The 288358-nt window shown below is 37.0% G+C and overlaps 8 protein-coding genes across 10 annotated transcripts; 5 read left to right on the top strand and 3 right to left on the bottom strand.

Moving 5' to 3' along the window:
- Positions 1 to 1540: 1540 nt before the first annotated feature.
- On the top strand, positions 1541 to 2401 carry LOC134661240 (uncharacterized). The gene has a single exon (XM_063517225.1). It carries the CDS (start codon positions 1691 to 1693, stop codon positions 2333 to 2335), a length of 645 nt encoding a protein of 214 aa, XP_063373295.1. The 5' UTR covers positions 1541 to 1690; the 3' UTR covers positions 2336 to 2401.
- A 371-nt stretch (positions 2402 to 2772) lies between these two features.
- LOC134661789 (large ribosomal subunit protein uL30m) lies at positions 2773 to 4054 on the bottom strand. The gene is made up of 3 exons (XM_063517978.1): positions 3851 to 4054; positions 3643 to 3769; positions 2773 to 3115 (listed from the first exon to the last, which is right to left on the bottom strand). Exons 1-3 carry the CDS (start codon positions 3964 to 3966, stop codon positions 2819 to 2821), a joined length of 540 nt encoding a protein of 179 aa, XP_063374048.1. The 5' UTR covers positions 3967 to 4054; the 3' UTR covers positions 2773 to 2818.
- A 552-nt stretch (positions 4055 to 4606) lies between these two features.
- LOC134661744 (uncharacterized) lies at positions 4607 to 9250 on the top strand. Its single transcript, XM_063517925.1, has 5 exons — positions 4607 to 6232; positions 6423 to 6480; positions 7202 to 7326; positions 7665 to 7828; positions 9045 to 9250. Exons 1-5 carry the CDS (start codon positions 4731 to 4733, stop codon positions 9131 to 9133), a joined length of 1938 nt encoding a protein of 645 aa, XP_063373995.1. The 5' UTR covers positions 4607 to 4730; the 3' UTR covers positions 9134 to 9250.
- Positions 9251 to 15208: 5958 nt separating this feature from the next.
- On the bottom strand, positions 15209 to 165345 carry LOC134661211 (GTPase-activating Rap/Ran-GAP domain-like protein 3). Of its 3 annotated transcripts, none has more exons than XM_063517180.1 (25): positions 164769 to 165345; positions 119666 to 119695; positions 76055 to 76133; positions 54673 to 54756; positions 50871 to 50952; positions 47188 to 47294; positions 46354 to 46488; positions 45283 to 45409; positions 44336 to 44434; positions 43669 to 43772; positions 41094 to 41199; positions 40580 to 40719; positions 39622 to 39744; positions 39168 to 39333; positions 30393 to 30527; positions 29955 to 30218; positions 29579 to 29682; positions 23026 to 23139; positions 22316 to 22418; positions 21738 to 21827; positions 19986 to 20107; positions 18552 to 18688; positions 18239 to 18390; positions 17481 to 17626; positions 15209 to 15843 (listed from the first exon to the last, which is right to left on the bottom strand). In XM_063517180.1, the coding sequence occupies exons 1-25, from the start codon at positions 164918 to 164920 to the stop codon at positions 15652 to 15654; spliced, it is 3093 nt and encodes a 1030-aa protein (XP_063373250.1). In that variant the 5' UTR covers positions 164921 to 165345; the 3' UTR covers positions 15209 to 15651. The 3 variants fall into 3 exon arrangements, with proteins under 3 accessions (XP_063373250.1, XP_063373249.1, XP_063373251.1); XM_063517179.1 differs by having other exon boundaries at positions 15210 to 15843; positions 46342 to 46488; XM_063517181.1 differs by lacking the exon at positions 119666 to 119695 and having other exon boundaries at positions 15210 to 15843; positions 46342 to 46488.
- Positions 95713 to 98081, top strand: LOC134661660 (zinc finger protein Xfin-like). Its single transcript, XM_063517811.1, has 3 exons — positions 95713 to 95784; positions 96436 to 96668; positions 97218 to 98081. Exons 1-3 carry the CDS (start codon positions 95713 to 95715, stop codon positions 98020 to 98022), a joined length of 1110 nt encoding a protein of 369 aa, XP_063373881.1. The 3' UTR covers positions 98023 to 98081.
- Positions 128387 to 130755, top strand: LOC134661661 (zinc finger protein Xfin-like). Its single transcript, XM_063517812.1, has 3 exons — positions 128387 to 128458; positions 129110 to 129342; positions 129892 to 130755. Exons 1-3 carry the CDS (start codon positions 128387 to 128389, stop codon positions 130694 to 130696), a joined length of 1110 nt encoding a protein of 369 aa, XP_063373882.1. The 3' UTR covers positions 130697 to 130755.
- Positions 165346 to 181653: 16308 nt separating the features above from the next.
- LOC134661664 (ZZ-type zinc finger-containing protein 3) lies at positions 181654 to 182897 on the top strand. Its single transcript, XM_063517816.1, has 2 exons — positions 181654 to 181766; positions 181910 to 182897. The coding sequence occupies exon 2, from the start codon at positions 181914 to 181916 to the stop codon at positions 182895 to 182897; it is 984 nt and encodes a 327-aa protein (XP_063373886.1). The 5' UTR covers positions 181654 to 181766; positions 181910 to 181913.
- A 17375-nt stretch (positions 182898 to 200272) lies between these two features.
- Positions 200273 to 200954, bottom strand: LOC134660687 (uncharacterized; the record flags this gene model as incomplete). The annotated part of the gene is made up of 1 exon (XM_063516467.1): positions 200273 to 200954. A coding segment is annotated over exon 1 (627 nt), but the record flags the coding sequence as incomplete, so codon positions are not given.
- Positions 200955 to 288358: the final 87404 nt, after the last annotated feature.

Here is a 288358-nt window from a genome sequence, read left to right on the forward strand (position 1 = left end):
TTGGGCTCAAATAATTCTGGTAACTAAAGAAAGAAGCAATCAACACACATATCTTCAGCTAATCTTCGGTGTATGATCAATAAATATATGGTGCATTTATAAAGTGTTAGCCAGTTTCAAACAACTGAATGTCTAACTCAAGCATAAATCCGCCACGATCGTATAGATGGTGAAGCAAATCTTGTCAGTAGAAAAAGGCGCGAAACTCAAATTTTCCATGGGATATATCCCTTCGCGCCTACATTTTTTCAAATTTGCCGCCTTTTTCTACTGACAAGATTTGCTTGACCATCTTTACCTACTAATTAAACTAACTAATCTAGTTTAATCGACTATAACTATATGCACATATTTTTGTTATTTGGTCTTTATTTTTTACATTTGAGTAATTCACCGTAATAGCTAGCGTGTTACTGCAATGTTCTGCCGCCAGAGTGCAGCACTAGCACAAATGGTAAACCATAAAGTAACTTATACATACTGTGCCTTAAACAGTTTTTTTACAAGTTTTCACAGATAATAAAATGTGACATTGATGCATCAAGGCGGTTTGTTTACCGGGAAACGCGAAAATCTAAATTTCGTTAGCTGCCTCTTTATCGCTCGAAAACACAAGAGAGGTAGATAACGAATCGATTTTCTTGTTTCGTAGTAAGCCCTCAGATTGTGCTAGTGGCGCCCCGAAGAGTTTTGCGTAATATTCCCTATTCAAGGAAAATTACACTTAGGTACTAAAAAAATAATACAGTTTATTTTAAGTTTTGTTCACTTTGTTGTAAATTTTAATTTCAATGCGGTTTTCATTTATATATAATTGCGGTGTAGTGATAGCGTAGCTAATGCATTTTCACTTGTACTCATACCTATGTTTGACATATTGCATTTATTTCAACAAGTTTTAGTTTTTTATATTGTGCACAAATTTTATTTATGTTTCTAATATTGAACTTTATTTACGTTACCAAAATATTCTTATACTTTTATTTGTTTGTTTTATTTATAATAATATCATTTATATTAATATAATATTTCCAACATATTCTATAACACCAGCATTGGGCAATAATTATCTGTATGGAATTGGATACGTTATTAAATGTAATTAACATCTTTAATTACAATAGAATGACCTTACCTACCGCAAGTTTGTAGATTGATTATTATACTTGGTCAAGCAGATCTTGTCAGTAGAAAAAGGCAGCAAATTTGAAAAATGTAAGCGCGAAGGGATATTGTCCCATAGAAAATTTGAATTTCGCGCCTTTTTTTACTGACAAGATTTGCTGGACCAGCTATATATCTAAGTGTTAATGCCATGTAAATATTGTATTGTCCACAACGAGAGTGAAATAAAGATATACTTATCATAAAATACCCAAGTCGTTTAATTACTTGTGCTTACTAATTTAACGTAACTTGCGAGTGTACTGGCTCACAACATGCGCCATGTACGTTTGATCGTCTCTTGATTTAGTGCAAATCGCAAGTGTGTACCGCCCTAACTGACAAACGTCAAATTTGACAGTTCAGGGCTAGTTTACTCAGCGGATAAGATAACCTCAAAGAAATTGAAATATTAGTTTAGTTCTAAAGTCACTTATTATCACAAAATATTTACCTTTGTAATATGAAAGGAAGCCCGTTGCATCAGTAGTTTAAGTACATTCATTGCTGTAGTAACGAACTAAGTATGAACTGCGTGCGATTGCTGAATGCGAGCCATAGAAATATATTCAAGCTTTCTTCAATCCAATATGCTACCCATCCAGTGAAGTTTTTGGAAGCACAGTCAAAATGGCAAGAGAAAGATGGTGTATCGAAGCGGTGGCAGTTGATATACAAAGCGCCCATGGATACACAACTAAATTATACTACGACATACCTCACCCTGTCGACCGTCGCTGTGACTGCGGGCGGAGTTTACTATGCTGCAATGTTCGACAAAAGCACTCTGAATGAACCAGTAGTGGTAGGAACCGATGTTGTTATAGCCAACAGTCCGACCGAATGCCTCGTTTACCTCGGAGCATTTGTTGCCTTTCACATAATGCTCAAAGTTTTACTCAACAAATATGTTCTGCGATTGTACCAGGACGGAGACAACTACATAGCCGTGTTCAGAGGGCACATGTTCAATACCATCTTCAAACACAAGTTCCATCTAAAGGAATTTAAAAAGCTGAGGCCCACTATTTTTGTGTCCTGGGGTGACGCTAGATTTGACCTAGGAAATAAGCATGGAATAATCCTTGAGAACTACTTCAAAACTCCAGAGCATTTTAATTATTTATTGTATAAAAATCAGAGACACAAGCCTGAGGATGATGATGAGTAATTACAATGTCCTAGTCATATAAAAATCTATAAATTTCATTATTTATAAAATAAAGTAGTACATAAATACTTGTGTTTTATTGTTGTGAGTGAAAATCCAAGAATTATGAGGAAAGGGTGAAGTGGAATACTCAAATTGTATATTTCTGGATCTCTTTATCTTTTACTTAGTTCCAAATTGAATTTTTTATTTTTCTAAATATACAATAACCCATCTCATTAGTGACAGACTAATCATAGAAGGAAATATCATGAGTATCATGACAAATGGTAAAGTCATTCCCACTCTGGGAAATGACATTTGGAGAAATATTCATTGATGTACAGCCTCCTGAAGCCCATAACTTTTTTTTGTACATATTTCACAATTAACTGTTTCAAAATTAAAAACAACTACTGGGTCTTATAAGGAATAATGAATGAGACACAACAAATAATTTAATTCACTATTATATTGCTACTAAAAATATACAAGTTATAGTATCTAAAATCCACCACCGAATGCCTGATTCCACTTATGCCTAGAATCTCTCTTTATTGTCGTAGAATCCATTTTCTTTTTGTTGGTATCAAACTTTTCTAAAGCCTCAATCTGTTCCGGTTGTGGAGCAAGCGTTTTTGTGACTACACACTGTCCGTTTTCTTTCAGGATTGTATGTTGGATGTCTTCCGGGGCAGGTTCTCCATATGGGAAAGTGATTGGGGTGACTTTTATTAAATGTTTCACTTTCCAAAGCCTGGAATTGATTTCAGGTATATTCTTCACAATGGTGACTCTGGTCTGAAACAAGTTTAAATGATAATACTTGAGAAATTTACACATACAGGTTGATATGCAATATTATTATTAAATTTCTTGTATTAGCTGATAGTTAATGCCAATGTTCCAAAAACTGGGTTATTCCCACTAGTTACCACCAAGTTGTTAGCAGTAGTTGCCAGTGGTAAAAGGTGGGAAAAAAATTCCCAGTAGTTACCACTGTGGGAATAACCCCAAAAATTAAGTAACCCATGTCAATCCCCAGGAATTAAGCATTCTATATGAAAGTTTCATGTAGTATAATTATATAGTGATGATAATTATGGTAACCTACAGACAGAGATACATTTTTATGATAATAATTATGTAACTTGCACAGTCTTGATTAGTCTGAATCAAAAACAGTGTAAAATCAAAGAGTAAGACTTTGGAACACTGGTTATTCATCAAAGGAATTTAGTGTTGTAATGTTTACTCTATGTACTTCTATGTGCAATAAAACATACATGAATGTAAATAAAACTAGTTAATTCTAGTTATTACTATACCTCTTCGTCAATTTTCAGCTCTTTCATGATCAGTTTCAGGTACCATGGCTGATGTTTCAGGGTTTTTATACGTTCCACTCTAAACAGCTTTGAAGGGGTGTACTCTGGATCTTTGTGATCTGGATGCCTAAAATAGTAAAAAAATATATTAAACTATTGCTGGTGCTGTGATAATAATATTACAATAACCATAATTATTCTAAAATACCTTGGGTAATATGTGATTCCTCCTGGGTATTTGATTCCGCCTGGCGGAGGAGCGAAACCTCTTGCTCTTGAGAATGTAGCCAACGGGCTACAAACCTTTAGGAGCTGTTTGTTCATTTTAACCTTTTATTTGATCCAGTATAAATTGCACAAAATAATGAATACCCAGTAATCCTAACCTCTCCGACTCCGTTTCACAATAAACCATAAACCACAAAACACTTTTTTTAATTACCACAGATAACATAACTTTAAGAGCATAGAAGGTAGGATCCTATAGAAGTGGTATACGCGTGCCTCCGTGAGGGACAAAACATAGGCAATGCGACACTATGATTGGTCGAATTTATTTGCTGCCCCCATAATCCATACTAATTTATGGTGAGGAATAAAAAAATGTGAGACTGTGACAAGGACAAACAATAGTAGCGCTTTCGCTGCTACTCCTACTGAAAGATACATAAGACTATCCCGTTCGGTCATTTCCCGTACCGCTCGTGCCAGATCCAGTTAACATACTAGATTCATGTTTAAGGGGCTCATCAGACGGTTATGGTTTATCATCATAAAAGCCATAACAGACTACCGTACCGCGACCATGGTGCGGTCAAAATATCACTTTCTCGCTCTAATTGATGACTGCGTCCTTAACGCACGTACGGCGACCACCCAACACAATGGTCTGTGGCACTGGTAAGCTTAACTGTCAATATTTTAAACTAGTTTTGTTTGAGTTTGTTGTCACACCGTCTCACACTGAAGTGTTTGTTATAGAATTTAGTTTATAAAGTGTTTTATTAATATGGTTCCTTTACTTTTATCGACATCAGTAATTAGAAAAAAGTAGCTTCCGCGTTTGTAGAACCTAGTTGTTGATCTCCATGAAGAGAGTGCGGTTCTTAACTCCGTGTAGGGAAAACTTGGTTACAATGAATGAGTCTGATTGCCATTCGCCCCGACCTTTTGTCCAAAGGAATCTGGACACGGAAGCGCCGGAGCTTCCATGTGTTTTTGCGCAAGACGTGTTGTATAGTCCAGACCCCGTCAAGAGATTCGAGTATAGCGATACTTCACCTTATCCGACTGTGAATAAGACCGAAGTAATCAGTCGATTTGATACGGGTAACCATTGGTCACCCAGCAATGAACTGGAGCTGAGCATGCTGGATTCATCAAGCCAGCATCCTAGAAAACCAGTATACTTTACACCAGTGTCAAGTGCATCTAGTCAGGAAAACATTTGCAGTGCCCAGAGCAGGAGGTTACATATAACGCCTGAACCAACTATAAATGTTTTATCTCCCATTGAGAATGGTAAAACTGTCACACCACCTAATATCCTGCATAAAGATGATAACTTCTTTATAACTCGTGGAGGCTTGAACAGGTTTCAGCTTCAGGATAAAGTTCAGGTTCAGATGAATAAAATGTCCTTGGGGAAGGAAAACCACTACAATGTGACAGCTCACAGTCCTGTGAACAGGGCTCCTAAACGGTCTAGTCAAGCACCCAGTGGCAACTTGGATGATAGCTGCAGTTGTCACCACTGTAATAAAACTCAAACTCATTCTAACTTTAATACTTCAACACCTGGAAATATGGGGCACAATGGGCATAATTATGGGAACCAAAGAGGAAACAATTGCCTAAACATACAGCCACCACCACCACAACCTACCTGTAATCATTGCATGTGTTCACAAGAAAAACAAACTACAAATGTTAGAAAAGAATCTATTTCACCAAAGCATCCAAATGCAGTTGACAAGAAAGCATGGATCATAGAAAGGTATGAGCAAGCTAAAAATCAATGCACAGATGTTGAAAAACAAATGAATGTAAGCAAGGAAAAGCGAGAACCGACTGTTGGTGACCTCTTAAAGATTATTAAACTGCAGAATGAGCAGTTGCAATTGCTACAAGAGAAAGTGGACAAATTAATAACAAATGCTAGTTGTGTGCCTCAGATGCCCGTTCAAAACATTGTGAGGGAGCATGTTGCGGTGGAGACCATAGACAGGGATCAGCACAAGATATCCATAGGGGTGATGACGAGTTTAGAAATGGTGCGAACCTCAACTGTAATAAACAAAGAGCTGATGAAGCAAACATACGACAATGCACAGATACAGTGCAACCGTTCCGAAATAAGCATCAAAGAGGTTGTTAAACAGCCTGCTAATTTGAATTTTCTCGATGGTATATTACCTGTAGGTAAGACAGTGGAAGCGAGTGAGAGCCCTGAAGCACAGCATGTGTCCAACTACAACGATGAGAAGACTCTGAATGAGCAGAGTCTGTACAATGTGCAGGTTGATAATGCGACCACACCCCTCATGTCTCCCGACCAAAGCCTTTACTTGGATGTTAGGGATTACAGCGGGTAAATACCAATATAATAATAAAATAGTTCAATAGCTAAGATTGAGTTACAATAACTGTGAGTGCCTCTTTTTAAGTATGTTCTATACTTCTTACATTCTTCAACTTGCTGTTTCTGACATTTAAATGAAGCAACGACAAAATAAATATTGATTGTACTTCTAATTTACTTCTACTACTATCTTTTTCAGCTCAGATTCAGGCAGCGATCACTCCAATGTTGGATGGACATACTACAATAAAGTTATGGTAATTATTACTATCTTTTTATTTCCTACCAAACATTATTATCAATTAAAAAAATAAGAAGTAGTCATTAGTATTCAAGGATGTCTTTGTAACAGGAGCAAAAAATTTAACCATAGATTATTAAACCAACAACAGCTATTTAAAAGAAAATGCTAGGTTTATTTTTATTTTTATTTGTTTGTTACTATGGTTACTAACACATAAAATTTTGATTAAATATATGTTGTTAGGTTACGTTTTACTGAAATAAATTGCCACCTTATTCACTTTGGTAGTAACTACTGAGATTAACTAGAGGTACTTTATTTCCAGTTGTTTTCAGTGTTATACTTAACTGCTGGCAATAACCTGAGCCCAGTTACTTAAATATGTTCTAAAAATAAGCTAAACAAGTGCGAGTCGGACTCGCGCACGGAGGGCTCCGCACCATCAACCAAATATAGAGCAAAAAAATCGTGTTTGTTGTATGGGAGCCCCCCTTAAATATTTATTTTATTTAATTTTTAGTATTTGTTGTTATAGCGGCAACGGAGATACATCATTTGTGAAAATTTCAACTGTCTAGCTATCGCGGTTCATGAGATACAGCTTGGTGACAGACGGACGGACGGACGGACAGCGAAGTCTTAGTAATAGGGTGCCGTTTTTTACCCTTTGGGTACGGAACCCTAAAAAGGTAAATCATATGTTAACTATTTAGGTATATGTGTCTTGTTAACAGACACACGTGAATGGCATGCTCCAAGATTCGGACATGCCGTCGTCGGCTAGCGCGCTGTACCGGAACACGAGGCAGCATTGCGTGCAGATGCACATTGACAAAACCAACATATCAGTCACCAAAAGGTAAGGCTCACATCCCACTTCAGTGTGACTAAGCCTTTACCGCATTATGTTCGAAGCCGTATAGCACCATCTACATCACCCATCCGATACAAAGCAGGAACTATTCTAAGACTACAACTCTATATTTAGCAGAAATAATAAAATTATTTACACCACAAACTGTTGCACATATACTCATGGACAAATTTGACCTTATGCACCTAAAGTAATTTCAAAATTAGTAATTAAAGTTTTGCTTTCTTCTTTTTTGTCCATGAGTTCTCAAACAGATATTCCCTTCTTCGATTACTGACTGACATTGTTTTACTGACTTCATTTTTGTAACTCGTTTCTCACAGAGTGACGTTCGGCGACGAGCCAGCAGTGCAGTCCGCCGACACGAGCCTGCGCATGAACCAGCTCGCGGCCAAGTACTTGAAGGCCGCGCCGGCGCCCGCGCCGCGGCAGAACGAGATGAGCTTCGCCACTAGGAACTACATGGAGAGACACAAGATACTACAAGGTTGGTACTAACAGTCAGTGGCGGATTTGCAGTCTTGGCCGCCCTAAACCCCAGGCCTTGTCGTAAGTAATACTAGCCGCCCGTTTCTTAACACCGATCATATAGAGTGCTGCCCCTGATATCTGCCACTTTCCCGAATGAAGGTTGAGAGAGGCGATGGCTGAGATACGCGTCATACTCGTGAACGGGTGCTGTTTGTGGAGACTGGTCTATTTAAGCTAACACGAGCTATTATATTTAGTAACTTTGTTTCTGAGTATAATTACATTGACACACCTCATTCGGTTCTCGTATGCTATTTTATTTTTACTATCATTTTCTTTAATTTAATGAATGTTTTAATTAGGTATACAGGATTTTGACTCTTGGAGACCCTATACATCTCTAAGGATAATTTGATTAACTACTATATATTGTAATCTTTTAGTTATGATGACACTTAGAGACATTTACATCTCTAAATAATTTTAGATTATAGTTTTTGTATCTTTGTGTTTTCTTTTTCAATACTATTGTTATTGCGTTTTTTGTAATTCGACATTTAGAGGCTTTATACATCTCTATGTTAGTTTGATTTGATATTTACGGCTTAGTTGTATTTCATAATTATTGATGTGTTTTTTTTTTGCTGTATGTAAATTCCATATTGACGTGTAAAAGTGCCCTTGTGGCCTATTTGCTGAATAAATGTTGATATTTGATATTTGATATTTGGCCGCCCTAGGTCTGGCCCTATTGGGCTTTAGGGTAAATCCGCCACTTTGTTTTATAAGGTGTAGTGAAGTCCACCGCCGCGTCTGTCTGTATGTATGTATGTTCGCGATAAACTCAGAAACTACTTAACGGATTTTCATACGGTTTTCACCTATCAATATAGTGATTCTAGAGGAAGGTTCTGGTGTATAATTTGTTAAGGTTTACGCGTGCGAAGCCGGGGCTGGTCGCTACTATTCGCTTAGTATGCACCTAGACAGTGCATATATATTATTATAGTGCATATAATGACGAGTTTGACGAGGAACTCTGGACTAAACTAAATAATACAATATAAATGCTATAATAATATGTGGTATGTATAACAAAACAAATGACGGTTTCATTGACAGCGTATGGTATAATATTCACAAGTTTCTTGGCGTTTAGAGCACGACTACTTACGACGACTTTAGACGATCTTGGCGTCCAAAGGGTTGACTTTCGTTTTCTTTTGTTCCAGGACAAAATTCGTCAAGACGCGCCCCACAAGGTGAGATACCCCGGTTCTTAGACATCACTACTTTAAAACAACAACCAAAGTTGTTATAGCATATTGTTATCGATTTACTGTATATTGATTATGGGTGTATTTTAAGACAAGGGTACTTTAATGTATTTGCTAAGTTATTTATATAAGTAAATAAAACAACATGAATTCTCATTGAACAGACATTTATTTCTTTTAATAAACTCCAGATAAAAATAACAGGGTTAAAATCTCGAATCGTAAAGTGCTATCGCGGAGAGAAGAGAAAAATATCAAAAGTCACGTAATAACGTTTCTAAATCCAAGATATATTTTATAAATTTACAATAGGATTACCAAATATTTTATAGGTATGTATATTTTTGTGCCAAAGACAAAATATTTGGTAACATCCATACAAAGTGACGTTCCCCATTGTTTTCATATATGGCATAACTCAGCGGTCTTCCCCTGATTTGGGAGTTTAGTTGACACGTACGATATCTAAAGTTGTAAACCTCTTTATTATGTGCGAAGGAGACACAAGTTTTGAGACTTTAGATGTTTTGGGCCCGTGCCATGATACACACACACACGTGCGCTCATACGTTTGTGTACATGATATCTATGAAGTTGCTCACTATTCCATAGTCAAGAAGTTAAAATACATAAGTATAGGTTTAAAGTAGGGATATCCTGTATAACAAATGCAGAACAACACAATTTTGTACCCAGTTGGATTATATTATTTATTTTTTGTATGTACACTCAGCTGCAAAGATACCTGACTTAATTGCATACATTATAATGCAGTGTACGAATATGTAAGATCATATCTAATTGAAATATATATAAAAAAACCGGCCAAGTGCGAGTCGGACTCGCGCACGGAGGGTTCCGCACCATCAACAAAAAATAGAGCAAAACAAGCAAAAAAACGGTCACCCATCCAAGTACTGACCCCGCCCGACGTTGCGTAACTTCGGTCAAAAATCACGTTTGTTGTATGGGAGCCCCACTTAAATCTTTATTTTATTGTTTTTAGTATTTGTTGTTATAGCGGCAACAGAAATGCATCATCTGTGAAAAATTCAACTGTCTAGCTATCACGGTTCGTGAGATACAGCCTGGTGACAGACGGACGGACGGACGGACAGCGGAGTCTTAGTAATAGGGTCCCGTTTTTACCCTTTGGGTACGGAACCCTAAAAAAGATTTATTAGTTAAGTTTTACGACTCCGGTCGTCCGTTTGGTTTGGGTCTACTATAGTAAGATTATTACAGCGATTACTGTACATATTTTTTTGTTTTCACTGGCTTATAGACTATAAGTTATAGTATAATATAACATTGTTGAAAACAAAAACACGTAATTGTTTTCAAAAAGGATTTAAAGCAATATGAAGACAGAAAAAATGTTACTGCGAACCTTTTTGAGATACTAGACCAGAAAATTAGCAACCGGAATTCACCACTCGTAAATCTTATTTTAACTTGTTTGTTTTCAAAAGAAACATAGAATTAATTTAGATAAATGGTGACGTTGAAGGTTACAAAACAAAATACCTATGTGAGTTTAGTTTGCACCTCTACATGTATCTCTGGATGTAATGCGACGATAGCCCAGTAGGTATTTAAATAATTTCTATTAATATTCCTATCCTCTCTCGCAACGCAATTTAACGTTACTGAACAATTGATAAACTCTGCTAAATATATCATATATTACCAATATAATTAGGAATGCATTGTCGTAGGATGAGTTTTTATCTGTTTACTTTCGTATGAAGTCACCGAAGCGGGTCTCGGGTCTTTCCTTCGAGGACATAACATATTGTCCTAAGAGACATGGCAGCATCTACTTTAAATAGACATTAACGATCTACACATGTAACATTTAGTAGCTTATACTTTAAGCGTCGATGAGATTTTTGGAAAGACCCTAGTAAGCGACAGGTTCCAATTTTGCATAGAGTCCACGGGTAAACGTCGGTACTGATGGCTCACACATATTTAAGTATTGCCCAAGAACCTTCCTGAATATAGGCGCAATACGCCGCGCATTTGTTCAACAGTACCGTAGAAATACAAATAGAAATCGCATCAAGAGAGTACGAGTTCATTTCACGCTATCGCTATATGAAAATCGGACCCCTACCTCTTACTTTCGAAATCTTGTTTAGGGGTATCCAAACCAATTCCTAAATAGCCTTTATCATTTCCATAACACAGTCCTCCCCTGACAAAACTTCGATGCGAGATTAAACTAACTTAAAATCTACTTCGAAAACACATATTATTAACCCGCTTCGGTGATAATGGTAATTAATATTTAAATGCGAGTCCTTCTGTCGCGCTCATCATATCTGCTCGATTTGTGTAAGTGTCCCGTAATATTTATTTGAAACATTGTTCAAAATCGAGTGACTAACATTAATATTGGGGCTGCAGATAGTGCAGATATGCTAAGCGTTGTCCGTCAGTCTGTTGGTCCGTGAATAGTGTACTGTCCCCAGGGCACGTTTAGGGCGTGGTAGGTAAATGCTGCGTCTACTGGACTGACTTGAATATTTTTTTTAGGTACTTAATAGCGTACTTTCATCAATTTCTTACTTTGAAATCTCGATGCTTTGCCTAGAGAACACACAAATACGAGGGGCGTTCAAAATATTCTCGGTATTGATATCTTACGACCTCTTCTAAAATTTCTTTCGTTACTGGCCGCTAAGGTTTATTCATTGACATTAAAAAAAAGTATAATTCGAACCGAGATAGTCTTTTGTTTTTCTGCAATTGCTGAACAAACATGAACATCATGTGCGAATTGACAATGTTAACTAAATTAGAACATCGATGCGTTATAAAATTCTTGACAAAACAGGGTAAAAATCAAAAAACCATAAAAGAGGAAATGGATTGTGTTTACCGTGAGTCTGCTCCTTCTTTATCTACCATTCAAAAGTGGTCAAGCGAGTTTAAACGCGGAAGGGAGAGTATTGAAGATGACCCTAGACCTGGCCGGCCTGTAGTAGCTACTTCACAAGAAAATATTGATAAAGTGGAAAAACTTATATTGGAAGATGGTCGAGTGAAGGTAAAATCTATAGCACAAGTAACCAATCTCTCTATTGGTACCGTACATGATATTATACATGACCATCTTAATATGTCAAAAGTAAGTGCAAGATGGGTTCCGCGAATGCTGACTCGGCTTCAAAAAGACATGCGTGTAGCTTGTTGTTCCGATTTTATTGACCTGTGCGGTGAAAATCCTGATGAGGTGCTGCAAAGAATAGTTACTGGAGATGAAACCTGGGTTCATCATTATGACCCAGAGAGTAAACAAGAGTCCATGCAGTGGCACATTAAGGGTTCAGCTCATCCCAAGAAGTTGAAGGTCATCCCTTCAGCTGGCAAGGTCATGGCCACGATATTTTGGGATTGTGAAGGAGTATTACTAATCGATTATAAAGAAAAAGGTGTAAATATCACAGGACAGTACTACGCTAACATTCTACGTCAATTAAAGGATGTAATTAAAGAAAAGAGGCGAGGAAAGTTAACCAAAGGTATTCTGCTTCTGCATGACAACGCCCCCGTCCATACTGCTCATATTGCCAAGGCAGCTATTGTTGAATGTGGGTTTAAAACTGTTACTCACCCACCGTATAGTCCGGACTTAGCCCCCAGCGACTTCTTTTTGCTCCCCAATCTTAAAAAGGATCTGCGTGGAAATAAATTTTCTGACGATGAAGCATTGAAGGCGGCAGTGGAGGAGCATTTTTACACGAAAGATAAAAAATATTTTTACGAGGGATTAAAAAAAATAATTGATCGATCTTTTAAGTGTATGAACATAGGGGGGGAGTATATTGAAAAATAAAAATATCAAACTTTTCGTACTTGTTTGTTTTCATTCTCATACCGAGAATATTTTGAACACCCCTCGTAGATGGTTATCAATAGGTACAGCTACACCTAAAATTGATGGTTTAAGGTTGTCTCGCATAGCATCCCAAATATGCCCAAGGGTCTTTTGAGTAACGTACAATCTAACGAATCTTTGGTTGGCCAGTGGCTCAAACCGCTACATAAAATATTGACATTTATTTATCACTACTGCTGAGAATAATATCGTTCTATATGACATTTATTCACGGGTCGGGTAACATTACACAAGATGTGGATTAGGTACATGCATTACTATAGTAATCTATGGAGGTAACCACATGCAATTCCACAAATGACTTCCAGAAAGCTTCGAGTAGCTATGCAACCTAATTCGGTCAGTTGTCAATGAGAACATTTGAATCAGTCCTAGCCGTCCGCTCAGGTTTGGTACCACCCCTATCCTCCCTATATTGTAAATTTAACATTTAATTATTTTTTATATTTTTTTACAAGTAGATATCACATAAAATGATTTCAATATAGTCTCCAAATAACGATTAGTGACTAAAGATAACAATTAGTACTTAGGTAGGTAAGTGTTAATTTGAACATGGAATGATTGCGCTCGTGCGGCGCCTGCGTACACTACTGCGTCCAATAAAACAGTAAATTTGATCAAATATACCAGTTCGCCAAAAGGCCTCGTTAGCTTAATCACAGACAAATTTACTAATATAGACACGCTGACGAACATAAATAAAGGTGATTTTTTAAAAATCGTTTTCCAATCCAAAATAAGTTATTGTTCAATTGCGTATATCTATGAAAGTATATTTGTCGTTTTTATTATACATCTTTCGCTCGATATTGCATGCCTATTCTTGGTACAGAAAGTGTGAACAATGTGATTGAATATGCAAATTTTTGGTAATAACAATACATCTGTATTATGGTTTTGGTAATAACAACACATCTGTATTATGGTCATGGAAACAAGTAAACAGTGCATAGGCCTATTACAATCGTCGAGATAAAACAATATCATGCGTGGCTTCCGTGGCATGAACACTGGTGACGGCTACCTACTATTTAGCGTCACATAATATATATTTCAGAAATACCTATCCATTAGGTATACATATATAATACTATATATAAATAGATTTAACATCTTCGTACTAGTGTTTTTAAATTCATTTCCTATTTTATAAAGAGATCTTAATTTGCTATCAGTTTGGTTCTTTCTTTGGTTGGCCGATGGGCCTCTCCTCACTTTACTTACTTTATAATTATACCCTCTGAAATATCAAGATTAATATCATTGAAAATATTTACTACTAGAATTCCATCTCTGTAAAGACAGTAGTTATTGTTATACTTAAGTAAATACTGTTTCAATTCTCTTGCATCGCAAAATGTAAGTTTTAATTAAGTCTAGAAGATAATCAAATCAATTGGATGGCACTTCTTTTCTGGTGTCCTAATAGACATTTAAGGTATATAATTTCATTTAGAAATTCGTTAACTAAGCTAAGTTAGTAAGTAGTGACTGTGAGATTTATAAGTTATCTATGTATGTCAGAGAATAATTTCGATTTCTCCATCTAATTGAAATATTTACTAGATCTTGTTGATGGCTACCTACCGTAGATACGTACAGTAGGTAGGTATAATACTATTCATTTGACGATCAGCAGATTTCGAAGGTATAAGCGATAATCATGATAATAAACGATAGGTTCATTGACGTATTGTGTCGTGTCTAACGTACTCATGAGTAGGTAGTGTAGGTACCCAAATACCACAAAAATTTGCTCATCGTCCCTATTGTATAAGTAGCATGTAGTATTAGGTAGATACAGGAATGTAGATTTTTATATTTACATTTAGAATCTTAACATTCACAATAATATTATAAATATAATGATTATTTTTTATAACTAGTGTATTTTATGAAATGCTTTTTATAGCAATTCATTTTCTTTGTCTTTGACAATTTGTTAAAACCACCTTTTCTAATATTTTGAGCATTTATTTTGTGCATAAAAATCTAACTAAATTGCCAGAGAGTCAATGTCAGTTCTTTTAAAGTGTGTATTGTAATTTTAATAACGATAGTACTTTTTTATTTAATTACTTAGTTCAATAATTTATATAAATAACTAGGCATCAAACATTGTGATGTCGATGATAATTTAATAGTAGTGGTTGCCTATTAGGTATATATATTACATATATACATAAGTGATTGTTAGCGTTAGACGAAGTTGTCCACCGACAGATGAGGGTTTTATACAATTTTATTGTGAATACAGTACCGTATCGTCTTACTAGATATACTACTATGCAGTCCGCACTACCCCTTCTCCCGCCAATTTAGACTTTTTATCACATCTTTTCCATTACCTAGCTAATTTATTTATAGACTAGATATAACCACGATATAAGAGATACAACCGTGTATGTGACCCGGGAGACATCTGAATGACTATTCATATTAGAAAAGTCAATGTTTGTGGTAGTGGCAATCTCAAACAGTCACGGTCATGGCCAATTAGATCACAAACTCAGAGTATCGCTTCAATAAAAATATAATTAATCTACTTTCACAGTAGAACCTACTCTAAATATATTTGGTATACTTCAAAGATATCAATAACATAGAGTAAAATTTGTAAATAGACTAGATCAGTTTTTAATTGTGCACGGTTTAGTCTCGCGACGTGGATGGTCTTGGCTCCGTGGGGGCTCGCGACGTGGATGGGCGCTGGTAGTCGAGCCGCTGGAGCCCCGAGGGCCGGGGCTGAGGCTCCGCCTGGGCCCTCGCGGCCGCTTGAGGCTGACCTCCTTGAGGCAGCAGCGCCGCTGCCTGAAGCAGCGCGGCCGCACCTTGAGCCCGTGGCTGCGGGTACAGATAACACATTTCCTTAACTATCGAGCCATGGTTAATATAAAAAAACCGGCCAAGTGCGAGTCGTACTCGCGCACGGAGGGTTCCGCACCATCAACAAAAAATAGAGCAAAACAAGCAAAAAAAAAACAAGCAAAAAAACGGTCACCCATCCAAGTACTGACCCCGCCTGACGTTGCTTAACTTCGGTCAAAAATCACGTTTGTTGTATGGGAGCCCCGCTTAAATCCGTTTCGGCGGCTTGGGACCATAAATGAAAATTACCACTTTTAGTATTGTCCACAAGTAAAATTGTCCAAAATCATCATGCCTACTTTTAACAATACCTAGTTCTATTAAAACCCATCTTGAAAAAACACCAATTCTGAAAATGACCACATTTTAAAATGTATACTTTTTAAATTGAGCTGTTTCCAAAATTACCGTTTCTTTAAAAGATTACTTTTAGAAATGCCCAGTTGTAGAATGAACCACATCTGGCAGAAGCCATGCAACCACGGGAAGTACCCGATAGGTTTTGCGAGTTTCAAAATGTCTGAATTTTACAGCTTAAACGACTGTATCTTTTGATTGCGTTGGGTTTTAGGTTTGATTTTTTCACAGCTTATAGGGACAATGAGTTCAAGTTTTCAATATAACTCTCAGCTTTATATGTCCACGCGTTTCTGAGAAAAATGGTCTTGACAGACAGACAGACAGACGGACAACAAAGTGATCCTATAAGGGTTCCATTTTTTCCTTTTCAGGTACGGAACCCTAAAAAATATGTTTACATTTTTAATATCGCTCTCGGTCATCTAATAAATCTAATTGACAGATAGAAGTACTGGTGTTGGAATCGTCATTTTAGTCTCCAGATCTCTTCTAGTCATAGGCTTAGAAGTTTTCATTTTATTTTGTACGATTCGTGTAATTAGCAATTTGCTGTTCAAGAAAATGCTCTTTAACAGGTAAAATAAAAATACATTTAAAAATTTCTGATTCTACACAGACGAAATCACGGTCAAAAACTAGTCAACAAACGTTTGAGAAAAGTTTTCTGGGTTATTATATATTAAAAAGCAGTGGTGATTATAAGAAGCATGTGATTTAGAAAAAAACCATTTTAAGAAATAGTCATTATAAAAAAGCAGCCAATTAAAGAAATAGTCGTTTTACAAAGTGTATGATGCTAGGATTGGGTAATTAAATAGAGACATTCTACGTACAAGACATTTTGTAAAGTGGACATTTTGCGAAGCGGGAATTTTGAGTAGTGTACTTTACTAAAAGTGGTAATTTTCATTTGTGGTCCCAAGCCGCCGAAACGCTTAAATCTTTATTTTATTCTGTTTTTAGTATTTGTTGTTATAGCGGCAACAGAAATACATCATCTGTGAAAATTTCAACTATCTAGCTATCACGGTTCGTGAGATACAGCCTGGTGACAGACGGACGGACGGACGGACGGACTGACGGACGGGCGGACGGACGGATGGACAGCGGAGTCTTAGTAATAGGGTCCCGTTTTTACCCTTTGGGTACGGAACCCTAATTACCGTATTCTTGGTGTTTTGGGCGGTGTAAGTTTTTTTTTGTGACAACAGAAATATAACAATAAATTATCTAAGTGTAAGTTGAGTAGGTACCTGGTCCACAGAGACTGACTGGCGCGCGTAGGCCCCGGCGCCGAGGTTGCCGTGCGGGATCTTGTACACTCGCACGCAGCGGGACGACGTCGGCGGCGTCGGCGGCGTCGGCGTCGGCGGTTGCTCGGTCGAAGTCGAACCTGTCACTGAAATAAAGTAGGTACGTGTAGTCATTCCGAATCGAATATCGAGAGATTGATCGACAACTCGTAAAATTTGAATGTTTAGGTTTACATAGGTAATACCTACCTATTTTAATTAAGGAAGTTGTGAAGTCTACAATTTAATACTTTCTTTGTGTCAAATGTACCTACTCACATTAGACTGTTTCTGAATGAAAATAATTCCTATGGTGTTTTAATGTCATTATCAGAGAGCCATTACCATCATAATGTTATTATCATGTTCGGAAACGGATTTGTTTCCGGCAACAGTTAAGCAGCCGATATTCAACCATCTTGAACGTTATGTCATTGCATATTGATCTACAAATCGAATGCAGAATTCGCCAGTTTTTTGCTAATCGGCCACTGCGAAGTTTGGTAGCTCATTTTGGTTCAAGTCACGTATGTCCAATTTGTATGAACATGAATGGGGTAGCGCAAAAGAACGTTAAAAATATTTTTTAAATTATTTTTTTGTACATATAATGTATTATCATCAAAATTTTCTTCCTAAGCAATTGCTGCCTTAGAATTTTTAAGCCATCGGGACTCGCTTCTGAACGCAGACGATGCGTCATGCGCAGTGGTAGTTACCTAGCGGGGAGTTGGGCGGCGACACGCGCGCCGTGCGCTGCAGCGGCGGGCGTATGGTGTCGTGCTCTGAAGACAGCGAGCTGCTGCGGCTGGACGCTGACGCAGACGCCGCGTCGGCGGCGCGGGCCGCCGCGCTAGTGCACGGCTCGTTACTGCAAACGTACATAGTTTTATTAACAAATTCGTGGTAGCATACGGCAAATTCTTGCAGCAATTCAGTACCCTCAAATTCAGAGAGACAAAGGCACCGCCTAAACCGTTGAAAGGGACTAAAATTTGAAGCAAACCTCTGTGTTGGTAGGCCGGGACTGACCTGTCGTCTCCATCAACGGAGTAGGGCTGCTGCCGCTGCCGGATCTGTTCCATGCTCTCCGGGGGCAGGCCCAGGTCGGCCTCGTCGTCGTCATTGAGGGGCACGTACTCGGGCGCGCATGCCACGTAGAATATATCCTGGAAACATGGGTTTGATTAATACCTTTTAGCGGCGAAAAAGTATGGATGCAAACGGAGTGGACGGCGGAGACTAGCGTAGCCATGTTAGTAAAATGCAAATATAAATAATCTATGTATTTATATCCTTTGTCTTTCTGGTACCATCTGGTAACTTGTTGTACATGTTGCTGCACTTATCACCCTCTTCTCACTTTCCCCTCTCATCTACACAAAGGCTAACTAGAAGAGATCCCTTAAAGGGGATAAGTTAGCCTTTGTACCTACTTAGCTTTTTTCTAATTATAAGTTACTTTTATTTGGTTTTTGTACAGTCAATAGTTTACTACTACTTTACTAAATCTCTATATACTCTTAATCGCACACAACCATTTAAAGCGCATTACGTAAAACGGTAATCGCATGAAATGAACTAAAGCGTGTAATAAATACCTAATGCATGTGCATACGTCAAACTGCCATCGTTAGACTGCACGTGTACGTATTAATTAAGCCGGATGACGTGACATGGCACGTTACTGACAACGGGAACCTGGAGGCTGGTTTAAAATTATACATTATGTTAATTTCATTTTGATAACATTCTTCCGTGCACCTTACTCGTCCAACAGACGGCAAATAATCACCATTTTTGAATTTCTGTGTGTGCTGTAAACTGTAAGATTACTTTAGATGTGAGAGTACCTAGATACTGTAGAAGGGTGCGTAGTTTAAAACTCTTTTGTCACCTCACCACTGAATTATTCGTGTGTAAGTACCTTATCAATAACAGACTTAAAGTTAGAATGCTGCACCTATTTGATCGCCGAGTGACTTTGTTGCATAAGTGCTACATTCTTTCTAGTCACTTGCCACGACACGGGTATTATGCAAGCTGCTCTTTCTTCCACCTAAATAACCTGTAGGTATTTTCCTGCTCACGATGCGATACGTAACCAATAAGACGTTTATTTATAGCATCATCTCATTCTGTAATATTTCTGTACTATGCTGACTGAAAACAGACATTTATTGGCCATCGCCTGGCACTGTTCTTTCAACAACACTAATAGATTGTGGTGTCAGGGGGGCTATTATTATCTTTTGCGTACCGACAACAGGCTACTAATGTGATTATTTTGCGCGAGACCACACGTGCCTCAAGATACGGCTTATTGCCCTTATTGGCGTATTCAAGTTATTCATATCTTCATAAGCATCTCCCGCGCTATCGTAAAACTTACTTTGATATGTATGTGTATCCTTCAGTCTCACAGTAGCTTATGTCATTTTGTTCTTATTTCGAAGTTATACTTACGCGTTGTCCGCACAACAGCTTAAGGCCGGGGATGCAGGCGGCATGCACCAGCGAACCGTTCGCCACCAGACGTATCTCCAATAAGTCTTCAGCGAACGCCATTATGTATGGGAACGCGTTCACTGCAACAAATAATACGCTTCATCCCATATTCAGATTAAACAGAAAACTCTCTATTTTAAAATAAAGGTCGATTGTCGGTCTTCTTATTTTATTCGTCCGTGGCTTTAGGTATACTAACGACATCATTGTTATGAAATAAATTTTGTTATTAAATAAATTAAAAAACTACTTGAAATTAAGTAGTAGTCAACTTGAAGACGAAGGTGAAAAGTTATCTCATTAATGCCAATTACAAAGTGCCTTGTTTTAAACTTTTTGTAATTAATAAAAGTTCTTAGCGAGCAGTTCTGAAAATATAACTTCTCATAAATCAAAGATTGAAAGAGAAAGAAAAAATATTTGAAAGCATCCATTACTTTTGACTACATTTTAGAAACGAGTTACCTACACAGTGAAAATTTAATGTTAGGTACAACGAGTCCATAAAGCCATTTATCCAAGATAATTTATCAGTCAAGAATTCTCTTAGTACCTAAATATACCTCTTTGTTCTGACAGGTTTCAATCCGTCTAATACATGGACAAAAGCACCTTTGCCATGACAGCGTTTGCAAAATGAAGGTAATATAAGTATGTATTTTAGATTCGTGTCGATAAAATGTGACATGAACTTAAATCAATCTAGACTTCTAGAGTAAACTTAATCGCAGAGCCATGTCCTTGCCTAATTACTTTGTCAGGTTCTAAAAACTGCTATTGTAACTCAACTTGGTGCCAGTGGCACCATCCGCACTTGACAGACTGATCACGTCACCCGGCGTGCCGCGGCGCTTTACTATGAAACTTTCCCTACAATAAAATTTAGCGAATGACAAACAGTTTGGTGCAACCGACCCTTAATCCATGCCATAATGGCCGTCACGTTGTTACAATTGAGGGAGTGCGAGAGTGATGCGAGTCACGATAGACGTTAAAAGCAGAACCATCCTATTCGTTAAAGGCAGGTTTGACTGTGACGTATCCGTTTTATATAACGTTAACTAATTTAGGACACGTCAAGACACGGCGAGAGGTCAAACCGCGGTGGCATGCCCCAATTTTGTGGTTTTAACAAGGTTTTCACTAAATCTGGAAAAATGTTACCAAGGCGGCTGCACTGTTTGATTTTTTGAACGTCTATTAAGAGCTCTCCGGCTACCGAAATACATTTTATAGATGAGGCCAGTGACTGCGTTAAAGCAACTTAAATATTAATATACCTGCCTGATTCCTGCCATGCCCACTATGTGTGTGATAATTGACTTATTGTCAGAAGCAAAGAAAAAATGAAAGCATAATCTATATGTAATGAAAAAGTTAAATGATTTTTTATAACACCATATTTTGTAAAAACCCTATAAACGATAACAATATTTATGGGTAAAAATAGCTACCTATTAAATTTTACGTCATTCAGGATCGTATAAGTAGGAGCAAGTACCGTTCGCGAAGCTTGCAAGAAATTACTCAAAAAAACCTATTATGTAAAATATATTTCATACTGCAGTATAAATTTACTCTTTGCTACGAGTACCACTTATCGAGCCAAGTATTCGTATTCTGGTCGTTCACGCTAACTATTACGCTCATACAGTTTTTGTATTGTATAAAATGTGGGTAAAAGAAAGTTACATTATGTATGGTGCTTACCGACTGCCAGCGGCACCGAAGTCCAATGGAAGTCGTATTCGGCCTCGCTCTCCAGCCCGCGGTTGGTCAGCCTCTCGAAGTGGCAAGTATCTGTGGAACGTTTACTAGTTATTAAGATCTTAATCCTTTTTCTATCACCAATACACATGATTCACATATGGAAGTGATAGGAGCGTGAACGATTGGCATCTTGTCTACGCACCCAGTGCTGTTACTATCTTATGTATCTATGGTATGGTCGGTCTCGTCTAGGGAATGGTCCCGGTACTGAATTTGTATGGCGAGAACCGGGAATTCCCGGTTCCAGTACTGTATTTTTATAGAAAACCAGTACCGGGAACACTCCCTAGTCTCGTCCGTCGCCTGTCCGCAGCGCTACTCGGCGTTATAGGTTCGTTTCTCGCACACAGCATGTCGTGAGCGTAGCATTTTCCCCGTGAGCCACGGGACGCACGCTCCTAGCGAACTTGCGAACGACTGTACCTATGACGGTCGGCGTCAGCGTCGAGAGTTCACGCTCCAAGGGTGCGTTTCGTGACTGATGCGTAACAGTGCTGGAGCTCTATGGTAATACTAACGGTTGTAGCAGAGCACGATCTGTCGGTCCCGCTCGTCGCCGATGCGCAGCGCGTTCACGAGGGTGCCGCGGCGTTGTTCGGCGTTGTCGGCTCGTTTAACGCACTACAAAATTAATCATACGAGTATTAAGAAATAAATTTAGGTACTTTTTAAATTATAAAATTATGGTTATCGACGTTATCGTGTTCTTACTGGAATTTATAAGGACACGTCAAAAATTAAATTAAGTTATTATGTATCGTAACTAATTACTGCAAGGTCATCTTTATTGAAAATACTTCTTATACAAACTACGTCGACACACCGATAGCGCCATTTAATGTACACGCTGAGCCATCTATTGGTCAATGTGGTCACTGACGGTACTTTACGCCGCTGTAGAAAACGCCGGGACGGGAAAGCGTATTAAACTATTAACCGTGACAAAATGTATTTACTTATATGTAATAAAATAACACTAATAACAATAACAGATTCGGGTTTGTAAACTCGGACAACAAAATTCGTGGCATCAGTGCGTATAGAGATGAGCCTTAGGTACCTACACTAAATAAAGTTATTTTAACAGGGTTAGGGTAGCCATGATCCATGAGATCCACTTATCAACCAAAAGGTGACAGACATTGATTCCGATTTAGGTACCTACCTTAATTATATTGTACATTCCATGTAATATTGTTAATCTAGAAATACATAGAGATAAACTTACCTGCCCACTGCCGCAGTCAACAACCTCCCAGTGATGTTTGTACCCTGCCACAATTACGCCAGAGTCGTAGTTCAAATACTTAATCAACGACGGTACCTCGCCCAGCATGACGTCCTGACAACAACAAACGAATTTCAACATTACCACCTTAACATAGGGGTCATTTTGGATTTAGCCGGTAGCCGTTACAAACTATCTTTGCTAAAACTACTCGTATCTCCCTAGTGTTGTGTAAAAATAGAATGGTATTAACGTAATGGACCCTATAATGGACGTGGAACCGGTAATGGGACATAAAACCACAAATCCTCTAAAATAAGTATGTAAAAGTAGTTTATAAACACTGGCAATATTTTACCATAAATAAGAGTCATAGAGCTGTTTAAGTTTTACTTTTTATTAATTTCGGTTAATTTTTAAGAAATTGGCGCCAACCCAAAAGTTGTCGTGTCACTGGAAAAAATAACCAGTAAGAATTCTTAACAACTTCGCTAAGAGAGGTGAGTTCATATATTAAATTGTAATTAATTATTACTTGGTGTAAACTAGAATGTGTTTTGTTAATTGCATTTGCCATGAGATAAGGTATACAACACATTATGTTGTGACTCTAGAGATGTATACAAAATAGAGGTATTTTGCCCAATCCCATTATAGGAGCTGTAAAACTGCATACCTCCTATGATGGGATAATTTACATAATGATGCTTGCCATGGCGTAATTTCATGTTTAAACAATACAGAAGTATAATGTAGTTACTCGTACGAACTATGTCAGGAGGTCTTCTCGGACTTCGGATAAATTAATATCGTTTTTACAAAATTTTATTTAACTTGCCCTGTTAGTTTGTATACAGGGTGGATTTACTTTTTGGGTCAGTGAGGGCAGCTACCAGATGCTGCGACGAGAAAACGGTCTTAGAAAACCTTCCCTCGATTTCAAATTAATGAAGATTGGCTTTTACAGATTTTGGAAAAAACATACAGGGTGCGAGAAAAAGGTAATTTTTGACAATCTTTTTTTTGATGCCAATCGATCCCATTCCTATTGAGGATCAAAAGCTTGTATGGAACTAAATAGTACATTATTGCAGAGGCCGGGAAAGGGCAATTCGTGGATGAGTTTCGATTTTGTCGGACGACGCGAAGCGGAGTCCGACAAAGAAGACGAATCCACGAATTGCTATTCCTGCCGAGGCATATATAGTGCTTTTCTCCAAACATGCGAGGAAATAAGGTAAAATAATAATTATTTAAGCATCAAGCATCACTCAAATCGAACCTTCACATCAAAAATGTCAAAAACAATTTCCCTCTAAAATTATTTTTTAAAAGTTTAGGGCACAAACTTATTCTGCCATTCAGTACCATTCAATATTCGTTCATTCAATATAATTGTGTGTAATAGTTAGTCAAACCAATTTGTCAGTCAGTAAGAACCAGGAAAACTATACCCATCCTTTTCTTTTGGGTGCTAGTACTAGTGTAAGACAAATATAGTATGATTCTCTCTGTCTATGTTTGAAATGAGAAAGTCCTTTGACAAACTATATAAACTTTATGTACACGGATGAGATCCTTAAAAAAATATAAAAATAATCTTTGATTTTATTAAGCAGTATTCTCACGATCATACACGAGCACAACGGTCTTGTAAGAACGAGACAAGTAAGGTCGTTTATCTTACTATCTCACTCTATCCTATAGCTTGAAATGATAGCTGATCGGGTCGTGTAGACGCGGCTCGCGGCTATAATAATTGGCTGTTTGCGTTTTTTATTTTTAAAAAGTAAAAAACACTACAGTAATAAGTTATTACTGTAGTGTTTTTTTCATTCCCGTCCGCTAGAACAGGACAGCGATAGTTTGATTTTTTTAAATTAGAGTTTGACAATAACGTAGAACTTCCCGTACTATTTTTGTTACAATAAGGTGAACATTTCCGAGCATATTGGAGAAAAAAAAATTCCGGCTAGAAAAGCCACAAATCAATAGGTCAACTTACGATAATGTACTAAAAAGCCACAAATTAATAAAAACTTTTTCCATAGGTACATTTACTATGGAGAAAATGTGAAATTTAATTTTGACCCCAAAAAAACTATTGATACTGGATAGGAATGGAATCGATTGGCATACAAAAATAGCATGTGAAAAATATAAGTTTTCATTTTCATACAAATTGTATGGGAAAAGTTTTCCTCGATTTGTGGCTTTTCTAGCCGGAATTTTTTTTTTAGTTCCATACAAGCTTTTGATCCTCAATAGGAATGGGATCGATTGGCATCAAAAAAAAAGTTTGTCAAATATTACCTTTTCCTCGCACCCTGTATGTTTTTTCCAAAATCTGTAAAAGCCAATCTTCATTAATTTGAAATCGAGAGAAGGTCTTCTAAGACCGTTTTCTCGTAGCAGCACGGAATCTGGTAGCTGCCCTCACTGACCCAAAAAGAAAATCCACCCTGTATTAGTTAGTGTGGTTCAAATCTTGGAAATGACATTTGAGTTGAAATTTTGGATACGTATGCAAATCGGATGACAATGCAATCGGGTGACAAAAATGACTAATAACTAGTTTTTTGCCAAAAACTTATTCCCTATTCCAATATCTTATACTGATAGGGTATGCCCATTATAGGGGGCCCATTACTGGATCCACGTCCATTACCGAGGTTCCATTACTGGAGCTTTGGTGTCCATGACTGGAGAAAAAAAACATACTTTTAATTTATTAATTATGTGGAAACTAACTGCAGTATCTTTGATGCAACACGCCTGATACATGAAAGAAGGATAGGATATTCATCTTTTAACAAGCTAAGCGGTAGAACTTTTACATGTATCAGGGAAATATCACAAATACTCCAAATTTCCTCTTAAATGTCCCATGACTGGTGCCGTTACTATATGTATTTCTAAATGAGTACCTGATTGGAACAAGATATTGGTTGGATTTATAATCTCTTAGGCTCGATTAACCAAATTGATATCATATAAGTAGTTATTTTTTTATATACCTAAAGGATTATTAAGGATCAGGCCGCGTAGCCAACGTGCCAATCGCTAACGCTACGTAGCGAACGGAACGCAACTGTCACTGTCACACTAATATAGAAGAGTGATAGAGAGACACAAAGCGATTCGATGGCGAAGCGATAGCGATTGTCACCTTGGCTAGGCCGCTAGGTTTAGTTAGATTCACGATAATTACGCAATTCTGCTGACTGTACCTACTAATCTTGGAATTAGAAAAACTTTTGATTAGACAACGATTCCCAGTTGATTAGAAAACTATGCGACTACAGGTGCTTTTGTAAACGTCTTAACGAACTAGCTACATCTGGAAAATAGGATAGAGTTCACAATAGCACTTCTCTAGAGGAACTTTAGCTTTTGTAATGCTGACCTAAATGTAAGTGTAAGGCCTGAGTGAACGCTCGAGTTGGGCGTGCAGCGAGGCGGGGCGTGCGGCGTGCATGTTATACAAATGCAAACGTATAGGAGCGGCCTTAGTGCACGCTGCTCAAATCACTTGTGAGCCCGACGCCACGCTGCACGCCCCGCCTAACGCTCCGCTCCGAGCGTCCACTCAGGCCTAGAGAATAACATGTAGGTATTATGTATGGAACTTCTTTATAAGACAGTGAATAACAGACATGAATTTAATTCCTTACGAGTATAAATTCCTGAAAATTTAACATGTGTAATTTTAAGTGAAATTGTATATTGTGAGATAAATACATCATATCATCCTATTAATTATGGGAATAGGGACAATCCTTGAACATCTAGTTGTAAAATACATAATACTAGCTGTTGCCTGCGACTTCGTTCGCGTGGATTTGTATTTTGGTGGTAATATATTCTACATGAGCATAGAGCATTATGCAGCAAAAGATAGCAGTCCTTCTTCTTTATTTGCCATACCCTAACGGATGTCGGCGACAACCTAAAGAAGATAGCAGTAGGGACGGTTACTCATTTGTTAATCATTATACAAAGCATGAGATTTGGCTGTCACAAACTACTTACCTATGAAGTTTCAAGCCCCTAACTGACAAAAATATTCTCGATAGAATCCCTCTCCACCCCCTTAGATGTTCAAGTCCACTACCTATTTAAAAATAAATTTCGCTTCCAATGCAAACTTTCAACCCGTTTTCAACACCTTGAAAGATGAATTTGTGAATCGCTGAAATAAGTTTTCTTGTATTCTAATAATATGCCTTTATACAAAGATTCAAGCCCTGCACTTACAAAAATGTATGATCTCCATACAAACTTTCAACCCCATTTTAACCCTTTTAGGGGATGAATTTAATAAAATGCTGAAATTAGTTTTTTTCCCTTTTATTATAATACCTTTTTACGAAGTTTCAAGTTCCTAGCTTAAAATAAAATTTGAACTTTGAACCCCATACAAACTTTCAACCCCTTTTTAACCCTTTTAAAGGATGAATTTTTAAAATCACTGAAATTACTTTTCTTGTATTCTCTTATATGCTTCTTTTCTTTTCTTATATGCCTCTGTACAAATATTCAAGCCCCGCACTCACAAAAATGTTTGATCTCCATACAAACTTTCAACCCCTTTTTACCCTGTTAGGGAAAGAATTTTGCAAAACGCTGAAATTACTTTTCCTGTCTTCTAATAATATCCCCAAATACAAAGATTCAAGTCCCGCGCTCAAAAAAATGTTTGATATACATACAAACTTTCAACCCCGTTTTCACCACCTTGGGGGATGAATTTTCAAAAACGCTGAAATTAGTTTTCTTCTCTTTTATTATAATACATTTTTACGAAGTTTCAAGTTCCTAGCTTAAAATAAAAATTGCACCCCAAGACGAACTTTCATCCCCTTTTTTACCCCCTTAGGGGTTGAATTTCCAGAATAGTTGCAATTACTTTTTTTTGTAGTCGGCTATTATGCCTTTCTAAGAAGTTCCAAAGCATTTGTAATGGATTCAAACTTTCAACCCCTTTTTAACCATGTTAGGGGATGAATTTTACAAAACGCTGAAATTACTTTTCCTATCTTCTAATAATATCCCCAAATACAAAGATTCAAGTCCCGCGTTCGAAAAAATGTTTGATATCCATACAAACTTTCAACCCCGTTTTCACCACCTTGGGGGATGAATTTTCAAAAACGCTGAAATTAGTTTTCTTGTTAGTGTTCCGTACAAAACTTTGTTCACGGAACACTTATGGAATCACTCTGGTCTTGCAAATCGGTTAAATTTTTTAATAATATGTATATCTTTTTACGAAGTTTCAAATTCCTAGCCTAAAATAAAACTTGTACCCCATACAACTTTTCATCCCCTTTATAACCCCCTTAGGGGTTGGATTTTTCAAAATCGCTTCTTATCTCTTGTACACTTTATAAATGCAACCTAGTGTGCACATTTCAACTTTGTAGTTTCGGCTCTGCGTTGATGAATCAGTCAGTCAGGACACGTGCATTTATATATATAGATTACCTGCCTTGTATGCTTTTTAAAATGGTACACGCATGCCAATGTCTACGAGTATTTGTAGTACCTATTTTATTTAGGTAGGTACGAGTAAATTACATTTTTTATTCGTAATTTATTATCAACGCTATTTAGGTACACACATTAGGTATGCGATTGAAAATACTAATATGTACGTGACTGCCGGTCATCCAAGAAAAACGACCGTCCGCATCCGAATTTATGTAATTGCCCTGTGGCACCCAAACGACCTAATTACACTGGGGCGAAAAACACGCGCAAAACGTACCTAGGTCGTTTTGGTCAAATTCACGACCTTCAGTTTTTGTTAATGTCGGGCGATAAAATAGTGCATTGATATTTCAGAATAAACCCTACATAAATTGGGCCGAAGCGAGTCCTACACTTGATTAGGCTATTTATTTTGAAGAATTAGACTTAGTTAACGAGGACAATTGCGCATCGTATTGCGTGATACTTCTCAGTTAATGACTCACGAAGTCCAATTAAAGAAAAGATTTTGTGCTAACGACATTGGGACGCACGCGGCGTGCAAAATTTCGCAGATAAAGGCAAAAAGACATAACTCATACGATTTACCGATTAGATACATCCTTTACTTAAAACGAGTAACTATTAAGGAAAGTTAAGTGAGTCTGGTAATGGCAGGCCTTAAAGGAACTAGTTGACGGACGTTGCTTAATCAGATTTCTTCGGATTCATTTGGAAGTTAGAAATGTAAACTAGCCGCACGAAAATTGCGAGTTGCGACGGAAGAAAAAAAATGTCTTTTGCAAATGTACTTCTGCAATATCACTTATTTTATACTATACCTAATTAATTATACATATTGCTATGGTATGCAGGGTAACAACTGAAAATACTTAGGTACTTAATAATTTTAAACATGTATTGTGATTTTTTCTATCCTGTTAACCTTTTGTATTTGGGTGCAAAGGTGCAATTGCCCATGATTAGAATAGGTAACATTCAATATAAAACCTACAAATCTCGCTCTGAACCTTCTACGGAGGCTCCGGTTTGTATTTTGCAGAGCTTACGATACGAGTACCTTGATATGCACGTAGTCGAAGCCTTTGTCGTTGTCGAGCCGTTCTTCCTCCGCCATTATCAGCACCCGCCTGCTGACCGACACGACGAGGGTGATCCTGCCACCTACACACAAACACGATTTCGTAATTACATATTGTTATAGGAATACATACATTTCTATAGAACGTGACGCTGTACACCTTAATATAAAGTCTGATCTGTATTAGGTGACTCACTGGGCTCCATCAGGTCGAAGAAGAGCGCGGTTGCGGTCTGGTCGTGAGAGGCGCGCCTGCTTGGAGTCCAGCAGCAGCTTATCCAGTACGCGCCGGCGTAGAGCTGAGCTAGCGCACGGCGTACATCCGGGCTAATCAAGGTACAATCATGTGACTTACTGTGCTCCACCAGGTCGAAGAAGTGCGCGGTCTTGGTGCGCGAGAGGCGCGCCTGCTTGCAGTCCTGCAGCGGCCGCATGGCCCAGGCGCCGGCGTACAGCTGGGCGAGCGGGACGGCGTACACGCCGGCGCTGCTGGCGTTGCTCGACGCGGAGCTGACGCCGTTGGCGCGCGCGCCGACGCGGAACAGGCCGGCGCGCTCGGTCAGGCGCACGGCGCGCACGCTGCCCTCCCAGCGGAGGATTACCCGGGTCGTTCCACTGTCTGTGTGATAAAGGCATTTTTTTTTAATTCTATGCATGGAGTATATCTTGAATTAGGAGTTACTGAATTAAATAATATTTACTAATAATATATTTTTTGTATTTCACTACCTACATGTTTTTTCAACTCATCAGCGACAAAGCGGAAACTGGTAAACGTGCTGGACAACTCTACCTTCAAGTATGTATGTGTTGTTGTTGGTGGACAGCAGCAGCTTGCCCTCGGAGATCTGCTCGGCGCAGATAGGCGCGCCGGGCAGCGGGGTCGAGCGCCACACGCGGCCCTCCCACGGCGCACGGCGGCCGCTCCCTGCCGCAAGAGAACAATCCGACATGTGACTAATACACAAGTTAGATAAACGTGCACAGTTAAGGTACAATGGTTGTACCAGTACTTCAGTACGGTTATGTGTTTTCAGACCAAGATACAGGTAATAGGTAGGTACATACTGTATTAGGTACCTGCACAGGTCCAGAGCCGGAATTATGACGCTCAGCGACTAAGACTTCTGCAATTAGGTACTCCATTTTGTATAATTTTACGGATCCAGTTATTACCTATTTATACAATTATGGTACTTTGAAAGTATGTAATTAATAAATATATGGAGCTTTTAATTTTTGAAGCTGACTATTTAATTGAATATTTAACTTAAAATTGGTTCAAAATAATTAAAAAAGTTTTACATCGAGTTGTTGCTACTCATATTGGTTGGCTTAAAAACTAATTAACTGTTACTAATAATAGGTTGATAATACCTATATGCCGGGAATTCGATTAAAATTATGCTGATTCGGTACATTCGCGTATTCGAGCGCCCTCAGTTATGCAAAATGTACTCCCGCATGCTCCTATGAAACTTATTATCATTAATATAAGGTTTAGAATCTCGTGAACAGTTCTGCTAGCAAAAGCTTTTAATCGGTTTGGACAGTAGCCACGTTATATCAAAAGCAAATTCTCGGGCTGGGTATCCAATCAAAACGTTCATATAACAGATTAAGCGTTAATATCGTCGGCAAAGCACGTAGTTTTACCGCAGATAAATATTAACAGTAACAGTAGATACATTTGTTTTCAACAGATACAACGCAAAAGAGAGAGTTAAATATTTATAAGAGTGAAAGATTGTTTTATTCCTAGAACATTCTACAATTATTAATAATTTTTCTATCTTTCCCCGGACTATATTGCTATATCCAGACCCGCCCAGTATATTTGTAAATCACTTTACGAAATCGGCTCTAGGTTATTTTGAGACAATTTATGTTTCATTATTGATTTAGGTGGAAAAAAGATCTTGAGCTTTCTCAGTTTTCACACACAATTAAGTTTTCACACACACTCTACATTATTTATTAATTAGGTACATAGTTTTTCCAGTTTGAACACTTATTCAAGAGAAATAAAAAGTGGTCACTTTATACAGTCAGCAGCAGAGTTGCTAAGCGGGCCAGGTGTTCAAAATGATCTTGACGCGACTTTATTGTCAAGAGAATAAGAGCGTTTCAAGGTAATTTTGAACATCTCGCAGTCATTGCTAAGCGAGCCATTTCTGCAGCTGACTGTACACACTCGCGGCATTTGCTACATCTGAACGCACACTTTTACGTCATGCATCGAGTGCAGGTTTAAAACTCGCAGAGGCAAATAGGCGTACAATACAATGGAAGGTTGCAGGAATTTGATTTAATTCGATTTTGTTTGATGTTTTACAATTTGTGTTTTCCTCGCGTTGTTGGTGTGGTGAAAAATTTTCGTGTTTCGCTCCCTCGTGCCTTCAAGCCTTGCAACACTCAAGATTCCACTTTTCGAACCACTCGCTACGTTTGTGGTTCAATTTTGGAATCCTTCGCATGCTCGGTTATCTATATTAGCACGAGCGGTTAAACAACAACTTTGCCCCATTGTAAAACAAATAACTATTTAACTACCTTAGAAAATTAAAAAAAAAATGCAATATAGTCATATTAGTCAGTCACATTGGTAATTCTAAATGCAATATAGTCAGATTAGTCAGTCACATTGGTAATTCTAAATGCAATATAGTCAGATTAGTCAGTCACATTGGTAATTCTATTTCCCCATTCTTGCATCCTGCCGACAGTTATGCAATAACGGCGTTATTCATAAACGCTTACTAAGTTAATCAGCTGATGATCGTCGTTTGTCTATATCTATGGCATAACGACAGATAGGGACAAACGACGATCATCAACTGATTAAGTTAGCAGCCGTTTATGAATAACGCCACAAGTACATATTTAAACATTTCGCATCGGCCGATATTCGCACGCCTATTTACCCACGCTCGAACTGTTAGCCCCACCGCGCAGCCTCCCAGACTCTTCAAAAGCCGACTCCCGCGGTTCCGTCATTAGGCATAACTTTGGCAAGCTCGGACTTTACTCAACGGCGCCGCTGCAAAAGAAACATTGCGCAATTGAGTTAAAGTTCGGATTGCTAATTAAAACTTAGGGGTCATACAAGCTTGCGTAAGTTATCCGTAGACGGGAAAATAAATTGAGGCATGTTTGGGATGCGCAGTTATTTCGATTGTGGTTTTATTCTTTAATGTTGCCAACTTAATATTTCAAAATTGCATTTATTAGAAAATCTAAAAGCTTCAACTAAGTCGTCAACACTGATTATTGCTAAACCTGAAGAAGTCTGCGAGTCTACCGCGAACGTGGGTTCGACGTGTTGCCGCTCTGTCGCACTTGTAAATTCATACGTAAGTGTAAGGCCTGAGTGGACGCTCGAAGCGGAGCGTTCGGCGGGGCGTGCAGCGTGGCGTCGAGCTCCCAAGTGATTTGAGCAGCGTGCACTAAGGCCCCTCCTATACGTTTGTATTTGTTTAACATGCACGCCGCACGCCGCACGCCCCGCCCGCTGCACGCCCAACTCGAGCGCCCACTCGGGCCTTACACTAAGTGTGACATAGGCATCACGTCGGACGTGGTTCGCGGTAGGCCCTCTGACCAACCGTCGATATGACGAGAAAAGCCGGCCAATAATAATTAAATATATGGGTAAAAAAGTTTGCTGAAGTTTTGTAGTAGTGATGGATATTCCATATTTTAAATTTTGAATATCACGTAAGGTTTGTAGACAAATCTAATCTAATACCTTTAAACGAGCAATTATTATATATATATTTCGGGGATGTCGGAAACGGCTCTAACGATTTCGATGAAATTTGCTATATGGGGGTTTTCGGGGGCGAAAAATCGATCTAGCTAGGTCTTATCTCTGGGAAAACGCGCATTTTCGGGTTTTTATATGTTTTCCGAGCGAAGCTCGGTCACCCGGATATTCATTTATTTATGTAAGGACATAAGATAACCACCAATCCTGTCCGTATATAATTTAACTGTCATGAAGTTTATTTATAAGCTTAATTATAATAATATAATCATTTGAGCCTATATGCGTCCCACTGCTGGGCACAGGCCTCCTCTCATGCGCGAGAGAACTTGGGCTTTGGTCCCCACCCTAGCCCAATGCGGATTGGGGACTTAATTAGTTGTCATTATTTTTAAATTATATTACCTACTACCTATACATACACAGAAGTCATGGGTAACCTCACAATACCCACCAAACCGATCTAGGTCATCTAGGACATATTCGCTGTCTCGAATTGCCAATAATTGGAAATGAACCGATAATACACAATACGTGCAATTAGCCAAATGCATACCTACGCAATGATACATATACAGAATACCATTTAATATAGTGAAAGGTAATGCATTTACTATGCACTATTATCGTGCATCAGCCTATAATAGGCTTATTATCATATGACCTAAATTCCGAGGCATATCCTTGACATGCGTAATTTGATATTATGCCGAAAGTGTTGAATGATAATTATCCGGTATTTCAAAAAGTTAGAATTAGTAATTTATATAGTCAATAAATAAAACTAGAAACAATTACCGCAAGCCAGCCATACCTACATAACATAAATCAAAATTCTTTTTTTTTTTTACATCTTAACTAACACATTTTCTTGTTTTCTACATACATGGCCCTTATGTAGTATGTAGGGTGTTTTGGGACTTGGGTATTTTGGTGTTAGGCTATTTTGAATTTATGTTTATATGAGAATATGTGTTTTCGACCTTATGTTGTACTGTACAATAGGGTAAATTGAGTTTAGGTTCAAGTGAACCGGAAACATGTAGGGTTACCAAAATAGCTCACAATCCTAATACACTCGTGTCTTGTATCCAAAATTAGAAAGAGTAATTTACAGTTGCGTGCGTGTATTTCATGAGGTACCTAATCTCATTGTCATTATCATATAAGTCTTTAACTTATGACTTAGAGTTTTACTGTACCTTCTCAATTATATCCCTACTAATATTATAAATTTGTTTAACCTTTGTGCTTTGAAATCCTCAACGCTCAAGATTCAATTTTGGAATACATTTTTTGTATTTCGCTTGCTCGGGTATCAATATTAGCACGAGAGCGGTTAAAAAACCACTTTGCCCCCTTGTAAAACAAATAACTATTGCTTGTCTGTCTGTTACCTCTTCACGCATAAACCGCTGAACCGATTTAAGTAGATACAATTTGCTCCGACGACATAGGATAGTTATTATCATTCATCATCATTATTCCAAGTCGCGAGCTGAAACTAGTTTTTAGGAATTTTAATTTTAACTTGTAATTTTAAAGCGTGTCGTAAAACAGTCGCTTTCTTGACAAAATAAATTGGTTTAGCATTGACCGTCAGTTTTGTGACGATTGCCAGACGGCCGTTAATGGTACACACAACCTTGGGAACAAATCAAATCATTTCATTAAATATTTTGATTTGTGTTTATCCGGCCTTCACCACTGGAGGGCTTCGTCACTTTTTAGGGTTCCGTACCCAAAGGGTAAAAACGGGACCCTATTACTAAATAAGACTCCGCTGTCCGTCCGTCCGTCCGTCCGTCTGTCACCAGGCTGTATCTCACGAACCGTGATAGCTAGACAGTTGAAATTTTCACAGATGATGTATTTCTGTTGCCGCTATAATAACAAATAGGTACTAAAAACAGAATAAAATAAAGATTTAAGTGGGGCTCCCATACAACAAACGTGATTTTTGACCGAAGTTAAGCGACGTCGGGCGGGGTCAGTACTTGGATGGGTGACCGTTTTTTTGCTTGTTTTGCTCTACTTTTTGTTGATGGTGCGGAACCCTCCGTGCGCGAGTCCGACTCGCACTTGGCCGGTTTTTTATTCTTTAATATATGACATCTATTTCGGTACCTACACAGAAACGCCTTTGTACATAAATATGTACGCCTAAATAAAAAAATCAAACTGCTATCATTTGACTGTTTTATAATATACCTACTCTTTGCATTTGACTAATCCCAGTTCTGTAAATCAAGAATCATCGCCTTAGTAACTCAGTCAGCGCGGAAGTGCCAGCTAGGAAGTGAGTCTTCAATAAGGCAGATTGACCTGGATAGGCAAAGGGCTCGTCGAGGTGACCTAATTCAGAATTTGATTGCTTCAAATTCTATCACCGTACACAAATGGACATCTGGCTGATTAGTATAACGTGGACCTAAGGTCAGCGGACTTACAATGTATGTTTGTCGATTGATCAATGTTTTATGTCTGGAATGGAACCGAGTGGAATATAGAACAGCTTAAAATAGCTTGGAATCGAAAATATATTTGAACTACTACAGGTTAGGCAATCAGCTACTTATACTTCGTTTTTTTTTAGCATTAAAAATAAGGTAAACAATCTTGATGTGTCTTTTAATTGAAAAACACATTTTAAAAATAAGTTACGGCAAATATGTAACAATTATGAACCTAATACGATCATTTATATTCTTCTGCTTTCATAAGTAATAGTTTTTGATTTTTAATAAGCGTTTTTCAATTAAAAGACATGTCAAGATCGCTTACCTTCTTGCAAGTTCTTTCTAATGCTAAAAAAAAACGAACTATAGGGGTGAGGGATATTTGAATCTGAAGTAAAAAAAATACATACTCGTAATTATGGTGTGCTTGTGGTGTGTATGTTGGTGTTGTTCATAAACGCGTTAAAAGCCTAATTATAGTTGTACTAAAATTATGTTTGAGGTAAAGTTTGTAGCCACAGAGTTGAATTCGAAGCGGTTATCTCTGCACACAGCTGCGACTTCGTACTTGTGGTCTAACGTCTAACTAGCATTTAAACACCGTAGGTACTTATGAAATAATATACCTAAGGATGGCAACTCTGTCACCCTGGAATTATGTTCCAAATAAATAATGGACAGTATTAGTAGTCACACAAACTGACTAAGCCCCACAGTAATATAAATAGGGCTTATGTCGTGTAAGCTCTACTATCCCTACTAATATTGTAAATATAACTCTGCCAGTTTGTCTGTCTGTTCCGCTTCACGCTTAAATCGCTGGACCGATTTCGATGAAATTCGGTATGGTAATAGTTTAAGGCTCGGGAAAGGACATAGGATAGTTTTTATTAATCATTGTCATAATTCCTTGCGGATGAAGTTGACAACAGAAGCTAGTAGAGATATTATATTTCTACAGTTTGCATTCTAAAGTATATGTCAAAGTTCACAGTATAATATGTACTACACACAAGGGACTTTATACCATTTTGTTGAGCTATTAAATAATTTTGACGAGTAGTCAGATCCATTTATTTTGATGCTGACTGTACCTAATTGGGCGTGAAGAAGCGATATCGCGCTCAAGTTTGATAAATAGGTATACATTTTTCATGAAATCACTCAAATCAATAGTTGATTGCGAATACGCTTCAATACTATTTTGTTGGAAGCGGCCGACCGGAGCAATCATCGGCATCCACTTCGTTAACTGAAACCGGAAATTTAACCAGTTCAAAGCGTTTCATAGGGCCACGTAAATACCGTAAAACGGGGTGAGTAGGTTTCGCGGGGAGAGGTGGGTTATGAATGGGGAGAGAAGGTTTGAGAGGGGGGTGAGAAGGGATTTTAAGGCTACTGCTACAAAAATAATGTATTCCAATTTAAAATGGAGCTATAGTAATACGCATAATAAAAAAAATCGATCTAACAATCTTCCAAAATCACCTTTGTATGGAAACCCCTCTCACCCCAAATACGAGGCACTACGGGGTGAGGTGGGTTTTCCTCTTTATCGTCAAAGTTATGAAATGGAACTACCCAAAATAAAATAAAAACTAAAATACAAACGTCCGGAATACTTATTATATACACCATTCTGTTTTCATATGTAAAAATAAAATGTTATCGAGGTTTGAATTTCAGTTTTGACCCTACTCACCCCATTTTACGGTATTTAACAAATTTGTTTCTGTCTATTTGCATATTAATAGAACGTTACGTTAGTGTGCAAAATTAAGGACGTAAAGCGCGAAATACATAACGTTTTTAGCGTTCCGTACCCAAAGGGTAAAAACGGGACCCTATTACTAAGACTCCGCTGTCCGTCCGTCCGTCCATCCGTCCGTCCATCCGTCCGTCCGTCTGTCACCAGGCTGTATCTCACGAACGTGATAGCTAGACAGTTGAAATTTTCACAGATGATGTATTTCTGTTGCCGCTATAACAACAAATACTAAAAACAGAATAAAATAAAGATTTAAGTGGGGCTCCCATACACCGAAGTTAAGCAACGTCGCGCGGGGTCAGTAATTGGATGGGTGACCGTTTTTTTGCTTGTTTTTTTTGCTTGTTTTGCTCTATTTTTTGTTGATGGTGCGGAACCCTCCGTGCGCGAGTCCGACTCGCACTTGGCCGGTTTATTAAATGAAGTTTGTGCTACGCTTCACCCGACCGCTACGTAAAATTGCTACGCAAAATTGTATATACAACTTATGCTCTACGCCCTCTACGAGTGTGATTTTTGTCGCACGCCTACGCGGTGAAAGCGTTACAGCTAGCCCATTACCATGATGGCGAATTTCTCATTTATAACTGCACTTTTCAGGAAGGGGACAGATGGCTTATCATTTATCATTATCAATATCCATCAACGATAGAGCCACAATTTGTAACCGTTATTTCTCTGTTGAATTGTAACATTTTGGTGTTCGTTTGAGATACACCATTCATTAGTTTTTTGGAACAACCCATGTTTACTGTCTAGTCCATGTAGGTCAGTGTCCGATGTTCTATTTAAAACTTGGCCAAGTACGAGAACGGCATCAGGCGGTCTAGCATAAGTTGCGTTCTCGCGCGCGAGTTCTTTCTTGAAGTCGCGCTTGATGTATGAAGTCGCGCGTGAGAACGCAACTCATGCTAGACCGCCAGTTCGAAGTAGTTTGAAACAGTACCTTAAGTATTTAAGCTTGGTTACACGACTTTAGTTGCAGTTTGATATGGACCAGTGGGTCGTGTTAAGTTAATAAGAATATGTTTCATTTCGTTTAGAAAATCCTGACACTTATGAATTATGATATATTTATTATTTCCGAACATCACGGTTACGTGTTTTGACCTGAAAGGGACAACGACATGTATTGGAAAAAGCGTTCTTAACCACTTTATAGTAAAAGCATCTAGATGGTACCACCGGAATTATTTTAATTTAGACCTAAGCACAATTAATTAGATTTAACAGAGGATTATTTGGATAAATATAATCGCCAAGCGCTTGATACATACATCACATACACATATCTAAGTAAGAGACTTAATCGCGGCTCAACATTCTGTACCTGCCTAAAGCCGATAAGGGCACAGCTATTTGTTAGATTAAAAAGGGTGTGTGTCATACGCGCATTACCGACCTAAAAGATTTACGAGGCTGCGTTTCCAGCGTAAGGTCAGGTCGGAGGGAAGGAATAAGGTATGTAGACGGAGACAGCGCGTCTACAAGAAATCTCTGTTGACCTTTACCGTAAAAACAAATATAGTTTAAGATAGAATGGCCCGTGTTTAAGAGTCTATACACGTAACTTACGTTGGACCTGGCCCGACGAGGCGAGGCTGGTGGGCGCGTCGCCTCGCAGCACTGCGTCCAGCTTGATAGCTTGTCCGATGTGCAGGAACCGCTCCGTGCGTGCTGCGCCCGCGCTCTGACTGTTGCCCGACCACACGTCGGACAGCGCGCGGCGGGATAGCATTGGCTGCGAATGAGATGCATTTCTTAGGCCTAGCTCTAGTTGATGTCATGTATTACGTGCATTTGCAACGCTTACACGTAACTTGTCAACCGACCATAAGCTTTGTGACTCAAGACAAACATAGCCCCTTACAGAGCAGGAAAAGCGCAAATTATATGAAATTAATTTACTGCTTTTTATTGTTAAAATCTTAGTTTGTATGTTAAGAATAAAATGACAACTGGGTACGGCGCTGCGGGAATAGCAGCCCTTAGAAATTCATAACCATAATATGTAGTTGTAAATCCTTACCACTTTGTGGTCCGTGCAGTGCTCCGTGTATATGTCTTTAATGAGGGTGTCGAGGGTCCGCTGACGCTTCTGCGTGAAGATCGGCGTTTGAAATGCGGACTTCTCGCCGTTCATCATTTTTACCTGCAAGAAAACACTAACATTCATTAAGATGTTTTGCAAAAATATACTCAAAAGCTATAGAAACAGGTCACACTTTGAATATTAATATGTTTTGAATAAAAAAAAGAGTATTTGTCAATTACTGCACCTACCTACCGCTTATGTAATCCATATTACTCAGACATCTTTCGCACTGAAAGGATTTTAAGTTTAAGGCTAGTCCGCTACAGCGCTATAGCTTCAAAAGCTTATTGAACTTTCTCTAACAACAAATGTCATAATAAATACGTATCTCAGCTTTAATTAAAGATTCATTTATATTAATAAATTATATTATTGGGGCATATAAATAGGTTTCATACTATTAGCTGCTAATTACCGACAATATAATTTAAATCAGTATTAATTGGAACAAAGTTGATTTTGTCTTATATCGTTTAGTTTTAAGACAAATGAAAATCGTCTATATTTTCTAATAATGATAATTAAATTTTGACTGCCATTTTTCTTGTACGGTCGGCCGCTAGAGGACATATTTTTTCTCGAAGATCACGCATTTGTCGCTGAACATGATGAAGCTTGTAGCCTTCAGTGACAACCATAGACTAGGAATCCTCTAGACGGAGTTTAGAGCAATTATTTCATGAAACCGATGCTGCCCAAAATACGAGGGTGGGGGGACGAGGTGAGCGAATCCCGTGCCGTGATTGGTCCGTTCAAAGACACGGACCAATCACGGCACGGGATTCTGACACTTTGACTCGAAGATGGAGTAAAACTACCGTATATAGTGGCAGAGGGGGGTAGCGTTACTATGCTCAGTGTAGAGGATGTCTTGTCTGTGGTGACAACTAACCAGCAAGTAGTCCCTGAACAGGTTGGGGTCCACGAAGATCGGGGGGCACGGCAGCGAAGGCCCGAACGGGGGCACGCAGTCGTCGCTGAAGATGCTGAGCTTGTAGCCCTCGGGGATCTCTGACACCACGGCGAAAATATCTGCACGGCTATAGGAACTTTATTGAAAGTACAATTATTTTTCTCACTAAATAAAATTAAAACGGTAATACGATAACTTACATCCATACTTAATTAACCCCTCGTATGCGGCCTGTCAAATTTGATCATTGAAAAAGTGACCTTGACATTTAAAACAATAGATTTAAATTCTCACGCACGGATCCGTGTTTAAGCGTACGAAGGGTTAACTCTTGTATGATAAAAAATCTCATATGATCATATTAAAGATGTAGTTTGGCTAAACATTTGTCAAAACCGCCTCTTGGTACGTAAACATTGTGACTTTATTTCGTCGTAACTATTAGATACACTGCTGTATGTATGAGCCGAGTTTTTAGATCGATAAAGGATACGTGTGAAGTGGCTCTTTATGAACTGCGGGTTGAAAGTCTCGTGGGCCCTCTCGTCGACGAAAATTATGTTCACGATGTCGTTACCGATGTGGCGTTTACGTTCCAGCTGCAAAAAATATTTCAAGTTACTTTAAATGCAATTTTATTTGAGGGGCCACGCACTTTAGGACCTTGAATCGTCCCTTCGTCCGTGGAATGAAGATAACCATTGAACTGTGAAGCAACTGGTTAACTATATAAAATTAAGGAATTTATTTTAGGAAAGAGTTTCTGCTGATATCCATTTATGTGTATTAACAGAGATTGAATCTCCCATCTAATGAATTTTAGTACCACGCGCCCAAATCCAAACACGATGAAAAACTCGCAAGAAATTGCCGCGCAAAACAGCTAAGTAAGCGAAGACGCGCTTCGCCCGAGATTACAGCATTCATTTACAATGATTAAAATCCTTGTTATCTCAGATGAGAAATAAAATTATTACAAGTCACTATAGTTATCAAACAAAGGAGAATCAAAATATTTGTATGAAACACGAGACCTGACTTTTTCTCTTATACAGATGGGCCCAAAAATACCCTTTTTTACTGCGGCATATTGTTGATAATTTTAACAAACGTTTACGTTTGTGTATCAAAGCCAAAGGAGTATATTTTGAAGATAATACGTTTTGTTTTAGATATATGTGTAATGTCTAAAAGACGTGTAAGTAAGAAAAATATTCCTAAAAATTCTTTGTCCATGTATTTTTGGGCGAGCCTTAGTAGGTAGGAAACATTCGGATTATTCCCACTAGTTACCACCAAGTTGTTACCAGTGGTAACTACTGGGAATTTTTTTCCCACCTTTTACCACTGGTAACTACTGGGAAAAATTATTCCCAGTAGTTACCACCAAAATTTTGATAGAGTTAAATACTAATAAAAAAACAGTATAAATAGTATAGTATAAATATAGAGTGATTTAATAAATAATTATAAGTCGATTAGTGTTTTTTTCTACTCCAGCACTTAAATGTGTCAATTAAATGACTGACAGTGATATCTAAAGCAATGTCATTTGAATGATTTGTCTATAGGCTCATAAGATGACTGCTAGCAGTCATCTTATGAGTATAATACAACTGCTTTATTTTTTTTAAAGATACAAGTTCCGATCATCTTGATTGAAAGAGGTATGTTTTCATTTACAATAATAACTCTTTTTTTTTTTTAAATAATAACTCAATTTTTTTTAAATGATAACTCTTTTTTTTTAATAATAACTCTTTTTTTTTTAATAATAACTCTTTTTTTTTTTTTTGTTGCTGCAGCTGTCATAGAAAAAGTAATGTATGCAACAGCTCATAATTGGTTCTTAAAATTCTCGGGTCTTTTTTTACAAAACTCGACTACGTCTCGTTTTGTAACTTCGACCCTTGAATTTTAAGAACCCTTATTATATCACTGTTGCATAAACTACTATAGTAAACTGCCTTAAAAGTGACCAAAAATATTAAAACAGTTCAACGGTACTAGTACAAAAACTATAATATATGTAAGGATAAATTTAATAATCCGTGTAGATTATTTTTCAAGTGATTTTATTGGGTAATTCAAACTCACTATATATTTATACTATACTATTTATACTGTTTTTATTAGTATTTAACTCTAACAAATTTTTGGTGGTAACTACTAGGAATAAAAATTCCCAGTAGTTACCAGTGGTAAAAGGTGGGAAAAAGATTCCTAGTAGTTCCCAGTAGTAACAACTTGGTGGTGACTAGTAGGAATAACCCAAACATTCACATTTTACAATAATTACACAAGTCTGTGAAAAAATAAATAGAACGTTATAACATGACCATTATTAACTTTGTGTATAATCACGTAATAATGGTGAACATAAGTACAACAAATCCAGAGCAAGTATGACCTTTCACCAATTGTAGCAATTAGCAATTTAGAAGTCATTATGTCATTAAACCGTAATGCCCTATTGCATGAACATTAGTTAGCTCTACAGTTTATACCTGCCTACACTAACTAGTATGTATAGTATTTCTTATAATTACAGGCTAAGAAAGCTTAGTAGATTACTAAAAGGAAGTTTTGAAAATTGAAAAAGAAAAAAGCCCATGCCATATCTGTGTCTGACAACATAGAATCTATATTTTAAATTTGATTAACGGACGCAAGGTCAGAGGGTCGGATAGACAGACTTAGACATAACGAAACTATTCCCCCTAAAACAAATTTGATATTTTAGGCGGCCTCAAATCTCATATTTTTAAATATTCAATAGAAGTACTTAAATCATTAATTTAAAATCTAGATGCCACGAGCAGAATTAGAAGACTTCATCTTTAATAAATTACATTAAACGTTCCAATTAATTTTATAATCCAAAAGGAAAATATTCCAGCATTTGGTCCCATTCCAGTAAATAAATAACTAAATTTGATAGCTGTACGAGTGTACAAACTCGTAAATTGTGGTACCTAACTAGGTCGTCATTATCGTCTAGCGCTAACGTTTGACAATCTAAGTCACAACATCCAGCACCCGTTCGTTTGAGTATAGCACGAACTGACCTGTTGTTTGTTGTCCTTTGAGTGCGGCAGCAGCGTGGACACATGGAACATTATCTCGTGTCCGTGGTGCATTGTGTACACGGAGTACAGTCCCGTCATGTCACCTGCAGTCAACCCGGATAGTTCAAATGTTAGCTTGGCCACCGGTTGACGGTGGACGCTGCGTACAACGTCATGCGACGCTGTACGTAGTTTCGGCGTCAGATTTATATTTAGGACCGGCCAAATCGTAACATGGAGCAGCATACCTATCTACTCAGTGACGTAGCTTATGCTATATTCTATAACTATAATACAGCTAAGAAATTTAATATTTATAAGATACTGCTGTGAATACTTTAGGAAGCAACTACCAAGTTAAGTACGACCTAATGTTAGTACCTTAGTATCTAATCTGAATGCTGTGGAAATATAATATTTAGTTTCCTAACAAATGTCATGGGCAGTCCCCAAGAGCCTTCAGCCTTTTAACAAATTTTCAGAAACTTATTTCCTCTTAGGTTTAAAGGAAACGAGTTAAAAGCAACGCTAAGGGTTTTAAACAAGGTTTAATTTCTACCACACACCATATTGAACTTATGTCATTTATTGGCGTCAAAACAGGTTACATTTCCATCAGTCGTGTTTAAAGAATTTCAATACGCACTCAAATAATTGGGAACCTTACCTTTAACATCAAGTCCTCCCCTGAATCGATTCCAGCCTTTTAACCGAACCCTGTCCCCCAGAAGGTCGATGAATCGCTCGAACGCATCGTCGCCGAATTCTGGAAGCAATGGAATTTTTTAACGGATATTTTATCCGCCGTGTTTTTTTATCGGACCCTCGGCTTCGAATCACAGCCGTATTGTAATTTTATCGAAAGGGATGCGTTGGGATTACATGTAATCGTACTTTGATTACGTTTATTAGCATCCGGTTCCAGACAGTTATTTTCAAAACTCTTTCTTTTGGGATTTTCTTAGGTAGCAGGAATTTTCGGTAAGTACGAAAATGAACCCTGATATAATTGAATTATGATTTTTGTAATTACCAGAGTACATTATGCTTAGAAAGTTATCGATATCGTCCGTATACATATTCATTACACACACAGGGGACTAAATGAAAATGTTTTTCTCCAAATAAAAAATACCATTACAGGAAAAGTAACAGTATAAATTTTCGTAATGGCCAAAAACGACATCAAAAAGCTGTCAAAGAAAAAAGTATGTAAGTAGTTTACGGACAAAGGAAAAATCCTTTTGTATGAACTGACCGGCGATAGTCCAGAAAATGAAGTTTAATTTACTCGTAGCTAGGTTACGTAAAAGTGTTCCGCTTTCATTTTGCTCCACAGTCAAATTTTCTTGCTGTAAATATTTCGTTCAAAGTAAAAAGGACTTTGTAGAGAAGTCTCAAAATTCAGGGAACGTAAAATATTAGAAGATTATTTGTTGTTCTGGCAACTTTTGTAATTGCTTTTTATCACTTCCTACAAATTAGTACATTAATATAATTATATCTGATGTATAGCAGAGGCCAGTAAATGGCTATTCGTGGATCAGATACCTGAGGTTTTTGACAACCCGCTACTGGTAAATAATATAAGATAAGTGACTATCAGTGACTAACCGTTGGAGAGCATCTCGTCGTCGGTCCGCTGGCCGGGCCGCATGAACATGACCCCGATCTTGAAGTTCACGGAGCCCTCCTGCTCTTCTAGGAGCAGCACGTCCTTCTGCACTTCGGCGCATGATATCTTTAATAAAAATACATGAGGTCGTTTATTAAGGTTAGGATAAATTAGGTTAATCGGAGTCCTACAAATGTAAACGTTTTGCATTCTACTTTGTATTGTAGATGCCATTGTGTACCTAACACTTAACCAACAAACAGTTTAGAACGAGCGCCGGCCTAATACGACCCTTGCGTTTGCATAGAGCCCGCTAGTGTGAAGTGTGCCCGAGTCAAGCACAATATCTGCATTTGACACGTTGCCAGGTGCTATTCTAATCTTAACCCTTACATTTTGGACCCTCTATTTGTATTTTTTTCGTACCTAACCAAAATCATTAATAGGTACTATTGAGCGCCGAGGTTTGTAGCTTTGTACTCACGACCTTCCGTGATTTCTGCCACATTAAGGGTTAAAAATGTTACTTACATTTAATATTAAACTAAGCGTAGTGCTAGTTCATAAGTAAAATAGATACCTACCAGATCAAGCTTTATGTTTAAGGTTCGGATGCCGCTTCTGGCTTCATTCTGATCTTGACTCTCTATTTAGTGTCGCTAGTTGGCTCGAATGTAGCACAAGTACTTAATTGGTAATAACTGTGTAAGACCACAAAAACTGAGTCGAATAAAATGTAGTTGCAGCACACTGCAGCGGAAGGCATTACGGTCACCTCCAAAGCTCATGGTGCGTCCAGGCCGCGTAGCCAACGTGCCAATCGCTTACGCTCCGTAGCGATCGAAACGCAACTGTCACTATCGCACTAATACGGAAGAGTGATAGAGAGACACAAAGCGGTTCGTGTCAAAGCGATAGCAATTGTCAGCTTGGCTAGGCTGGCAGATCTGGCAAACGCGAAGCCGGCACGGCATTGCGCCACCGCAGTGCGTTCAGAGACATTCGCCAGTTTAAATTAACGGACAACACTTAGTTTAAGAAAATGAAAAGTTGCCCACCTCTCGGCTCACCTCTCTCGGCAACTTATCTACCCTTTCCATACATGGGAACTGAGCGAGGATCTGCTTGACTGTCGGCCGTGTGCGGACTTCGGTCTTGGGGTCCGTGTTCCAGGCACTCGGCGGGATGTAGATCTTTTGAGCACCCTGCATTCATAAATAAATAAATTTTAATTGTTATTTGAAGAGCTAATTGATTGTGATTTAAATAAGTGCTCCGTGTTCAACTTACAGCTTCATTAGGTACACTCATAGACTAGGAATCCTCTAGACGGAGTTGAGAGCAATTATTTCATGAAACCGATGCTGCCAAAAATACGGGGGTGCGGGGTGACGTGATTGGTCCGTTCAAAGACACGGACCAATCACGGTACGGGATTCTGACACTTTGACTCGAAGATAGAGTAAAACTGCCGTATATAGTGGCAGCGTTACTATGCTCAGTCTAGAGGATGTCTTGTCTGTGGGTACACTAGTTGTTTACCTTTTACGGTCACTGAAAACAAAGTACTTACCTATGAGGTTGCCAGGCAACCGCATACCTTAGTGTGATTGCGGGATTAGGAAATTTTATAAAAAAAAACCGGTCAAGTGCGAGCCGGACTCCCGTTTCAAGGGTTCCGTACATTACCCAATTTTTAACAATGTATTTTTGCAATGGTGCAATGTTAGCTTAGACGGACTCTAGTTCAAATCGTCAAGCAAAAGTCACTAAGTACCACCACAAGTTCATAACCATAGTGAACCATATTAGTACGAAAAGAAGGTTGATTTTTGTTTAAATATTTTATAGTAATTATGTAGTGACTTTTGCTTTTCACCTGACGAAATGTTGTATGTACTTACATTTTTGTTGAAGAGTATGGCCCGCATGAGTCCGGCGGAGCTCTCCTGGACGACGCTCAGCAGGAAGGGCTCGCGGGCGTAGTCTAGCCCCACGTAGTTCTGGTGCACTAAAAACATTTGCATCTTGAGTACCTTTTACCATTTATTTCTTTAATTTATGTATTGTTTTTTGATAGTCAGAACCAAAATTGGCTTCCAATTCTCGTTTGCGAATTTAAATTAGGTACATTTTTGTTACTTATTAATGTAAAACTATGTAAATTACGGCATGCCAAACGCAGATTTTCTAAATATTATTCGGGCTCGCTTGAAACGATTAGGGTGCTTAATCCACATAATGCTTCGTATGGAAAATGCGGAATCTATTGTCGTAAGCACACAACTCTGTAGGCGGTAACAAAGGACGTGTCAAATACAAATGAAGAAGCGAAATTTGTTACTCATAGCCCTGTGATCCATTTGCCTGCCCATCTGACAGACACCGGTACAGCTTCTCTTAGAAAGGAAGTAATATTATTATATCATTATAAATTATGTAAGTCAACGTTACAATATTTTATGATCGATTAGCAATCAAAAACATATTCTTATTTTGACCAAATGTACCTATTAAATTGAACACATGTGAAATCTCAATTAAGACTTTTATTTATTTAAATATATTTCCAAAATGGAGTTGCATGATGGCAGGTGGACTAAAATGTTAACAGAATGGTGGCCGCTTTTGGATGAAAGAAGCGCCTGTCGTCCGTTGGCTCGTTGGGTGGACGACATCCGGAAGATTGCGGGTCACTTCTGGATGAGATTAGCTCAGGACCGGGACAAGTGGCGTACCTATGCTCAGCAGTGGGCGATAAAGGACTGATATGATGATGATAATGATGAAATATATTTCTGAATTGGTCTTCTTGGGCCTGATAAAGTTACTAGGAAATTAGAAAATGACCGAAAATAAACCAAATAAAGGCCTTATATTGATTTTATTCAATGCAGTCCGGTGACAATAGATTTATTATTTTCTTTAATCAAAAATGCGCTATAAAAAAAGTACTTTTTCTTGAATAAAGCCAGCAGCCAAAAGTTTCTGAACAATATTGCTCTGAGCATTTTGCATCTTATCGTATGCTGCACGAGAGAAATATTATTCTCTCGTATTAAAGTTTTACAAAGGCTTTTGTACTTTACATACAGAATATAAGATCTTCGGGTAAGTGGTGGTACAGTCGAAATACTGGCTTTGTCCACCGATATTTAAATGTTAATTATACTTTGTGGATAAAAAAAACTAATGTATTATCGAAAGCTATTTTTTTTAAAACCTAAAGATGTATAGAGAGAGAGAGAGAGTGACTGCAGAACTAATTTTGCGGACAATCGATATCTTTTTATGTTTTTAGAACTTTATGTTCACATTTCTAAACTAAGTATCGGCTTACGAAATACACCTAAGTATGTTCCAAATTTAATTCAAATATATCTTATAGATAGTTCCCGAGTAAAGTGCCTGTGATATACGGCCAACGGATGGACGGACAGAACGATGAAATTCTAAGGTTTCGTTTTAGCCATGTTAGCTACGGAACCTTAAAAATTGCATAAACCACAACATAATTTATGCAAATTTTTGTCTCCATTATCCTACATCGGAAAACGCTATAGCACAGAGCTTAGGGACATCATCTTGTGTTGAGGAAGTGTTTCGGAACGGCCTCCATTTATTCCAATTGGTCGAAAAATCCTTTGAATCCGAAAGTTGCCTTTGAGATCTCTCCCGAGGCCTTACGCACGAAACAAGAAAAAACTTTTATATTTTGTTTCTGTTATAAATTAATTTATTCGCAGTATCTTTTATTCTTCTGTGTTAATGGGTATTGACGCAGATCCCAATTAATTAAATCCTTATATGTGCACCACTTTTGCACTTAATTCTATGGTAATAAGGTAATAAAAATATATTGAAACTCTTGCTTTTGACGTCGAGTGTTACTTGGAAATCCTTTGGGGCATAAGTATAAAACTTATAAATACCTCTTTGTATAAACTTGGACATTAATAATTGTACGCGATATTTATAGGTACAGTCAGCCGCAGAAGTTGCTAAGCGGGCGAGGTGTTCAAAATTACCTTGACACGCTCTTATTCTCTTAACAATAAAGTCGCGTTAAGATCATTTTGAACACCTCGCCCGCTTAGCAACTTCTGCTGCTGACTGTACATAATGTAACAAAATATATTTTTACTTACAAGACCAAAGTTAAACTGTAACCAATTGCAATATGTATTTTTATATCTAATACTAAATAACCTATATCGTCAGATGACAAGCAAAACTCACTAATTACTAAAAATTTAAACAAAAACCAAGTACTATATGGTTCACTATGGATATGAACTTGTGGTGGTAATTAGTGAGTTTTGCTTGTCACTTGACGATATATGTATCCTGCCCATCCAAAAGTAAGGCGCTCCAACCTAGCCATTAACCGAGGCCCTTTTATAACAAAGTTATATTCTAATTATTAACATTCTTTAATAAACGTGTAAAATGGATTTTCCATACGTTTAACTCGTTCAAAATATGTATCATCATTCTCATCAACATTGTAACGACGTCGTAAAATATATTTTCGCATTATAAAGTTAAAGTAAAGGTCACATGGATCAAGCCAACGTCGCCCGGACGGCGTAGGTTTATCCATACTGTTTTGCCCCAAGTGTTGTTGTAGAGAAATATTTATTTTGTTTTTCAAATTAGGATCGTGTATTTCCTTCGAACAAAAACCACTTGGAAATTAGTTAAAAAATAATGTTATGAGACCGAAATATAATGAATCTAGCGACCCGCCCCGGATCCGCACGGGTTAACAAATTATACATAAACCTTCCTCTTGAATCACTCTATCTATTAAAAAAATCGCATCTAAATCCGTTGCGTAGTTTTAAAGATCTAAGCATACAGACAGACGGACAGACAGGGAAGCGACTTTGTTTTATACTATGTAGTGATAGTGATGATGATCTGTATTGAGCCTCAAGTCCGGTACGACATTTACATTGACATTTACGTTTTTATAGCTTTTTATCAATAGAATAATCAATAAAACATAGATGTGTCAGAAATAATATGAGTGAGGTACGTTTTACTAACACGGGAAAACATTCTATGCATTATTTTAACCATGATTGTCATGAGGCTAGTATCTACTGTCAAACTGAATTAAACTTGTCTTCGTAACTTTTTATGTGTGCGACTGCATAATATACGTATTTCACACAGCATGACAACTATCATCTCCATAGAATGTATAACCTGTAAACGCAAAATTGCATTGAGATGACAGCTGTCACCGTCCGCAAGCAAAAATACTAATGCTACTACTAAAAATACTAACTAAAGCAAAAATAAAATACAATGTAAAAAATACTCTAGTGATCGGTAACAATGGTTTAATTACATGGCCTTGACCTTTATTTATACGAACCAATTAACCCTTTCTTTTGAAATTAAACCATTGTTACCGATCACTACCTACGTCTATAACTCATGTGGTCGAATTAATCTAAAAGTTGGATATCAAAAGCAGTTCCGGGTTTGAACGAAGCTTCGCTTCTTAAGTCAAACAAAATTCATTTAGATATATAATTGGAAACACACGGTTATAATTGATGATTGAAATACTCACTTTTTCCCAGGAAGTACTTGAAGTACCACCGAGTTTGAAACTCCGGGTTTTCCAGAACCGGAGTGTTGTGAGGCCCAAAAAGCTGAAAACAATAAAATTGCTTTAAAAAGTGAGTTTTTTATCCACTGCACACTGTGAGTAAGAATGACATGGGCAATGTTCCTTCGTTTCATTCAAACATACCTACCCGTAATGGATATATTTAAAGCAATTACTTAATTTCTTGCCGAACTCAACGAACTGTGACTTAAATCAAAAGGTTAAATATTTACTTCAACGTCCCTTTTGCAGATTCGGCTCTTTAAATTGCTTTTTGAAGCCTTACTGGAGCTATCAAGTTTAATATGGTGACCAAACAGACTAAGTTAAGACGGTAGGTTTATTTGCAAAAAATGCTAAATCACTTCAATTATTTTAAAAGGCACCGTTATAATAGCCGACCTCTGGGTCCAATTTAGATTTACACGTGTCGATTTAAAACACTCCCTTCTGTCGTGTTTTAATTTATCAACACTCGCTGTTAATTCTCTATTTTTAGAAATAAGGCACAGAAGTTTGTATGCGGGGGTGGTTCCTTTTATCTGCAGCTGACTGTACTATTACTAAATACCCACACGTTAAATGCAAGCCGCCTAAAGCGATAACGGCTGAACGTAAATTGTTTTGAAAACTCCCAGCAAAATTAATGTCGGGTAATCGTGACCCAATAACGTTCAATTTAGTGCCTCACTCGTGATTTGATCAAATCTTCGAGATTATGTTTATTTCCTCCGGCGGAGCTTCGGGCGTCATTTGTTTACTTTACGTAGGTTTGTATATACCTACGCAAAGGGAATTGATTGTAATAGAGAGGTAGTCTAATAAAAAAACGTGCCCCTTAGTTTCACATCCAAAACAGATGGCGCTGTTCTCTGTACTGCGCCATATGTTTTGCGGTCACGGAATTGTCAAATGCCAACTTTTTACAATCAGAGTTACCGCAAAATTTGAATTACCAGTCAAAAAATTCTGGTTTACCAGTCAAATCCGAAGCACAAAATTGTCTTCGATTTTACGCATCTTACTCAATACAAATACCTACAAAATTATTTATTTGGCCAACATAGGTGTACTATAGATAGAGTATTACAGATCATCAGTCAGTTTCACTATGTGGCGCCTTACGGCTACAAATAAATGTATCTTTGATATACGGAACTTTGCACTCCGGGAGTGCCGACAGAAGTGAAAACTCAATGACTAGTCCAAAATGTCTGCAGCACTATGTATAATTGACCCATCCTCCTTTCTATTGAAAAACTTTATGATCCACTAATTTTATACATTTTGCGTTTGCGTCAAATCCGGTAGTTCTGATTTTTTGCAGACTTGTTTATGATGTTGGCCCAATGAATAATCCAAGTTTGTGACCCCGAGCGCCGAACGCAACTTTGTCAAAAGTCGAAAAAAACCGCGAAAATTTCTTTTTTTTTTTAGTTTTGGGCGATTCTAACCCTAAAGGACTAGTTTTTGATAGTACATTCTTTAAACGTTTTTAAAGAAGACTAAATTTGCTACAATACGAGATTAGAACTGTCTCTGTAGATTGAACAGTTTCCGAGATAAAGGCTTTCAAAATTTAGATTTTTTTTAAATAGAGCTCGTAAGCTAAGTGAGTGCAGTGAGTATGCACTTTTGACTCAGGCGATGCCGCTTGGCACGATTGTTCCTAAGGTTAAACAAAGCTGATTTAGCCCAGTAGCTACGAGATCGTACCGTGCCTACCCCCCCAAAAAGGGAGGGGAAAGGTCGGATCCCCAGGTCCATACTTTGCTATATTTCTTTCTACTTTTAGCAACTAGGGCAAGTTATACATCATTTTCATATATATGTATATATATATATATATATATATATATCATTTTCATACAATTTAGGGATGAAAACATTATATTCATACTTTTAAAACACCAAGTTAAGTGTTTTTTTTTAATATTTTTAACTTTTGACTTTGGCCATAATTACATTTCTATGGAAATCGTCACTCAATCCGCTTCATATTTTTACAAAAAAATGTATGAATGCCTGCTTTGAAGTGATACTTTATAGAATAAGGAAGCCCTAAATTATATGAAAATCATATATAACTTGCTCTAGTTGCTAAGAGCAGCAAGAAATATAGTTTAGATTGGACCTGGGGATCCGACGCTTTCCCCTTTTTGGGGGGTAGGCACGGTACGATCTCGTAGCTACTGGGCCAAATCAGCTTTGTTTAACCTTAGGAACAATCGTGCCAAGCGGCATCGCCTGAGTCAAAAGTGCATACTCACTGCACTCACTTATCTTACGAGCTCAATTTCAAAAAAATCTAAATTTTGAAAGCCTTTATCTCGGAAATTGTTCAATCTACAGAGACAATTCTAATCTCGGATTGTAGAAAATTTAGTCTTCTTTAAAAACGTTTAAGAAAGGTACTATCAAAAACTAGTACTTTAGGGTTATAATCGCCCAAATCTAAAAGAAAACTTAAATTTTCACGGTTTTTTCGTTTTTTGACAAAGTTGCGTTCGGCGCTCGAGGTCACAAACCTGGATTATTAATTGGGCCAACATCATAAATAAGTCTGCAAAAAATCAGAACTACCAGATTTGACGCAGAAGAGCCACGTTACAAAATTCTACAATTTCACTGGGTTATTAGTTCCGAAATTGCTAGCCAGTGTGCTTGTTCAAAATTCGAAATTCAAATTTGTAGCGTTAATTGTTTAAAATTCGAATAGAAATTGTAAAGTTACCTTGCAGACCTCGCATCTAAATATATTTGGTCATGATATTTTGAGTTTTATTCACACCAATACTAGAGTTCACTTTTATTAGCGATTTCATCAAGCTGTAGCTTTATTGAATTATTATATTTGAGTGATATAAAGTTAGAATGTAACTGTGAGATCCTCGTATTTCAGCCCGTACAAGATTAGAACCTTTTTCATGTAATGTCATTGAGTTTTTCTTTATTGATTTAAATGCCATCTAAATGAGTGGCCATCTAAACCTTACGGTCACGTGATCGCCTTACGCTGTCTCGAGTTTATCATTTTTTCCCCACCTCAAAAAGTGCCCAGCGCCGCTAAAGAAGTTTTCACTTCAAAAATAGAGTGAAGCACAAGGATGTTCCTTGGATAATCGATGTTTAATACCATTCACTTTCGTAAATTTCAAAACTAGTTTGATGACGAAATAAAGTAGGTACCTAACCATTGTCGATGTATTCATTGGGCGTTCATTTAAACATTTGTTTCAATATAAGTAGGTCATGATTTAAGCAGTCGCGAGGCGTTGAACTATTAATTCAATAAGCCAAACATAATAGCATTCGCAAGGCTCAAAAGATTCTGATTCTGAAAATGTCACGATTAAATTAAATTAAGCATATCCAACTAGCGGTGAAAAAGCGAGTAGCCTCCTAATTGAGTATTTTTACCACAAGAACTGTACTTTTAGATGTAGGTAAGTAGATCTCGTGTGAATAAAATAGATGCGCATGTTAATCGTTGATCGCTGACGAACTGTCGACGAGTAGGGAGGTACTTTTTTTCAGAGCAAAGTCGCGCATGAAATAAAAATCGCTAATCGCTGCCTGTCGAACATAGGCTTATAGCGTTATTCATTAAAGCACTATCAGCTATTAATCTGTCATTTTGTAATAAAGGGATAAAGGGGATAAAGCATAAAATAAATAATTGAAGCTTATACATTTCTATGAATAAAGGGGTTCGTAAACGCCACACATTGCCTACAGCCCAAGGAGTTGAATGCTTACTTACCTCATCTTTTTCTCCGAGTGAATTGCCATTTTCCAGGCGGTAACGCCTGATGTAGGAGTCGGGTCCGTCGCTGGGTCCGGCGAGCTGCAACAAGGAATCAAGATGACTCATTCATATAATAAGATTAATAAGTTTGGAATTCATCAGCTTTTCCACCAAGGAAGGCCTACGCCTTAATATTATAAACTTATATAGGTAGGTACCTACTAATATTATCTTATACCTTTAAACGAGCAAATATTGTTTATATATATATATATTTCGGGGATCTCGGAAAAGGCTCTAACGATTTCGATGAAATTTGGTATATAGGGGTTTTCGGGGGCGAAAAATCGATCTAGCTAGGTCTTATCTCTGGGAAAACGCGCATTTCCGAGTTATTATATGTTTTCCGAGCGGAGCTCGGTTACCCAGATATTTTAAACTAATGTGACATATTGTTATATGTATTCTGACACACTTTTCATTTTAATATAAAATACAAGCTTTACCGAGTCGGTAAGCGCCGCTTTTAATACCGCCGGTAATACCGACGGCTAAAATCTTTACTAAAAAGCGACAAGAAGTATCTTTAGTTTATATATATCAGATTGATTTCTTTATTGAATTGTTTTTCCCGGTGTCTTAGGGCAGATTTCTCGCAAGTTTTAGAGCCACAGCCTACTGTAGTGTATACTAGATATAGTTATGTACGTAGTTCATAGGATATATATAAGGACCATTTACTCATGTATTTAGTGCAGTAATAAATCATCATTCTAGCTGAACACTTGTTTGTACTCAGCTCCGAATCCTCACCTTACATGGCGATCCTGCCATATACGGTGTCGCGCGTGCGGTCAGTCACCGAGTGATATTGAGAGCTCAATTAGTTACAATGTAAACATAGCTCAAGTGGACGATTAATAGAACAATTAAATAATGTAATGCTGTTTCTCACGGTTAAGTGGTTACGCTGTTGCTGATTCAAAGTTTCATCATGGGGGCCACAAAATCAAAAGAAGAGGTTATCATCGCACAAACTGCGGCCGGAGGTGACAATAAGGCTTCTGCGGGCACCGAAGAACTTCGATTCCACGCAAGCACCACTAATATTATCCTGGGTATAATGCTCGTCTTATTCGCCATTGGAGGAGGCTACGCCCTGTACAGAAGGTGTAAGAAAACCCACAAGAAATGGATGCGCCAGGAGGTCGCTCTAGCTGAGCTGCAGCGTGCTGCTCGTACGGCTCCTATAAGTGTTTGAGTGAAGTGTTAACGGATAACGTATATCGTGTAGTGTGTGTATCGGATTTTGTTTTATGATACAATTCAACGGACCGAGAAACAACTGTTGCTAAGTGATATAGTGAACAAAGTTTCATATGAAGAAAATTAAGGACAGTAATGTGACGCCAATGTAAGTTAAAACACGTAGGTATATTAAAGTAGTAGGTATAATTTTGTGATGGCAGATGAATTATTGAAATGTTACGAAGAGTTAATCGTAATAAGAAAATATTTAGTTAAAAAAGGGAAATCAAGGTTTGAAGGTAACATAACAAAAAATCAACTGTCAAAAGTTAATGATATTATATATAGGTGTAATAATTTTATCGCACAATTTTCCCTACTAAAGGACGTAAAATCAGGAGTTATTGAGGAGACCAACAAATTGTATGCTAATATTACTAGTTTGCATAACGAAATATTAGAGTTATGTTCAAAGTCTGAGGTAGAGGAAAGTACAAGTAGCGATAGCGAATACAGTGAATTCGACACCATGGAGTTCGATTTAAAGTCAGCGTGTAGTCTTATACCACTTATGGATGGTACTGAGGAAACAACAAAGAGATTAATAGATGCTGTTGATATGTATTCCGGTATGTTAAACGAGACAGGTAAAAAGTCGCTAATTACATTTGTGTTAAAAGGAAGGTTGTCTGAAAGTGCGAAATTACGTATGTCAGCTACTTATACGACCGTAGAGCAACTTATAAGGGATTTACGTAACTCACTTTTACCTAAAAAGTCCTTTACAGCAATCCATTCCCGACTTCAAAATATAAGTCAGGGTTGGCGTAGTATAGATCAGTATGGATCCGAAATAGAGAAACTTTTTTCGGAGTTGACTATAACTCAGGCAGAAGGTAATTCGGCGAGTTATGATGTGCTAAAGCCGCTGAACGAAAAAATGTGCATTAAAAAGTTCACAGATGGTTTGAAGGATCCAAGGCTCAGCACCATCATTGCGGCGCGGAACTTCAGCAGCTTGAAGGATGCGATCCAGGCTGCGCAGGACGAAGATGTATCGAGGCCGACAACGTCCAGCCAATCGGAGGTCATGGGTATGTACCGCTCACAAAACTCTTTTAACAGGTACCACAGAGGCTTTGCTCACAGTTCGTACAGAGGTCATCGGCATCGTAATCAAAGGGGTCCGCGACAGTACTCCTATGGTCGATATCCTCAACCCCAACAAGGCAACTCGCGAGGAGGTGGTCGTGGATACAAGTCACGAGGGGGTTCGTATTTCGGGTCCCGTGCCCGAGGGGTCACCGCTCGTGGCAGCCTGCACGTGATACGGCACGCCGAGAATGGCTCGACCGGTCAACACCCGAGTGCACCAAATACGGAATCGCTGAATCATTTTTTTCGAGACTGATGTTATTTACACGTGTAGTGATTTAAATAGGGTAACCTTAAATATAGGGAAAACCGCTTACAACTGGCTATTGGATACGGGAGCATCTTTATGCGCGATTAAGTATGAAATCATACAAAATTGGGACATTCCGTTCCATAATAAGAGATTATGTGTCACAGGTATAGGCGGACAAGTAGCATCTAACGGATATGTTATGTTAAAATTAAATTACAATGGCTGTGAGTTCGAGCATTCATTTTTTGTTTTTGAGAATTTGTCATGTAGCGCGGATGGTATTTTAGGACAAGATTTCTTTGCGAAGCATAAAGCCAATATTGATTTTGAAACAAACACTGTACGATTACTATCGCGACATGGACAGTTAGCTAAGATAGGGTTTAAAAGCTCATCAGAACCGGCAAATAGTTATTTAACTATACCCGCTCGTAGTGAAATCATACATTACATGGATACTAGTATTACGGAGGATTTTGTAGTAAATAGTCAGGAATTATGCGAGGGAATATATGTTGCGAGTGCTATAGTTAAACCAATTCAGGGTAAAATACCAATTAAAATATTAAATACAAGGGATAGCGACGTAAATTTAAGCCGATTTACAATTAATAAGAGCAGATTGAGCGATTTCTTTATTTGTGAATTTAGTAAGCCAACTATGAATGCCGAAAGGGTGAAGTTGTTGTTTTCTGCTTTAGATTTGAGTAAATTAAACGAAGAGGAACAGAAATCCATTGAGAATATATGCGCAAAATATCCAGATGTCTTTTTCCTACCGGGTGATAAATTAACCACCACAAAGCTTTATAACCAGACGATAGAATTAAAACCGGGTAGTTCACCAGCTTATGTAAAACCTTACAGATTACCTTACTCGCAAAAGGCTGAAATTGATAGGCAGATTAAAGGAATGTTAGATGATGGAATAATTGAAGAGGCAAGAAGCGCGTGGTCGAGTCCGTTATTGTTAGTTCCCAAAAAATTAGATTCCTCGAAACAGAAGAAATGGCGCGTGGTCATCGACTATAGAAAGTTAAATAATCAGATAAAAGACGATAAATTCCCACTCCCTAATATAACTGAAGTTTTAGACTCCTTATCAGGATCTATCTATTTTTCGCATCTAGACTTGTATCAGGGATTTTATCAAATAAATTTAGATAAATCAAGCCGCCCCCTTACAGCTTTTCAAACCAGTAAAAATCAATATCAAATGACCAGACTCCCCCAAGGCTGTAAAACCTCCCCTAACGCTTTTTCACGGATGATGACTGTGGCCATGTCCGGTCTAAATTATGAACAGTGTCTGGTATATCAGGATGACTTAGTTGTTTTCGGAAGAAGTTTAGCTATACACAATCAAAACTTATTAGACGTTTTCAGCAGATTAAGAAAAGTAAATTTGAAGCTCAATCCTGCCAAATGCCAATTTTTACAAAAAGAAATATTATATCTGGGTCATGTAGTTTCAGAAAAGGGCATTTTACCAGATCCCGAAAAAACGAAAGTTCTATATAATTATCCGACTCCTCAGAACGCCGACGAAGTTAAACGTTTCGTGGCATTTGCTAGTTACTATCGTAAATTCATTGTCAATTTCGCAGATAAAGCATATCCGCTCAATAAGTTGTGCTGTAAAGATGTACCATTTACATGGACCCAAGAGTGTGAACAGTCTTTTCAAATATTAAAGTCTGCTTTAGTTAAACCACCAGTACTTCAATATCCAAATTTTTCGGAGGAAAACCAATTTCTTTTACAATGTGATGCGTCAGGAAAAGCTTTAGGATCAGTTTTATGTAACGATGATGGTCGACCTGTAGCTTACGCTAGTCGAAGTCTTAATAAGGCAGAATTAAATTACCCTACAGTTGAAAAAGAGTTATTAGCGCTAGTGTGGAGCATTCGCTATTTTAGACCCTATCTATACGGCAGAAAGTTTAAAGTGCAAACAGACCACCGACCACTAGTGTATTTGTTTACTATGAAAGACCCTACCAGTAGATTACTAAAGTTCCGATTACAATTAGAGGAGTATAATTTTACGGTTGAGTACTTGAAAGGTTCTAAGAATTCCGTGGCAGACGCTCTGTCTCGCATAAATATTACGTCAGAGGATTTGAAACAAATGAATGAGCAAGTTATAAATGTGATGACACGAGCGCAAAGACGAAAGATCGAGAGTATGCAAGGTACAGACAGTACAAGTTCTTCGGTTGTTAATATACCCACTAATTCGAGGCCTGATCACCCAAGAATTGTGGATATCATTAAAAAACCGGAAAATTTTACTGAGTTATGTGTTATGTCATGTAGGGATTACAAAAAAGCTATAAGAGAGAATTTCGTAAAAGAGACGTCTAAATATTTTAATTACGTGCCCAGCAAATCGTGTGTTTATTTCAATTCAACATCTCAATCGCTATTGTCGCGAGCCGAATTAGCGAGAGATTTGGATTCAATTTGCAAGAAAATAAATGTAAAAGAGTTATGCATAATAAGAAACGAATTAAATAAAGATTTTATTGCGGGCTTAATACAAGAAATAAATAGCTATGACGTTTGGTCCGGACCGCGAATATGTGTGTTAAGTAATGTACAAAGAATAAATAATTTACATGATAGACGCGTAATAATTAATGACTTTCACCTACTTCCCACAAGTGGCCACGCGGGGATTAGGAGAATGTCTAATAACATTAAAAAGCACTATTATTGGCCTAGTATGGAAAAGGACATACGAGATTTTGTGTCAAAATGTACTCAATGCCAAAAACAAAAATATTGTGCACCGACTAAACAACCAATGGAAATAACAACTACTGCCAATAGCGCTTTAGAAAAAGTTTATTTAGACACAGTGGGTCCTTTACCAAAAGATGAACATGGTTATTGTTACGTGCTGACCTTACAGTGCGAACTGTCAAAGTTCGTAGAAGCGTATCCTTTACGATCCAAAGATACAGTTACTGTAGCTCGATCATTCGTAGAGAACTTTGTACTACGGTATGGAATTCCATTAGAAATAGCAACCGATCGAGGAACCGAGTTCATCAGTAGCACTATGAAAGAGGTATGTGATTTACTAAAAATTACTCATTTGCCCTCTACAGCGTATCACCATGAATCAATCGGTGCTCTAGAGAATTCGCATAAAACTATGGGAGCTTATTTAAGGATACAATGCGAAAATAAACCGAATTCTTGGAGCGACTGGTTGCCTTACTGGTGCTTTACGTATAACAACACCGTGCACACGGAGACGAAGTACACGCCTCATGAATTAGTTTTCGGTAAGTTATGCATGCTTCCTAGTAACTTAAGAGATGGTAACGTTAATCCCTTATATAATCACGGTAGTTATCCTTTAGAATTAAAGTATAGATTAGAGCTGGCGCAGGCAGATGCTCGTACTAATTTAATAAACAGCAAACTTAAAAGGAAGGAGAAATATGACTCCCATTCAAAGCCTGTTAGCTATAGCAACAATAGTTACTTATGGTTAAGAAATGTATCGGATAATAAGATGCAAAGCATTTATGTAGGACCTTATTTAGTTTTAGAGGATTTAGGATGTAATGTAAAAATACTTAAAAATGGAAAAGAAGACGTGGTGCATAAAAATCGCACCAAACCTTGTATTTTGTAAATATTTTATATTCGTAGTTTTGTTATTGTAGTTTTTTATTTTCTATAATTTTGAATATTATTAGTGTAAGTAACCTGTTAACATTGTACGTAGGTATAGTTACTTAGTAATGTATTATAAACAAAAAAAATATAAATGTTTATTTTTATTTTTTTTAAACATGCGATGGATGGTGTAGTGTATACTAGATATAGTTATGTACGTAGTTCATAGGATATATATAAGGACCATTTACTCATGTATTTAGTGCAGTAATAAATCATCATTCTAGCTGAACACTTGTTTGTACTCAGCTCCGAATCCTCACCTTACACTACTCAATGTGTAGGTTTTTATAGAACATGATTTTTTTTACGTACCTACATAATTTTCTTATCGACGGTAACTTCCTTTGTTCAAGTAAATATACTAAGAACGTCAAAGATATGAGAATTCTCGAAATAGGTCGTAACTAGGTCGTAACATTGCGCGCTACATATATTCGACATACAACACTTGAGTGTCCCATTTTGATATATCGTCAGGTGACAAGCAAAAGTCACTAAGTACCTCCACAAGTTCATAGCCATATAGTGAACCATATTAGTACGAAAAGAAAGTTGATTTTTGTTTAAATATTTTATAGTAATTAGTGACTTTTGCTTGTCACCTGACGATATATTAATATACCCATCCCACTTTCAAGGAACTTTTATAATTTTACTTAACACAATAAATTTGTTAAAGGCGAACCGGTGTTGGTGCCTCTAAAGTACAGCGCATTTTGTAAAGGAAAAATAATGGCCGTCGTTGGATTTCTTAAGCTCACACGTAATTGGGGCACAAGGACTGTAAATCTATTCTCTTGCGTCGTTTGTCGTTAGATTAGGTATTATTGTACCCAAGAGTAAAAGCGATTAGAATTTCCATAATCCCGAAAGGGCAAAAAGAGGGTGTTTGTGTTACAGAAGTTTACTTAATTATGTAAGCGAGGTGACCATCGGGACCCCTAAATATACCCATCTGATCAGCATGAAACCAATTCCAGTCGGTAGGTATGAACCAGGGATGTAACGGATGTGGTTTTATCGGAACCGAAAGCGGAACCAGATGTTTTAAATTTAGTTTATCGGAACCAGAAACGGAATCGGAACCGAATACAGAACCGGAACCAGAACTGGAGCCTGAGTCAGTACTATCAGTAGGTATACATTACACAACACAACACATACGAATAGGTACTTTAAATTCTAAAACACGGATAAACCAGAACATCTAATTACTGCAGCACGTAGCAAGCGGGGCTATGAGCGAATGACTGGTATAAACCTGTTTGTTTTTGATATACACCGCTCATGTCCCGCTGCCGCGCTAAGCATTGACATCCAATATAACTTCCGTTTCAAAAGTAATAGAACCGGAACAGAAACGGATGTGTAATACCAAACGGAAGTTCCGACTTAACGGAAACGGAAACGGAGCTCTGTAACATCCCTGGTATGAACCCTTATTTCAGGAATATATGTATAAGTCTGCCAAGGCTTTTTCTGCCGAAACACCTTGACAGACGAGATTATGTACGCAAAGTCGGCTCTTCTACCATATCTAATCTTTTTCCTGCAAGAGGAAAACATGTCTAGAATAAATTAACATTTATAACATTTTGTTTCCCCGTTGTTTTCAACGTTGAGATTAGGAAAGGAATTCCGACTGAAGCAATTAAATACGCGAGAGAGCAAACGATGTTAATGTCTTTAATGATAAACAAGTTGAGCCTTAAAGCGATTAGATGAGATTGCTCCAGTAACATATTTTGAAGTTCTCTCATTGTGTCTCCGCCTTAAGCTACCACGCGTATTATAGGGACCATGCACGTTGGAGGGTTTGCCACCCTGGTCATAATCGGAAACAAATACGGCATAATATAAAAACATAATACTTAATTTAACTTAAATGTACTATGTAACTTATCTGTATTATAATTAATACATTTGTTTAATTTTAAACAAAACTGAATATCATGATTTTACAATACGAGGACTAGAGAAAAACTATGAATGCCTTTAGGTAAGAACTAGTAGATTACACAAGCAAATAAATTCTATCATATTATATAACTTGTTGAACAGGGAAATATAATTTATTCAAATTAAAATCAAGAGTTTATTTATTGGGTATAACCTCGTGTACTCTACAAGAGTTCAGTGTACTAATGATACAAAAGAAGTCTCTGGCATATTATTACATTTATTACTTAAAATAGTTTTAAAATCTTGTGGTGAAGCAAACACTGCCGTACCATCGTTCACTGGAACCATTTCGTCGCATTTTCAGGCCCCTATTTGAGAACCTCTGGATAAGACCAGAACGCAGAAATTTTCGTCATCCAGTAAGCTATAATCACATACTTAAAATCCAAAATTTCAAGTTTGTAGGTCATTTAGTTCCGAAGTTAAGCGAAAGCAAAGTTTCGCATTTATGACACTCACTCACTCACTCACTCATGATCATCAGAGTAGAACTAGTACTTCCCATAAACTCAGAGAGCTGAAATTTGGTACAGAGTTAGGGTTTAACGGCCACATAAAGGGAAAACCTAAAAATATTGCAATATCAGTCACGTTTTAAAGATCTAAGAACTGCATAAGTAAGTTTGTAATCCCATATAAATATACAAAGTTACTGTTGCAGTTCCTACAAATAGTAGGTAAAGTAAAGGTACACTACGATGTACGATGTGAGTATGAATGAAGATATGTTTAGTTATGATATGTGTATACATAGTATGGGTATGAGTACCCGAAAAGAAGGACTGCTTACAAAAAGAGATGAGATCCCATCAAAAACATTACATGTAAAAAGGTGCAAGTCTCGCAACGCTTTTACTACAAAAAAGTTTTTAGATGTAATGTGAAACCAAGTCGGTTATTTTAATCAGTGCCAGGGGGTGTTAAAACCGTATCAATAAGATATCTTTAATTTGTAATACATATAATGACTTGGCAATCGCACATAATGCTTTACTCGTACCGTACTCGTAAATATGTGTAATGCTCAAACTGCAATTAGCGCTAGAGTTATGTTCAATTAGAATTATTTTTAATAGGTGACGATGATCCTTTTGTCATTATACAGCCGTGCGATGGCCAAGTCATTATACGTATTACAAATTAAAGATATCTTATTGATACGGTTTTAACACCCCCTGGCACTGATTAAAATAACCGACTTGGTTTCACATTACATCTCAAAACTTTTTTGTAGTAAAAGCGTTGCGAGACTTGCACCTTTTTACATGTAATGTTTTTGATGGGATATGCCTTGCTATATGTATTTGTAATGTATTTTTATTACATGGTCAATAAATTATCATAACTTATCTAAAAATAAAAATAAATAACTTAATTTTTTTTCGTTATTCGAGGAAAACGCTAGTAGACGGAATATCCCCTATGACGGAATTAGCCACATTGACACCTCCGGAGTTGCATCTGTAGTCTGTACACAGCCATTTTGGCCACTAATGGGGTTAAAAAATAAATAAATATTGATGTTTAATGGCAAAACTAACACCAAAGTATATTAATAATAGCGGAGCTTGTGTTCGTGATTTCCATGTGAAGCTCTAATATAAGCTCAAGGTGAAATTCAGCCGTAACTACAAACCCACATCATATTTCAACTTTTCACCGGGTCTCCAAGCGTGCGAGGTTGAGCGTGATCGCAATAGTTCAAATGAATTTTAAATAGAAGAAATAAGTTTTTGGCAAAAATTTCATTTTTGGTACAAGCTTTTATCGCTGACTGTACTTTTCTTACGACAGACAACTAATACTCACCGAGACAATTCTAAAAACCCCTAACACAATTAGGTTGCGTTGTTTCATCACAGAGTTCCTATATGGCCACCTCCTGTCTCCTTCATCAGATCAGCTCGATGGTACCATAATATTGCATTGTCACCCGACTTACATGTGTATGCAAAATTTCAGCTCAATCGGAAACCGGGAAGTGGATCAAATTTAACTTGCAAGATTCCATTACATAGTTACATACAGGTTGACCTAATAAAAGTTTGTTAAAAAGTAGCTCCTCGGAGTTTCAAACGTTTGAACAAAATGTTACTGAAATACCATAATTTTTAAGAAAAAAAACCGACTTCTATGCGGCCCGGTGAAAGATTATTGTAGATGGTGCGCTATGTAGAAAAGGAGGTAAAACCACCCACTTTTCTAGTAGCATTTCGTTTCTGTAAGGCTCGCAGTTCTAACCTAACCTAACCCACTTTTGTTCGGTTCTGTGAGGATAGCAGTTCAAAGCTAACCTAACCCACTTAACGGCGCATGCGGTGCGGTGTACGGGGGTTTGAGCGGGAGGGGTTTGGCCTCATCATACTTTATACCTACATTTTATGGTAGGTAATCATAGTAGTTTGTTTAGTTTAGGTATCATAGTGGTTTTCCGGGTCAAGGTCCGGGTCTGTGTCCGAGTCCGGGTCCGGGTCCGAACCGGATCCGGGTACGAGGCCGGATCTGGATCCGAGTCCGGGTCCCAGTCCAAGTCAAAGTCGAAATTCGAAATCACCAAACATGTACTATGCGTCGTTGAAGAGTTCTGTTCTGATCATCATCAGCAGTTCCACTTCATCAAATGCGACAGTTTTTAATGTTAATGCTTTATTTTATGATGAAAATACAGAAAATTATATACGTGTGCCTTTAAGATTTGAGGAGTTCCCTCGATTTCTCATGGATCCCATGTTCAGAACTTGAGCTTGACATAAATATGGCTTCAAAACCTAACTTGCTTAACAAACATAACGAAAAGGAAAAATCGCCAAACGCGAGCTATGCGTCGTTAAAGAGTTTCGTTCTGGTCATCATCAGCAGTTACACTTCCTCAAATGTTACTTTTTAAATGTATATGCTTGATTTGTTGATTAAAACACAACAATCACTATATGTATGCCTTTAAGATTTGAGGAGTTCCCTCGATTCCTTATGGATCTCATCATCAGAACTCGAGCTTGACAGAAATGTGGCTTAAAAACTAAACTTGCTTAACAAACATAACGAAGAGGACAAATCGCCAAACGTGAACTATGGGTCGTTGAAGAGTTCTGTTCTGATCATCATCAGCAGTTCCACTTCATCAAATGCGACAGTTTTTAATAAAAATGCTTGATTTTCTGATGAAAATACAAAAATCTCTATAGGCACGCCTTTAAGATTTGAGGAGTTCCCTCGATTCCTCATGGATCCCATCATCAGAACTCGAGCTTGACAAAAATGTGGCTTAAAAACTTAACTTGCTTAACAAACATAACGAAGAGGACAAATCGCCAAACGTGAACTATGCGTCGTTGAAGAGTTCCGTTCTGATCATCATCAGCAGTTCCACTTCATCAAATGTCACGTTTCTGAATGTATATGCTTGATTTGTCGATAAAAACACAAAAATCACTATATGTATGCCTTTAAGATTTGAGGAGTTCCCTCGATTCCTCATGGATCCCATCATCAGAACTGGGTTTTGACAAAAACGGGACCAATCTGTATGCATATACATACAATCAAAAAAAGAATTTTCAAAATCGGTCCAGTAATGACGGAGATATGGAGTAACAAACATAAAAAAAAATAAAAAATAAAAATAAAAAAAATAAAAAAAAACATACAACCGAATTGATAACCTCCTTCTTTGAGATTTGGAAGTCGGTTAAAAATTAACAAACGTACAATAAATCCAATATAAATATACCTATTAGAATAAAAAATTAACCCTTACGTCAAATGCAAAAAATGCCTTACATCATTTTGGAAAAGAGCTGATACTCCTCAAACTGCTGAATGGATTTCTATCAAACATAGCTACGGACCACAGCAAGGAAACTTGCTTTCACGTAAATAAACTGCATCGAAATCGGTCCATTCGTTAGAGAGCTATGATGCCACAGACAGGGGTAAGTAATATAAAATATACAAATTTTAAATATAAAATTCACAACATATACGCTCATTTTGTATAATTTTAAATAATATATGTTTTGGATTATAAACATTTTGACTTATATAATGTTAAAAGGTCTAATTTGTGTTGAAATAACTTTCAATGAACATAATTTCATGTTATATTAATGTTAGATATCATAACAGTTACATAGTCGAACGATCATACAGTATATTATTTAGTATATCTAAAAACATAATTAATACTGCTCAGAACGCCTAGTAATACGCCTAACCTAACCCTAACCTACCTATCTCTGGGAGCAGTTTCGTTTTTAGGGTCATAAAAAAAAAACCCTAACCTACCTATCTCTGGGAGCAGTTTCGTTCTTAGGGTCATAAAAAAAAATAACCCTAACCTACCTATCTCTGGGAGCAGTTTCGTTTTTAGGATCATAAAAAAAAATAACCCTAACCTACCTTTCTCTGGGAGCAGTTTCGTTTTTAGGGTCATAAAAAAATAACCCTAACCTACCTATCTCTGGGAGCAGTTTCGTTTTTTGGATCACAAAAAAAATAACCCTAACCTACCTATCTTGGAGCAGTTTCGTTTTTAGGGTCATATAAAAAAATAACCCTAACCTACTTATCTCTGGGAGCAGTTTCGTTCTTAGGGTCATAAAAAAATAACCCTAACCTACCTATCTCTGGGAGCAGTTTCGTTTTTAGGGTCATAAAAAAAAATAACCCTAACCTAGCTACCTATCTCTGGGAGTAGTTTCGTTTTACGGGTCATAAAAGACCTGCTTTAGTATAGAACAACCGGTAGAAGTTACTTATTTAGTTAGTTACATGTTTGATCATATGTATAATCTGGATGGTATTTATGTCATTTATATATAATGTTATATATATGTTATTTCAAGTTTTTTTATTTGTAATAATTACTATAAGTTATGTATGTTATATGAAAATTAATTAGGCAATACAAAGTTTATATGTTATACTAATATATACGAAGTATGTTAGATAATTTCTACATTATATGTCATAAATATATATTTTTTGTTGATATCCCTAACGTGTGTTATATATTGTGAATGATATTAAAATTAGATTATATCAAATGTTGGTATAAATAATAAGACGCACCCCACAGACAGACAGACATTGGAATCAATCATGCCCTATTTTTGCGTCGGGTGTTAAAAAGGGCGAAAACTTTGAGTGACGTTATACCTATAACAGAATTAGCAGATACAAGACATACATACAAGTAGAGCTATCTTGACAGATTTCCTGTATCTTCTGTTATTTTGACAACTTTGACTCTCGTACTTTCGTAGCGACATAAATCAATTAAAAAAAGATTACGGAATGAAAAAAGTAGGTACACTATAGTAGTTTATGCAACAGTGATATAATAAGGGTTCTTAAAATTCAAGGGTCGAAGTTACAAAACGAGACGTAGTCGAGTTTTGTAAAAAAAGACCCGAGAATTTTAAGAACCAATTATGAGCTGTTGCATACATTACTTTTTCTATGACAGCTGCAGCAAAAAAAAAGAGTTATTATTAAAAAAAAAGAGTTATTATTGTAAATGAAAACATACCTCTTTCAATCAAGATGATCGGAACTTGTATCTTTAAAAAAAATAAAGCAGTTGTATTATACTCATAAGATGACTGCTAGCAGTCATCTTATGAGCCTATAGACAAATCATTCAAATGACATTGCTTTAGATATCACTGTCAGTCATTTAATTGACACATTAAAGTGCTGGAGTAGAAAAATATACATAAGTAATTCGTCAATTATTTACGTCTTAAAAGTGAAACATGTAAGAAATACTGCGTTTATTGAATAAACAATCATATCAAGTTGAACCGTGTCAAGTAGATAAGTAGGTAGTCTATTTTCAAGGAAAGATGAAAGTATCGAGAACGAGATACTTTAAGTTATAATTAATAAGCTAATACTTAATTGGCTTGTTTTCAATTTGTGATAATTAGAAGTCAATCAGTAACGTTCTTTCTAGACTTATTATAAAACTTTACTGAGAAGCTTAGCTTGTTATGGCTTAGTAGGTATTATCGTCTGTAATAAATAAAATAGGTACCTACCTACTTATATTTTACTTTTTAAGAATAGAAAACAGATAATATTGCTAACTAAACCTAACTATGCATAAATACGGCCCTCGCGTGCTCATGTAAAAAGATTTCCTTTGCATAAGTAACTCCGAAATCTTAACAGATTTTGTAAAACGTTCCGCTACGATAATATCACTAATATCATTTTGCAAATGCGACAGTATACCGATACTATGAAAGTGTGAAACTACGTTTTACAGCGTTATCGGAAAGAGTACAAATATAAGTTTCATTTGATTTAAAAGCGAGCAAAGTACCTAATACAAATTCAGTAGGGTCGGGATAAAAATATTGCCCTGTTTGTTCCCTACAAAAATACTACGCACTGAAGAGTGATTTATTGGAACTGGAGAATATATTTTAGATAAGCAATAAATCTATATTCAACGAGTTATTTTATATTTTTACACATAAAAATAGGTACCTATATAATGTGCAATAAATCTTTCGAACAGGGTGATTTTATAAGGTAGGTAACAAGGTAAGGTAGGTTGAGGAAATCCTAGACCTCGACGTCGACGTACCAACTTTGTTTTTTTAAGTATATTAAATATCATCTGTGTGTTTACGAACTTGTCAATATTTTTGGCATAACCCGTGATTTGTGTCTTATTACCATAGCTCGGGTTTTCGGGGGCAAAAACGTACCAGTGCTAGTGATGAATTAAACAGCGACTGAAGTGTTACCGATATCGATAACTCGCAATTTCTAAATCATAATAACAAAACTGTGACTCGTCCTTGAAGTTGCTTGAATTAAACAATATGATAAAGTGTTAGTCCCTTTATTAACTATTTTCTTATCGAAACCATACAAAAATTAGAAACTGTGAATGTCTGATATTGACGTCATTCTGTTACGCTGCGTTTCGACCAGAGTGTGCGCGGATGCGAGGGATGTGTTTTTAAGAAGCAATGAAGTGATTCTTTCGATTCCTATCATCCCTGGCAACGCATCCTCGCACAGCGCTGGTCGAAAACCAACCTAATCAATATTCGAATTCAGCTGGACCCAGTTGTAACTGGCAAAAACTATCATTATCACGCTATCTAGATAACTGCCAACATTATAACCGTATAACAGAAATATACTGGCCGTGAATTTATCACCTTTCGTTTCATTCATTACTCTCACACTTACATACATGTTAACACGTGACTGCCACTGTGACAAACAATAACGGGATGGCCTTTACACAGGTTGCGATGTCGCGTATCAAGAACTTAACTTCCCACGCAGATCAGTCTATAATATGTATTGGTCTCTGCAGGATAATGGGCGGTAACAAGATTTCACGGTTCGTAGTAGTTGACGTAGGTAACCAATGTAGGTCAGGACGGTCTCCTGTCGTAAAAGGCTAAGGGGGTCAATCGAATGGCGGACGCAGCACTTATAGGTCGGGTTCTTAGCTCAAAGCACAGGGCGGTCATGCCATAATAAGGAAATCGTAGTCTTACCGTCTAGAGTTATATCAAGACAAGCCTGCAACGATTTTGATAGCATACGCAGTGTAAGTGTTATTTAAATGTCATAATTTCATAGATGTTTAACGATTAAAATAACTATTATGTAGGCACGACATGTCTGTTTAGGCAAATGTGCGTGTAAGTTCGTTAGAAAAGTCAGTTGAAAATATTTTGGCATAACCTGGCAACGGGATTTTTAAAAAAGTTGTAGAAATTTATAAGCACCCGTAAGTTATGGCACCATAGAATGGCATTTTGAATTTTCTATCAGTTTATAGTCAATCTTCCGCGGAGGAGAGATGTGTGTAGAGTTAAACCAAGATAAGTCAGACACAGTTTCGATACCATACGCTACGCATTGCAAGTGTTATTTATACGTCATAATCTCATAGAAGTTTGACGTTTAAATGGTTATTGGCCATGAAATGCCCTTACTTATTCAGGCTTAAATTATGATCAGTGGAAAACAAGTAAACGGCCCACCCGATGGCCAGCGGTTACCGTAGCCTGCAACTGTTCTCCAGAAGTGTCACCTGCCGGGCTAGCATATGATTGGCGCGAGAGTATCTCGCGGCGAGATAGACTACCCGTCCCTCTTTTATTAACACAGAAAAAGACGGGTAGTTAGCGGCGCTGGGCACTTTTTGAGGTGGGGAAAAAATGATATAAACTCGAGACAGCGTAAAGCGATCACGTGACCGTAAGATTTAGATAAAGAAAAACTCAATGACATTACATGAAAAAGGTTCTAATCTTGTACAGGCTGAAATATGAGGATCTCACAGTTACATTCTAACTTTATATCACTCAAATATAATTCAATAAAGCTACTTCTTGATGAAATCGCTAATAAAAGTGAACTCTAGTACTGGTAAATAAAACTCAAAATATCATGACCAAATATATTTAGAGGCGAGGTCTGCAAGGTAACTTTACAATTTCTATTCGAATTTAAAACAATTAACGCTACAATTTTGAATTTCAAATTTTAAACAAGCTCACTGACCAGCAATTTCGGAACTAAAGTTTTTCAATAGAAAGGAGGATGAGTCAATTATACATAGTGCTGCAGACATCTTGGACTAGTCATTGAGTTTTCACTTCTGTCGGCACTCCCGGAGTGCAATCCGTTGTTTTTTTTTAAAGACACTTATACCTACTGAAGTCTCTTGAGATGACTGACTACTGATGTTTCTGGCCTACCCCTAAAAATAAAATGCCCTAATATTTCCAATTTATTAACAAAGAGATAATATGAAAGTACATGGTCGATAATGTGCAGGCATATTCTGTGATCTGAGTAAAGCCTTTGATTGTGTAGATCACAGAATATTAATTAGTAAACTAGATTACTATGGAGTTCGTGGTTCTGTACTAGATTTGTTTACATCATATCTTAGCAGTCGTACTCAGTATGTTGAAATTAAAAATGTCAACGAATCTGGAAGAGAAGTACTCAACAAATCAGAACATAGATTATTAAAGTGCGGCGTCCCTCAAGGCTCAGTACTTGGGCCGCTACTGTTTATTATTTTCATTAACGACTTGCCGGACTGTCTGCCTTGCGGGACCCCGTATCTGTATGCAGACGATACTAGTATCATTATAAAAGGCAATACCTTTGATGAACTGGGCCAAAAAGCTAAGCTGTGTTGGGATAGTATAGATAACTGGTTTAAGGCTAATGGCTTGCAATTAAACTTAAACAAAAGTAACTACATCACTTTCAGACGAGCAGTACATACGCCTGATTATTTCATTGATCTGCCAATTACCAAATCTGATAGTGTACGATTCCTTGGAATTGAATTAGACCCCTATTTAAGATGGCATCACCATATAGACATTTTGCGTAAAAAACTTGCAAGTGCATGCTTTTCATTAAAATCCCTGTCAAAACTTACCGATTCAGAAGCGCTAAAATCAGTATATCACGCCTACTTTGAAAGCATAGTTAGATACGGCATAGAAGTTTGGGGAAATAGCACACAAATAAATGAAATTTTATTACTACAGAAAAAAAGTTTAAGACTTATCGTTGGTTACTTTCCAGAAACGCATAGAGACCTTTTTGTAGAGTATAGAATCCTCACAGTAATAGCCCTGTACATATATCACATTTGTATTTATGTGTATAAAAATATTGACTCATTTAAACTCACATGTCAAGAAATGAATTACCCATTAAGGCGCAGAATTCAACTAGCACTACCGACGTCAAATTATACACATTTTAAAAATAGTATTTGTCGAGTATCATTAAATATTTTTAACGAACTAAATGATGACATAAAGACAGCTGAAAATCTCCAAATATTTAGTAAAAAACTTAAAAACTATCTTGTGTGTAGGCCCTTTTACAGCCTAAACGAATATTATACTCGATTTTTTGATTAAATTATTTTACCCAATTTTAATTAATTTCATATTTTGACATAGTTTAAATCCTTCTTATTGATACGAATATTTTATGAAATTCTGGACCAAATTATAACTGTTTTGACAATCTCACTTTATTTATACTTACAATTAATTAAGCAATCTAATTTATTTGTTAACTGTTGGTAATGTTTTATTTCTGGATTTCTTCTTTGTTTGTTTTTGTTATTGTTATAATGTTTTTATTGTTGACTGATTGATTAAGTATTTATTTGATATTTTATTATTGTATTTGCATGGCTTTTGTCTATATTCGCAAATAAAGAACTGAATACTGAATACTGAATACTAAGTCTCGCTTACCTCGGCTTCATTTTGGGGTATTAGGGAAGCTGTGTGCCGTAATTCGGTGTAATAAAGGAAAATAAGTAATAATGGGGGAGGGATTATACGCCCAAAAAACGTGCTTTGGAAAAAAAAGTTTGTACTTACCTACAGGTTTTTAATTACAATCGTTTTGAAAGTCGTTCGTCGAAGTAAACGTATTTAAGAGTCGAAGAAGGCGTTTACGCTAATGATAATTACTTAGGCCAAGATAATTGCGATGGTAAAAAATAGTAGGTCTTCAATTTTTCATTTTTAACCAAATTGGTACGCTTTTGAATTTCAATGAAACTTGAATTGAAGTCTTTATTACTTACTGATTGCGCCTGGTGAGTGTAATTAATAGTCATTAATAATAGTATATAAGTAAGGTTCAGCGGTTTAATCGTAAAGTGGTGACAGACTGACAGACAGAGTTTATTTCTAAATTATAATTATATAGTAGGGATATCTTTCAATGTCCGGTTTACCCTCACTACCTCGTTTCGATTGAACACGCTGTATACCTTAAGTAAACACAATATCTCTTATACAATTAGATGAATGTAGAATGAGGCTCGTGTGCCCAGTCGTGGGACGTATACATACAGGGTGCGAGGCTCGTGGTAACATTTACCACAAATTCTAATTCGATGCCTATCTGGAGTAAAACGTTATACCTATGACACAGACAAGACATCCACTAGACTGAGCATAGTAGCGTTACCCCCTCTGCCACAAATATACGGTAGTTTTACTCCATCTTCGAGTCAAAGTGTATTTGTGTGACGTCCGTGTCTTTGAACGGACCAATCACGGCACGGGACTCGCTCACCTCGTCCCCCGCACCCCAGTATTTTTGGCAGCATCGGTTTCATGAAATAATTGCTCTAAACTCCGTCTAGAGGATTCCTAGTCTATGACCTATGACGTACAAGCGAAAAGCGATGAATTAGCGCTGATCCCAAATTTTCTAAAAATAAGCACCATCAACCTTATACATTACTCAAGGTCAGTTGTTTATTGTTATTACTCATTAGTTATATTTCGTATAGTCTTTACAAATGCTAAAAAAACGAGGTATATCTATAGGTAGGTACCGCAGCGCAACTCAATGCTCTGTATTCAAAAAGCTAGTAAATGAATAAGTATGAATGTTTATGAATAAAAACACTGATTAACAATGCAAAATTAGATTCTATTTATATGCCATTTTCAGTCGTGACGCCAGCAGTAAATGTAGGTGGGTAATTGGCCCCCACCCTGTATAGACAGGCGGTGAAATACCTTCATTTTATCACGCCCAAAACATAAGAGTATGTAAGAATAGAAGCGAATTAACGACGAAACGGAAATAAACTCCTCAACTTAATTTCCCATATTTGACAACCCAGATGCATTTCAGAATTCCTCAGTCTTATAAGTTCTATTCTAACGCTACTACGCTACTATATGCTACAATTCTTACTAACGGTGCAGCTTTAGATTGTTGAAAACATTTCAGAATTTTATAGCAAAAGGAGTACGGCGACTTCGGCTACTCATCTGACGTTTATGCAAATTTATGAAAGTTGAATGAGTTGGCTATGGTAGAAAGTCGTTATGGATGATCGCTTTTATCTTAGCTCTTGAACTTTTTCTTCACTTCGATACTTCAGAGTGCTTATACTATACTGTTTAAAAATTCGTTTTACGGACGAACTTTACCGAGCTTTTAAACTGCCAAATCTGGGGCACGGAAGTGCCTCTGCCAAGTATATCAAAAACTAAACTCTTACAAATTTTATGTTATTTTTAATGTCTTTTTGTATAATAATGCGTTTACTACTACTACTACTAACCAAGGGCTACTGACGCTACTATCATTTTCTCAAAGCCATTCGACTTCGTTATGGATAAAGATGTAATAGGTACTTACGCCTGAATTGATCCGTGTCAAAGAATTATTGCAGGCTTTTTGCAACGTTTTTGATAGGATCGAATATTACAAGAACACACGTGTTAAAAAGCAATGAAATAATATACATAGGCAAAAATTCCCTTAAGTTACCTTAAGAAGTAGTGCCCGCATTTGTAATTGGTATTCCATGAAAGTCTGTGAGTTCTATCAGAATAATTTAATTTTGTCGGTGCGGCAGATTGAAGATAAAGTTTTCAAGATACCAGCCAAGTATGTTTAGTACATCTTATCCCGTTAGGTTGAGGTTCGAAATTCATTGTCAAGTTCTTGCTCTTGGCAAATATATCTTGGTAAGTGATATTTATATCACTTACGTTACCGAAATAACGAAATTTGCTAGTGAATCACTGGCGACTGGACACAGTTTGTTAGAACTAACCACAAAGCGTTAGTTTATTATTATGATTTATTTCACAACACAAGCCTTACTGAGCTCACTGTGGGACTAGGTCTATGTAAGATTGTCCTTTAATATTTATTTATTTCACCAAATATAAACAATTATCATAAATCCTACGAATACTTCCTTACACTGGGGGGGCAGGAAAGCAAAAGTTGTTGAAATGCAGTGAAAGAACTACCTACCATAGTTGTTCTATATTCTCTTTGCTACCTACATATATACCATAAGGTTAAACATGTAAACCTACCACTATAAGTATTATTAACACCCTGTACCTGGTAATGTTTAATGCAAATAAATTATCTTTATCTTTACCCTAGGGCCTTGTTGTTAGGTATAATAAAGTTATAAGAAGCATATGTTCAACTACAAAAGCATATAAGTTGATGTCGCATTAATATTAAATAGTAGGTATGGAATATGGATGTGGTACTTACGTTGCTGACCTGTTCCACCGACCCATATTGCCTACGAGAGAACACGCCCCGGCGCGTGATCAGCTCGCTGGCAGATGAGCTGTGGACAAACAAATATTTATTAATGATTAATTAATTAATAATTATATTAGTAAGTAAGCATTTATAACTTATAACAAAGTTTCAACTGCTTTTACTTTCCTGTCGATGTGTTTTCAAAGTCTTTGTTCATTTGATGTCTTCTCTAGGTATTTGTGGATATCTTTACTCCTAGCAAACAATGTGTAGACAGGAAAGTCGAAGTGGTCGAGACGCCGTATTTTTAAAACACATTCTAACAATTCGCTGGATAAAGTGTACATATTAATATGAAACGCGTTAATTGTTTTGTAGATGGGAAAATAAATCTCTAAAAAAATGATTTTGTAATGATAGGAGATTGACAATACCATACGTGTGTTGACGTTACCCAGGCCTCTGTTTTACAGTACAAATGTACAGGAAAATGACAGTCAGGTGTCAATTGTCAAGTTAGTGCAAGAGGCGCCTGATCTCCTCGCACCTTACTTGATTTTACTAGATCAGGGATTTAGAGGTGATCTTTCAGTCCCCATTTAAACAGACAAATTTACTTAGGTACAATAAAATTTTAAAGCTTAGGTATAAAAAGACGAAATGTCTAATGCAAAATTTGATAGCACGAAAGTGAAATTGCCACTTAAATATCAAAATATAGAGTACTAATCTTCACAAATAAAATAGGACCCTGACATACACAAATTATAACTTGTAGATGATGAGCGAAACTATCATTATTTTAGCGGCTGAACTCCGTCGAACACTAATGGCTCAGTGGTTGTACGATCTAACCTCCCACTTCAAGTTATAAATTGTCAGCTAACTTTGCAAACTAGTGTATAACATATTCCGTACCTATGTATGGTTATTCATGTTATTATATTACTGGCAGCACGAGACAGTATTCAAGTTAATGTAACTAGGTGAAACTTGGCTGCGTTTCGACCAGAGATGCGCGAGGGATGTTTTTAAGAACAAATAGAATCACTTCATTTGTTTTCCTCGCTCAGAGTGAAGTTATCACATAAACATAACAAAATCAAATCAAATTGGTATCAAAGATAAATTACTTGTTAGGGTTGCGTACCGAATTGTGGCAAACGGAACCCTTTAATAACTATGTTTGTTTTGTTCAATTACATGTAGGTTTTATCGAATTATTTGTTAAAAGTATAGGATCTTTCAGAAACAACATCAAATTAAACAGCCTTATAGAAAAATGCGTCAGAAAATGAGAGCAGTAGAAACGCTTGTAAAAAACGCTCAGGGTTTCCCCAAATTATCCACAACAAATACGGTCGGCTCCTCTCATCTTAAAACCGTACTACCATCGCAAAGATAAAGCACAGCCAGTAAATAAAGCTTTCACTTCGCTTAAGTCAGCTGACCTTGACAGAATTTGGAGTGTCTCGAGTCGAGGGTTCAATTGAAACAAGCGGTGTAAGCGCTGTTTCAAAGATCTAGAGTACCCGAGCCACAGATTACTTGCCTTACTTGATGGAGAATTAAATGTTTCGTACTAATTTGGCTAGTTCTTATACGAAGAAACAAAATTTTAGAAAAGTAACGTTGTCAAATATAATAAAGCCTGTAGGTACCTACGTAAAAAGTAGCGAACTCGAATCCTGAACTTTAATTACTGCTAGAACTTGTCAACCATATAGTTGTCAATTCTTTTGCCAGCGATGTCAACAACGATACATATTCTTAATATTGAACTTGGCTTTCATTTCACATTTATTTATTTGATGGCGTAAAATAGTGTGCGGACTGCGGTAGGAGTACGGATGGTAGGAGGCCGGGTTGATTTATAAACGAATTTTTTGGCTGCATACAAAGTCCTTATTAAAGGTATTTTAGATATAATTAATGTAACGCAAACAAGTCTGATTGAGAGATGAATAGTCATTGCATCCAGATTTAAATGTTCAGTCAATTGTCATGTCAATTTCTGGGAGTTAGCTTACTGTCGTTGTCCCTACACTGCGGTACCCTTGACCGCTATAGCGCTCGGCTGTTCTTGGTTTTTAATTGTAGGTAATAAGGTTTACTTTGCATTGGGTTCTTCGACTCGATACCGCATACTTAAGCTTGCTAAGCTCTCTTTTGTTGTACTTTTGGAAAGTTTAATTTGGCTGGGCCTAGGCAAACATTTTCCACACCTCTGTTTTGACCCTGAAGCCTTTATTTGAATAAGTTTTCTGCCAACAACTTCGTTTTTGAAACAAATATTTATTGCCTTATGTGTTGTTCATTCATTCATTATTCCCGGAAATTCAATATTTCAGTTTCAACTGTCATTGATCATAGATACCTACCCATTACCACATCAGCTATACCTAATACCTTAAGCTAAATCCACAGACTTGTCATTTTCGCGCTCGCGCTTGACAGACAGCTGAAGTGTGCGAAAGGGAAGCCATCACGTATATGAACATCGCATGAGTGCGAAAGAGTTAGACTACAAATGAGAAAACGTGACCATTTTTGAATTTGACGACGGCCGCGGACGGCCAAGAGCGTATCACCGTAATTTTCAATTTGAAAAATATACACAAATTCGGAAGAAAACTATTTGATAAAGTAATACAATGAAGATAGTGTCTTGTAGTGTACCGGATTTCAGTGTCACGGGGCCAAATAAACCTAGCAAATACTCATTTCAGAGGAATAATGATATTCCGAGCGAAATTTTCTTAACGATATTTTGTCAAATTAACAGCATAAAAAGTGTAAGAAGCCGGTTTATACAGTTGATTATAAGTTTTTCTTCCTTTGTGTGCTAATATTTTATCATATTACTCAATAATTTAAAATATATTGTGTAAAAACATAAACTGTTACTTTACGCTAGGGCTTGACAAAATGTTCAGATGACAGTATCGATAACTTGTCGGTATATTAATAGCTATGTAATCATTTCTTCACGAGACATAATTAAGATATTAACCTTTATAACCGACTTTAAATAATAACGATTGTTATACCATTTTGAAGGTGCAGATGTTTAGCAGTAAATTTAAACTTCACTTTCCAACACAGTAAGAGTTAGACTAAGATAAGGCTGTAATGATTTTGATCCGCGAATATTCGGCAACTATTCGGTATTCGGCCTATTCGGCCACTTTGCCGAATATTCGGTATTAGGCCGAATGTTGCCTACTATTCGGCCGAATACCGAATATCTGTTGCACCTACTTAAAAAGAAAAATTGCACAATAAAAATAACCAAAAACTATGTAGGAATATTTATAATGTGTTCTTGGAAAGTTGGTAAATACGAACACCCTTTTTTGAGCATTTCTTGATTAAAAAACATTTCATTTTTATCATGAGTCTGTTTTGTTTGACTCTATTCATTAATGCTTTTCAACAAAAATATATCTTAGCTAAGGTTGAGCTTTGTTAGCGATCAGGTTTCATAATAATTGTGACTCAAAATGTTCGCATGTCATGCCGAATATTCGGTATTCGGCCGAGAGAGGGGCCGAATATTCGGTATTCGTTATTCGGCCAAAACCACTATTCGGGGCATCTCTAGTTTATTTTATACATCATAATGTCGTAGAATTTTAACGTTTAAAATAATACATTTGAAAAAGTAGTCGATAAAGCAATCAAACACCGACAGATTATTAATATGTTGTAACATGACATCACTATTTTTGATCTCACATAGACAATTTACGCACACACTTGCATTTCATTTTTGGTCGCACTTTTGAAGATTGACAGTTGTTCTTGTCTATTCTAATTCTATGGCTAAATCGGATAACAAGAAGTATTCAATTGATTAAAAAATGTAGAAGACAAGTGACATATTTACCAACCAAGTTACATAATTACAAAACATCGCAAGTTAGAAGTCTTAGAAGTAGCTACCTAATTATAATATTAATATGAAAGTCTGAATATATCTTGTACCTACGCTCGTGTAGTTTGAAACTTGTTCGCCGTGCCTTTAATATCATCAAGAGACACGTGCATTCCTGTGCACACGTGCATTTACTGTAAGGCAAAACGGCAAAGGCCAGTCCAGATGGAATCAGAAAAGGAATTGGAGTCAATCTCCAATTTAATGACCAATTTTAGATGTATGATCTTCTTATGGTGATATTTTAGCGCTCTTAATTAAATGCCCCGAACGCGAATACTAGCGTCACAAATTGGTATTATTGCGTCCGCGTCTCCATTTAATCGGTAATATCGCTCATACATTAGTTATTCTGTGCTCATACCTAATCGAAATCGGCAAGTCAAATAGGCGTTTGCGTCCGCCCCACCTGATTTGATCGGACAATTTAATCAGATTAGCGAAAAATCGTTTCCGTCTGGACTGGCCTTAACAACCCTGTTCGATCAAACTGCACGTCCACTTGTGTACACTTTGTAGTCTTTGTACCCCGTAAACCGCGAAGTGTGATTTATGGAGAAGGTGTCGTTCCATTCCTATATCGCGAGTCGAAAATTCAGTAAGGCTGCTATAGGTAAGTAAGTAGACGCTCTCCGAGAATCTCACGACGCTCCAAATAAAAGTTTCATGGCGGGGGTGGTCAGAAACTTGTAGACTTTGTAGTAAGCTGCTTCAGTTCTACTCATGTGATTTGAATAATATTTATACAATTGTGAGGGATATTTCATTACTTATTGAGGACTAGCTGTTGCCCGCGACTTCGTACGCGTGGATTTGTATATTGGTGGTTATACATTCTACATTAGTTTAGCTTTAGAACATTATGCAGCAAAAGATAGCAGTAGGGACGGTTAATCATTTGTTAATTATTATACAACGCATGAGATTTGTCTTTCACAACCTGGCTACGAAGGCCCCTAACTGAATAAAATTGTTCTCGATATAATCTCTCTCAACCCGCAGAAGATTTTCAAGTCCACTATTTAATAAAACCTACTACCTAACTACCTATTTACGAAGTTTGAAGTTCCTAGCTTTAAATAAAATTTGAACCCTCTACCAACTCTCAACCCCTGTTTAAACTTTTAGGGGATGAATTTTTAAAAACGCTGAAATTACTTTTCTTGTATTGTAATAATATGCCTTTATACAACGATTCAAGTCCCGCACTCAAATAAATATTTGGGTTCCATACAAATTTTTGACCCCCTTCACCACCTTGGGGGATGAATTATCAAAGACTCTGAAATTAGTTTTCTTTACCTTTACATTTTTACAAAGCTTCAAGTTCCTAGCTTTAAATAAAATTATAACCTATACAATCTTTCTACCCCTTTTTAACCCTGTTATGGGATGAATTTTTAAAAACGCTGAAATTAGTTTTCTTGTGTTCTAATAATATGGCTTTATACAAAGATTTAAGTCCCGCACTCTCAAAAATATTTGATCTCCATACAAACTTTCAACCCCTTTTCACCTCCTCGGGGGATGAATTTTTAAAATCGCTGAATAGGGTTTTTTGTTTTTTAATAAAATACCTTTTTACGAAGTTTCAAGTTCCTAGCTTTAAATAAAATTTGAACCCTATACAGACTTTCAACCCCTTTTGGATCCTTACAGGGGATGAATTTTTAAAAACTTCTCTTTTAATGAAATAACTTTTTACGAAGTTACAAATTCGTAGCTTAAAAAAATTTAAACCCTATACAATCTTTCAACCCCTTTTTAACCCTTATAAGGGATGAATTTTTGTAAACGCTGAAATAACTTTTCTTGAGATCTAATAATATGGCTTTATACAAAGATTCAAGTCCCGCACTCTAAAAAATATTTGATCTCCGTACAAACTTTCAACCCCTTTTTCACCACCTCGGGGGATGAATTTTTAAAAACACTGAAATTATTTGTTGTTTTTTAATTTCATACCTTTTTACGAAGTTTCAAGGTCCTAGCTTAAAATAAAATGTGCACCCCAAGACAGATTTTCATCCCCTTTTTTACCCCCTTAGGGGTTGAATTTCCTAAAACGTCGCAATTCCTTTTTTTTGCAATCGGCTATTATGCCTTTCTAAAAAGTTTCAAAGCATTTGTAATGGATTCAAACTTTCAACCCCTTTTTAACCCTGTTAGGGGATGAATTTTCAAAAACGCTGAAATTACTTTTCCTGTCTTATAATAATATACCCATATACAAAGTTTCAAGTCCCACACTCACAAAAATATTTGATCTCCATACAAACTTTCAACCCCTTTTTCACCACCTTGGGGGATGAATTTTCGAAAACGCTGAAATTAGTTTTCTTGTTTTTTAATATAATACATTTTCACAAAGTTTAAAATTCCTAGCTTAAACTAAAACTTGAACCCCATACAATCTTTCAACCCCCTTTTAACCCTTTTAAGGGATGAATTTTTGGAAACGCTGAAATTACTTTTCTTGAGATCTAATAATATGGCTTTATACAAAGATTGAAGTCCCGCACTCTAAAAAATATTTGATCTCCGTACAAACTTTCAACCCCTTTTTCACCACCTCGGGGGATGAATTTTTAAAAACACTGAAATAAGTTTTGTTGTTTTTTAATTTCATACCTTTTTGCGAAGTTTCAAGGTCCTAGCTTAAAATAAAATTTGCACCCAAAGACAAAGTCTCATCCCCTTTTTTACCCCCTTAGGAGTTGAATTTCCTAAAACGTCGCAATTCCTTTTTTTTGCAATCGGCTATTATGCCTTTCTAAAAAGTTTCAAAGCGTTTGTAATGGATTCAAACTTTCAACCTCTTTTTAACCCTGTTAGAGGATGAATTTTTAAAAACACTGAAATTACTTTTCTTGTCTTATAATAATATACCCATATACAAAGTTTCAAGTCCCACACTCACAAAAATATTTAATCTCCATACAAACTTTCAACCCTTTTTTTACCACCTTGGGGGATGAATTTTCGAAAACGCTGAATTTAATTTCCTTATTTTTTAATTTAATACATTTTTACAAAGTTTCAAATTCCTAGCTTAAAATAAATCTTGAACCCCATACAACCTTTCATCCCCTTTTTAACCCTTTTAAGGGATGAATTTTTAAAAACGCTGAAATTACTTTTCTTGAGATCTATTAATATGGCTTTATACAAAGATTGAAGTCCCGCACTCTCAATAATATTTGATCTCCGTACAAATTTTCAACCCTTTTTCACCACCTCGGGGGATGAATTTATAAAAACGCTGAAATTAGTTTTCTCGTTTTTTAATTTAATACCTTTTTGCAAAGTTTCAAGGTCCTAGCTTAAAATAAAATTTGCACCCCAAGACAAAGTTTCATCCCCTTTTTTACCCCCTTAGGGGTTGAATTTCCTAAAACGTCGCAATTACTGTTTTTTGTAATCGGCTATTATACCTTTCTAAGAAGTTTCAAAGCATTTGTAATGGATTCAAGCTTTCAACCCCTTTTTAACCCTGTTAGGGGATGAATTTTCAAAAACGCTGAAATTACTTTTACTGTCTTATAATAACATACCCATATACAAAGTTTCACGTCCCACACTCACAAAAATATTTGATCTCCATACAAACTTTCAACCCCTTTTTCACCACCTTGGGGGATGAATTTTCGAAAACGCTGAAATTAGTTTTCTTGTTTTTTAATATAATACATTTTCACAAAGTTTCAAATTCCTAGCTTAAACTAAAACTTGAACCCCATACAACCTTTCATCCCCTTTTTAACCCCCTTAGGGGTTGAATTTTTCAAAATCGCTTCTTATCTCTTGTACACTTTACAAATGCAACCTAGTGTGCAAATTTCAACTTTCTAGCTTTTGTAGTTTCGGCTCTGCGTTGATGAATCAGTCAGTCAATCAGTCAGTCAGGACACTTGCATTTATATATATAGATGTGTAAAATAATTTTTAGAAAATGCTTAGTCTTTTTCAATATTTTAACGCCAATAGTGTTAAAAAGAGTCTGTGAAGAAAAGGTTCACGCGTCAAGGTCATATTTTATCTATGTTACGCGAATATCGAGCAAAAGTCTCATTCATTTCAAAGCAACGGGAACACAGAACCAGATCACAAAGGTAAATTGTTACGTAATGTACTATGAATAGATCCGGGCGATACAAACAGGGTTGGGCAAAATACTGGCTTCCACGTATTTGAAATACAAATTACAAAATACATTTTTAAAAGTATTTGAAATACAAAATACAAACTACTTTGGTGACGGGTATTTGAAATACAAAATACAAATTACAGTGTTTAAAATAATGTATTTTAATTACAAAATATACCTTTATTTATTTTTTTGTTTAGCATTTAGTTTTAACGTTAACGAATATCCTTTCATATAAACTTATAAGGTCATTGCGCTAGTTTTCGTCCAGCTCTAGTTTACGTCCACTTGACGAAATTTGAATATATACCTACATTCCTGCACAAATTTGGACTGATTTCAATCCTTATGTCTAAGGCGTCTAAGCAATATATCTGTCTACATATCACAATGATATTTCGCAAAAAGGAAGCGCTGGTGGCCTAGCGGTAAGAGCGTGCGACTTGCAATCCGGAGGTCGCGAGTTCGAACCCCGGCTCGAACCAATGAGTTTTTCGGAACTATGTACGAAATATCATTTGATGTTTACCAGTCGCTTTTCGGTGAAGGAAAACATCGTGAGGAAACCGGACTAATTCCAATTACGGCCCTAGTTTACCCTCTGGGTTGGAAGGTCAGATGGCAGTCGCTATCGAAAAAACTAGTGCCAACGCCAATTACTGGGATTAGTTTCCAAGCGGACCCCAGGCTCCCATGAGCCGTGGCAAAATGCCGGGACAACGCGAGGAAGATGAAGATTTCGGAAAAAGTAGTAAATTAAAAATGAAATATATATTTGATAATCCGTCAAGTCGTCGAAAACTAGTGCATGGACGGAAACTACTGCAATGACCCTATCCCCTAGATTTAAACGAAAAGTTCCACGCAGAAGTTGACCTAATATAGATCCAGTATCCAGCCAATGAAAATTGTATCTCGGCTGGATCGGAGGTTCGCGGTCGGCTCACAGCTTGTGCGAGAGATTAGACATTTTAGGATTATAGAATTTAATAAAATGTATTTATAGAAATGTATTTTGAAGCTTGAAGTATTTGAAATACAAAATACTAAATACATGTGAGTGCAGTATTTGAAATACCAAATACAAAATACTTTTGAGGTAGTATTTGAAATACAAATACAAAATACTAATTTGTATTTCAAATACGTATTTCAAATACATGTAATTGAAATACTGCCCAACCCTGGATACAAAGATTGGTCGTGACAAGGGTCACTATCCGTCAAGTTGCACCTTAAGCGGAAATTGGTTCAGGGAGACCCTTAAGAAGGTAAAATTTGACTTGGATGTTTTAACTACAATTCAAGAAATAACACGGTTTGTCGTTTTCTGAAAATGTATTTACTAACATTATATGTGACGTTATCTATGAAAAGGGACCTTATTGTCGATGGCGCTTATGCCATTATTAACGATGCTCCGATATAAATACGAGTACAATGCCGCGCGACGCTGCGCGGCGTAAGCGGAGTTACTAATGTGTTGCAGAAAGTTTTTTGACATATATTTGTATTGCATAATGTTACTTGGCAGAAATGTCGTTTGGCAGAATTACCTTTCGCATATTATCATTTAGCATACAATCACTTCGCAGAGTTTTATAATCCAGAACCATATTTTGGTATACTGTTGATGATCATAATAGTATTTTAAACGAATATTGATTGCGCAGATCAATGTATTGCATACATATTGCATACTATTTTGGTGGCATGAAGCTATCAAGTTTAATTAAAGGTGATGTTATAAATGGTTTTAATTTACTTACCAATGTGCTGCGAGACGTGGAAGGTCACAAAATGTATCTCGCGCCAGCTACAAGTCTGCATTAACCGCTGCCTCCGCCGCATTCTCGGTATATACTGGCCCGAGAAAATTTCTAATGCCAACCTGTGGAGATGCTGCAATGAGACTCCGATCAATCAGCAGATCAAGCGCCGGAAATGGAGTTGGATTGGGCACACACTCCGAAGGGATCCTGACCACATACCGAGCAAGCCCTAGACTGGAATCCCCAAGGAAAGAGGCAACGTTGCCGTCCAACGCAGACCTGGTGCCGGACTATTATTGCAGAGGCAGAGGCTATTGGGAAGACTTGGAGCGAAGTCAAGCACGAAGCTCAAGACCGATCCAGATGGCGGCGCACTGTGGAGGCCCTCTGCCCCATCTAGGGGACATAGGACAATAAGTCAAGTCAAGTAAGTCAATGTGCTGCAGTAGGTACCTAGTATGCTCTAACATAATCTGTTTTTATGGCAGTTGATCTTACTTTTCTGGTAGCCGTTCGTTTTTGTAGGAGGTCGCAGCTCTAACCTAAACTATTTTTCTGACAGCCGTTCGTTTTTGTAAGAGGTCGCAGCTCTAACCTAACTTAACTTATTTTTCTGACAGCCATTCGTTTTGTAGGAGGTCGCAGCTCTAACCTAACCTAACCTATTTTTCTGATAGCCATTCGTTTTTGTAGGAGGTCGCAATTCTAACATAACCTAATCTTCTTTTCTGGCACACGTCCAATTTTGTTGGGGTCGCAGTTCTTACATGATTTAACCCACTTTTCTGCTAGCAGAAAAAATCATTATGCCATAATAAGAGTATGCTGCAGGATGGTTATGGTATATAAAATTATGCTAAATGAAAGTCGGCAACAGTAATCTTCTGCTTAATGATATGCTGCAAAATGTATTGTATGCGTAGTAAATAGTAATGCCAAGTAATAGTTATGCAAAATTATCATTCGACTAAAAGTGTTTCTGCAATACATGTTATGCGAAATGTATTTCTGACAAACAATATTATGCCAAATGTATTTCTGACAAACAATATTATGCCAGATGAGGGGAACCCCGTAAGCGACATCGACAATAAGGTTTTCATAGATAATGCCCCATATGTGTAAGATTAATGAAATGAGACTCACATACCTACAAATAATTTGATTAACACGTTCACTGCGTTACGGGGGCTTTTTAACCCCGTTCGATGTCATCATTCAGTGCGGAGGATAAAAATCGTGGCTTACTCGCTGGTGCGGAAGCTGTTCTTGGTTATTTTTATGACTACGATAAAGACAAATATAGTTTTGAGTTTCTTGTCAAAAGTATAACCAAATGGTATATTCAAAATATACGAGGTCTCAGGAACCCCGTACCGACCAGGGAACAAAAATTGCATTCTAGTGCGATACGGTTTCCAGTGAACCCCGTATAGAATTTAGCTGGCCCGTACGGGGTTATGGCCACAGATTCACTAGTGCAGTCATCATTGCAAGAGTATTTATCGGCAAATTAAAAATAATGCGTTCGAGAGGCATGCTAGAATGGTCTCATTGCAAAAACAATGTAGTTAACAATTGTTATAGTTTAAAACAACTAATATACTTCACGACGTTATCATATCACTGAATGTTACGTATTGTTAACTGCTGCTCAGAAGTCAATTATGACACCAATCAGTTCCAGACATGTTGTGTCGGAAAGTAACGTTTTTATTATTAAAACTTTAGGTTTCAACCTGAAAAACTATATCTAATTATTGATATAGTAAACAATAAAATATCGTTTGTTTTATTTCCCATCACTATTGATTTATCGACATAACTAAGGTATGTGCATTACGGGGTTTGATAATCCCCGTAGGTTTTCAATTTTAGTGCGATACGGGGTGAAAATAACCCCGTGATTTCATATGTATATATTTTCATGCGTTTTTATCGTGTCTACATGCGAAGCGAACTCGACGTAGGTAATTTCATAGTCTTTAAACTTGTCAAAAAATAAATTATACAATATAATATTTCAGGACTTTATAGCCGTTTTAACAGACTTGGGAGTACGGGGCACTTTTATACCCGTAACGCATCACGGTGTAAACCACTACGGGGCGAATTAGGCCTCGTAACGCACTACATTTTAGGTAAAGGTTAACGTGTGAACGTGTTAAATACCAAATTAATCAAATTGCATAAGCTTTAAACATATGGGCACGGCTTATTAATATGTAATACTGTATTAAATAATGAAATCTCACCACCAATACTTTGATTGAAATATCAGTCTAAGAGGATTTCGCCTTAACGTCAGAAGAACCAATCACGTTCACGATCCTGCGCCCTGGGGGACGTAATGAATGTAATGGTTGCTTTTTTACCATTGACATAATCTAAAGACGGGCCTTACGGGCACTAAGAATGGTGCTAGTTCAGCGGTCACGAAATCGAGCCAATCGTGTAGTCTGACGCAATTAGTTGCGACCATCGCGCGTGTGATGCGAACTCATCAAACAATCGCGTTGTGGCTAGATATATGTTAATGTTTTTTACTTTCCAGCAAGATGTCATCTGGGAGATAGGTCAGAGAGGAGATACTTAGTGACCCTCACTTGCCCAGGCCTAGGAAAAAAAACCAACGGGTTGCACTCCGTGAGTGCCGACAGAAGTGAAAACTCAATGACTAGTCCAAAATGTCTGCAGCACTATGTATAATTGACCCATCCTCCTTTCTATTGAAAAACTTTAGTTCCGAATTTGCTGGCCAGTGAGCTTGTTTAAAATTCGAAATTCAAATTTGTAGCGTTAGTTGTTTAAAATTCGAATAGAAATTGTAAAGTTACCTTGCAGACCTCGCATCTAAATATATGGTCCTGATATTTTGAGTTTTATTCACCAGTACTAGAGTTCACTTTTATTAGCGATTTCATCAAGATGTAGCTTTATTGAATTATATTTGAGTGATATAAAGTTAGAATGTAACTGTGAGATCCTCGTATTTCAGCCCGTACAAGATTAGAACCTTTTTCATGTAATGTCATTGAGTTTTTCTTTATTGATTTAAATGCCATCTAGTGGCCATCTAAACCTTACGGTCACGGGATCGCCTCACGGTCACGTGGTCGCCTTACGGTCGCCGGCCCGCCTTACGGTCACGTGATCGCCTTACGCTGTCTCGAGTTTATCATTTTTTCCCCACCTCAAAAAGTGCCCAGCGCCGCTAAAGAAGTTTTCACTTTAAAAACCTAGACACCTTGTTATGATTTATGAATTATGATTTTATTTCGATTTGATCGCACAATTCTAATATATGGTATACACGGCTGCCCACCGGGAAGACGTTATATTATCAAAAATAATAGAATTGACAAGAAATTTTCACACTTGTAAAATTTTAAAGATACAAGTATTGTCATTTTTTCCAGTAAATATGAAATGATTTACTTTCCAAAAATAGTTTTAATACAAGAATCTCCAGTCTACGAGCTAGCTCTAGCGCCTGCCCCAACACAGTTTTGTGTTACGGGTTGAAATCACCCATCAGTCTCTTAAGTAAGTTAATCTTACACATTTCCGAAGTGCTTTTGCTTCAAACTTTTATCTTTACCTTTAAAAAACCTTTAAGAACAAACATTCAAATAACACGGATTTCAAAGAAATAAGTACGTCTCGCTCACCAAAAATGAAGAAAAACAAATCGAAGAGGACTTCATTTCAATCGCGATTGCTGATGTAGGTACTTGTGTAGTTTTTACAGTGTTTCAACGGCTGCTTTTTTCGAGAAGTCTCTGGAGTCCGTCTAGGTTTTGTCTAGGTTGTCTGCACCAACTTGGCAGTGACAAAGTACCTACAGGCCAATTCGAACGTATCATGTTACATTTATTTCTTCAACCAAAAACGTCACTTTTGTTATGACACTGACCGATCGGTATATAACCAATATATAACGTAGTGGCATATATATTAGGATCCATACTATGCGTAGTGGTCAAGTAGTGGTTATATTCTCTTTGATCAGTATCATATTGGAAACAGATCTAATAACTAAAATCGAATTGGTAGAGTCTGTGCGGGAAGAGAAGAGTTGTGGAATGTATTGGGCCCCATACATTCCACGACTCTTCTCTTTCCGCACAGGCTCTATAAATAAATAACTTAGAAATTGAAATGGAAACCCGGTAGGTGTAGGTATAGGTACTTAGACAAAAATACGGACAGGAAGTTGAAGTGACAAATATTGGTGGTATTTTTGTTCAAAACGTTCAAAAATTACTCAGTTTACGTAATGTATATTTTAGAATCTAAATTAAAAACTCGGTAGGTGTAAAAATGTACCTAAATAAACAGTCAAACCCCAATCACCACCAGGCAAATTAATTTAATTTTGTCACAAAATATAAACTCTCGAATAAGCTCAACAGGAACGTGTAGATAAAATCTGACAAGCAAAGTAAGTAATACTTATAGGTAGGGCGGATTATTAAATGGGCCACCGAGAGCAGTTACTAGACCCCCTGCTATTACTCGTAGGTACGTCAAAATGGTTTTAGGAGACCATCCCTAATTTTTAACCGACTTCAAAATTCCAGTAGGAAGAGGTTCTCACAGTTCACTTTCAGTAGTTTTAGCGATAATTCGGTATGTTATGTATTACTTACCTATCTATTCTGTCAGAGTTATTAAACGGCGAATAAAGTAACATTTTGTTCAATCTGTTTTAAAACTCCGTTCGAAAGGAGGTGGTAATGGTATTTGCGTGTATAATGAGAGGCTGTTTGTGTCAATAATATGTGCACTGTTAAGTTAAGAACTTAGGGATACCTACTTTAACCGATGGTTTTTATATAATATATCTAGCAAGGTCTCCAAACTTTTTGACATGAAGCCACGAGGGCCACCACAGCCATTCATGCCTTCGCTTTCTTTTCACGGGCCGGATTTTATGTTTGGTACTTTTCGCGGGGCGATTTGGCTGGCAAGCGAACCAGGTTAGGCTTGTACGGATGTACGGATGTACTTTTAGCTACCTGTGGTTTTCCCCAAAAGCCAACCATAAGCCGCGCGTGGCGCTGTCGCCACCTAGCGGCCATATCTGTGCTGATCGTAACAGACGCGTTTTGTTAGTGTCTGCTAGTGTCAAGTGAGTCTTCTGTACTTAGTACCATGGTATAATAATATACTCCGCCTGGCACTCTCTTCCGAGATTCGCGAATGACCTAACTGTCACTTGCCTACGTCATCATGCTGTTTACAGGTTCTCAAACTTTAAAATGTGGGAGAATTTTAACCAACGGTGAAAATTATTTTAACGGCATTAATTTTAAGTTATTCATGTAGAAACATAGTAAAATAAAACAAATCTATACTGCCCTTTTCACCCCTACTCTTACAGTTCCGAATAGAACAGCCAACCATTTTCGTAACAAAACATTAATTACCAAGCTTACGACGTGAAAAGTTTGGAAAACACTGCGACTGCTGACACTGAGCGAGAAGGAAATAACAATTAACACGCGTTCGACAAGGATGACGGTCAGGGACAAAATGGCGGATTGTCAACTGTGACAGCGCTATCCTGTGTTGCCAGTAGTGTAAACAGAATTACCCGGACGTCTGAAATTTCTTTCGTGAATCGGAAGATATTGCTAACGAATAATTAAAAATGACGTGTTATTGTAAAATTTAAGATAAAATACAAATAAATGAAAAATATAAAATTATAAAGAAATATTTTAACTTATTAACCATAGATATAATGTACCCATGTAACATGTTATGTTGAAATAAAGTGGCAATGTTATTGTGACGTAGGCAAGTGACACTCTGGGAAGAGAAGACCATGTTTTATTAGACCATGACTTAGTACTATTACCTATTTATTCTGTGTCACTGTTTTTTAACTCGATTATTTTGTCTTAACTGATAAAACAAATTGAGTAAATCGTATGTTGCAGACGCAAAGTACAACTCAAGTGGAAATATCTAGAACAAAGCTGACCCGGCGAGGAATTGTTTGGGAGCGTGTCAGTAATAGCCCCCATTCAGCTATTGTCACCGCAGACATCTCATTTTACAACCTTCGTTCCAATAAGAAATTCTCTGGAGATTCAAAACATAGTAACTATTAGTGGCTATAGTACTGTAACAAAAGGTCGTAGAGCTTTGGTCTGTTATCTCTTCAAGTCACGCTTAAAATTTGGTAGGTATGGAGATATGTATAAATAATAATAATAAATAAAATCATTTTATTTCGGACATAAATCCATAGTTGTTAGTTACATTTAAAATTAACTTATAAAATAGTGTTAGTAGAATAATTACAATGTAATCTTAACCTAAGTACTTAACTACTTATTTACTACAGTGTGGAGTTTTGTCCACTGCTGCAGCAGAGGGGAGTCCCACCTATCCAACAACGCTATCATGATACTGTTAGCGCTGCCCCGCCAGCGGCTAAGTAAAGAGGCGCACCGCTATATAGCGTATATAGTTTGTGGTCCGGGGAAGGAGATAGGATAGTTTTGATCAATCGTCACCGTCCAGCTGGACGTTATTGGCCCTCAGATAGGAATCCTACTTATCGTTTTATAGCCGGTCAAACAACTTTGTCAGTAGAAAAAGGCGCGATATTAAAATTTTCTATGGGAAGATTACTCTTCGCGCCTACTTTTTTAAATTTGCCGCTTTTTTCTACTGACGGAAATGGCTTGACAGAGTATATAATATAAATATAAAGATGGTCAAGTAGATCTTGTCAGTAGAAAAAGGCGGCAAATTTGAAAAATGTAGGCGCGAAGGGATATCGTCCCATAGAAAATTTGAATTTCGCGCCTTTTTTTACTGACTGACAAGATTTGGTTGACCAGCTTTAGCGCGCCTACATTTTTCAATTTTTCTGCTGACAAGATTTGCTTGACCATCTATTATGCATGTGCGAAATAAAATAATAGAAAATAAACGAGGGCGCCACTTTCTACGTAACTGTCACATTTTTGACGTAAAATGCTTTAACATGGCAACAATTTAGTACGGATTTTTTAAAGTTATTTTCTACTATAGTTCGTCAAACCAATTTGTCAGTCTCTGTCTATGTTTGAAATGAGACAGTCCTTTAATAAACTATATTTTATGTCGCACTTATAGAATTTCTAACCTTAATTCCAGTACTTACGGAATGTGAGTGTCACATTATTTATTCGCATAGAAACTGGAAAGAAGACGAGGCAAGATTCGTGGCGCGTTGCATTCATTAGACGGGGCTTCGTTAGACCGAGTCTTATTTAATTGGGCAAATGAAAGCCCGTTCAGAGAATAATTATGATTCGTCAGCTGCTATACTACTTATTACTTTACAAAGAAACTTGAGTCAGGAATTTTCATGACTGTTATGCCTATAATAATATAATATTTATTATTTCATAGAAACTTAATTCAAGTGCATAATAGTAGTTTATGCAACAGTGATATAATAAGGGTTCTTAAAATTCAAGGGTCGAAGTTACAAAACGAGACGTAGTCGAGTTTTGTAAAAAAAGACCCGAGAATTTTAAGAACCAATTATGAGCTGTTGCATACATTACTTTTTCTATGACAGCTGCAGCAAAAAAAAAAAAAAAAGTTATTATTAAAAAAAAAGTTATTATTAAAAAAAAGAGTTATTATTTAAAAAAAATTGAGTTATTATTTAAAAAAAAAAGAGTTATTATTTAAAAAAAAAAGAGTTATTATTGTAAATGAAAACATACCTCTTTCAATCAAGATGATCGGAACTTGTATCTTTAAAAAAAATAAAGCAGTTGTATTATACTCATAAGATGACTGCTAGCAGTCATCTTATGAGCCTATAGACAAAGCATTCAAATGACATTGCTTTAGATATCACTGTCAGTCATTTAATTGACACATTTAAGTGCTGGAGTAGAAAAACACACTATTGTCACGGGCCTATTGGCCAAATTACTTGTATCTGGGGCTCAGCACTGTTCCATTTTTATCGACTATCACTATGCCCGTCACTTTCGCACGTACATACTTGTTAGAACGTGACAGGCATGGTGATAAACGATAAAAATGCGACCGTGCTACTGTAGCAGGTCATTAAGAATACAATTTAAAATAAATGTGAAACGCGATGATTTTGAGGTATATAATTGATGGCGCCCCCTACGCAGAATTTCGCGTAATATATTATATTTAATAAACTTGGTCAACCAGATCTTGACAGTAGAAAAAGGCGGCAATTTGAAAAATGTAGGCGCGAAGGGATATCGTCCCATAGAAAATTTAAATTTCGCGCCTTTTTATATTATATTATATTGATATTTATATTATAATCTGTCATGCCATTTCCGTCAGTAGAAAAGAGCTGTGCTGATCGTAATAGACGCGTTTTGTTAGAAAGTGAGTTTTCTGTACTTATATAGTACTATTATTTATTCTGTAGCAGCATGTAGGTTGTGAAACAGATTAATGGCTGAATATAACAGTTTTTTGTCTCCTTAAACTCAGTGTAAAAAAAACAAAGTAGGTATTCCATAGGTATTCGTTATAATAGTCTGTGGTCCCTCACAATCTCCTCTTCGATCAAAAACGACAACGGCGATAAGTCACGGCTTACACGTGCAAAACTTATTGTTTAAGGCAATTTTCCAGTAAAAATATTAATCCGTACCTGTCTAAGGGATCCAAGCAAAGAAACTAATTATTTGTGTAATTATTACTTGTATAAATTATTAGTATCCCCCGTCCGCTCCGTCAAAGGTTTTCCGTCATAAATGTCAAAAAAATTTGGTCAAATTTATGTGACATTTGTCTATTACGTTATGTGATTTTATATTTACACGTATGAGTATTTAAGTTTTGATTCTCAAAAAGTAACCATGGTCGATAGGTTTGTATATTTCTATATGAACTTGGCTGGACATGCTACCGCGTGTCTAGATTAAGGTACCTATATCCAGTCGAATGTTATTAAGAACTTAATTATATATTTACCTTACAGCATGAACGTAGACGGCACGAGTATATCTTATATCATGCAAGAACCGGGAAACGGCAATGGCATTTTCTCTTCTATGCAGGTATTCTAATCCATTACTTATTTCGATATCGACTTATTTTATTGTAATAAATTAACGCAGTGACTAATTTTCTTTTCATTCGTTTGCCGTAAAGTAAGCTCGATTAAATGCACTTGTAGCCTCATTATTTTTGTATTTATCAGTTAAAATATGTCAAATGATGGACAAATAACTCCTAAAGAACCTCTACAACTACTACACTGCCTCTAGGCAGCGGTAAACTGCGATCTTAACCACATGTCTATGGGCCCGATTCGGATTTTGAAATAGACATCTGTTAGATATCTTTTAGACATCGCCAAGATACGATAACGATATATTTAAGATCTAACCTGTCAAATGTGACATTTGCGCGATTCTGGAGATACTCTTGAACGATTTCCACAAGATATGGCTTAGAGATCCAATTCACATCTAACTCTATCTAACGTAAAAGTGACATTGGTTGCTCGAATTGCGCTGCAAAAAAGAACTAGTTGAAATCTAAACTATAACGTTTCTAGAATGGATCTAGTACGTGTCGTCTCTTGTGAATATCTTGAAGTTCGAATAAGGCAGTATATTCGGTGCATTAGGGGCATTCACCGCTAGGTCGTAGCCTATATTAAGCATATGTTTTTTTAAATTCTATTCAGAACCCGGTGCCGTGGGATGACGACTCAGGCGCCAAATTCGTGTGCAGGTTATGCCACAAGACCTTCTACAATGCTGTCGCGTTGCAAAACCACAAGAACATGCAACATGACGGGCATTGCTCGGGCAGCGACGCCGAGATCCAGTCGGCCACGGGCCAGGCGCATAGCCAAGCAAGTAGAGCTTTGTTATTAGGTACATCTAGTACTTAAAATTAGATCAATTTTCGCCCGTTGTCAATGTAAAAAAAACATTTATATCAAACGTAAAGTCCATCGGGGCTAGTATCATTATTACTAAACTTAAAATCAGGTTTAATATTATAAAAAAGATGTCCCTACCTATGGGATAATTGTATTTGCTAATTGTATTAGTTAAGTAGGTAATTAAGTATGTAATAGTTATAAGGCAAAAATGTGCAATAATTGACGGACATAAACATAAGTGTATCTTGTATACCTACATGACAAAAAAAAACGTTTTATTTTATAAAAAAATGTGTGTGTTTTAGAGGTAACGTTCTTACTTCTCTCCGTGTCTATAAGTTCTTTAATACCTCGCGCTTACACGCTTTCTCCATTTAGCGTATACAAGCTTATTTGATATTTCAGTGCTTGTATCGGTCTCAGACATAGGTAATATGAGCTTATGGGCGCGTCAACGTAGGTATAGAAGTTTGCAACATACGCTTATACGCTCTTACAATAACGCGCGATAAATAAGGGTGCGTAGTTCTCTTTGCTATATATGCGTGTTTCTTGTTCCTATATGTGGACTATTTTCTTACCTAATGTCACGTTAATAATGACTATTTACACTTTTAGAGTATCAGTGGCATCAGCAGTTACGACTACAAGTTCTATCCGTTGAAAAAACCTTACGATCCAAGCGAAATAATAATCCAAAAAGACGGCATAACGACCAGAACATTCTCAGAAGACACCACGTACCTCATAGTGAAGGTAGAGGGAGTGAGCATCGATGACAAGAGGCGCCGGCTCGAGGGTGTCGTCAAAAGAGCGAGGATGAAGCCGGTCAAACAGACTGTCGACTTGAGGTGAGTTCCATCCTATGTAACCACTCAAAGTTGCAATAAAGATTTTTATCTTTTATCTTTATCTTATCTTTTATCCAGCACTGGAAGATATGGGGAGGGGAGGCATCTTGTGTTTAGCGAAGGTAGAGGGGGTCAGTCACAGACAATCCAACCTCTAGACATAGCATAGTCGCGCTACCCCCTCTGCCACACATACGGTAGCGTTACTCCATCTTCGAGTCAATCCCGTGCCGTGATTGGTCCGTGTCTTTGAACGGACCAATCACGGCACGGGATTCGCTCACCTCGTCCCCCCGCACCCCCGTATTTTTGGCAGCATCGGTTTCATGAAAGAATTGGCCTAGGCTCAGTCTAGAGGTTGGATTGTCAGTGGGGTCAGTGGACACCCTATTTTTCGACGCTCCATGAGTAACTTAACTTACGGAACTCGTAGATTCCATTAGGGGTTTCAAGTTTATTTATTGATGTAGGGTAAGAGTATGTTGTATTGGTAACATGAGTAACATCCATCGTCTTCTGTGCTCTTATCATAATTATTTCCCCGCACAGGGGTCCCTTCACATGCACCTTGCCGTCGACGTTGCGGCCTGACATGCAGTGTCACCGGGTGTTCTTCAACTGCTGTCAATACTCCCTCCACTACCGAGAAGAGCACACCAAGCGACGAAAGGCCGCGTTACGCTGCCAAATATGCGAGAAACGATTGGACGAAGACTTTTATCTAGGTTTGAGGGCGCCAACTCGTGCGACGTTTTCATGTCGTCTATGCAATATGACGTTTCATGACAGTTTAGATTATGATGAGCACAACAGCTCCGTTCACGCTAAAGTCAAGCCTCACCAATGTTCGCTCTGCGCGAAGCGCTTCACGCAGCAAGGCGGCCTACAGCAGCACATGCGAATGCACAGCGGCATCCGCCCATTCACCTGCACCTTCTGCCCGAAAGCTTTCACCCAACGGGCCGGCTTGGATCAGCATCTACGCATCCACACTAAAATAAAGCCGTTCAAATGCGTTATTTGCCACAAGTGCTTCTCCCAATCCGTACATCTGCGTCAGCATATGCGCACGCATACTAACATTCAGCCGTTCGAGTGTTCGGTTTGCGGGCGGCGGTTCAAGCAGACGAGTCACTTGAATTTCCATATGCGTTCGCACGCGAACGAGTGTCAGGCGGGGGTGATGGAGAAGCTCGAGCAGCTGGCGCTGCACGGGCAGGCGTCGCCGCTGAGCCTGGCGCGGCTGCAGCCGGTGCAGGACGGAGACACGCTGTACTACGCCGCCGAGCTGGCAACGCCGGACTCTCACTACTACTACCAGGTCGCCGACTCCGGAACCTACCTGCATGCTTGAGGTAGACTTTCTTAAAATTGCTTATGTTTTAACTAGGACGTAATGTCCTTATTTTATGTAGTTGCTTCGTATGTCTTGCAATAGCATGTTATTGCTCCAATGCAATTAACTGTAACAGTGCACGTAGCTTTTGAACGTACGTGTATTCTCGTAAAAGCTAATGTAACAATTACTAGTAAGTAGCGCATACGCAACCTTATTCGTAAATAAATTGATAAATTTGTAATGATAAAATCCTTAGTTTCTCAGGGTGTACTAACACAGTAAGTAATAGGTACCAAAAAATCGAACTGATGTCGATAGAAAATTAAAACCAGATACCTATAGATTCCGTATCAATTGACATGAGCATGACAGTCCATATTATATGAAAGGCGCCGCGTACCTAAATACTACTTTTAATACTTGTAATTGTAATATTATAGAAGCTTAAGTAATAAACTTTTAACTCAAACCATTCAATTTCTTCAACCTGACCTTACCTTCACTGTAGCGATATCATACTATTAAAGATCTCACATTTGCAAAATACAAAACAGTTTAGCCATAACGTGAAAATTTGTTTCTCTTATTGCATTGTATTGTATGGCAAATCAGTTTATCTGCAGGCGTGGTTGATCTGAAATATTAAAGAGCGCAGCTTAGGTATTCCACCTGTCCAATTTCTTTGTCCAATGTCAGTGCGTCTCACTCTAGCAAAATGTGAGATGGAAATACACATTGGACAAAGTTGGACAGGTGGAATACCACCCTACTGGGGTGCATGGTTAACAGCACGACATTTAGCATGCATGGTACATGGGATTATTCCAATAGCTTCGCGAACTCGCATAGATCAACCAGTATAAGTACCTCTCCAGTTAAGCTTTGTTCTTAGTCATCTCAAGGTCACACTTACATTGGTTTCCTAGTGCATTGTACTTGCATTCGCTCGGTAAGCATATGTGATATCTCTGTTCGAGTACACGCGTATGTATGAAGTAGGCCGCATTGATATACAGTTTTGTATACTACACATACCTACCACTAAACAGGAACGATGAACTATAAGGTCGGCGGTACATTGAAAATTAATCTTTGAATTGGAGTGATACTTATAGACGGCCTTCTCTCGCGACTTTGCGTAGAATTAGTAATTAGGGAACCTAGCTTATTTTTGGACCAATCTGTTTTTATTGATTCCTTATATAAAGTTCCTTATTTAAGAGACAACCATAGCGCCTAGATAACTTACTTCCACCCCAGTTTATAGGTACCCTCTTAAGGGATGATTTCCGGTATCAAAATGGACTCAAATTATCACTATACCGAATTTCAACTAGGTAAATCAGAACAGGTAACAGACATATAGACAGACAGATATAGGCACACATTTGCATTTATGATATTAGGATGGATAGTAATGTGACTATACTTAATACACAAATCCGAATATTTCATATAATCATTGGATTTTTCCCTTTATTCTTCAATTCTTCATTTCAGTGTACGAATTTTCAGTAGGTAAACAGTATATATATGGACGGTGTTACACTGATGGACATTAACTACCTCTGCTATAAACCTAGATATGTCTTAGGTATACCTAGATATACCTGTGTGGAGATGGCGACTATAGTATATAAATATCGACATTTCCTGCCCAATGCTTTTTGCTTTTCGCTAACCCTCGTCAGGGGCCAGGCGCCTCGGTTTATTTATGAATTCAGACTTCCCTATGAGTATGAGAATGCGTGACTGTGTCTTAATTCTTAAAGGTTTTTTGAAGTGAAAACTTCTTTAGCGGCGCTGGGCACTTTTTTAGGTGGGGAAAAAATGATAAACTCGAGACAGCGTAAAGCGATCACGTGACCGTAAGGCGATCACGTGACTGTAAGGTTTAGATGGCCACTCATTTAGATGGCATTTAAATCAATAAAAAAAAACTCAATGACATAATTCAATAAAGCTACATCTTGATGAAATCGCTAATAAAAGTGAACTCTAGTACTGGTGAATAAAACTCAAAATATCATGACCAAATATATTTATATGCGAGGTCTGCTAGGTAAATTTAAAATCATAACGACTACCGTAGGCTCAAAGGGCGTAAGGGACAAAATGGCGAAAATGAGTTATGAATGCAGTTACACTCAGTATTTTTTTCTCTATCGAATGGTATATAACGTCTCGATAACTTGAAAAAATTGTCCGTTAAGCCCTATGAAAAATCGATATACATCATGTCCGTCAGTTTCCTCTTTCGTCAGAAGCAGTTTTTTTCTAATTTCAATATAGTTTCGTCAGGAATGACCGATGTGGAAAACCTCTAATGACCTTTTCGCCAGATTCCGCTTTTGTCATCATTCATCAGCTCTCTTTGGGACGGGAAAAATAAAGATTTATAATTTCAGTTTAGTTTCGTCAGGAATGACCGATGTGGAAAATCTCTAAAGACCTTTTCGCCAGATTCTGCTTTCGTCATAATTCATCAGTTCCCGCTTTGGGATTTGGGAGAATAAAAATAAAGATCCTAAGCCGATTAGTGATAATAGAGATAACCACGACTAATAAAACAGAATTTTAAAATATACTTTATTGTACTTATAATATTGAACATAAAAGGTCACCTATCTTTACAAAATAATAAAAAAGTTTGTTTTTTATCGTTTACCAAGTACAACAATATTAATAATTAAGATGAAATGTCATAAATACGAAACAATCGACTCAATCGTTTCAGACAACTCAGAACTGAAAATATCCGGGCCAAACACGATCTTATTAGGTTGTTTCGGGCCTTTGTTATCTTTATGTCCTTATATCTTCGCTTATTTTGTACTACCATATTTAAATTTATTTTCTTCAATTTTAAGTCGAAGGCATAGCCTTAATGTATACATGTGGTTTGCGCAGAGGACAAAACCTAGGGTTCCGTACAAATTTAACATATTTTTTTTAATTTGTAAGTTCATGAATTAAAACAACGTTTAATGGACAATATCGCGTATACTACATTTCTATTATATACTTACGGAAAAATTAAGAGATCTGATGAAAGAGGAATCCGACGGACGTGTTCTAAATCCTGGCGAAAGCGGAATCTGACGAACGAGTAATCACGAGAAGTGTTGTTTCGTCATCAGTTTAAAAATTCTGACCTATACGAAAAAAAAAGAGATCTGACAAATAAAAAAAAAGACATTGGTTTTGTGGCTAAGAAAAGTAGCTTTTCCGAGTTTAAGTATCCAAATTAACAAAAATGGGGAAAAAACTTAACAGTGAATACATGTCTGTATAAGTTTCCGGCAAAAAAATGTATAAATTATAGTACTTAAAAGTATAGTGTTCCTTAAATTCAAGTTGCCAATATTGCAACAAAATTGTTGGATTTACGCCAAATGGTACTAAAACAGTTAAATTTTTTGTACATTACGCCCTTTTTCGAATAAGATAAACCATAAAAAAGAGGCGTAAGTTCTTAAAACTTAGATACGCGATTAAGTCCCGTTGTATAATTTAATAATGTGTAAGGGAAGCCCTTCTTAAAAACAGTCGTGTTTTTTGGCGTAACGGACATGCTATTTTCGTAAATAAGCATTGTATTATAAGTTCAAGCAATCTGTTTAAAAGAGCTCAAAAAGTTAAGAATAAGCCACATACAGGCATCAGTTTATTCAAACAAACAAAAAAGTTATGATTTTTTTCTCAAAAAAAAACTGTTTTTTGGCTCTCCTGAAAAATCGCGTTTTGTCCGTTAAGCCCTTTGAGCCTACGGTAGTCGATAATATCTCTAAAACTACTATGTATAATGAAAGGCCATTACTACACAATATCGATTGTGACTAGTTACGTATTATCGATACATAATTTAGACATAAACTACAAAAATATAAAATCCCACCAAAATTAGGTAAATTTTGGACCTGTTGAAATTCACCCGCAAGGTAAATTTACAATTTCTATTCGAACTTTAAACAATCAACGCTACAAATTTGAATTTCGAATTTTAAACAAGCTCACCAGCAACCAGCGACCAGCAATTTCGGAAATAAAACACTGTTTTAATAGAAAGGAGGATGGATCAATTATACATAGTGTTGCAGACATTTTGGACTAGTCATTGAGTTTTCACTTCTGTCGGCACTCCCGGAGTGCAACCCGTTGTTTTTTTAATTCAATTTTAATTCGTTTCGCACGCCAAAATTATACGCGTGATCTCGTAGTATTGTACCTGTACGTGTACGGCTACCATCCGTTTGGCACTGACATAAACGCCGTCGAGAACGTAATTTACTTTCTATACATCTCGCTCGTACTCGCATATTAGTGCAAACGAGATGTATAGAAAGTAAATTACATTCTCGATAGCGTAAATGTCAGTATTGACACTGTCAGTGACTCATGGTACGGGCTCTGCTCTAAGTTTTCGTCCGTGCGTGTTGGTGGTTGTAGAATCATTTATAGGTAGGCTGAATGAAAGATGGTATTCAAACGAGGGCTATGCGCGATCTGCCTGCCTAACAGTGACGTACACCCGGTAATGTTTATATTAATGAGCTCTAAATTATGCCTTATTACCACACCCATAAGTACGCAAGTAAACAAACAAGACTTGTGCAGCACAGTACTCGCGATTATTTATTATTTAGCACCGCACCTTTAGACTCGTATTTTAGATAATAAGCTCTTTTCGACGAAACGTAATGGTAATGGATAACGGCGTAGTGTCGTTTAGGTTCTTAAAGTGGCATGGAGGAATACCTAGTGATACTTTTCCACCATAAACGTAGGATTATTAACGTCGACCAGAGTAAAATACTGTGGCCGCGTTCCAACAGTCTATCTTTTGAAACTGCGGTTTGGGGTATTCCACAAAAGGGTCTAGTTTATCGGGGAGGACGTGATAAATGTATGGCAGCTACCTTAACCTTTTCCACGCCGTGTCAAACACAAAAGCTGTCACTCAGACGCCACATCATTGAAGTGTCAAAACTGAAGTTGAACTTTATGTATATGCACGTAGGTCGATGTTGCTCTGTGGTCTGTGACCGATTAATCGGTCTTTGGCGTTGAACCTACGGTGCGGATATATCGGTCATTGGCGTCCAAAAGGTTAATAACTTGCGCTGCCGTAGTGGAATACCCCGTATTTGGTCTAAAGCTGTTATTTTTTCTAGCTAATTCATTAAAATATCATCAGATAAAAATAGTGATAGGTGTCTCGTTTAGAAAACGATGTTCTCGTGAATATTTCCTCATGTATCCCCCTTCTTTATTCGGAAGTCTAATTGTCTCATACCAATTTCATTACAATAAATATTTATAGAAATAGTCATAGTTCAGTGGATAAGGGAAATGATTCGATCAAAGAGATGTCAACCAGTCATTCCGTCAGATCCAGGGTTTGACGCAACGCAATCTACTCGAGTAAGGGCGCGTGTACACGGTGCCACCTCCGCGCTGCCGCCGCGCCGCCGCCGCACCTTCGCGCTATATACACGAGACGCGTAAAGCCCGCCGCCGCGCCGCCGCACCTTCGCGCTATGTACACGAGCCCGTGCGGCGGCGGCGCGGCGGCGGCGCGGAGGCGGCACCGTGTACACGCGCCCTAAGAGGCGCGTTTCGGAAAACGGATAAGGTATCTATTAAGGGAAACGCTGGGATTACTTTCGGCAATAACGAAAGAAGTCGATTATTTATGTTTGACACCGCTGCTGACAATACAAATAAATTCAGAGATATCACATAAAATAAGAGTCTGATTCAATATGAATAATAAACCGGGCTCGGGAATCGGAGTAAACATCAAAAGAATGTAATAAACGAAGTCTATGGCATCATTTCATGTGAGGTAAAGACCTACGTGTCGTAATAAGTATCATTTGGACGAGGGTACAATTGCAAACAGTCACAAGCACCACACATTGATGTAAAAATTTACGCCATGTGTTACTGTCTTTCTCTATTTTACTGGTTTAGAAAGAGATAGGGCTATGTGTCGTGCAGGCGTACGGTTTGTTTCCTCGGGTGCTCGGAGCTCGTTATCCGCGCGTTTGGTGTGTACATAACGAAGCCGAAAGCGATGTGACAAGGGAAAAGTGGGCCTTGTTACGGGCTATACTTAAATTACAGATTCTTAAATTTAATGAGAGGTCTACAGTTGACCAATTTGAATATGAAATAGCTTACAGTGATGAAAATGCTTATTCAATAAAATTGATACTTATTGATATTGAACGAGCAACTTGCCTCGGCTTCGCACGGGTTACTGAAAACGAAATTTTACACCTTGATAAGTGAAAATCTGTTTAGTAGTTTTTGAGTTTATCGCGAACATACATTTTTACAAAAAAAAACTATTAAAAACTACAAAACTTTCATAATGTTAGAATGTTCCAATTGTACGCGAGATGATCTCAGCCCTTATATTCTAGCACGTTCCTCGTTCGTGCAAATCTTGAAAGCCACGATTAATATAAATGTGCACGAGTGCACTAATCTCTGGAATGCACGGAGGATTTTATAGCAAATTTCATTCGAAATCGTTCGATCCCGAAATATATATAATTACATATAAAAAAATAAATATACCAAGAATTGCTTGTTTAAAGGTATATGATAATGTTAGTAACTTATAGTTCTATAATATATACTCCAGCTCTATAGAGACCGTACGCATTGGCGGATAAGCTACCTTGTGGTCTAAATCGAAAACATAAATTTGTCATTGACACTTCCACCGCCAACCACTTTCTAGCTGAACTACATAAATTGCTAACTTGAATATGATATTTCACTATAAATTATGCGCCAATATACATGGGACTCATGCCCTGATCCCCACAGTTACCTAATGTACGGTATATTGACTACAAGTACATGCAATCATACGACCGGCAAATAAGTATGTAGATGGAAAAGGACTCGGAAATTAAAAATAAAAGAATAAAGTACGTATATAAAATGAAGCTTATAAAATAAAATATACCCATAAGAACGTTTCCGGCGGCCTCTGTGAAAATAAAAGCTTGTACTCGTAATAACATTTCGCGTTTGGAAAAAAGCGTTGCGAAAGTGTCTCTCGTAAACATTACCGATCTTTGGAACATAAACAAATGCATTATTAGTCTACACGTTATGGCTTTGGATCCAGTTAAATGATACAAACAACGAGTGGGTTGCCGTAGTAATTGAAAAGAAAACAAGTTAGCGAAGCTTCTTGTACAATACTTAGCAGATTAAGTCTCGGTGTAGCAAAGCAACAACTGACCTTCGGTGGACTATCTTAGTGTAAGGCTAAGGTTTACGGATTGTTAGTTAACAGTGTGGACGGTGGTAGTTTTTCTAGAGCAATCAAACTTCGTTATTAAATACCATTATTTTACTCCTGTAAAGTTTAATAAAAAATTAAGAAGTTGTATTCTTGTAAGACATCTCGGTTTGTGCTGTTTCATTAGATCACCGACTTCCAAATTCAAAGGAAGATAATTTATTTTATTTAGAGTTTTTTATGTCATACCCAACCCCAAGTAAATGGGACAACGGAAAAAATAAGATATAAAACCGGTCACCTGCCTAATAAAATGGCATAAAATTTTATTTCCGGCAGACGATGACTTGTCCCCACAAAAAGCGACATCAAAGATGGCTCAAGGGCAACACCGCGACTGAGGTTAGAGAGGAGAGGTGTCACACACTTTAAACATACGAGTATAGTCAACTCGCCACTTACGTTTCCACATCTGCCCTCGAGAACGCAGCTATCGGGACTCCCCTATTTTACCATTCTATTTATAACAGCTCATTCGGAGATAACACCTTTTCATTTTTAATATAAAATACAGTGAGCACTCTGTCGTACGTATCGTATAAGCCAGACTAGAAATAGTGTAACGCTTGAATGCCTTTAATTTTAATGTCTCTCTGCCATTTTTCATATTTTCTACTTATTTGTCACGTGAAATTTTAAAATTGCATTTCTAGTTATTGCAATTACGTTAACGTTCGCGTCAAAGAAATGAGAAATTCCTTCAGAAAGGCAATAATCTATAAATGTTGAACGCTTTGAGCTTAGAGTTGAGCGTAGATTTTAAATATCAATAGCAATATAAACGGTTTCTTATTATAGGTACAGTTTTAAAAGATTTTCATTTCCTTTGCAGACAAAGAACTAAATAAAATTATCCATGTTTATTCAGTTTTATTTTTCAAATTTTCCGAGCATATAATATATGTAAGTATAAAATTAAAAAAGTATGTGTGTCAGCTCCGACGAACGACTGGAGTTTAGTTTTTCAAACGATTATACAAATACAAGATAAAATTTGACATTGTCCGAAAAATTTACAGTTGTTGTTGAACTTTAAACATTAAGAAAAGCAAATCTTCTTCTGATATGCAAAGTTTCGGACATATCTCCTTGGTACTGCCCCATCACGCACACAGCCATTCGAAAACCATAATTTCGAATTAGTTGCGCGAGAATACAGTAAACAATTGAATGACGAGTTTTCAACGGCTGTTTTAGGCTGAATACAGTGAAACAGTGAAAGCATGTATAAAAACATGCTTTCACTGTATTCAGCCATACCTAAATCGGCCTTTTTAGATAACTAATGCTGACAAATGGGTGTTCGTATAAGTCACTTGGAACTCAAGGTCCTTTTGATCATGATAAGTTTTTACAAGGTTGAGGGCAACGTAAATTATAGAGCTTTCGTTTTTTAGGTTTTTATCGCTGGTGGTAATCATTATTCTTTTCTGTAAGTCTGAAAAAGCAGATATATGACTGGAGCCCACTAGGATTTATCAGTTGAACAATGATAAAGCTTAATGGAATAAATGTCAATAAAAAATAGTTCAGGATGCAAAAGACGACATTGAAATTGCAAAAGTACGAGTAACTTAATTATTGAAGCGGAACACACGACACAGCACACAAATGAGTATGACTACTGTAATCGGATAAATTGTATAGTGAACAAAGTTGTTATGCGTATTTTACTATGATTTCGCGCTTTTAATTCGCATCCAAATATTTGAAAGTGTTTAAAGGAGTTAACAAATGACAAATCATCAGGGTGGATGAGGCCATTTTGGAGCTAACGGCCATCATAAAATCTCCAACATACGCCGCGGCTGCGTTTTATGAGCTTTACTGAAACTGCCTGTGTATTCTGAAGGCCTACCGCGAACCCCGTTCAACGAGTTGCCTCTCTGTCGCACTTGTAAGTTCGTACGTAAGTATGACAGGGAGGCATAACGTCGAACGTGGTTCGCGGTAGGCCCTCTGATTCGTTGGGTTTGCGCGCGACAGCGAGCCAATGCTGCGTGACCCCTGGGGCCGACCAGAGAATCGTGATAAATAAACTAACAATAATTTCTTACTTAAAAAAAAATCACTATATACATAAAAAAAAAAAACATAAATTACCTGTAGAAACTGTCCATTTTGTCAAATGGTTTTTCAAATTGATTCAGGCTAGTCGTCTGAGAAATCGGGGAACATATATACCTACATTGCGTTTTTTCCTTCGAGAACCTACTTTTTCAAGTCGGTTAATAAGTTGTTTTTCTTAAATATTAATATGTATCCCTAATACAATTCGTTGGCCAGGGTAAAAGTATGTATCCCAGACCAAACCAAAATAGTACATAGCCTTCGACGCAATTGTAATACGATACAATATTGTGCGTATAAAATTATTACCCAAATGATAATAACATCTTTAACGCTTTCAATATTTACTGTAAGAGATGATCGGTGCTAATAATAGTATCAGAACTTGCTGTTGTTTAACCTCTGCTTGAAAAATATCAATAGATATGGCAATAGATAACCAAACTGTTCAATATAAAACAACTATACACTTATACTACTTGTATCTTAATTAAAAAAATCATTGCGAATAAAATACATACAAACATTACATTAACAAAACGAAATTTTAGACATTGCTTGAGAAATACAGACAAGATCAAACTTTTTAAGCACAGAACAGGATACGGCAAAAGGAACGTCATGTACGAGGGAGCACAGATGTACAATAACTTACCCAGTGAAGTGAAAGATTGTAAATCATTAAAAATGTTTAAAACCAAGCTGAAAAAATATATCAGTGATAATGTATATTAATTATTATCATCGATATCTGGATGTCTGTAATTGTAAACCATGCATGAAATTCTTTATAGTTTAAGCTCATTGTAAGTGAACTTTTGTTCTTTATGAGTAATAAAAATCTTTAAACCCAAAGACGCAGTATTGATAAAAGTTTGTTTTATGATATAGGAGGCAAACGAACATATGAAGTGGCTGTAGGTGCGTTGTCGGCATTTAACATGGAAGTACGCTCTTTTCTTGAAGATAATGTTTTTATTCCAAAAAAAAATCCCTTTAAAAATGAAAGGTAAGTTGTAGGATTGTATGGGAAATCAATAAACGCTGCACCGATTTGGATGAAATCTATTTCTACATATTTGATTTAGTTGAAAATGATACTAAACTTGACTTAGAACCTAAACTTAAAGAATTATTAACCTCAGACGTCGCAGACGCTTAAAAACCCCCCCCATCCCCCACCTGCATCAAAAATCTCGGTGGCTCTACTTCTTAAATCCACCCTTGGGTCCTAAGGACCAATCCTATCAAAGGAAATCGTTTGTTCATGCAACGCCGTCGTTTAGGGCCTCCACTCTCGACTAATAAAATAAATGAGTTACTTATAAAAAAATTCAGTTAATCAAAGCAAGCAACCCAAGTTAGTAGCTTTAATGGATATTACGTTTGCCTCCTACCTATTGCGGTCACGTGGATATACTTGCCCTTGGGACTAAAGTGAAGTTTTATTTTCTATACTTATAGGTATGTGCGACTGGAAATCGATTCAATTTATCTTTTTAAGCACCCAGTGGAAATGGCGAAATTTTGTTTGCGATGTCTCTAGATTTGAAAGATAATGACAGTCCTTGCTTCTCACATGTGCAGGAACAGTATTTTCATTTGGTTCTAGTTAGAACCGGAGCGTTTCAAGTTCTTGAACTGAGCACTATAGCACGACTCCGAGATTAATAGTAACTGTAAATAATCGGAGAACTTTCTTATACTGGTTTGCTTGAACATTCAACTCGCTCGCCGGTTCCAATAATATCCCAGGTGGTGCAGCTAACATTCTTAACTAAGTAATTGAAATTTCTGAATGACTTTCAAGAGTACACGTGATTCAACAGTGAATCGCTCAAACACTCGCTCAAAGATAAACATATAATGTAAAGTTGTTGCAACGAAATAAAGTTGAAAATTGAAGACCTTTGCGTAGTTGAGTTACGATCTTGTGGAATTTAGATGTCAGTGTCGTGATGCACGCGATATTTGCCACCAATGATAGCGCTATTACAAGAGCTGTGTCACTTCCATGGCTGGCCCTTTCAATAGGTGACTAGTTTACTTGGGTAAACCCAGAAGGCGAATGGAACTTACATATATTGATATTATTTATATCATTTCAGGCATTTTAAAGTGTGTTTCCAAATTAGTTACATGGTTTTTGTTTTGTCTCTTGTGGTTACGTAAATACAACCCCTCGGGTTTGCAGCCTTTTGCCATATGTTGTGAAGAATGTAGCCTTTGTTTTTTGCTGAATTTAGCATTAGCGACGTTAGCATGGAGCTGGTTGTTATAAAAGTCGTGAAGTCGCAAAGTCATAACAACTCAAGTATGACAAACTTTGTTGCCTTGTTTCGGCTCGATACCTATTTGGGTCATTTGTGGGTCATAGGAGAGATGGGGAGTAACTGAAATTGCCAACTAGGAGCGTGACGTAAGATGCTAGTTTGTGAATTTAAATGCGAATTGACATTTTGGCGTAAGTTTCGCGGTCGCATGGGAAACACTCGCTGGCTAATGTTTTTTGAGGGAAGCCGAATGACTTTGTCCACTTCATGTCCATTACTGTCCTTACTCGTATTTCAGAACTTGTAAGATAATACTTCAGTATTTTGTTAAAAATTTGCAAGATACTGTTGAGAATTTTTTAAACATGCCCGATAATGCTTACTCATATATTTATCATGGATAAGTGCCATGCCATCACACTGTGTTCAGTCACTAGTAACAATAGCTTCCACAACGAAGCACTCAAAAATATTATGACACAATATTATTTGTGGAGTCATAAGAGCGTGTCGTGTGACTCGTGTGAAGGTTGAAATTATTTATTTCTGCTTAAAAATGTAGAGGGCTAGAAAAAGGACACATGTAGCGTAGCGTGTGACATAGATCTTTAACTTATTAAGTAATTATTATTGTGGTTATGACGGCAGCGCATTCGGCTTGCATCTACGTACTAATGCAACCTTACTCTTTAATCGACTTTTCTGTCCTATTGAATCTTTTCCTATCAAAGATTTTATACATACAAACCACGTAGTGAAAGTTTGTTGAAAACTTTAGATATTCTTTGTCATTTCTGTTATTCAGTTATACCTACATACCTATTGTATTTGCTTTAGTTATAATTGTATGGGTCAGAAAATCTATATTTAAGAGAAACGACTTTGCAGGCAGGTTATCAGGCAGGTTTTGCATTGGCGGGCATACTGCAAACCTTAAAAAGTAATGCAAATACCATTCTACCGTAATAACGGCGAAACTTAACCAATTTTGGTTCAAATGTGGCAGAAGCAAGCGGGGACATTCTGATCCGACGGACATTTCACGCCGGCGTACCCTTCCGGAACTGTACGATTCATTTTCTTTTACCGACCTTGGTACGCAAGGGAAAAGTACAACCATGAAAATTTTACTAAAGAAATATTTCGTTATCCGAAATATGTCGTAAAAGTGATCGGTCGCTTTTTTACTTTATCGTAGACCTCCACGGTCACGTCATGCTTTACAGTCGTGATAAAGCAACCTACATGTATAGTCGCCACTCGTCGCCAACAGCAGATATATAGGAGCGGCCAAGGTGTTCAAAAATAACTCAAAACGCCTCTATTGTCATGGCGCTACGTGCGTGTTATCTTATAATTTTAGGCATAAACCAATTTCTTATACAGCCTCGACTGAGAAAAGTGTAGAAAATATTACTAACAGCATCACATTGCTCATTTTTAGGATTCCGTACGCGACGTGTAACTAACGAAACCTTACTGCCCGTCTTTCTGTCCGCTATCCGTCGATTTGTCTGTCACAAGGCTATACTTCTACCTCAAGAACTGTAATAAATAGACACCTAAAATAAAGACATATTTAATGAGTCGTTATATGTTGTAGGTATATAAATACTTGGCTACTTACAACAATGCCTGAGTATAGTTACACCCTTTAGGAGCAAGTGTGATCAAAAGTATTATAAGTATTATAACAATCGATGGGTATTGATGAAGAAAATATCTAAAAATACCACGCTTGATTGATTTCAACGTCATAATTAAGAGCGCTAAAGGACAAAGGTTAAGCGATTTAATTGAAAGGTGTTAACTCCCACACCAATTAAGTGTGCAATTTATGTGTTCAAAGTAAGTATTTTTTTTATATATTACCGTTTGTTGTCTTCTTTCCATACTTTTATAACTAACACGGGACTTCATAGCGTAAGTCTTACGCGATTAAGTCCCGTGTTAGTTATAAAAGTATGAGTGAGAATCGTGTTAGTTTAAATCAATATGTCGTCTTTCCAGCCAATTAAATAAAAATGAATAATTATGAGCACTTTCCCATTAAGTAACCCTACATAGGATATTATTGGCAAGGTGCGAAGTCGGTGGAGGGGGAAGTGGCGCTGATCGTCACAAACACAGGTAATCTTATGGAATGTCCGCCATTAGTACTAGCGGCAGCCGCTTGAACTAATTTTACTCCATAAGATTTAACGTAGAAAGTCCGCCAAAATGAGGGCAGCACCAGTCGTGCACCTAGCGAATAATAGTAGGCAAGGGTCACGCTGTAGATAATCGTTTTGCCAGTAGCTTAAGACGGCGAGTGCGTGCCTTGAACAACCGCCGCCGGGAGCCCCAGATTGATAACACCTATTAATTCTCTGCCCGAGCTCGCCCATCCTCGTTTATTCATCCTTGGCTTTGACGGGTACCTGATGGATCGAAATATCCGACACGACTTGGTTAGTTGATAAGGAAATATGCAAATTAGCCACAAAAATACGAGAGTTACTTGGAATACGTGATTTTTAATAAACTGCGATTACTGCGTAGTAGGTAGGTATTAAAAATATAAAAAAATATTTTATATTCTAGGCCTTCATGTACATAGGTATATAGGATATAGGAAGATAACAAATATCTAATAAACTAAAAGCATTAACTGCTCTAGCAACAGTAAAGCCCTTGCTACACGGTCGCCGACAAGCCTTCAGACTGCGTGGCCTTGGTCCGTCCCGGACCGTGTAGACAGTTGTTTCCAACAAAATTTGACCAAAACTGACCAAGGACAGACCAAGCAAGGGCTTAAGCAAGATGTATTGGTAAGCGCTGCAGTAGCGTTAATGTTGCCAAAGTAAGTGCTTCTGTGGTTTAGTAAATATTACTGATTTTCAAAACTACCCCGTTTTCGAAGTTACCCCACCCCACTTAAAAAAAAATTACACATACGAAGCAATTTATGTTACTTTACCTGTGATTATTAAAACTCTCAGTAATGCAACAATTCACTTTTAATGCAACGAAGTTTTATTTACAATATGTAAGTTTGAAATCTTAAGTTCATTTCATTTTGGATTAAGGAGCGTGAGCGAGACGGCTATGTGGCCTCATGATTCATATTTTTGCAGCCGCATTTAATTATGGTTATGATATAAATTAAGCGATACGATTTTTCAAAAACTCTGCTGGCTGAACCTACGTGCATGATGCGCTATACGCTATTTTTTAAGGAAAGTCGCCACTGCTGCCTAAATAGTAAATAGTTACGCTACTTACCGCGAATGATTTGCCACTTCCAAGGTATTGATTGTCTGACGGGCCTAAAATATTTTCCATTTGCGAATAATTGGAAGGGAACTATGAGTAAATGAAGACTGATGACCATGAAAACGGTGCAGGGTCATAACAGGTAAATAATACTGCCGCACCGTGCATTTATAACAGCCGTAAGAACAATCGGTAAACCAGTTTGAAATGGAATTTGGTGCGCGTGTAATACGGTAAACAATTGTACGAGTTTTGTAATGGCTGTTGCGGCTGTTATTTGTTAGTGAGGAATAGCCCCAATTCGAACCAGCAATTAAATTCTAATCAATCGATTATTCCGAGGACCTGACAAGAAATTGATGCAATTAAGTGTAAATTATTGTGTAGGCAGATTATTAATTTACTAATCGTTACTCCGATATATCTAATCCTGCCCTAGTAGCACGGTCGCATTTTTATCATTTATCACCATGCCTGTCACGTTCTAACAAGTATGTAAGTGCGAAAGTGACGGGCTTAGTGATAGTGGATAAAAAATGGAACCGTGCTGAGCCCGCTGAAGGTATTAAATTTATCCTATATTTAACAAGATTAATACGATTAATATTAATAGAGTCTGTGCGGAAAGAGAAGAGTCGTGGAATGTATGGGGCCCAATACATTCCACGACTCATCTCCAGGGGTCGGACAAAAAGTGCGGATGACGTCAAACTACTTATAGGATGATTTCAAATAGTATTTTTGATTTTCATAAACAATTATCACTTATCATTTATCAACCTCTTTATTAAACGATATCGCCACTTGAAATGAGTAAGTACGTTTTTGACTGACACATTGTCAATCAGATGAACAATAAATTGACGTCGTTATTGTTTAGCTATTGTATCTTCACGATTATATTTAGCTAAAATTTATATTTACTAATGTATAAGAAAACGCTCTAAAATGTCATCTTTACTCGAATATTGTGGCAAGTTTCGTGAAATTTATTTTATTCACTACATCACCCTACCACCTGTATTATTAATTCCATGGATTTATTTACGATTATTTTGTTACTTCATTAATACTACTTTGTTACTACATGTCACACGGAAGTTTTAATACAAACTCAAACATCATCCTGTGTGCAAGATTACGTCATTTTTACGTCATCCGCACTTTTTGTCCGACCCCTGCTCATCTCTTTCCCAACAGACTCTACTTTACGAACAGTGAACGGAAAAAAAATCTTCTATTATTCCAGTAAGGGCCAAAATTATTGTGTCATATAGGTGGATATGTAGTTTAAAATTATTGTTGTACGGTTAGTTACTCTGAACAGTATTAAAATTAAAATGCTGACAATTGTACACATACAATACATTTTAATTGTGTACATAGAGAATATATTCCCGTGTGATCCGCTAACGTCACGGGGGGCATCGGCTCAATTCGAAAAATGCTTGTAAGACGTCATCGTTCATCGGTTTACCAATGACTTCACCACCTAACAAGCATTTTCACTTTATTAATTTTCACATCCTTAAGGGTTGAATTTCCAAAAATCTGCACCATATGAAGAATAGGTAAAATTTCTAGTCATAATTTTCTGAATAGAAATATTATATCGGTCGGCATTTTACTAAATTGATATTTGAAAAGGAAGTCACTTGAAAATAAATGTCTTATAAATACAGCTTCCGTAAAATTTGAGCGACATTATTATTCCCTCCCTTATCATTTTCCCCTTCAATAGACCCACCAAAATTAATTTTCACAGACTTAATGTATATGAAACTCAGAGGTAGCATTTGTAATGCAAATAGGCCTTTTATTATGCGTTGAGGAAAAAATATTGCGGGTAGGAATCTTAAACGAGACTGTAGAATAACTGTTTAAGAGTTCCAGTAACAGTTTTTGGAGCAGAGTTCATAACATAGAGTAGACTACGCAATTTTTTATGAAGTACCGTGGTATCATCACACTTTGCCTTGGATGATAAATATCAGCCATTTAACATCTATCCACGGCTGTGTAAACCGCTACTAAATGTAAACAAACCACGAATTTACCCCAGAATTAACTCTCCATTTTTTCCTTGAAAGACAAGAGGTGTTTATACGGAAACAAAACCGTAGTCACGTTTTAAGGTTTTACTTTTTCCTTGCTATCCGCATTATCACTGCAATACTTATAGAACTGTCCATTATTTACTTACCTACATTATTTGTCCAAGGACAAACTTACCCTTTAGGGCAATAAGTCAATAATGGACGGTTCCACAGTTCACGAAGACTTGCGATCACTACACAATAATTATGTACTTCTATTTGTTTGACTGACTTGTCAATATCGATAAAGTAACAGTTGAAGTGGTTGTCAACAAGTACGAGTAAGTAGCTGTATCAATATCCAAGTAGCAAGTCACGGGGCGGAGAAATTCGACTCGACATTTTACTCAAGCGGTCACGCCAAGTTTAACACATATAGTGCCAGCGCGAGCTACGCGCTACGAGCGTAGCCGATAACACGGGAAAACCGTATGTAGCGAAAAAGTACATATTAGAAAATAGGGTTGAGTTAGTTTTTTTTGTATTATTATCATAAAATTTACTTATTTGAAGTTCTTACTACAGTCACGCTCCGTGATTGTTGAGCCATTTAGGGTTCCAGCTAAATTGGACATTCCATAGCGCAAGTATTGAACACCCAATCCCTAAATGGCTTGATAATCACGGAGCGTGGCCGTACTAATATTAAGACCGTGGGTTCTCACATACGGCACTTCAAACATTCTGCGTGTTCTGTGTTTTGGATGAGTGAGACTGACATTCAATTGTCATTTTTGAAATGTCAGCCTGGTAAAGGGTCAATTACCTACATCCCAAATGAACTAGAACTTGGCACCCATTTAGATCTTAATTCTTTTACCGGCGATGTCAACAACGACGCATATTGAATTTGCCTCTTATTTCGCATATTTTTGAAGTGAAAACTTCTTTAGCGGGACTGGGCACTTTTTGAGGTGGGGAAAAAATGAGAAACTCGAGACATCGTAAGGCGATCACGTGACCGTAAGGGGCGTAAGGCGATCACGTGACCGTAAGCCCCGTAAGGTGGCCACTCATAATTTAAATGGCATTTAAATCAATAAAGAAAACTCAATGTTATTTGACATTTATGTTGCGGACTCCTTTTCAAGACTCTTTACCTATGTTCAAATAATTTGACGTTGTCATGGCAGTATGTAAATAAACATTGTGTCAATGAAAAAGTGTGATCTTATTTGAGAATGATAATAATATATAATAAATAAATAGAATACCTCCGCTAAACGTATGTATCGTGTTACCGGGCGTCGGTAACATAGTGAGGTGAGTTTTCACTTCTATCGGCACTCCCGGAGTGCAACCGTTGTTGCTTGTTTTTTTTTTATGGGATTCATTAATACGTAACAGTATTGCACGTACCGCTCATCATGCTGGCATCTCACCTACTATTTGTATACCTTTATTTTATATATTTATTTGTTTGGGTCTGGGCTGTGTAAACGCCCTTCTGGACAGAAGCCAATTGCATAAGTTCGCGGATTCCAGACATTTCCATCCACCCTGCGTCTGCGATAGCTCTTAATTTATGAGGATTCCACCGAAAAGACTTACTATACGTTTTCCCCTAACGCTATAAAGCACATAACAAGCTCTGCCTCTTCTAATTGTATATGACGCTTGAGACCAAATTTGTAATTTTAACTCTAAACACGGGGGCTAGGTGTGTTTACGAAATTCGACTTATCTTGTAGTTGGTTATCCATATGTATATATGTGTCGGAGCGAGACACCAGAAGGACGTATTGCAGTGTTACAGTTCATAGCTTTAAACGCCTGTATAAAGTCGATTAGCAATGTTTGGCTACGTATTATTTGCTTGTAACGAAATAATAAAGTTGCGTAGTGAATAACGCCACCATCTATTGGCGTATTATTGAACTAAGATGGGCTTTGGAACGTCAAGAGGTATATCTTGAGTGAACGTAGGCACGAGTGGGCATTTTTGTCGTTATGTTGGTAGACTGGTCAGGCAGGTTTACCAACTTGAATTCGAGGCGGGAGCGGTTGGCTCCGCCGCTGGAACTGGCTTCCTTCTTCTTGATCGGACCGCGCTAGAGATCGGACGTTAGCCAAGCTCGTGCCTAATTCGCTACGTTCCTGAAGGCTTATACCTGAGGATTATTCTGAAAGCTTATAGATTCTCACGTTCTTTAACCGTTTTGCTAAGTGTTTTATTCCAAGTGTTATTTTGAATTCTTATGTGCCATTAGAAGCTTACTTTTGTAAAATAAAGAAACTATGTGTTGTTTTGAAAAGATGTGTCCCGCCGATTTTGTTGCCGGGTTAAATCTTCTCGGGTCAGAGGTGTAGGGTTGGAGCCGGTGTAGTTTGATTTAAATAAAGATTTGAACGATTTCATGTGATCTTTTTATTTTAAATCAAATCATTTTGGAATAGTGATTGGTCGTTTTGATTATTTAGTACTGAAATATAGTAGGCACTAGTATGGTTGGCGAGTCCGAATGTTTATTTCATGCGTTGGTGGCATACCTACTATTTTGGCTGTGAAGTAATACATCTAGGTACTACCCCCACGCGCCCACCGCCATTAGGACCATCCTTCTCCGATATATGTATGTAAACACTTTATTGTACACAGATTAAGATACAATTAAACAAACAATATACAATGTACAAAGGCGAACAGACAACAAGCACCCTAATTCGATAAAAATATATGACCTTAAAATATTGAACATAATTTCCTTCAAATGTTGTAGTTATAGTTTGGCTCAGGACTGTTCAAAAATAGACGGAGAGATTTGTCTTAGACTAGTACTCTAGTACTAAGTAGCGCCCAAGAGAAGCTCATCCCAATAATTTCCTGGTTCCTGGTTCTTACTGACTGACAAGTTGTGTTTGCCAGACTATAAATCTCCAGTAAGAAAGTACTTTTTTGGTCTATGCCTTGGGGGGTGAAAATGGGGTTGAAAATTTTTACGACTCTTAAGCGGACGAAGACGTAGGCGCTGGCTACAATTGTAAAATAAAGGTTACATGCATTACTTTTATATTCCTAATTACTTTTATTTTTAAAGTCATTTATTAATTCAACATTCAAATACACATACATTTCATACATTTCAGGAACTTTAAATATTTTACTAGTGAATAATAAATAACTTACTGAAATTTTGCTATAGGAAATACAGCACAACATTTTGAAACGTCGAATTGATAAATGAAGAGTAATATTGCCCTACTTTCAGATTGTTCACCCCGATCGTGACATAGATAACAAATGTTTTTATTTGCGTTTTTCCCTAACGCTATAGAGCACATAACAAGCTCTGCCTCTTCTAATTGGCATAGTATTGTGCTTGATCCCTGACGTAAAAAGATACCGTACTCCATGGATTTAAAGTTTGTTTTACACTTCACATAAAATACGTTGTTGCATAACACACACTGTCTCCCGAATATCCCAACAATGCATCGCTTGACGTCATAGAGGCCACGCGATATTATGTATTTGTTTTTTCAAAATTTTTAGAAATCTCGGCTAGTGGAAATATAATTAGTTTTTTAGAGAAACTGGATTATTTGATGCAATATTTTTGCATGAGAGTTTTTAGAGCTAACTTAAAGTGGACGACATAAATTAAATTTTATTGTCGTATTCATCATAAGCTTAAATCGCTTTTAAATCCGTAATTTTCTAAAATAATACATATGATATCGTATAATACCTATATGTCACTCGTGTTTATGTCTAACGTTCCACGTAACTTAAATTCACGTGAGTATTAAATATCACTGTGTTCTCAATCGATTTTTCTTTTTAATAGCTTATTACAGGGTACATTTTGGAAATTTAAATCCAATAAGACCAACAAAACTATATTTTTGACTGTTGATACCTATTAGTTTCAAAACAGCCATGCAATAATTTTCATTTTAATTTCTATCTACCGATAATCAGAAGATTACGCAATTATTAGATTTAGGCTCTTTGTCATCATTTATGTATGTCAGAAGACTATTTTTTAATCAATCTACTTATTTTCAGCGTTGCACGGACGCCATTGTACAAGTCAGAGAGATCCAATGGCAATGAAACTAAAATATTAGACGCAAATAGGTTCGTTCTATCTAATGATTGATCATTTAAAGCAGCGGTCGGCAACCGGCCGCATGCGGCCCGCGAACCTCTCACTTGCGGCCCGCGAGCCTTCCTGGCTATTTTGTATGTAATATTGACAAACGACAATGTCTGATAAAGTCATAAATATTAACAAAGTGCGGCCCGCGTCAACTTCGTTAGCTAACTTTGTAGCACTTGGCTGCTAAAAGATTGCCGACCGCTGATTTAAAGTATTGGCATTGGTCCCTATTTTTATCAGAAATTCATCACTACTGCCTTAAAATAAGATTGAAGAGAACATAAGTATAGATAACTCTACATGCTCCTATATTTTGAACCAAACATATATTGCAAAACTTTATCACCAATATCAACCTTATGCTGTGGACACAAGGTTCTATTTGCCGTAACATCAATACCGAATACGGAAATTATTCCACTACGTAATGTCCTAGTACGGCACAGATTTATTTTTCTTGTAGAATTTACTGCGGCCTTTATCTGGTCGGTTGACAAGCTAATTTATTATATTCCTTATGGCAATAATACTGACCAGGTGGACTCTAATGGTGGCCGCATCCGTCTGAAACAAACGACGAATTGTATGACTAGGGAGTCTCCACATTTATCAAAGGAGAATCGCCTCGAGCCGGTCAATAAAACTAGCAAAACAATCTTCGCCTGTTTGGTTCGTGCTCAGAAGTCAGGAATGGCTGTAGTACTTTGTGCGTAAATACCAATTTCATCAAATATTACGCTTTAGGCGATTACCTATTGAACACTTGATGACATTCAATCGCATATAATATTATGTTAGTGGCTAGTTACGTCAAATCAGCAGTAAAAATAATTATATTGAGCAACACGTAAACGTCTAATTTCTATTAAAAACTTGACGTGATGTCACCAAATGTATATTTCACTGCAGTCTTAACTTAGCTGACTGACTTAATCTACCAACAACATGACACCGGCTCAAGCCGATTCTACATCGATATTTGATATTATCGATATTCGAGCGTAGGTACAGTAGGTTTCCTAAGTCACGTGGTGCCATTGGATTTTTTTATGCCATTAGATAGTTTTGGATAGGATTCTGTTCATGCTATTAAAACGGTCAAGATGCATTCAATCTACCCAATGATCCGAACTGAGGACAATGCATAATGTGATGCTAGAAACGGAGAAGCAGAATGCGTAATAGGTAAACATTACAGAGAAGGAAAAGTGTATAAATGAATTATGGTATTATGTAAAATAATAATTTCGTCAGTATTTTTTAGTGCTTTGAACTTTATTTTTTGCTTAGACACTACTAGGTAGAGCCGGCATTCATTTAGAAAATCTTTTAGTTGGTAATTTATCTTTGAAATTATTCTCAGCTCAGCTCTTTGAATTAGGTATTTGTGAATCGTAAAATTAATATTTATAAAATAAAAGTTTTTCTATGACTTTTTGTTTGTAAGATCGAATCGACTTCTAAATGTCGTTCACCTGACGATGACGTCGTGACAGACCTGGTCGTGACACCCGTGTTCCACCGTGCTCAATATTAAGGTACTCTTCTCTATTCAGACTTTAAAAAAAAACATAGCTGTGTTTGTAAATCCCTCTGTTACCTTTTCAACCAATACATGTGAGCGAGAGCCGCTGAGATTGGTATGGTATCGTATTTATTTATAGTCAATAATATGCCTCCTTAACACAAATTAAGCACCTACTTAATTAAGTGCCAGTGGCAGTCACGTTCTGTCTTGTCAACAACAAAGAGAGTCTAGACGACTAAAACTTCTTTAATTTTTTCTTTGAATCCGAGCGAAACGAAATCAACGCACTTGAGCCCTAAATTACAGCTCAATAAATCTGACAATCTGAGGGTAATCTAAAGGGAAAATCATGGGAGACTAGAGAGATGCCGCGAAAATCGTGCTGATAAAGTAAAAAAATAAAACATGAAAAAGAGTAATCCATCAGAATTTTGCAAAATTTACTCTTTTAATTATTCTAGGAACATTCTAGGAACCCGATTTTTGGTCATGTCATGTCATACGAGTATTCCAAGTCAGGTTTAAAATTAAACAGTGTCAAACAAAAACTTGGCTTACGGTGTTTTAGAAATGTAGGTGTCAATTTTATAAAATGGTTCAAAAGTAAATGTTGGGGCTTATATAAAACATAAAGAGAGAGTGGTATTCACTGTTTACATTTTTGTATATGTGTGGTATGTGTACCTACACTACCTACTCTTAGAAACATTAACACTGACAGTCACTCGTAGGTAGGTACAATAAGTTGCAGAATTACTGACAAATAAAAATTAAGTATTACACAAAAAGAAAAAATAAAAAGAAAACATAATACTATAAAAACATCATTTTATTTTACTTATCATTATATATAAAGTTATAATTTTAATTAATTAGATATAAAGTTAGAATGTAACTGTGAGATCCTCGTATTTCAGCCCGTACAAGATTAGAACCTTTTTCATGTAATGTCATTGAGTTTTTCTTTATTGATTTAAATGCCATCTAGTGGCCATCTAAACCTTACGGTCACGGGATCGCCTCACGGTCACGTGGTCGCCTTACGGTCGCCGGCCCGCCTTACGGTCACGTGATCGCCTTACGCTGTCTCGAGTTTATCATTTTTTCCCCACCTCAAAAAGTGCCCAGCGCCGCTAAAGAAGTTTTCACTTTAAAAACCTAGACACCTTGTTATGATTTATGAATTATGATTTTATTTCGATTTGATCGCACAATTCTAATATATGGTATACACGGCTGCCCACCGGGAAGACGTTATATTATCAAAAATAATAGAATTGACAAGAAATTTTCACACTTGTAAAATTTTAAAGATACAAGTATTGTCATTTTTTCCAGTAAATATGAAATGATTTACTTTCCAAAAATAGTTTTAATACAAGAATCTCCAGTCTACGAGCTAGCTCTAGCGCCTGCCCCAACACAGTTTTGTGTTACGGGTTGAAATCACCCATCAGTCTCTTAAGTAAGTTAATCTTACACATTTCCGAAGTGCTTTTGCTTCAAACTTTTATCTTTACCTTTAAAAAACCTTTAAGAACAAACATTCAAATAACACGGATTTCAAAGAAATAAGTACGTCTCGCTCACCAAAAATGAAGAAAAACAAATCGAAGAGGACTTCATTTCAATCGCGATTGCTGATGTAGGTACTTGTGTAGTTTTTACAGTGTTTCAACGGCTGCTTTTTTCGAGAAGTCTCTGGAGTCCGTCTAGGTTTTGTCTAGGTTGTCTGCACCAACTTGGCAGTGACAAAGTACCTACAGGCCAATTCGAACGTATCATGTTACATTTATTTCTTCAACCAAAAACGTCACTTTTGTTATGACACTGACCGATCGGTATATAACCAATATATAACGTAGTGGCATATATATTAGGATCCATACTATGCGTAGTGGTCAAGTAGTGGTTATATTCTCTTTGATCAGTATCATATTGGAAACAGATCTAATAACTAAAATCGAATTGGTAGAGTCTGTGCGGGAAGAGAAGAGTTGTGGAATGTATTGGGCCCCATACATTCCACGACTCTTCTCTTTCCGCACAGGCTCTATAAATAAATAACTTAGAAATTGAAATGGAAACCCGGTAGGTGTAGGTATAGGTACTTAGACAAAAATACGGACAGGAAGTTGAAGTGACAAATATTGGTGGTATTTTTGTTCAAAACGTTCAAAAATTACTCAGTTTACGTAATGTATATTTTAGAATCTAAATTAAAAACTCGGTAGGTGTAAAAATGTACCTAAATAAACAGTCAAACCCCAATCACCACCAGGCAAATTAATTTAATTTTGTCACAAAATATAAACTCTCGAATAAGCTCAACAGGAACGTGTAGATAAAATCTGACAAGCAAAGTAAGTAATACTTATAGGTAGGGCGGATTATTAAATGGGCCACCGAGAGCAGTTACTAGACCCCCTGCTATTACTCGTAGGTACGTCAAAATGGTTTTAGGAGACCATCCCTAATTTTTAACCGACTTCAAAATTCCAGTAGGAAGAGGTTCTCACAGTTCACTTTCAGTAGTTTTAGCGATAATTCGGTATGTTATGTATTACTTACCTATCTATTCTGTCAGAGTTATTAAACGGCGAATAAAGTAACATTTTGTTCAATCTGTTTTAAAACTCCGTTCGAAAGGAGGTGGTAATGGTATTTGCGTGTATAATGAGAGGCTGTTTGTGTCAATAATATGTGCACTGTTAAGTTAAGAACTTAGGGATACCTACTTTAACCGATGGTTTTTATATAATATATCTAGCAAGGTCTCCAAACTTTTTGACATGAAGCCACGAGGGCCACCACAGCCATTCATGCCTTCGCTTTCTTTTCACGGGCCGGATTTTATGTTTGGTACTTTTCGCGGGGCGATTTGGCTGGCAAGCGAACCAGGTTAGGCTTGTACGGATGTACGGATGTACTTTTAGCTACCTGTGGTTTTCCCCAAAAGCCAACCATAAGCCGCGCGTGGCGCTGTCGCCACCTAGCGGCCATATCTGTGCTGATCGTAACAGACGCGTTTTGTTAGTGTCTGCTAGTGTCAAGTGAGTCTTCTGTACTTAGTACCATGGTATAATAATATACTCCGCCTGGCACTCTCTTCCGAGATTCGCGAATGACCTAACTGTCACTTGCCTACGTCATCATGCTGTTTACAGGTTCTCAAACTTTAAAATGTGGGAGAATTTTAACCAACGGTGAAAATTATTTTAACGGCATTAATTTTAAGTTATTCATGTAGAAACATAGTAAAATAAAACAAATCTATACTGCCCTTTTCACCCCTACTCTTACAGTTCCGAATAGAACAGCCAACCATTTTCGTAACAAAACATTAATTACCAAGCTTACGACGTGAAAAGTTTGGAAAACACTGCGACTGCTGACACTGAGCGAGAAGGAAATAACAATTAACACGCGTTCGACAAGGATGACGGTCAGGGACAAAATGGCGGATTGTCAACTGTGACAGCGCTATCCTGTGTTGCCAGTAGTGTAAACAGAATTACCCGGACGTCTGAAATTTCTTTCGTGAATCGGAAGATATTGCTAACGAATAATTAAAAATGACGTGTTATTGTAAAATTTAAGATAAAATACAAATAAATGAAAAATATAAAATTATAAAGAAATATTTTAACTTATTAACCATAGATATAATGTACCCATGTAACATGTTATGTTGAAATAAAGTGGCAATGTTATTGTGACGTAGGCAAGTGACACTCTGGGAAGAGAAGACCATGTTTTATTAGACCATGACTTAGTACTATTACCTATTTATTCTGTGTCACTGTTTTTTAACTCGATTATTTTGTCTTAACTGATAAAACAAATTGAGTAAATCGTATGTTGCAGACGCAAAGTACAACTCAAGTGGAAATATCTAGAACAAAGCTGACCCGGCGAGGAATTGTTTGGGAGCGTGTCAGTAATAGCCCCCATTCAGCTATTGTCACCGCAGACATCTCATTTTACAACCTTCGTTCCAATAAGAAATTCTCTGGAGATTCAAAACATAGTAACTATTAGTGGCTATAGTACTGTAACAAAAGGTCGTAGAGCTTTGGTCTGTTATCTCTTCAAGTCACGCTTAAAATTTGGTAGGTATGGAGATATGTATAAATAATAATAATAAATAAAATCATTTTATTTCGGACATAAATCCATAGTTGTTAGTTACATTTAAAATTAACTTATAAAATAGTGTTAGTAGAATAATTACAATGTAATCTTAACCTAAGTACTTAACTACTTATTTACTACAGTGTGGAGTTTTGTCCACTGCTGCAGCAGAGGGGAGTCCCACCTATCCAACAACGCTATCATGATACTGTTAGCGCTGCCCCGCCAGCGGCTAAGTAAAGAGGCGCACCGCTATATAGCGTATATAGTTTGTGGTCCGGGGAAGGAGATAGGATAGTTTTGATCAATCGTCACCGTCCAGCTGGACGTTATTGGCCCTCAGATAGGAATCCTACTTATCGTTTTATAGCCGGTCAAACAACTTTGTCAGTAGAAAAAGGCGCGATATTAAAATTTTCTATGGGAAGATTACTCTTCGCGCCTACTTTTTTAAATTTGCCGCTTTTTTCTACTGACGGAAATGGCTTGACAGAGTATATAATATAAATATAAAGATGGTCAAGTAGATCTTGTCAGTAGAAAAAGGCGGCAAATTTGAAAAATGTAGGCGCGAAGGGATATCGTCCCATAGAAAATTTGAATTTCGCGCCTTTTTTTACTGACTGACAAGATTTGGTTGACCAGCTTTAGCGCGCCTACATTTTTCAATTTTTCTGCTGACAAGATTTGCTTGACCATCTATTATGCATGTGCGAAATAAAATAATAGAAAATAAACGAGGGCGCCACTTTCTACGTAACTGTCACATTTTTGACGTAAAATGCTTTAACATGGCAACAATTTAGTACGGATTTTTTAAAGTTATTTTCTACTATAGTTCGTCAAACCAATTTGTCAGTCTCTGTCTATGTTTGAAATGAGACAGTCCTTTAATAAACTATATTTTATGTCGCACTTATAGAATTTCTAACCTTAATTCCAGTACTTACGGAATGTGAGTGTCACATTATTTATTCGCATAGAAACTGGAAAGAAGACGAGGCAAGATTCGTGGCGCGTTGCATTCATTAGACGGGGCTTCGTTAGACCGAGTCTTATTTAATTGGGCAAATGAAAGCCCGTTCAGAGAATAATTATGATTCGTCAGCTGCTATACTACTTATTACTTTACAAAGAAACTTGAGTCAGGAATTTTCATGACTGTTATGCCTATAATAATATAATATTTATTATTTCATAGAAACTTAATTCAAGTGCATAATAGTAGTTTATGCAACAGTGATATAATAAGGGTTCTTAAAATTCAAGGGTCGAAGTTACAAAACGAGACGTAGTCGAGTTTTGTAAAAAAAGACCCGAGAATTTTAAGAACCAATTATGAGCTGTTGCATACATTACTTTTTCTATGACAGCTGCAGCAAAAAAAAAAAAAAAAGTTATTATTAAAAAAAAAGTTATTATTAAAAAAAAGAGTTATTATTTAAAAAAAATTGAGTTATTATTTAAAAAAAAAAGAGTTATTATTTAAAAAAAAAAGAGTTATTATTGTAAATGAAAACATACCTCTTTCAATCAAGATGATCGGAACTTGTATCTTTAAAAAAAATAAAGCAGTTGTATTATACTCATAAGATGACTGCTAGCAGTCATCTTATGAGCCTATAGACAAAGCATTCAAATGACATTGCTTTAGATATCACTGTCAGTCATTTAATTGACACATTTAAGTGCTGGAGTAGAAAAACACACTATTGTCACGGGCCTATTGGCCAAATTACTTGTATCTGGGGCTCAGCACTGTTCCATTTTTATCGACTATCACTATGCCCGTCACTTTCGCACGTACATACTTGTTAGAACGTGACAGGCATGGTGATAAACGATAAAAATGCGACCGTGCTACTGTAGCAGGTCATTAAGAATACAATTTAAAATAAATGTGAAACGCGATGATTTTGAGGTATATAATTGATGGCGCCCCCTACGCAGAATTTCGCGTAATATATTATATTTAATAAACTTGGTCAACCAGATCTTGACAGTAGAAAAAGGCGGCAATTTGAAAAATGTAGGCGCGAAGGGATATCGTCCCATAGAAAATTTAAATTTCGCGCCTTTTTATATTATATTATATTGATATTTATATTATAATCTGTCATGCCATTTCCGTCAGTAGAAAAGAGCTGTGCTGATCGTAATAGACGCGTTTTGTTAGAAAGTGAGTTTTCTGTACTTATATAGTACTATTATTTATTCTGTAGCAGCATGTAGGTTGTGAAACAGATTAATGGCTGAATATAACAGTTTTTTGTCTCCTTAAACTCAGTGTAAAAAAAACAAAGTAGGTATTCCATAGGTATTCGTTATAATAGTCTGTGGTCCCTCACAATCTCCTCTTCGATCAAAAACGACAACGGCGATAAGTCACGGCTTACACGTGCAAAACTTATTGTTTAAGGCAATTTTCCAGTAAAAATATTAATCCGTACCTGTCTAAGGGATCCAAGCAAAGAAACTAATTATTTGTGTAATTATTACTTGTATAAATTATTAGTATCCCCCGTCCGCTCCGTCAAAGGTTTTCCGTCATAAATGTCAAAAAAATTTGGTCAAATTTATGTGACATTTGTCTATTACGTTATGTGATTTTATATTTACACGTATGAGTATTTAAGTTTTGATTCTCAAAAAGTAACCATGGTCGATAGGTTTGTATATTTCTATATGAACTTGGCTGGACATGCTACCGCGTGTCTAGATTAAGGTACCTATATCCAGTCGAATGTTATTAAGAACTTAATTATATATTTACCTTACAGCATGAACGTAGACGGCACGAGTATATCTTATATCATGCAAGAACCGGGAAACGGCAATGGCATTTTCTCTTCTATGCAGGTATTCTAATCCATTACTTATTTCGATATCGACTTATTTTATTGTAATAAATTAACGCAGTGACTAATTTTCTTTTCATTCGTTTGCCGTAAAGTAAGCTCGATTAAATGCACTTGTAGCCTCATTATTTTTGTATTTATCAGTTAAAATATGTCAAATGATGGACAAATAACTCCTAAAGAACCTCTACAACTACTACACTGCCTCTAGGCAGCGGTAAACTGCGATCTTAACCACATGTCTATGGGCCCGATTCGGATTTTGAAATAGACATCTGTTAGATATCTTTTAGACATCGCCAAGATACGATAACGATATATTTAAGATCTAACCTGTCAAATGTGACATTTGCGCGATTCTGGAGATACTCTTGAACGATTTCCACAAGATATGGCTTAGAGATCCAATTCACATCTAACTCTATCTAACGTAAAAGTGACATTGGTTGCTCGAATTGCGCTGCAAAAAAGAACTAGTTGAAATCTAAACTATAACGTTTCTAGAATGGATCTAGTACGTGTCGTCTCTTGTGAATATCTTGAAGTTCGAATAAGGCAGTATATTCGGTGCATTAGGGGCATTCACCGCTAGGTCGTAGCCTATATTAAGCATATGTTTTTTTAAATTCTATTCAGAACCCGGTGCCGTGGGATGACGACTCAGGCGCCAAATTCGTGTGCAGGTTATGCCACAAGACCTTCTACAATGCTGTCGCGTTGCAAAACCACAAGAACATGCAACATGACGGGCATTGCTCGGGCAGCGACGCCGAGATCCAGTCGGCCACGGGCCAGGCGCATAGCCAAGCAAGTAGAGCTTTGTTATTAGGTACATCTAGTACTTAAAATTAGATCAATTTTCGCCCGTTGTCAATGTAAAAAAAACATTTATATCAAACGTAAAGTCCATCGGGGCTAGTATCATTATTACTAAACTTAAAATCAGGTTTAATATTATAAAAAAGATGTCCCTACCTATGGGATAATTGTATTTGCTAATTGTATTAGTTAAGTAGGTAATTAAGTATGTAATAGTTATAAGGCAAAAATGTGCAATAATTGACGGACATAAACATAAGTGTATCTTGTATACCTACATGACAAAAAAAAACGTTTTATTTTATAAAAAAATGTGTGTGTTTTAGAGGTAACGTTCTTACTTCTCTCCGTGTCTATAAGTTCTTTAATACCTCGCGCTTACACGCTTTCTCCATTTAGCGTATACAAGCTTATTTGATATTTCAGTGCTTGTATCGGTCTCAGACATAGGTAATATGAGCTTATGGGCGCGTCAACGTAGGTATAGAAGTTTGCAACATACGCTTATACGCTCTTACAATAACGCGCGATAAATAAGGGTGCGTAGTTCTCTTTGCTATATATGCGTGTTTCTTGTTCCTATATGTGGACTATTTTCTTACCTAATGTCACGTTAATAATGACTATTTACACTTTTAGAGTATCAGTGGCATCAGCAGTTACGACTACAAGTTCTATCCGTTGAAAAAACCTTACGATCCAAGCGAAATAATAATCCAAAAAGACGGCATAACGACCAGAACATTCTCAGAAGACACCACGTACCTCATAGTGAAGGTAGAGGGAGTGAGCATCGATGACAAGAGGCGCCGGCTCGAGGGTGTCGTCAAAAGAGCGAGGATGAAGCCGGTCAAACAGACTGTCGACTTGAGGTGAGTTCCATCCTATGTAACCACTCAAAGTTGCAATAAAGATTTTTATCTTTTATCTTTATCTTATCTTTTATCCAGCACTGGAAGATATGGGGAGGGGAGGCATCTTGTGTTTAGCGAAGGTAGAGGGGGTCAGTCACAGACAATCCAACCTCTAGACATAGCATAGTCGCGCTACCCCCTCTGCCACACATACGGTAGCGTTACTCCATCTTCGAGTCAATCCCGTGCCGTGATTGGTCCGTGTCTTTGAACGGACCAATCACGGCACGGGATTCGCTCACCTCGTCCCCCCGCACCCCCGTATTTTTGGCAGCATCGGTTTCATGAAAGAATTGGCCTAGGCTCAGTCTAGAGGTTGGATTGTCAGTGGGGTCAGTGGACACCCTATTTTTCGACGCTCCATGAGTAACTTAACTTACGGAACTCGTAGATTCCATTAGGGGTTTCAAGTTTATTTATTGATGTAGGGTAAGAGTATGTTGTATTGGTAACATGAGTAACATCCATCGTCTTCTGTGCTCTTATCATAATTATTTCCCCGCACAGGGGTCCCTTCACATGCACCTTGCCGTCGACGTTGCGGCCTGACATGCAGTGTCACCGGGTGTTCTTCAACTGCTGTCAATACTCCCTCCACTACCGAGAAGAGCACACCAAGCGACGAAAGGCCGCGTTACGCTGCCAAATATGCGAGAAACGATTGGACGAAGACTTTTATCTAGGTTTGAGGGCGCCAACTCGTGCGACGTTTTCATGTCGTCTATGCAATATGACGTTTCATGACAGTTTAGATTATGATGAGCACAACAGCTCCGTTCACGCTAAAGTCAAGCCTCACCAATGTTCGCTCTGCGCGAAGCGCTTCACGCAGCAAGGCGGCCTACAGCAGCACATGCGAATGCACAGCGGCATCCGCCCATTCACCTGCACCTTCTGCCCGAAAGCTTTCACCCAACGGGCCGGCTTGGATCAGCATCTACGCATCCACACTAAAATAAAGCCGTTCAAATGCGTTATTTGCCACAAGTGCTTCTCCCAATCCGTACATCTGCGTCAGCATATGCGCACGCATACTAACATTCAGCCGTTCGAGTGTTCGGTTTGCGGGCGGCGGTTCAAGCAGACGAGTCACTTGAATTTCCATATGCGTTCGCACGCGAACGAGTGTCAGGCGGGGGTGATGGAGAAGCTCGAGCAGCTGGCGCTGCACGGGCAGGCGTCGCCGCTGAGCCTGGCGCGGCTGCAGCCGGTGCAGGACGGAGACACGCTGTACTACGCCGCCGAGCTGGCAACGCCGGACTCTCACTACTACTACCAGGTCGCCGACTCCGGAACCTACCTGCATGCTTGAGGTAGACTTTCTTAAAATTGCTTATGTTTTAACTAGGACGTAATGTCCTTATTTTATGTAGTTGCTTCGTATGTCTTGCAATAGCATGTTATTGCTCCAATGCAATTAACTGTAACAGTGCACGTAGCTTTTGAACGTACGTGTATTCTCGTAAAAGCTAATGTAACAATTACTAGTAAGTAGCGCATACGCAACCTTATTCGTAAATAAATTGATAAATTTGTAATGATAAAATCCTTAGTTTCTCAGGGTGTACTAACACAGTAAGTAATAGGTACCAAAAAATCGAACTGATGTCGATAGAAAATTAAAACCAGATACCTATAGATTCCGTATCAATTGACATGAGCATGACAGTCCATATTATATGAAAGGCGCCGCGTACCTAAATACTACTTTTAATACTTGTAATTGTAATATTATAGAAGCTTAAGTAATAAACTTTTAACTCAAACCATTCAATTTCTTCAACCTGACCTTACCTTCACTGTAGCGATATCATACTATTAAAGATCTCACATTTGCAAAATACAAAACAGTTTAGCCATAACGTGAAAATTTGTTTCTCTTATTGCATTGTATTGTATGGCAAATCAGTTTATCTGCAGGCGTGGTTGATCTGAAATATTAAAGAGCGCAGCTTAGGTATTCCACCTGTCCAATTTCTTTGTCCAATGTCAGTGCGTCTCACTCTAGCAAAATGTGAGATGGAAATACACATTGGACAAAGTTGGACAGGTGGAATACCACCCTACTGGGGTGCATGGTTAACAGCACGACATTTAGCATGCATGGTACATGGGATTATTCCAATAGCTTCGCGAACTCGCATAGATCAACCAGTATAAGTACCTCTCCAGTTAAGCTTTGTTCTTAGTCATCTCAAGGTCACACTTACATTGGTTTCCTAGTGCATTGTACTTGCATTCGCTCGGTAAGCATATGTGATATCTCTGTTCGAGTACACGCGTATGTATGAAGTAGGCCGCATTGATATACAGTTTTGTATACTACACATACCTACCACTAAACAGGAACGATGAACTATAAGGTCGGCGGTACATTGAAAATTAATCTTTGAATTGGAGTGATACTTATAGACGGCCTTCTCTCGCGACTTTGCGTAGAATTAGTAATTAGGGAACCTAGCTTATTTTTGGACCAATCTGTTTTTATTGATTCCTTATATAAAGTTCCTTATTTAAGAGACAACCATAGCGCCTAGATAACTTACTTCCACCCCAGTTTATAGGTACCCTCTTAAGGGATGATTTCCGGTATCAAAATGGACTCAAATTATCACTATACCGAATTTCAACTAGGTAAATCAGAACAGGTAACAGACATATAGACAGACAGATATAGGCACACATTTGCATTTATGATATTAGGATGGATAGTAATGTGACTATACTTAATACACAAATCCGAATATTTCATATAATCATTGGATTTTTCCCTTTATTCTTCAATTCTTCATTTCAGTGTACGAATTTTCAGTAGGTAAACAGTATATATATGGACGGTGTTACACTGATGGACATTAACTACCTCTGCTATAAACCTAGATATGTCTTAGGTATACCTAGATATACCTGTGTGGAGATGGCGACTATAGTATATAAATATCGACATTTCCTGCCCAATGCTTTTTGCTTTTCGCTAACCCTCGTCAGGGGCCAGGCGCCTCGGTTTATTTATGAATTCAGACTTCCCTATGAGTATGAGAATGCGTGACTGTGTCTTAATTCTTAAAGGTTTTTTGAAGTGAAAACTTCTTTAGCGGCGCTGGGCACTTTTTTAGGTGGGGAAAAAATGATAAACTCGAGACAGCGTAAAGCGATCACGTGACCGTAAGGCGATCACGTGACTGTAAGGTTTAGATGGCCACTCATTTAGATGGCATTTAAATCAATAAAAAAAAACTCAATGACATAATTCAATAAAGCTACATCTTGATGAAATCGCTAATAAAAGTGAACTCTAGTACTGGTGAATAAAACTCAAAATATCATGACCAAATATATTTATATGCGAGGTCTGCTAGGTAAATTTAAAATCATAACGACTACCGTAGGCTCAAAGGGCGTAAGGGACAAAATGGCGAAAATGAGTTATGAATGCAGTTACACTCAGTATTTTTTTCTCTATCGAATGGTATATAACGTCTCGATAACTTGAAAAAATTGTCCGTTAAGCCCTATGAAAAATCGATATACATCATGTCCGTCAGTTTCCTCTTTCGTCAGAAGCAGTTTTTTTCTAATTTCAATATAGTTTCGTCAGGAATGACCGATGTGGAAAACCTCTAATGACCTTTTCGCCAGATTCCGCTTTTGTCATCATTCATCAGCTCTCTTTGGGACGGGAAAAATAAAGATTTATAATTTCAGTTTAGTTTCGTCAGGAATGACCGATGTGGAAAATCTCTAAAGACCTTTTCGCCAGATTCTGCTTTCGTCATAATTCATCAGTTCCCGCTTTGGGATTTGGGAGAATAAAAATAAAGATCCTAAGCCGATTAGTGATAATAGAGATAACCACGACTAATAAAACAGAATTTTAAAATATACTTTATTGTACTTATAATATTGAACATAAAAGGTCACCTATCTTTACAAAATAATAAAAAAGTTTGTTTTTTATCGTTTACCAAGTACAACAATATTAATAATTAAGATGAAATGTCATAAATACGAAACAATCGACTCAATCGTTTCAGACAACTCAGAACTGAAAATATCCGGGCCAAACACGATCTTATTAGGTTGTTTCGGGCCTTTGTTATCTTTATGTCCTTATATCTTCGCTTATTTTGTACTACCATATTTAAATTTATTTTCTTCAATTTTAAGTCGAAGGCATAGCCTTAATGTATACATGTGGTTTGCGCAGAGGACAAAACCTAGGGTTCCGTACAAATTTAACATATTTTTTTTAATTTGTAAGTTCATGAATTAAAACAACGTTTAATGGACAATATCGCGTATACTACATTTCTATTATATACTTACGGAAAAATTAAGAGATCTGATGAAAGAGGAATCCGACGGACGTGTTCTAAATCCTGGCGAAAGCGGAATCTGACGAACGAGTAATCACGAGAAGTGTTGTTTCGTCATCAGTTTAAAAATTCTGACCTATACGAAAAAAAAAGAGATCTGACAAATAAAAAAAAAGACATTGGTTTTGTGGCTAAGAAAAGTAGCTTTTCCGAGTTTAAGTATCCAAATTAACAAAAATGGGGAAAAAACTTAACAGTGAATACATGTCTGTATAAGTTTCCGGCAAAAAAATGTATAAATTATAGTACTTAAAAGTATAGTGTTCCTTAAATTCAAGTTGCCAATATTGCAACAAAATTGTTGGATTTACGCCAAATGGTACTAAAACAGTTAAATTTTTTGTACATTACGCCCTTTTTCGAATAAGATAAACCATAAAAAAGAGGCGTAAGTTCTTAAAACTTAGATACGCGATTAAGTCCCGTTGTATAATTTAATAATGTGTAAGGGAAGCCCTTCTTAAAAACAGTCGTGTTTTTTGGCGTAACGGACATGCTATTTTCGTAAATAAGCATTGTATTATAAGTTCAAGCAATCTGTTTAAAAGAGCTCAAAAAGTTAAGAATAAGCCACATACAGGCATCAGTTTATTCAAACAAACAAAAAAGTTATGATTTTTTTCTCAAAAAAAAACTGTTTTTTGGCTCTCCTGAAAAATCGCGTTTTGTCCGTTAAGCCCTTTGAGCCTACGGTAGTCGATAATATCTCTAAAACTACTATGTATAATGAAAGGCCATTACTACACAATATCGATTGTGACTAGTTACGTATTATCGATACATAATTTAGACATAAACTACAAAAATATAAAATCCCACCAAAATTAGGTAAATTTTGGACCTGTTGAAATTCACCCGCAAGGTAAATTTACAATTTCTATTCGAACTTTAAACAATCAACGCTACAAATTTGAATTTCGAATTTTAAACAAGCTCACCAGCAACCAGCGACCAGCAATTTCGGAAATAAAACACTGTTTTAATAGAAAGGAGGATGGATCAATTATACATAGTGTTGCAGACATTTTGGACTAGTCATTGAGTTTTCACTTCTGTCGGCACTCCCGGAGTGCAACCCGTTGTTTTTTTAATTCAATTTTAATTCGTTTCGCACGCCAAAATTATACGCGTGATCTCGTAGTATTGTACCTGTACGTGTACGGCTACCATCCGTTTGGCACTGACATAAACGCCGTCGAGAACGTAATTTACTTTCTATACATCTCGCTCGTACTCGCATATTAGTGCAAACGAGATGTATAGAAAGTAAATTACATTCTCGATAGCGTAAATGTCAGTATTGACACTGTCAGTGACTCATGGTACGGGCTCTGCTCTAAGTTTTCGTCCGTGCGTGTTGGTGGTTGTAGAATCATTTATAGGTAGGCTGAATGAAAGATGGTATTCAAACGAGGGCTATGCGCGATCTGCCTGCCTAACAGTGACGTACACCCGGTAATGTTTATATTAATGAGCTCTAAATTATGCCTTATTACCACACCCATAAGTACGCAAGTAAACAAACAAGACTTGTGCAGCACAGTACTCGCGATTATTTATTATTTAGCACCGCACCTTTAGACTCGTATTTTAGATAATAAGCTCTTTTCGACGAAACGTAATGGTAATGGATAACGGCGTAGTGTCGTTTAGGTTCTTAAAGTGGCATGGAGGAATACCTAGTGATACTTTTCCACCATAAACGTAGGATTATTAACGTCGACCAGAGTAAAATACTGTGGCCGCGTTCCAACAGTCTATCTTTTGAAACTGCGGTTTGGGGTATTCCACAAAAGGGTCTAGTTTATCGGGGAGGACGTGATAAATGTATGGCAGCTACCTTAACCTTTTCCACGCCGTGTCAAACACAAAAGCTGTCACTCAGACGCCACATCATTGAAGTGTCAAAACTGAAGTTGAACTTTATGTATATGCACGTAGGTCGATGTTGCTCTGTGGTCTGTGACCGATTAATCGGTCTTTGGCGTTGAACCTACGGTGCGGATATATCGGTCATTGGCGTCCAAAAGGTTAATAACTTGCGCTGCCGTAGTGGAATACCCCGTATTTGGTCTAAAGCTGTTATTTTTTCTAGCTAATTCATTAAAATATCATCAGATAAAAATAGTGATAGGTGTCTCGTTTAGAAAACGATGTTCTCGTGAATATTTCCTCATGTATCCCCCTTCTTTATTCGGAAGTCTAATTGTCTCATACCAATTTCATTACAATAAATATTTATAGAAATAGTCATAGTTCAGTGGATAAGGGAAATGATTCGATCAAAGAGATGTCAACCAGTCATTCCGTCAGATCCAGGGTTTGACGCAACGCAATCTACTCGAGTAAGGGCGCGTGTACACGGTGCCACCTCCGCGCTGCCGCCGCGCCGCCGCCGCACCTTCGCGCTATATACACGAGACGCGTAAAGCCCGCCGCCGCGCCGCCGCACCTTCGCGCTATGTACACGAGCCCGTGCGGCGGCGGCGCGGCGGCGGCGCGGAGGCGGCACCGTGTACACGCGCCCTAAGAGGCGCGTTTCGGAAAACGGATAAGGTATCTATTAAGGGAAACGCTGGGATTACTTTCGGCAATAACGAAAGAAGTCGATTATTTATGTTTGACACCGCTGCTGACAATACAAATAAATTCAGAGATATCACATAAAATAAGAGTCTGATTCAATATGAATAATAAACCGGGCTCGGGAATCGGAGTAAACATCAAAAGAATGTAATAAACGAAGTCTATGGCATCATTTCATGTGAGGTAAAGACCTACGTGTCGTAATAAGTATCATTTGGACGAGGGTACAATTGCAAACAGTCACAAGCACCACACATTGATGTAAAAATTTACGCCATGTGTTACTGTCTTTCTCTATTTTACTGGTTTAGAAAGAGATAGGGCTATGTGTCGTGCAGGCGTACGGTTTGTTTCCTCGGGTGCTCGGAGCTCGTTATCCGCGCGTTTGGTGTGTACATAACGAAGCCGAAAGCGATGTGACAAGGGAAAAGTGGGCCTTGTTACGGGCTATACTTAAATTACAGATTCTTAAATTTAATGAGAGGTCTACAGTTGACCAATTTGAATATGAAATAGCTTACAGTGATGAAAATGCTTATTCAATAAAATTGATACTTATTGATATTGAACGAGCAACTTGCCTCGGCTTCGCACGGGTTACTGAAAACGAAATTTTACACCTTGATAAGTGAAAATCTGTTTAGTAGTTTTTGAGTTTATCGCGAACATACATTTTTACAAAAAAAAACTATTAAAAACTACAAAACTTTCATAATGTTAGAATGTTCCAATTGTACGCGAGATGATCTCAGCCCTTATATTCTAGCACGTTCCTCGTTCGTGCAAATCTTGAAAGCCACGATTAATATAAATGTGCACGAGTGCACTAATCTCTGGAATGCACGGAGGATTTTATAGCAAATTTCATTCGAAATCGTTCGATCCCGAAATATATATAATTACATATAAAAAAATAAATATACCAAGAATTGCTTGTTTAAAGGTATATGATAATGTTAGTAACTTATAGTTCTATAATATATACTCCAGCTCTATAGAGACCGTACGCATTGGCGGATAAGCTACCTTGTGGTCTAAATCGAAAACATAAATTTGTCATTGACACTTCCACCGCCAACCACTTTCTAGCTGAACTACATAAATTGCTAACTTGAATATGATATTTCACTATAAATTATGCGCCAATATACATGGGACTCATGCCCTGATCCCCACAGTTACCTAATGTACGGTATATTGACTACAAGTACATGCAATCATACGACCGGCAAATAAGTATGTAGATGGAAAAGGACTCGGAAATTAAAAATAAAAGAATAAAGTACGTATATAAAATGAAGCTTATAAAATAAAATATACCCATAAGAACGTTTCCGGCGGCCTCTGTGAAAATAAAAGCTTGTACTCGTAATAACATTTCGCGTTTGGAAAAAAGCGTTGCGAAAGTGTCTCTCGTAAACATTACCGATCTTTGGAACATAAACAAATGCATTATTAGTCTACACGTTATGGCTTTGGATCCAGTTAAATGATACAAACAACGAGTGGGTTGCCGTAGTAATTGAAAAGAAAACAAGTTAGCGAAGCTTCTTGTACAATACTTAGCAGATTAAGTCTCGGTGTAGCAAAGCAACAACTGACCTTCGGTGGACTATCTTAGTGTAAGGCTAAGGTTTACGGATTGTTAGTTAACAGTGTGGACGGTGGTAGTTTTTCTAGAGCAATCAAACTTCGTTATTAAATACCATTATTTTACTCCTGTAAAGTTTAATAAAAAATTAAGAAGTTGTATTCTTGTAAGACATCTCGGTTTGTGCTGTTTCATTAGATCACCGACTTCCAAATTCAAAGGAAGATAATTTATTTTATTTAGAGTTTTTTATGTCATACCCAACCCCAAGTAAATGGGACAACGGAAAAAATAAGATATAAAACCGGTCACCTGCCTAATAAAATGGCATAAAATTTTATTTCCGGCAGACGATGACTTGTCCCCACAAAAAGCGACATCAAAGATGGCTCAAGGGCAACACCGCGACTGAGGTTAGAGAGGAGAGGTGTCACACACTTTAAACATACGAGTATAGTCAACTCGCCACTTACGTTTCCACATCTGCCCTCGAGAACGCAGCTATCGGGACTCCCCTATTTTACCATTCTATTTATAACAGCTCATTCGGAGATAACACCTTTTCATTTTTAATATAAAATACAGTGAGCACTCTGTCGTACGTATCGTATAAGCCAGACTAGAAATAGTGTAACGCTTGAATGCCTTTAATTTTAATGTCTCTCTGCCATTTTTCATATTTTCTACTTATTTGTCACGTGAAATTTTAAAATTGCATTTCTAGTTATTGCAATTACGTTAACGTTCGCGTCAAAGAAATGAGAAATTCCTTCAGAAAGGCAATAATCTATAAATGTTGAACGCTTTGAGCTTAGAGTTGAGCGTAGATTTTAAATATCAATAGCAATATAAACGGTTTCTTATTATAGGTACAGTTTTAAAAGATTTTCATTTCCTTTGCAGACAAAGAACTAAATAAAATTATCCATGTTTATTCAGTTTTATTTTTCAAATTTTCCGAGCATATAATATATGTAAGTATAAAATTAAAAAAGTATGTGTGTCAGCTCCGACGAACGACTGGAGTTTAGTTTTTCAAACGATTATACAAATACAAGATAAAATTTGACATTGTCCGAAAAATTTACAGTTGTTGTTGAACTTTAAACATTAAGAAAAGCAAATCTTCTTCTGATATGCAAAGTTTCGGACATATCTCCTTGGTACTGCCCCATCACGCACACAGCCATTCGAAAACCATAATTTCGAATTAGTTGCGCGAGAATACAGTAAACAATTGAATGACGAGTTTTCAACGGCTGTTTTAGGCTGAATACAGTGAAACAGTGAAAGCATGTATAAAAACATGCTTTCACTGTATTCAGCCATACCTAAATCGGCCTTTTTAGATAACTAATGCTGACAAATGGGTGTTCGTATAAGTCACTTGGAACTCAAGGTCCTTTTGATCATGATAAGTTTTTACAAGGTTGAGGGCAACGTAAATTATAGAGCTTTCGTTTTTTAGGTTTTTATCGCTGGTGGTAATCATTATTCTTTTCTGTAAGTCTGAAAAAGCAGATATATGACTGGAGCCCACTAGGATTTATCAGTTGAACAATGATAAAGCTTAATGGAATAAATGTCAATAAAAAATAGTTCAGGATGCAAAAGACGACATTGAAATTGCAAAAGTACGAGTAACTTAATTATTGAAGCGGAACACACGACACAGCACACAAATGAGTATGACTACTGTAATCGGATAAATTGTATAGTGAACAAAGTTGTTATGCGTATTTTACTATGATTTCGCGCTTTTAATTCGCATCCAAATATTTGAAAGTGTTTAAAGGAGTTAACAAATGACAAATCATCAGGGTGGATGAGGCCATTTTGGAGCTAACGGCCATCATAAAATCTCCAACATACGCCGCGGCTGCGTTTTATGAGCTTTACTGAAACTGCCTGTGTATTCTGAAGGCCTACCGCGAACCCCGTTCAACGAGTTGCCTCTCTGTCGCACTTGTAAGTTCGTACGTAAGTATGACAGGGAGGCATAACGTCGAACGTGGTTCGCGGTAGGCCCTCTGATTCGTTGGGTTTGCGCGCGACAGCGAGCCAATGCTGCGTGACCCCTGGGGCCGACCAGAGAATCGTGATAAATAAACTAACAATAATTTCTTACTTAAAAAAAAATCACTATATACATAAAAAAAAAAAACATAAATTACCTGTAGAAACTGTCCATTTTGTCAAATGGTTTTTCAAATTGATTCAGGCTAGTCGTCTGAGAAATCGGGGAACATATATACCTACATTGCGTTTTTTCCTTCGAGAACCTACTTTTTCAAGTCGGTTAATAAGTTGTTTTTCTTAAATATTAATATGTATCCCTAATACAATTCGTTGGCCAGGGTAAAAGTATGTATCCCAGACCAAACCAAAATAGTACATAGCCTTCGACGCAATTGTAATACGATACAATATTGTGCGTATAAAATTATTACCCAAATGATAATAACATCTTTAACGCTTTCAATATTTACTGTAAGAGATGATCGGTGCTAATAATAGTATCAGAACTTGCTGTTGTTTAACCTCTGCTTGAAAAATATCAATAGATATGGCAATAGATAACCAAACTGTTCAATATAAAACAACTATACACTTATACTACTTGTATCTTAATTAAAAAAATCATTGCGAATAAAATACATACAAACATTACATTAACAAAACGAAATTTTAGACATTGCTTGAGAAATACAGACAAGATCAAACTTTTTAAGCACAGAACAGGATACGGCAAAAGGAACGTCATGTACGAGGGAGCACAGATGTACAATAACTTACCCAGTGAAGTGAAAGATTGTAAATCATTAAAAATGTTTAAAACCAAGCTGAAAAAATATATCAGTGATAATGTATATTAATTATTATCATCGATATCTGGATGTCTGTAATTGTAAACCATGCATGAAATTCTTTATAGTTTAAGCTCATTGTAAGTGAACTTTTGTTCTTTATGAGTAATAAAAATCTTTAAACCCAAAGACGCAGTATTGATAAAAGTTTGTTTTATGATATAGGAGGCAAACGAACATATGAAGTGGCTGTAGGTGCGTTGTCGGCATTTAACATGGAAGTACGCTCTTTTCTTGAAGATAATGTTTTTATTCCAAAAAAAAATCCCTTTAAAAATGAAAGGTAAGTTGTAGGATTGTATGGGAAATCAATAAACGCTGCACCGATTTGGATGAAATCTATTTCTACATATTTGATTTAGTTGAAAATGATACTAAACTTGACTTAGAACCTAAACTTAAAGAATTATTAACCTCAGACGTCGCAGACGCTTAAAAACCCCCCCCATCCCCCACCTGCATCAAAAATCTCGGTGGCTCTACTTCTTAAATCCACCCTTGGGTCCTAAGGACCAATCCTATCAAAGGAAATCGTTTGTTCATGCAACGCCGTCGTTTAGGGCCTCCACTCTCGACTAATAAAATAAATGAGTTACTTATAAAAAAATTCAGTTAATCAAAGCAAGCAACCCAAGTTAGTAGCTTTAATGGATATTACGTTTGCCTCCTACCTATTGCGGTCACGTGGATATACTTGCCCTTGGGACTAAAGTGAAGTTTTATTTTCTATACTTATAGGTATGTGCGACTGGAAATCGATTCAATTTATCTTTTTAAGCACCCAGTGGAAATGGCGAAATTTTGTTTGCGATGTCTCTAGATTTGAAAGATAATGACAGTCCTTGCTTCTCACATGTGCAGGAACAGTATTTTCATTTGGTTCTAGTTAGAACCGGAGCGTTTCAAGTTCTTGAACTGAGCACTATAGCACGACTCCGAGATTAATAGTAACTGTAAATAATCGGAGAACTTTCTTATACTGGTTTGCTTGAACATTCAACTCGCTCGCCGGTTCCAATAATATCCCAGGTGGTGCAGCTAACATTCTTAACTAAGTAATTGAAATTTCTGAATGACTTTCAAGAGTACACGTGATTCAACAGTGAATCGCTCAAACACTCGCTCAAAGATAAACATATAATGTAAAGTTGTTGCAACGAAATAAAGTTGAAAATTGAAGACCTTTGCGTAGTTGAGTTACGATCTTGTGGAATTTAGATGTCAGTGTCGTGATGCACGCGATATTTGCCACCAATGATAGCGCTATTACAAGAGCTGTGTCACTTCCATGGCTGGCCCTTTCAATAGGTGACTAGTTTACTTGGGTAAACCCAGAAGGCGAATGGAACTTACATATATTGATATTATTTATATCATTTCAGGCATTTTAAAGTGTGTTTCCAAATTAGTTACATGGTTTTTGTTTTGTCTCTTGTGGTTACGTAAATACAACCCCTCGGGTTTGCAGCCTTTTGCCATATGTTGTGAAGAATGTAGCCTTTGTTTTTTGCTGAATTTAGCATTAGCGACGTTAGCATGGAGCTGGTTGTTATAAAAGTCGTGAAGTCGCAAAGTCATAACAACTCAAGTATGACAAACTTTGTTGCCTTGTTTCGGCTCGATACCTATTTGGGTCATTTGTGGGTCATAGGAGAGATGGGGAGTAACTGAAATTGCCAACTAGGAGCGTGACGTAAGATGCTAGTTTGTGAATTTAAATGCGAATTGACATTTTGGCGTAAGTTTCGCGGTCGCATGGGAAACACTCGCTGGCTAATGTTTTTTGAGGGAAGCCGAATGACTTTGTCCACTTCATGTCCATTACTGTCCTTACTCGTATTTCAGAACTTGTAAGATAATACTTCAGTATTTTGTTAAAAATTTGCAAGATACTGTTGAGAATTTTTTAAACATGCCCGATAATGCTTACTCATATATTTATCATGGATAAGTGCCATGCCATCACACTGTGTTCAGTCACTAGTAACAATAGCTTCCACAACGAAGCACTCAAAAATATTATGACACAATATTATTTGTGGAGTCATAAGAGCGTGTCGTGTGACTCGTGTGAAGGTTGAAATTATTTATTTCTGCTTAAAAATGTAGAGGGCTAGAAAAAGGACACATGTAGCGTAGCGTGTGACATAGATCTTTAACTTATTAAGTAATTATTATTGTGGTTATGACGGCAGCGCATTCGGCTTGCATCTACGTACTAATGCAACCTTACTCTTTAATCGACTTTTCTGTCCTATTGAATCTTTTCCTATCAAAGATTTTATACATACAAACCACGTAGTGAAAGTTTGTTGAAAACTTTAGATATTCTTTGTCATTTCTGTTATTCAGTTATACCTACATACCTATTGTATTTGCTTTAGTTATAATTGTATGGGTCAGAAAATCTATATTTAAGAGAAACGACTTTGCAGGCAGGTTATCAGGCAGGTTTTGCATTGGCGGGCATACTGCAAACCTTAAAAAGTAATGCAAATACCATTCTACCGTAATAACGGCGAAACTTAACCAATTTTGGTTCAAATGTGGCAGAAGCAAGCGGGGACATTCTGATCCGACGGACATTTCACGCCGGCGTACCCTTCCGGAACTGTACGATTCATTTTCTTTTACCGACCTTGGTACGCAAGGGAAAAGTACAACCATGAAAATTTTACTAAAGAAATATTTCGTTATCCGAAATATGTCGTAAAAGTGATCGGTCGCTTTTTTACTTTATCGTAGACCTCCACGGTCACGTCATGCTTTACAGTCGTGATAAAGCAACCTACATGTATAGTCGCCACTCGTCGCCAACAGCAGATATATAGGAGCGGCCAAGGTGTTCAAAAATAACTCAAAACGCCTCTATTGTCATGGCGCTACGTGCGTGTTATCTTATAATTTTAGGCATAAACCAATTTCTTATACAGCCTCGACTGAGAAAAGTGTAGAAAATATTACTAACAGCATCACATTGCTCATTTTTAGGATTCCGTACGCGACGTGTAACTAACGAAACCTTACTGCCCGTCTTTCTGTCCGCTATCCGTCGATTTGTCTGTCACAAGGCTATACTTCTACCTCAAGAACTGTAATAAATAGACACCTAAAATAAAGACATATTTAATGAGTCGTTATATGTTGTAGGTATATAAATACTTGGCTACTTACAACAATGCCTGAGTATAGTTACACCCTTTAGGAGCAAGTGTGATCAAAAGTATTATAAGTATTATAACAATCGATGGGTATTGATGAAGAAAATATCTAAAAATACCACGCTTGATTGATTTCAACGTCATAATTAAGAGCGCTAAAGGACAAAGGTTAAGCGATTTAATTGAAAGGTGTTAACTCCCACACCAATTAAGTGTGCAATTTATGTGTTCAAAGTAAGTATTTTTTTTATATATTACCGTTTGTTGTCTTCTTTCCATACTTTTATAACTAACACGGGACTTCATAGCGTAAGTCTTACGCGATTAAGTCCCGTGTTAGTTATAAAAGTATGAGTGAGAATCGTGTTAGTTTAAATCAATATGTCGTCTTTCCAGCCAATTAAATAAAAATGAATAATTATGAGCACTTTCCCATTAAGTAACCCTACATAGGATATTATTGGCAAGGTGCGAAGTCGGTGGAGGGGGAAGTGGCGCTGATCGTCACAAACACAGGTAATCTTATGGAATGTCCGCCATTAGTACTAGCGGCAGCCGCTTGAACTAATTTTACTCCATAAGATTTAACGTAGAAAGTCCGCCAAAATGAGGGCAGCACCAGTCGTGCACCTAGCGAATAATAGTAGGCAAGGGTCACGCTGTAGATAATCGTTTTGCCAGTAGCTTAAGACGGCGAGTGCGTGCCTTGAACAACCGCCGCCGGGAGCCCCAGATTGATAACACCTATTAATTCTCTGCCCGAGCTCGCCCATCCTCGTTTATTCATCCTTGGCTTTGACGGGTACCTGATGGATCGAAATATCCGACACGACTTGGTTAGTTGATAAGGAAATATGCAAATTAGCCACAAAAATACGAGAGTTACTTGGAATACGTGATTTTTAATAAACTGCGATTACTGCGTAGTAGGTAGGTATTAAAAATATAAAAAAATATTTTATATTCTAGGCCTTCATGTACATAGGTATATAGGATATAGGAAGATAACAAATATCTAATAAACTAAAAGCATTAACTGCTCTAGCAACAGTAAAGCCCTTGCTACACGGTCGCCGACAAGCCTTCAGACTGCGTGGCCTTGGTCCGTCCCGGACCGTGTAGACAGTTGTTTCCAACAAAATTTGACCAAAACTGACCAAGGACAGACCAAGCAAGGGCTTAAGCAAGATGTATTGGTAAGCGCTGCAGTAGCGTTAATGTTGCCAAAGTAAGTGCTTCTGTGGTTTAGTAAATATTACTGATTTTCAAAACTACCCCGTTTTCGAAGTTACCCCACCCCACTTAAAAAAAAATTACACATACGAAGCAATTTATGTTACTTTACCTGTGATTATTAAAACTCTCAGTAATGCAACAATTCACTTTTAATGCAACGAAGTTTTATTTACAATATGTAAGTTTGAAATCTTAAGTTCATTTCATTTTGGATTAAGGAGCGTGAGCGAGACGGCTATGTGGCCTCATGATTCATATTTTTGCAGCCGCATTTAATTATGGTTATGATATAAATTAAGCGATACGATTTTTCAAAAACTCTGCTGGCTGAACCTACGTGCATGATGCGCTATACGCTATTTTTTAAGGAAAGTCGCCACTGCTGCCTAAATAGTAAATAGTTACGCTACTTACCGCGAATGATTTGCCACTTCCAAGGTATTGATTGTCTGACGGGCCTAAAATATTTTCCATTTGCGAATAATTGGAAGGGAACTATGAGTAAATGAAGACTGATGACCATGAAAACGGTGCAGGGTCATAACAGGTAAATAATACTGCCGCACCGTGCATTTATAACAGCCGTAAGAACAATCGGTAAACCAGTTTGAAATGGAATTTGGTGCGCGTGTAATACGGTAAACAATTGTACGAGTTTTGTAATGGCTGTTGCGGCTGTTATTTGTTAGTGAGGAATAGCCCCAATTCGAACCAGCAATTAAATTCTAATCAATCGATTATTCCGAGGACCTGACAAGAAATTGATGCAATTAAGTGTAAATTATTGTGTAGGCAGATTATTAATTTACTAATCGTTACTCCGATATATCTAATCCTGCCCTAGTAGCACGGTCGCATTTTTATCATTTATCACCATGCCTGTCACGTTCTAACAAGTATGTAAGTGCGAAAGTGACGGGCTTAGTGATAGTGGATAAAAAATGGAACCGTGCTGAGCCCGCTGAAGGTATTAAATTTATCCTATATTTAACAAGATTAATACGATTAATATTAATAGAGTCTGTGCGGAAAGAGAAGAGTCGTGGAATGTATGGGGCCCAATACATTCCACGACTCATCTCCAGGGGTCGGACAAAAAGTGCGGATGACGTCAAACTACTTATAGGATGATTTCAAATAGTATTTTTGATTTTCATAAACAATTATCACTTATCATTTATCAACCTCTTTATTAAACGATATCGCCACTTGAAATGAGTAAGTACGTTTTTGACTGACACATTGTCAATCAGATGAACAATAAATTGACGTCGTTATTGTTTAGCTATTGTATCTTCACGATTATATTTAGCTAAAATTTATATTTACTAATGTATAAGAAAACGCTCTAAAATGTCATCTTTACTCGAATATTGTGGCAAGTTTCGTGAAATTTATTTTATTCACTACATCACCCTACCACCTGTATTATTAATTCCATGGATTTATTTACGATTATTTTGTTACTTCATTAATACTACTTTGTTACTACATGTCACACGGAAGTTTTAATACAAACTCAAACATCATCCTGTGTGCAAGATTACGTCATTTTTACGTCATCCGCACTTTTTGTCCGACCCCTGCTCATCTCTTTCCCAACAGACTCTACTTTACGAACAGTGAACGGAAAAAAAATCTTCTATTATTCCAGTAAGGGCCAAAATTATTGTGTCATATAGGTGGATATGTAGTTTAAAATTATTGTTGTACGGTTAGTTACTCTGAACAGTATTAAAATTAAAATGCTGACAATTGTACACATACAATACATTTTAATTGTGTACATAGAGAATATATTCCCGTGTGATCCGCTAACGTCACGGGGGGCATCGGCTCAATTCGAAAAATGCTTGTAAGACGTCATCGTTCATCGGTTTACCAATGACTTCACCACCTAACAAGCATTTTCACTTTATTAATTTTCACATCCTTAAGGGTTGAATTTCCAAAAATCTGCACCATATGAAGAATAGGTAAAATTTCTAGTCATAATTTTCTGAATAGAAATATTATATCGGTCGGCATTTTACTAAATTGATATTTGAAAAGGAAGTCACTTGAAAATAAATGTCTTATAAATACAGCTTCCGTAAAATTTGAGCGACATTATTATTCCCTCCCTTATCATTTTCCCCTTCAATAGACCCACCAAAATTAATTTTCACAGACTTAATGTATATGAAACTCAGAGGTAGCATTTGTAATGCAAATAGGCCTTTTATTATGCGTTGAGGAAAAAATATTGCGGGTAGGAATCTTAAACGAGACTGTAGAATAACTGTTTAAGAGTTCCAGTAACAGTTTTTGGAGCAGAGTTCATAACATAGAGTAGACTACGCAATTTTTTATGAAGTACCGTGGTATCATCACACTTTGCCTTGGATGATAAATATCAGCCATTTAACATCTATCCACGGCTGTGTAAACCGCTACTAAATGTAAACAAACCACGAATTTACCCCAGAATTAACTCTCCATTTTTTCCTTGAAAGACAAGAGGTGTTTATACGGAAACAAAACCGTAGTCACGTTTTAAGGTTTTACTTTTTCCTTGCTATCCGCATTATCACTGCAATACTTATAGAACTGTCCATTATTTACTTACCTACATTATTTGTCCAAGGACAAACTTACCCTTTAGGGCAATAAGTCAATAATGGACGGTTCCACAGTTCACGAAGACTTGCGATCACTACACAATAATTATGTACTTCTATTTGTTTGACTGACTTGTCAATATCGATAAAGTAACAGTTGAAGTGGTTGTCAACAAGTACGAGTAAGTAGCTGTATCAATATCCAAGTAGCAAGTCACGGGGCGGAGAAATTCGACTCGACATTTTACTCAAGCGGTCACGCCAAGTTTAACACATATAGTGCCAGCGCGAGCTACGCGCTACGAGCGTAGCCGATAACACGGGAAAACCGTATGTAGCGAAAAAGTACATATTAGAAAATAGGGTTGAGTTAGTTTTTTTTGTATTATTATCATAAAATTTACTTATTTGAAGTTCTTACTACAGTCACGCTCCGTGATTGTTGAGCCATTTAGGGTTCCAGCTAAATTGGACATTCCATAGCGCAAGTATTGAACACCCAATCCCTAAATGGCTTGATAATCACGGAGCGTGGCCGTACTAATATTAAGACCGTGGGTTCTCACATACGGCACTTCAAACATTCTGCGTGTTCTGTGTTTTGGATGAGTGAGACTGACATTCAATTGTCATTTTTGAAATGTCAGCCTGGTAAAGGGTCAATTACCTACATCCCAAATGAACTAGAACTTGGCACCCATTTAGATCTTAATTCTTTTACCGGCGATGTCAACAACGACGCATATTGAATTTGCCTCTTATTTCGCATATTTTTGAAGTGAAAACTTCTTTAGCGGGACTGGGCACTTTTTGAGGTGGGGAAAAAATGAGAAACTCGAGACATCGTAAGGCGATCACGTGACCGTAAGGGGCGTAAGGCGATCACGTGACCGTAAGCCCCGTAAGGTGGCCACTCATAATTTAAATGGCATTTAAATCAATAAAGAAAACTCAATGTTATTTGACATTTATGTTGCGGACTCCTTTTCAAGACTCTTTACCTATGTTCAAATAATTTGACGTTGTCATGGCAGTATGTAAATAAACATTGTGTCAATGAAAAAGTGTGATCTTATTTGAGAATGATAATAATATATAATAAATAAATAGAATACCTCCGCTAAACGTATGTATCGTGTTACCGGGCGTCGGTAACATAGTGAGGTGAGTTTTCACTTCTATCGGCACTCCCGGAGTGCAACCGTTGTTGCTTGTTTTTTTTTTATGGGATTCATTAATACGTAACAGTATTGCACGTACCGCTCATCATGCTGGCATCTCACCTACTATTTGTATACCTTTATTTTATATATTTATTTGTTTGGGTCTGGGCTGTGTAAACGCCCTTCTGGACAGAAGCCAATTGCATAAGTTCGCGGATTCCAGACATTTCCATCCACCCTGCGTCTGCGATAGCTCTTAATTTATGAGGATTCCACCGAAAAGACTTACTATACGTTTTCCCCTAACGCTATAAAGCACATAACAAGCTCTGCCTCTTCTAATTGTATATGACGCTTGAGACCAAATTTGTAATTTTAACTCTAAACACGGGGGCTAGGTGTGTTTACGAAATTCGACTTATCTTGTAGTTGGTTATCCATATGTATATATGTGTCGGAGCGAGACACCAGAAGGACGTATTGCAGTGTTACAGTTCATAGCTTTAAACGCCTGTATAAAGTCGATTAGCAATGTTTGGCTACGTATTATTTGCTTGTAACGAAATAATAAAGTTGCGTAGTGAATAACGCCACCATCTATTGGCGTATTATTGAACTAAGATGGGCTTTGGAACGTCAAGAGGTATATCTTGAGTGAACGTAGGCACGAGTGGGCATTTTTGTCGTTATGTTGGTAGACTGGTCAGGCAGGTTTACCAACTTGAATTCGAGGCGGGAGCGGTTGGCTCCGCCGCTGGAACTGGCTTCCTTCTTCTTGATCGGACCGCGCTAGAGATCGGACGTTAGCCAAGCTCGTGCCTAATTCGCTACGTTCCTGAAGGCTTATACCTGAGGATTATTCTGAAAGCTTATAGATTCTCACGTTCTTTAACCGTTTTGCTAAGTGTTTTATTCCAAGTGTTATTTTGAATTCTTATGTGCCATTAGAAGCTTACTTTTGTAAAATAAAGAAACTATGTGTTGTTTTGAAAAGATGTGTCCCGCCGATTTTGTTGCCGGGTTAAATCTTCTCGGGTCAGAGGTGTAGGGTTGGAGCCGGTGTAGTTTGATTTAAATAAAGATTTGAACGATTTCATGTGATCTTTTTATTTTAAATCAAATCATTTTGGAATAGTGATTGGTCGTTTTGATTATTTAGTACTGAAATATAGTAGGCACTAGTATGGTTGGCGAGTCCGAATGTTTATTTCATGCGTTGGTGGCATACCTACTATTTTGGCTGTGAAGTAATACATCTAGGTACTACCCCCACGCGCCCACCGCCATTAGGACCATCCTTCTCCGATATATGTATGTAAACACTTTATTGTACACAGATTAAGATACAATTAAACAAACAATATACAATGTACAAAGGCGAACAGACAACAAGCACCCTAATTCGATAAAAATATATGACCTTAAAATATTGAACATAATTTCCTTCAAATGTTGTAGTTATAGTTTGGCTCAGGACTGTTCAAAAATAGACGGAGAGATTTGTCTTAGACTAGTACTCTAGTACTAAGTAGCGCCCAAGAGAAGCTCATCCCAATAATTTCCTGGTTCCTGGTTCTTACTGACTGACAAGTTGTGTTTGCCAGACTATAAATCTCCAGTAAGAAAGTACTTTTTTGGTCTATGCCTTGGGGGGTGAAAATGGGGTTGAAAATTTTTACGACTCTTAAGCGGACGAAGACGTAGGCGCTGGCTACAATTGTAAAATAAAGGTTACATGCATTACTTTTATATTCCTAATTACTTTTATTTTTAAAGTCATTTATTAATTCAACATTCAAATACACATACATTTCATACATTTCAGGAACTTTAAATATTTTACTAGTGAATAATAAATAACTTACTGAAATTTTGCTATAGGAAATACAGCACAACATTTTGAAACGTCGAATTGATAAATGAAGAGTAATATTGCCCTACTTTCAGATTGTTCACCCCGATCGTGACATAGATAACAAATGTTTTTATTTGCGTTTTTCCCTAACGCTATAGAGCACATAACAAGCTCTGCCTCTTCTAATTGGCATAGTATTGTGCTTGATCCCTGACGTAAAAAGATACCGTACTCCATGGATTTAAAGTTTGTTTTACACTTCACATAAAATACGTTGTTGCATAACACACACTGTCTCCCGAATATCCCAACAATGCATCGCTTGACGTCATAGAGGCCACGCGATATTATGTATTTGTTTTTTCAAAATTTTTAGAAATCTCGGCTAGTGGAAATATAATTAGTTTTTTAGAGAAACTGGATTATTTGATGCAATATTTTTGCATGAGAGTTTTTAGAGCTAACTTAAAGTGGACGACATAAATTAAATTTTATTGTCGTATTCATCATAAGCTTAAATCGCTTTTAAATCCGTAATTTTCTAAAATAATACATATGATATCGTATAATACCTATATGTCACTCGTGTTTATGTCTAACGTTCCACGTAACTTAAATTCACGTGAGTATTAAATATCACTGTGTTCTCAATCGATTTTTCTTTTTAATAGCTTATTACAGGGTACATTTTGGAAATTTAAATCCAATAAGACCAACAAAACTATATTTTTGACTGTTGATACCTATTAGTTTCAAAACAGCCATGCAATAATTTTCATTTTAATTTCTATCTACCGATAATCAGAAGATTACGCAATTATTAGATTTAGGCTCTTTGTCATCATTTATGTATGTCAGAAGACTATTTTTTAATCAATCTACTTATTTTCAGCGTTGCACGGACGCCATTGTACAAGTCAGAGAGATCCAATGGCAATGAAACTAAAATATTAGACGCAAATAGGTTCGTTCTATCTAATGATTGATCATTTAAAGCAGCGGTCGGCAACCGGCCGCATGCGGCCCGCGAACCTCTCACTTGCGGCCCGCGAGCCTTCCTGGCTATTTTGTATGTAATATTGACAAACGACAATGTCTGATAAAGTCATAAATATTAACAAAGTGCGGCCCGCGTCAACTTCGTTAGCTAACTTTGTAGCACTTGGCTGCTAAAAGATTGCCGACCGCTGATTTAAAGTATTGGCATTGGTCCCTATTTTTATCAGAAATTCATCACTACTGCCTTAAAATAAGATTGAAGAGAACATAAGTATAGATAACTCTACATGCTCCTATATTTTGAACCAAACATATATTGCAAAACTTTATCACCAATATCAACCTTATGCTGTGGACACAAGGTTCTATTTGCCGTAACATCAATACCGAATACGGAAATTATTCCACTACGTAATGTCCTAGTACGGCACAGATTTATTTTTCTTGTAGAATTTACTGCGGCCTTTATCTGGTCGGTTGACAAGCTAATTTATTATATTCCTTATGGCAATAATACTGACCAGGTGGACTCTAATGGTGGCCGCATCCGTCTGAAACAAACGACGAATTGTATGACTAGGGAGTCTCCACATTTATCAAAGGAGAATCGCCTCGAGCCGGTCAATAAAACTAGCAAAACAATCTTCGCCTGTTTGGTTCGTGCTCAGAAGTCAGGAATGGCTGTAGTACTTTGTGCGTAAATACCAATTTCATCAAATATTACGCTTTAGGCGATTACCTATTGAACACTTGATGACATTCAATCGCATATAATATTATGTTAGTGGCTAGTTACGTCAAATCAGCAGTAAAAATAATTATATTGAGCAACACGTAAACGTCTAATTTCTATTAAAAACTTGACGTGATGTCACCAAATGTATATTTCACTGCAGTCTTAACTTAGCTGACTGACTTAATCTACCAACAACATGACACCGGCTCAAGCCGATTCTACATCGATATTTGATATTATCGATATTCGAGCGTAGGTACAGTAGGTTTCCTAAGTCACGTGGTGCCATTGGATTTTTTTATGCCATTAGATAGTTTTGGATAGGATTCTGTTCATGCTATTAAAACGGTCAAGATGCATTCAATCTACCCAATGATCCGAACTGAGGACAATGCATAATGTGATGCTAGAAACGGAGAAGCAGAATGCGTAATAGGTAAACATTACAGAGAAGGAAAAGTGTATAAATGAATTATGGTATTATGTAAAATAATAATTTCGTCAGTATTTTTTAGTGCTTTGAACTTTATTTTTTGCTTAGACACTACTAGGTAGAGCCGGCATTCATTTAGAAAATCTTTTAGTTGGTAATTTATCTTTGAAATTATTCTCAGCTCAGCTCTTTGAATTAGGTATTTGTGAATCGTAAAATTAATATTTATAAAATAAAAGTTTTTCTATGACTTTTTGTTTGTAAGATCGAATCGACTTCTAAATGTCGTTCACCTGACGATGACGTCGTGACAGACCTGGTCGTGACACCCGTGTTCCACCGTGCTCAATATTAAGGTACTCTTCTCTATTCAGACTTTAAAAAAAAACATAGCTGTGTTTGTAAATCCCTCTGTTACCTTTTCAACCAATACATGTGAGCGAGAGCCGCTGAGATTGGTATGGTATCGTATTTATTTATAGTCAATAATATGCCTCCTTAACACAAATTAAGCACCTACTTAATTAAGTGCCAGTGGCAGTCACGTTCTGTCTTGTCAACAACAAAGAGAGTCTAGACGACTAAAACTTCTTTAATTTTTTCTTTGAATCCGAGCGAAACGAAATCAACGCACTTGAGCCCTAAATTACAGCTCAATAAATCTGACAATCTGAGGGTAATCTAAAGGGAAAATCATGGGAGACTAGAGAGATGCCGCGAAAATCGTGCTGATAAAGTAAAAAAATAAAACATGAAAAAGAGTAATCCATCAGAATTTTGCAAAATTTACTCTTTTAATTATTCTAGGAACATTCTAGGAACCCGATTTTTGGTCATGTCATGTCATACGAGTATTCCAAGTCAGGTTTAAAATTAAACAGTGTCAAACAAAAACTTGGCTTACGGTGTTTTAGAAATGTAGGTGTCAATTTTATAAAATGGTTCAAAAGTAAATGTTGGGGCTTATATAAAACATAAAGAGAGAGTGGTATTCACTGTTTACATTTTTGTATATGTGTGGTATGTGTACCTACACTACCTACTCTTAGAAACATTAACACTGACAGTCACTCGTAGGTAGGTACAATAAGTTGCAGAATTACTGACAAATAAAAATTAAGTATTACACAAAAAGAAAAAATAAAAAGAAAACATAATACTATAAAAACATCATTTTATTTTACTTATCATTATCAGTCTGCAGAAAGGTACCTGCAGACTGATAAAATTTTATTGTATGTAAATATTACGTATTCACACAAGTTGGCAAAATTTTCATTTGTTAATGTGAAATCCGCGTACGTTCGCACTAATTCGAATAAGTTAGTATGAAGTAACGAAGCGCCTCGTCGAACATAAAACTTTTGAGAACTTCATTAAGAAAGTGCTCACTCGTTTCTTTTATCGTCACGTATAAACAGATAGCTTATTATTCTCCGTTTCGTTATTAAGTACTCAGGATTATTAGGTTTCTACCTCACACATGATTAACATAAAAGATACAACTTTGTGGGAGTGAACGGTTGTTTATTTTACTAAGACCTCTTTCCCATTGAGGTTCTGTTTTTTTGCGGGAACGGTTTTCTGCAGGGTCCAGTTTTAGTACTATACCGTGCCAAGTAACGTTCACACGAACATTCTGTTTGCACGTGGTTTGCACGTATAATACTGAAAACAGCAACTCTCTTAACCGATCATTGGTAAACCTAAGACAGGTTTACCACGACTGCCTTAGCAATGTCAAACTGACATATTCCCCAACGTCTGCGTAACTTACTTGCTATACATCTCGCTCGCATTAATAAGCGAGTAGAGTCTGTGCGGAAAGAGAAGAGTCGTGGAATGTATTGGGTCCCATACATTCCACGACTCTTCTCTTTCCGCATACCTAGACTACTAGCGAGATGCATAGAAAGTAAGTTATTACGCACAAGCTATCGAATATATGTCAGTGTCAAACTGGTGGTAGCCAGTAGGTGGTAGGACTTATGTCTATGCAATAAGGTTTATGAGTTGTTTGTTAACCGTGTGGACAATGGTATATTCATTTGTGCTTGTTGTCTAAGCAATCATGAGCTCGTGTTTATAGTTGTATATGCGCGTCACGATATAAAACCATTGAATGACCTAAATCAAGTCCATTAAAGTTTAGGACAAAATGGCAAAAATTTAATCCATTTGACGTCGATTTGTCAAAACTTTGAAAGCGATTCCTTACAAGAAAAGTAGCGATACGGTATGGTAGCCAAATCGTCACCTTTACGGCTACCATCAGTATGGCACTGACATAAACGCCGTCGAGAACGTAATTTACTTTCTATACATCTCGCTCGTACTCGCATATTAGTGCAAACGAGATGTATAGAAAGTAAATTACGTTCTCGTTAGCGTAAATGTCAGTTTTGACACTGTCAGTGACTCATGGTACGGGCGGCTCTTGTGTCAATTTTGTGAAAAACATAGGTTGTGCAATGATTGCAGTTATACTAGTTGTGAATACTTAACTGAGGCGGTGTCGGTTATTTTAAGACTTTGCGTCATCGCCGTCATTGGTTGAGTTAGCACCTTTGGTGAAGGTTTCATTAATTATGCCATAGCACCAGGCTACTCAATTAGCGATTCTGCATATACTGAAAAGTCCGTAGTAATTTGTTATTAGATTCAAATGCTTAGGTATCTATTTGATTTATCAGTTAAAGAAAAGAAAACATTAACGATTGTAGCAGGGTCCAACCCTCACTGCTCGAATCGATTAAGTTATTTTTTTCTGACCTAGACTACCGGGTTAGATTCTATACCCGAACTACAGGTCACTGACAGTGGCAACGTCTAAGTAATTTATTTTGTATACATCTCGCTCGTACTGGCATAATAGTGCGAGCGAGATGTATACAAAATAAATTACATATGCATAGATAGTAAGTTACGTTCACGCTAGCTTTTATGTCAGTGCCAAACTGGTGGTAGTTGTACTTGTCTAGCCAAATAAGCTACGAATAAAAATCTGGCCAATCAGTCCTGTTACATTTAAGAACCATAATAATGTATGAAGACATTGGTGTAGGACTGATGGGCGAGGTAGAAAATTGTGAATAAAATTTCACATTTTCTCCATAGTAAATGTATGGAGTAAGTTTTTATTAATTTGTGGCTTTTTAGTACATTACCGTAAGTTGACCCCTAGGAAACAATTGATACTGGATAGGAATGGAATCGATTGGCATACAAAAATAGCATGTGAAAATAAAAGTTTTCATTTTCATACAAATTGTATGGGAAAAGTTTTCCTCGATTTGTGGCTATTGACAAGCTATTGATCCTCAATAGGAATGGGATCGATTGGCATCAAAAAAAAGTTTGTCAAAAATGACCGTTTTCTCGTAGCAGCACGGGATCGGGTTATTCCCACTAGTTATTACCACCAAGTTGTTACCAGTGGTAATTACTGGGATTTTTTTCCCACCTTTTACCACTGGTAACTACTGGGAAAAATAATTTCCAGTAGTTACCACCAACTCGGTTTGGTGGTAACTACTAGGAATTTTTATTCCCAGTAGTTACCACCAAAATTTTGTTTGAGTTAAATACTAATAAAAACAGTATAAATGGTATATAGTATAAATATAGAATGATGTTGAATTACCTAATAAAATCACTTGAAAAATAATCTAAATGTATTATTACATTTATCCTTACATATATTAAAGTTTTTGTATTAGTACCGGTTAAACTGTTTCAATATTTTTGGTCACTTTTAAGGCAGTTTACTAAAACACTAATCGACTTATAATCGTTTATTAAATCACTCTATATTTATACTATACTATTTATACCCTTTTTTCATTAGTATTTAACTCTAACAAATTTTGGTGGTAACTACTGGGAATAAAAATTCCCAGTAGTTACCACTAAACCGAGTTGGTGGTAACTACTGGGAATATTTTTTCCCAGTAGTTACCAGTGGTAAAAGGTGGGAAAAAAATTCCCAGTAGTTACCACTGATAACAACTTGGTGGTAACTAGTGGGAATAACCCCACGGGATCTGGTAGCTGCCCTCACTGACCCAAAAAGAAAATCCACCCTGTATATATAGATTAATCTTTTATTAAGACTGCGACGCGCCGTTTATATGCTTCAAAACAAAATGTACTTAATTAATGTGGTGAAAACCTGTAGCAATCTTTGTCAGTTATATAGATGGGATGACTGGTACCGGAGGCGTTTAACCATGACTCTACTCAGTGTACCATCTTATTGGTTATCGTTTAAAAACTATAAAATAGTGAACTTCAAGACTTTATCATACTTTGTTCACTTTTACAAATAAGCACTTTTGTTATTCGCTCTAAAATACAAGTGAAGCATATTGAGTTTATCACTCAAGTCAACTTTATAGCCGTTGCCGCATCGTTCAGCGGTGGTGCTTTTACTCTAACGAGTGCTGTAAAAGGCTGACGATGTCAACCCGACTTAAGAGGAAATAGAACTGTCAATTTCAGTGCACTTTACACGTTTAGATGGCCTAGATACTTAGTGCTCGAGAGTTTTAAAAAGTCTAATGTTACTTTACTTTAGACAATAGTGGTTTCCATGTTCTGAAGGTTAAATATGTACCGTGTATTTCTTAAAGATAAAGAGTCGTGGAGATTCTTAGGGAGATATTCGTGCAGCGCAACTGAAATCTTTTCTATTGCGAATATTATCTTAAACTTGAGTAAGTATCATCATAGGTAAGAGGAGCATGAGATAACATAAGAAGGTACCTCAACTTAGGTTAGGTCTATACTTAAAATACTTTTTTAAAGCTCATTAAAACTAATCCTATGATATTTTAAGGCAGCGACATATTTAAATTCTTTTCGTTGGATATCTCTTCTTAAATTAAGCTCAGTACTCGGGAGTACTCGGGAGTACTTGTAAATATTGTAAATCGTCACTGTACGTAAGATGATGAATCTTGAATTGATGATCTTTTTGGAACGATATCTACGATCTACTTTGCTACGTTAATTGATAAGTTGGCCTTATGAATAATTTAATTAGTAAGTAAAAGACTTTTACAGGAAAATCTATACAAGCTACCTTTGTAAGTAGCCCTGATAAAAACTCTTTGCGAATCACTTCCTTAATCTAGACTCGAAGTCAATTAGATTAGTAACATTGTAAATTAAACATTATTCCTTTCAAGTATAGTTTATTTTAGCCTTGAGATCTTTGTAAATAAAAAGGGCAAAAATGTACTTTCGCGAGTTTGCGCAAGGTTCAAAGTGAGACGATAGGATAGGAGTGTGAAAATATTTGCTGACACTCACTTTAGTGATTTTTATAGAAGGCGTGCGCGAGGTTTCCTAGACTGGTGAAATTCACGACAAGGAATTATTTTTTTAGTCTGGGGTAGAACTACCTAGTTCAATAATACCGACCTGTTGAATAGTGAAGCTATATTAAGTGTGGTGATCGAGGGAAAGAGCCATACTGTAATAATGAATGTATACGGTAACAATACCACAATTGATATGGCTTCACTACCATGGTCAGAACTAAGTATTTTATTTCTGTACTTCGTCTAGGACAGTTTCACTGCGTTGGATGAACCGAAGCGTGACAACTGAAAGCGATTCAATATGTCCTCACAGGTAGCCCAAAAATACGTTTTTTAGGAACATATTACTACTTACACATATCCTGCAAATTATCATTAAAAGTATCAACTACAATCAAAACTAATATTTAAACAAAATATTCTGCTTTAGCTTTGATACACACATTTGTTTTAATTATTAAGGATATGCCGCAGTAATAAAATTGTCACCGTTAATTATAAGCGCTTTAAAATAATGATTAAATTGGATGCATGCGTGCCATACCAAATGGTGTTTTTATGTGGTTTTGCTACTTTGCTATATTAAAGAAAATTCTTAATTTTCAATACTTACCTATGAGTTCGTTTTTGAACTAAGCTATTTAGTGACCCTTTGTATTATAATTCACGCGATTAAATCTTATTTATACGTATGTATATCTAATTAAAGTCGCGATTCTCCGTTCCGTAAGCGGCTGTAAAGGCGCTCTTATTTGGCTTCGAACTGCAAATATATGCTAACTAGCCGTGACCCTCCGGCGGAATCAAGGCGCTTACATCGCTGGCCTGTTTATAGTTACGACATGAGTCGACTTCCAACGAATTATTTTATACCTATACCGGAATAGTCAGCAGCAAAAGTTGCTAAGCGAATAGTGTTCAAACTTATATGAACACGCTAACAGTTGCGCCACTTCCAAAAAGCTGGAAATTATCGCGGAACATTAGGAACTATTTTCGTGAAAAAAAAAAGAAAATTTTATCTAGCAAATGGAAAATTTTAACCTCATAAAGACGACGAAGGTTATTGAGTGCAACACGGACGCTGGTAAAATGGTAACTAGGATCATATAAACCCTCAATATACTTATCCCTTATTGCACAGCCGCCTCCGTAGCATGATTTATTATAATTATCTTTATTTGTCTTTATTTTATAATATGGATATAAAAATAAAATACAAAAACACTTACAAAAACAATACAAAATACTTATAAACATAATATAAAAAAACCTAACCTAGGGTGCCTTATTGTAATTATTATTAATTTGAAAAAGCTAAACATTTGACCATTTTGACCACAATCTCACCTGATGGTAAGTGTCAATGCTGCTACTATTCTATTTATTCATAAAAACAATTTTCAAACTCAAATCAGTGTTAAATGTTGGTCAGAACTCAGAACTCTGTATTATTTAGGTATGTGTCTAATCTACAAATCTACGCTAAGTTTGAAACAACTTGGCAATCTAGGCAGTGACAATCTATGGTCACGCCATACTTTACGTAGAACTTGGCGGTGGTCAGTCTCTAGTAGATGTACCTACTCAATATTCCAAAGGCGAGTTACTTTCCTAAAATACACTAATACACATTAAAAATATAAACATACTCGTACTACAACCATTTTACCTTATATTTCCGTAAAGAAGTAGGTATTCATTAATTTCCTCTACCTAAATGTTGTCCAGAAGAGATTGCTTGTTAGCGGCAAGACGCGTTTGTTTACCTGTACTTGAGTTGCTGTATTCATTGTTTTATGTAGGTATTGAGGATTGAAATAAAGAGTATTTGCATCGTATTGAATATCAAATATCATTTAATGACCTAGGCTCTCCGAAACCTGTCGCGAGTAACAGGCGTATTCTAATTTTAATAAGAGGAAGTTAATTAGATTTAAATTAGATATGGATCTGATTTATCAGAGTCAACATGGAGTCAACAGTGACGTTTATGGTTGAAGAATTGTACTTTCGACACTGACAGATCAGATCCTTATCTAATTCACATCCTCTTATTAAAATTAGAATACGCCTATTTATAAGTAGTGACTAAAACAAGTGAGTAAAACCCGCAAAACTATTACAGTGATAATATGATCTAAGCCCGTACCATGAGTCACTGACAGTGTCAAAACTGACATTTACGCTATCGAGAACGCAATTTACTTTCTATACATCTCGCTCGTACTCGCATATTAGTGCAAACGAGATGTATAGAAAGTAAATTACGTTCTCGACGGCGTTTATGTCATGTCAGTGCCAAACTGATGGTAGCCGTACTAAACTTAATACTTATAACGTAATACATATTTTACAGTCGCTTAATATTCTTTCAGCGATTTGTAGTAAATAAATCACCCAGCCTTCAATTAACGACTGGTGATGGGCGTTCGAGGTCGATCCTAGTAAACACCATGCGGGCACTCGTACCATCGCCCACACTGTTAACAGACCGTTCGTAAACCTTATAACAAAGGCATAAGGCCCACCGATGGACAGTTGAGAGTGTTGCTGTTTGTACAACACACCCGCTGTAAAACCACACGTGTTACTCTCTAACCCGGAGTGAGAGACAGAGACATGACTACCGTGGCTAATTGACTAGTTCTCAAACAGTTTTCCCTTTAATCGAATTGTATGTTGAAGCGCTCATTCCCATTGTAATTGCTGGTGTTTATTAGGGTTCCGTACCCAAGGGTAAAAACGGGACCCTATTACTAAGACTCCGCTGTCCGTCCGTCCGTCCGTCCGTCCGTCCGTCTGTCACCAGGCTGTATCTCACGAACCGTGATAGCTAGACAGTTGAAATTTTCACAGATGATGTATTTCTGTTGCCGCTATAACAACAAATACTAAAAACAGAATAAAATAATGATTTAAGTGGGGCTCCCATACAACAAACGTGATTTTTGACCGAAGTTAAGCAACGTCGGGCAGGGTCAGTACTTGGATGGGTGACCGTTTTTTTGCTTGTTTTGCTCTATTTTTTGTTGATGGTGCGGAACCCTCCGTGCGCGAGTCCGACTCGCACTTGGCCGGTTTTTAAATAGTGTTGGGAGTCGTTCTTTTAAACCTGTAGCGCTATATCTCTTCTTCCGTTGGACGACAACGACCCAACGATCGAAAATGTGTTATGGATAGCCTTCGGTACACAGGTCTGAATCGCACAAAGTCCATAATTTTGACTCCTGACATACCTACCTAATCAAATAATTTAGCTTATTAACGTATTTAGAAATATATTTTCGGGTATATTTTTCTCTTTGGCCTGCCTATTCCTTGATTCCTTATGAACGTTAAACTGGAGACATTTTTGCTTTTACCAAAGATATATGTAACTCGGTATAAGATAAGTAAAGTCTAAGAACTTTGGTTTTACGAAGCAGGCCCAGTGGATAAAACTAAAATCGGATCGTCAAGTCTTCCACCTGGGAATTTTATAGGAAATCTATTTATAACATTAAGCCTCAGGCCCCATTTTGTGTGATTTTCAAATCTATTATATCTTACGTGCTTCGATCGGTAAAATATAGTTACGATAGTTATTTTACTCACGTCGGAACTGCATGGAAGGTGAAACATTGTTATGATTATTTTTACATAACATTAACGTTATCAAATAATAATGCATATTAAGTGTGTAAAAAATTCAACCGCATATTTTAACAAGGTTACCAATCAGAACTAGGTAATTCAGAACTTTTTAAAGGTAGGCTTCTAATAACTCGTTTTACCTTTAAAATCAATGAATGAGGTATCCTACATCTGCGTCTGACAAACGTATTTAATTTTCATTAGCTGAGCCCTTTATCTTGTTTTAATTGCTTAGATATAATGGTTTGACAACTTCCGACTTTAGTTATCTATAGGCTTTCACATTTAAGTATAATTGGGGTTAAATAACTATTGGGGTTTTAATGGCGTAGGACACGCTAGTAACTACGCATTTACTGTTTCTTAACACATTCATTGACACCCAGCCAAACAAGACATCCGCGACAGGCCACAAAAATTTCGTCATATATAGCTGTAGTACCACGATCCCGACCCGACACGTCATGCCTGGGATTCCTGGGAACGAAATCATAAAATACCCGATAGTCGGGTTTTCGTCACTGAATGGGTCACTCTTTTTTTGTCACCTAATGAATCAGTAAATTTTAAATTAGAATTCAATAGGGCGGCGTAGGTAAATAATAATATATACTTAAGATATAATAAAGGATAAGACATACCAATACTTAAGCATTCAAAGTGCTTCAATAAATAAACAAGTAAATTTACTACATATTTAGTTGAAGGGTAAGTAAATAACATTTCCTGAACTCGGTTTGACATGCTGCCGCGTAGGTATTTAAGGATGACTCACGTTAGACCGGGCCGTGTCCGGGCCGGAGCTTCCGGCGCTTACTTTTCTGACAGATAACAGGTGATCACGTGATGCTTTCCATAGAAAACGAAGCTCCGGAAGCTCCGGCCCGGACACGGACCGGTCTAAGGTTTTGGCCAATGGTTGTAAACGGACTGCCCAAGGAGTATGTATGTATTGTGTATATCTAAGTATTTATCTTTGGCCTACATCCTACACTGTTTGATGGATTATTATATTATTATGTATGACGTGTAAATATTTACGAGTATAGACTCAATATAAACCGACTTAAAAAAGGAGGTTCTCGGTTCGACCCGTATGTTTTTATGTATGTGTGTTTGTTCGCGATTATCTCGCGTTTGGCTGAACGGATTTTGATGCGGTTTTCAGAAAAGTGTTTGTTCTTAAAATTGCTTTCGCCGCATATTATATGTATGTGTAAGTAGCCGATTGCTTGATGCTTCTAACTATTAAACGATATTATATCATCTTAAACATTTAAAATTTCATTGTAAAATAACGGAATAGAAGGTATGTCGATTACCAGGAAAATAAATCAAAGCGGCATTTCCTGTTTTAGTCGGGAAATTTTTGATTAGACATTATTATTACAAAATGTTGAGAGGTAAAAGATCTTAATTTCATTTCTTAAAATATTTTTTTTGAACGTTCTTTGTCGTAATACCTACATCTGTGGTATCGTCATACAATTATATCGTAATATGCTGTAATATAATTATGCGTATATTTGATGCTGACTGTACAAAATAATAAACAAGTATAATAACACTGAAAGCATGAAGGTTATTTTGACAGCGTACGCTATGGCAGTTATAGTTGTTATTAACCGATGTTTGAGTGAGACAACGCTATGCACTTATAATAGCGACATCCCGCTCGCACATCGGAGCGACGTGCGAATCGCATCCAGTGTGATAACCGCCTCACAACGCTTTTAACGGTTCTTGGCGTTCAAGGGGTTAAATAACATGAATACTTACCCAGAAAAGAATCATATCATATTCAAACTTAATCCCCGATTTCAGAACCTCTCTGTTCATTTTAAAGTACCTACTGAGGGCTATCCGAATTATTATACACTTAGCCTATATTGTGTTGTGTCCCACTGCTGGGCAAAGGCCTCCCCTGTTTTTCACCAAACGTCACAGCTTTGTGCATGCTCCCGCCAGTCGCCACAAAACTGCCACAGAATGAGTCCAGGGGGCCGATTTTTGAATTTCTATCGCTCGATTTTGTCACTCGAAAATCGATGGAAAACGGCAAAATGCAGATTTTTGAAATGCGACCGATATAAATTGGGAATCTAGTGGTATTGACCACTCGTTTTCAATTTTATTAGTAGAATTTATATGCCTAGTAGTGGAGATATTGCTGAATGAAATACACGAAATCGAGCGGTCGAAATTAAAAAATCGGCATTTTGCCGTTTTCCATCGATTTTCGAGTGACAAAATCGAGCGATAGAAATTCAAAATTCGCCATATCATCTTTGGTCTGCCTCTGTTTGTGTATCCGAATATTAACTGTTAATACCCAAAAAATACATTACCTAGTTTAAACCTAGCAAACTCTCTAGCTCCATCATTTCGATTTTTTTTGAAAAACCTATTTAACTATTAAATTTACTTACAAAATTTCACGATAATTGGTTCATAAATGCGACGTGGAGGCCGATTCTGATTCTAATTTCTTGTTCTGAAAGTGTTGTGGATTTGATCTGTCAGCTGTCAACAGTGACATCGACAACAGTGCAGATTTCCATAATAATTAATGTAACTATATTTCTGCTAAAAGTTGGTTGTTGGTTGGTTGTTGGTTCGTTATTCCTGGTAAAATCCAGGCATGACCCATCAAAAATTCCTTACATAACATATGTCTGATAGTCCGAAAGTCACGAAACGCACGCTCAGAGCGTCAGAAGCTCGCACGCTTGACGCTCACGCCACAAACTATGGCGGTCAGCGAGTGTGCCGTGTGCGTGCGGTGGTCGAGGCATAAAAGGCAATGGAGTTAAAGGCTTACATCGCACTGCTAGCTCGTCGGTGTAGGAGTTGGAACAGGCTGCCCTCAGCGGAGGAGCAGAGGCTGCGGCTGCGCAGCCGGCGGCTCTCCTCCATCTCGCGCCGCTCGCCGCGCTCGCGCCACCGCGCCATTATGGACTCGAGACAAAGCATCCCGACATCACACACAACATTGCCTGAGTCTTTCTATCATTGTGCTAATTATTTTAACAAAAACCCGTAATTTCACATTATATAACGCGTGAACTTGCTAAAAGTTCCGTTCGTATGTGTACACTGGCACGGTTAAATGCGGCAAATCACTCACGTCCCGAAGTTATGTGTTTACTAAGTTAATCGCATGTTTATACACTTCCAACTTGTAATCTGTTCAATCAAGAAGAGTTTCCATACAACACAGACGCGAATGTTAATAGTTTGTTTGTAGTTATGAAGTGTTTTTGAATTGTTTTTCGAGTGGTGGTCGGAGGAGCGTCGCGACTGGTCCGTTGGGCGGCGCGAACAGAACTGCCGTGAGTCGCGCCGCTGCTGCCTTAAAATACCAGCTGTCCTATACAAGTATTGCCTACTACTGTAGCGGCGCAGCGCATAGGGAGACTTCATTATTAAACTAAACAAGTAAACATTAAACACTTTTTAAGGAGATTTTTGGTGCATCTCATATATTAGGTATTCAAAGAGTACCTAAGGTTAGATTTTAATTACTTATTTGCATTGTCTAACATCCTCGTAAACATACTTGACCTACATATAAAATTAATACTTATTTGTAAACTTTGCCCTGCACATGTTTGAAAAAATAGACATATAAAAGACTTGTAAAATGTTGGTGTTATTAAAGATATTTCTTTAACTTTAGTAGAATTAGTATAAATGAAAACGACTTTCATGACAATCATTACTAATAAAGTGATAACTACTACTACTATTCTTTAAGATCACATGAAGAAAAAAATAGATACCGATACCGACACTACATTGACACAATTTTCGCCCAGGCCTTATTAAACTAGAACAAATAGTATTGTCTTAAGCCCGCTGCAGTTGACAACGCCCTGCAGGCGGGTCGCTGACCGGGTTATGGGGGAATCCTGCCAAAAACCGCCCCTGTGCGTACACACGCCTCTCTCATCGCTCGGAACAATAGAGTCTCAATACGACATGAGATTCGTGCAAGTTATGACCTTTTGGCTCTTTGACGATGGTCATTTGAAATAATGGACGACAACGTACAGACTCAGCATTTTGAAAGATTTACTTAAACTCGTGGTCAGTATATAAGATATACGTAGGCGCTCTTTAGTGACATCCTATACTCGTACCGTAATATAAGGGGTAAACAAACACCCGCCGGGGTATTCGGAAAACAAGATCCGTTCTAGAGAAGAGAACGATACGATATGTACTAGATACCTGGTAGTTTAGATTTCAACTAGATATCTTTTGCAGCTCAATTCGGGCAACCAATGTCACTTTTACGTTAAATTATCGTAGAAAGATCGTTTCAAAAACGTTTTGAGATCTAAAAATACATAACGAGACGTTTTAGACATTGTGGAAATCGTTCAAGAGTATCTCCAGAATCGCGGAAATGTCAAATTTGACAGGCTAGATCAGTGGTTCCTAACCTTTTCAGTCCTGTCACCCCTATCACTAACTAGGGAACCTGATTTTACCCCTCCTCCCAATGGTAATAAAAAATAAAACGTGAACGTTTGTTGTATTGTTAAATTAGGTTAGCTATTACCCCCGTAAAATACCAGTTTTACCCCCACGGGGGTAATTACCCCAGGTTAGGAACCACTGGGCTAGATCTTAAAAATATCGTTGTCGTAACTTGGTGATGTCTAATCTAATAGATATCTAGTTAAAAATCCGAATCGGGCCCCCAATATGCACAAATAATAATGTTTATTTTTATTCATCGATATTTAAGTGCTCACAATCAGTATCGTTTTCTCGTTGGAAAGAAACAAGTGAGCACTTAAAGTATTATTATTTCTTGTGCGATGGGATTCCGTGATCAAAACTGCGGGTGGCGAACGCAATGCGTGTTCTAGTCTAGGCTTTAATTACCGCCCAACGTTATCCCATTAAACGAACATTCAACGTTCTAACGCCAAAACCGTAGGTTTGAGGCCTGAGAAAGGAGGGTGTTTTATTACTTGGGTGTTTTAATACATATTGAATCAAAACTGCCCTTTTTTTAGGGTTACGTACCCAAAGGGTAAAAACGGGACCCTATTACTAAGACTCCGCTGTCCGTCCGTCCGTCCGTCCGTCTGTCACCAGGCTGTATCTCACGAACCGTGATAGCTAGACAGTTGACATTTTCACAGATGATGTATTTTTGTTGCCGCTATAACAACAAATACTAAAAACAGAATAAAATAAAGATTTAAGTGGGGCTCCCATACAACAAACGTGATTTTTGACCGAAGTTAAGCAATGTCGGGCGGGGTCAGTACTTGGATGGGTGACCGTTTTTTTGCTTGTTTTGCTCTATTTTTTGTTGATGGTGCGGAACCCTCCGTGCGCGAGTCCGACTCGCACTTGACCGGTTTTATTTGATACGAGAAAGTAGTTCTTGGCCCAAGATCTAAACACATTATTTTTCTTGGACGAAGACATTTCGAAGTTTCGAGTTTCCATATATTGAAATTCTAAACGATCTTGAAAAAAATAATATTCCACGGTTCAAAGTATTTTTAAATCTATGTACTTGCGTATCTGGCGAAAGGTTCTTCTATTCTTAGCTTCCTTACCTCAAGTTAGAGCTGTAGAAAGAGGCAATTATAGTTGTCATCTGCCGTGACGGCTTTATTAGGGATGAAATGGGTTGGTAAGATTTGTGATTACATTGACCTGTCAATTAAATGTCTGACGGCAGCATTGAAATATACGGCTATATTAGACTTTATTTTGATATGCTACACACAATTTCAGAACAGTTTCACAAACAATATTTAATAGCTTTTAAAAGAAAACATGTAAAGTTTCTGTAATCCTGGGTGTTTTCTATGTATTTAAGTATGTATAAATACAGCTAGGAAATGCCGCCAGCATCCTTGTTACAATGTCTGAACGGCTTATTTTGGATTTAAGCTAGTTATTAATTTAGTTTAGTAGTACCACTGTATATAATATATGTTTTCTGTAAATAAATTGTTATTGTCAATTATTCATAAAAAAAAACTATGTTACTACTGTCCTGTTTGATGGGACAGAATAACAACACAAAAATGTTGATCCATTCACATATTACATACTTACTAACATATATCTTAATAATACGTAAACTATACACTGTGGGATAAAAGACGTCGTGACATTATTGTAGCGCGCTACGCCGGCGTAGCCCCGGTCGTAGCGTAGCCGTAGAAGTAGGGTCGGGTACTACACAAGTAGAACACACGGACATAGTTCTGCTTTAGTGTCAATTTATAAGAAAAATAGTCACTAGTCACACGTCACACCTATCATTAGGCGAGTTGAATAGAACCCCGGGTCATGATACCAATACAAAAGAAACACCCTAGTCATGCTATAGTCATTGCAATGCTGTATTTTATATTCTTGCTGTATGTAATAAAAAAGTCAATAAACAAACAAAATAAGCAAATAAAGTTGTAACTCAAAGAAAACAAAAGCACTCAGGTATCGAAAACTTTACTTGGAACGACGTTTTCTTTAGCTAAAATGTACTTTCTTCCAACAGAATAAGCGTCATAGAGGTTGCATCATTAAGGTGGTTTCTCAAAACCTTCAGGTCCATAAAATCGCACTTTACAACATCGAAAGTGGAACAATTTGGAAGGATAACATCGGCAGTCGGGGAATAAATTTGAAAGAGTTACTGTCTAGGCCTCAGAATAAATAATAGTACTAAGTACAGAAGACTCACTCTCTAACAAAACGCGTCTGTTACGATCAGCACAGATATGGCCGCTAGGTGGCGACAGCGCCACGCGCGGCTTATGGCTTTCCCCAAAATTGGGGCCGAACGGATGTACTTTTAGCTACCTGTAGCAAAGCGACGAAATCGCGGAGTGAGACACGCCTGCCTAGGCTTGGACACGGGGACACTGGCAGCCGAGCGGGGAGGCAACTAGCGGCTGTAACTGGTGGTCGTTGGTTCCAACCACGGATATTTTGTGATAATCAAGGATTTATGCGGGCTTTACAAAGTATTATTGTCAGAATGATCATAGTTTATATCAGATGTCAGATGTTTCAGTTGCAATAAGAATAAATCAAAGAAGTTTGCAAAGTATAAATGAACATAAACACTCTTAATTAAAATTAACTACTGCAAGGATGATTTGGTGATTTTTTTTGGGACGATAATTTGTCATTATAATTTAGAAATTGCTTCATATCGATATCGATAACAGTTGAGTCGATATTTAATTAGTCGGTCTACAGACCGATGTTAAATAATGATTATTTGACATCGGTATGTAGAATGAGTGTATACCGGGTGTATCCTGTAATATGAGCAATAAATTTAACAGTAACCTGTACTCCTCAAACTGACTAACATTTGTTCAGCGACTTTTAAAAAATATGAAGACTTTGGACTTCGTATTTTTCCTTGGAGGATACAACTAAACGGAGTAGCCATTAACAGGCTTTCCCCTCTGTCGAAAATAGGCGGCCAACGGTCATACACAATGTATGGACTGACGTTTATCTGACATGGCTATTTTTACGTTACGCATACATTTGACGTTCCCCTCCCCCGCAAAAATCGGCAGACTGTTTTGTACAGAAAATTACAGACATGGCGTCTCCGTTTGATTATATCCTCCAAGTATTTTTCATACAAATTAAATATTATCTTCAATGTAGGCTGTCATCAGTGTCACGCTATAAACATTACAAAATTCGCAATTTGTTCGCAATTAAATAGACACATCTTAAAATAAACTTTAAAGTGTGCTAAAAATCAAATAATAAGTTATTTTTAAAAGTAGCTGAACAAATGTTGGTCAGTTTGAGGACTAAAGCCTACAGTTAAATTTTGCTTGTAGGTTCTCCGGTAGATTGACAATCGGCCTTGGCCTACCTCACCTTAAGGCTTCAGTGAGTACGATCACTGTAAATTCATGAAAACTTGGTAAGTTGGTGAGGGTATCTAAGATACTAGTTGCGTAAAGATGACATCCGTATCCCAATACGAGTATTATACGCGAGAACATAATATACTAAAGTCTCATGCAATCATAACAAAATAACGCTGTGAAAATTCAAATCCCATTTCCACCTGTTGGCATGTGTTTTGTAGTACAACCAGTTAGGATATAAATCCTAGTAATTAAGAAGAATTTTTTTACTAGTTCCCTCTTTACAGGAGCACGATTCAGATTTAACAATTGTTTACGGTCATATTCTTGTTTTGATACGACCTTGAAGATCGCTCACGCTAATTGGTACATGCGAAATTAATTGAAAGTCGTTAGATGCAAGTCAATCACCAAGACAATCATCAAGGTTCTATCAAACCATAACAGATTGTTAAATTCGAATCGACCTCCCGGTTAAAACATTTGTTCGTACTAAATAAATATGAGCTGGCTTATTATTTTCCGTTGAAATGTTTGATTTATCTTTCAATGTACTTAATGATTATTTGAAATCCAGTTCCTGTAATTCACTTTTGAGTGGCGTATGTAGGTCGCGTATTTGGGTCGTTTATTTTTCAGTGTTTTTATTTCGCAGCTATGGCCTAGGTCTACAGTTGGGTGTACTTGTACATCAGGTAGAATTGCTGTTTAAAGTGGAACCTGTGTTGTGTACAATAAAGTGATTACTACTACTACTACTACTTTTTACGTGTAGTTAGATTATTTAAGTGAAAACTTCTTTAGCGGCGCTGTGCACTTTTTGTGATGGGGAAAAAATGTTAAACTCGTAACAGGTGTCACGTGACCGTAAGACGTAAGACGGACACGTGACCTGATCGAAAAACTGTTACTTCAATGTCATTGAGTTTTTATTTATTGATTTAACTGCCATGTGAGTTTCCCTCTAACTGGTATTAATATAACTCGAGTACTAACAGTGATGTGCTTAGGGGTTTCAAGTAATACGACGAAATAACGCTAGATGGCGTTAACCTCAATTATACATAGTGCTGCAGACATTTTGCATTAGTGATTGAGTTTTCACTTCTGCCGGCATTCCCTGAGTGCAACCCGTTGTTTTTTTTACAATGGTTGTATAAAGTTATGCAAAGCGCCATTTCATGTAACCCATTTTTTCCGAAGAACATTTTTAAAGTGGGTGTATTTTGTGTGTTTGCTTAGTTCATATTTCATTTCGAAAAATGTAAGTACCTAATATTTATAAAGTTTAGGTACTTATGTAGAGTCTGACCAGGAATATATGATCACGCGCCATGTTCGGAATTTCAGTAGAACAAATTTTTCCGTATTACTAGAACTGAACTGTCGCCTTCTACATGAGAATAACAATTCTTGGCAATGATGTGTAGGTACATAACGTTCCCCAGCGAGTGGTAATTGTAAAACGGGTTCCGTGGCGGCGCGGTAAGTGTCTCCTGCGGTCTCGTTGAGGACATTTAATTAAATTGTTGTGATCGCGTAAGAACACAGCGGTCGCGCGGCCATTTATAAAAACGTTGCCCTAGATATCACTTGTGTTGTAGACTGTGGAGTGAAGAAAGTGCAGCTTAGAGCTAGGTACTATTAGAGCATAGGCACTAGGCAGGTTCCAAATTTATTGATTTTTATACCATGCACCACCATAGAATGGTCGTGAAAATAAGTATTAATTAGCACGTATGATTTAATATTACGTACGCACGTACGATTTAGTAGTACGTCGTGCATCGGCGTCGCTGTTATCCCTCGTCCCCCCCCTTCCCCCCACCCACCAACTTCGCACATAACCAATAACGGCAATAACTCCTGTTAATTGCCAGTCATTTATATATCGTGAGTTTTGCTTAATCTAAAGTACTATGCTCCCCAAATACCGTAGGTACTGTCAAATCTGCTATCTTTTGAACATGATTTCAAGTTTGTCACAAAGGGCAGAACATTTGTGACAAACAGATTAGGTATTAGTAGAAAAGTATTGTAACAATTTACTAACTTAACAGTCGGACACAATGCTTAAGTAGTACCTACTTTGTATAGAAATTCATTCTCTTCAAACGATTGGAATAATCGTTTGAAGAGAATGAATTTCCTTTCCTCTCAATAAAACACAAATAGTTAAGCTCAAAACACGAGTTATTATCGTCGTAAGAAAAGGAATGGTTTTGCTTTTATCACGAGGAAAACTTTGAAGTGGAAATCTTGACTCCTTTTGAGAAAAGTGAAAGAGCTACAAGCAACGGACCTCAATAACAATGTAAAAAAACCGGCCAAGTGCGAGTCGGACTCGCGCACGGAGGGTTCCGCACCATCAACAAAAAATAGAGCAAAACAAGCAAAAAACGGTTACCCATCCAAGTACTGACCCCGCCCGACGTTGCTTAACTTCGGTCAAAAATCACGTTTGTTGTATGGGAACCCCACTTAAATCTTTATTTTATTCTGTTTTTAGTATTTATTGTTATATATAGCGGCAACAGAAATACATCATCTGTGAAGATTTCAACTGTCTAGCTATCACGGTTCGTGAGATACAGCCTGGTGACAGACGGACGGACGGACGGACGGACAGCGGAGTCTTAGTAATAGGGTCCCGTTTTTACCCTTTGGGTACGGCTACGGAACCCTAAAAAAGAGAAAATGTATAATAAAGGTCATTCAGGGGCCATCACCATTGCTAGCTCATTAGTAATTACTTACTAAAGATGTAATGCTTACTAATGAAGAGATTTATTTTATTTTAAATTTATAAAATTAACATTGAAAGAATTACTATAGTCTGTCAATAGAAAAAAGCGGCAAAATTTAAAAAATATAGGCGTTCCTAAGCGTGCGATGTGTTTCTAAATAATTTACACACTGCAGAGTTTACATCCTGCAATGAAATTTTTAGGTGAGATAATATATGTAGGTACGAGTTTAACAAATTAGGTGACTTAAAGTCTATTTTTTTATTCGGTAGACTAAAATGACATTTCATAGTATGTATGAAATGACACATGATGTCCATACTATGAAATATCATTTTAGTCTACCGAATAAAAAATAGACTTTAGGTACAAGCAAAATGGTGCAGTGTGATTGTTAAAAAGTTTGCTTCATTATAGGTACCTCGCCACAATCACAACTGCCTTTTGGAAATGAGAGAGTTGTCGGTTTCGCGTTGCAGCCCGTGGTTAGGTAGAGTTAGACCAAGATAATTCTGCAGCGATTTTATAGCACAGAGCGTGAAAGTGTTATCATAAACGCCAAATGTCTATGTAATTATGACGTTTAATATAACACTCACGTTATGTACCTACTAGAAAATCACTGCAGAGTTATCTTGGTCTAACTCTAACTTTCTCATGCGCCATATTTATTATGAAAAGCCTGAAAAATTCAAAAATTGCGAAATTCTCCACATGAAAAAGTTTTAGATACTTCTCATATTTTCGTATAGGTACCTATATATAGTAAGAAGATATGGATCTAATTCTTATTTTATCCTGTTATTAAAATCAGCCAGCCTATTATGGATAGCTTTATCCATCTTTATCCACGTGATAAAATAACTGTCACTGTTTAACACCGTGGGAAAGAAAGTGACGGACACCGTTTTATCACGCTGTCACGTAGACAAGAACGACCATCATATCCGTACAGTACGGATATGATGGTCGTTCTTGTCTACGTGACAGCGTGATAAAACGGTGTCCGTCACTTTCTTTCCCACGGTGTTAAACAGTGACAGTTATTTTATCACGTGGATAAAGATGGATAAAGCTATCCATAATAGGCTGGCTGTACGGATATGATGGTCGTTCTTGTCTACGTGACAGCGTGATAAAACGGTGTCCGTCACTTTCTTTCCCACGGTGTTAAACAGTGACAGTTATTTTATCACGTGGATAAAGATGGATAAAGCTATCCATAATAGGCTGGAAAACGCCTGTATATCGATGACACTCGATAACAGCAAATCCAAACTTGTTGGTATTTCTGCCACTCAGTGCTCACCAGTTATACATACCTACCTAATTACCTACCCCCCGGTATTGCAAATCGTCACTACTTTGAAAAAAATCTCGTATCACGCACTGCTACTCAAATTTAAAACGCAGTACCTACGATACTAACAAGATACGATTTTTTTACAAAGTAGTCACGAAATGTAAGTCATACAATAAATCTACGTTCGGCAGCACGAAACCCTTTGTATGACGCCGCCATGTCTTAATTTGCAAAGTTGAGTTAGATTACTCTTTCAGCTGAGGTCGGCCCCGGAAGTTTGGTCGAAATTGAAAATTAGAATTGTCGAACCCTTCTCTCTCTGACATGCCTCGAAAGTTGTAATAGATTGCCAAAACATGGTCGCCACCACACTCAACTTTAATTTAATTAAATAATACGTAATAATAGGTGAAAATAAAGATAAATAAGTTTATGGCAAAAATTTCATTTTTGGTACAAGCTTTTATCGCTGACTGTACTTTTCTTACGACAGACAACTAATACTCATCGAGACAATTCTAAAAACCCCCAACACAATTAGGTTGCGTTGTTTCATCGCAGAGTTCCTATGGCCACCTCCTGTCTCCATCATCAGATCAGCTCGATGGTACCATAATATTACATTGTCACCCGACTTACATGTGTATGCAAAGTTTCAGCTCAATCGGAAACCGGGAAGTGGATCAAATTTAACTTGCAAGATTCTATTACATAGTTACATACAGGTCGACCTAATAAAAGCTTGTTAAAATCTATTCATTCAAGTAGGATCCATTGGATCGCTTTTGCGTCGTCAATTCTACATTTTATGTTAAACATGCACAATTACAATAAATTATATTTCCTAGCTTCATTCTTAGCGATTTGTTTACATATTGTAGCTGAGCTCCACATCACAGCCTTGCACGGATATTTAAAGTAGGGAGATTTTAAAATCCCCTACTGGCAACACTCAACAACACCCTGCACCGTACCCCTGGTCCGATCTTCATTCTGTGCTTCCGTGCTCATAGCCTTCGCACGTCACACGATTTTAAATAAATTATTTCAAGCACTGTTCTCAACCATGTCGAAACGAAAAAGTTGTGAAAATGACAGTATCAAAAGGAAGATTGCATTACTGGAATTACTATTACTGCGAAATTCCAAGCGAAAAAGAATAGTTTATTCTGATCATGAAAATGAAGGTGAGTTTATTTCTTTTATTGTTCCTTATTTTATAAAACGCCAGACATTTCAAGCATTAACAAAAATAAATCGGTTTAAAATACAACGCAATCTTGTGTCAACCTACCCTCAAAAAATATTTTTTTCTTTTTATCCGTGGTGATACCTTCATAATGGTGATATTTTATTTTCCATATTTATTATACATTTCGTATAATATCATTTGTAATGATCTTGTGATGCGAGACGTCAAATGGGCTATCTCTTTCACGTATTTTAGTAGCTCGCAAGCTACGATATTAAGACTGGTAATATTATTTTGTGATGCGAGACGCCAACTGGGCTATCTCTTTCACGCAACGTAGACAGGTTTACCAACTTGCGATATTAATTATGATGCGAGACGCCAACAGGGCTATCTCTGTCATATATTTTAAGTGAAGAGTACTCTCAGAACACTTCGTATGTGTGATGCGAGACGCCAACAGGGCTATCTCTTTCACAAAATACATACAAAAAACCTGATGACTTTCATATATTTCCACACGTATTAAGTAAGCTAAATTGTTTTAGGATCAGATACCGATACCGATATGTCGTCAGAACAGCTCGATCGAGATGATTCATGTACATTAGCATCACCGTCACGCGTCGCACAGGCCCCGGAGCCAGCACCGGTACCGAAACAAGCACCGGCACCAGCAATTGTTACTAATGCGCCCTCGACTTCTGACCCTACGATAGCGTCTTTGATCACACAAGACACTATTTCTACAGAACTTGATGATGAGATTCTAGAAGTATTAGGTGACGCACCAAAATCAGAAATCAAAATGGGAAAACCGACACATAAAGATTTAGCATCGAGATGGCAAGAAATCCTAGATAAAGGATTAGTCAAAGAGACGAAAGATAAATTAACCGAAGCCTATCTTATTCCTGAAAACTGTGATTTACTAGTTGCGCCGTTATTGAATCCTGAGGTAAAGGCAGCTTTAGCGGATAATTTGGTGAAACGTGATAACGCTATTATGGCAAAACAACATCAGATTGCCATAGCAATTGCGGCTCTGAATCAAGCAGCCGAGTTGATAATTGCTAAAGAACAACACACCAAGATTTTAAAACCAATTAGCGATGCGTGCAGGCTTTTATGTGACAGCCATTGTTCGGATACGAAAACAAGGCGTGGGTTCGTCATTTCAGCGATTAATCCTGATATGAAGGATGTGCTTAGCGAAACCAAACGCAACAAGTTTTTGTTTGGAGACAATGTATCAGAAAAATTAAAATCTGCAAAAACAATAAAACTGTCTGGATCCGACCTTAAACAAGCAAAAACTTATCGTTCTAACAAATTTCATATAAACAACTTCGTAAAAACGAATCGCAACAACGGAAATAATCGTTTAAACTGGAAGACGATGCCTCGGAAGATAACACCGAAAGCAGACTACTACGGGAGGAGTCGCCAGTCACAACGCAGCGAACCACGTCACGGCTCTCAACGAAGGGGGACAGCGGAGCGACCAGCGGAGCGATCAACGGCCTGGAGGAGCAGGAGACGATAGATGTAGAGGTAGCCTATGCCGGCCGTCTTAAATATTTTTTGCCACAGTGGGAACAAATTACTGACGACGAGACCGTTTTGTCGTGGTTGCAAGGATATAAGATTCCATTTACTTGTACACCTTCTCGTCCTGATGCTCCAAGTGTGTACCCGAAGTCAGAGATTGAGCATACTGAATTTTCAAATGCAATAACTTCGTTGTTAAATATGAAAGCTATCTCAGAATGTAATCACGTAGATAACGAATTTTTATCAAACATATTTCTCGTGCCTAAACCAAATGGTGACAAAAGGTTTATTTTAAATTTAAAATGTTTGAATAAATTTATAAAACCTCAACATTTTAAAATGGAGGATTATAGGACAGCCTCAAAACTAATAACCAAAAATTGTTTCATGGCATCAATTGATTTGAAAGACGCTTATTTTTTAATCCCAGTCCATGAAGATTATCAACGGTTTCTTCGGTTTAAATATAATAACACATTATATAAATTTAATGTATTACCTTTTGGTTTATGCACAGCACCATATGTATTCACAAAACTGCTTAAACCTGTAATTGAAAATTTGAGATCAAATGGTTATATGTCGGTAATTTACCTGGACGATATACTTTGTTTTGGTAGAACTTATTTAGAATGTCAGCAAAATATCACATTTACTAAAAATTTGATTCAAAAGCTTGGGTTCATAATTAATGTAGATAAAAGCTGTTTAATACCGAAACAGCAATGCAAATTCTTAGGTTTTATATTTGATTCAGTCAATATGGCACTTAGTCTCCCTGAGAATAAAAAATCTAAAATATTTGATCAATTAATTAAATTTAAATCACTTACGAAATGCAAATTACGCGACTTTGCCGCATTTATTGGACTTTTAACATCTGCCTGTCCAGCCGTCCAATATGGATGGCTGTACACTAAACAATTTGAAAGGCATAAATATCTTTGTCTTTTAGAAAACCCTAATTATGATCAAATAATTTCATTGCCTAGTAAATTTAAGGATGATTTTAATTGGTGGATTGACAACATAGGCTCCAACAATCCTTTTAAATTTAATAAATTTAGATTAGAGATATTTTCAGACGCTTCTTCAAGCGGGTTTGGAGCATTTTGTAATGGTCAGGAAGTACACGGTTTTTGGAAAGAAAATGAAAAAGATATGCATATAAATAGCTTAGAATTAATAGCTGCTTTTTTAGGTTTGAAAACCTTTGCAAAACATGTGTCAAATTGTGAATTGTTACTAAGGATTGATAATGTTACTGCTATTTCTTGTATCAATCGTATGGGGAGCATTCAATACCCACACTTAAATCGCATATCTCGTGACATATGGCAATGGTGCGAAGACCGAAAAATAATACTGTTTGCATCATACATAAATACTCATGAAAATATAGAGGCAGACCACCTTTCGCGTAAAAAGTTTACTGATACCGAATGGGAGTTGTGTGATGAAGCTTTTCAAGTGATTGTAAATACTTATGGCAATCCTACAATAGATTTGTTTGCAAGTCGTAGTAACGCTAAGTGCTCCAGGTACGTGTCATGGAAGAATGACCCGGAAGCCTGGGCAGTAGATGCATTTACAATCACATGGAAAGGTACGTTCTTTTACGCATTTCCACCTTTTTCTATCATATTAAAAACCTTACAAAAAATTATATTGGATAAAGCCGTAGGAATTTTAGTTGTGCCATATTGGCCTACTCAGCCGTGGTTCCCAGTGTTGCGAAAAATTGCCATTTCCAATTTTATACATTTTGAACCAAATTCTAACTTGTTAAAATCTCCTTTCAGATTGTCCCACAACTTGAACAAGACCCTTACATTGGTTGCCGTGAAATTGTCCGGAAATCGTTATCACAAAAATCATTAAATGATAAATCTATAGAGATTATAATGTCATCACTTTCAGAAAAAACTTACAAGCAATATGATAGTTGCTTAAGAAATTGGTTAAATTACTCTAAAGATCATGGTATAGATTATCTGAAACCAACTATTCCCGATATAATAAATTTCTTAGCATTTATTTATGAAAATGGTGCTCAATATGGCACAATAAATTCGCATAAGTCCGCGGTTTCTTTATTGATAGGTACGTCATATCTTAGAGACGAGCGAATTAAAAGATTCATGAAAGGAGTATTTCGTCTTAGACCAACGGGCCCGAAATATGATTTAACGTGGGATCCTGGTATTGTTTTACGTTACCTGTCTAATAAATGGCCCAATGATTCACTTGATTTAGAAAGCTTATCAAAAAAGTTGTCAACATTATTGGCACTCGTAACTGCACATAGAGTGCAAACTTTAACTTTGATTAAATTAAATAATATTAATATTGTAGAGAATGCAGAGGTCTTAATTAAGATACCAGATCCAATAAAAACATCCCGGTTAAATTCAACACAACCTTTATTAAAATTGCCATTTTATGATCAAAATCCGAGTATATGTCCAGCGAGATGTTTGATTTCTTATATTAATAAAACCAGGTCTTTGCGGTCAGGCGATCATAACAACTTATTCATAAGTTACAGGAAACCTTACTCAAAATTATCGTCCCAGCGTTTAAGCCATTGGATTAAAGATACATTAAAACAAAGTGGTTTAGATACTGCCATATTTGGTACACATAGTACCAGGCATGCGGCTACATCCAAAGCCAATTCTCTCGGCGTAAGCTTAGATGTGATACGTAAAACCGCGGGTTGGAGTGCGTCATCCTCCGTGTTTGCCAGATTCTATAATCGGGAAATTGTAATCGATCACAAAAATCAATTTGCTCAAGCAATTCTCTCCTGCACATCCAATACCACTTTACATTGATTAATAAATTTAATAATGTTAAATGTGAAGTTAGACCTTTTTTCGTTTCGTAATAAAATTTTAAAATGTTTTTTCTTTTTCTTTTGTCTTAATATTTTTCTCTCAACATCCTACAATATGTAAACAAATCGCTAAGAATGAAGCTAGGAAATATAATTAATGATCAAACGAACTTACCTGTACGTGAAGTTCGATCATAATTATATGAGTAGCTTCATTCGACGCGATTAATAATAACCCTCCCAAATATCCCTTCCCTATATATATAAAAAAAAAAAAAAAAAAAAAAGCTTTAAACGAATATGAAGATCGGACCAGGGGTACGGTGCAGGGTGTTGTTGAGTGTTGCCAGTAGGGGATTTTAAAATCTCCCTACTTTAAATATCCGTGCAAGGCTGTGATGTGGAGCTCAGCTACAATATGTAAACAAATCGCGTCGAATGAAGCTACTCATATAATTATGATCGAACTTCACGTACAGGTAAGTTCGTTTGATCATTAATGTAAGTAAGTAGGTATAGTAACTCAAACTTAAACCTGACATCAAAACGATCGACAAAATATCTAAATAATATCATTTAATGCAAAATACATACACATGTGTTGATTTTGGATACTAATCACCACACAACCTTACATTTAGCCCCGTATTGTATTAACGCTAGTACCTACCTACAAAATTATGCGCAATTTCTGCTTAGCAAACATAGCAGTACCTACCTATTCGTACTATTCGAAACTGCATGAACCTCCGAGTCTGTCCCCGAGCGGATAGATATCCAAATAGTTCCTCAGCTAAACTTCGCACTGTTGCATTTGTCTTTGAGGAACACTCCGGCTTCCAACTTACAATTAGTTTTGAACTGAGTATCACTGCGTCCTTACGCATGAATAAAACTCAAATATCTTCTTAATTAGGTAGGTACCTAGAAACTGCAGGAGGAATGCAGTGAAATGTTATCTAAATAATTATTAATAATACCTACCATATACCTACCTTATTATTATTATCAGTGAAGTGGGTCAAAAGCAATCATTTTAAAGTATATACCTCGTAGGCAATCGTAGGTAAACTACGAGGGAATGATAACAAAATTAGTTCATTCAATAAGGTACCTACCTTTCAGCAAACTTACAGATTCAAACTATACCAGAATGACTGCTGCAGGCTGCAGTAATGCGACATTGCTGCTGAAAATTTCGTAAGTCCGGGCACGCCCGGGCAATTTTGTGGCAGTGGATTTGACATATTTTGTGACAGCAATTCAGTCGGCTGTCGGCAGCAATACTGCTGCAGTAATCCTGCCGATTGCATTACTGCAAGAAACGTCAAATAGAATATAATTCTTATTATACTTTATTTGGTTTGGATTTAGATGATTAGAGATTATTCGTCGAGTTTATTTTAGTGCCATCTATTAATCTGTTTGAACAACACTACAGCTTTGTTAGCCACGCTTGGCGCATCACGAAGCTCAATGGTAACTTTACCTTGCAAGCTCTGACGTATAGCGAACAACTTTTATTAGAAGTTGGTAGATGGCGTTATTCTTAAACTGAGGTTACGTTCAGAAACTAAGTTACTTATCGATTTTTTCTCTGCGGTGTTCCCACTAATATAAAGTTTAATAGATTGGTATTACAGTCTACTAACTTGCAAAATTGCTACAAAATTAAATAATTGTTATGGCAGTAAAAAAATAATATTGTATTTTTTTTTACTTATCTTGCGCGGCTTTGTAAAAGACGAAATAAAGTGTAGGATAGTTTTTGAAATTTTTGACAGCTGACAGATAGTGTCATTATAGTTAATAGTGTGATATGATAGTGTGATTTGGGTCTAGTAAACATTATAATAACCTTAATAATATATATATATATATACAATAAACGTTGTCTGGTTTGTGACGTCTTTAACAATTGGAAGTGGTTGTGTTGTCCGTAGGTTGAATTGCTTGTGTTTGTTTGTAGGGTGGATGGATACTCTACCGAACACCGTCTATACATCACCGACGATCTTTATCATACTGGCCGTGTGTTATCCAACCTCGACACTGGCGGAATCATCAAGCCCTGATGGAGCCATAATACACAAAAATTGATTGATTGTGATATGATAGGTATGGAACTTAACAGAAATAATAATAGCGCCTGTGTAAAAAGGGAACAAAAGCTGACATTAAATATTAATAAAGAGGTATATTATAACAACGTGCAATACTAGAAAAATTCTTATCAACGTGCCAAAGTGTCAACTTACCCGCTGGTCCACCCTTCGAGGGAGCTGCTTCTGAACTCCGGTTTGCACTTTTTATGTTTTACACTGTTTAGTTTCTTTTTTATTTTAACACTTAAACGATTTGGACTACTTGGCAACGATATAATGGATTTCGTATTCATGTTTTTGGCAGTCTCTAAAATAATTACTTGTGTTAATTTGCAGAGCTATGGACGGTATTGAAAACCCGGAGTCGAATAGTGAATTTGCATTTGAGACAGACCACCTCGCGCTGCGTGGAAATAAGGACTACAATGATTTGCTGAAATATATTGTTCTGCTTGAGTCTCAAAGAGTTGCCGCTTTGAAAGACATAGAGGAGTTGACAGAAGCCCGAAACAAGGCGCTTGAGCAACCATTAGAGTTTGTTCAAAAGCTACAGGCTGGCACAATCCAGTTTCCTCCTCGGCATCACGTCAGAGAGATACCTACGATAGACTGGGACCAATATGGAGTAGACAACAGTCAAGATATTGATGAATTTAATAGAGACATAAAACCAAATATTTCAGAAGCTGGATTTAAAGTGCGCGGGCGGAAGTACACTGACAGCAAGCCGGAGACATTCAATCAGCTCTGGTCCTGCGAGGAACAAAAAAGATTGGAAGAACTTTTAGAAATTTTCCCTGAAGAACCCATAGAAGCGAGGCGGTACAAAAAGATAGCCAAAGCACTTAGAACTCGTACCCCTATCCAAGTAATGAGTCGAGTGCAAAAGTATTTTGCAAAATTAGCCAAAGCCGGCCTACCCATACCGGGACGGACACCCAAAGGTGTGGGGCGGGATAAATGTAAGTCAATACTTTTCAAGAAATCAAATTTCTTCCCTCAGCTGCATGTTCCTGTTAAAATGGAAGTCATGTATGATATTGCTGAGACTCCATACACAGCGACTACGGCCACAGCCGCTGAGACAAAAGTTTGCAACAAACACATAGTGGAGCTGTTACGGGCGGCCAAACAACAGAGGGCGCTTGACGAAACTGCACCGGTGTACCAGACAAATACTATGTGCGTTGGCTGCCAGACTAAAGGTTTCCTGGGTGCACGGTGGACTGACAATGCCGGCACAGATTACTGCACAGACTGTGTTGTAAAGCACCTACCGACGGAAAAATTGACCCCAGTTCGGATACCATTGGATAATAAATAAATAATAAAAAATAAAATATTTTTATTGACAAAAAACAAGTTACTAAGTGGGTTTTGAAGTCCCTGACTTCTGAGCTAGGTAAAGACCTGTGTTACAGAAGTCAGTGTCCTCTCCTAGACAATAGAAACTATATAAGGAACATCGAATCTAGTATGACTTATTTACTACATGGATACCAGTACTGTCCAGTCAACTTCCAGCACACCAGACAAATCTAGACAAACACTTAATAATAAATGGTATTAGATCATTTTTAGGACATTTATGCCAAAATTACACTGACTAGCATTATAACATGCTTATATATACACATTTTGATTTTGTAAGAAAGAATCTTAAACTGTAATTTAATTATCTGTATATTTAAAAACCTTTTTAAAATGATGACAACTAATGACTACCTACTAGTTACTTTCAAGACTGGTCAACAACAACTGATTCATGCAGTGCTAAGTATTTTTATGAAGTGTATTTAACACTTTACCATTTCCAAACTATCTATTTTTAACTTGGTTGTATTTGAGTGTAAGTGTGCACATACATACATACTAGTTAGTCATCATTGGCCTTCGAGTCTATTACAGACTATACAATGACGGCCAATGATGATGACATACATACATACAAGTAAGTATTAAGCATAATAATAACTAGTTTAGGTTTAAAAAATCCTAATATAAATTTTAGCCCAAACAATACATTAGACATACAAACAAAATCAAGCAGATTGCATATTTAAGGTGTGTTATTTTTCTCTAGTGCACATAGAGTTACCTATTTAAAATGAATTTGTGCTTTAATCAATTTACAACAATAAATTTTATGATTTATAATGTTAATAAATTTAGTTAAAATATATTTTATTTTATTTCTTATAACATTGATACTGCATCCCAAATTAGTATAGGCACAGACAGCAAAAGTGGCTAAGTACGCCAAGTGTTCAAAACGATCTACACTCTCTCTTATTCTCACACCAATAGAGATCACCCACTTAGCAACTTAAGCTGCTGAGTTTACTTAATATTTTAAGATTAGATTTAGCATCTAATTAATTAAAAGCCTTTTGAACCCAGAATGTAAAGCGTTAGCGTAAAGCATTATAACATTTATAACCACTATTATAAAGCGTTGGCGTAAATTCAAATTTTGGACATTACCGTTTTTCGTCGACACAAAAACACAACACTATCACTCTAAATCCTCACCCGCTTACGTAAGCCAGAAAATAATGTGAACCCGGGGATAGCGATACCTATCGCGGTGGGAGCTGAGGGTCCACTGGCGTGGAACACTGAACACGGCCTGCTAACTATTGTGCCTACTTATACGACCATAGTCGGGGTCGTTCGTTACGAGTAGGTACCTAATCTAATACTGACGCTGGTGTCAGGAATAATGGGATTTACAGGAGAAGCCATGCTGTTAAAAGTATAAAAACATTTGTACAACACATTCTAGTATAGGAAGTTAACCCTTTAATGCGTACACTGTACATTCACCTGCAATAATATGATACACAACGAAGGCCGCGAAAATATCTGACACGATCTTATTTGTAGAGCCATAAGAGCGTCTCACATATTTTTGCGGCCTTCGAAGAGTATTTAACATACCTACCCGTATTATTGCAGGTGACTGTACTGGGATGTAGTCAATTTAATCAATAAAAAAACAACGGGTTGCACTCCGGGAGTGCCGACAGAAGTGAAATCTCAATGACTAGTCCAAAATGTCTGGTCTGCAGCACTATGTATAATTGACCCATCCTCCTTTCTATTGAAAAACTTTAGTTCCGAAATTGCTGGCCAGTGAGCTTAAATTTGTAGCGTTAACGTTTTCTCCATAGTAAATGTATGGAAAAAGTTTTTTTTTTTTAATTTGTGACTTTTTAGTACATTATCGAAAGTTGACCCCTAGGAAACTATTGATACTGGATAGGAATGGAATCGATTTGCATACAAAAATAGCATATGAAAAATAAAAGTTTTCATGTTCATACAAATTGTATGGGAAAAGTTTTCCTCGATTTGTGGCTTTTCTAACCGGAATTTTTTTTTTGGTTCCATACAAGCTTTTGATCCTCAATAGGAATGGGATCGATTGGCATCAAAAAAAAGTTTGTCAAAATGACCTTTTTCTCGCATCCTGTATGTTTTTTTCAAAATCTGTAAAAGCCAACCTTCATTCATTTGAAATCGAGGGAAGGTCTTCTAAGACCGTTTCTCGTAGCAGCACGGGATCTGGTAGCTGCCCTCACTGACCCAAAAAGAAAATCCACCTGTATATAGAACAATGCTGGGGAGGCTTGTTAGTATTAAGCTTAGAGAGACATCCGAATTGCTAGCGGTTGCATCTAAACAAGCAGAACATGCGAACGGCCGTCTATTTACGACTATAGGTATTTAGTCCGCCCGTCCTAAGTATATGTTAGTAGTTATATCTATTAGGTCCAACGAACTAGAATAACTATATAAGTCTGACTAGAGCTCAATAAACCGATCGAGTGCGAGTCGAACTCGCGCATGAAGGCTTCCGTGCAATTACGCAAAAAACGGCCAAAATAAACACGTTTATTGTATGGGAGCCCCATCACTTAAATATTTATTTTATTCTGTTTTTAGTATATGTTGTTATAGCAGCAACAAAAATACATCATCAGTGAAAATTTCAACAGTCTAGGTACCTAGCTTAGCTATCACGGTTCATGAGATACAGGCTGGTGACAGTGAGACATACGGACAGTGTGGAGTCTTAGTAATAGGGTCTCATTTTTACCCTTTGGGTACCGAACCCTAAAAATAAACCCACGGGAATTGTGCCGCGATCGACTCAAATCTACTGGGCCCATGTTGACAACGTCGAATGTTGTAGGTAAGTAATGCCGCGCAAGAGTTGGGTAATATGGAATCTATTCCGTTTATAATAATTATAATATTCAACGCTGCGGCCGGGATATTTATGGAGAAGGGATTACGTCTCGAGTGGTTACGTCATGGTGACGTCACAGACATTTAAGTGAAGTAAAATGCGAGGCGATGTAGGGCCGCGAGCGGGGCGGACGCAAAGCGGACGTGTCACGTGATTAGTGTTGGCGAGCTGTTGGAAATAAATTATATCGTATGATTTACTTAGATACCTAAATACGGTATGTACCTACATTGAACATATCCTATAGCACCTTGACGAAGCACTTGGCGCAGTTGGATTTTATTATAGGCCGGACAGTTGATTCTCCATGTTAGATCTGATGAAGGCTGGTGGTAGAGAACATGTAGGTAAAATATGACATAAAATCAAACTTGCAGAGAAAACCAACCGTATGGGACGACACCCATCGACTTTCCTTATTCAAAAAAACAAGTCGCTCATGATGTATACTTGGTCAACCAAATCTTGACAGTAGAAAAAGGCGGCAAATTTGAAATATGTAGGCGCGAAGGGATATCGTCCCATAGAAAATTTGAATTTCGCGCCTTTTTTTACTGACAAGATTTGGTTGACCAGCTTGATCTATTACTTAATATGGGCATGCAAGCAGTGCTCGTTATTGTTAATGTATTGTCCTAGTTAAAGTGACAGACGTGACAACATGACGCGACATAGCGACGGCGACAGTATAAAAAGGCAGAATTAAACTCGAAAAAGCGATAAGACGAGACGTATAGACCTTTTCGTATTTTACAGTTCTGTGTGGCATCAAACTAGGTATAGTACAACAGTACAAAGTAAATTGCCACCAAATCGTAGTCACGTCAACTTCTTTCGCCTTTTCAAGTCAAATTTGGACTTTTTGTCGTCAAAGTGACATGCGCGACTGGGGTTCACACTTTTCGTTTTCCTTAGCCATGTCACACTTGTCACGTTGACGATTAGAATAGAATACTAGGTACCCTTGATTGTAGAAATTTTATGTAACTTTCAGCATAACATATACAGCTAGGAAATCGGGATAAACTTTGAGGGTCATTCACAAAAAGTATTTCTGCGGTATAATTGCCGCAACCCATACAAAAAGTATGAAAATAGTCGTGGCAATTAGACGCAACCGCAGTCACATTGTCAGAGAATGACCCTTTAATAAAAGTGCTAAAGTGTTTTTGCGATAGCTTTTTAGACCAAATGGCACATTTCATTGGCGATTCCAACAATGATTCTCTCGGGTTCTTCTCAACGACCATTATAACAGCTGTCCAGTATAATTACTTTTATAATTCGCTATGTCGTATGCATATTTACAATAATAAATCACAATAAATTATGCAAAAACATGGTATAATTGTACGTGGATTGGAATGACAGATGTTACGAAAATTTACGTGATTATTTTCCATACCTACATTACTTATTTAAGTTTCGATTGGAGTTTTCTGTGAACAATTATCATTTATCATCTTGGCTAGGCTCTTAAACTTTTCACCTGTACTTATCGTCTACCGTATCATGCGTCAATCTCAAACTTACGTAGGTACTTGATAGAAAGTCGTAGGCCACTCATTTTATAATTAATATCGATTTTAATTATTAGACGCCATTTGCATGGCAAGGAAACTCAACGGTTATAAGAGGTCAATCTAGGCATGGAGTACAGAAAACAGTTAATTAACTTCCGTTTTTTTATAAAAATCACTTTGAAATTATACGCGATTGTTGCAAATTATATTATAAGCCCGGAAGAATCATTGTTAGGATCATTACATTAACTAAATAAGTATACTCCTCATTGAAGGCAGTATACCAAGCACTGGCAAACTAGACTCACCTAGGTCCCTTTTTGTTTTGAAACACTGAAAACAATCGCCAATTAATAAGAATAAGAAAGGTTGCGGTTCATTTATGTATGTATGTGTCAGTTTTTAACAGATTGTCTTTAAAAATAAAATATAATCTTATAAAAATTCTTCTGATTATAATATCTTAGAAAAATTGTTATAATTATGTATAATAATTTGGCACGGTAGAGCTGTAGATTCAGTCCGTATGACAACTGCAGCGGCATTACTGCTGCGGCCTTGACGTTGGCGCTGTCACTGTTAATTTCTTTGATAAAATGTGGAAAGATAAGTCGGGCCCTGGAGGGAAACTACCTTAAATCCTTAAGCTGGCTCATTTTATTTAAAGGAGACATTCCTTTATTTTTAAAAAGAAACAAAACTGCATTCAATGATTTTCTAAAACTCGCTTGCCTCGCCCGGGACTCGAACCAACTAAAATTAAAAAAAACAAACACTCCCTATTTTATTAGTATTATTATTCAGGATAAAATTTCTCTAACAAACATGCAAGAAGTCCAGACATGACGCCCATGGACTTCTTTTTATGGGGTCATGTAAAAAATGTTATTTATGAAACCGTTCAAGAGCTGGGTTGCGGTAGAAAATGTTATTAGGGGCATACACCACAACACTTTGCTGAAGGCTACAAGAAATGAATTTCAACGGCGACTAATTTTGTGTAGCCGGAACGAGGGGGCTCATTTCGAACAATTTATCAGTTAAATAATTTAAGTGTAACAAATTGATAGTAAAGTAATGTTAATGTTAGATTTAACGATCATTTTTAATTTTAAGACTAAATGTTTGTTAGAGAGATTTTATCCTGAATAATAATGCTATCGATTAGTATAATAAAATAGGGAATGTTTGTTTTGTTTTTAATTTTAGTTGGTTCGAGTCCCAGGCGTGGCAAGCGAGTTTTAGAAAATCTTTCAATGCAGTTTTGTTTCTTTTGAAAAATAAAGGAAGAAGAAGAAGAAATACATTTATTTAGCATCAGGTAGCAAAGGAATGTCTCCTTTAAGTAAAATGAGCCAGCTTAAGGATTTAAGGTAGTTTCCCTCCAGGGCCCGACTAATCTTTCCACACTGTATAGTGATGGATTCATCGTTCTAATCGCGGCGACGTTCTTATGCCTCATTTTTTTGACAGCGATAGCGCCCGCGTCAAAGTCGCAGCAGTGATGCTGCAACAGGTTAATGCTGCGACCTTGACTCAGCTGCAGTTAGGTACCATCCGAATATCAGCCAGACCAGCTCAAAGCTTCAATCTAGACTAAAACCTATTAGGACACCGTGTCAGTAGGATTTGGTCTCTTTCAGTAAAGCCATTCAATGCAATAAATCCAGCCCCTATTAGCTTAGCTTAGAACTTCGGACAGCTCTATTGAGGGCACAAGGATGGATTAGGGGACAGTAGGGTAATGAAATGAAATAGTGGCACACAGATAAATACCTTGAAACTAGCATAGTATACAGGTTGATTTCTGGGTCGTGATCAAAAACCACTTTTTCTGGCTCTGTACTAAAATATGATCCGCGTTATCATAATTATGGTAATATTTGATTAAAAGATAGTTTAATACTTCTTATTTTTCAAGTAAAACGAAGTTTTTGTACGTATTATACAAGCGTGACACACTGATATTTCATTTCGTTCTCAAAAAATATGTTTGCGGCATAATTACCGCGAAGTCCGCGACCCATACAAAATGTATGACAGTAAAGAGTCGTGGATATTCTCTGAGAATATGATATCAGAGAAAATATATTGTAATTCTTAATTACAGTATTAATCGTGCTACATCAGCCTGCCGTATTCGAACTTCAAGATATTCACAAGAAACGACACGTACTAGATCCATTCTAGATACGTTATAGTTTAGATTTCAACTAGTTCTCTTTTGCAGCGCAATTCGGGCAACCAATGTCTTTTACAATAGATCGTGTTAGATATCTATTAGATGTCAATTAGATCTCTAAGTAATATCTTGTGGAAATCGTTCAAGAGTATCTCCAGAATCGCGGAAATGTCAAATTTGACAGGTTAGATCTTAAAGATATCGTTATCGTATCTTGGCGATGTCTAATAGATGTCTATTACAAAATCTAAATCGGGCCCAGCGTCACAGTTCACATTATTTATACGCCTCAACGCCTTACAGGAATCAGCTACGGGCTACGGCGCGGCGTAGCGCTACGAGGGCTATTTATCAGTAAACATGAGGCGTATTCTGGTTATAATAACAGGTTTCTGAATTTGTACTGGATTTGTTACTACACAGCGATCTGTCAGTGTCAAAAGTGACATTTATTCAACCAGAGACGTCACGTCATAAATTGTTATTACAATCAGAATACGCCTCCAGAATATCCGGTGGAAACGCAGTCTTAATTGTCCAAGGAAAGCATAAAATATCTTATTTTATCTGCAGCAGTAAATCTCTAACCACATTCATATTCATAATAATACTTAATCTCATTCTACGGATCGATGGTGGAACGCAGGAAATAAAATAATTATCACACGCATTCACGTTCATATAGGTACTATCAAAACCATAATCCTTCATTTTGGCTTTGACGTAGTCGGGTGAAAAGTTTAACAGATAAACATAATTATTGTAGGATAAAATCTTCCCGAAATTTTAATAAATCTCCGGATGCGAAATATAAAGTTACCACTCTCAGAAACCGCCACGCCATCTTCCGAATTCTAATTTGCGAGATATTATTTGTACCGAGCGACTTGTGAGCTTACAGGGGCCGACGCGGCATAATAATGAGCGAAATTATCGAAACTGAGTCTTGCTTTAAATTATATTTTGTGGTTCAGCCCTGAAGCGAATTTCATATACCTATTAATAAGTTTTTAAAACTCAACCATTGGTCTCTGTCCGAACTTAGGTCTGCTGAAGTTCGTCTTTTGGCCTCCCATGAATGAGCCTCGCAGGAAAGCTTCTGCTCTATTCGGAGCTCAGCCTTCAGCCTTGCGTGCACTTGGTTTTTAGTTCGATTCCAGCTCTACTTTCCCGCCTCTGGACTTCGGCCTCGCACAGGAATGTGCCAAATGAAGATTTGGGCATTCGCACCTGGGAGTTTATCTATTTTACTTTTGATATAAGTAAAAGTCAACAATTTTGCTTTTGATACAGTCTTTTATGGCCGACTGCACTTTTCACACGAATCTCTCATCGAACTGTATGAATCAAGTATTTATGGTCTTGCTTCATACAGTTCATACAAGTCGACATACACGGAATATTTCACATTCGAATAACGTGATTGGCTAATATGGTTAAGTCGTTGATATAATTTTGTGCATGTTGTATAGTTGGTCAAACCAATTATTATTATATATTATATTATATTATTTAATACACTAGCAGCTGAAAGCTGATGCGTGTATATCACTGCACTTGTTTTTTTTAACGATTAATGTTCATTTTTTTGTTGTTTTAAGTGTTTATCAAGTCTGTTTTTAAAACTGTTCACTGAAGGAGCACATATCACTGTTTCTGGTAACTTATTCCACTCACGTACGACGCGGTTCGGTAGAAAGTGCTTCCTAGGATTGCTTGTACTGGGAACTCGAATAATCTTTGAATAATATGTGTCAGTAAATAAGAACAAAAAAACTATACTCATCCTTTTCTTTTAGGTGCTAGTACTAGTGTAACATAAAGATAAGTACGATTCTCTCTCTCTGTCTATGTTTGAAATGAGACAGTCCTTTGACAAACTATAGGTATATTTAAGATTGAATCGGGCCCGACAAGCATGCCTGGCATCCACGACTTTTTCCCTTTGCCTAGTCCGTCTATCGGAATTCAATCATACCGAGGGATCACCTATAAAGGAATATAAATTGGATCCAACAATACATACATAATTGCAGTACATAAATAACAGGCTCATAGTCAATATAGGAATCAAATTACTTCGCAACAACAATGTATTGCCTTTTCTGTAGGTAAAACCACTTGCAATGATATCTTGCATAAAGAAGCTCGCAATGATATCTTAATATCGTAAATCTATAAAAATAACTATGACATATATTTTTTTAATTGAAACAAAAAAGAAACAAGCAGCCTTAATAACGATGCAAAGTTTTCTCACGGTCATTTTTAGAAAATATGCCAGAGCCCGTACCATGAGTCATTGACAGTGTCAAAACTGACATAAACGCTTTCGAGAACGTAATTTACTTTCCATACATCTCGCTTGCACTAATATGCGAGTACGAGCGAGATGCATAGAAAGTAAATTACGTTCTCGATGACGTTTGATGACAAACCATATTACTGAATTATCTATTAATAAATTTAAGAATTATGTAAAGCGTAAACTTATTTCTAAAGCGTATTATACCACACAAGACTACATGAATGATAAAACAACGTGGGATTAATTGTTATTCGAAATGATTATTTATTTATTTAGGTATATTTGATTAATGAAGAGGAAATTGATATTCCGAATATTACGATGTTTGTACTTCTTTTGTGTTTTTTATTTATTTATTTGACATTTAGATTTTATTCTAGAAACATTCTAGACTAGTATTTTTTATACAATTTTTTTTTCATGTTTGACGATCCTTTTGTGAAATTCTTAAATTTGTGTTAAATTTGATTTGTATAATAATCCAATATTATTATGGAATAATAACATCAATAAATTGCTCTGATAATTAGCTTAAGATAATTTATAAGTATGTTACGATTCATAAGTGCTTGTTGCTAGGCCTACATGAATAAAGTATATTTTGACTATTGACTATAGTTTATGTCAGTGACAAACTGGTGGTAGTAGTACAGGCGGCCTAGCCAAGGTGGCAATCGCTTACGCTTCGCCATCGAATCGCTTTGTGTCTCTCTATCACTCTTCCATATTAGTGGTACAGTGACAGTTGCGTTTCGATCGCTACGGAGCGTAAGCGATTGTCACGTTGGCTACGCGGCCAGCTCTCTAATTACCGCGACGCGATATAAATAATTTTTAAGAAAAAAAACCGACTTCTATGCGGCCCGGTGAAAGATTATTGTAGATGGTGCGCTATGTAGAAAAGGAGGTAAAACCACCAGGCGCGGATCCAGCCCTCAAAAAAGGTTGTGGTCACAGCAACCCAAAAATCTTCAAGAACGAGTCAGAGTATTGGTGTCGAACTCGCTCATGAACAATCATTATGACTCTTGAACGACCATCCCGATCTCAATAGACCGTGATGACGTCACAAGTCTATTAGGGGGTTACCTAATGATTCTCCGAGCAATTTTTCGCAGATTATCGATTCACAGACTACGTTTTGCCGAACATCTAACTTTTAGACGACATTTTCTAGTTTTGGTTCACATACCGTTCAATTCGCTTTTGTGTTAATTAGCAGAACAATTATTGTAAGAATTTCATTTGGCAGAGTAATCTTCTCGTTTAAGGAACTTTTAGTCGTGATTTTTTTGCCGTTTCTTGCGTAAACCTTCGTGCGCGAGTGCGAGTACGATTGTAAAATTGAAAAAAAAAAAAACTAAATGAAAATATTTTCAGAATTGCTTTATTAGGGTTAGATATGAGGATATTAGCTATAATTTGAGGTATATTTTACAAAAAAAATATTAATCGGTATTGTATCTGGAGAAGCCCAAACTTGGTATGTTTTGAAAATTATTTTTATTATAATTTAAAAAAAATGACTGAAATGTAATGATGTGATATATTTTTAGAATTGGCTCAGAAAGCTCTTTCGTGTACACACGATAGGTTTCTAAACAATTTTTTTTAAATTCCATACAAAAAAAGGTGACGTCATAACTCCTCTCGTTTTTTTTTTATTTGTTGGTGCTTCGGGTCAAATTGTTTCAAATGTCCTAAAGATCAATCGTACCGATTTCCATATCTTTAACACCATTTGCAGCATTTTACTGATTTTCGCGGTGTACCGCCACTACCGCCAGTACTGTATTTTTTCATGTTTACAATTATAACTTTAGCAATTTTTGATGTGCGCTTCGAATATATTTTCTAGACATTATTCCGAATCGAATCAGGTATCACAGTGGGTATCACACGTATTTTTGAGTGCAGTATCTCTATTTTTCATCATTTTGAGCTTGTAGACTAGACCACTAAAAGTACTAAAGTTACAGGTAAATTAGTGATTTAGCAATTGCGTTACTTACAACATTAATTCATTTATGCATAGATAACACTTTTTATACATAGATAAATATAAAAATAAATGCAACGCTAACTACGCGGGGAAAAAAACTCCTAATTACACTCGTAAATTAAAAGCTGGCATTATTAATTTAGGAAATTGTACTAATATTTGTGAATGTTTAAGATTTCTAAGACCCCATAAGCTAAAAATAATTGCCCCTGTTAGTAAATAATCTTTATGCTTGCAAATAATTACCTAGGACTCTGTTGTCAGCTGATAATAACTTACGAGAATTTCGAATTCGTAGGATTGTTCATAGGTACCAATTGTTCACACTACCTACCTACTGTGTTTCATTCAACCAATGGTTACTCGGGTAATCGTGACAGTTAGGTACCAAACGATCAGTCTAGTAAAGTTAATTCGCATATCAATAGGTATTATGTCAACTACGTAATGAAATTCTGAGAAAGGTTCCTCTGCCAAAGCGTCTGCGAAAAATCGGCTAGTCGGGGAATCGATAGGACATACTATTAGGGTTGTGGGCATGCCCATCGTGCCCACAACGGTGGATCCGCGCCTGAAAACCACCCACTTTTCTAGTAGCATTTCGTTTCTGTAAGGCTCGCAGTTCTAACCTAACCTAACCCACTTTTGTTTGGTTCTGTGAGGATAGCAGTTCAAACCTAACCTAACCCACTTAACGGCGCATGCGGTGCGGTGTACGGGGGTTTGAGCGGGAGGGGTTTGGCCTCATCATACTTTATACCTACATTTTATGGTAGGTAATCATAGTAGTTTGTTTAGTTTAGGTATCATAGTGGTTTTCCGGGTCAAGGTCCGGGTCTGTGTCCGAGTCCGGGTCCGGGTCCGAACCGGATCCGGGTACGAGGCCGGATCTGGATCCGAGTCCGGGTCCCAGTCCAAGTCAAAGTCGAAATTCGAAATCACCAAACATGTACTATGCGTCGTTGAAGAGTTCTGTTCTGATCATCGTCAGCAGTTCCAGTTCATCAAATGTGACAGTTTTTAATGTTAATGCTTTATTTTAGGATGAAAATACAGAAAATTATATACGTGTGCCTTTAAGATTTGAGGAGTTCCCTCGATTTCTCATGGATCCCATGTTCAGAACTTGAGCTTGACATAAATATGGCTTAAAAACCTAACTTGCTTAACAAACATAACGAAAAGGAAAAATCGCCAAACGCGAGCTATGCGTCGTTAAAGAGTTTCGTTCTGGTCATCATCAGCAGTTACACTTCCTCAAATGTTACTTTTTAAATGTATATGCTTGATTTGTTGATTAAAACACAACAATCACTATATGTATGCCTTTAAGATTTGAGGAGTTCCCTCGATTCCTTATGGATCTCATCATCAGAACTCGAGCTTGACAGAAATGTGGCTTAAAAACTAAACTTGCTTAACAAACATAACGAAGAGGACAAATCGCCAAACGTGAACTATGGGTCGTTGAAGAGTTCTGTTCTGATCATCATCAGCAGTTCCACTTCATCAAATGCGACAGTTTTTAATAAAAATGCTTGATTTTCTGATGAAAATACAAAAATCTCTATACGCACGCCTTTAAGATTTGAGGAGTTCCCTCGATTCCTCATGGATCCCATCATCAGAACTCGAGCTTGACAAAAATGTGGCTTAAAAACTTAACTTGCTTAACAAACATAACGAAGAGGACAAATCGCCAAACGTGAACTATGCGTCGTTGAAGAGTTCCGTTCTGATCATCATCAGCAGTTCCACTTCATCAAATGTCACGTTTCTGAATGTATATGCTTGATTTGTTGATAAAAACACAAAAATCACTATATGTATGCCTTTAAGATTTGAGGAGTTCCCTCGATTCCTCATGGATCCCATCATCAGAACTGGGTTTTGACAAAAACGGGACCAATCTGTATGCATATACATACAATCAAAAAAAGAATTTTCAAAATCGGTCCAGTAATGACGGAGATATGGAGTAACAAACATAAAAAAAAATAAAAAAAATAAAAATAAAAAAAAACATACAACCGAATTGATAACCTCCTCCTTTTAGATTTGGAAGTCGGTTAATAAATGAAAAGAGTGAGGTTACTTAGACGCAACTACGTACCTTTTAATAATCATCTTAGGAATACTTTCCTGTCTTGGAATTCCTTAATTTTCAAATCTACTATAGTAAGCCATTGTGAGCTACATGATGCTAAATAAAGTGATTATATTTAATAGACCCTAGACCAATTGCTACCTGTTGCGCCAGTTACTTATTTCTTCGCGGGCGATTACCTAAGAAGCAGTTATGGGAGATGAATTATAAAGCTCCGTGTAGGTACTGCGCTAGCTAGTAGTGCTGCTGCTCCAGTGGTGGATTGAAGAACAGTAGACACGTCAAAAAGTACACTCTACTACGTGGTATTTCTTAACCACTACGTTATCGCCCGGGAAGAGCTCTGTCATCAAAATCTTAAAACTAAACACATGAACCTAAAAACTCACTAAAAGGTGACAACAGAATAATATATTTTTTCTGCTCCCGTACTTTTATTTGTCATTTAAAGGGTCATGCACACACTTTTTAAACCCTACTTTATAGTTGACAAGACAAGTCTCTAGTCTATTCCCCAAAAAAGAATTTGTGTATAAACGCAGTATCTTTTTGGCGATTTTACGATACTTCGTGTAATGACCACTTAAAAAATATTGAATGAAATACAGTGTTGCCAACCTTATTTTAAATGTCATCTCTGACAAATAGATGAACCATAGACATGTTTTTTTTTTAATTTCATTCATTCATTCATTCTTTTCCCGCCAGTACCCTCCATTTTTGCTACTTCTTGAATTAAAAATATTTGTTAAATTAAAAATTTTATTTCAAAGTAAGTGCTTGGTCGTAGAAAAAGTATTGTATGCAACGTTGTTTAACTGAGTCAAAAAATACTCGTGGCGTCTTTATTAACAATTTTCGGCTTCGCCTCAAATTGTTACTCACGCCACTCGCCTTTTTTGACCTCTCTTAAACAACGGTTGCATAAAATACTATATGTCAACGACCAAATTAATATAACTATTTTACACTCAGACACTTCTTCATTTGCGGTTTTACTCCAGCCACAGTAATATAATAGAAACGTAAAAAAGTTATGGGTCATAAAAGTTTTCGGGGTTATTTAGCTGCAGCCAATGGTGGCACCTGATACCTTATTCATATGTAAGTTTTCTATACACCTTCAATTCAATTATCGACCTTACAAACTGGCTAGGAAGATTCATATTACAATAACATTTTCTTGAAATATTTTGTTAAATAATGTCAACTATAATATATATCGCGAAGGTCGGTTCAGGGACATTCTTATATATCAAAGGTAGATTGTAAGTATTATATTCTTTGAGGTAGATAATTAAGAACGTGAACAGTATGAAGAGTGTTTTCCTTTATTTTAACTTAGAACGTGTCGCATTTAGGTGAAGGAAAATATTGAGGAAACCACACTAATTCCGATGAAGCTTAGTTTTCCATTTAGGTTGGAGAGTCAGATGGCAGTTAGTTTATTATTAAAAAGGAAAATAAACACATTTAACTGATTTGCAAGACCGATGTGATCCCATAAGTGTACCGCGAACAAAGTTTGTGCGGTACACTAAAAATTATGTTAACTTAGTTTGGTATACAACGATGGTAACAAATAATTATTCTCCTCGGTGAATCATGTTTATTACCTATAGCTTTATTATTACTTACTTAATCTTACAGCGCATTGGCGCATTAGCTGTAACGCTGTAAATTATTATTTCAATAAATATCAATATCAATGACTGGCTGTGTTAGGCGTCTTAATATGATTCTGCGCCAAGGAACACTGGAATTTGAAAATTCTTTAACAAAATATTAAATTGCAATGCGGCTTCGGTTGATATCGTATGAAAGATTTTATCGCACTTGATCGGCACCATAGCGCTTTGAGCAGAGGCCGTGTCAAACTTCAATGTCTCTAGTACCTAAGTATAGTAACCACAGCCGATACATAAATTCCTATCTTAAATCAGTTCGTTAATATATTTGCCTCTCTATCGGTCGAATATGATGGCTCCTCTACACGATGGGCCAGCGCCGGCCACTACAAGGGACGCATTTATGCGTTAGAGGGAGCAAGTGATATTGCTATCTCATTCTGCCGTATGGCTGCGTCCCTTGGAGTGGCCGGCGCTGGCCCATCGTGTAGAGGAGCCATGATTTGTGATAGGCCGTCTGGTAGCACCGCCGAGCTGAAGCGAAACGAATGAATCAAGTAGACGCATGGTTGAATGGTATATAAGTCCGTAAGCCGCTTTCCCGGGCGATGTGCTGTTTCCTGCAACCTCAGGATTAAAGCCACTGTACTCACAATAGCAAATATCACCGGTTTTATTATTACAGTTGCTCAGAAATCTAGTTTCAGTATTTTTACTTACAAAACGTGTCAGCCGCGAAGTCACGGCATATATACAACCAATACCTTCAAACACGGCCGCGTATCCTTCACAAAGCATTGTTTTTGTTTTGATGTCTTCGCCTTTCTGCATATCTACCTGCGTATTTACCAAGTTCAACCCCTGACACGAATCTGGGCTTAAAATCGGATGTGAATCTGTATCAGCTATTACAAATTTTGGAATATAAATCAATATTCATATGTCTCAACTTTTTTCAAATAATCTTCTTATTAAAACGACATAGGTAAGTGCCGCGAAGATGCGCTCTTTTGCTTGTTTGGCTTTTTGTAAATATTGGATGAAGGTACGGAACTCTCCATTATGCGTGGTCCCACACGCACTTGGTCAGTTTTTTAGAAATCTTTAGGCTGCGCCATGTTAAGTAGGTATTGGGACACGTAAGTCAAACACCAGTTCGAGACAAAGACTGATTTATTCAAATCCGGGAATACACCCACATAGTTATACTGAATCCTAATATATACCTTCACAATGTACATGATACTTACTAAGTAACAACCTCCGTTTAACATTCAGTGACAGGTTTTTTTTTAATATATTATAATTACTTTTATCATCTTTTTTAGTTTAACCCCACGCCGGCTTTCTTTGCTATCTTAATTGTGTTCATATGTATTACCAACCCAAACTAAGCATTTGTAAACCTTCAGTCGACCTCATTTACTAATATATTATCTACTAATTAAACTTTAGTTTAGTTAGTTAGTTAGTAGGTAGTACAAGCTTTGCTTAGTTTGGGGCGAGGTCGATCTGTGTAAGGTTGTCGCCAAATATTTATTTATTTACATTAAAAATAATAGTAGAATGAAAGTTTAAATATAATAAAAAAAAAAAAAATAATTTAAGCCTATATACGTCCCACTGCTGGGCACAGGCCTCCTCTCATGCGCGCGAGGGCTTGGGCTATAGTCCCCACGCTAGCCCAATGCGGATTGGGGACTTCACATACACCTTTGAATTTCTTCGCAGATGTATGCAGGTTTCCTCACGATGTTTTCCTTCACCGAAAAGCTAGTGGTAAATATCAAATGATATTTCGTACATAAGTTCCGAAAAACTCATTGGTACGAGCCGGGGTTTGAACCCGCGACCTCCGGATTGCAAGTCGCCCGCTATTACCGCTAGGCCACCAGAGCTTAGTTAGTAGAAAGTTTAAATAAATCCCAAATTTGTCCAATCAGTGACCATGTTATTAACAGTTTGTTTGTATTCTTCAGTCACAGCGTAGTATGTTTCAGGGGACGAGAGTCGTTCAGGGAGAGCTACCTCAGGATTTTTGAATAAAGGTGCAGATAACATGTATACGATAATGCTTACCAACACCTGACTTTTCAGTTCCTCTTTGAATTGTTCGTAAGTACAAAAATTGTTAACTTCATACCCACAGAGAGACAGAAAGCCTTTCAGTTCTGCGTAGTATACATCTACCAGCTGGTGGAAATGATTTCTTCGCAAATCCCCGGAATCGGTTGAGAATAAATACATGAAATCGTGACCTATTGAGCCGTATCTTGACTACTGGAAGTCTATTGGTATTCCTTCTATTGGCTTGCCGTTCTAAAACAAAGAATAAGCACTAATATCCACGGTTTGACTGTCGCAAAACGTTTTATTACATTGCCAGACGGACGTATCCGTCCAGCAATGTACTTACCTAATTATAAAAGTAAAATATTGTACAAAGTATAACCTGAATACCTAGATTTTATGTGAGTTTAATTTTTTTCCTGTGATCCATAAATGTATGAATGGTCTTACCTTATATTTGAACATGTGGTTATTATGCCAGTTATCACCGTGTTGAATGATCATAGTTTGTCCAGCTTTCGAAAGTTCAATATGTTTCAGTAACGAATTTGATCCCGCGACAGTCTGAAATCGTTTCCGTAATGATTCGTCAGTAATGGCATTTAAAAATTGTGTCATACTCTTTTCTCCATGTTGGATTGCCCATTTGTCAGAAAATTCATCTTCATGTGATGGCGTAAACAAGTGAGCACTTATTTCGTTCACCATTTCTCTAAATATTTTCGGATAGCGTTGTTCGTAAATGAAAGACAAAGCATGTAGCTTCGCCATATTTTGGAGCATGATTACAGCATGGTCGTAGTCTACACTCTGTATGGGCGCCACACAGAATCCTTTCTTGCTTAGGTCTTCGAGGATTAACATTTCCTGTCTGAAGTCGTCACAGACTCCATAACATTTCGGGAGAACGCACCTCATTTCCTGCGGCACACATAACTCGAATTGAGCCTGCAAGTTATCGTATATTGGTACGATTTTGTTGTAATACAATGTTTCTCTACGAAAGTAGTTTCTCACTGGCATGCTCTCGCGAAAGGTCACATTGGTGGGGGCGCACTTGATGACCGCCTCGAACTCCTGAGGGACTCCATCCATGTTCACCGCAATGATGATGGCGTGAAATATTTCACCAACAATCCCGTTACCTTTTTTCGGTCCCGTTTCGAACTGGATATTAATATCAGAGAAACCTTTGCTATTGAACAATTCGATCACTCTCCTTTCGAGCTCAGAGTTGCTTTTAGTTTCCATTGTTATATTCACACTGTTTCACTTAATTGTGTTTATTCTGATTAAATGGTGTACTTCTTCCTTGCTGGAGATCGAAAGAATGAAGGCTGTTAACTCGTTTAATTGGCATTGCTATCTTGGCAAGAGTAAATTGATTGTGATCATAAAATACAAGGTGACATAATAGCAAATTACAATTACCTTAAGATGCACATGAATAATTGATTAAGACATCAATATTTATAACGAACATTCTAGAGATAGCTACGAAAAACTAGCACCTAGGTACACGTGGCACTAAGACCTATCTTTCTATTCTTTTATCTATAAGATATATCTATGATGTATTCAAATCGAATTTTTCAATATACATAAGTATTATGTCCTCTCGGGAGTGAAAGGTAAAGGGTAAATATTTGCCGAGAGGGTCGAATGGATTTACCCGAGTTTAAATTTAAGCGACACAAGTATAATCACTCGTTCATCAGCTATGAGAAAAAGGTTCGCTATTCAAATGTACGTACTTTATCCACAATTACCAGTTTAGGTCGACAAGCGGAGGTTTAGTTTAGGTCGTTGGCGGTTGACTGCGGGCTTCATTGCAAATGAGCAAATGAGAATCACAAATCATCCTGTACCTACTGATTTACTGTAAAGTATACCTAAACAACGTAAGTACCTACTAGTTTAAATACATAAAATGTATACATATTGCAATATCTTACACCAATCGACCTAATCCCACAGTAAGCTCAATACTAAATGTATTTAATTATACTGCGTCTTCAAAGTTAAATAAGCTAGTATAAAATACTGGCTTATACCTTAAGCCTTTATTTAGCTTAACGAAAGAATATATTTTTCACCTCAGCAGCTCGAACAAGGGTACTTTGCTACTTAAAAACAGTGAGCAAAATCGCATTTTGCTCACTGAGTGAGACAAAATGAGCAAAATGCGATTTTGCTCACTCAGTGAGCAAAATTCGATTTTGCTCACTGTTTTTAAGTAGCAAAGTACCCTTGTTCGAGCTGCTGAGGTGAAAATTTAATTGTTGGTATATCTTAAGAAAACATGAGTGAATAGAGGTAAGTGATGAAGAAGGAATACATTTTTCGGGTTCTCTAATATGTTCTCACTGCTGAGGTGAAAAATGTTGTGTACTACACGAGATCAAAGTTATTTACATCTCGTGCGCTTTTGAGTCCCTTACTACGCTCAAGATTCTAAATTAGATTCACTCGCTACGCTCGTGAATCTATTATAGAATCTTTCGCTTGCACGGGACTCAAAATAAGCACTCGAAGAAATATCAAACTTTGATCTCTTGTTGTACAAATAACTATCTTCGGTTTGTTTGTACGCTTACGATTGCGTGAAATGGTAACACATGAAGATGAGCCAAATATCGGTTACTAGGGGGCAACATTTTATATGTGATCACCCCCATCAGCTTTGGAGTAGCTTCTATATCAAAATAAATTAAAAACAAATTCATACCTAGGTACATGTGTTGTGTAGTGTTGTGTCTACTTACATTATTAAATTATTTAAGTTTCTTTGGTTGGTTGTTTATATTATATTATTGACTTAAATACAGATTGTCAAATCATGTGACCAAGTTGTAGTAGATACCTTATCATAAGTAGGTACCTATTTCGTGATCACTGTCACGATTATGCCTTATGTTTATTAGTCTGATGTAGCGTCAACTATTTAAGAGCCAACAGGAGCTAAGATTTAAATATTTTAGGTAAATATACCCGTCTCGCTAACGGAAGCGGCTCCTAAAACTAGTGCGATAAGGACAAGGCGAAAAATCCTGCGTAAAAATATCAAAAATCGAGGTTTCGTACTCGACTGTTTCCTCCTCCAAAACTTAACCAATCGTAACCAAATTTGGAAATCTAAATGATTATGACATTATCTGTGTCGGACCGTTTTGCTTTTTTGACTAATTGATGTCAGTTCTGAATAGCACGCCTCTCATTGCGGCATAGTCAATTAGGCCATTTTGGCCATTTTTGAAGGGCTCTAGCGCCTTAAAAAACAAAAATATCAAAAAAAGCAAAACGGTCCGACACAGATATTGACAATATTAATCTGTGTTGAAAAAATCATTGCTCTAGCTTCAAAACCCACGGAGGAAACAGTCGAGTACGTTTGTATGGAGAAATGACCACTCCTGTTGGCTCTTAAACTAGATTACGAGTAAATATATAGCTGGCAGAGTATTTGTTTTACAAGGGGACAAAGTTGTTGTTTAACCTCTCGTCTCGTGCTAATATTGATATTTGATACCCCAGCAAGTGAAACTTTTTTAGGGTTCCGTACCCAAAGGGTAAAAACGGGACCCTATTACTAAGACTCCGCTGTCCGTCCGTCCGTCCATCTGTCACCAGGCTGTATCTCACGAACCGTGATAGCTAGACAGTTGAAATTTTCACAGATGATGTATTTCTGTTACCGCTAAAACAACAAATACTAAAAACAGAATAAAATAAAGATTTAAGTGGGGCTCCCATGCATCAAACGTGATTTTTGACCAAAGTTAAGCAACGTCGGGCGGGGTCAGTACTTGGACCGTTTTTTTGCTTGTTTTGCTCTATTTTTTGTTGATGGTGCGGAACCCTCCGTGCGCGAGTCCGACTCGCACTTGGCCGGTTTTTTGTCATTCATTCAAATTGTTTGCGGTTTATAAGGGGTTTATCTATATATATAAACGCAAGTGTCCTGACTGACTGACTGACTGACTGACTGATTCATCAACGCAGAGCCGAAACTACAAAAGCTAGAAAGTTGAAATTTGCACACTAGGTTGCATTTGTAAAGTGTACAAGAGATAAGAAGCGATTTTGAAAAATTCAACCCCTAAGGGGGTTAAAAAGGGGATGAAAGGTTGTATAGGGTTCAAGTTTTAGTTTAAGCTAGGAATTTGAAACTGTGAAAATGTATTATATTAAAAAACAAGAAAACTCATTTCAGCGTTTTCGAAAATTCATCCCCCAAGGTGGTGAAAAAGAGGTTGAAAGTTTGTATGGAGATCAAATATTTTTGAGAGTGTGTGACTTTAAACTTTGTATATGGGTATATTATTATAAGATAGGAAAAGTAATTTCAGCGTTTTTGAAAATTCATCCCCTAACAGGGTTAAAAAGGGGTTGAAAGTTTGAATCCATTACAAATGCTTTGAAACTTCTTAGAAAGACATAATAGCCGATTACAACAAAAAGTAATTGCGACGTTTTAGGAAATTCAACCCCTAAGGGGGTAAAAAAGGGGATGAAACTTTGTCTTGGGGTGCAAATTTTATTTTAAGCTAGGACCTTGAAACTTTGCAAAAAGGTATTAAATTAAAAAACAAGAAAACAAATTTCAGCGTTTTTAAAAATTCATCCCCCGAGGTGGTGAAAAAGGGAAAAAGGGGTTGAAAGTTTGTACGGAGATTAAATATTATTGAGAGTGCGGGACTTGAGTCTTTGTATAAAGCCATATTATTAAAACTCAAGAAAAGTAATTTCAGCGTTTTTAAAAATTCATCCCTTAAAAGGGTTAAAAAGGGGATGAAAGGTTGTATAGGGTTCAAGATTTATTTTAAGCTAGGAATTTGAAACTTTGTAAAAATGTATTATATTAAAAAAATAAGAAAACTAATTTCAGCGTTTTCGAAAATTCATCCCCCAAGGTGGTGAAAAAGGGGTTGAAAGTTTGTATGGAGATCAAATATTTTTGAGAGTGTGTGACTTTAAACTTTGTATATGGGTATATAATTATAAGACAGGAAAAGTAATTTCAGCGTTTTTGAAAATTCATCCCCTAACAAGGTTAAAAAGGGGTTGAAAGTTTGAATCCACTACAAATGCTTTGAAACTTCTTAGAAAGGCATAATAGCCGATTGCAAAAAAAGGAATTGCGACGTTTTAGGAAATTCAACCCCTGAGGGGGTAAAAAAGGGGATGAAACTTTGTCTTGGGGTGTAAATTTTATTTTAAGATAGGACCTTGAAACTTCGCAAAAAGGTATTAAATTAAAAAAACAACAAAACAAATTTCAGTGTTTTTAAAAGTTCATCCCCCGAGGTGGTGAAAAAGGGGTTGAAAGTTTGTACGGAGATCAAATATTTTTTAGAGTGCGGGACCTGAATCTTTATATAAAGCCATATTATTAATTCTCAAGAAAAGTAATTTCAGCGTTTTCAAAAATTCATCCCTTAAAAGGTTTAAAAAGGGATTGAAAGATTGTACAGGGTTTAAATTTTATTTTAAGCTACGAATTTGTAACTTCGTAAAAAGTTATTTCATTAAAAGAGAAGAAAGCTAATGTTAGGTTTTTCAAAATTCAACATTTAAGGTGGTGAAAAGGGGGTTGAAAATTTGTATGGAGGTCAATATTTTTTGTAAGTACGGGACTTGAATCTTTGTATAATGACATATTATTAGAATACGAGAAAAGTAATTTCAGCGTTTTTAAAAATTCATACCCTATAAGGGTCCAAAAGGGGTTGAAAGTTTGTATAGGGTTCAAATTTTATTTAAAGCTAGGAACTTGAAACTTCGTAAAAAGGTATTTTATTAAAAAACAAAAAAACCTATTCAGCGTTTTTAAAAATTCATCCCCCGAGGAGGTGAAAAAGGGGTTGAAAGTTTGTATGGAGATCAAATATTTTTGAGAGTGCGAGACTTAAATCTCTGTACAACGCCATAGTATTAGAACACAAGAAAACTTATTTCAGCGTTTTTAAAAATTCATCCCATAACAGGGTTAAAAAGGGGTTGAAAGATTGTATAGGTTATAATTTTATTTAAAGCTAGGAACTTGAAGCTTCGTAAAAAGGTATTTTATTAAGAGAAAAGAAAACTATCGAGTTAGGTCTTATTTACACTCCATTTCATTTTTCGCCTTGTTACAATGGTGTATGATGAGAAAGTGTTAACATATGTGTTTATCGTTGACTGTACTTTACATAGTGGTAGAAATAATGTGAGCTGACTTTGAATGCACGTCAACGTATATTTAATTTATATCCTCACGTGTGCACAGAAAATCAAAAATATTTTCTAGTATTAAAACTATAATTCTTAATACACAAAGTGTGACCTGCCCAAGATTTTTTGAATTTCCCGCCAAACATTTGTGTAATATTTCAGTAGCCAGACTTTAAGGGCCTTGATTTAAGAGCTTATAATTATGTTTATATTATATTATTTACATAAATACAGATTGTCAAATCATGTGACCAAGTTGTAGTAGATACCTTATCATAAGTAGGTACCTATTTCGTGATCACTGTCACGATTATGCCTTATGTTTATTAGTCTGATGTAGCGTCAACTATAAACTAGATTACGAGTAAACAAATGTATTGTAAATATATAGCTGGCAGAGTATTTGTTTTACAAGGGGACAAAGTTGTTGTTTAACCTCTCGTCTCGTGCTAATATTGATACCCCAGCAAGCGAAAAATTCCAAAATTGAACCACGAGCGTAGCGAGTGACTCGAAAAATGGAATCTTGAGCGATGCGAGGGTTTCAAGACACAAGGGTTAATCAAATTTTGCCACCGAGTGAAACAACATTTTTCACCACAATACAATACAACCATCAAGTGACAAATTAGACCTCTACACGAGTGCGGTAGGAACAAATAGCAACACCTGTCCAATGGTGGACTTTATGCCTTTTGTAATAAGGTTTACAAACTGTCACTTAACACTGTAGGCGATGGAACAACAAACGTGAGTGCAAAGTAAACCAAACTCGCGAAACCGCGCCAAAGGCTTAAAATTAGTCCAACCTTGTTGCACCAAACCTTGAGGCAGTTTACTTGGCAATGTCGCGGCTAAGGTTTCAATACGCTAAGGGAATTCGGGTTTGTTTTGTGATGTTGCTGATTCCGGTGATTCTGTCAAAGTTATTTACATTATTTGTATTTTTTTATGAACTCCACTTTAGATCTGTAAGTATATATACGACTGTTGTGGTGCGAACAACACTGTGCAATGCTTATAGGTAGGAACATATATAAATAATGTTGCGAACATTCAAATCCAATACCAATAGTTACTTTCAAACCCGAAAATGTATAAATAATTCTTGAAGCATTCAAAACAGGTAAATATTTTTCGGAGTTTTCTTTCACGGCTTGGTTAGCAAACTCCTGCCGTATTCGAACTTCAAGATATTCACAAGAGATGACACGTACTGGATCCATTCTAGATACGTTATAGTTTAGATTTCAACTAGTTCTCTTTTGCAGCGCAATACGGGCAACCAATGTCACTTTTACTATAGATCGTGTTATGATATCTATTAGATGTGAATTAGATCTCTAAGTAATATCTTGTAGAAATCGTTCAAGAGTAGGTATCTCCAGAATCGCGGAAATGTCAAATTTGACAGGTTAGATCTTAAACATATCGTTATCGTATCTTGGCGATGTCTAAAAGATATCTAATAGATGTCTATTACAAAATCCGAATCGGGCCCTCAATGTCTGATCATCTGTGAAAATATTACGCGACAGAATTATTAATATTGTAACGAAGCACGGGACGAGTCAAGGAGAGCGGGTATTCAGTGTTCGCAGTTTTAGAGAGATGGCGCTGTAATGGAAAACTCGATTTTCTAATCCCCGGTATATGCCTGACGCTAATGTCTGTCTGTGGCATCGTAGCTCTCCAACGGATGGACCGATTTAAATCGTTTTTTTTACGTGAAAGCGGTGGTTCTTAGCTATGTTTAATAGAAATAGATTCAGCAGTTTGAATAGTATCAGCTCTTTTCCTAAATGATGTATAAAATGGATTTTGCCGGCTATATGTATGTACACAATATAATTTGAATGGATAATGTTATGTGGCATTGTTTTATACTTACATCGTTATATTATTCACCAAAGCAATCACCGCCGCGAACCTGTCCGCCGAGTATGTAGCATTTAATTATTACAATTTGAAATGTGGTTTACATAAATATGCAGGTATATATTAAGTCAAAAGTGTTAATAACCCGAGGGTTATTTAATTTAATGACAGTTTAGTTTAGTTTAGTCTATATTTTGTTTGCTAATTAATTTATTACAATCATAGAGTTAAGGGCCTTCATTTAAGAGCTTATATATATAGTAACTAAATTATATATATAGTAATTTAATCTCAGTCCTTCATAATCTAAAATACTTAAGACACGAAATATTCATGCAGTAATCAAAGTTATAAACTCTCTAGAATTGAAGCTTAAGCTTAGTAGACGAATCAATTTTCAAGTAAATAATTTAAGAATTGTTACCAAGACGTAACGTGGTTAAAGGTACCTAAATATATTTTATATTACCTCAATACTCACACACAACGTAACGTTGCAAGGTAATCTATAATATTCATTCCCAAGCGAGCGAGCTACCTCGAAAAAGTAAATGTGCAGAAGCTTGGGATTATCCTATTCAGAATATACCCACACTACAAATAATATTGGGATCGGAGTTTTAGTAGATTAGGATCATTGATGCGAACGAAAAAATCACCTAACAGCCATACTTTATCGTTTATGCTGATTCAACTGCAGGAATATTTTGGCGTCCATCATTTCAATACATTATAATTTATACCCTTAGTACTTAATACTGCTTCACTAAGCATAAGTAATTGAAAGACATTGCAAAATAAGTTAGGCTTGTAATTGATTGCAGTACCTAAGCAAATATTCAAGGAGTTGCTAAGTTGCTTTCATGTACTTAAGTTAGGTAAGTTACTTATTTATATTCTAAAACTCAGCGTATTAATAGTTTTTAAGGTATATATATATATAGGCGTATATTATGAATTCACATAAAAGTTACTTACTATTTTTGCACGAACGTATTCAAAGTGTCGGCATGCACTGCCTTAAAGACATTTCCAACGTATTCGTACTTGGGAGATGTATTTCCATATCCTATTTGCTACATTCCGATTTTGCCCTTGACTTATTCTAAAATATATGTTTCTTGAACTTACATGAAGATATATTTACAGACAGTTAACATCGCACATAATATTAAAGACTAAGGGCGGGTTTGACCAAACTGTTTGTCATCGATCGCTAAATTTAATTGTATGGAAAGTTTCATAGTAAATCGCCGCGGGGCGCACTAAGTGACATTAAACAACTTTTTGTGTAGGTACAAACTGTCACTTACATACCAACTTACATATTACAAGTGCCCACTACCCACCCAGTACTTAGTTAGCAGAAATCGGACAGATTGGCGTCATTGCTCGCAATAATGTGGACATGATTCCGATTAAATAATTAATAATTTAATTATTTTAATTATTTTTTTTACCTGAGATTTAATTTTGTTTCCTAGTCAATAAATAGCACTTAAATATATTTTTGATATAAAAATTAGTACCTACAGTAAATTTGGAAAACAAACCTACAGATTTTTTTTAAATAAATTTACATTATAAGAAATCTTTGTGTTATTTATTGATTAGGAATCAAAATTAAACCTCAGGTAAGAAATTAATTAAATGATTAATTATTTAATCAATTTTGGAGTCATGTCCACATTATTGCGAGCAATGACGCAAATTTGTCCGATCTCTGCTAATTACCTAGATGCATTTGATTCTACTCTCGTCCCTAATAACATAGTCTTAGAAAATCCTTAAATTTCCGGAGGTTTTTTTCAGCTTTCTAACGTCACAAAGCACACCTTAAAAATTGAAAATGTCTGGTCAAATATTGACTTCCGAGCACTCTTAAAAGTAATAAGAGAGTATCTGTAGCAGAAATGTCCATTACGTATTTATTTTTTCCGGAATATAGTGAGTAATCCCGTAAATTGCAGCGTTGTCCGGAACACTCATTGCTAATGCCCATCCACTTTGCCCGGTCATGAACGGTCCTGAATACTTAATACCTACTGCTGTCTGCTGTCCTGCTCGGTACCTATCGAGTTGGTTACTACTAGAGTTTTATGGGTCCAAATTTGAAAAACTCGATGAAAACTCTTGAAACGTGAGTCCTTTTTCGAAAAAAAAATTGAGTAGATATAGCGCATAAAAACAACTGCCGTATTCGAACTTCAAGATATTCACAAGAGACGACACGTACTTATAGTTTAGATTTCATCTAGTTCTCTTTTGCAGCGCAATTCGGGCAACCAATGTCACTTTTACGATTGATCGTGTTAGATATCTATTAGATGTGAATTAGATCTCTAAGTAATATCTTGCGGAAATCGTTCAAGAGTATCTCCAGAATCGCGGAAATGTCAAATTTGACAGGTTAGATCTTAAACATATTGTTATCGTATCTTGGCGATGTCTAAAAGATATCTAACAGATGTCTATTACAAAATCCGAATCGGGCCGCTAGAATCATGTTTAATGCATGCATATTTCTGAATCGGCTATACCGTTGATCAAAAGACGTTGACGCATCGGCTACACAGAAAAAAGACAAAACCGCTTATAACTGCTTTTAAAGTAAATTGGTAACTTGCAAACAAACAACAAATTAAATAGCTAACGACCTAACTGGGAACTGATCATTACCACTAGATGGAGCATCTATGCTGCCAGAAGTAGAAGAAATGATGTGAAATGATGTATGAAGTAGATTATGTTAGGTTTAAAATGCAACTACTTTTTCAAAAACTTTTTTTAAATTACCATTTGTGTATCGTTTTTGTGAGCATCTGCCATAGGATAGGATAGGAGAGCTTTTAGCTTAAGTACATCAAAGTCTCTCTTACCTACCTATGGATTGTGTAATTTTACTGCCGCTCGTCACCGATACAGTAGCCGAGCTTTATAATGCAGAATCTATCTCAGGCAGTCTATATCACCCGGTCATGAAATATTGAAGTTGAAGTTGTTTATTTATTTAACGTCGAGCAACAACCTTGGACCCGAGGGAATAGAGGGCACGTTTTGGATATTTTGTTTAAAACAACATTTTTTACGTCATTTTTATGATTTTTTTAATTTTTCTTAACAAAACTACAGTATTTACCTACTTATCATGAAATTTTACCAAAACGGACGTTATTTTTGATTTATTTCTGACTACCTATTCGGAAAGTGCCTGTACCATGACTTGTTGTGCACTTTATTGTTAAACTGTTAATAGGTTTGAATCGTAGTCGATTTTTTTTTTATAACAGGGCACATACTTAGTAAATTATTGTACGTAAATTATTTACTTGAAGTGATAATACTGATAATGAAGTGACTATTAACTCTTATCAGATCTTTAATCTTCACTCATGTGATGATTTCAAACATGAAAATATATTCATAATTTGCTCTAAATAATCGGTAGCAAAGAGGACTTCAGAATATTTTTCTACTCGCCTCCAGTTTTATTTTAACGAGACGAGGCGAACTTTAAAACAAGCGTTGTTGTGATTGCTTTCTCCCCGAGACTCCCAAGGCATTCATCATCGTTTATCATTTTTCATTTAACAGTCTGTCGGCCCGCTAATCCGAACTGGGGCAGAATTATTAAGAGTTTGTAATATTCTCAAGTCACGTGCTGAGAGTGCGGAATATCTGCGAGTTCGGAAGTTACGAGGTTTGGCGCGTTTAGCCTGATCATTTAACAAAACAAACGACTATCGGCATAGAATAAGTAATAGTATTATCATACAGAACGGCCACGCACCGCCCCGCCCCGACTCGAATTACCTCGCCCCGCGACTGGCCGCGACATGAATCTGGCGGACTTCTGGCGTCCTCTCAGTAAAGCGACTTACCCACACAATATACACAATGACGCGTGTACAGACGTGCCGTGCACACATATAAACACAACTTCTTCTTCTTCGCGTTGTCCCGGCATTTTGCCACGGCTCATGGGAGCACGGGGTCCGCTTGACAACTAATTCCGAGTATTGGCGTAGGCGTAGGCACTACTTTTTACGAAAGCGACTGCAGTCTGACGTTCTAACCCAGAGAGGAAACTATAGGCCTTATTGGAATTAGTCCGATCACGAGGTTTTCCTTTACTAAAAAGCGACTGGTAAATATCAAATGATATTTTGTACAGTTCCTAAAGACTACGAGCCAGAGCTTGAACCCGCAACCTCCGGATTGATAGTCGCACGCTCTTACTTATGTGAATTATTCGAAGAATGAATCGCATTAAAACATTTCCAAAGGCAACACCCTAATAATAAATGTATAGCCGTATACCCGGCGCTCCCTTTATGCAAAATACTTTATTTGTTTCTACCGACTCGCCGTAAACAACCTACCTGTTATTTAGCGTAGGTACCTAACCTTCCCTACTGACACCGTGAAGCCAGTTCGAATTTACATTTTGACATCAAAAATATGTAATTTCGTTATCATTCGCTCGTGAGCTAGACCAAAGAGAAGTCGTGGAATGTATTGGGCCCCATACATCTTCTCTTTCCGAACAGACACTACACATTACAAACAAACCTACTTGTTACGAGCGAAATGACATCATTTAGATATCAAAATGTACGTTCGACTTCGAATTATGAATGGCGCTGATTTGACTATTTTTTATTTTTATTTTTGAGAAATGTTTTCGAGTAGTAAGTAATAGGCCAGATATTTTAAAATTAGAATCAAGTGGTGTCAACGTCAACGCCGTGTAGCGACACGACAATACATGCTAGTAGTGCTCGAGAGCTCCAGGGACAAAGAGCTCTCGAGACCATACACAAGGTTGCTGTGATTTTGTTAAGGCGCCGTGAGTTCAGGTCGCAGCTCGCTGAGCACTGAGCGGACAGCCGTGCGTGTTGTTTTGAGTGAATTAAGTAGTAAGTAACAAGCTTTACAGATTAGTTATGAAGATACAGATTGCAATACATATTAGTTATGAAGCAACTAAGTAACTTATTTACTTTGACGGCCGTAATGAGAAGAAGAGAGACTTTTATTTATTTATAAGCGCACGAACAAACTATAAAGCAAAATCTTACAAATAAATGAATGTGTTACGTTCGTATGTTTTTCTTCATATAGAGGCATAAGCTGGAAACAAATTATCGGACGCGGCTGACGGACGCGGCTCACAGCCGCCACTTATAGGTATCTAGATAATGAATATACACTGAACTGTGCAAACTATCGGAGGTAAGCCGTGGACGTAACCTTGAGCCTTCGGACATCCGACAGAAATCTGGCGCGCTGGATGTTCCTGACTGTGCACACTTATATGTCGCGCGCATCAGCCGCGTCTGTCAGCCGCGTCCGATAATTTGTTTCCAGCTATAATCTACGTTTTGAAGTGGCTCTGTATATTTATAATTATGTATAACTTGAAGATTGACTTTCACATAAGTTTATGAATATCTGATAGGAAAGCACATCCGGTTCAGAGGTAAGGATTTCATAAATAATAAATAATGAATACATAATACCTACATTCATTAGTTTAGTATTAGTCTATACTAATACTACGGTACGCTACGGTATATTATTCCTTTACTTTTATTTGTGTTTGCAGATATGTTTGCTTCTTCTTCTCAGGTCCTTTGAAATATGGTTACTACAGCGTTGCCATTGCAGTCGACTGCACGCTGCAGCAGTGACGCCTGTGCTGTCTGAATCTAATGTAACCATTAGGTACACCATTGTTCAATAAAAAGTCGTTACTTTTCCGTTGGATGGCACTCGATAAAAGAGCGACATCATAAGTATGTACCCCTCGAACAGCATGACTTTTTGACCATCAGGAATATAATAATATGATGTTGTGGAATTTCACTCGAACTAATTTTTTCATAATTACTGAACTGTCATCCTATACATACATGAGAATTACAGCGCCCTCTTGAGTCTTGACAATGATTATATACGTGGGCCATACTGAAAGTTTCTGGAATCTGATGTATGAGAAAACTTATAAACTATAAAACTTATTTTTTCTAAGTCGCCAGTCCAGGAATTTTCAGTATGCCCTAAGTATTACCTTATTGTTTCCGAAACTGTCTACCTACTTTAAATTCAAAATAAACTGGGCACCCTACCGGACGGCACAGATTTGGGGCCAATTTTTAGTAGTTTTAGTTTAGTATGTTTAGTTATTAGTTTTATTTATTTTTGTTAATTTTAATAGGTAGTAATAAAAACAAAGTTGAGTAATAGAATTTAAATGAAGTTATAAAATATAAAAACAATGGTCCAATTTAATGTACGATTGTCGGAGTGAACGCGTAACTAACTAGGCGAATTGACTTGAATACTAAATAAGTATCTAGGTAACCTAGACTAGAATATAGGGGTAGATTAAGAATAGGTCAGGGAATGTATTAACCTTAAGTGGTAATTTGTTTTAAGGACTCTTATCTTACTCTTACACGAGCTGTATCGGGTGAGGCAGCATAAACTAAGCCTAAATAAATTATGCAAGCTTTGGACCGCTGCGACCAGCAATAACTACGAGGTACATTATACAGGGTGACATTTGAGTCGTGATCAGTAATATGTTTTTCTAACTCCATAAAAAACGAGCAATTTAATGCCCCTACTCTTACTAAAATCAGACAAGATTTTTTTATTTTTTTGTTTATTTTTCGTCATTTATTTTACTTTTACATTTAGGAGGAGCGGCCTTAGTGCACGCTGCTCAAATTACTCCTGGCCCCGACGCCACGCTGCACGCCCCGCCGAACGCTCCGCTCCGAGCGTCCACTCAGGCCTTACACGAGAAACGTTTTCCGGGGTTGCCGCCGGCGGAATGCGAGCATTTTCAATTCCAACAATATACCTAATCAAAACAGAAACAGATTGATAGAAATATTTCGTTATTAGAGCCTTTTTTTAATTTGATAACTGTAGTTATATGGGTTAATGGAATTTATTTTTAGGCGAGGAGTAATTGAAGCCGAATCTGACTAAAGGGGCCCACTGATTAACAGCTAGTCCACCGGACGGTATCGGCCTGTCAGTTAGAACAAAAAGTTGACAGTTCCGAACAACTGACAGGTTGTATCTTGGCTACAAGGTCTCATGTTATCTCGTAAAAGTTTCTAATACAATATCTAATAGAAACTAAATAACTACCGAGGTTAACATTCAAGGTTGCTGTGACCTACTTCCTACTACTTGCACCCCTCTCCTTCTTTCATAGGACCGGAGAAAGATAACGCCGCTTTTTCCGCAACAAGGGTAATGTCTAAAGGTGACTTTAATTACTGTAAACAGTGTAAACACAGATCACATGCATACTAGATGGACTACCGTGGTCATGTAGTACGGAGCGTCAATTCAGCTGTGACAATATTTAAGTAGTAGTAGCTACGTAGGTAAACCTAACTAGTTGCTACCTACCTACTATATAAATTACAAATAAATAGCAATATTTGATATTTACCAGTCGCTTTTCGGTGAAGGAAAACATCGTGAGGAAACCGGACTAATCCCTATACGGGCCTAGTTTACCCTCTGGGTTGGAAGGTCAGATGGCAGTCGCTTTTGTAAAAACTAGTGCCCACGCCAATTACTGGGATTAGTTGCCAAGCGGACCCCAGGCTTCCATGAGCCGTGGGAAAATGCCGGGGCAACGCGAGGAAGATGATGAAGAGTGCTCACTCCATACATCCAATATCAGTACTGCTACTTAACAATAGGTGTAGCAGTACTGATAATTCCGCTACTCGATGCTAGATGTCGACTATGAAAATAAAAGTCTTTTTGGTACCAAAACTGATGTATGGTGTGAGCAATCTATCTATTTTGTTCTCTATGCCACCTGGTTAATTTCGTCTGCGTGGAGTGATGCCTGGTACAAATTATTCTATATATTTCGCCAGGCCTCACACTGTGGGTAGATCTGATATTTGTGATATACGCATGTGGGTAAGTAAATAAAGTACGAGTCAGTCTCAGCCCGAACTTGGTGTTTGATTTACAATTTTACATCCTAAACACACAGTGTGAGGGCCGGGGTACGGGTATGGAGACATACCAAATTTCTTCTAAATCGATTCAGCGGTTTAAGCGTGAAGAGTTAACAGAGAGACAGACAGAGTTATATTCGCATTTAGATAAGATAAGAGAAATTAACAACAATGTTTTGTAACAACGTCTCAGTAAATTCCAACGCAACGGCTTGCCAGTGGATGCAAACTTCAATCACTGTTTTCCAATAGCGAGCCGGGAAAACGTCTTTTACGTTCCCGTTAAACAACGGCCACTCGCCGGCCTGGAAGCTGGAGATTGCTCTCAATACCCCTTGACCGTATTCATTGAAAGTATTTTGCTAGAAACTAGCAACACAATTGAAAAGTGGGGGAATGGAACAAGAATATTTTGAGTCAGGTGCGCAATGGACAGGTCTTAAGGGGACGGTATATGACGTTTTCGATTTAGAGCTCACTTTGTGCAATCAATTTGTTCAAGAAATGTTTAATATCTGCATTAAATTATACGTAAATTTGTTCACGAAGAAGCCGTGTACCGGCTCTTCACGGCATAATATTTTTTATTTGCTGTAATTCTCTACAAATCGACACTAAAAGTATCCAAAAATCAAAATATGGAGTTCCGTTTGAGCAACACGCATTACAGTTTTGCCTTTAACAGTAATTGAGTTGTTGTGTGATTTTGAAAGCTAGATAACTAAACTAGCAAATTATTATCTACTTATATTTTTACTCACAAATACAACACAGAAATTCAATCCCAAATGTAAACTTTCGTACAATTTCCATACATTGACGACATCACTCAAAATTCTTCTTCGAGTCAGATGGCCGCTGGCCTTGGATCGAAGTAGACGTGTACGTCGTCGTAGCTCGTTTTTGACATTATTTAGACATTTCATCATATACGCATACGAAAATGTATACCAGTAGATAAATTGTATTTCAAAAAATAGGGTAAATAAATTTATTTAAAATTTGATTTGTTGTTATTTACAGGTCGTAACGATCGAAAACAGCAGTAAACTATCCTAAAACAATACGATTACAATTGAATTTAAGTAACTTGTTCCTTCAAAACCCGCTTAAAATGAAAAAAGTTTAAAGACTCGTTTTACTGATTGGGATTGATTTTCATTATGCTGGTATCAATTTTGCGTCATTAAAAAAAAGTATATGACTTCTGTACGTCAATGACATTTGATGTCAATTGTAATCTTGTATTTACGTTAGAGAATATTATATATTCATTTAAATATTACTTACCTATTAATACGAAGCGTAATTCGTTTAATACCTGAAAGTCTTAGTGTCTACATCTACTTTGTTGCCGTTCGTTCCGTCTATATGTGTGCGATTACGTGCTGTTCTCAATAATCAAAAAACAACCAAGAGACAAGACCAGCATTTAGTACTAACTAGTTTTTGCGGATTTGGAGACAAGAGATGAAGCTTACAGGCTAATACCGCTGCGGTCTGGTTATTGTTATGTGTATATATCGAGTATTATATAAATTTACTATAAAATAACAATGTTTTATTTCAATGACATTATGTGCGTAGGTATGTATGTTTCGGTGATTATAAGAATTTTGTCCACACAATAATTGTGCAAAGCAGAGACTGCATCATGCTTTCTTTACGGTATAAGCGGTATGGTACCGTTATTATTTATCAATACCGGTTCGTTTTGAAGGTAAAACTATACCGGTTGAAATACAAAGTACGGTACCGGTATAAAATTACAGCAGGGACAACCATTTTTATAGGTGTACAGTCAGCTGCAGAGAAAAGGTACGACCAGATAGATAATTGTATGCAGGGGTGGTACCTTTTCTCTGCAGCTAGCTGTACCTAAACCATCATTGACCGAGCGTTGGCGAAGGTCTCCGTTTCAACTTGGGCAAAAATGCTTTCGTATGTCCGAATTCTTCTCCTTTGCATATCACATTTCTCAACTGATTCTCGTGAAAATTCGGTAGTCCGATATAATTATTCGGTTTCTTTTTTTTTTGAACAATTTAAAATAGGCAGAAATTGTCATAAAGGACTTACGCGCCAGTAGGGTCTGTGACAGTTAAGACCACTGCGATTATTAGGTACTTACTGGCCCCTATTTCACCACGACCACGGTGACAGGTGCGACAGTTGTCGACATCACTGTTGCTGACGTCACAGGCCTCCATAGGCTACGGTAACCGCTTACCATCGGACGGGCGATGTGCTTGTTTGCCACCAACATTTTAATAAATAAATAAACTCCATTATATTGCCACTAAAAAATTCTTATTTTGCGAAGCTAATGACAATTGTCACAAGAAACACGGCAACTGTATCGAAATTGCGACACAGAACTCATTTCCTGTCAAGACTTACCGAAAATTATTTGAAAAATCTTGTGACAATTGTCACAAGATTTTTTCGCGAGAGAAATGTCTGTTTTATCCGATATAATAAAGTTTTTTTTTAATAATAGGTACAATGACGGTGGCAAACACGAATACGGCCCGCCCGATGGTAAGCGGTAACTGTATTATTAAATTGTACAACGGGACTTAATCGCGTATCTAAGTTTTAAGATTTACCTCCGACGTTTCGAGGACGGCGTTGTCCCCGTGGTCTCGGAGAAGACTGGCTTAAGTTGACATCATCTTCTAACCGCGCGAGTTTTTCGAACTACCCGCACTTGGTCTTGTTTATCCGCTTGAACGTTTTGCGGTTCCGTTGTACAATTTAATAATGTGTAAAAATCGTGAAAGTTTAAATCAGTGTTAGCGGTAACTGTAGTCCATGGATGCCTATGGCGTCAATAACAGTGATGTTTTTGTCGTACCTGTCACCGTGGTGAAATAGGGGCCAGATTACGCCGCGCCGCGTGGAACGTGAGGTGCATTGGGGTAAATGCATACCATTCACTCAAGGAAAATAATCTCCCTTATAAGATCACTCGTGTGTCTGCCATTTTGTTAAAGCCAATTTTTACCGTAACTACTGGACTAGTTCAATTGAAATTTAGTACACATATGTCAAGTAAGGAAGTAGTAAGTCGGTGATCCGAAGATGAGTAACGTAAATAAATGAACTTTTAACTTTGCGGCGATTTTTGGTATCATGTGACATATCAGATATAATACATAATTATAAGTAGGTGAGCAAAAATGTACCATAACCTAACTCAGAATTGTATTACATAAATACATATACAAAAAATAGTTCAACGCCAAAAGATTAATGGAAGACCTATGTCCTATAATAGGTGAGTTGGTCTTAAACAAAAAATATGCAATAAAAATGTGTAACTGTAGAACCCATAGTGAATCCTACTCGTACATGATCGGTTTTTATATTATGTACCTATAAGATATTTTCTACTTTATACTTTATAAGTGTACCTACATAATATTTACTTATAAGCAGTTGTCACGTAAAATATTTGTAGATTTTTTTGGAAGTATGTGTCACATAATCATCATCTTCCTCGCGTTGTCCCGGCATTTTGACACGGCTCATGGGAGCCTGGGGTCCGCTTGGTAATTAATCCCATAAATTGGCGTGGGCACTAATTTTTATGAAAGCGACTGCCATCTGACCTTCCAACCCATAGGGGGTAAACTAGGCTCTTATTGGGATTAGTCCGGTTTTCTCACGATGTTTTCCTTCACCGAAAAGCGACTGGTAAATATCAAATGATATTTCGTACGTAAGTTCCGAAAAACTCATTGGTACGAGCCGGAATTGCAATTCGCACGCTATTACCGCTAGGCCTCCAGCGATTTTTTTGAAGTATGTATAGCACAAAAAAAAATTTAGAAATGTAACATTTAAGGTAGGTAATTAAAATACGGTATAAACATTATTGGAGAAGACTTGGAGGAAGTGTCATAGGGATCTACATTCAATGCGTGGAAAACAAGTTCTTTTGTCTAATTATAATCCATCGGCAATCACGCGAGCGCATAAAACGAAAATCATTTTTTTTTCACTCCCTAAAACTCCCTTAACCTAATAACAGTAAAACAAAAAATAAAATATAGAGGGTTACCAACCAGCTAAAGAATTATAAGTAGATATATGCACTTATCCCACCGCACCTCACGTTCTACTCTGCACGGGGTTCATTGCCGCTCCTACCGCCGTAAGTAACTATCAACACCTACATTATCAAGGCTACGATCGAAGATAATCGCTTCAGCACTGAAATAATACCGGTGGAATACCGGTATAATATTTTTTATTTTAATTGTATTAATTTAATAGTGAAACAAAAGGCGAATATACCACATAAAAGTAAATCGGTAAAGATATTAGGGGTACATTAGCCAACACTGTTTCCATATATTTTCAAATTTTATTTTGTCCGCCTTAATTAAATTTTGCACCCTGCCGGAACTTTATTTATTAAAATTCTCATTTAATTGATTTTGAGCCTTATGAAAAGTCGTATAGAGTAGTAAATAAAATTTTACATCTGACTTAATGACATCTGGTTTTATTCGGTTTAACTTTAGAAAACGCGTATCTCGACAAAGCCATAATGTAGAAAATTGTCAACAACCAAATGAATTATTAGAATTTAAATACGTTACGTGTGACATGAACAGACAAGGAAAGCAAGATTAAATGTATTGTTTCTCTTTCTTCTTTCAATGGAACGCTTTTCCTAAAAGGAGGCCACTAAACTCAAAACGCTATCTTAAAAAAAAACTTGATGGGTCAGTGACCTGTCCCAGTAAAGTGAGGTAGTGTGCGTGAAGTGCGCTTGTGTGTGAAATGGGGTAAATTGACAGAATCTGAAAATTTACCCACCTCTACCGTCACCTTAAGTAGTACTACGAAAGAGCGTACTTTTATAATACCTAGGACATGTGTTTATGGGTCAAAACACATTTTGGAAAACGATCACTTCTGTGGACAATTTAATAAAAGTAAACAACCCGGGTACATACATATAAATATCTTGCTTTTCTTATTTGAGTAATCCGCCTGTAACGGTGCATCGTACAATATTACAAACGAACCGGAATATCCTCTTAGAACCAAAAACCCTTTCTTTTCGTCATGTACAATTAAAGTAGATATGTCACCGTAAAATTGTAAACACTCGTCAGATTATAATCTCGCTAGTTAAATTATAAACTGACGGTAGGGAGATTATAAAATAACCTATAACCTAACCTACGTTAGATTGTAAACTAACGGGTTCACAATCTTACGGTGTCAAATACATGCTACAAAATAATTTCTTAACTTCCAATCATTTAAAAATCTTTCGTTAGTGGCTTTTTTTTAGATATTAAATGTCGAAAATTTTAAAGCACTTATTCATAGTGTTCGTTCACTTGGGGACACGATTGTACCCAGGCATAGACTAGGAATCCTCTAGACTGAGTTTAGAGCAATTATTTCATGAAACCGATACTGCCAAAAATACGGGGGTGCGGGGAGACGAGGTGAGCGAATCCCGTGCCGTGATTGGTCCGTTCAAAGACACGGACCAATCACGGCACGGGATTGACTCGAAGAAGAAGTAAAACTACCGTATAAGTGGCAGAGGGGGTAGCGTTACTATGCTCAGTCTAGAGGTGTCTTGTCTGTGTACCCAGGCTACCCTTTTGACAAGATTGATATGGGTCGGGTATAGAGATCCTCGATTGTTTTATATAAGTTAAAATTCGATTACGGCTCCAGGAGTTTCTTTTGTTAGTACATTTGAAGCACCTTTGTGGCATATTTTAGGGAAAACGGTCTATGGAGAGTACGTCAAGGTGATTCTCATTTGACATTTATTATACTGAGCTCGTACCATGAGTCACTGACAGTGTCAAAACTGACATATACGCTATCGAGAACGTAATTTACTTTCTATACATCTCGTTCGAACTAATATGCGAGTACGAGCGAGATGTATAGAAAGTAAATTACGTTCTCGATAGCGTTTAAGTGGGGGGAGGCCAGAGATGTGACTTATTTGAAATACTTGTATTTAAAATGCAAATACAAAATGCAAAATACCTATTTTGTATTTTGTATTTAAATACCTTTTGAAGAAAACTATTTTGTATTTTATTTGAAATAGTTTTTGGGACCTATTTTCTATTTTCAAAATACAAAATACTTTATAGTAGGTAATGTAGGTAAGAGTTACAATCTCTTCTGATGTTACAATCCTGGCAACTCTCTCATTCTTTTAACATGGAACTGTTGAATCTGTTTAGTAACGTCGCACATGACCACAAGCGTAGCGAGTGGTTAAAAAAGTGGAAAGTGTTGCGAGGGTTTCAAGGTACAAGAGGAGAACAAACTTTTCTGCCCTGATGAAACACCAACGAGACGTTTTCATCACACTAACGAGAGGCATTATACTAGCTGTAAAACATTACAAATCTAAATTAATGCTTTTAAAAATTGTCCGTTATAAACCATCATCCATCCATCCTTCCGGTTAATATGAGCAAACAACTAGAAACTTGCACTTTAGATAGAGGATGATTGACACACTGTTTTCAAAGAATAAAGAGTCTTTTCAATTCGGATATTCTGAGTAATACTTTTTAATTCAGACTAGGTATTCACTATTCAGAGTACCTTTTATCGCAAAGTATTTGTATTTTTAAAAAGTATTTTGAAAATACCTATTTCGTATTTTGTATTTTAAATACAAATTCAAAAACTATTTTGTATTTTGCATTTGAAATAGTATACCAAGGAAGTATTTGTATTTTGTATTTTTTTTTTTTTTGTAAATACTTTTTATAAAGTATTTTTCACATCTCTGGGGGAGGCTGATAGAGTTTGAGCTGGAAAAAGTGGGGGGAGGCCTTTGCCCAGCAGTGGGACATTACAGGCTCCTAATAATAATAATAATAAGCAGGGCAGCTTGTGGCGAGCTGTTGGGGAGTAACGACCCCACGGACCCGAGTGCTCCAGAGAGTCGGTCAGGGTCTCCGTCTCCGGCGTGTCTTCGTCGGTCGGAGTGGAACCCCAAGGGGACCCGCAGGACTCTCGGCTCTGTCTTGCCTTCATTGGCCGTCCAGAGAGGAGTCGTTAGAGCTATATGCTCCAGGGGTGGAAGTGAAATTTGCGTAAGCCCGCCCGAGTTGGCACAGTGGCTGTTTAAGTCACTGGGTAGAAAGCGGTGTACACCTCTCGACACCCCTGAGCCGCTCACACCGATGTTGCCCCTGGTCGTCTTCGCGACGGCAGTTTCAGGGGCCCATCTAGTGCGCGGCAAGTCACCACCTGCCTCGATAACTTGTGTAAACCTTGTTATGGCAGGTGTCCGTAAGTCTTTGCAATAGCCCAGTCTCATAGTCCAACCAAACTTCAATCCATAGACCGGTATTCTTTTCACTTTTTTCTACAATAGTCCCAATGCCTGCTGAGACCGGTTCATGGGTGTCTATTGTTGCACCTGTAAACGGGTCCCAGCAGGCGTTCTACATGACATTAAAACTCTCCAAAGGGCCTCTACGTGTTGGATCTATATCCCCACGCAAGCCTATCAAATGACCGGGATTTATAGGCCCGTGATCCCAAAAAAGGAGATACAAATAATAATAATAAATAATAGCGTTTATGTCAGTGCCAAACTGATGATAGCCGTACTTGAAAGACACGCGAGGGAATACACTTCATAAGGAATGAAAAAAAGACGAATATGACAAGTAATACATACAGGGGCTATAAGTATGGCACGCTAAGACATCCTTATGTTGAGGAGATCTACTAATCCCAATGAGGCCTACATATTCCTCTGGGTTAGAAAGTTCTGATGGAAGTAGCTTTACGATGACAAGACAAGAGACGAGTTTAGTCTAGACTGGTAACTGCATTTTGAAACATGGTCGAAAGTATTGCTAGCACCTCAAAATAACAGTAGGCAGCCACAGTTAAAACAACATTATAATTTATAATAAATCAACGTGTCAAGTTTATCAACGATATTATTTTTATTAACAACAGATTTTATATTATTTTTTCTTTGGAAAACTTTGATGGCTTCCCCTGAAGCTTATTTACTTAAAAAAAAATAACTTATTCCGAAGACGACAGAGGGAATGGAGCGAGTACGAGGGAGATTTGTAATCAGAAATGATAAACGCCCATTTACGACACCGCGTGCAATATAAAAACACGATACACACATTACCGGCCACGTATAAAATATTAAGTTCCTATCGATTGTTGTATCTTTGCTACTTCGAAACATGAATGCGATAAGCGAAGTTTTTACCAATATACCTACTAGTCTTTTTTAAGTGTTATGCAATTTTTGAATAGCGCAAATCAACGAAGAAATTGTATACCGTAAAATGGGGTGAGTAGGGTCAAAACTGAAATTCAAACCTCGATAACATTTTATATTTACATATGAAAACTGAATGGTGTATATAATAAGTGTTCCGGACGTTTGTATTTTAGTTTTTATTTTATTTTGGGTAGTTCCATTTCAAAACTTTGACGATAAAGAGGAAAACCCATCTCACCCCGTAGTGCCTCGTATTTGGGGTGAGAGGGGTTTTCATACAAAGGTGTGTTGGAAGATTGTTGGATCGTTTTTTTTATTATGCGTATTACTATAGCTCCATTTTAAATTGGAATACATTAGTTTTGTAGCTGTAGCCTTAAAATTCCTTTTCACCCCCCGCTCAAACCATCTCTCCCCATTCATAACCCACCTCTCCCCGCGAAACCTTCTCACCCCGTTTTACGGTACCGGCCACGTATAAAATAGTTCCTATCGATTGTTGTATCTTTGCTACTTCGAAACATGAATGCGATAAGCAAAGTTTTTTACCAATATACCTACTAGCCTTTTTTAAGTGTTATGCCATTTTTGAATAGCGCAAATCAACGAAGAAATTGTATACCTCAATAATTGCTCAGAACTGACGGCAAACCGGTATCCATGAACAACAGAGTGATGCACCGCTATTATTTAATTATGTGATAAATAATAATACGCCAGCCAGAGGTTTTTCGTCGTGTCCAAATATTTTTGTCTATAGGTATTATTAACTATCCACAACAATGAATTAGTACAACCTACTGATATATTTTATACAAATACATGTTCCCCGCTAGCGAACAATAAGCTGTTAGTGTAGGAAGATTTAACAACCAGGAAAAATCTCAGCAAAATAGTATGTACGTTGAGGAAGTGAAGATACTAAATATTTATATCCATTCGTTATTCTTGCTTCAATACCACAGTTCATTACAAAACGCTTATGTTTTATTCAGCTTAAAAAGATTATAATATTATAACGGTAACAGAAGATCTCTTCAGATACAAACACAGCTAAGAATATTTATATCATGATATCCATGATCCATGTAGTCGAGAATAAATGTCATATATGTACCTAATTAATTTAATTAATTCTCTTATTTCTTTATGCTTTGGCATTGGCATTCTTAGCCTACTTGGTACCACCAACTAGGCTAAGAATGCCAATGGAATTCGTCCCGAGGACATGGGCACGGTCACCAGACCGTGCCCATGTCCTCGGGACGAATTCCGGTAAGAGCATTCATTTGTCTGATGACCACGATTACATACACCTCCTATAGTTTAGGTACAATACAGTACGAGACATAAACACAGGCAATTATTTAGGTATATGCTGAAGAGGTAAGTAACAAAAAGCGGATATTTTTCCTGAGTTATGTACCTATGATATATATCTGTCCACCCATAGTTCAAGCTTTGCTTAGTTTGGGACTAGATTCGGTCCCTCCCCTATGTTTATTTATTTAGGTAGGTATACAACGCTTTTGATGTGAGAGGTATGGCAAAAACCAAAACCTGAATAACTTACTAGAGTCTAGCGGGAAAAGGTGATGATTACCTACTTATTCCCTTAGTTATTTACCACCCTTCTTTTAGGGTTCCGTAACCAAAGGGTAAAAACGGGACCCTATTACTAAACCTAAACCGTCTGTCTGTCTGTCTATCACCAGGCTGCATCTCATGAACCGTGATAGCTAGACAGTAGAAATTTTCACAAATGATGTATTTCTATTGCCGCTATAACAACAAATACTAAAAATTCAATTTCTACGGATCTCTCGGTGGGCGAATCCGACTGTCCTGTTTTCGTATTTTTCTTAATTTATAATAAATGTTTTGTTAATAAATCAAACCAATAATACAATAGGCATGTATTATTTATTATTGAAACGATTATTCACGTGATTACGTGTGGCGCGTAGATGCAGTATTTGCCAACTAAAGCCGTGTTTATAGGACAGCGGTCTTGGAACAGCGTCTTATCGTACTGCAATCAAACATGATACTGAATTAGAGTGAACGACAAGTACCACGGCTACCGCGAGTTGTCATTTGTCATTTACGATAGTGACTGTGTGGACTCGATCGCATTCCCTCTCTATAGCACCAATACATCAGTGCGAGGGACATGTGTGGCTACTACCAGTTTGGCACTGACATAAATGTCACCGATAGCGTATATGTCAGTTTTGACACTGTCAGTGAGTCAGTGACTCATGGTACGGGCTGTGGACTGCGATCGAGTTTGCGGAGTTGCTAACGTAAACGTCAAGTGTCAACTCGTGGTGTAAGGTAAACCATGGAGAAAAATATATACATAGAGTGCTCACTCCATACATCAGTTTTAGTACCAAAAAGACTATTAGCATCTAGCATCGAGTAGCGGAACTATCAGTACTGCTACTTGACAATACATGTAGCACCGACCGGAAAGTCTTATGCTGTTGAGTTAAGACTTTCCGGTCGGTGCTACATCTATTGTCATTTGTCAAGTAGCAGCTAGTACTGATAGTTCCGCTACTCGATGCTAGATGTAGACACTGAAATTAATAGTCTGAACTGATGTATGGAGTGAGCACTCTTGTCTTACTTATTTCTCTATGGGTAAACGTACTGGTGTTCGACGCGGTCCCAGTACATGTCATCTTGAAACTGAAGTCATTGTCAATAGAGGTGACAGCAGGGTGCCATCTATTGGGCATTAGCATGTCGGGCACTAGTACGTTTACCTTACTGTAGGTACACTGGTATACCAGCCGCAAACTTAAGGATGACTCACGTTAGACCGGGCCGACCGGATCGTGTCCGGGCCGGAGCTTCCGGCGCTTACTTTTCTATGACAGATGACAGGTGATCACGTGATGCTTTCCATAGAAAACGAAGCCCCGGAAGCTCCGGCCCGGACACGGCCCGGTCTAACGTGAGTCATCCTTTACATGGCCACATTATGAATTCGTTCATTAATTCATATTAATTCAAAATAATTTTGCAGCTCGCTGCACAGTGTAAGTACACCTCTTAATTAACGGCCCAATTCGAACAATGCTGCTCACCTATAAGATATCACACCGATACGACACTGATGTGTCAGTTCCAAAGGTGACATTTCTTCAACCAAACACGTCATTTTGGATACTGACAGATCGGTGTCGTATCGGAGTGACATCTTATACCTAAGCATTGTTCGAATTGGGCCGTATAACCCCGTCACTGAAGGATTTTGTCTGAGACGGGTATTAGCCGAAGATGGGGGGGCGACTATCAGGCCAATACGAACGCACATCATAGTCTAATAAAACATGGTCTTCTCTTCCCAGAGTGACACAAGCCTACGTCACAAAAACATTGCTACTTTATATAGCGCTATCGCACATTATCATATAGCGCTGTCGCATGATGACGTAGCTTGTGTCAGTCTCATGGTCGGAAGAGAGTACCAGGCGGAGTATATTATTATACCATGCCTACACTGATAGCGGAATGGTTATTGTGCATTTAGCTCGTACTTGTCTGTACATGTACTTATACGCAAGATAACTTTAAGGACAGTTCAGATATCATTCTGAAGTTAGGGTACGTACGAATTGGCCTGTATTGACACATTCAATATCGATATTGTCTTGTTACTTTTATGCCGACACCATTATATATAGCTGGTCAAAAAGTTTGTCAGTAGAAAAAGTAGGAAAGTAAAGTACCTATATATTCAAATACAACTATGGAACCAATACTTAAATTTTCTTTTCTTTTGTTGTAAATGGGCCTTTTCTAAAATAAATATCAAAAAACCTGATTCTCACAGATCCTGGTGTTTTTGGGTTCTTTCAACTCAGAAGCACTCACTAGCATATTCAATTCATAAAAAAATATGTCCCAAAAAGTATGAATATTGTACATTCCACTACGTCACGTCCATACAAGTGAAAAATGTTCTCATACTAAAACGTGACGTAATGGAATGGACATTTTGGGACATTTTTTTAATGGCGGGATGGAGAATGCTGTCGATTCTGAGTAGAATGAGTCCAAGAACGTCCAGGTCCAGGTTTTCAATATTTATTTTAGAAAACGCCCAAATACAGTACGGGCAAACATTTAAACGGTGGTTAGCATAGGACCGTGGAAGTACATATTATATTATTATTTATTAAGATAACTTTTGCTAAGAATTTGCTCGGATAACATACCTACAAAAACTCGAAAATGCGCGTTTTCCCAGAGATAAGACCTAGCAAGACCGATTTTTCACCCTCGAAAACCCTCATATGCAAATTTCATCGATATCGTTAGAGCCGTTTCCGAGATCCCCGATATATACAATAATTGCTCGTTTAAAGGTATACTCTTAAGATAGTTAAGTCGATAACGCTTACCGTCCAATAATTATAAGTAGAATAAACTGGAAAATTATATTGCCATTCTTTTGTTTTTTTTGGGTTGACCTCAAATTCTACTTCCACCGGCCTGCCTTCAACACTCGCAGGGTCATAAAATTTACCATTCAAGTCATCCGTGTTTTGGCGCAAAATATGTCGGCCATTTTGTTTGCCCGCTAATTTCAAGATGGCGTTGATTGGGTTTCGGCCTTTGTAGGTTTTAGGTTTGAACATTAATTTGTAAACTTCTTCGAGTACGTTTCTCTTTTTTTCAGGCAGGTTTTCGTGCAGTCTGTATTTGGCCTTAAATATTTTTGAATAGCGCAAATTATCATGTTTTCTGTCGTACTCGAATTCCGGTGTTTTATATGGAGGAACAATTCTATTTACAGTGGAAGCTTTTTTAGTAGATATAAGCGGGCGTTCTTCGCTTGAAGCTAGTTCCCTAGCCAAATCATCTAGATCATTGGAATCTATAATTAATATTACATTGCAATTTATCATATGTGTGAAATAAATTACAGAAATACATGTTAATGTTGTTCGTGAGCGTATCATGCTTTCAAACTGTCGGTGTAAACTAGAAACACAATCAGTACGTTAAGCCAAGCGAGGGATTGAAGTTATTAAGTCGTTAAGTCCAATTGATGCGTAAAATTTATGCGACAATATTAACTCGGTCTCAAGCGTACCTACATACCTACGTATAAAATATAGCAAATTATATCAAGCGCGATATCTTTCAATGGAATTAAAACGACAAACAGTTTTATACCTGAATATGTTCTATTTTTTGTATTTTCAATTATACTTTCTGTCGGCCAATTTTTACGCAGACCCAAGATGCAGAATATTTTGCAGAAGATGAAATGAAAGTAATGAAACACTTTTGTGTCTCGGTCACTCTTCCATATTAGTGCGTTAAAGATGGTTTGCGTTTCGTTTTGTTTCTACGAACGATTAACTACGAAGAAATTGCGATCTTAATTGTAATATAATAATATTAAATGACAGACGCAATACGCAGGTGTTTTGCATATCGGATAAGACCATAAAGCAAATGACGTCTAAGAATAAAAATGCAGAACAGTGTAGGTACCACCAGTTTCGCACTGACATAAACGCCATCAAGAACGTATTTCTATGCATCTCGCTAGTACTCGCATATTAGTGCGAGCGAGATGCATGTATAGAAAGTAAATTACATTTTCGACAGCGTAATATATGTCAGTTTTGACACTGCCAGTGACTCGTGGTACGGGCTCTTTAATTATACAATTTACTACGTGCACGTAATTCTGGGCCCACATTATATTTGTTTTAATCTAATATAATAGTATTTTATGCAACAGTTGTATAAGAAGGGCCAAAAAAGGCGAGTGGCTACAATGTGAGCCGGAGCCGCGGGCTATTATTCTATAATAGAATAGTGTAGTGTCTGCTAGCAGTATTACGCGGCTGCTAGAGTTTGTTTTCACATACCTTGGGTACGGTGACAGCTGTCATCTCCATATAATTTATAACCTTAAACCATAGAGAAAAAAATACATAGATTGCTCACTCCATACATCAGTTTTAGTACCAAAAAGACTATCTCTAAGATTATCTCTAAGATTATCTCAACAGCATAAGACTTTCCGGCCGGTGCTACATCTATTGTCAAGTAGCAGTACTGATAGTTCCGCTACTCGATGCTAGATGTAGACACTGAAATTAATAGTCTAATTGATGTATGGAATTATGGATTGAGCACTCTTGTCTTACTATAGTACTCTATGCTTAAACGCAAAAAATGCCATTTGGCGTTAAGTCCAAGCCATTTGTACATTGTTGTGTATATTTTATGCAATAAAGTATAAATAAATAAATATTTATTGAGATATTATACCATCTAAAGCTGAAAGTATCGTCTATATGGCCCTACACTGCTACTCAAATAGTTAGTAGTCGCTTATTTGGCACCCTTTTAAATCCTAAGTACTTAATCAACGCTATTACAGCACTACTTTAGCGCTCTTCTACCTCTTATTTCTCTATTGTAGCGCCATTTTACAACCCAAGGTGATAAAAATATGTGCCCAATCCGGGGGTATTAGGGAGTTATAGCCGGCTATAACTCTTATTTTTAGAACATCAATAGAACCTTTGGAGTAAACAAACGCTTATGTAGATCTCTTTTAACCCATATTTAGCGCCTAATGTTAGTTGGGAGCTGTTACCGTTCCCAAGGCATATGAAAAATACTATAGTCTTCGTAAACGCTTCATATCACGGAATTTAAATGAGGTAGTAGCCATAATACTGGAGGGATATATGTTCATTCACACGTTCGCGGCCGCTGCTTGTAAGACAGCGAAGACAAGTCACTAAATTATTCAGTTACAAATGGCAGTAGGAAATGTTTGTATTGTAATTATACGACAGATGACTTGCCAATGTCGCAGTTTTAGCGCAATAATTTAACTCGGCAGGGAAAGGAGTCCGTCGGCTAGCTTATAGGGCTAATTTTGTGTCAACATATAGAGGAAGGAGATATGATATCACGGAAAATAGTAGTATCACGCTAAATAAACGTTCATTTAAACCACGAATTACCTTTATGTGTAGACAATATGTTTCGACGTCGAATTTCTATAAATCAAGTACCTACTTAACTAGTTTAGGTATATGTAAGAGCTGAAGTTGAGTCATGGCTACTATGACAAGAATTATAGAAAAAAAAATGTTGAGGACCTGCTAAAGAATAGGATTTTGTATATTTCTTGTCAAAATTCTAACGGACCTAGCGAGCTAGCGAGCTAGATAAGAGTCGTGCCTACGACAGCACTGTCGGAAGTGTCAATAAAATTCGAAGCAAACTAATATATTTTGTGGATTTAGAATATTCAAATACCTAGTGGGAGTGGAATAACATACATATGTATATTATGTATAAGTACATGACGTGCGACAGTAACGGGCGTGTCGTTGATCGATATTCACAAAGTTTTAATGGTGACGATGCATACACGTCTGTCAAATCTGAACCAAGTTAAGTTTGTTAAGTTAAGAACTGTTTGTTAAGAAGGGGCAAAATGTATTTAAAATCAAATAAATGATTATCTATCTATCTATCTATTTATGTAATCGATTTTAGTAATGTCGCTAAATATAGGCCTCAGCTAACAACATAACTACAGAGTAGGTACCTAGGTATATAGATAGTTATTACAAACAAAGGTCGCTCGATAGAAAAACGCCTCCGTTGTAATTTATGAGCTCAATAAAACTTTTAAGAGCTTCTGCAAAATTGAAAGTTTTATTTTGAGTTTTTACACATTTTATTGAACGTCAAATGTAAAAAAAAGTTTCGTGTACCTACCTAATTAAAACATGTCTTTTTCAGGATTCGGTCGGGTTCGTGTGACTCTTAAATAGAGAAATTCTATGTTGTTTCATGTTTGAAATAGGTACAGGGTTAAAGAGAGGTATTAGGTAATAATAATTGGATTTGGTTTTAAATATCTACTTATTTATCACGTAAAATGGTGACTTAGCATATAGAAAAGTATAACTCGAAAGCCACGAAAAATACGCTCCGAATGATGTGCTTTATGCTGGCGCTGGCAACACAGAACAGAATAAGTACCTAGGTTAGTTCGTACGAACGATTAGGTGGTTATTCACTGTTAGACAAAAGTAAAAAAAGCCATGTTTAACAATTGAAAGTCACGAATCTGTTGTTTCTCCTTAGACTGTACCTCGAATCTCGGAGCTGAACGCGCCTGATCAATCAAGTGATATGTATACCTCGCGTGAGTGAATTCACTCGAAGCGTTTTTTCCATGGCCGAGGCAAGGAGGAGCTACTTACTGTTGTTGGTCGACGGTGAGGGCGCGGCGGGGCGGCGGCGCGAGCGCCACGGGCCACGCGGCCTGCACGAGCGACTCGCGGACGAACTGCTCCCAGGACGGCGATGAACCTGTCGAAAAGAGTTTATTCGAAATTCAACTCGTAAAGTTGTAGTCTAGATTAGAATAATAGTGGGTGAGTTTCGTTTGTAGGTACATCTGTTTTTTTTGAAAGCTTGAAATGTTCTTTTAGTTTAATGGGAACGAAGTGGTACGTATTAACTTCAACTTAAGTTTTAGTAACTCTGGGTAGGTGGAATTTCGATTCTAAGTACATCTTTTATTGAGCGTTTTGTTGTTTTAGTGGGTACGAAAATTACATCAACATTAAATTCTTCTATATTTATTTATTTTTTAACAAGCAGAAACGTCTGCGATCGATGCTATTAAACTTAGAATAAATTTAAAAGTGGAAAAATTACTGTCTTGGGTGAGACTTGAACTTACGGTCTCTGGATCGATACTCCAACGCTCTGCCATCTGAGCCGCCAAGACCTCATCCATAGCCAGCAAATCTTTCCACCATATGGGTCAAGGGGACCCGAAATTAAATTTATTCTAACATTAAATTCGTTCGAGTACCTAAGTAACTATAACTATTAGTGTAAGGCCTGAGTGGACGCTCGAGTTGGGCGTGCAGCGGGGCGGGGCGTACGGCGTGCATGGTAAACAAATGCAAGCGTATAGGAGCGGCCTTAGTGCACGCTGCTCAAATTACTCCTGACCCCAACGCCACGCTGCACGCCCCGCCGAACGCTCCGCTTCGAGCGTCCACTCAGGCCTTACACTTAGCCTACACCAAGATCATTTATTTTGAAATTTACACATTCGCAATCGCTAATCATTCACTTCGACACTAGCACGAGTGTACAGAGTCAATTTTGTCATTATAATTATGTATTTTAATTTGATAGGTAGGTACCTACCTACTTCAAAAAAAAATCTGTTTATTTAAGTAGTATAAAGACATTGTATAATACTAAACTTAACTACTACTTAATCTTAACTTAAAAAGATTTTTGAGTTAAGGAGTCTTAAATTATTTACAAATTCATTTTTAATTTTTTGGTAGGTACATAATAGACAAGACCGTAATTAAAAGTGATTTCGGTGCACTGCCCTCTCATTTTAACTAGGTATTCTTTAATAATATTTCTAGCTTGTTTACTCGTCCGTCCTTCTATAAGTTTTAATAGTTCCTTTGAAAATCTATTCAAGGTGCTCGGTAAGACGCACTTCCATACTCTCTGCCCGTATACATTGTTTTTGCGACTTCAAATGTCGGAAGGTTGGCTAAGTTAGGTAATCGATCGGGTCGGGTTTTTTTCCTCAATTCAGTTATATGATTGTAGTTTACTGCCAATATTTTACAGCGCTTCGGAGGCAAGTTCCACAATGTTATGCTTATGATATTATGCCCCTATAGGACTTTATCCGACGCCTCGCCTTTATAATCATGTTTGCTCAGAATATAGAAGAAAATGTCTGCTACGCGACAGTCTAACACGAGTGCCGTTTTCATAGTTTTAAGCTGATCTATTTTTTTGCGTTTTAAAATTCAGAAAATAAGGTTTAAACCCACAGATTATTTGATCTGAAAACAAAGGAGTCACTGCATTTGTCAACGCAAATATAACTCAAGGCGGTCGGCAAAAACTGTTTCGGGAGATTCTGGGGGTTTTCAGAAAAAAAGAAGGGTTAGGTAGTTGTTTTCTTTATCTAAAAGATCTGTAATGGTTTATATACTATGGCTTCGCCTGCGAGTAGGATCACAAGCTAGTTTTTAATCGATTTTCAAAAAAGAGGAGGTTATTAATTTAATAAATATAGCAACATTGGCCCATAAAATAAGCTGACAATAAACTGTCAGTTTAAGCTAGAACTACATTTTCATTGTGATTTTATTGCCAGGCAAAACTTTTTTAAAATATCGTATTTTTTGTGAGTGATATCACATGTGGCTAGAGATCCAATTAAATAATGGGTCAAATGGGGTCAAAGGAAACATATAGTGTCAAGTTTTTCGCTTAAGCTCACCATTTCAGAGATATTTCAATGTTAATTTCCCTGTTTAATGAGATCCAGTGTATTTTTTCCATTTCCGAGACTAAACGTTGACTGCAAAAGTATCGATTAACCCACTTCTGTCAACAATATTTATGCACCTTCAAAGAAGACTTACAATTACCTACTTGTCAAAGTCGGTTAGTAAATGGTATAAAGTGACTAAATAACATTTTGTAATAAGTAAGTTCAGCGAATAGTAAACCCGTAGGTACCCGACTTTTGAAATGTATATTTCATTGACAATGAAATACTCCAGCGCAATATTTCAGAAATGAAACACGGAGAAACCGACATTTTTATAAAAATAGACCACCTATACCTAACCAAGGATTACCTCCGACAGGCACTGCATTAATATGAAGCGTTTACGATGACTTGTGGCAACAAATAAGACGCTTTACTACAAGCTTTTATTTAAGTAGGTACTCATCGTGTTTAAAATCGGGGAAGATAAACTAGAACTACTTCCAGATATTTGAATGGGCTCAAAATGAGTAAACTAATAAAATATGACAAACTGACAATGCAATGTTATAATGACATCAAACTCATTTTATGGTAGAGACCGAAGATGAAAATGAATACCCTAACAGTCAAGAATAACACAGCCTAATTATAACTAAGTACACTCATACCCATCTACTTTCCCCATACAGGATGTCTCTGACCATGGGGCTTTAAATCCAGGGCTCGATTCTACTCGCTAAACTGAGCTACTTTTATTATGGCACCAACCCCGAAATCCCGAATTTTTTTTTTACTTTTTCATACATTTTGGCTGATCAGATGTCGACGTTTTCTATGGAAAAGCCAAAAAAAAATCCCGATTTTAGGGTTGGTCCCATAGTAAAAGTAGCTCAGTTTAGCGAGTAAAATCAAGCCCTGGATTTAAAGCCCCATGGTCAGAGACACCATGTATATCTCTAAAGCTAAAAATGATGGCGATGTTCGTAATTTAAATATGAATGGAGTGTAGTAAACAAGTAGGAAACTATACTAAATTAGTAGGAAAGCACCATGTGATGCTCAACACTCGCGATCACCACATAGTACAGTCGCCATCAGTTATATCGGAGCGGCTAACTGAACACGCCTCTGTTGTCAGGGGTTAGAGTGCATGTTCAGATATTGTGAACACCTTGGCCGCTCCGATATATCTGATGGCGACTATACGTCTAGTCATGGTGATCTGTAACGTAACGCAACACTGGAAATGGACTGGTATTTCACATTAATATCATGTAAAAGGCGCTTTGTGGGCTCAAAGCATTTTAATCGCACATTTTCATAAAAACGGAATGTCTCTGAGGCTGGACCTGTCTCGGTATATTATTTGCTGAGTCGATCTGAGGGTCATTCTTGAAGGGATCAATCTTACGTGTCCAGAAAGGGAAAAGTACCCGAGGCATTAAAGCTATTTTTTTGAAGTGAAAACTTCTTTAGCGGCGCTGGGCACTTTTGAGGTGGGGAAAAAATTATAAACTCGAGAGCGTAAGGACCGTAAGGACCACTCAATGACATAATTCAATAAAGCTACATCTTGATGAAATCTCTAATAAAAGTGAACTCTAGTACTGGTGAATAAAACTCAAAATACCATGACCAAATATATATAGATGCGAGGTCTGCAAGGTAACTTTACAATTTCTATTCGAATTTTAAACAAATAAAGCTACAAATTTGAATTTCGAATTTTAAACAAGCGTATGGCCCTATTCGCATGGCAGCTTTTTCAACGCGCGTTATAAAAGCGTTTGAATGATACAAATATACATACATGATACATACACACATGATACATGTGTATTTATTCACACGACTGCGACTGTGACTGATGATGGCTTGACCGTCTGTGTAAAATAGCGAAAGAAAATGATTGAGTACTTTATAAATATTCTAGATGAAAACCCGGCTTCGCTCGGGTGAAATGTAGATATTTCTGTAGTTATCGGTTACAATGTCATTGAGTTGTCACTTCTGCCGGCACTCCCGGAGTGCAACCCGTTGCTTGGTTTTTTCATTACATTACAATCTAAACCAGTGTTAAAACCTGCCAGCATTAAAACAATACAAAAGCGTAACATTTTGTTTGTACTAAATAAAAGGGGGTCGCGTCATTAAAACGTTTGAAAAACACTGATCTAATCTAACGACTTCTTTTTCGTTTAATACCTATAATAAAAAATATTATGGATTGGATTTTTTTGTCACTCTCCTAAGTAGCAAAATTGCTTTGGTTATATAACTGGGTATAATAAATGCACCAAAAGTGATGCCTATTCGCGTGATGGCCTTATAATTTAATTTAATTGGATAATTTAAGTTAATTTTTACAAAATACGTTTAAATAAATAATTAGATTCTAAAGCATGACCCCCAAACGGATAGCAAATAATAGTATAAAATAAATATTCTTATTCATAGCCTTTTTTATCACTAGCTTTTGCCCGCAACTTCGTCCTTGTATTGGTTTACCACTTCGACCCTCCGTTAGTAAGTACTTCCGGGCTTCCAAGGATGAAAAGTTTGTCGGCGTTAGAAATTAACGTATGCTATGCTATACCATATCATGCCATGCACATTAAGGAGGATCACAATACGCCGGCAAGTCACCTAATTTCTCCATAGAGCTGTAGCCAGACCTAAAAGGTTACCCTTCGAAACCATATATGTACAATAAGGTATCAATATTTTCCCTAAAATGCGAGCAGAATTAAAAAGCGTGGCATGATGGCCACACAAAAGAGTATAATAGGACGTGTAGGTATTCTCATTTTTTTCAGTCCTAGTGATTCAAGCAGAGTGAACAGAAACCAATGTAACTGTGACCTCGAACTCCCTTCGTTTGTTACCACAGATCACTTGTCTGCTATATGATGATGATGATGATGATCCTTCCGGCCGATTTCGGCCATGGCGACCACTACGACTCCTAGTTTGCTCGGCGCTCGTGCGCCCGAAGATGGCTGACGTAGCCGATCTTCGAGGTGAACCCCCGCGCACATTGAGGGCACGTGAGGACACCAGCCACGTAGTGGTAGTGAATCGGAGCAGGCTGGCGCGTTTTCAGCTCGTCGCGCTTAGTATCGAGGTCAACTTTAGGTAGCTGCTCTACTAAATAGAGAATACAAGATGTATTCATCACAATTATCACACTCATACTAACTCAGTATGAGATGAGAGAGCAAACGCTCAATATAAACGTGAAAGACCTGACTGACTGACTGACTTAAATCAACGCACAGCCCAAACCGCTGGGACTAGAAAGTCCAAATTTGGCAAGTAGGTTCGTTATAAGGTCTAAGGGTCCACTAAGAAAGAATTTTTCAAAATTCATCCCGTAAAGGGGTGAAATGGGGGTCCAAAGTTTGTATGGGGTTCAAGTTTTATTTTGAGCTAAGAAATTGAAACTTCGTTAAAAGATATATTATTAAAATACAAGAAAACTGATTTCAGCGTTTTTGAAAATTCATCCCCTAAGGTGGAGAAAAAGGGGTAGAAAGTTTGTATGGAGATCTAAATTTTTTTCGAGTGCGGGACTTGAAACTTAGTATATGGGCATATTATTAAAATACAAGAAAAATAATTTCAGTGTTTTTAAAAATTCATCCACCAAACAGGGTTAAAACGGGGTTGAAAGATGGAATCCATTACGAATTCTTTGAAACTTCTTATAAACGCGTAACATAAAATAAAAAAATAACATTAATTGAACAAAAATTCAACCACTACGGGGGTTAAAAAGGGGATGAAAGTTTGTCTTGGGGTTCAAATTTTATTGTAAGCTAGGAACTTGAAACTTCGTAAAAAGGTATTATAATAAAAGAGAAGAAAACTGATTTCAGCGTTTTTGAAAATTCATCCCCCAAGGTGGTGAAAAAGGGGTTGAAAGTTTGTATGCACATCAAATATTTTTTTGAGTGCGGGACTTGAATCTTTGTATAAGGGCATATTATAAGAATACAAGAAAAGAGATTTCAGCGTTTTTAAAAATTCATCCCTGAAAAGGGTATAAATAGGGGTTGAAAGTTTGTATGGAGATCAAACATTTTTTTGAATGCGGGACTTGAATCTTTGTATAAAGGCATATTATAAGAATACAAGAAAAGTTATTTCAGCGTTTTTGAAAATTCATCTCTCAAGTTGGTGAAAAAGGGGTTGAAAGTTTGTATGCACATCAAATATTTTTTTGAGTGTGGGAGTTGAATCTTTGTATAAGGGCATATTATAAGAATACAAAAAAAGTGATTTCAGCGTTTTTAAAAATTCATCCCTTAAAAGGGTTAAATAGGGGTTGAAAGTTTGTATGGAGATCAAACATTTTTTTGAGTGCGGGACTTGAATCTTTGTATAAAGGCATATTATTAGAATACAAGAAAAGTAATTTCGGCATTTTTGTAAATTCATTCCTCAAGTTGGTAAAAAAGGGGTTGAAAGATGGAATCCATTACAAATTCTTTGAAACTTCTTATAAACGCGTAACATAAAATAACAAAATAACATTAATTGAATATTATCAAAAATTCAACCCCTAAGGGGGTTAAAAAGGGGATGAAAGTTTGTCTTGGGGTTCGAATTTTATTGTAAGCTAGGAACTTGAAACTTCGTAAAAAGGTATTATAATAAAAGAGAAGAAAACCAATTTCAGCGTTTTTGAAAATTCATCCCCTAAGGTGGTGAAAAAGGGGTTGAAAGTTTGTATGCACATAAAATATTTTTTTGAGTGCGGGACTTAAATCTTTGTGTAAGGGCTTTATATAAAAATACAAGAAAAGTGATTTCAGCGTTTTTAAAAATTTATCCCTTAAAAGGGTTAAATAGGGGTTGAAAGTTTGTATAGATGTGACGTTTAGCGTCGCATTTAGAGTTGGAAAGAGGTAGGAAGGAAATGAAAGTTGGAAAGAGGTAGGAAGGAAATGAAAGTTTAATTTAGAAAAGTTAATTAATATTAGGTATTTAAAATTACAATAAGTTAGCTAGGGCCGTGAGTCCTTATAACTGAGCCGGCAAGAATGAAATAATGAAACAAGTCTTTAATAGGAGGCACTTTCCTGGGACTCTACTTCGCAGGCGGGCAGTTGTAGATGGCTCCGCTGAACAAAGCAGGCATCGCAGTCGCAGGTCCAGAGTATTCTAAGAAGGCTCCGCACTGTGGTCCAGGATCCTCAGCTCGGAATGGAAACCTTCCAGATTGTGGAGCATGCGCATAGCGCAACCCGGGGTAGTGCAGGCTAGTGGGCTTTCAGAGTCAACCCCAGACTTGATCCCTAGCAATATTGGTCTTATTAGAATATGCACACAACGGTGACTGCGTCATCCGGCCCGCAAGGAAAGAAATATCAGGAAAATTAACCTTTTAGCATTTCTTTAGTGTTCACGGATGAAGCAGTCAGGAAAGAACAGATTAGTTAACAGTATAAAAGAATACAACGTAACATTATTCCCATAAGAAACTTAGATTAGAGATTCACAACACTTACCCGATCCGGGGAAATGTACACAGCATAATAAAAACTAACGGCAGTTTGCGATCTATTTTAAATCAAGGTTAGTATTAATTCTACATTAAATATCGAAGGTTATTAGCGAAAATATGTGAGAAATCAATGAATCTACACCATATTTTTCATGTGACAGATTCACAAGATTCCTGAAGGAAATTTTAAAATATAATGTTTTTTTTTGCAACCGGCCAGCACAAAGCGCCGAGCGCAAACGAGGTTTTATAGCAAACCGTTACATACCCCCCTTTTTAGGTTAGGATTTTTGCTAAGAAAATCCGCTGCTAAGTCTATTTTACTTAATAGAAATACAAGTTATCAATCAGGCTTCACACACAAAATACCTCTTCATACTTACAACACGCAGACAAACAAGCAATAAACACTACAGAAAAGTGTTTTTGCGGCCATACAGACTGAGTATTTTACTTAAGCTAGAATAAAATACTCTCATATAACTATAAATAGATGTTGATTAGTCTAACTCTAAACCTCAGTATTCAAGTTGTTCACGCTGTACTATTCTTTATCATAAAACTTTGTAGAAGTCTTACATCCTAATATAATAGGCAAACAGCTCATTAACCAGTAGGGGATAATGGCAAATTAATTTTTCGAACTTTTTAGAAGTTCATTAACCGGTAGGGGTTAATAAAAAATTAATTTGTACCTAATAAGTAATTAGAAAATTCAAAGAATATTATAGCGGTTTAGTTAGTAAGTACGAGTTTCATGAGGGTAGTTTTACAGAATTAGACTATAGACGTAGATAGACGTAGAGATAGCAACAAGGGAAGAAATGAATTTTAATACTTTAAGGATGACAGCATAGTCTCTGACTTAGAAAGACTATCCTGCTTGACACCATTTAGATCAATCGCAGGCTCTAAGTGAGATTCTAAAATATCCTCAGGTGGTATGTTTAATTTTACAATCTGGCTTCGGAGATCTTGTACTAAGCCAGTTGATCCACCTCTGAGAACGACCTCGTATTCAAGCTCAGCTTTTTGTAGAGACAAAAATTTAATAGGGTGAGCCATGATTAAGTCACACGAATAGGGTAGGTGTTGCGATTACACAGTAGGTTGAGAAACAGTTTTAGTTTCTTAGTATGTGGTTTTAAAACTTATTAGAATAGTAGAAGCTACAGTAGAAAGATAAAGGCTAGAAGTGGTAACCTTGACAATAATTAACAAAAATATAGAACCACGTACCAAGGAACTGCTCTAAACAAACTTAAACTAAGTATGACAGTACAAATATGACTTAAAAACTAGAATGACAAATGAAGCTACCTACATCAGTGAAAACTAAAAAAAAATGCTAAAGACCTGTTTCGGTAGTGCTCAGCTCAGTTAAACCTAGTATGGGCGCCAATGTGACGTTTAGCGTCGCATTTAGAGTTGGAAAGAGGTAGGAAGGAAATGAAAGTTGGAAAGAGGTAGGAAGGAAATGAAAGTTTAATTTAGAAAAGTTAATTAATATTAGGTATTTAAAATTACAATAAGTTAGCTAGGGCCGTGAGTCCTTATAACTGAGCCGGCAAGAATGAAATAATGAAACAAGTCTTTAATAGGAGGCACTTTCCTGGGACTCTACTTCGCAGGCGGGCAGTTGTAGATGGCTCCGCTGAACAAAGCAGGCATCGCAGTCGCAGGTCCAGAGTATTCTAAGAAGGCTCCGCACTGTGGTCCAGGATCCTCAGCTCGGAATGGAAACCTTCCAGATTGTGGAGCATGCGCATAGCGCAACCCGGGGTAGTGCAGGCTAGTGGGCTTTCAGAGTCAACCCCAGACTTGATCCCTAGCAATATTGGTCTTATTAGAATATGCACACAACGGTGACTGCGTCATCCGGCCCGCAAGGAAAGAAATATCAGGAAAATTAACCTTTTAGCATTTCTTTAGTGTTCACGGATGAAGCAGTCAGGAAAGAACAGATTAGTTAACAGTATAAAAGAATACAACGTAACATTATTCCCATAAGAAACTTAGATTAGAGATTCACAACACTTACCCGATCCGGGGAAATGTACACAGCATAATAAAAACTAACGGCAGTTTGCGATCTATTTTAAATCAAGGTTAGTATTAATTCTACATTAAATATCGAAGGTTATTAGCGAAAATATGTGAGCAATCAATGAATCTACACCATATTTTTCATGTGACAGATTCACAAGATTCCTGAAGGAAATTTTAAAATATAATGTTTTTTTTGCAACCGGCCAGCACAAAGCGCCGAGCGCAAACGAGGTTTTATAGCAAACCGTTACATAGAGATCAAACATTGTTTTGAGTGCGGGAGTTGAATCTTTGTATTAAGGCATATTATTAGAATACAAGAAAAGTTATTTCAGCGTTTTTGAAAATTCATCCCCCAAGGTGGTGAAAAAGGGGTTGAAAATTTGTATGTACTTCAAATATTTTATTGAGTCTATTGAGTTTATCTATATAAATGATTTGCCAAAAGCCATCGAGTATCCAATGGTACTCTTTGCTGATGACAGCACTATAATGTTCACTTGTAAAGATCCAGAAACATATGAAACTGAAATATCCAAGACATTAGAATCAGTAATAAACTGGTTAACTAGCAATCATTTAAAAATCAATCTAGAAAAAACTAAAATAATGACATTTAAACAAAGGCGAAATGATGGATGTAATTTAAATATTTCATATAAGGGGCAACAGATTGAGAAAACAGATGTGACAAAATTTTTAGGAATAAGCTTAGATCATAAATTGACATGGAGAAATCAAATAGACATTATATGTAAGAAACTGCATCAATTTTCATACGTTTTATATAATTTAAGAAAGATTGTTAGTGAACCAGTTGTTTTGACGGCATATCAAGCCTATGTAACATCAACACTAAGGTATGGCATTATATTTTGGGCAAACTCAGTTGACAGAGAAGTAGCGTTTAAAGCGCAAAAAAGATGCATTAGATCGTTGTGTGGAATTCAGCAACTGGGTTCATGTAAACCATATTTTAAAAAATTAGGAGTATTAACGCTACCTTGTTTGTATATTTTCGAAATTGTAATGTTTGTTAAAAGCAATCCCCACTTATTTCAACAGTTTAAGAGTATACGTCTTAGGAACAGAATAAATTCAATGCCTTCCAAAACAGCGTTATATAGGAAAAGTATATTTGGAATGGCTCCTCAAATTTTTAATAAAATTCCGAATGAATTAAGAAATTTAGAAGATATGACAAGTTTTAAAAGTAAAGTATTTAAATATTTAGTTGACAAAACATATTATAGTGTAAGCGAATTTTTGTTAGACTATAATTAATGGTAACTGTGCACCACAGCATGTATATAATCACAGTCCATTAATGATAAAAAATTGTACGCCTCACGGCACAACATAGTGATACAGTAATATTATAAGATCTGTACTTATGTACTATTCATACCTATGTTGGACAAATAAACGATTTTGTATTTTGTATTTTGTATTTTGAGTGCGGGACTTGAATCTTTGTATATAGGCATATTATTAGAATACAAGAAAAGTAATTTCGGTATTTTTGAAAATTCATTCTTCAAGTTGGTAAAAAAGGGGTTAAAAATTTGTATGGAAGTCAAACATTTATTTGAGTGCGGGACTTGAATCGTTGTATAAAGGTATAATATTAGAATAAATGAAAAGTAATTTCAGCTTTTTTAAAACTTCATCACCTAAAAGGTTTAAGAAGGTGTTGAAAGTTGGTAGAGAGTTCAAATTTTATTTAAAGCTAGGAACTTCAAACTTTGTAAATAGGTAGTTAAGTAGTAGATTTTACTAAATAGTGGACTTGAAAATATGCTGGGTGTTGAGAGGGATTATATCGAGAACAATTTTATTCAATTAGGGGCTTGAAACTTCGTAGCCAGGTTGTGTATAATAATTAACAAATGATTAACAGTCCCTACTGCTATCTTTTGCTGCATAATGTTCTAAGCTAATGTAGAATATATAACCACCAATATACAAATCCACGCGTACGAAGTCGCGGGCAAAAGCTAGTTTAATATATGTGTTATACGAGTAAGTACGTTTATCGCCCGGTCTCTGTCAGCGTTTGGAATAATGGCTCAGGTTATTTCACTGAACTTTCGTCGTAAATGTGCTCATTAATCAAAGTCGGACTTTCAGAACGTTCAATTGAACGACCCTGTACTTGATATTGCGGGTTCTTATTATAATTATTATAATTAACTACAAATATGTATTTTATAATGTATTTAGTTCTGTGATCGTGAATATATTATATGATCAAACGAGCTTCGCAAGCGAAGTTCGATCAATATTATATGACTCGCTTCATTGGAAGATATAATTTATGCTTATGAAACAACAATTTTGTAAACACAGAACAAGACAATGGTCTGTGTTTTTAATGACCTTTAGACGTCTAGACGTTTCATCTGCCAATAGTAATAACGAAAAATTGGTACCTACTTGGGTATAAAATGGCACTAAAGGCAACTGAAATATTTACACTAACCTAATTATGACGTGCCGTTTTTATATAGTATGCCGTTAAAACAAAGAAAAAAGTCTAAAACAAGAGGCCAATTTGAACTTGCAAACTGATGTGAATTTGATCTCATTTAGGTGTTAGTTCTCCGTGAATGTCAGCATTCGTATAAAATTGTTATAGAGAGATGTGGTGTTATAATAAATAACGTATCGTAGAGTCTGGCTAGCCAAAAATTGTTGACAGATATTTCGTTGTTGTATCACCAATTGTCTATGATTTAAAAAAAAGCTAAATGTCAGTTGTCAATTTATGGCATTCATTCAAATGGTTTGCGGTTTATAAGGGGTTTATTTTAAATAATATTAATAATGTCTATACTGAGTGAGGCCCGCAAACTGTTATTTAAGCTCGTAAATAATTACGACAATGTGCGACGTCGACGTGTAGCGTTGTATATATGTAATTTTTTTGGTGATGGATACGTATTATTGTATTTAGTGATGGTACGGCATTATCGAGCTAGGTCTTATACACTACATTTAATTTTTCGCCTTGTTACAATGGTATATGGTGAGAAAGTGTTAACATATGTGTTTATCGTTGAGTGTACTTTACATAGTGGTAGAAATCATGTGAACTGACTTTGAGTGCACGTCAACGTATATTTAATGGTCTTATCAAAATATCTACTTCAGCAGCATGCAAAAAATTTGCCTATTTTATATCATTTTTGTTACCTACATAGCTACCTACGTCGTGTGCAATGTTAAATATACATTGATTGAAAACAACGGTGAAAGTTTTATAAATATTTTCACAAGGAGTAGGCATACGGTAAGTAGGTAGTAGGTAGACGTGTGCCGAAAATATCGGGAAAGGTTTCCGACACTATCAACAAAGGAATTGTGCGAGCAGCATTAATTCGTGTTTGCATCTAGGAAGATTAATTAATTACATGCGGAATTTATTCAAGCGAGGGTAAAATGCGTGTAAGGTACCTAAATGCGGCGCAAACGGACGCATTGCAGTCTTGATTACAAAATGCAAGGAGTGTGGGTCTCTGACACGTATATACCATCGTGGACACTGTAGAGTGACCATTCGTAAACCTTATTGTGAAATTGTGATGGCATCTTGGCATAGCATAAGGTCTTGGTTCTATCAGGAGTGTTACTATTATAGTGCTACTTGCCACTTAAGCGTTAATTACGATACAGTCGATACATTGCCATTACGCCTCTACGAAATTAGTAGCTTTCGAATGTACATACTCTTATCTTGATTTTGAGCGGTAATAGATTTCAATCTGTTATCGATTTGTTTTTATTGATAGAGTCTGGCTACTAAAATATTACACAAATGTTTGGCGGGAAATTCAAAAAATCTTGGGCTGGTCACACTTTGTGTAGTAGGAATTATAGTTTTGATACTAGAAAATATTTTTGATTTTCTGTGCACACGTAAGGTACCTAAGTTGTGTATATGTTTTCCCATTTATTTCATCCATCAAATTTCTATTACACCTTATCTGTATAATTGCATGAATTCTATAGTAATTGAAATTGTATTTTTTTTTTACTTATTTTCTCGTAATGCATGTTAATTATAAGATGTAAATTTTTTTGAAAAGATGTATCCCGCCGAGTTTGGTGCCGGTCCCATATTGGGTACCCTCCTCCAATTGAGGGGGGACTTAAATCTTCTCGGGGCAGAGGTGTAGGGTTGGAGCTGGTCTACCTAGCTTTATTTGACGTTCATAAGCGCATTGTAATTATGCCTACTTGAATAAACTATCTTTTATCTAATCTATATCTAACGATATAAGTTAAGTGAGGAAAGACAAGTTCTTAGAACAAGCAGGCAATTCAAATCCTTGGCAGATTCTGAGCATGCAACCTGAGAACACCATTTTCGTTTACGCCTATTCTGCCTATAGGTAGGTTTCAGCAGGCTATCCGGAAACCACAGATATACGACACTTATCCCTATGATCGAATCGAATTCGAAAACCGGTTGTTGTTTTATGCAAGAATTAATAGGTACATGAATAATTAGATTTGGTTTGAAAAGTAACTAGACAAGTCAACACAATATTGACGTTACGTACGCCAGGCGTGGTTCACTCCGCGATTTCGTCGCGTCACTACAAGTACCTTCAAGTACATGCGGCCCACACCAATTTCGGTGTTTAGCCTGGATGAATGGACGCCTGCTCGCACATACGCCACCTAGCGGTCATATCATAGTCGCCTCCCCACCTCTGGTGAAGTTCGGTTGTACTTTCATTGCTCTCCGCATATTTATTCATTAATTTCGGTAAAATGTCCACGAAACCACTCGAAAACCTTATACGCGAGTTAAATAAGACCGTAACGTCACTTGTGAGTAAAGTGCAAACGCTTGAAGCCAAAATAATGGAACAAAACTGCATATTGTCTAACCAGGCAACGAACATTTGTAAGTTATGCAAAGATAAGGATGGTAGCGGTTCAAAACCAAACCGCCAATCGCTATCCACTGCGCCTGCGCCACCCGTGCCAACACTTGCGCCTGCGCATGCGCGGCTTGGCGAATCTCAGCGACCTCCCCGCCAAGCGAAGACAAGTGCAGCCGCCAATATAAGTAAACTCTCGAGCGCAACAAGGAAAGGTAATCCAAGCACGCGAGCTGCCCCGAAGAGTGACGAATCACTTGATACTCGTGTTTCCGATGACAGCCGAAATCCTATGACGACAGTTGGGGCCACGAAAACGGCGTTCTCACCGCTTATTAATGACTCTCCCCTCCTTAGCAACCGCTCTAATTTGGACCAAGACTCACCAAAGCAGTTTGACGAAGGTAACGCCGATATGGAAGAGGATGATCGGAATTGGGAAAAAGTTACTTCCAAAAAGAACAGGAGACGGAAGTCCATTGTAATAGGGACTGGACAAGTGGACGAGACAATTAAAGCTGTACAACAAATTAAATACATACAGGCATGGTGTTTCGATCCAGATACGACTACCGAAAACATCTTACAGTTTCTTAACAAGACTGAAAAATCGAATGATTACTACGTAGAAAAGAGGCAGATAAACTCCAACAGGCACGCTTCATTTATAATTGGGATTCCTGCGAATCTGTTCGAACGCCTCACCTCGCCGACTGTGTGGCCCGCGGGTGTGAGATTTGCAAACTGGTTTCTCGTCCGCTCCCACCGCGCCGGGCGCGGTTCAGTCTTTGCTCCGCCAGCCGCCGAGCAACAGTAAAGTAAAAACATCTAGTGCGTGCGAACGACAAATAAATATCCTGCTGCAAAATGTGCGATGTCTTCGTAATAAAACTGCTGAAATTGAATGTGTACTCCAAGGTGGTATAAGCTATGATCTTTTGTTACTAACTGAGCATTGGTTGCCACTTGACGAACTATTAGTGACTAGCATAAATAATTATATTTTAAGTTCAAAATATTGCCGATTAACTAGACAACACGGTGGTGTGTGTATCTATGCCCACCATAGACTTACCGTAATAGACAGGCTTGACCTGTGTGGCTATTCTATAGAAATGCATATTGAAATAGCTGCCATACAACTCGTGGATATTAATTTAATTGTAATTTGCGTGTACCGCTCAAATACGGAGGGCGACTTGGACATTTTCATTCGCCAATTGGACTCCTTACTCAGTTATTTAGCTATCGAAAATTGTAATATTTTGATAATGGGGGACATAAACGTAGATTTAATGAAATGGACAAAGCAAAGGCGTGACATCCAAGGTTTATTGATCCGATTTAACTTGACTTCCATGGTTAACTTCCCAACTAGAATCCAGGGTAGCTCGGCATCTTGCTTAGACCATGCATATACGGATTTACCTCGAGAATCTGTATCAGTTAATCCGCTGGACACATGTATAAGTGATCACTGTGCAATCTTTTTTAAATACTCGCTTATAACGATAAGGAATCAGATGAGGTACATTACGAAAAGAGTCACTAACAAAACACAACTAACACAATTCCTTGATGAAGTAGCTAGCTTTGATTGGTCTAAGTTTTCATATCCAAGTACCGATAGCTTTGAGCTATTATTTAGGCACTTTCATAGGACATTCGAAATCTCCTGTCCCATTAAAAAGGTACCTATTAGGCCAAGAGATAAGATGTGGTTAAATAAGGAAACTACAAATAGCAAAGAGTTTCTTTTGTTTTTGGGGCTGCTGACGAGGTTTCATCCAAACAATACTGACTTAACGCAATTTGTTAATAACTATAAATGTAAGCATAATAGTCTCCTCAGCAAAACCAGGAGGGCCTTTATGAATAACAAAATTGAATCTAGCTCTAATAGGATCGTTGCATTATGGGACTTAATTAAGGATGAGACTAGCAGGAACCAAGTGGGTGGCAGGGATGAGTTCGGTGTGCTCCGTCGAGCGGTGTGCGGCGAGCGCGGCACCGGCAGGGAGCTGGCTGACGCGCTCAACAAGCACTACTTGAGCGTAGTGCGCGACACCCAGGTGCGCCCGCGCCTTTGTGATGCGATGCGGCTGTTGCGTGCTGCCTGCCCGTCTCAAGGGTCTTCTATGTTTATGGCACCATTTACAAGTGATGAGGTAATAAGAATCTTAAGAAAACTTAAAGCGAAAGGTACTAAAGACGTTTACGGATTCCCAACTTCAATCCTTCATAAGCTGCCGTTAAATTTCGTGCATTATTTGTGTCAATATTTCAATTACTCAATCTTTAACGGTTGCTACCCGGACTCACTTAAGAGGATCAGGGTGACTCCAGTCTACAAAGGGAAGGGTGGAAAAGACGTGATGAAAAACTATCGGCCTATATCCCTTGTACCTGCAGTCTCCAAGATCTTTGAAACAGGTCTGTGTGATAGGCTCGTAGGGTTTCTTAACCGGAACGGGGCACTCAGCGATGATCAGTACGCCTATCGGGCGGGCCGATCCACAGTGGGCGCGGCGCGCAAACTACTGCAAACTGTCCTCGACAACTTAGAGGCAAAGCAGGACGTGGTCGCTATATTTTTTGACCTATCCCGCGCATTCGATCTGGTTGACCATGGACTGATAACATCCAAACTGGAGCACTACGGTGTACGTGGTACAGCCTCAGATATAATAAAGTCGTTTTTAGCCGACCGTAGTCAAGTAACAGACGTAAATGGTGACCGATCTGAATTAGGATCTATCGGGGACAGATCCGTGCCCCAGGGCTCGAACGTCGGGAATACAGTGTTTGCTTTGCTCATTAACGATCTACCATTTCCCAGCACTATTGCTAAATTCGTAATGTACGCGGACGACATCTGTGCAATTGTTCATGGCTGCAACCATGAAGAATTGCAGACTAATGCAGAGTACGTCATTTTTCAATTGCTGCACTGGTTTGAGAGCAACGGGATGCAAGTGAATGTTGCCAAAACAAATCTCATTAATTTTTCACTCAGTGGAAAAGCGCATGCAAAAATTAATGTTGATGTAAATGGCAACCGGATTGAGCCTGTATGTCATGCTCGCTATGTGGGCTTCACTTTTGATAGGGGTTTGCAGTGGGGTGAGCACATCGACGCGTTATGTGCAAAACTAAACTCTGGCTACTACGCTCTTACTCGCTTAAAACGTACTTTATCACAAAAGAACCTTATTACGGCATACTATGCTTACTTCCATACTCATCTAAGTAGCGGAATAGACCTGTGGGGCCTAGCAGCGGACCGAGACCGGCCATTCATCATTCAAAAAAAAGTTGTTCGGCTAATATGCGGTGTTCCTCCGGACGAGCCGGCCAAACAACTTTTTATTGATCTCAGCATATTGACAGTGCCTTCTCTCTATGTTTTCGAGGTCGGTAAGTACGTAAGAAGAACCCTGCATGAGTTCCCGATTGCAAACCCTCATTCCGCAAGGAGGAAACCAAGTCTTGCTGTCCCCGCGCATAGGCTTCAGAAAACCGGCAAGTCTCTTGGTGTAATGGGTGCTAAAATATATAATAAAATACCTGAGCCAATCAGAACAGTTACGACAGATTATGCCTTTGTTCGTAAGCTTAAAATGTATTGTACTAAAATGGCCTACTACACGGTAAATGAGTTCCTGGAGAATTTAATGTGATCAAGTTCCCATGGTATATTAGATTAGATAAGATGTGTAATTGTATTGTCATTTGAATTAAATCCAGTATGTTATTGTTATTAATCTCTTAATGCAGTTGAATTACGGAATTGTTGAAATTATTTAATTTACATCGCAGCTATGTACTTCTTTTTTTATTGTAATTATTGACATATGAATCTAAATCTATTAATTATCATTTGTAATTAATTATTGTTAAATATGTAACTGACAGTGTATGATTAATACCAATAAAAATCTATCTATCTATCTATCTATCTATCTGTCGTAATAGACGCGTTTTGTTAGAGAGTGAATCTTCTGTACCTAGTAATGTACTATTATTTATTCTGTGCCTACGCCATCTGTTCACTGTTAGTGAAATAATGTACCCAGCTTCACAAAATTGTGAATACTCGACGCGGAATACAAATTTCCGCCTACCTACACAATTTATTTTGCGTAGCAGAAGCCCGTATCCACATATCCCCATTTATTTGTTCGCGTACAAGGTTTCGTTTCAGGGCATAGATTATATTCTTTAAACTCCGAATTATGGAGTGTTTATGAAGAGACGACCCAGCAAACATTTTTGGTCAATATTCTGATAAAGGAACTTCATGGTGTATTTATGAAGTGAAATTTACGTTTTATGTCCCTATATTTTGACTTGGCAGTAAAAGTGTACAATAGAGTATCGTATAGTATTTAGATATGGACATAACTGAAATAAAATTAGAAATTTTAACTGTCATTCAATTAACACAAAAATGTTGTACCTATCTGTGCTAGCTGAAGTTATATGCTTCATCTATTGAGTAAGTGATCTATGTGGTCGGGGTGACACAATCATATATTTCGTGGCGTACCTTTAGTAAAATATATTTTTGATTATGCGTCGTTTGTACGTATCGTTCATTTGGACAAACTGCGGGGTTTTATTATATTCTCAATTGAGACAAATACGATTAGTTTCGAATGTGTTATCTGTTTGTGTTTGTATTAAATTTGTTCTGAATAATAATTAAAAAAAAAACAATATATTGCTCTGATAATTAGCTAAAGATAATATCAATTTTCTATGTTATCGGCTACACTCGTAGCGCGTAGCGCACGCTGGCAATGAATTAGTTCATGTTACTTGAAAGCTTCGTCTAATTTAAGAGTCGTGAATACGAGCTGAAGTCTTAAGTTAGGTACTTATTCGTAAGTCACAGTCTTGACTCTTTTCTGTTCCGAGGCGTTTATACATAAAGTCTCATTCAATAGAACTTGCTAACTATGTAAACAAACCGCCATACTAAAATTGACACTGAATGTCAATTTACTAAATAACTTTTGTTTACATAGTTAGCAAGTTCTATTGAATGACACTTTATATTGTATTCAGAAGCTATTATAAACAGCGCTGAAACCCAAAACAATTGAACATTTTAAGGAGAATTTGATACAAAAGAAATAATTATATAAATGTAGCGTAGGTGGTTTAGTTCAAAATGGTACGCTATATAGGTATTTAGAATAGAATAGAATAGAATAGTTTGTTATTCGTTAACACACAGACAAAAGACATACATAGAAATAACATAATGAAAAATAAAGTGTACCGAAATAATCACGGAAGGTACCTAACAGACAAAAAAAAAGAAACAAAGGAAAGAAACATAAAGTAAGCCGAAAAATAAAATTACACACAGTTTACACAACTAATACAGAAAAAAACCAGCCAAGTGCGAGTCGGACTCGCGCACGGAGGGTTCGGCACCATCAACAAAAAATAGAGCAAAGCAAGCAAAAAAACGGTCTCCCATCCAAGTACTGACCCCGCCCGACGTTGCTCAACTTCGGTCAAAAATCACGTTTGTTGTATGGGAGCCCCACTTAAATCTTTATTTTATTCTGTTTTTAGTATTTGTTGTTATAGCGGCAACAGAAATACATTATCTGTGAAAATTTCAACTATCTACCTATCACGGTTCGTGGGATACAGTCTGGTGACAGACGGACGTACAGCGGAGTCTTAGTAATAGGGTCCCGTTTTTACCCTTAGGGTACGGAACCCTAAAAAAGAGATACAACATGACGACATAAGTAAATATACTTGGTCAACCAGATCTTGACAGTAGAAAATTTACTCAGTCAAGCAGGTGAATATTATCCTATTGTTTTTCAGAGGCAGAGCCTCAGTATTAATTACGTCGTAACTCGATACATTGTCAAAAATCAATCAACCATGTGTGTCAATCAACCAGTTTGGCACTGACATAAACGCTAGCGTGAACGTATTAGTGCGAGCGAGATGTATAGAAAGTAAATTACGTCCGTAGATTTTTGCGTAAATGTCAGTGTTGACTGTTGACACTCTGTCAGTGACTCATGGTACGGGTACTGGTCTCAACGTTTAAAGCCGGCTTCCCACGGCCCATTTTTTCACAGATCTGACCGCGCCTCTACAGGCCGAAGATCGTGGGAACGGTCGCATCCGACGAGGCCTGTCGTCACCCGTCCGATCCGTCGGGAGTCGGTAACTTCAAAGGCGCGTCGCGGCGCGGCGCGACGGTGCCTGTAGGGGCGCGTCTGCGTCAGTTCATTTTCGGTCGGTTCACCTTGAACAGAGGGCCTACCGCGAACCACGTTCGACGTGTTGCCTCCCTGTCACACCTACATACGAATTTACAAGTGCAACAGAGAGGTAACACGTCGAACGTGGTTCGCGGTAGGCCCTCAGCGCACAGGCCTTGTCGGATGCAACCGTTCCCACGATCTACCGGCCTGTAGAGGCGCGGTCAGATCTGTGAAAAAACGGGCCGTGCACTCTAAAAAATTACGACCAACTAAGAGCAGTTTTCTCTTAGTTGACGTTAAGTTAATTACAACAATAACGATCTTATATAAATCAAAGAAAGCTGATTACTTAAAACAATAAGTGTATCTGTGATTGAACTAATAAAGTAGGTATGTTATTAATCCTAACAATTGTATACTTTGCATCTATCATTAACTTATTGGCATAATTATGTAACGTAGGTTGATTCAATCCTTAACAGCCCTTAGTTGATCTTGCTAGGATCAATTAGTTAGCATAATTATTTTTCATGTAAATATTGAACAAGATCTTAATTGGTTCAGTTACATAGATATAGTAATAGCAATCAGAATTACCTTATTTGATGTGTCTAAGTTCTTGTTAGGCTCGTATGGAATCAAGGTGCTTGATTACGACTATCAAGATATTGATAGGGCCAACCAAATTTTTTTTAGAGTGTGGGAAGCCGGCTTAATCAACCGCACAGGCATCCACAGGCGTGGCACGATCCGGCCTGGCCTGTAATAAACACGGGCCGTGGGAAGCCGGCTTAACTGAGTCTTCCGAGTTATTCCTAAGAACTTAACCTAAAACATTCTCTTACAGTTGGTCACACTACAGTTGGTCCTGCAAATAGGTTAATTATCCAAATTTTAGTTTAGTTCAATTATCTTCTGTAACCTTTTTAATGACCTTACTTTAATTTTTGTGGTGGTAATAGACGCTGAAAATCTACAAGTACCTATTCTTAATTGCTATGCTCCTTTGGTAGTAAACTCCTACTTTATCTATACGTTACATTCTCCATGAGTCTCGAGACCTGGTTTCTGGAGCGCCCCAAATAACACAGTCACCAGAAAATGTTTACAACTTTCGACTTTACACCATTGTAATAAGGTGAAATATGTATACTCGCAGGTACCATAAGACCATGTCGTACAAAGCTACGTGATGTCAACAGGGGATTATCTTCTCTTGCCGTGCCGTGTGGCAAACGATTTTGTTATTTGACATGGCATTCGAAAACTTGGCTATGGGCCCGATTCGGATTTTGAAATAGACATCTGTTAGATATCTTTTAGACATCGCCAAGATACGATAACGATATGTTTAAGATCTAACCTGTCAAATTTGACATTTGCGCGATTCTGGAGATACTCTTGAACGATTTCCACAAGATATGGCTTAGAGATCCAATTCACATCTAATAGATATCTAACTCTATCTAACGTAAAAGTGACATTGGTTGCCCGAATTGCGCTGCAAAAGAGAACTAGTTGAAATCTAAATTATAACGTATCTAGAATGGATCTAGTACGTGTCGTCTCTTGTGAATATCTTGAAGTTCGAATACGGCAGATGTCAACACTTTTCTGCATGTATATATAAGAATTCAAAGACGTAAATATAATACTTATTTTGGGTAGGGATTTAAGTTACGAAAGAGAAAGGTCATTATGTACCTGAAACCTGAAGTGGCCGCATGGCACTCAAATAATGCACAGCTAAATTAATAATAATACCTAAGTATAACTAGAAAACAAATCAAAACTTTTTGTTAAAATATTACTCATAAGCCTGGCAATGTTATGGTAGGAAATGTTGAAGATGTTTACGAAATGAAATTTATTTATTAGGTACTTTATCATTTATTAGTCTCCTAGATATCCTGTGTGTGCCTGGATCTCGTATACCTACATACGGAGAACGGTCGGACGAAATATGTAAAGCGGACTTTAATTTTGTTACACCGGAACTTATTTAGTTCAAAATTTCCTCACCAGAGGGCGCAGCGGCGGAACCAACTTCGCCGCTCGCGCTAACTTTTACAATTTTCATTAAATTAATATGTCTACACATATTAGTGTACCTACACATGAAACATTTTACAATTCTACATATGAGAGTTATAAAATGAGAGGTAGAGTAGGTTAGGACAATTAACCTTTTTAGAATTTAGTGACCTTATAGGAGATCATAATAATGAACCTACCCATACCTACCTACCTATGGAATGTACCTACAACCTACATATGGGTTCTAGAGGCACGATGTATAATATTTTTATTTGTAAATAGTTCATTGTCATTTTAATTTAATTTTATTGTATTTTTTGTTGACATGTATTTTTAAGTTTATTTTTAATTTTAGTGTGACATTGGTTTTTTATGTTATGGGTATGTTTGCCATTTTGATTATTGATAACAAATTTATCACCACCAATATATTATGTGATCTATTTGTTAAACTCGAACGCTTCTCTAAATTCGACAATCCTTTCGTGGACCAAATAAATCACTGCCATTTTGCACGAGAGAATCGAGATATAAAAGACAAATGATGGCGTTTATCTCAATTGATGAATGTATGCACTGCACGGAATACCTACGTTGCTGCCTACTGTGCAGTCGGCCACATAATACCTACCTTAGTACGTCAGGTTTAAATGGCACTTCTTAGAAACTCTAAGATATTATTGAGATGACATCATCATGTTAAATTTTCCGAAGTAATCAATTACCTAATACCACAGGGCGGACACGCCATACATCAAAAATGATTTGCGTTTATATGTGTGCGCGACACGTCTGTACACGCGTCATTGAGTTTCTGACGGAATCCTGACATGCTCTCAGTAGAGCGACTTACGCACACATTCATGTCGCGGCCAGTCGCGGGCGAGGTAATCCGAGTCGGGGCGGGGAGGTGCGTGTCCGTTCTGTATGATAATACTATGTATTACTTATTCTGTGCTAATACCTAAACATTATTCAAAAATAAAATATAGGTAGTAACTTTAATAGCATATTGTCGTACCAAGCTAACTCTGCATGGCATTTGCAATGACTAATTGTGTGGTAATATCATCATTAATGTGAAATTTCTATGAAAATATGACGATCATAATGACACTCCCTCACGTTGGTTCTATTCAAGTCGGTGCAAAGTTACCTTAGACGGACTCTACTGCTCATGTACCTATAATTATAATAGTCACAGATTGAAGCATATACTTATTTTATTAATAATAAGTATTTCAGTAGAAACTTGTCAATATCAAACAAATGAGTATTTCATTCTGTTGGCTGGATAAGTAATCACTGAACTGAATCGTTATTTTCAAAATAAGAATCGGCCAGTTTATCGGTACCTAGTGTCCTTGGCCGAGTTCGTACTACCACTGTACAGTCAGTATTATTTATTATTCCCCAGGCACGGCCGGTTGCAGCAGTTCCCGCCATTCGCCCAACTGGGGATACATTTCATTCGGTTAACAAGAGCGAGCTATTTACCTGTTCAGGAATCCAGATGAAACACGTTTACGTTTTTGTGCCTGAAACATCTTTGAAATTGGCCAGCGCTTGCTAATAATAGGGAGCATCTATTATTAGGGTTCCGTAGCCAAATGGCAAAAAACGGAACCCTTATGGATTCGTCATGTCTGTCTGTCTGTCTGTCTATCTGTCCGTCCGTATGTCATAGCCACTTTTTTTCGAAACTATAAGAACTATACTGTTGAAACTTGGTAAGTAGATGTATTCTGTGAACCGCATTAAGATTTTGACACAAAAATAGAAAAAAAAACAATAAATTTTGGGGGTTCCCCATACTTAGAACTGAAACTCAAAAAAATTTTTTTCATCAAACCCATACGTGTGGGGTCTATGGATAGGTCTTCAAAAATGATATGAAGGTTTCTAATATCATTTTTTTCTAAACTGAATATTTTGCGCGAGAGACGCTTCCAAAGTAGTAAAATGTGCCCCCCCCCCCCTGTAACTTCTAAAATAAGAGAATGATAAAACTAAAAAAAATATATTATATGCATTACCATGCAAACTTCCACCGAAAATTGGTTTGAACGAGATCTAGTAAGTAGTTTTTTTTAATACGTCATATATCCCCTAAATACGGAACCCTTCATAGGCGAGTCCGACTCGCACTTGGCCGCTTTATAATCTGTGGCATAGTCAGCAATAAAAGTAAAGTCCGTCAACCAAATCTTGTCAGTAGTAAAAGGCGGCAAATTTGAAAAATCGCGGGTTAGCAACACTGTGTTCGAATAATTCCAAAATGCGTGTCATCTGTGTTTTATCTGTGGAATGTGGATCGTGAAATTCGTGAACGACAGCCGTCACCTTATTTGTTTTCATTTGGTTTTCATTCTGAATCGTTTCTGTTTCAAGAGATATTTCTGCTGTCACCATTAAATACCAATACATTAAATGAGAATAAGCAAAGCTAAGGGGCCTACAATGTACAATCATGCTCGTTGATGGTAAACATTACTAAAAATTGAGGTTATGACAAGTACATGGAAGAACTCTTTCGAACTTTTAAGATTATGTTCAGTTTTTTTGTTTTAGGGTTAAAAGGCATAAATAAAATTAAAACGTATGCCTAAATCTATCCAACAAGACCATAAATTGTGTCCTGGAAGCCGTCCGTAGGCCCACCTGTCTAATATTTTCAGCAATCAGTTGTGACTATTTACAAAGATGCAATAGAATACTACAGAGTATTATGCTTGGTTGAAGTGACCCGGTAACATTGGTAACTTCATTATATTTTTTCAAATAATGACCTGAATTATAGTGTAAGCTAAAGTGACCCTTATCTTATTTACCTTTAAATTAAATAAACACCCAAATATCAGTTGTTTTATTTTCAATATGTAATCCTATTTTACAATATATACCAATCAAAAAAATTACACAGGTATGTCATATTCATCCAGAAGAGTACACTAATTTACATTAACAAGTGGCATATTATATTGTAAATAACAAATATATGCACTATCTAATTATCTGCATTTTGATATGATTTTATTTTAGTAAACTTAGAAGACATAGATAGGGAACAAAGAGAATATAAGCACTACGATAGGGAGTTGTTTTTGATATCTTCAAATTTGTTCATCATTTTGATTAACATTGTTTTAACATCGCTTTTAAATTGTCCGTCCGTTTCAAATTTTTTCAATAAACCGCGAGTGACAATTTGAATTGACGTACGCAGGGCGCGCTCAGCGGAAAAAAAAATTCTTTTGGTGTCGACGTACATTGCTGCTTTTCTTAGCGCAATACTGCTCTTTGAGTGTTGCCCTACTTTAGTTTGCTTTACATTGCTACTGACAAGATTTGGTTGACGGACTATATGTACTCGTATTAAAAAAAATGACTGTTGCTTGTTACGCTGTGGATTCATTCCACTTTTTGCAAGAAGAAAATGACAATCGTTTGCGCTACGACAAAGAAACGCATTCTGTCTCTCTAGCGCTCTTCCATATTAGTGCGATAGAGAAACAGTTTTGTTGTCGTAGTTAGGCCCCCAGATTACACTTTAGAACTTTTTATTCACGTTACCAGACTCTTTCATGCAATTATTGTTAGTAACCGGGAAAGCCGACAAGTTTTAGAACAAAAAGCCAGGACTATTTCTTCGGGGACGTTTTGTCGTACATACGATTATCGTCGTTGTGCCCAAGGCCATAAGGGTGGTGTGTTGCAAAGAAAGTGTTACGTGAGACAGGAAGAGGGTCGCTCAAAGCGTAACAACTGGGCTTGAGGCAAATGCTTCCTACGGAGACTACCATCTAGAGATACCGCTTTGAGAAGAGTTTTTCAACACCGCGATCTAATCACATACCTATAGGCAATTTTTATGCTGGTCCACCGCTCCACTCCACCATAAGTACCTATCATCTGCGCTATATACTAATGCAGAGTATAATTAGGCGGAAACATAATAGGTATACATTTATTTACGTTACATCAGTTAAATTAACGTGAAAAGGGTATAAAACTAACGGACGTTAAAAAGGGACAATAACAACTCAGCATAACGCGACGGCAAGCCGCGGCGCTGATTTTTCAATTTATAATTAACGAATATTGCTGACGATAGGTGACCTGAAATATAAACGAGAAAATGTCTCTCGCAAGGCCGAAAAATCGTATATGCTCTGTCTAGTGAGTAAGTGATCTGTGGTTTCCTCCGAGCTTTGCACGTAACCCTTTGTCGTGACCAAAAATGTGGCCTTAAAAATTCAAGCTTCCGTATTTAGGTCAAGCTTAATTTAAAAGATTATTTAAAGTACCTTCGTACTAAAAACTAAGAGAAACATGTGCTTAATTGTACTCAGACTGAAATTAAAATAAAATTCCTTCTTTGCCATATAGATGACAGTCCATTTCCAACCGCAGCTGCACTACTATTCATTTTACTATGGAAATTGACAGTAACAGCGGCGCGTTCAGTACCAGTAGTGCAGCTGCGGTCAGAAATGGAATGTTACCCTATTTAAAAAAGTAAAGTTATTTTTCTTTGTTACTACCCTGCCACAATATCAGTGAATAAGTTATAAAATTATGCATGGGAAACATACATTATGCCAAATTATTATTATGATATGATAAAGCAGCCATGTCCTAAAATAGGATGTCACCATTAGGTAAACAATTTGTAAGCATCGCACTTTGAAAGACGCCGACTTTGAAAGCTCCTTCATTTTTAAGGCCCTTTAAAAAGTAGTTAAAGAGTTGACTATTAAATTACCGAAGGCCTGCGGGATTAATTCCCCTATTTGAAGCTCCTGCGGAATTCTTGGTATCAAATTTGAATTTAAAAGTTTCCGGTAGCTACTGGCTAGCTCAGAACTCAATTAGTGTTGAAATTGCTGGTCGATGTCGCTCGAACGCGTGAGTTCAGGGGCTTGTAGGTTTACTAGACTTGCTAGTATATGTAACCCAGCGTTTATATATGTCACCGTAAAATTGTAAACACTCGTCTCATTATAATAATAATCTCGCTAGTTACATTATAAACTGACGGTAGGGAGATTATAATCTAACCTAACCTAACCTACGTTAGATTATAAACTAACGGGTTCACAATCTTACGGTGTCATATACACTGAACAATATTAAAACAGATTATTTTGTATTTTTTATGCAAAGGAACCATTGTATCGTGCTATTGGGCTCATCTAAGACACATTCTCCGTCTATCATAGGTGTTTTATTTCGTAACGTAATTTATCTAAAATATGTCACTAGAAGTATTTATGATTATTTACATCTACAAGTAACTGAGCCCGTACCATGAGTCACTGACAGAGTCAAAACTGACATATACGCTAACGTCTACGTAATTTACTTTCTGTACATTTCGCTCGCACTAAAATGCGAGTACAAGCGAGAGGCATAGAAAGTAAAGTTATGTTCTCGATAGCGTTTATGCCAAACTAGTGGTAGCCACACTGGTTCACATCGCACACACTGGGTAGACAAGGCTTTTTAAAATGACCCAGTTTGCCTTGTTTTTTTTTCTAGAGGCTTGTTCGAAGCGAGTGCACTGTAGAAAGTTAATAAAAGTACCTACTGGTTCACTGGTACTTTGATGTTCACTCTATCTTGCTTAAAAAAAAAAAGAGAAGTTTTAAAAAACTCGTTGAGACCAAGATGCTGAATATTATAATTATTAATTGTTTTTTTTTGAGGTAACATTGTCATTAGATTAGATCACAAGACCTGCTAGCATTCATGCATGCCATGCATGCCATGTATGCATGCAACTCATGAGTTGCGTTCTCACGCGCGACTCCATACGTACTCGTACTACACTTACCTACAATTAGGGCTGATTTAGACGGCGAACTAAAATCGTATACGAGTTCGCGCGCCGTCTAAATGAGCCCTTAGTTACGACAATATATTTAAACGGTAAAAGTGCCTCCTTTGTTTATTTTTTCAATTAAAAATCGTCACGAAATAGTAATTTAAAGTGTGTATCAACATATATTTTTATGTTTTTAAAGTTAGTCTAAATTGACTGATAGGATAAATTGCTCTCGAAAGAAAATTGATTTGGAGTTTAGGAGCCCACTGAAGTTATGAGGCCTTGTCACGTACCGATCTCCGAGCTGTCTCAAGCGCCCTAAATGCGCGGATAAGCCTAAGTTGAGAGAACAAGGGTCGCTAAGAAGCTCTGTTAACGACAAATTGGTGTCATGGGAATTCGAAGTTTGAACTAGGAGTTCAAAAGCAAATGTTAGGTAGAAATGGATGTTTTGCATGTGGTGTGAAACGAGGGTATCAACTATGAGTACAACTTTTACAAAAAAAACCGGGCAAGTGCGAGTCGCTGCGGCTGTTTGGCACGAAAAGGTATAACGTTATAACACTCGGTATAATACAAACACGTTTTTGTAAATTCTAATTTGTGTAAACCCGATAATTACAAGCATTCCATGAAAAATTCCATTCGCGAGGAATAAATGAAAATATTTCTGTGTACTACTTAGTTAGATTCTCCACATAGTAGCTAAAGACATTTAACCCTAGCCGTAAAACAAAACAACACTTACTGCCCTAGTTTCCTAATTGAATAGTAATGTTACTCCAAAGTACCCAATGAAATAACAAAATCACACTTTAATTACGTGACCGCCACTCGCAATCCGAGCACGAAGGGCTACGATTGTAGATTACGATTTATCAGATTTGATAAACTTGGCCCAAATCAGAGACTAGTTCATGTAGAAGACTGACAACCCGTGTATAATAAATCCCACCAAAAACATTTTCATGTAAAATGTTGCCAAGACGAAACCATAAGGCTCGCACTGACAAAAAGTTATCAGATATCTTGTAGAGCCAAGCTTCTAACTCTACAGGCCCTACCTTCACAGACTCTACACCTTAGTAAAAATATGTGGCTTAACCGCTTCGTCACATGGGCGTAAGGTGAAATATGTATTCACTATTAATTATTTTTTATTATAAAATAGTTGTTGTAATAATGAAACGGCCAAGCCACATATTTTGACTAAGGTGTAGAGTCTGTGAAGATAGGGCCTGAAGAGTTAGAAGCTTGGCTCTACAAGATATCTGATAACTTTTTGTCAGTGCGAGCCTTATGGTTTCGTCTTGGCAACATTTTACATGAAAATGTTTTTGGTGGGATTTCACATGTTTTTGTAAGTTGCTTATGACAATCTTCTGATTTAAAGGGTTGCGGGTGATTTACTATTAAAAATCCTGAAATACGTACTTGGGGGGCATCTTTTATATACAATCTGCTTTTTTACTGATTCCCCAAACAAACTTCAACCCCCTTTTTCCCCTAACGCTTTTTTCCATCCCTTTTCACCCTTACGGGGTGATTTTGGGGTTGAAACTATTTTATATCCTTCCCCATAACAATAACTATCCACATACCAAATTTCAACTAAATCGGTTCCGCGGTTATCGATTTTCCATACAAAATTCCACCCCACTTTTCACCCCCTTAGAGGCTAATAATGTCAAGTTTTTGGATTTTTTTGTTGTTTGTGGACTAATACTATCTCACATTCCAAATTTCAGCTTCCTAGGACTTCAGGAAGTACCCTAGGGGTTTTGATGATCAACAGTGAGTGAATGAGTGAATGAGTCAGTGACGAAATCGGGGTTTTTTTAGACATTAATAAAATCCAAAGTATAAGAGCTATGCAATTGAAATTTTTTATGCTTAATAAGTCCACTATTGACATCATAACCCGAGAGTTTTGTTTATCTGGTATAATCCAAACCCAAGTTAAGAGGGTTCCAAAAAACGACGAAGCGCTTCGAGAAAAGGTAGGTAGTGCCCTTGCGCTTCGCTTTGCTCGTCTTGGCGGGGGCACTACCGTGCCCCCAGATAGACAATCATTTCTGTTATAGACGGGGGGATTTTTTTTAAAGTTATTTTTATATAAATTCGCTATCTTTGTTCGTGACCACTTCATCAACTGACAGCGATCAGGCAAGTTAAATTTTATGTTTCATAGTGACAAATAGTAACTGTGCAAGGTGAAAGGTTTAAAACACTAAAACGCGCAACGTAGTGCCATATGCAACAACAACGATGAGGCACATGGGGCACGCAGTGTTGTATGGTAGTCTCTGCATACACTAGCCTACCCACACGCTACCGACTCTAACGTACAAATTTCTAAAGCTAACTGTATTTTGAATCGATGTTAGCCTGGGCAATCTGACCGCACACACTTTCAAAGTCACGAGTAGGTCGGTTTCAAACTTTGCTATAAATTGCATTCAAATGCTGCAAGCGCGACATAGTGGAACTTCGATAAAACGAAATTCTCCGTACCGTAAAACGGGGTAGTAGGTTTCGCGGGGAGAGGTGGGTTATGAATGGGGAGAGAAGATTTGAGAGGGGGGTGAGAAGGGATTTTAAGGCTACTGCTACAAAAATAATGTATTCCAATTTAAAATGGAGCTATAGTAATATGCATAATAAAAAAAAAATCGATTCAACAATCTTCCAAAATCACCTTTGTATGAAAATTGAATACCCCTCTCACCCCAAATACGAGGCACTAATACGGGGTGAGGTGGGATTTCCTCTTTATCGTCAAAGTTATGAAATGGAACTACCCAAAATAAAATAAAAACTAAAATACAAACGTTCGGAACACTTATTATATACACCATTCAGTTTTCATATGTAAAAATAAAATGTTATCGAGGTTTGAATTTCAGTTTTGACCCTACTCACCCCATTTTACGGTAATACAAAATCTTAAATACCAGTACCAGTCTTTTTGGGGAACTTACATTGGTCTAGAATTATATTTTGGAGGTAGAACGCCTCGTATTCGTAATATACCTTTTTTTAAATATTGACATATCCGGCAAAAGCCCTAAAGCTATAGCTACGCATTCTTGGCATGCATGTTATTTTCCAACCGCCAATAAATATCTCGCCATCGACAAAACTTTTCCAGGTTTCCTTTTAAATTCATGCTACTTATCGAGGTTCCACTATGTAATACGATTAGGATGGACCTGTTAGGTACACAAAGTTGGCAAATATTGTTTGTTAGACAAAACAGTGGCGCGGCGACCGCGGTTCCACCTTACTGTGCAACTTTGCCCGTGCTGATTGAAAACTGATCTAAAAGGTCACGGCACCACAGTTTGTTTTTATGAATAAAAGTTGCTGTAAGTTTGGAGCGTATTATTGAAAAATGTTACGTACTGAATGCTATTCTAAAAATGGCACAATATTGAACCATTTTTCCTGCTGTCAAATCCTATCTATGGAGTATATAACCATTGCTAGAAACACTCGGCTGTCTGTGCAGCCAATTATTTTTAATGTTATGGTCAGTCAAATGCCTTCTGTCTCCTAGAGTAGTGTCCATAATAAATGTACCCAGGTAGTTTCAGAACCGACAAAGTGTGAAGTTACGCTCTAAAGTGGTATTATGGGGGCCAGGAGGTAGATTCCGATTAAACTATTTTTTATGGTTTTGAACTTATTTTGATTCGACCTTGACGATCGTCTTGTTGATTGGCGCGCTCTACTAAGATCAAAACAGTAACAAGTTGTTAAATCTGAATAGGGCTCCCGGAGTTGATAGCCAATGAGTAGCATTCGAAGTTAAAATATATTTATGTTGTTAATACGACATTAGCCTTATGGTGTCTCACTCATACGTACATGTTTGTGCGAGATAGAATTTAAAGTTATACAAGTAATGTTAAATTAATGTATAATCATTATTCGGTGTTAATAGTTCTAACGCCGCCCTAGCTCGTGGCAAATGATGGCGTGCTAGTGAACAGTAAAATTAGTACTGGATATAAAAGATTAATTGAGATTAACACACTTTTTACGATTTTATTTCCGGTGGGTTTTACATATGTAGGGGTCGTAGGTAGGTAAATAAATACCTAACACATGCCAGGAAACAACGTAGCCTAACACAGGTCAGGAATTTTTGACTTTTTTTTCTTATATTTTAGATACAGATAAGATAAATTCCTAAACGAGTCAGGGAATGAGATGAATAATCGTATTCTCAAAATTACCCTAGACTGAACACGCCAGAGTGGGGGCTGACATGGAAACATCAGGACCCTAGCGAGCCAAGGATATGTTTGGAGTAACCGAGAAATATCATGTTTCGTGACCTTTTGTTATCAATACGGATCACTTAGCTACTAGATGGATCACATCAGGCGGTTTAGGTATATACCTGCGTTGAAATAGGTAGGTACTCAAAATCATCTGTTCATCGGGTCGGTGTGTTTTCATCACACTCCCTTTTTGTTTTTTTTTTATATATTTTGTTTTCAATTAGGATTGTTCATTTTTTTTAGACCCCCATTTTTATTTTATTTTCTGAAAATATAGGTTAATTTAAGATACCAATTTGAATGATTTAGTAATTCGTGGCTCGGTTGAATATTTATAATTTATTGAAAATATGAGATACGACTTCTCGTAAATTACATGTCGTGGCTGATTTGATAAAGCACAAGCAACAACAAGCATTAAAAAACAGTTGTCATTGTCAATTGATTGTAATTGTCAACTGTCGACAATGTCAGTGTCACGCGTTTTTATAAATAATATCGTCTCGAATACTCGTTTCATTTGAATCCCTGAATCAATAATTTCAAAATACGCTAAATTTGTGAAAGCTGATTCCAGAAATCTGCCTAAGTTATATAATATAACTTACGTTTTATTGAAATATATATGTATCCATATAGCATCCAACTCCAACCATAAGTTGGCTGAAATCAGGGGAACAAAAATAGAAAATGTAAGTTACATCATATATTTTTTCACTGATTCGATTTTTAAGGAGATTGGATTCTTAAAATTGTTACAAGCGTCCATTGCTAAGGTCGCTTAACACCCAGTGGATACTTTCTACCGGCTTGTCACCATTGTTTGGATATTGGATTAGGTACATGCAAATTTAGCTAATTATATTCTATTATTTCAGGTCATCGTGTTATTCCTATTTAGATACGGCTGTGGGATATGTAATGTACAAAGGAGATCATCGATTTTTTAAGGCACTTGGGCCCAGAACAAACTTGAGCATTTTGGATTGAAACGAACATTTACGTATAGTTGCTCTTTTATGGGCAACACATACCTATATATTTCCTAAATTAATAAAAAAGTAGATAAACAAAAACATGTTTTATTATTCACAGATCTTTATTCACTTAAGTCTTGTCCACCATGATATCAGCAGCTTGAACTGCAACATGTACCTGGAAATTAGAAATTATATCTGTTCAAATAAGCAGTTTCAGGCTGCATTTTGAGTATGACCATGTATTCTTGTATATTCATTCTTTCTAGTAGGCACCATCTCTGTTTAACGGTTTGCCTTTAGATACTCTGACTACATTACCACAGAAAATAAATAGGTCCCCACGACCCTACTAACAAAGTGAGCTTTTAAATAATTGTAGTAAATAATATTAATTAATACTTACATCGACGTGATCCTCACAGCAATACTATCTTAAACTTGAAGTAGGTAGGTAGGTATTCCATGTTTACTTCACGACACCATCTTTCACGTCGTAAGTAGGTCCTCGCGGATTCGAACTATTATTTTTGTGAATCATTCCCACACGTAGGAACGGTTTTTGATTTATATTAAGCAATCAAATCTACGGTTTAGGTATCAATTATAAATCAAATCGTAACAAACCAAGAGCGGTTTTTTTTTTTTTTGTATGAATGGCTTTTGCTGCCAGGGCACTTTGCCAACGTCAAGTTTAGTTAGAGACAAACCAAAGAAAGTCTGCAGCGCTAGATTAAAAGTAGTTTTTAAAAATCAGTATGCGACAACACCACAGAAAATGGATTAAATAGTCTTGATACTTGTGAAATTTCTACCATATTTACCGTCTATGAAAAAATTAAGCTGTACGCACAGCTTAATTTTTATGGTAAAATAAATTTCATTCCAACAATAGATGTCACTATTAATATGTAGACATATACTAATATTGATAATTAATATTGGGAGAATGTGACATTTGGCTTCATCAAAATTAATAAGCTTTTGTAATATCCGCGACGGCGGTAAATAGGTACAGAGGGCCTACCGCGAACACCGAAGTTCTCAATATGCGAGCATCTTTCTCTTTTACTCCCATTAAGGCGTAATTAGATTGACAGAGAAATTTCCCGCAATTTGCGAACTAAGTAAAGTTTTCGGAAAAACGAAATAAACCATTAAAACAATAAACATATATTAAAAATTAATTTTAGCTTTAACTAGTAGGTACCCATGCCGTGAGCATAAGCATGGAGGTTGTGGGTTCGAGCTCAAAAACCGGCTAGTACCAATGAGTTTCTCGAAATGTTAGAGGAAGTTCATAAGTATGCCTATACCTATTAGGTGTGTTCAATTTGCTGTGAAACCTTAGTCTAAACCAATATTATATTATCTAAGTAGGTACATATGGTGAAGTATTAAGATGTTTCATTCCACTTACCCGTCATCAACTCCAAATTTTGTAAACATTGTCGTTTTTCAGCTTGAATCGCCTCGTGCTGACTTTTTACAAGTGTAAAATTATTCGGCATGCGGAAAAGTAACTCCCGCACGCCGGTTTTGTAAGGTTTCACCATGTTTATTCCGTTCATCACAAAACACAATGAATATTTAAACGATTTTGACAAACAGATACCATAGTGCATGACGTTTACTGACTGCTTAAAAAACATTGCCATATGTAGTTTTTTAATTCGATGTCAAATTATTGCGCTGCAGACTTTCTTTGGTTTGTCTCTATAATATAAGGACAAACTCAGGAGTGCACCTAATATGATTTAGCCCAGAATTTTGAATTTAGAGAATTATACACTTAAAAAAAATAGTTTTAATAATATAACATTAGCAATAAACATATATAGCTGTACATACATACGAAATATTTATAGACTTATATTATTTTTACCAATAAAATATGCCAACAGTTTTAATACATTGGGTTCAGAACTAGCCAGAAGGGATTTGACATTACAGGGGAGGCAGACTTTGAATCTTATCAAGAGATCGTATAAGGAAAGACGGTTCAACGGACATTCGAAAAATATATGTTCAATTGTGCCTACACCATAGAGCGGTTTAACTGAAAAATTAAATTATGACAATTGATGACAATGATAACTTTGACAATTACGTGAGTGACGGATTTATTTACTATGGTTCGATAACTTTTATTATGCGATGACTTTACATTCAGCCCAGGAGAAAGGTCAAACTAAGGTCATAAGGATATTTGTTGAAATATCTTCAATCCTCAATTATTATATCGCAGCAAATGTCGGAAACTGTTTGAAAACCTCATATCTCGAAATGGTTTTCGAAATAGACCATTTAAAAAAAAATGAACAATCCTAATTGCTGCAATGGGCCCAATTTGTTGCAACTTGTGTAGAGGCCTTTAGTAAAAGCTTCATTAAGCAGAATCTGTCGGCAACAGTCTTTGGTTACCAAACATTGGTTATGTTAGACTATTGTCTAACATAACCAATGTTTGGCAATAGCCTATTGGCTATTGTAGTACTATAGTTGGTAAGTACTATCGCTATCTATTATGTGCGGATAGCGAAAGCCTTAGTCATAGGTCATGGCCGAGATCTGACACGTATATCATAGAATAAAACCCCCAGTACGTCACGCTCGTAATTAAAACAACCGCTATTAAGTATTAACGATGTACCAAACATCCCGAAAATCAAGTGGGTTGATCAAAATTATTTCATAAGTATAGTGCGACATGAAATAGTAGAAATTTAATAAAATGGAACTAAAAAAATCCCATACTAAATTGTTGCCATGTTTAAGCATTACACGTCAAAAATGTGACAGTTACGTGGGAAGTGGCGCCCTCAATAATTATCTACAATTTCTTGTCGGACTATAGTAATGTTCGTACATAGCTATAAAAAAACTGCCATTAGTAGAGACTGTGCGGAAAGAGAAGAGTCGTGGAATGTATGGGGCCGCATACATTTCACGACTCTTTTCTTTCCGCACAGACTCTATGAACATGAATTCCATGAAGATTGTGTGACATTCACGAGTACAGCCCTACGGTCGGCGGTGTCGCGAATGGTCTCAGCACTATAACGTGGCCCGAACTGTCAGATCAGCTTCGCCCGCCATTACCGGTGTTGTCGTGTGTGTACGGCGTACGCTAGTGGGAGACAAAATATCGTGAGATTTTAGTGGTATCCAGACGGGACTGATCAAATCAGTCGATTTTATTAGGAAAATAATTGGCCAATCTCATCTAGCGTCCACACGTACACAAATTAAATCACCAATTTGCATTCCATAGATAATTACTATGAAAATTGGCATTTTTGTGTCCGCACCTGCTGATTTGATCGGGGAATCAAATTGGTATTTGCGTCCGCACGGCCTGATTCGATCGGAGAATTTCATCAGATTGGCGAAAAATTGTCTCGTCTGGATTCCACTTTCCCCGACACATCGCATTAACCTTTTCAACGAGTAGGTAATACCTAACGTAAACCTTTGCAAACATAAAACATCGTTCATTTTGTTCTTCACTTTAATTCATACAGAAGAGCAATGTGGGAATATGTTAGGAAAGTTCGGGGGCCCTCGAGTGATGACTAATTGGATGCGGGTTATGATGTTTTTCTCCTCACGCACTTGAACAGTCACGGGAACCAGGGCTCTTCTTACCCTGAAAGTTGTTTTTGATTTATTATAGCAATTAAATGAATACTAGTAGTAGTACTTATAACACAAGTAGGTACCTACATCAACGAACGCATTTTCATTTCGCTTCGATCGTCGGGAAACAAATCTCGCGTAAGAAACCTAATATATCCAAATTAGGTTTAACTCAGCGTATGTACGAGTACGACTCCCGAATAATATAAGATATTTGTATTTGTCGAAGTTATACTGTTACAAATGTGGGCTGTATAATTTTGCATGTTTATTCACGATGGTGACAAACACGTGTATGGCCCACCTTCACTAAGTACCCATACTTAGTATAGCCTTCTCTTCAGTACCTATAATTATCGTCGTGGTAAATAAATGACAGAATTGAATATATCTGTATGTTTTCATGATACACACAAGAAAAGCAAAACGAATAAAAAAAATAGGAACGTATAAAAGGAAGAAAGCTTGCTACCAAATGGGCTCATCTCAGCAAATTGCTGGCGCTGATCTTTGCATAGATTACGCAATATTGCATACATTACGCACGTTTCATGAAATTTAGGGCCCGATTCGAACTTATAATACGTCAAATATTACGTCTAGATACGATATGGATCAGATATGCCATTGTCAAAAGTGACGTTTCTGCAAACAAAAACGTAAGTATCTAAACTGAAATATCTGATCCATATCGTATCTAGACGTAATATTTGACGTATCTTAAAGTTCGAATCGGGCCGACTCACTATTAGCGTAGTTTGGCCCACATCGACTCATGTCAGTTTTCGAGTGACCAAGCCATGCTCCCATGACCGAGCCACTTACAAATAATAAGGCATTAATATTAATCCTATAGGTATAGCAAGGCAAGTGGCAAAGGCAACCTATGCACAAAATCATTCTCATTATAAATTTGTAAATGCATGCAAATATTTGTTTACATTGGACGCTATCAACATCAACATACAATTAAAATGCGGCGGGGATATTTGGCTGCGAGCCAACTCGTTGCCCGTACGTACTTTTAACTTGTGTTCGTTGGCTGCAGGGTGTTTTACCACCAGGCCGGCCGCTGTGAGTCGAGTGCTATTTTTTTACAAGCTTTTATAAGGTCGACCTGTATGTAACTATGTAATGGAATCTAAGGTAACTAATTTATAGTACATTACTGCAGACGCCGGGAAAGAAGGGCTTGCCGGGTGAGTGCGGATAGTGATACGAAGCCGGCAAGACCTTTTCACGGCTAGGCATGTATAGTGCTTTTCTCAAACATGCAATGAAATAAAAAAATACACCACTAAAAAAAAACAAATTTATAATCTTTATAATAAAAATCCAACTTCACAACAAAAGTTTTTTAATTTTCCTTCCAATCCCGCCATAATTGTTTTTTTTTACGGAAGTCGTCCGTATTTCGCGTGTGTAGTGTTCGAATAGACCTTATTAGGGCCATTATACACAATCTGATAATAAGAATCTCAATTTCTATAAATAAAATAAATGCAGAGGATTTTAAATATTGTCTATGGTCTCTGGTGACTTACGTATAGACAAAATTTTAAATTTATTCATCAACACATTGAATCATACAGATTCGTATTCTTAATATCAGTACGTTCGTGTATAACAGGCGTTAACACGGATATTTTGGTCCGATAACCATTCATTCACTAAAAAAAAATATATATATAATTCGGCTGTTTAGCCTGTTCATGGACACAGACCCCATGTTTACATTAGAATTAAAAAAAAAATTACTTCCCGGCCTAGGCCTTCAATTTCGTATGAAATTCCTTTACAGTTCTCTGGAGTTGCTCCGCCCTAAACGTGATACTTCGAAGCCTGATATAACGCCCGGAGCGACGACATTTCATTGCATGTTTGAGAAAACCATCTTCCAAGGATCGTAGCATCATGAAAACTGGCAGCTGTATGTAGTTTTGGTGACAATACAATAATATGGTACTGTCGAACTGATCTGATGATGGAGACAGGAGGTGGCCCTAGGAACTCTGTGATGAAACAACGCAACCTAATTGTGTTAGGGGTTTTTACAGTGAACGCACACTCTAAAAAATTACGACCAACTAAGAGCAGTTTTCTCTTAGTTGACGTTAAGTTAATTACAACAATAACGATCTTATATAAATCAAAGAAAGCTGATTACTTAAAACAATAAGTGTATCTGTGATTGAACTAATAAAGTAGGTATGTTATTAATCCTAACAATTGTATACTTTGCATCTATCATTAACTTATTGGCATAATTATGTAACGTAGGTTGATTCAATCCTTAACAGCCCTTAGTTGATCTTGCTAGGATCAATTAGTTAGCATAATTATTTTTCATGTAAATATTGAACAAGATCTTAATTGGTTCAGTTACATAGATATAGTAATAGCAATCAGAATTACCTTATTTGATGTGTCTAAGTTCTTGTTAGGCTCGTATGGAATCAAGGTGCTTGATTACGACTATCAAGATATTGATAGGGCCAACCAAATTTTTTTTAGAGTGCATGGTTTTTAGAATTATCTCGATGAGTATTAGTTGTCTGTCGTAAGAAAAGTACAGTCAGCGATAAAAGCTTGTACCAAAAATTTTATTTTTGCCAAAAACTTATATTTATTTAAATATGGCAACACGGCTCATACAAATACCTTATTTATTTATCGTATAGCATTTCTTAACATGTCACTGCATTATAAAATTAATAAGTATTCAAATTTAAAACTACCACGGCATTTCCAGTCAAAGTATTGAGCTGTTCAATGTTGCCACCGAATTTGGTGTTGGAGCATTCTAGTCAACATCACCCATGTTTTATATTTAATACTTTTATCATGCGAATAGACATTGTATGTGACAATTGAACATATGGCTGGTATACCATAGATATACCTACATTGGTATAGGTACCAAATATTGCTCTTATTTGTAATCGATGGTTCATAATTGCTTGCTGCTAAGCCTATTTGAATAAAAATATTTTGTATCTTCAATCCGTGCCATGCTGACAATAATACTAATCATATCTCATCCAATCCCTTACCATGGGTTTAGATTGTTAAAACGGCGAACAGCGAGTCCTCTTAAAACGCGCTCAGGTCCCTTGCTCGCTCGCTGGAAAATCACCAATATGATAAAGCCCTACGTTAGTAAGTACCTACTTATTCCACAACATTGCAATGTCATCGATTCGACATGACGCCGGTGCCCAAGGTAAGATAAATATTTGGTGTAGGTGCGTTCATGAATGATTAAACGAAATAAATAATTTATCACGTCAGTTTCAGTGGAATACGCTGTATACAAGCAGACCGCCCGCCGCCGGAGTTATCGAGGTTGCGGGTTCGACGTAACGTAGTTTAATTGTTTAGATGCACTGAGGTCATATGGAGAATTTAAACATGAAGTGTGTGATTGGACCCAGTACTTAGCCGTTATGTGTATTCAGTTGTTCACAATATAAATGCCACACTAATCGCCGGCTGAGAATACGTTTGTGCCATATCCATTTTTGAGCAAAATCGTTTATTAATGATTTCTAAAATAACAAAAAATATGCTATAATTGACACTAATCGGTTTTTGGAAAAACATATTTTTCAAAAATGTTGTGCCATATCCGCAATTTACTATAGGCTAATTATACTTTGTTAACAGAAAATTATCACAAAAGTGTGACATATCCAAAACTTTTGTGTCATGTCATACATTGTACGTTTAACATATTTTACTCATCAAAAACGGATATGGCAATAATAAAAGTCCTTTTATTTCATGATTACCACTATATTCACAATATTTGTATAGTACTATAAATAGTAAACATATGTGCCTAAATGATAAATAAGTTCAATATTTCCTAAATGTAAAAGTTTTCGAGAAATTTTTTTTTTGCTTCTTTTCGCTCTCCTGTAAATCAATGTAAGTGGCGTATGGCACAAACGTATTCTCACCCAGCGTAGTGTATTTATACATGTGCAAGCGAGACACGAAGATCAATCCTAATTTACGAATCTGTTACCCATGTTTGTAGCACGTAGCGCACTTTGTGTGATTACTTTATATGTGACGTTATCTATGAAAAGGGACCTTATTGTCGATGGCGGTTACGCCATTATATTAACGATGCTCTGATATAAATACAACGCCGCGCGACGCTGTGCGGCGTAAGCGCCATAGATAATAAGGCCCCTTTACATAGATAATGCCCTATATATGTTTATTGTTACTGCTACGACTTCCCAAGCTATAACTGCTACGGGATAAGGCGTAGCGCTACAACTTTGTAAGGATTCATTATCAACAATATTGAAGAAGCTATCCTCTTGTCGGTGGAGTAAATAATCGCCTCTCTTCTCTATGCTCGGCCAGCCTTTTAACTCTCTCGTACGATACGACAGAAACTCTATCTTTTATTTGGCTGAGATATGTGAGCCTGATGGGCCTCCCTCTGAGTCTTTTTCCCTTATCTTACCCTCCAGGATGTTTAAAAAGAATCTGTCGTGCCGTATCAGGTGGCCAACCATCTTGCCCCTTCGGTTTTTTCTACTCCCGCCACTCACGATACGGCTTTTATTCTGCAACATTACAAGCATTTGTTTAAAACTGGGTTACTGGTACTGGGTACTGGGTTGGGGTCTCGTACGATACGACAGAAACTCTATCTTTATTTGGCTGAGATATGTGAGCCTGATGGGCCTCCCTCTGAGTCTTTTTCCCTTATCTTACCCTCCAGGATGTTTAAAAAGAATCTGTCGTGCCGTATCAGGTGGCCAACCATCTTGCCCCTTCGGTTTTTTCTACTCCCGCCACTCACGAGTCACGATACGGCTTTTATTCTGCAACATTACAAGCATTTGTTTAAAACTGGGTTAATTAGAACAATAACCACGAGTGTCGGCTGCGGTGACCCACTGTGGCTATCTGTGCAACTGACTTTGTTTTGCGGTAAACCTGGAGGCCGATTCCGTCTTAACAATTTGGCACGTCTTTCATTTGGTTTCGACACGACCTTGAGTCATCAGGCCTCTCATGACCATCAATAAAAAACTGCGAACGGGCCCTAGATATTCCTATTAAGACGATTAGAGGAGGCGTATTTAATCTCATTCTAATAACAGGTTATGAATTGCATCTGGGTGTGTTTTGGTTGATTTGTCAAAAGTTACGTTACTGTTGAATTCATAACCTGGTATTACAATAAGAATACACCTCCTAGTCGTATCAATCCAAGACGAAGACCATATCAAACTCATATGTTTCTAGCAGGTCGATTGTTTCATCGCATTTGTGATCAAGACTGTACTCGTAATACATATTATCTATATTATAGTACCGGAAGCACGACTTTGCCTACAGGTTTATACGTACAAGTATAAAACACTACGAACGCAACATAAACAAAGTACTTTTTTCTACTCCAGCACTTAAATGTGTCAATTAAATGACTGACAGTGATATCTAAAGCAATGTCATTTGAATGCTTTGTCTATAGGCTCATAAGATGACTGCTAGCAGTCATCTTATGAGTATAATACAACTGCTTTATTTTTTTTAAAGATACAAGTTCCGATCATCTTGATTGAAAGAGGTATGTTTTCATTTACAATAATAACTCTTTTTTTTTTTAAATAATAACTCAATTTTTTTTAAATAATAACTTTTTTTTAATAATAACTCTTTTTTTTAATAATAACTCTTTTTTTTAAATAATAACTCTTTTTTTTTAATAACTCTTTTTTTTTTTTTTTTTTTTTTTTTTTTTTTTTTTTTTTTTTTTTTTTTTTTTTTTTTTTTTTTTTTTTTTTTTGCTGCAGCTGTCATAGAAAAAGTAATGTATGCAACAGCTCATAATTGGTTCTTAAAATTCTCGGGTCTTTTTTTACAAAACTCGACTACGTCTCGTTTTGTAACTTCGACCCTTGAATTTTAAGAACCCTTATTATATCGCTGTTGCATAAACTACTATTTCCGTACATAACGATGACGGGTAAATAATATTATTTAGGCAAAAAAGAAATTAAAGTCGCACTTTTCCACTTGCATAATTCCTCTGTTACGGTTATTTTTAATTGACACAAAACAAGTTATTAGTGTGAAGTTCTTACGTAAAAATATTGAAAGTTTTTTTGTCATCCAAGACTCACTAAGTCATTAAGTAAGCAGGTACAAAGTCCGTAACTTTACTGACGGTAACAGAGAAACGACTTGATGAAAACAATTAATTTTAATTGCTACCGTCATTATTGAAGTTTAATTTGTCAACAGTAACGCAACAACAGTATCGTCCACAGAACAAGTAGAATGGCGATGCGAGCAGGGTACGTGTCGCCGCCGGTTATGAGCAAACGCTCGCATGCTAGTACTCGCCCGCGCTGACCGAAAAACGTAAACATGCCTTTTGCGCCACAATAACGTTCAGATTAAGAAGCCAGACATCAAATATGTCTAAAGGAGGCGTATCCATTCACCAAGCACACAAGTTTTTACTACCGTTGCGCGAAAAATGTGGAAATGTGGAGAGGAACGAGCGGCGACACCGACACCGGTTCCGATACTAACTGCGCGCGATAGCCGTTCTAACCTCTTTAATATGTTCTGTGGTATCGTCACTTTCTTATTAAAAGAAGTTAGTCAGTTCAGGCAGTGTTGGATAATAGTTTAAAAATTTAGTCTTTTTAATATTTAACGTAGGTAATTGGTCAGAAGAGTTCACATCGTCGCGTAAACCATCACCCAATGACCACCCTATACCAAATTATTTACGGATGGTTTAGCTAAAATCAGGTTGCGTATACAGCTACCTTTAACGTATCATGAAAACCCTTTCAAAAGGGCGCAAAAGCAACCGCAAATTAACCGTTTCTTTCCGCAAAAGGGCGTCGTAAGAAGTATACTTTGAGAGATTTTACTGCCTACCGCACGGTTTCGGTAGGTACCTTTCTCTGATTGTGCAAAATCGTGAGGTCTCTATTCTGAGCAGATATTAGTTAATGTACGATCAAAGACTTTCCGTAAGTCTCACAAGTGCTCACAAATTATCTTGGATTCCAAAATATTCAATTACGAATAAAAGGATAGTACTTTAACAGATATTATATTTATTTTTATTTATTATATTTATTTATTATATTTTATAGATATAAATAAATAAATAAATATTGTTACCTACGGGAAGCCAACAACTTTCAAGAAACTATTAATTATTACAGCGTTATTAAATTAACTACAATTATTGAATGTTGAACAGCACGAGCAAAGTTGGTAATGGAGTCTTCTTTAAGAATCTAAAGAATTAAGCTGCGCATAAAAGAAAGGCTCTAATATTTAGGACTAATAAATACTTACACAGTGTCAATAGTGTAGGTAACATATATTATTATTAGGTATCGGAATACTTTTGCACTTTACCACTGGAAAGCGTGTGCAGAATTAGTATAGTCTAAGTCTACCTATTTAATGTCGATTATTTGGGAATACATTTGTTTACATCTCTAAAGAATTTTAGAAAGTATCTGTCTGCCTTTTTTTCTACTATTATAGTTTTTTTTTGTTTTCGACCTTTAGAGACTGTATACATCTCTTATAAACTATCTAATATTTCATTGATTCCATTTTTGTAAGTATTTTTTTGGAAATTTGGTTAATTTTATTACTTGTAAAATTTGACATGTAAAAGTGTCCCCTGTGGCCTATTTGCTGAATCAATGTTTGATGTTTATGTTCCAAAAAAAGATTTATTATTCAACATCAAAAAAACCATGACATGACATAAATATACCTTCTCTAAGTACATAGGATTTCTTCCTTTGTGTATACTCTAAGGTTGCGGTGTATTATTCTCTGCATCGCCATATTTCCACAAAAGCGTCGGGATCTCGCGTCGGACACGTTAACGTTTAAAACAAAGACGTTTCCTCTACACGTGCCGTATATCGCGGCACATTCACAGAGTTTATATACAGTAGTTCATCTTTGTAGCTTGACTGACGATAGATGAGAAGATATCATAGTTGGTTGAAGATTTTGTCTGCATTGATGTTTAATCTTCATTCATCTCAACTTTCCTACCGATATATACGCCATATTTAGAAAACCGCTAATCTTAGTTAAGTGGTAGGTACTGTACTTGCTCGAGCTGCGCTCAAAAAGGAACGATTACAGCTAAACTGGGTTTGCAATGATATACGACACATCAACATCGAACATTAATTCTTAAATATTTGGAGATAAATTACGGTTTTATTTTTGATAGGTACCTACTCTGAAATTTACGTCATAAGGACCCGATTCCAGATGTATTTTACAACGTAAAGGAATTTCTGTTACAGCTTTCACGCTGTTGGTTTAGGTACGACTGTAAATCTACTTTCAATGTGATTTACCAAGGACACATATTTCAAACTCGAAGCAAAATACAGGGTGCCATCTGAGTCGTGATCAGTAATATGTTTTTCTAACTCCATAAACAACGAGCAATTTAATGCCCCTACTCTTACTAAAAACAGACAAGATTTTTTTTATTTTTTGTCATTTATTTTTCTTTTACAAGTGGTTTTAGGATATTACAACGGCTTATTAAGATATTTAAATTAGTAAATTGAATCGCCTCTTTGAATCGGAACTGTCATTGACATCAATTTTGTCATTTGTCCCAGTTAGAAATAAAATTTACTTAATTTTTCATTTGAAACATCTTACAAAGCTGTTTAAATACCACATTGGCACTTGTAAAAGTAAAATAAATGACAAAAAATAAACAAAAAAATAAAAAAAATCTTGTCTGATTTTAGTAAGAGTACGGGCATTAAATTGCTCGTTGTTTATGGAGATAGAAAAACATATAACTGATCGCGACTCAGATGGCACCCTGTATAAACAGAATAGATAGACCTTTTAGGGGTTGGTACCTATATTATATGTATATGCCTAAGTATCAGACTGTAGATGTGTTTAATTCGGCAATACCTGAACTAGAGTCACAGGTACCTAAGACAATAAAATTAATATGATTACCCTATATAATCATAATTAATAAAATTAATTATTATTATAGGTTATAGGTTAGGTTAGTAAGTAAAACATGTATTTTGTGACTTATAATAATTCTGGGAAACTTACCTGTAGGTAATAATACAACTTACGTGGTTTAGAAACGTTGAGCGTGCAATTATTTCTGTTTACGATTCTTTTACGTTCGTAATAAAGAGATTCTAGTGTTAGTCCTCCGGTCCTTGAAAGTTATTCACCTATTCACGGCGTGAGTTGCAGTAGTTCTTTTTTTTATTGTCCTCGTACGGTCTGTCTTCACTACGGTCGGCTGTAGTTTGCGCGAAATTGTCGGGCAATTTGCAAAAGTTGCTCTTTTTTTATCTTCTTATTTATACGAACCTGAGAGCTGTGTCAGCTGTGCCTTTGTGTGTACTTATAGCTTTATGTAAGCTCTTCATTTTCTCTTGACAATATTATTTCAGTTTGTATTTTATATACTAAAATCACGTCACTACGTACTAAAATCACGAATAAAAACAACGGGTTGCACTCCGGGAGTGCCGACAGAAGTGAAAACTCAATGACATTGTAACAGTTTTTCGAACAGGTCACGTGTCCGTCTTACGAATCTTACGGTTACGTGACCTGTCGCGAGTTTAACATTTTTTCCCCATCATAAAAAGTGCACAGCGCCGCTAAAGAAGTTTTCACTTCAAAAATTATTTCATTTTATAATCAATTATATTATGTAACTATTCTTTATTAATGTACAACGCTCAATTATATACTATGGATAGGTTATACTCATACATAAGTAGCACAGAAAATGCTTCAATATTTATTTCATTACCTACGAATTAATCTGATTCATTTCCGCATACTGTTCATCTTTGTTACACTCGTTGTTGAACATAAGCTTGTCTCTTTCTCTTTCAGTGTACGGGAGCTCGTAAGCATGTGAACATTTACATCTTGCCTACGGGCTACTAAAGACTGTACAATTTAAGCGCTTTAATCAACGGCTTTAATTTATACTTAATACCTTTGTTTTACAATTAGATTTGTAAGATTTGTTCCCTAGTTGTTTCATACGCTTTACGTAAAAACATAAACACCTAGAAATTAAATAAAAGGGCAATAATACATATTTCAACGATTGTTTTAAATTTGTATTCGTACCTACGAGTATGTACCTACTTTTGCCTAGTAGAATTGATTAATAACTTCTTACAAAAGTGTTATTTAATTAAGATTATGTTTAAATAATTAACTATAATCATTCGCTCCTTTATTGGAAACCTCTTCGAGGTAAAAGCGTTTCCTTTTATTCTCCAACAATCTCTGATAAATTCCAGCGGCCTTTTTACAAAATCAGAACGCTTCTGATGCCAATACACCTATTGGCATCAGAAGCCGTCTGATTTTATATATTCTTATTGATTATGCGAGTGCCGCCAGCGTAACGTAATAAATCTTGAAATTCTTTCATAGGTAATAGAAGCAATATAAGATATAAGGAATTAATTTAACGTGTGTCCTGTAGATAGTAACTTTATGAATTATTCGCACATATATCAATGATATTATATAACCATAGATAGGTTATAGGTACTCATACTTGAGGAGCACAAAAAATACTTCCATATTTATTTCTGTGCCTACGAAAAAATCTGTTATTTTTACACGACTGCCCAAACAAAAAGAGTGTATTGTTTTCAGCGTTCATGTTTGTATGTATATATTTATGTATTTTTGATTAATTTTCTCATTCCATCCATCTTTGTCACACTCGTTGTTAAACATAAGGTCGTCTCTTTCTCTTTCGGAGTGCGGGAGCTCGTTAGCACGTGCACATTTCTCGCTTGTCCAGCCGCGTCTAAAGGCAACTTGTCCAATTTGTCACAAGGTAAGCGCTTCAATTTTGGAACGCCTATAACCTATCTTGAGTTATAAATCATTGACATATATGATATCCGTTTTTTCTGACAATGGGGTTCGAAAAATGCGCAAAAGTGTGTCACCGATCAATAACGCAGAAAAAAATGCTTATAACGTATTTCTGATGGTGAGCAAGGTTAGCAGAGCGAGCATGCACTGCGTTACCGATGAGGCGCCATCTTAGATCTCTTAACTAGTCAACATAGTGAAGCCTTGAACATACCTAATACCTGGGAAAATGTCAGCTCGCTTTTAACACCCCTGTAGTTGAAAGTGTCAATAAACTGTCACTCTTTTTAGCATCATACCGCCCGCCAACCATAGGTACGCTATTTTTTTTCTGCTTTAATCACAGTAACAAAACACTAAACCGATTTCAGTAGATATCTAATCAAATCACCGTCCGCGCCATGCAAATGGAATGTAACTCCTAGCTGGCTTTGTAATGAATGATACTAATATTCAACAAGTTGTACCCATATTCCTATGCCGAATCGGGCTTTTAAGCGGTGTTAACAAATGTTGTACCTTTAAGCGGTGTTAACAAATGTTGTCATTTATGAAATATTTTATCAAAAGAAATATTTGTTTCATATTTTTACAGTGTGGTACATTAGCTAACTTGTCGTAAGATGTGTTGGTACTGAGATGTCTTGAGGCCGTAAACGTCTGCGCCATGGTCAAGCTTTAAACCAGGTGACACATTGGCAAAACACTTCGGGTATGCGTACTTGACCAGGCTGTTAAAATCCCGATAATTGCGTGATGCTATTTGGAGTCGGGGCTACTACCACCACCACCTGAGACCACCTAGGGGTTTAGTAGGTATATCTAGGAGTGCCCATACCGGTATTTTAGGGTTTGACTAAAATGCGCGCACAAATACCGAGGTACTCTGTGGAATCAACGGTTGTCGGGTGCGAACTGTTTATATCTTTAATGTACCTCGGTATTGTGAACGGCTTTTGTTCGGGCCAAAGGAAAACAAACCTCTTGCCCGCGGCTGTACACGACGTTTCAAAGGTACTCGACTAATCAAATAATTGCCTGTTATTATTGTTCTCTAACTTAACAAACGTACTTTTACTACAAATTCCTATCATAGCATTCGAAATCCTCAAAATTTATAAAAATGCATTTTTCAATGTTCAACTGCTATGACTGCGCGTTATCTTTCAGTATCTATATTAGGTACTTAAATAACGGAACTCTTATATCACTTATACATATGTATTTCTATTTATTTTCACTTCTCTTGCTCGTAAAGTTCATCTTTATGGATGAGCGTAGGCCGCATGAAATATATTTTTAATGTTCTAGTGCATAAAAGTTAAGTTTTGTTTTATGACCGCACCTGAGCAAGAGCATACATCTACAACCACAACCAGGGCACGCCACCCACACCATTGAAGCTGTTTGCGCTGGGTCTCAGAGCTAGTTTAGTTACACATTAAAAATAGTACAATTTTTCTATTGTCTCAGATTAGTACAAACTAGAACTAAAAATACTCATTATGCTCTCTTTATATACTCGTAATTTAAAATTATGCAATCGGTCTTTTTGTGAATAGGTAGTCATATTTTACAAGACACCGTTACTTTAATTAGATGTTGCAAACAATCATAAAAGTCACATGTATCCATATTGCATCCTGTAAGTATGGTTTGCGACCGTCATGTAAAAATGCAATATTATTTACAGTGAACAAATCTCCAACCGGGCTAGCACATGATTGGCGTGATAGTATCTCACGGCGAGATACGACTACCCGTCTTTTTCTAAGTATGTTAATTAAAGAGGGACGGGTAGTGCAATCATGTGCTAGCCCGGCTGGTAGCAATATATTTCTTAACCGCGACAACAATAGGTACGAGCACTGCTATTGAGTAATGTTTATTTCCCCTGAGAATAGATGCAGCCACAGATTAAGAGAGGATTCTCCGTGAAGAAAACAAATAATAACTTCATAAGTATTTCCTCAGAAATCTTTGATAGCATTTACCTACTGCGATGAAAAACATAATTTAAATTGTACAAAATGAAAAATATTTTAAAGCGAGACGTTGCGTACCAACAAAGAGGCTGCCGGAAGCTTTACTAATAAAATAAAGCCCTAGTTATTTGGTCTTTTGCTAACTTTAAATTTGAAATTGGCTGGAGATTTTTTTGTTATGAAGGACTCGTCGCACAAAAGCCCCTGATCTAAATTCTTAAGAGGTTAGGCTCCACGTGCAGGCCTAAGGGCACAATCTAACCATCGCAACCAGTACTTTGACTTTACCTCGATTAAATATTAAGTTGTGAGTTTATGAACTATCGTTTTTATAATTTTAGGAAATTAGTTCAATTAGTTCCATTCATAATGGAACTATTGTAGGATTTGTAGGAAATCGGTCGCTTTTTTGTGTGATGTTAGTGTGAATACTGTGAATCCATTTCTTAATATTATATGACTAAGATCAGTAACCAGCTAACCACCTATTGGACCAATTAAAGAACGGTAACTTTTGACTAGAGATATCCAGTTCCAGAGAGTTTATGAAAAAGTAAATCCGTATTCTGCACACGGTATCTTTATTGTACAACAGTTTAAAAATGTATATTTCCTATAGCTAAGCGAGAACTCATCTCCGCCCAGTCCTGGAACTCAGTAAAATGGAAATAAATATTCACACTACGCGTTGGCATTGGCTCTTTATGACACTCAAGCGCTGTTTGGAATACGAGTACACCTTTAGGACTGTGTGACTTCAAAGAAAATTTGATGTCTTCTTTACAAAGGGAAAAGGAGTCTTTTAAATTGTATATGCCTTTACGTGAACGAACACGATACCCTAGTAAGTACTATAAATGGTAATTCGAGTCAAGATTCGTTAATTAAAAATAAAAATTATTGGCTACTAAATTGGCACAATATACTGTAATTACTGTTATTTAGATAAAATCTTTAAAATTGTTGACGGAGTCTTTACTCGGAGGCTCGAGTCTTTTTGAGTTGCGCTAAATAAAACTTAATAACTACCGTAAGTGACGTCAGAAAACCAATTTAAACTGCTTTCTTATTGTACGAAATACGGTTAACAGTTGAGTGTGTTATCGAAACATACGGTGGTTATGCGCAGACAAGGCAGATACTGTTCACGCTCATTGTTCGCAAGCAATTAGCAGGATATACAAGGATTGTTCGCAACCAATCTGTTAGAAACTGAAGGTGTTATTTCAATCATTGTCAGAATGTTGCGGCGAGTTGATCGTTCGAGTAAACAAACAAACAAAAAAACAATAATTTATTTGCAAAGAAGGGTAACATTTACAGGTCTTAATGTAAGTAAACAGTAGGTTGTTGTATACAACAGCATGCAAATCCATGAAGGCATCTTAAAAATAATTACATTTGAAAACTTAATGACTACAAACAACTTTAACATTTTATTAAAATTATCATATATTATATAATTACAGCCATTTATATCGTGATAACCATAAACCAAAGCCATTATAGACATTTATATAGAAATTTATACAGACTATTACTCTACGTCATTAAAAAAATCTTGAGTACTATAGAAGCACCGATCAAGAAGCCAATTTCTTAATTAAATAATAAACCATTATTAGGCTCCAGCGACCCACAAAATTTGAATCAATAGTACTTATTATAAAATTATTTTAAATTGGTTTTGTTTTAAGTTCGAACGAAACGAAACAAAAGCAACTCTGTTCCATTTAATAATTAATTTAAATTTAATTGCATGTATTTAGTATTAGGATCGTGGGACGCTACTGGTTAAAGTTATAACAGACGGGCGTACCGGACCGCGTCTTTGGTACGGTCCGTGGTAAGTACACTCACGGACTTTAATTGTTGGGACATTTAGGGTTCAAGCTAATTTGGTTATTAATATTAATGGTATGAAATGTCCAATGTAAAGTGAACCCTAATTGTCTTAACAATGAAAGTCCTTGACTGTAAAGTCATTTCTTCGATCGAATGGAAGGTGATTCGTCGTACGTTAGTTAAGGACGCAGCTATGATTGAAAGCGAGAAAGAGATAAGCTGACCGGACTAAGGTCACGGTCCGGTACGCCAGTCTGTTAGCATTATTACCGTAGTTATTCTACTCGTATTATTCTTATATTGTTGATATTCAGCTTCAGGAAAACGTAAATGTATGTAGCTCGTTACAGCCAGGAGCGACCTTCATTAAAGCGGACCATCGAGCAGGAAATACCGAGAACAGTAGAATAATATTAGCAAGTTTCTCCACAGTTTAGAGTTGTGTGTAGCGGTGTATATGAAATATGTACCTATGTTTTCACACTAACTAACCGTACTAATTTTCCGTAATATTGACGTTTAATATGGTATCAAAAGTCAAGCCACTTGTTCTGTGCCTAGTTGCCTACACAACTACTGTATATGTACATACATGCATGTCGAGATCAGCACTTAGAAACAACCTTTGTTAAATTTTGTCCCTTGCTAAATGCTTGCTACAAACACAAATGTCAAAATTAGGGATAAAGACATACCAAGGGCTTGCTACACTTGATAGACAGGCGTTTACGAATAACAACCCTAAGAAAATAAGTTTGTTATGAAAGTATAGCTGGTCAACCAAATCTTGTCAGTAAAAAAAGGCGCGTAATTCAAATTTACTATGGGACGATATCCCTTCGCGCCTACATTTTTCAAATTTGCCGTTTTTTTCTACTGTCAAGATCTGGTTGACCATGTATAGAAGCATATTTATACTTTAATTACTGAATTTAATTATTTTATTCCGTTACAAATTAGCACAAGAAGGCACGTCGTAAATTAAAAACATTAAGTATAGGTATAGGAAAGACCTGTCAGGTTCAATAAGACCTTTCTATATTAGGTAAATATACTGCTCTGGTTTCACTGTGACCGGACAACAAATAATGATAAATGCCTCCAACGCCTCATTACTGTAACCAGACCGCTCGTCCGAGGACCTTCTCTTTGCCTCATTGCTGCTAAAAGATATGGGGAAAATGTGAAAATACGAACGTTTTTTTTAATGAATACTCTACCACATGTAGGTACTGTTTTGTCCATAATTTTGGAATCTTAAATGGGGCACTAAGGGCACCTGATCCCGAGCTGCGCGAAAATGGTCTCAGGAGACCTTCCCTAACTTATTAATTAAAGACGACTGACTGCGACTTTTTAGGTAAAATTCTTTTTTGTTTCGAATAAAGTGACTAGACAGGTTCTTTCCATGTACCCTTCACTTGCTTTTTAATAATAATATTAATCTTTTTCACCCGATTGGCAGAAAATAAAAATATAATATCATTATCATTATAGGTTTATTACTACTTAATACTTGTAAGTAGGTATTAACTTATCACTAGTGTTAATATTTTAATAAAGTACCAAAATGGCTCTAACATAAAAATAAGAGAGTAAATCGCAGTAAACCTATTTTACCTCTATAAAATTCCCGTAGACGCAACAAGTACCTACCTACCGCGTACAGTATAGAAACAATAACATGTTATGAGCAAAATGAACAATCTTAGGCAGGTTACACACGGGGGCAATATTTACCCTGTTAATTACTGTAGCGTTGCTCTATATTATAATGTTTGATATGTTAAAGTGTCTACAGACGACCGCACCGGACCGTCGCCTTGGTGTGGTACGGCGCACGTATCGATCGTCTGTAGGGTGGTCGCCGTACGTGCGGTAAGGACGCAGCTATAAGACAAGTTAGAGCGAGAAAGAGATATTTTGACCGCACCAGGGTCGCTGTCTGCTACGGCATTTAGTATGCCGCACGCCTTGCGTTGTCGTTGCTCGTGTTTACAACTTGACGCACTTCACACCACAGAACAAGTTAGAATGGCGATGCGAGCAGGGTATGTGTCACCGCCGGTTTTGAGCAAACGCTCGCATGCTACTCGCCCGCGCTGACCGAAAAACGAAGTAAACATGCCTTTTGCGCCACAATAACTTTCAGATTAAGAAGCCAGACATCAAATCTGTCTAAATGAGGCGTATCCATTCACCACGCATACAAGTTTTTACTACCGTTGCGCGAGTGTTAGTAAATGTGGAAAGAAACAAGCGGCGACACCGGTTCCGATACTAACTGCGCGCGATAGCCATTCTAACCTCTTTAATATGTTCTGAGCTTCACACATAGCCAACGAAGGCAATCCTTAATCAACTGACAATCAAGACGAGACTATGATGATGTTATTTGATACATACAGATTCAGGAAAATCAAGTTTGGGTTGCCACAAGTCGAAGATAAACGCCCTCATGGCAGTTCAATGACATGAGCTCGTGCACCCGTCACTGGATCGAGTTAGACCTTTTCTGGATCTATTTATCCCTATACTGGTTATTTCATAAGTGAAGCCAACCGAATTTAGATAATGAAATGTAAATGGATACAATAAAGACTTTATAACGGACTCGAAGTTCCAAAATTAAAATAAGAACTTTACCTATTTAGTTAAAATATCTGGGCGAAAACATAACATAAAACATAAAAACTCAAAAATGCTCGTTTTCCCAGAAATAAGACCTAGCTAGGTCGATTTTTCGTCCCCGTAAACCCCAATATAACAAATTTCATCGAATTCGTTAGAGCCCTGTCCGAGATCCTCGAAATATATATATATAAACAAATAAATACAAGAATTGCTCGTTTAAAGTTATAAGATAAAGATGAGAAGCAAAGTGTTTTTACTTACCATTTGTTTTACCACAAATTGCGTTGAAACTTAGTTTAGTAAAAAATATTAAGATCAACACCGACATTTAGTATTATATTGACACAGCATCAAAACTATCGATACTGCAGCCGGGCTAGCACATGATTGGTGCGACAGTATCTCGCGGCGATATTGACCCGTCCCTCTTTAATTAACATAGGAAAGTCCATCATGTGCTAGGCCTGCAGGCGCTTAGCGTGCTCCTTTATTCACTTTATATCACATTCGTTTAGTTTAGTTTAGTTTAGTTTATTTATCTCAATATACAATTTTCATACAGGTAAAATATACATACATTTCAGCTTGTACTACTTGTCGTATGATGATCGTATTTTTAGAATAATAATAAGAATTAGAACCGAACATCAAAATATAAAGTAAAATAAAATTAGTACATAACAAATCAAAACATAGCAAATAGAATTAAATTAAAAACGTCAAAATATCACAATAGTAACAAAAATTTAAAAATAATAAAAATAAAAATTATAAAGTCCGAAAGTGAGTATCTGTCCTTATATTCTAACCGGAGCAAAATAACGGAGCCTTTATTATTTTCTGCTCGCTGTATAAATTTCTCTTTTGTGAAATACTCCAAGACAACCCACAAATACATTTCTGTACATTAACAGTCTTCACTTGTTTTGTAAAAGTAATTCTTTTACAAATTAACAGTCACTTCGTGTTTAAAATGTCCGAGTAGCCTTTTACAACTTGTTATCTAAATTGGTCGTAAATTAAGAAGTTTATTGTTTTGTACCATAGACACTAGTATAAATGTAGATAAAGTAATGTTTTCGGTTGAAAAAATGACACTTTTGACATTGACAGATCAGTATCGT

Source organism: Cydia amplana, chromosome Z (genome assembly GCF_948474715.1).
Source record: "Cydia amplana chromosome Z, ilCydAmpl1.1, whole genome shotgun sequence".
NCBI lineage: Eukaryota > Metazoa > Arthropoda > Insecta > Lepidoptera > Tortricidae > Cydia > Cydia amplana.

What these genes read in the sequence shown, in the direction of transcription:
- LOC134661789 (XM_063517978.1), bottom strand. Translation starts at nt 3,966, where the DNA reads ATGAACAAACAGCTCCTAAAGGTTTGTAGCCCGTTGGCTACATTCTCA. An exon ending in GGAATCACATATTACCCAAG is followed by an intron (nt 3,770 to 3,850) that starts GTATTTTAGAAT and finishes TTACTATTTTAG; the next exon opens with GCATCCAGATCACAAAGATC. An exon ending in AGCTGAAAATTGACGAAGAG is followed by an intron (nt 3,116 to 3,642) that starts GTATAGTAATAA and finishes AACTTGTTTCAG; the next exon opens with ACCAGAGTCACCATTGTGAA.
- LOC134661744 (XM_063517925.1), top strand. Translation starts at nt 4,731, where the DNA reads ATGAAGAGAGTGCGGTTCTTAACTCCGTGTAGGGAAAACTTGGTTACA. An exon ending in GATGTTAGGGATTACAGCGG is followed by an intron (nt 6,233 to 6,422) that starts GTAAATACCAAT and finishes TATCTTTTTCAG; the next exon opens with CTCAGATTCAGGCAGCGATC. An exon ending in GAGACACAAGATACTACAAG is followed by an intron (nt 7,829 to 9,044) that starts GTTGGTACTAAC and finishes CTTTTGTTCCAG; the next exon opens with GACAAAATTCGTCAAGACGC.
- LOC134661660 (XM_063517811.1), top strand. Translation starts at nt 95,713, where the DNA reads ATGCAACATGACGGGCATTGCTCGGGCAGCGACGCCGAGATCCAGTCG. An exon ending in CGGGCCAGGCGCATAGCCAA is followed by an intron (nt 95,785 to 96,435) that starts GCAAGTAGAGCT and finishes TTACACTTTTAG; the next exon opens with AGTATCAGTGGCATCAGCAG. An exon ending in AAACAGACTGTCGACTTGAG is followed by an intron (nt 96,669 to 97,217) that starts GTGAGTTCCATC and finishes TTCCCCGCACAG; the next exon opens with GGGTCCCTTCACATGCACCT.
- LOC134661661 (XM_063517812.1), top strand. Translation starts at nt 128,387, where the DNA reads ATGCAACATGACGGGCATTGCTCGGGCAGCGACGCCGAGATCCAGTCG. An exon ending in CGGGCCAGGCGCATAGCCAA is followed by an intron (nt 128,459 to 129,109) that starts GCAAGTAGAGCT and finishes TTACACTTTTAG; the next exon opens with AGTATCAGTGGCATCAGCAG. An exon ending in AAACAGACTGTCGACTTGAG is followed by an intron (nt 129,343 to 129,891) that starts GTGAGTTCCATC and finishes TTCCCCGCACAG; the next exon opens with GGGTCCCTTCACATGCACCT.
- LOC134661664 (XM_063517816.1), top strand. Translation starts at nt 181,914, where the DNA reads ATGGACGGTATTGAAAACCCGGAGTCGAATAGTGAATTTGCATTTGAG.
- LOC134661240 (XM_063517225.1), top strand. Translation starts at nt 1,691, where the DNA reads ATGAACTGCGTGCGATTGCTGAATGCGAGCCATAGAAATATATTCAAG.
- LOC134661211 (XM_063517179.1), bottom strand. Translation starts at nt 164,920, where the DNA reads ATGCTTTGTCTCGAGTCCATAATGGCGCGGTGGCGCGAGCGCGGCGAG. An exon ending in GGGAGGACTTGATGTTAAAG is followed by an intron (nt 43,773 to 44,335) that starts GTAAGGTTCCCA and finishes GGTTGACTGCAG; the next exon opens with GTGACATGACGGGACTGTAC. An exon ending in AGCTGTTGTGCGGACAACGC is followed by an intron (nt 18,689 to 19,985) that starts GTAAGTATAACT and finishes CCATGTTTCCAG; the next exon opens with GATATATTCTACGTGGCATG.